At 39.9% G+C, this 286,591-nt stretch overlaps 4 protein-coding genes and 1 long non-coding RNA gene across 5 annotated transcripts in view; 2 read left to right on the top strand and 3 right to left on the bottom strand.

The window, feature by feature from the left end:
• FOXN3 (forkhead box N3) overlaps positions 1-7,462 on the bottom strand; it is a 213,632-nt gene extending 206,170 nt beyond the window's left edge. Inside the window, exon 1 of the mRNA XM_075753727.1 lies at positions 7,314-7,462. The gene's annotated coding sequence lies outside the window, so the exon portion shown is untranslated. The remainder of the gene's footprint in view (positions 1-7,313) is intronic.
• Positions 7,463-57,141: 49,679 nt separating this feature from the next.
• Positions 57,142-131,146, bottom strand: EFCAB11 (EF-hand calcium binding domain 11). The gene is made up of 6 exons (XM_075752992.1): positions 131,120-131,146; positions 127,065-127,091; positions 123,571-123,581; positions 121,510-121,605; positions 62,048-67,521; positions 57,142-60,896 (listed from the first exon to the last, which is right to left on the bottom strand). The coding sequence occupies exons 1-5, from the start codon at positions 131,144-131,146 to the stop codon at positions 67,419-67,421; spliced, it is 264 nt and encodes an 87-aa protein (XP_075609107.1). The 3' UTR covers positions 57,142-60,896; positions 62,048-67,418.
• Positions 81,757-88,293, bottom strand: LOC142601999 (uncharacterized). The gene is made up of 3 exons (XR_012835600.1): positions 88,206-88,293; positions 84,552-84,613; positions 81,757-81,904 (listed from the first exon to the last, which is right to left on the bottom strand). It is a non-coding gene; the product is annotated as an uncharacterized LOC142601999 (long non-coding RNA).
• A 1,459-nt stretch (positions 131,147-132,605) lies between the features above and the next one.
• On the top strand, positions 132,606-183,516 carry TDP1 (tyrosyl-DNA phosphodiesterase 1). The gene is made up of 16 exons (XM_075753720.1): positions 132,606-132,688; positions 133,474-134,012; positions 135,542-135,585; positions 136,241-136,296; positions 137,312-137,408; positions 139,571-139,605; positions 141,808-141,900; positions 143,540-143,710; positions 145,258-145,336; positions 147,062-147,247; positions 147,946-147,994; positions 151,083-151,149; positions 157,214-157,321; positions 158,799-158,901; positions 171,817-171,931; positions 183,043-183,516. Exons 2-16 carry the CDS (start codon positions 133,478-133,480, stop codon positions 183,114-183,116), a joined length of 1,812 nt encoding a protein of 603 aa, XP_075609835.1. The 5' UTR covers positions 132,606-132,688; positions 133,474-133,477; the 3' UTR covers positions 183,117-183,516.
• An 8,398-nt stretch (positions 183,517-191,914) lies between these two features.
• KCNK13 (potassium two pore domain channel subfamily K member 13) lies at positions 191,915-260,361 on the top strand. The gene is made up of 2 exons (XM_075753704.1): positions 191,915-192,389; positions 259,344-260,361. The coding sequence occupies exons 1-2, from the start codon at positions 192,053-192,055 to the stop codon at positions 260,234-260,236; spliced, it is 1,230 nt and encodes a 409-aa protein (XP_075609819.1). The 5' UTR covers positions 191,915-192,052; the 3' UTR covers positions 260,237-260,361.
• The last annotated feature ends 26,230 nt before the right edge of the window (positions 260,362-286,591 follow it).

Raw genomic sequence — 286,591 nt, 5'->3', positions numbered from 1 at the left:
TTCCAGTTTCCCCATCCTTCACATCTTCACTCTTCTTGTAATACCACTGGACAGACCATCAGCTGGTGTAAATCAGTGTAATTCCACTAACTCCAATGGCATTATACCAATTTACAAGAGATGAGTTTCTACCTTGGTGCCTCTAAAAGAAAATATATTCTATTTGACAAGTAAAAACCCTCAGCCAGGTCCCTCAACATCTCCTGTTTTTATTACCGTGAACTCTTGTCCTCTGGTCTCCCAACAGCTACGCTCTTTTCAATACACATAACCTCCCGAAATTCTTACCTGGCCCTTAGTTCTTTGCTGCTCACAACCCAGAAGTTTCCTTTCCACTCTCAAGCCTCCTCTACCTACCCACCGTCCACCCCTCAGCCATGCTTGGCTTCTCATGCCTTCTGAGTACACCTGGTGTACGGTGTGCTAACAGTATTTAATTAGCAGTAACAACTCATGCACTAACTCAGAGGTTTATTTTATGCTAAAAAAAAAAAAAAAGAAAGGAAAGTAGAGTCACCATGGAAGTTCAACACCCAATTTCAGATTAGGACACAATTAAAAAGCCCCTGTTTAACACAACGTGAGCACACTCCTGCAAACTTACGCACTTAATCCCCAAAATTACGTGGTGTTACCTGTTACTTGTGCCATCTCAATACCAAGCACTGTGCTGTCCCAGGGAAGGCACCTCAAAGTTTCATAACCACTTTAATACCAGTATAAATCTCTGGTTAAACCAAGCATGCCGTAGTGTAATATGATGCAAACGATAACACCACAATAGCACCCTGTGTCTTCATGCTCTCTAGACCACACCATTAAGTCTTGTAATGGCTGGAGGCTTGGTGCTTCCTGACTCCAACCTAACCATCCCTGATATCTTGGTATAAACGTTTCCATTTTGAAAAAAAAAAACAAAACAAACAAAAACTTGCATGTTTTGGTCAGATTACTATCTATTGGAAAAAGAGAAAAGCTCTTTCCAAGAGGCAGAACAGCACCTGCGTTTAGGGTTTTCCACACCTGGAGGGATGTGAGAGTATGGGGGCAAGATCAGGCCCTTAATGAGACTACTAAGGAGTTCACCATATGCACAATGCCAGAATGATAAAATGTTAATGAAGTGAAAGTATATTAGTGAATTATTAAAATTTCGCTCCTCTCTGCAAAGCACAGAGTGAGAAAAACTCAGTGAAGATAATGATAAAAATAGGATCAAAACATTTGGATCCCTTCTCCACCTCCAACAAAAAAGCTTTACAAAATCTGGTGTTAAAATTAACATATTAATTGGGTAGCTTCTACAAATGATCTACTGTAAAACCCAGATCAAAACAAGTTGGAGTTGGGGGTAAAATAAGATTTAATCCAGTTAAATATGGATGGGTCAGACCTTCAGTTTCCTCCCATCTCTAATAACCTCTCGTAACCCCTCTAATGCCTCTTCTCCGTTCCACAGTAAGCCCGGCCAGCAATTAAATTGTACACAAGAAGATCTTACTGAGGGGAGTAACCCCGAGCGCAGCTCTGCACGGATGGGTCGGGCTGGGGAGTTTGCATCTGCTTGCTGTGCCGGAAGCCAACTTTATCCAGGGAAAAAGCTGGCCTCTCTACAAAGCCCGAGAGAAAAAACAAAAAGCAGCTCTGTACCGGGGAGCCGCAGAGCTGCCAGGAGTTGGAGCGGGGAGCCTGGCGAGCCCGAGACAGGAGGCAGGGTCACAGGAGACGCGAGGCTGCTGCTCGGCTCAGCGGGGCAGGCACAGGTCTTGCAAAGAACTACGCCAAAAAGAGCAACGGCTTTGCTGTACAGTATTAAGAAGCAATTTCCAATCAAGCTGCCACTCTGTGAAACGCTTTGCAGAAGCTAGCTTGGATTGCCTTGTACGTAAAGCCCCGTCTGTTAGGAAGTCTGGTGTATTTTGCTTGCAAGAAAAATAAGTATGCCCGGACGTCGTGAGTGGGCTGTATGAGTAAATAGGTGGCAGGTAAGCGCTTTGCAATTAGGCTCCCACCAGGGAACCTCAGACAGCCTGAGCAAGCGGAGTTCACAGACAGGGTCCCACCACAACCTGGCACGTGGGAGGTGGGCAAAGGGAGAAGCCGGTGTGGGCCAGAACCATCCCGGTCCTTAAATAATACCTATTTACATTTGGTTTTAACCTATTTTCAGCAAAAGGTAAAAACATCCAGCACTGGAACTTTATTATATTGGCTAGCATTGATGTAAATTCCTGCTAATGTTGGAAAAAACTACAGTATCAAACAGACAGGCAGATCTTTCCATGCAGTGGCACCTACCAACCCTGACCACAGGTCACAGCCCTCCATCTGTCTGTCCTGCAGTCAGTGCTGACAGAGAAAGACCATCTTCAACCATCTCCAGCAAACAGACCCTTAGACTACAGACAGAGAAATAAAAGGAAAGAACGACAAACTATTGCCCAGCATAATAGGTAGATGTTTCACCTCCAGCAGATTTAGCCTGTCCAATTCCTGCAGACATTACGGAATAGATGAGTTTTAAGGGGAGTTTTGAAAGAGCGTAACGTGTTACTTCTGTTCCTCCCCAAGAGAGGTGGGGAAGAACTGACCGCCAGCAAGCAAGCGGCCACCAGCGCCTGGGCTAACACGAGGGTGGTCATACACGACTTGAACCACCTGGAAGTCATGTGTCCAGCCATGGCTAGTTGTAGCCACTCCCCAGAGCAGGGCTATCCCACCGCTTTGCACGCATCCCCGAGGGGGACAGCTGGGGCGCAGGGTGCCTCACTCCTTCGTGGGCTATGCAGGCAGCCAAGGTGCAAACCTTAGGCTAGACAGCCAGACCAAGCGTAAGTCCCAAGATTGGTAAAGGCCCCTAAAGTGTTACAGTGAAGTTAAGGAGGGTTTGAGTTGTCCTGATGCTTAGCAACTGAACTTCAGGCCCCTTAAATGGAGTAGGATTTCCAAAGCCTAGGAGAGTCACTTCCCAAAAACTGCCTTGCCTTCCACCGCTTCAAGCTGGTTTCCCAGAATCAGCTGATCGCTTCTGAAAAAAACAGTCATAATTTTTACATTTAAATGAAATGCTGTTTTGTTGGAGTCTTTTTTTTTTCCTCTCCATTATTCTTGTTACAGTTTTACTTTGGCTTGGCCATGAGAGCAGGTAACAAGCCAAATGTGGTCTCATTAGAAATATTTCAAAATTGTGGCCAAAGTTATGCTGCACTGTGTTATGTCTGAAGTCACAAACTAGCAAATTCCAGCATCAGCCAGGACAGTCCCATTCCAGCCCAGCTTGGGCTTCTGGACAGCCCTGGCAGCCTCTTCTGCCAGGAATGGCCCTTAACACCAAGACATGTCCTACGCCAAAAATCACTACTTGAAGCTGCTCAGCGTGCCAGGCAGCTTCTTACAAGTTTATGTAACTTTTCCACGTTTCCTCCTCAGAACCCTCTGTGAAAGTTCAACTCAATGCCATAAATACTCCGTTGTGAGCCAACATCTGAGAAATAATGTTTATTTCCCTGAACTTCCCTGCTTACTAAACACAACGACCTAAATCCAAGCCCTTGCCTTTGGTCTGGACCTTTGTCCAAAGCTGTGTCTAATCTTACAAGCCTCCAACCTGGCATTCCAGCCACGCCAGGCTGGACGGGGACCAGTAAACAACTGGCATTTTCTGGAACCACTGCTTATATTCTCACCCCCGACCCTACATCCCAAATACATACACATTGCATTGGCACATTAGCATGAGCACACTCAGGAAAGGCAGAGACATTTTCAAAGTTTTAATCCGTTAGCAATTGCTAATTAAGGGCCACTTAATTTGACTCCCAGCTCTGCTCCTAATTTGCCTTACAACTTTGGGCAGTCCATGTGAAATGCTACATTTCGGCTTCCTATGCTCAAATTGCTATGGATATTAAAAAATGAATTTCTGTAAAGTGATTTATGATCCATGATGAAAGGCAGTTCAGAAGTGTAAGGACTATTAGTAAAATAACTGGTGCATTTTTTGATCTTTCATTCTAAGGGGGGGGGGGAGGAACACCCCAACCCTGAGTATCCACATTGAATATTCAAATCATTAATGAGGCTCAAAAGGTATAAATCGCAAATTGCATCGTTTGGAAAACGTGGCCCAGAGAGGTTGGTAGGTGGATTTTTTTTTAATAACAGCAAAAAATGGCAGGACAACACAAACATTTAACTTCTTGGATTTCCCTTGGGAATGACTGACATCATAAAACTTTTACAAAATAAAACCATTAGAGATAAATAGAGCAGCACATACAGGAGGATGATGAAGGGTAAATCTAGAAACTACCGAATCCAGCTCATTTCCTTCACTGCGTAAAAACAAGTAACTGACACACTTCCTGCCGGCGAACCTTCCTGCAGATAAGGGTGCTCCCAACAACAGGAAATTCGCTTCTAGAAGCAAGCACACTTTCGCTACCAAGCCAAACTTTCTCCATTTGAATTCCACAGCAATTAAAAGCAGCATCTGGCTACTCGGACGTGAGCTGCATTAAGCACGCAACTGCCCGACTCCCTCAGCCTTGCCCCACCGGCCGCCGCCTGCCCGCTGACAGCAGAAGGGGGGTCCCAGCCCCTGCGCCCCGGTGCCGTCCCAGCCCCGCAGCCAACGGAGACTCCTGGAGCAGAAGCAGGCACTGGTCTCTCTGGCTTTACCATTCCTCTAGGCTGCTCTGCCCACAGCCAGATTTTAAAGCTGGGCCTTGGGTTTTTTTGGATGGCAAGATCCAAAGGTGTGGGTGGAGAGGGTACTGAGCACCTTTGCCTCAGCACCCAGCAGGATTTACCTCCTGATCCATAAGACCGGCTCACCCATCTCTGGTTTTCTTAGAAAATAATAATGCAAGAAGCAAAATATGCGAGCAAAAAGTCACAGAGGTCGAACTGGTCATTTAAGGTTTCAAAGTGATGATTTAGACAGTGGATGAAGCACTCAAGTGCTTTTTCTCAGCTTGGTCACTGTTGTTGCGGTTTAACCTGGCAGTCAGCTAAAACACCCACACAGCCAGTCGCTCACTCCACCCCCCAGTGGGATGGTGGGAAAGAATCAGAAAGAAAACAAAAAGTTAAAACTCATGGGTTGAGATAAAGACAGATTAATATGACAGAAAAGGATAACAATAATAGAATATACACAACAAGCGATGCCCAGCACAATTGCTCACCACCCGTAGACCACTGATGCCCAGCTAGTTCCTGAGCTGCAGTCTAAACCCCCGGCCAGCTTCCCCCAAGTATATACTAGGCATGATGTCCTGTGGTGTGGAATATCCCTTTGGCGAGTTGGGGTCAGCTGTCCTGTCCTGGCTGCGTCCCTGCCCAGCTTCTCATGTACCTTCTGCGGAAGGCATCCTCCTCGCTGGCGGGGCAGTATGAGAAGCTGAAAAGTCCTTGACTTAGTGTAAACATTGCCTAGCAACAACCAAAACATCAGTGTGTTATCACCATTATTTTCATCCTAAATCCAAAACACAGCACTATATCCACTACTAGGAAGAAAATTAACTCTATCCCAGCCGAAACTAGGACAACTGCAAAATGAAGATTAAAAGGAAGAAGCAAAATTAAATGTTTCAGAGAAAACGCGGTGAATACTCAAAGACATCTCTCTATGACAGACATCTGAAATCAACAGCTGCTGCCCAAGAAAATAAGCAAAAACATTAAAAGCTTTCTTGTGAGTTTGCTGTGAAATACTTCTCTCCTGCTCCAAAAGCAAAATAGCTCTCTCCTTTCACACACAATAAACTTCCAATAGTCCAGCAAAGTAAAACTTCAATTTACCACAATAATAGTCTGATTTTCTCATGCTGCATTCATCAGTAATGAAGTATGTTTTATTCTCGTATCTCTGCTTTTGTCCTCAAATAGCATGCTATAACCAAATGGTGATTTATTTTATTAAAAGCAATTGTACAGGGTTTCCCATAGTCATTTGCCTCCTTTTTTTTTTTTTTTTTTTGCAGGTGAGGCAGAGTTGTGAAATGGCCTCAATATTCAAGTCCAAATCATTACATTTCAATATAACTTTTTAACGAGGAGGAACAGCAGGAGATCTAATCAACCCCAGCTTTCTCTCCTAGATCCACAGACTCCTACTAAAAGAAACATGGCCTGGTCATTTGATTTTTATTTTTTTTTTAAAAAAAATCACCCCTTGCTATTTTTTTTTTTTTAAACCTCCCTGGTCCTTCTGCTTCGGGCCTTTCCTCCCCACACCAGCTGCCTCTCCCCAGCTGGGGCAGGATGCCCATCACAGGGAGGGCAGCCCGGTGGGCGCAGGGCAGGGGGGCTGCATCCCAAACTCCTCCTTGGGTGGAATGTGCGGGACAACGTCCAGAGAGGAAAGAGGGGACGCAGCGGTGCAGGGGTTTATTGTAAAATGACCTTGATTTGACAGGCACGTTCTCAGATTTCAACAGATGCTGTGGGAAAGGCAACAGCAGCCAAGGCGGTCTGCAAGCATTTCTGATGATATGCAGACTTTTTTTTTTTTTTTTTTTAAATAACTGGGGGGGGGGGCGGGGGGGTGTAGTCTTCTCAGTTTCCATGACAACAGTGTCTCCACTTGTCTGTTATTAGATACCATCCGCTTCCTGTGTCTAAATTTTTAAACCAATCAGAAAAGTGTTTATAGATTTTACAGCTCCTGGGACAGTCCCTCTCCTCCAAGAGAGCTACTTTAATGACACGTAACGCTTAGGCAGCCAGGGCTGCAAGGCCTTATATTTTCGGCTGCAAAGTGATCACAGTTTACGTTGTCTACCGGCTGATACGTGGGCTATGCCGGAGAAAACTGGGGGTTTGCTGCCCGATTTACCATGCCCGCAACAGACATCACCGCATTGGGTTTTTTAAAACCACACAAACTCATTTTCACTGTTGGCTCATTTTTGTTTCTGATTCATCCCGTGAAACAGCACGAGCCCTCCCTGCGTGAAAAACGATCGCCTAAGAGACGCTGTTATCCCACCGGAGTAACGGTCTGCTCTGACGTAAATGGCTCCACAGTAAAACATCGCCTGCTGCAATTAAAGTTTCAGAAAACTGGGTTGGAAGAGCAGTCGTACTGTAGCCGTGCAAACAGATTTACAGAGATACATCTCTGATGTTATAAATAATAACTGACCGCAGGGTAGTCAGCAGGTTCACGAGGAAATCCTCCTCCAGGGTGCAGGGACACGTGCATGTATTGTGAAGAAATTAATTCACGGTAAGTCCAGATAAGTTAAGAGTCAGCACTGAAGAACAGCAAGCAAAGGGGAACTGATGTGAAAACAGGAAAATACCTTTTCCTGGCGGCTCCGACAGAGCAGCCCTACCACAGGATGCCCTTCAGGCGCGCGTGCAGACAGACGGGGCCCGTGAAGTACCGAGCGGCTTCTTCCCGGGCACGGATCGAAAAGCCGCCGGCAGGCAGGAACAAAAGGGAGACGGCGGGCTCGCTGCCCGCCGCTGCCCCGCCAGCACCCGCCGGGCCCCGGCCGGGGCTGCAGCCGCCGCGTTCCCTCCCGCCCGGCCCGGCCCGCCGCGGCCACGTCCGGGCGCCCCCGCGGAGCCGGCGCCGTGGGGGCACAGCCCGCCCGGGATGCGGCCCCTGCTCGCCGCCGGGCGCCCTGCCCCGCTGCCCGCCGCCGGGCTGCCGCCTTCACGCCGCGCTCCGCGTCCCCAGCGCGGCGGGACTGCGCGCCCGGCGGGGCTCGGCGGCAGGACGGGGGCGGCCGGCGCGGGGCAGCCCCGACTAACTCCCCGCCGCGGCCCCCGGGGCGGCGCCGCTGCCAGCCCGCGGCGGCCAGCGGCCCCAAAAGTTTGGCCGGGGCGCCCTGCCCCGGGGAGGGACGGGGCGCGGGGGCGGCGGCTGCCGCGGGGGCTGCCCGGCACCCACCCACCCACCCGCGCACACGCTCCCAATGACACCGCGAAACGCCACCGCCGCGGCCGTTACCTCCTCGCCGCTGGCCCTCGGCTCCCGCCGCCGCCGCGGGGGTGGGTGCTCCCCGCGGCCGGCCCCGCTCCGCGCCCCGCGGCGGGAGGCAGCCGCAGCCCGCGCCGCCGCCTGCCGCCCCCCCCCCCCCCGCCCCCGGCGGCGGCGCCGCGCCCCGCCGGGCCCTAGCGCCGCCCGCCCGCCCCGCCCCGCCGGGCCGCCCCCCCGCGCTGGCGGCGGGTGCCCGGGCAAGGTCTCCCCGAAGGAAACTTCGGGAGCGGTGGGAGCGCGGGGGGAGGAAGCCGACCGGGAGCGGGCGGGGGGTGCTGCTCCCCGGGGGGTGTTTTCCTGCGGGTGCATGGGGACGCAGCTGCCCTGGGGCCGGGGGAAGGCGGCAGACGGCCGGTCGCACGCTTTCTTTTCCTTTCCCCGCAGGGTAAACCCCGGTCGGGCCCGCTGTCCCACAGGCGCGCCCGCCCTGCCCGGCCCTCCCGTCATCCCGCCAGGCAGGAGGGACACGACCCCCGGGTGAATGCCTGCGTGCCTTTGGCTGCCTTCCTTGGCCATCGCCTTGCAACTGCGAGCGACCTCCGTGTCACTGGAGCCGGACTAATACATGTTGAAAACTGAGACATGCAGAACTAAAACTGTTATTTTTGTTATCATCTTACCAGCCGGGAGCTCCAGCCGAGGCCTGGCACCTCGTTCTACTGTATTCTTTACAGCTGAAACCAGAGAAAGAAAACTCCCCCATGCCAGGAGAGCTTGCAGTACCAAGGGTGCACCCTGCCTCCTCCTCCTCACTCCTCCCCTTGCAACCCCCATCCCAACCTCCTCCTGCTGCCTCTCCTGCCTTGCTCCAGGGAAAGCAGGGGAGAGGGAGCTTTGGACTGAACTGGGACCCGTCTGGGAGGGCAAAGGCTGGCAGGGTCTCAGAGGGAGCTGGTGTCATCAGCGCTGCCACATGCCCGGGGAACTGTCAAGCCTGTAAAGGGCATTTAATTACTCATTGTAAATTTACATTTCTCCACCAACCATATATAAAGTGACAACTCGAGCTACGTGCGACGGCTGTAGTGATTATAGGCAAAGCCTAGCTTTATCCCTTTAGATTTATTTTGCCATAATGTGGGAATGACTGGTTCGGGATGGGATGAGATTTTTTCCCCAAAAAATGACTGGTTCGGGATGGGATGAGGTTTTTTCCATCCTTTCCGAGATACCGAGTGTGGACAGAGGGCAAAAAGAGAGCTGTGTCCTGCCAGCCCTTCTTCCTGCCTACCCAAACTCCGCTACTCCACTCTACAGGGCTCCCAACCCCAGACCCAACACGCTTTGATGTGGGAGTGACACAAAGAAACCCAGATTCTGCACCAGCATATTGCAACCTTCGGAGATCAACAATATACAAAAAGTAGCAACTCTGAATTTTTGATCATAAGATTTGGAAAAAAAAAAAACCCAAAAAGGAATGTTTTTCTGTATCTATACAGCTTTACTGGCAGAAGGGAATGGAAACATCATTCTTCTGCCCTTTTTTCTTGCTGTCTCAGGATGGATTTTGAAAAGCCAGCATAGGTTGAAGTAGCAGCTTGGTCCTTTCATTCGTAAAAATTGCTGGCACGAAACTTCTCCCTGTCCCCACCTTGGTCCTGGCTATATCCCTGGGCACTGCTCGTCTGTGCAGATGGCCATAACCTCCTGTTGATTCCCTGATGCTCACATCTTCAATGGATGGACAAGCTCAGTTTATTCCAAAGTGAATATAAAACCCTGGTGTTTCCTGAGCAAAGTTACAGTTTTCCTTTTATAGGTGGTTTTGGTGACATAGAGACAGGGGCATTCCCATCCCACAGGATTCCTGCGTAAGACACACAGGTCCCTCGTTCAGTTTGGTTGAAAGTTTTCTACTGACCGCTCTGCAATGTGCCTAAGACTGCGGCAGGAGAGATCAGCCCTGCTTGCTGAATGCCTTACGGTGCCCCTACAGCAAAGCACTGACAAAAAATCAGAAGGTGTGGAATAAACCCAACCCCTGGATCCTTTTCCAGGCTTGTTTCCTCATTCAGATGGGTAGCCGTTGGTGTGGCGGCCACTGGAGATGCTCTTGAAGTAGAAACACCTAATTTAATTTCAATGAAAACACTCCAAGAGTAGCTGAGCATTTGGGTTCAGCTTATCGATGTAGCTAGATCTGGAGACCTCAGGCACCATGTTAATAACAAGATATCTATTAATTTTTTTTATAATATAAATACCTGTTTGCAACATCACCACATAAGGAAAACCCATAGGTGCCAAAAGGAGTCTCCACAAAGGGCAAAATCCTGGCTGCATTGAAGGAATCCCCAAATCACATAATCATCGTAGACACTACGGGTGCCAATTACCCTTTGCGGGGCTACTCCACATCAACGTTGTAAAGAAGGCATTTTTCCCTGTGCTTCCCATTAACTCTAAGCCAGGTAATTTTCCTAATGAAATCAGTAGTGATGTTTCTTTGTCCTTTGATCAGGTCATCTGAATTACTCTGTGCCTGTGTCTATGCTAACCACAGCAGTTTTAAACCTCAGCCGAAGTTCCTGTAAAATTTAGCCATGAGTATGTGCATTTCCCTTCTTCTGTTGTTTGCTCCCAGTGATGTAAGCTTCATTAGTCTTTCATTTCTTCCTTCTTCCTCCCACTCATGTATTTGAGGCTTTCTTACATGCTTTGTAGCTCTACTTCCCACCTCTTCCTCATTTAGATCCTTCCTAAAGAAAGGAGCGTTTTAGAAGACCCACATTTGCAAGGGAAAAATATTAATAGTGGAAACTTTCTCAGAGATACATTTTTCCTACGTCTCCAAGTGCATCTTGTCTCTCTGGATCAATCTTAGCAATGTTAACTCTCCCATGTAGAAGGTTGCTTTGTTATCTGTATCTGCTGGGTGAAATAAATGGAGACGAAATTCTTACCTCTCTCCAAACAGGGGAGAATTTATGATTTATGCTGTAGAATGTTTTCCCATGTCCACGTTTTAGTCCATTTTGTCTAATTTTCCTTCAAGTTTTTTCATTTAGCCTTGTTTTCTTGGCAAGTCTGTAAATCCAGCTGGCAGCTCCTGGGTTATTTCTGGCCTCTTGGCCAGAGTTTTCAGCCCCCAGAGTAGCCCCAGGGCACAGGTGACTCTTCTCCTACCTCAAGAAAAAAGTCCCTGCCGCCTCCTCCCTGCTGCAGGCACAACGCGGTGCTTGCTCCAGGGACAGACAGATGAGAGGCTCTTTGCCACAGGGATCCATCCCTCTTGGGAACAGCTCCAGCCCCACGGGGGAGGCAGCTCAAAAGGAGCTTGTCTGCACCTACAGAGTAGCTGTAGGTCCTGCTATAAAACCCCTCGTGTCTCTTCAAGGACTTGCTGTAGCGCCGTGTGGTTATTTACCAAGGAGCAGAGTTAGGAGGTGTTGCAGGGGACGTGCACAGTGCTCCCGTGTGTGCCCTGCTCCACAGCTCTGGTGTGTTATGTTGTTACCCATTCTCTTTCTTCACTTCCGAAATTGTTTATGGAGACTGGGATGGCTGGGGAGCTCCCAGGTTAGGTATTGTGGTTAACGGGGGCCACGTGAAAACAAACATACCTGTGGTAGGAAACTGGTCACCATGCAACTGTTCACTTGTCATTTCCAAAAAGGCATTTTATAGCTGTGCTGTTTACCCTTCTTGTTTCTTGAACGTGTTTGGTTTCTTCGCTTGAACACAAAGATAAAAATGCCAGTGCTTTAAGCCAGACCATGTGTTTTCAAGGGCAGGAAGATACCAGTGACTTTTTTCCACTTAGTGATTTGCCATTTGTATCTGACAGTGCAAAGCCAGAAGGCAAATAAAAAAATATTCATCTTACTTTTCAGCTATACCTAATACACCTAGTGCCTCAGTTTTTTGCGTGCCTGACTTGAGCTCTACTTACGATTTTCACAGGAAGAATACTCACCTGTGCAGTTCCAGGTCAACTTACTAATGCCTCTCAGTTGCAGAGGGCATACGGCCCAGACCCTGCACCGAAACGCTCCTGTTTCCAGTGCTGTACACCCAGCCACTCCACCACATAAGGCTGAGCCCCAGACAAAGTAGTGAAATACAGGGGGATTACGGTAATGACATTCCCTCTTTCGTGCTTATGAATCAAGTCCCACTCGCATTCCCCACGGGCAGCCAGGCAGACCTTTTATGGTCACAGAGGGGTACTTAATTATGCACATATATGTGTTCTTGTACTTCTTTAATAACAGTGTAAGAGTCACTTGAGCAATAGATTTGATTTTATGAACCAAAAGGATAAAACTCAGGTTCTCTGGTGGACAATGAAACTGGATTTTTTCCACTCTTCCTTATTTTATTTTTGTTAATATCACCCTTCAACTTTGAATTATCCTGCAAGTATTAGGGCTCATTAACTTTGTTTCAGCTTGTACTTTGTGTTAATGGGATGGTTTTTTGTAACAAATATGAATCACTTGAATGCTAAGGCTTAAATGTTTAATAAAAGTCATTAGTAGGATTACGTGTGAGGACTTATAAGAAAGATGATGGTGTTGTTATGGTTACTGCTGTATCTCTGGCTGTCAGTGGTCTTTCTGACTTACCCTCTGCTTATGTCAGGCCTTGAGCTTTTACCTTTCCATGGATGGGATAATCTGATTCTCACACGCTTACAGCAAGCTCCAGCCTACCTACCCCATGCATTCTCCAAGCTCACACATGTATGTGAAAACAGAGACCTTCAGCCTTCCTGCGTGACCCAAACAACATTTTTAAAACAGACGAGCCATTTAACCATTTAAATAAAGCATGTTGGTTAAAAAATATTTCACATCCACTTTATCTTGTAGTCTTGCCAACATCTACTAAATTAAACATCTACAGATCTGAGCACTTTCGACCCCTTTTGGAGTCTTGCTCTCAAAACCCTCTGTTTAAATGATCCTCCGTAAATTCTCTGGGGTCTTTCATGTCTTGCTTTCCAGGCGCCCACATTCCTCCCAGGGAAATCTCTCCAACGAGCCTAGCAGGGGCCCAGCCAAAACATCACAGCAAAGGGCGCTTGCTTTGTTTCCCAAGTGTTTCCTCAAAAATGGATGCCTGGATCCATCTTCTCTCTCCTGGGTACACATCTTGACAATCCAGCTATTGAAGTAGCTCAATGTATGCACACAGTAAACATGTCAACACATCACATTCATAAATTATTACAGGCAATGCCAAATCTGCCACAAAGATTTTTCGACTTGATGCTGTAGAAGAGGATCTTCAGTGGCGGAAATGCCGAAAGACTGAAAGCAAAAAAATAAGAAGAAGGGTGTCTGTTCAACTCACGCAACTAGGATCCAAGTCAGCATACGTTTTATGGCCAGTGGAGAAAAGACTGATGACTATTCAGAGGCAGATTTTAGAATAACATAAAACTACCAGAAAACATTTATGAAGCTGTTCTGGTACTGCCAAACCCATCTGTCTGAGGGGATGGATCACTAGGAAGCATGACAGTCTGCGATGTTTTGTAAAACTAGTTTTCCTTTTCTTTTCAATTCTTTGCTCAATCATCCTGGAATTTACACAGTAGTTACAGGTGTTAATTTGGTTGCAACCATTAAGATTGAGTCAGTTTTTCTGGCTATTCTAGGTCTAGCCTGAGGCAAAGGGATGCTCACTGCCTCCTCATTCACATCAGCATCTGTTCCCCAGGCCTTTCCCCCCCTCTCCCTCCTTCTCTTACTTCTTCCCATCCTTCTCAGGCTGGCACCCTCCGCGCTGCCCTCCCGCCGTGCTCCCGAGCACAGGCAGATGCACTTTCCTGCATCTGACTTGGGGGGTTTAAGGATTTTGCTCCCTGGTGTAGCTCTGCCCCGCTCTGAAGTGACATCGCTGAGCCACCATCACACCCTGTGTGACAGCACCACAGTCCTCTCCAGCAAAAGGTAACCCAGCTTGGCCCAGACCGCTTTCTCAGGCCATTTGAGCAAATCTACTTTATGTAGCATAGAAATGGATTAAACATATAGAACATCGCAGTTCGCTGTGGCTCAGGAGCAGCCAGAAAATGCTGCGACGCTGCTCCAAGTGGCTTCTGCAGCTGCCCCGACAGATCTCCCGGAGCTCTTTGCCAGCTCAGTGACTCCAGCCACCCCGTCCCCAAATCCACCACAGAGGCTTTGGGCTGCCGCGATGCCTCAGACCTGGGTAGAGCGGCACATGCATAAAGTCAAAAGAGTGAAAATCAGACCATTAATCTCTTAATCTCCGTTACTTTGGGATTTGTCAAAACTCGGGACTGCACCTGACGTGACGGCTGTGTCTGGCAGCTTCCCGAGACTCGGCTTGGGTGAGCGATGGCAGCTGGAGCTCTCCTGCTGCCCAGAGCTGCAGAGGAGCAGCTTTGGGTCTGCTCTGGTGTTGTGCTGACTTGCTGCGCACCGCTGAAGCTACGCATTCATCCTGCAAGCCTGTGTTTTGAAATTCCCAAGTAACTTCATCTGCATTTTCCAGTTGTGTAGATCTGGCTCCTTCCAGCAATGTTTTTAGCAAGGCTCCTGACAGATTATACACTGGTCTTCACCGGAGCTCTCACCAATCAGACATTTTAATTACGGCAGATTTTTTTTCCAGCATCTTAGTTATTTCACTGGCTTTCAAGTTCTGAGATGAATGGCATCTGATTCTCTGGGTCTCTTTTTTCCCTCTGCTTCTGATACTGTCTTGTCTTTCATGTACATAAAGGGTAAATGAACAAGAGAGATATTTTTACTACCATCTTATTAGTCCAATATACCAGCTACACATTTGATACTTTGCAGGCATTTAAAAAAAAAAAACAACCTGATATCTGTATCAAAATGAAGGAAATGCAAGGAAGCAACGTGGTGGCAACAAACAATAAAATACAGCATAGGGCTTGCAGGTTCATTATTTTTGTATTCAAATTTGATTTAGTTTAAATCCTCTCTCTCATTGCCTGTAACGGCTTCCATCCCACTCACATCCCAGGGTCCGTGGGCTCCCTCACAGCCCCGCTATGTTGAAGACGGCTGTTGGGCTTTGATTCTTCACCTTGTTTTTCTCGAGAAGGAAACCTCACAGGTGTGTGCCCCGGTACCTGATACAAGCAGTAGGACTGGAGTGTTGTACGGCGAGAGCACAAGAGCTTTTTGGCTGTTCTGCCTTGACAGGGGTGGAGAAACCTGACGAGATTTCCTCATAATCTCCCTCTTTCTCACTTGCCAAAGTTTGTGCTCTGTTCTATTAATCTCACCTGGGCTGCTATTAGTAACATGGCTTTGCTGGATCACATTTAATTGTTCGTATATTTGGATTAATTTAACATGAACTTTACTGAGAGAGTCTTTCCTTCTGCAGGCTGAGAGCTTTCTGTTTCTAATAAGCACAACCACTGTATTATTCTACGGTCACCTCCTTGTCCCTGAGAAAACAAAACTTCCACATTTTATTGGGATAAATCAAAAACAGCGATCAAGTTATCTTGTAAACTAGCTTTATGTGCATCTCATTAAAAAACGTAAGTCATAATAATGCAGTTAATGAGAAAACAGAACTTTTTCTGCCAATTTTTTTTTCTTTTCTTGCTTAAATATTTATGCTGCAAGGGTAGCCCATCTGGTTTAGATTGTAGGATGGAAATCACAAGACCTACCCACCATCCCCTGATTTGTAATTCTGGAAAAGACTAGAAGTAGTTTGGCAACATAATATGTTCCCTTGCCTCCTGTAGAAATAAATCTCCAGCTTCGGAGTAGATTGAAGCAGACAGCGGGGTAATTTTGAGACAAAGATCCAAGCTACAAAATGGGCAGCCGAATCCAGATTCAGATTTCTAGTAAGTCAGTGGTTGGAGTTCACGTTGAGGTTCGGGCTTTTATAAATTAGGTAGGGATTACCTACGATCTACAATTCAAGCCCAAATTTGGACACCGCACCCCATGAAGTTCAGCGACACCTGGATGTGTGGGTCTGGTCTGAGTCTCCAGGCATTTCCCCCTAGAATCGAGGTGTTAATAATCTGGCTGCTTACATAGTCTGCTGAATACAATTGCAAATGAATGCTGTGTCTGCGGCTCTTGCAGAATTATGTTGCAGGGATTTGCATGGCGATGGTGTCAGTACCGTTAATGTACTACCTCTCAACATTCACACAATCAGAGAAGCATTATTGTCTCAATTTTACAGGTGAGGCATGAAGGCGCAAAAAGACCCAGTCACACATGGAGTCTTAATACATCTGGGAGTTGAGTCCTCAACAAGTGCTGCAACAACGGAGCCAGCTGTTCCCCAGCTGAATTTGCTGTGACATGCTGCTACAGATACCTGATACCTAAATAGCACTCTCCTTGCAGAGTTCCCAAAGCCTTTACGAAGGTGGCTGAATAGTCTTCTTCCCAATTTGCTGGTGGAAAATGGAAAACACAAGCAAATCCCTGTAAAGGGGTCTTACTGTGATGAATACTGGAGTCAAGAGAAGGACCAGACTTGTGAAATGCTTTGAGATAGCTGGGCGGGACATTTACCAAATTTTAAGGCATGATTAAATACAGTTGCTGTTTGTTCATAAACAAGATGCTGTGTCTAATCACAGTGGAAACTCAGAAATCCCTGTGTGCCCTTGTTCGGCCGGCAGCAGGATGGGTAGGACATGCCGGGATGACAAAGCGCTGGCCCGTTTCAGCCACTCTGGATATATCCAGCCACCTGGAACCAATAAGGACTTTGAAGCTATCATCTGGCTGATTTGTATAGGGTGTGGAGCAAGTTGTCACTTAGCCTCTTTCAGATAACTGATGTGGCCACTGGTTTTCATTACGAAGTGACCATCAAGGTAAAGAGAGATTTGTTGCTTTTGAGGCAATGAGGCAAGTGACGCATTCTTCACGTGCCAAAGCAGACATGTATAGTTCTTTCAGTAACACCTAGGTTTTTATGAAGGGACAGGACTGAAATGGAGCCAGAGATCTGAACTGCTGCCTACTTTAAGAAAGGGCATATCCAGAGGCAGGAGCATCGCAGCTTGGATCTTTCTCTACAGTGGGCCAGCATGGAACACGGGGGCCAGTTTTTCCTTTTTTCTTCCATTAATACGTATCTGGAATGATGCCACTGCGGCCACACAGCTCCTCCACGCTACAGAGATAGCTGTGTCCCTGTGCTGGGGCATGGAGCACAGCCTCGGCACGGGTGGGAAGGGACTGCGCGGTTGGTGGCAGAGAGCACAGGCTGGGGTGGCAGAGGGGTGGAAGCGTACTGACATCCTCCCCTCTGCGTCTGGGCCCAAACACTGGGAATAATAAAATTTGTCAATGTTTTCCCTCGCAGAGTTCAACTCTCAAGAGCAAGTGGGACCATTGTTTAGACTAAACAAGATGATAAAATATTTGAAATAACAGAGGAAAAGACATATGCTGGTGGAGATGGGAGGTCACAGCCTGTGGATTCCAGCCAGCAGGTGCTGGCATTTATTTACCCATGAAATCTTGGTTCTGTAACCTGTTCTGTCGCTATTGGAAAATGAGGTTATGAGCATCAGACTTGGGAGGCCTGAACTCTGCTGCAGAGTCTCTGAGACCTTGGGGTAGATGTTTGGCCTGGGACTGTTCCAGTCCCTCCCTATGAAATGGGGATAATGGTTCTTCCCCGCTCCACAGAGACACTGTGCAGATAAATATGTTAACAAGTGTGAAGTCCTCAGCTACCGAAGCGATGAAGGCCACTTAAGTGCAATAAATAGAGCAGAAGATACAGTGTTGTGTGAGGTTGCCAATTAGCCCATGTCGCTGCGGCGGTCAGCAAACACCTGCTGCTCACCAGCTCTGACTTACAGCGTGGGTTGTCACCGTCTTCAGTACCAGGATTATAACCTCAGGTCACCACAAACAGCTACCCTGGAACATCTGATGCCTGGCATCGGCCACCAAAAGCTTTTATCCCCAAGTCCCTCCTTCAGCCGTGCTAGGGTTTTGCAGGAGCAGGCATGGAGGTTGCAGGCGGCACCTTCCAACCTGCTGTACAATGGGGGCCCTTGCATGCCTGTTGAGAAATACCTGTGGAGCTAACTTCAGAGTTGTAATTTACAGTATCCATTCAGTATACCTGGTTTTATGGTAGTTGTGGGAACCGTAACTGGCAATTTCCTGACTTTGGTGCAGACAAAAATCTCTGCACAGTGTAACGTGGGAGTGGGGCAGGGCTGTGGAGTTGGTGCTAACGTCAGGCACAGTTGGGGGTTTGGTGTAAATCCAGGGGACTGTTGTGTGCCTGCTGAAGCTGGACTTGGACTTAGATGATCTCTCAATAAAGATGCACATGATATTTTGCCCAGCAAGCATGCTTTCCAGCCATGCAGTCCTTCACCACCTGGTGTTGCTTCCCCTCTTGCTTCTTCTGCAGGAGCACTGTGTCTCAGGGGCTTATCCTCACCAGGAGAATGGACTACAGCAAAATCTTTGCTCATGACTGTAACCAAAGATGGAATCAGTACCTCTGGGCAAAAACATCCAGCTATATTTTCCTGGAAATGTCTATTTCTGGAAAATGCAATGCATTGAATAACTGCAGCTCTGTTACCAAAACACAAGGGACTCAGCCTAAAGACCCTTCTGAAAAATGCCTGTTAGCTAGTGCAGGCTGGGTTGCTTCAGGTAAAAACCAGAAACACGGCAAAAATCTTATTCTTCAGAAAGATGTTTTCTGAGCCCCAGGGCTAGGTCATTTCTAGCAGGGGTAGTTCAGGAGCGTGCAGGCAGACAGTCTCAAGGAGAGCACCCTCGCTGCCCAGCTCTGGAGGCACTGCTTGTGTCATGGTGAGTAACAGCTCTTCACCACATGCGTACTGCTCTTCCCTTCCCTAACGAAGATGGGACATCACTGGGACAAATATTGCTCCTGCACTGAGTTATACACAGGTGCGAGGTATGCGCAATGCTGCTGAGGATTTAATTCACGTACTGTGAATTAAAATGTCTGAGCATCACTACGGATGTACTGGCATTGCACTTGCCAGAGGGAGAAATTGAACAAATTGCTCAAGAATGCGCAAAGATGGGAAAGAGCAAAAAGTTTGAGTCTCTGCACTTCTCACTGAACTTCCTCCTCTGAACAGTGTTACGGCTCCACAAACACGCCTCTTCAGGCCTCCCTGTCCAAGAAGTGTCCTCTGCGTGACTTGTTTCCATCAGAATTAGCTGTTTAAAATATTCGGATATGCCTCTCACCTTTTTTTCGCTTTTTCTGTGATCCTAGAAATACAGATAACATCCCTCTGCGGCCAGGCTTATCAGGCAGGAGTGCTTGGGTGAGCTGTGAAAAGCAGCACATTCCCTAGTTGTTAGAAAAATCTCCCAATGCTTGCATAGCATTGTTCTGAGGTGTGTAAAGACACAACGCGTATGTTATGGCTCATTACAGAAAATGCACCAGAAAGAGCAGTTACATACAGACACTGTATCTAAAGCCATTTACTGCGGGATTGTCAAGCAAAAATTAAGAAGGAGATTTACTCACCAAGGGCTTTGCTTTAAAAACAGGCTTGCTGACCTCAGTCTAAACAATTTGGGATCAAGGTCATACCTCACTGCTGGAGGGACCTCAGGCTCTTGCCCTAAAAGCGATTCACGGATTACAGAAAACCAACGCAGCAGAGAAAGCGACACGCTGATGTGACCTTCTCTGCCAGCTGTTTCAGCTGAGCCCATCGTCACCCAGCTTGTGGATCTGAGCTGGGTGTTTCAGGGCCCGTCCCCAGCTGAGCAGGTCGGTCCTTGCCCAAGGCTCTGCCAGAACTGCTCAGGCTTCGCCCGGGCTCAGGCTGCCAAAGCCATGCGGCACCAGCAGCAAAGGTGGCCCCGTTCACCTGGCTGCTGTGCCACGTCCCCAAGACTGGGCAGGGGGCAGTGGCACTGGGAAAAGACAGTGGCACAGGGAGAGGAGCAGGAAAACAGCTGGGACCTGGGACTGCTGTCAATCCCGTTTCCTCCCTGCTCCAAGTCCTGCCTGGGTAATGAAATGAAGAGGACACGGGGACATCAAAGAAATCTGAATGATGCCACCCGCCACCTCCCAGAGATACTAAAAGCAATCTGGAAGAAAAAGTATCTCCTGGGAGGTTAAATCAGCAAGCCATTACTAAAAAAGATAAAGGGAGACGACTTTTCTCAGGAAGCAGCAAGCATCGGGTCCTCAGAGGGATCAAGCAATCAAAAAGACTCTTTTGCCTTTGTTTCTTCAAGTCAGGAATGAACCAGATGCATATGAAATATTTAAAAAACCCCAAACCCTGGCATTACTTAGTATGCTAGGTTATTGCATGGCAAAAAAAAAGAGCATTGTAACCAATTATATGCTTTAACAAGAAATGAGGCTGTCTCTCCTCACCTCTTGTCTCCACAGAAGAGATTGGCATGCTCAGATCTGGGTTTATTCTCTCGATCGTACACTGGCATTTACTCTCACGGCTGCAGCAGTGCCTTTCATGGCTCCTCCTCCCTCTCTCCATCTGAAATTGAAACTCCTGGAAGCTGAAGGAAGATCCGTGTTGCAGCTACATGAAGATGTGGCTTTATTGCCTCAAACGGAAATTATAACAAAGATTAATTTATCCCTTCTTTGAAGAATCTTAAAATGATAAGTGGTAAATCTGGCCTTGTTTCTGCCCATACTTTGTCCTGAGAGTCTTCAAAATGTAGTTTGGAGGTCATCAGGCTTGATAACGTCCTCCCCAGAAACCACATTTCAGGGCCTTTTGCTCAGCCAGGGAGTCAAGGCCGGCTCCGTTTTCTCAGACCTGCTACACAAACGGGAGTGTTTCCCACCAAGGCTGTTCTGCCTTCCGCCCTGAAAGGATGGGGGATGTGGTAGGAGAAGCAAGGGGCTGCTGGAGTCAGGCCGGGAGCTTCACATACTGCAGATACACACACACACACATACACACACCCCCCCAAGAAGCAACAACCTTGAACCTTAAAATTTCAAACTTGAAGCTCCATACTTATAAAGCAAAATAAAATATTTTGAATTTCCAATACTGCCCGCTGTGATAACCACCTATATGAAAGTGCCTGTGGTATTTCTGGAATGCAGGATGGCTGCATATTTGCAAATCAATGGGTGAAAGGCTCTACATTTGTAATGATATGAGAGATTGCAGGAGCTGTGATGGAATCACTCTGACCAGTATCTGTTCTGTCACTCATCTGCTAGCAATAATAAATGATGGGTCTAATTCAACAACATTCGCATCTAGCTTTTATCTATATAAAAGTCTCAAAAAGTAATCTTCCATTGCCCTGCAATGAAACTGGCTATATTTTTTGATGAACTGCACTCTAAAAATGTGTCTGTACTTGTTATCACCATGCCTTGGTTATGAAAGCCTAATGCCAAAAAAATGAACTTGCTTACTACATTATCAGGACATGCTTGGGTTTTTTTCTGCTTTCACCATCTGCTTGCTTTCATATGCTTTCCATTACTGAGACAGTGTATTACGCTGCTAGCGGAATTAGGAGGAATAATTTAGCTCCCAAAACAAACATGATGATAGTAAATACAATGGGCAACATTCTGCTCTCTCTTCAGTCTGTGCTATCCACTGAAGTCTGTTCTGTGACACCTAACTGGGTCAAAATATTTTCTTAATAGTAAAGGTCCAGCTCCAATTGACTTCAGTGAGGAAATCTGGGTGTAGATGAAGGAGGAATGCGGTTCACATTATGCCTAACATCTCATTTAATGGAATAAGGGGTTTTCTTCACTGCCATGGTACACTACACTTTCGAGCTACTTACTGAAGTAGGCGCAATCTATTTACGGCTTTTCTAACACATACCATGCATGGAAATTGCAAGGAAAGGTCTCGCTAGGCTGGTGTGCCCGCTGGGTGAGAGCAGCCAGCAAGACAAGCTTCACGGAGCAGCAGCAAGGAAGAGCCCCTCTGAAAAGCCAGTTGTAAAGGGGTGGCCAAGGAGAGGCGGTGCTCTGCATGTGCACCGGTGGGAAGAGAGGCATCCCAGCACAGCGGTCACCAGCTATCGGGGGCTGCAGCTGCTTCACCCTCTTATGAAGAGGACCTGGACCCAAGGGGCTCTGCAGACTGGCATGCCTTGGGAACCCCTGGACAGATGGCTGTACTTGGGGGTGGCTTGTGAAGGAGGACAGTGGCTAGGCTGAAAGTTTGTTTGTGCTGTGTGAGCACAGAATTTTTGCACTGATCCAGTAAGGAGGTGGCTCTGTAGAGCAGCCTGAGGAGAGGGAGAGCCAGCCACACCTGGTAGTACATGAGAGACCAGGAGCAGAGAGGGCAGTTATACAGCAGTGTTGCCACACCGCTCCATGGTGAAGGCTAGGAAAGTGCCAGCTGCATTGTTTGGGGAGCACAACCCAGCCACAAAGGCGGCCCAGGCAGCAGGTGCAGGGGGTAGCAGCATCACCCACTCACACTCAGCCCACTTCAATGAGGAGTGCTGGCCTCTGCAGTTATACTTCCAGGGAGAAAAAAGCTGGTGCTAGTAAAGAGAGTTGTTGGGGCTACCACTCCATGAATGGGGTCATTACTCATACCATGAATTGCCGTGAGTGCTTTTGAGAGTGTAACCTCACAAACCAAAAGTTTTTCAGGGATTACAAACAAGAGTGCAGGTTTTGTATTAACAAAATATATATAAAAAAGAGAATACCTTTATATGCGATAGTATGAAAAATACAAGCATGCTAATGATCTGTAATGACTTGGCCATTCCTGTTTCTTACAGACAAAGAAAAATATGGTTCTGCTGTGTATTCTTCTCTCATTCTGCTGGGGAGTCATGCACTCAGCTTCCATGAATGCTCTTCAGCGTCAAGATGATTCTATACCCCTTAGTCTGAACCACTTCCACTAGTATCTCCACAAGGAGATGATTAGTCTGAATAAAAAGAAGGCAGCAAAGTGAAGAGGTTCACTCCGCTGCATGGGAAGAGCAATGCAGAAGGACTTGGAGGTAAAGCTGAACATCTTCTTTTTATTGCATAATTACAGAGAATAGAGAAGCACCACTTGTCACTGGTTTATGCACTCTCCCTTCTGCCACTTTTACTAAAGCTTGTTTTCAGGTTTCACCATAAAAGACAATGAATGGTACCAGGTTTATCTCTGAAATGAATTGAGCACATGGCTGCTGATTCTTTTCACCCATACAGCACCATTTTGAATGTTCTGAATTAAATCACTGCTTAACAAAATAAACCGTAGTATATAAACATTAATTAATATTCATAGTAAGTGATCTTCCTCCCAGATTTACTTCTGGTGAATAGATCTTGGCTCTAGTCCTTGAAAACCAGCACTGAAAGAGCAGAGCTGAAGCTGTTATAAATTATCATTTGCGATGGCAGTGTCACAGATGAGAAGTCTATCAATGGGAATCATCGTAAATCAGGAAGGAACTTACACAAAATGTGCTGCTGCAATAAACAACAGGCTTCCGCAACCAAAAAGCACATTTGACATCAAGTTCTTGATTCATTAAAACATTACTTTCTTCATGACACACAAGCTTCGCTTTCACAATATGGCCCTGCACTGTTTTGCATTAGGATGTTAGAAACATTACTTCCTTGAGCTGTTCGACTGGGTCTCCCCCCAGCTGGAGGAGCTGCAGGCAAATGGAACTTAAAAGGAAATTTAGGATATTGATATATTGCGTTATTGTTTTAGCAGGTTTACTTTGACTTCATAACACGAGGAAAACAATTTATCTGGAATATATACAGCTAATAGCTCTAGGAAACTTGGTTATCTAATGCAGCATCTAGCTTACTTGCAGAAACTAATGGATTCTTTTCTGACATGGTAAATCATAAGGATTGCATGAGCAGGTAGATCCAAAGATGAGAAACACTGTTGAGATCTACCTGGCAACAGACACCCATTGGAAATCAAATGACGTTTCCAACTGCCAACATGATATAAATCTTTTGTTATTGGGTTGCTTGGTTATGTTTACTTGCAAATGAATTTGATTATTAGAAAAAGGAAGATAATAACCAGGAAATATTTGAGCTCAGCAAGGTGTATATACTTCCCTGTTGACTTCAAAATATGTCTAAACACATACAAATCAAAACAAGTTAGTGGCATCGGTGCCTTCATTATTCAATCCACTTCATTTCGTCTTATGAACTGCAAATTAGTTCTTCACATATTTATCATGATTAGGTTACGTTTATGAGTGACTCATAATAGATGGATAGTGGAGTACACAATAAAGGATAAGGAAAAACCAAGGAGGCTGGTGTCTCTGGCATGCCTCAGGCAGGGATGATATGTGGTAAACCTGCTAAGAGCACTCCTTTCCTCCAGAGGGGCGGTGAACATTAGCATAGTATTTGTACAGCTCAGATATTCCCAATAAAGACCCTGAAATACCTGTTCCTCATACAAGGCAAACAGGTTTCTAAGGGAAGACTTTACTGCTTTTTTTTTTTTTTAACTGGAAACCAAGTTTTAAAAAGAGAAAAAAATGGTTAGCATTGTTATTTTTGTTGGCATCTCACAGTAAACTTCAGCGCAAGAAGAGAAAGAAAAGGTGTGACTGAAACTCTGCATGATTCAGCACACAGATGAAAGTATGTGCCTCTACTCCCTGTCAGCCTGAGGCAGAAGATAAAGTTAAGAAAAGTTAGAGAAAGGGCTACTTTGTCTTTACTAGTGCAGATTAAAGGACTCAAAAGGCCTAAGGAAAACGCTACCCTAAAAATTACTCCATTTGCTTGTGTTTTGCAAATCCTTGGAAGGTACATGCTGTTCAGGAAAGATGGAAATAGAGATTATGATGGCAGATTAACATTGTAGTGCCATGCTGCGGTAGTTTATAAAGGAAAGAGAAGGCAGCATGGATGGGAGGCAATCTGTTCAGGCTAAAATAAGTCTGAGGAAGGACAGTAAAGGCTGGTTCCACTGCATCTCTAATGGCCCCCAGGAACAGCATCAAGAAAGGTTATTGTTCTCCAGAATGCTCTCACAGAAATATCACGTCCCATGCCTTGACTGCAGAACAAACACTGCCAACAATATTACGGCGTAAGCACTTGTGGATCAGGAGACTCAGATTTCTTCATCAAAGAGCCACTGAATCAATATGCACAGCAGCAGTTAAGACCTGGTTTTGGTGAGCAGGGAATGCATCACGCAAGAGCTAATCATAGACAAGAATTTTGCAGTAAGCGGGCATGGGCTGGCTCAGTTAAAATTAAATCAAAGAATAAACAAAAATAGACCCGTTCCTATTTATTGAACTAACTACTAGGAAACAACTAGTGAAAATAAGTTGACCAAATAACACAAGGACTTCAATTTAGGAAGGGCCTGACATTTAGATCAAAGAAACCTTCAAGTAAGTTGGGGGAAAAAAAATCAACTTCTAGTGAAATGCTTCAGATCTAACAGGATGAATAATCACTTCAAAATGGCTGTTACTCATAGGGAGATCAGACATCCCCAGTTGCCAGAACCATCCTGAAATGTAGAGATTGTCCTATATATATCCTGCAAAAATCTCTGAGGCACTACTAAACTTTGGATTTTTCACGTGGCTCCCACTCCAGGCAGCGAGAACAACTCCATTCCCAACGCTACCATGCCTGAAAGATGCAGACAACTTCAGGCCCACACCAGGTCACACACCCCAACACAAGTGACATGCCTCTTGCCACAAGACCCCATGTCTCTTTTACTTAGTGATTAACTTTGTTTAATCAAAGCACTTGCAAGACATGGAAAAAGAGACAGATCAGCAATGAAAACTGACTTGGAGGTCAGAGTGTAGAAATACAGTAGAAACTGCTGAAAGTAAAGTATTGGAAAGGAAGTCAAAATAACAAATAGCTTCTCAACTATATAAATAAAAAAGGAGAACAAGGAAAAACAGAACTGCTCTGAAATGGGAACGATGTGAAGATTAAAGGTAATTCAAGTATAGTTCCAAATCTAAATGAGTACTTTACTTTGGTTTTCTGTAATTACAGCAATACTGAATTTAATGGGAGAAAGCCGGATGGACAATAGGAGCGAAGGTCCTTACCTGGAAGTGTAAGGTAGTGTGTTCAGGTGGCGAAGGAGGGAACGAGAGGAGGTGATGTCCCTCCCCAATTCCAAGCCATGCAGCACAGTAACCAGGACATCAAATGACAGCGTCAGGGGGCACCGGCTGCCTGGAGAACAGCACTGGTCACACCTATAGAAAGAAAATAAAAAGTAATCTGGACAATTACATGTCCTTTTGCCTGAGATCAGTTCTGTGCAATTTGTTAAGACAATTTTGGAATAAGAAAAAAGTTGAGGACATGAAAGTAAATGGGATGAAATGTAACCTGAGTTTACTGAATAATATATTCTTCTGGAGAAAGAAAAGAAAACATTTATAACTATCTGGACTTTGACAAAGCATTTGCAATAGTGTTATGTGGGAAATTACCATTTAAATCAGCATGTGCAATGCACAGCACAACCATGCAGCAGGCAGTGATCTGGCCAGTGCAACAGGACCACAGGCTTTACTGAAGGAAGGAGGACTCTGCTGAGAGAGGTTTCTGCACAGGGAAGGGCCAAAAATACTGCCCAGGGACTGCTCTTGTACAATAACTTCAGAGGCATTTACAAAAATGAAGTTATATTAATATAGAATATTTAAATATTATGTGTTTCTATTAATAAAATGTTCTGATATCATAAATTTAGGAAGTCTTGCCAGCACAGCAAAGGGTCGGAATATCACACAGAAAGACCTAGATGACTTTGAATAACAGAAATAGGCTGAATTTATCTGGAAAAGCAAAGGCTGGTAACAAAACTGTCATGGTAAGATGGAAAGCTGAAAATTAATTAAAGAAGATAAAATCACAGGGTACTCAGCTGCAGGGTGAGTACTTCTAAAAGATGATCATACGCACTCCTAGACTGTGGTAAATGAACTCAGAAATGTTATTTCTCATCCTCAGAGAAGCATCCATGCCATTGCAGCTGCCAAGGAGTGTCCCCTGTGGATCTCTGTACCGTTTGGGTAGCAGGTGACAGCCAAAGAGGAATTCAGACCCAAACAGTTAGGTAAGGACTTCTGCCAGGCCCAAAGGTCTGCCTGTCCTGCACGAGGAGTCTGGAGGAGCCGGGGCTGTTCTGCTCAGACATAGGCAAGGCTGGGAGGAATGAACACAGTAAGGAAGGGAAATATGAAGGAGTGAGAACTGGTTGTATTAAAGTAAATCAGTCGTGTGTGGGGCAATGCTGGAGGCAAAGCCATCCAGACTCAGTAGGGTGGTGGGACTGGCAGCAGGGAAAAGTTCTTCAGAGCTGGACTCACTGCCTCTAGTCTCACTGAGCCCGAACAGACCTCCCGCCCGAGAGGGCGGGTGCACAGGGCCATCGCAGGATAGCAGCCTCTCCAAGAGGGTGTCGGTGCAGATGCAGTGATGCTAGGAGGCAGCATGTGACACAGAGGTGGCAGTGCCAAGCCAGAGCTTGCAAGCCCCGCAGAGCCCAGGCTGGATTCCTGCAAGGAGACTGAAATGCCTCTGCACTGTGGACACTGGCCGAAATACCAACTTCCCTCTCGACCACCCCAGATAGTGAAGTTTGGCGTATTTATAATTTATTTTGCTTATTGTGCATACTTCCAGGTATACACTGTCCTGCAGCTTGAATAACATACTGGTAGCTGAACAAGGCACTTTTTGTTTCTGTTGACTTCGGGTTACATCCTCAGGTACTCCAAACCAGCAAACCTACATGAGCTTGCCCTGGCTAGAGATCTAGCCAAAAATATCTTGAGGAGGAGAGAAAATACATGAAAAACCCCACAGATATTAAGCAGGGCTTTGTGTTGTAGCTAGCACTGATGCCCTGAAGGCTCTGGTTCACTGGCTTGGGGAAGGAGGTAGCACTTGCCAAAGGAAATGCTTTTTGCAGTGTTAGCTTTCTTTATGGTGCTCCAAGGCTCAAATCCCCAAATTTTCACAACTGCCCCAAGAAATGGCTGCATGAGGCATAAGTGAGTCCCTCCAGTATTGCCAAGTGTACCTTAACACACAGGAGCTGAAGCCAGTTGTGCAGGTGAAACAATCCTGGCTTCTGTTTCTGTGCTACTTCAGCAGGACCTGGAATACACACATTTTAAGGAGAGTCTATAAATCTAGCTGTACACACATACACATGCATTCATTTAATTTCACTGTTACGAGTAGCTATATAAAACTACAAAAATGATTTGCCAGATTCCTACCCCCTTTTTAGCAAGGTTATAACAGCTGGTAGATGGATTTATATTTTGGACCTAATACAGTAATTAGAACTTTAATAGTGTATTATCCTTTCCCTCCTGATGGACCTGGCTAAGGGTATCACCCTAAAATTAACTGTATAGGTATACAGAGATGGATGCTTAACTTAATAGCCACATAATTTCTGATCTTTAAGAAAATCTCAGTGTAGAATGAATAGTGCAACTCTAATAAAGTGATTGTAAAATGTATTTTTTTTTTCCAAGGGCTGCAATTTATAAAGTTTTACCACCATATGCTTAACATGAGAAGCCCGGCAGTCAGGAGGAATCACACAGAGCAGCCTAGCTTGCAGGAAGAAGAGAGGGACGACTCTTTGCCTTGCCCCCCCTGGAGCAAGGTTTCCTCAGCAGCAGGGAGGGAAAAGCTGTGGCCCTAAGGAAGCCCCACGATGCGCCGTCCTGGGGCTGGATGGGATGATGAGGAGGCAGATCTCCTGGGCTAGGAAATGGTGAAACAACTTAGGAAGGTCTTAACTGATAACACAGAATTCTGTTACAGCTCTTTTCTTTAGTAACAGCTTTCATGGTTGCAAACCTACATTTTTGGCCCTTGTTTTACCTGTATATGATAAACATATGCCTTTCGTATCCAATTTTATCCAGGTACAAGACCAACAGCGACTGTGCTAGCAGCAATGATCCCCTCCTCACTGGGATGGATGAGAGGTGTGTTTGGCATGTATCAGGCTGCTCTCCATCTGGCAGCCTCTACAGAGTTAGAAGCTTCTGGGAGTCTGGAGGAACATCTCTTAAGTTGCAAGGTCCTGGCTTCAGGCTATCAACTATGTGGATATTTGTGACATATACATAAAGATTAATCTGACATGTGATTAGAAATGCCTGTGTGTGAAAGCACTGTAAGAAACAAGAGGGCAAGGTTTAAAAGAATATCCCATGTTGTTTACCAAGGATGCGACTGGCAGCAATCAAGCTATAAATGCAGAGGAGTGTGTTCCCATGAAGACCAGTTGGCTACTCGGCAATAAGGTTCCATCGGAGATGGCTCCCCAGCAGAAGTCTTGTGCTTTGGTAACAGCAAGATGGGAGCAAGGATATACCGCAACTCTTTGCCATCATCCTCCTTTTGCCTCAACAGGAAAGGGAATTATAACTTTAAAATGAGGAAACAAAGGGGAACAACCTTGTTTTGCATCCTTGGAGCAAGGACTGAGCAAGATTTGAGGCCAATATATTACACCATAGTAATTTCTCAACTGCTAGAGAGTATAAAAGGACTATGCAAAAGGGAGCTTGTCATTGCTAGGAAACAGGAAGCCAAGGACATGATGAGGGCTCAAGGGTCAACATGTCTTGTCCCTGCCTCCCTGGGCACAGATAGAAGAAAGCTCTTGAGCGACTGTGAACACATGTGTGTGTGTGCACACGCATACATGAGCAATCAGAGAATGAGTGTGAGGTACTGGAAATAGATTAGTTTACAATAGAAATCACTCTCCTTTTTCATAAGGTCTTACACTGAGTTTTGTTATGTTCACCTCCTGCAACACAATGACAAATATGGGGAGGAGTGTTTGTCAGCCTCTTTGGCAAGCACTGGGGAAGTGGAAGAAGTACCTGAAACTTGGAGGTCACTCCCCTCTTGTTAAGATCCCCTTTACTTTTTCCAAAGTCCCAAATTTTTTGTTCACCAAACACCACTTTGCTTTTCATGAAACACCATCCCCTATTTCTTACAGTGATGTTTATTTTCCTCTTTTTACATTTCCCTTGCCAAAATGTGCCTTTGTTTTCACTTGGAAATCAATATTGGTCAAATTGCAGTCACTCACTAGTGTAACACCCCTTGGTCAGGTTCAGAATATTGGTAACAAATGACATACTTCTGCATATTTGTGTCTCACTGCTCGGTTTGTTTTGTCTTTCTGCAAAAGAATATGTACTTGTATTTCACATTCAATTAGAATTACATTATTTTCTGAAGGAGCAAAAATTAAGATGCTAGAACATAATTTAGTCTCATACTGACTTGTATGCGACCTTTGGTCTTTCTGCTAAATATACCAAACTCCCTTTTTTCTACAGTTTATCATGACTCACCCATTACAATAAGTTTGCTTCACTTGGTGGAGTCTTGGTTAATTTTGTAATGGATTTTCAAGTACAGCTGTGATATCATCACTAGCGCTGCTGTGTTTTAGCAATCCTAAATTAGGAAGATACAACAGAAGAGATTTCTTAACAGAGGTAAGTGTCCTTTACTGCTACACTTGATATAATGAAAAAGGGAAGAACTGAAAATAGGATGGTAAATATATCATTGAAGTGTTTTCTGGACCACTGGGAAACGCTGTCCCTCCGTAACACCTGGGTCCGTGCCCATCCCAGGCCCCCAGTAAACACTGACACACCCAAAAGGCAGAGAGCTCTCACTGGGTAACCTTAAAAACATATGAGGTAATTCTGCTTGTTGGTTCAGCATTGGTGAGGTCAGATCTCCAGTATGTCCCAAAGAGGATCTGGAACTACTGGGACATACCAGATGGGAGGATCAAAAGAGATCATCTGTCTAGAAATCACAATCTGCAAGTACAGGCTGAATGAACCAGGGTTGTTTAAACTAAAGCAAATTCCAAACCAAGACACAACAGCATCCTTTAAGTACAACCAGGCTGTTGCACAGAGAAAGGGAAAAAAAAAGTAATTTCCATGCCCGTGATGGATTGGACAGGAAGTAATTGCGGAGAAGTAACAGACGAGAATGTAATTGCAACAGTGACAATTTGAGAGATTTAGGTTAGATATTAGGAAAACCATAAACAGGATAGAGATGCACTAGAAGAGATTCACTGAGGTGGCGGTGGAATCACCATTAAAGAAGGTCTTTAACAGGCTAAAGCAAACATCCTTCAGGGCATGTAGTCTGACTTTTAGTCAAGCAGAAAACTGATGCCTTGCAGCCACATCTAGCTCTGTTCCATAAGCCATGTCTATCACAGCAGTTTCCACGCAGGTCCCCACAATCCTAGTGCTCTGTCTCAGTCCTGGTAACCAGAGAAAACAGTTCTCCACAGGCAACTCACCCTCTAAAGGTGGGCAGCATGGGGTTTGTTGACTGACGGATGTAGCAACATAGATGTCAGAGCTCCTGGTAGGCTGTGCAGAGACCTGTGATGCCCAAGCATCAACCAGCTTATAGCAGCATGTATACTGTTACATGTGCCCTCCCTGAGCCATATATTTTATACCAATCACTGCACTCTAATTTATGGAAGTGGGGAGAACTACAAAACACAGCGAGTTCAAAGGGAGCGCTGCCATGAGCTTGAACAGCACAAGATGTCAAGGAAAGTGCAGTCTTTAGTATCCTGGGAGGCTCCTGAACATTATCTCACTTCAGCCATGCACAGATGGCCCTTATCTATGCTAAGGAGGAGCATGTTTTCTTTCTATCACAGCAGCAAGATGCTCCAAGGCTGTTGCTTCACCCCCGATATCATGGCTCTAGAAGCCGCAGCAAGAAAGACAGGACAGAGCTACAGTTTCTGTAGAGCTACCACAACACTGCTCAGTTTCTGTGTGTCTTTACTATGGATCTACTTCTGCGTTTCCCTGAGGTGTGAAAATGAAAGTTCAGGGCTGTAGCCTGGCTCCAGCAGTGTAAGAGCTGGCACTGGCTTGCTGGGATTTTGACCCTGCAACACCCCTGGGGGCTCTACATCCCAGTTCCCCAGGCTGCAGCTTGCAGCCTGCTGGATAAAAGGCATTAGCTGTGACTGGCTATATTATACTGTGACGGATAGAAGTAGCCCAGCTTAATTTTGAATTCCAGTTTCTACATCACTGTGAAGAGTCTCATTGAACTGCCACTTGCTGGAGAGTGCTTTTTAGTAAGAAGATCTTAATTTCTGCCCTGGCTGATGCCAGCAGTAGCCACAGCATGAGGCATGGTGACAACTGGGAAGTCCTTTGTTGGCCTGTGGCTTGTAACAATAAATATGTAACTCCCTCAGGCTTTGTGAGGATTAATTAGCTAATGATCATGAAGCTTTGAAGATAAAAACCACTCTAAGTGTTAAAGGATTGCTGTCCTGATGTGTCATCAGGATATCAAGGAGTTACTTCTTACACTGCAAGGCACGAGTTACTTCAGGTGGTCCTACACAGCAAGCTATTTTTTCCCCACTTGTGCTAAACTTAAAACTCGATTGGGGAATTATTTCAGTGAAAGATGCAAGAGTCTTCTTTGCATCCCAGGCTCCCCTCACACAGGCCATGCCCCCACTGCCCCAAGACGGGGTCATGAGCCGTGCTCCTGAAAGGTTTAAGCTTTCCAACATGTGTTGGGTTTGTGTGGCAAGGTTTTGGTAGCGGGTGGGGGCATGGGCTATAGGGGTGGCTCCTGTGAGGAGCTTCTAGAAGCTTCCACAGTGTCTGATAGAGCCAATGCCAGCCAGCCCCAAGATGGGCCCGCCCCTGGCCAAGGCCAAGCCAATCAGCGCCTCTGTGATAACATATTTAAGAAGGTGGGAAGTTTTTTTACATCCGGAGGGGGGAAGTGCGGAGATGTAACATCAAGGTCAGTGCAGGAGGAGGGAGGAGGAGGAGGCGCTCCAGACACCGGAGCAGAGATCCCCCTGCAGCCCGTGGTGAAGACCATGGTGAAGCAGGCTGTCCCCCTGCAGCCCATGGAGGACCGATGAGGGGGTGTAGAGATTCCACCTGCAGCCCGTGGAGGACCCTATGCTGGAGCAGGTGGAGGTACCCGAAGGAGGCTGTGGCCTGTGGGAAGCCTGGGCTGAAGCAAGTCCCTGGCCGGACCGGTAGACCCGTGAAGAGGGGAGCCCATGCCAGGGCAGGTTTTGGTGGCAGGACTTGTGACCCCGTGGGAGACCCACGCTGGAACAGTTTTCTCCTAAAGGTCTGCACCCCATGGAAGAGACCACGCCGGAGCAGTTCGGGAAGGACTGTAGCCCGTGGGAGAGACTCCATTTTTGAGCAGGGGAAGGATGAGAGGAGTTCTCCCCCCGAGGACAACGAAGCGGCAGAAACAACGTGCGCTGCACTGACCGCAACCCCCATCCCCCTCCCCCCATTCCCCCCCCCCCGCCACTGAGGGGGGGGAGGAGGTTGAAGCCAGGAGTGAAGTTGAGCCCGGGAAGGGGGAGGGGTGGGGGAGGTGTTTTAAGGCTTGATGTTACTTGTTTTTTTTTTTTGCTCTATTCTGTTTAGTAATAAATTAGATGAATCCCTTTTTCTAAGTTCAGTTTGTTTTGCTCGTGATGATAATTAGCTCTCCCTGTCCTTATCTCGACCCGAGCCTTTTGTTAACTTCTCCTCCCCATCATGCTGGGGAAGGAGTGAGTGAGTGGCCGCGTGGCGCTCAGCTGCTGGCTGGGCCTAAACCACGACAGTCCTTTTTGGCGCCCAACGTGGGGCTCGAGAAAATCAAGATAAGGATACTAATTGGAAGAGGTAGCGGGCAAAACATGAACTGAACATAGTTTGAGATTGAAATAGTGGTGAAGGGACGAGGGGTGGACTCTGTATTGGTGTTGTGATGGGGATATTTTCGCTTTGGTGTGGGAAAATTCTTTTTTTTTTTCCTTTATAGATGTGATTACTGTTTGTGAAGTTTTTGTGTTGAATGTATATTTTAATGATTCTTAAATATGTGATTCACAGAGGCGAGGGGCGGAATGTGTTGGGTTTGTGTGGCAAGGTTTTGGTAGCGGGTGGGGGCATGGGCTATAGGGGTGGCTCCTGTGAGGAGCTTCTAGAAGCTTCCACAGTGTCTGATAGAGCCAATGCCAGCCAGCCCCAAGATGGGCCCGCCCCTGGCCAAGGCCAAGCCAATCAGCGCCTCTGTGATAACATATTTAAGAAGGTGGGAAGTTTTTTTACATCCGGAGGGGGAAGTGCGGAGAAGTAACATCAAGGTCAGTGCAGGAGGAGGGAGGAGGAGGAGGCGCTCCAGACACCGGAGCAGAGATCCCCCTGCAGCCCGTGGTGAAGACCATGGTGAAGCAGGCTGTTCCCCTGCAGCCCATGGAGGACTGATGAGGGGGTGTAGAGATTCCACCTGCAGCCCGTGGAGGACCCCACGCTGGAGCAGGTGGAGGCACCCGAAGGAGGCTGTGGCCTGTGGGAAGCCCGGGCTGAAGCAAGTCCCTGGCCGGACCGGTAGACCCGTGAAGAGGGGAGCCCATGCCAGGGCAGGTTTTGGTGGCAGGACTTGTGACCCCGTGGGAGACCCACGCTGGAACAGTTTTCTCCTAAAGGTCTGCACCCCATGGAAGAGACCACGCCGGAGCAGTTCGGGAAGGACTGTAGCCCGTGGGAGAGACTCCATTTTTGAGCAGGGGAAGGATGAGAGGAGTCCTCCCCCCGAGGACAACGAAGCGGCAGAAACAACGTGCGCTGCACTGACCACAACCCCCATCCCCCTCCCCCCATTCCCCCCCCCCCGCCACTGAGGGGGGGGAGGAGGTTGAAGCCAGGAGTGAAGTTGAGCCCGGGAAGGGGGAGGGGTGGGGGAGGTGTTTTAAGGCTTGATGTTACTTGTTTTTTTTTTTTTGCTCTATTCTGTTTAGTAATAAATTAGATGAATCCCTTTTTCTAAGTTCAGTTTGTTTTGCTTGTGATGATAATTAGCTCTCCCTGTCCTTATCTCGACCCGAGCCTTTTGTTAACTTCTCCTCCCCATCATGCTGGGGAAGGAGTGAGTGAGTGGCCGCGTGGTGCTCAGCTGCCGGCTGGGCCTAAACCATGACACAACATACTTTACTACAGGAGCAATCACGCTGCTGGCGTGCCAAGAAGAGCAGATGCAGCACACCTAGCCCTGCCTTCCTCTTCCGCAGTGACAACATGCTGCATTGGTCCAAACGCACACCTCCATGGAGCAGCTTCTGGGGAATCAGGGTGCACCTGGAACACTTTTGAAGCTCAGTTTGTGGCTGACTGCTCAGTTCCAGCCATAAACAAACACACCCATAATTTACTTTCAGTTGTCCCTAGTATCTCTTCTCCAACAGTGATAGAAAACAAAAGAGACTGTCAGGTTTGGAAACCAATTCGCCTATATATACAAATTTTAAAGAGCAATAAGAATACCTATCTGTAGTACCCCTTTCTAGGGTGACCTACGATCACAAAGTGTTTGGAACATATAAGCTGCAGCTCAGACACTGGTGGTCCATCACACCAAGGCTGGACACATTTCACTGCTTCTGCTCCTGGCTCACCTCTGATCTGAAATCCTTCTCTTAAAAAGTAAATTAATCCTCAGTCAACCCTGGATGCTTATGGTTGGTTGTAACTCCAAAACAACCGTCAGCTCCAAAGTATATTAAAAACTGGAAACAACATTCAATGAAAGAAGAAAAAAAGAAAACTTTCCTAAGCTTTCTAAGAGAAGAAAGCCAATTCCTTGACTAGCAGCGCAGTTGAAGGCTTTCAAGTACTCCACTCAGTCTTAAGATTCAGGGGGCCAGATTTTACAAAGCTAAGCAGGATCTAGAGGCAGGCATCAGGTAGTATATTTGGTGATATCTTTTGGTACCCAATCTATAACAATGTCATTGTAAGTCAGAAAACTACAGTCCAACCTTGACATAAACACTTAAATCCCTTTAGTTTTCCTTGGTTACTCTGAACCAAAATTGATTATTAGATTTCAAAATGGCAGAAAATAAAACATATGGAACATTTTTTCTAAAATATCCTCTAGTCTAGTTGGATCGGCCAGTATTTTCTAAGGGATAAGCTGGTTTGTTAGGGTATAACAATCCTTCCAGTTGGACATGGTTGGAGAACCTTAGGAAAAGCGCTACAGCTCACATCCTCTGGAAGGAATTATGGGGCTTTGCAAAATTCAGGATAATTAATCCTTTCTCAACCTCCCTGTGTATAAGATTTAATATGTGACATAGGGAAATGCATTTCATCATTCAAATAAAAGTCCACAGATATTTAGGCAAAGATAGGAGATGATGTTATAAGTACTATAATTCACAAAATATTGTATAACTTGGACCTAAAACAAAGCCTGAAGTTCTAAAAGTTTCCTGGTTTGTGTCTACATCACCCCAAATCTGCTATTTTATGGAAAACAGAAGATGCTATTCTCAGCATACTGCATGTCCAAAGCCAGAAGTGGCAGCATCACCTCAAACAGCTGATGGAAAGAGCATTTCCTACACCACATGCATATACACATGCTGGAGGACTTCTAAGGCTTGTGAAGCACGATTGTTTAAGAATTAGATGAGGTTGCTTTATGATTTTTCAGCTGGTTTTCTTGCTTAGCCTAGAGAACAGGTATCTCTGGGTTTTTTTTAATGGGATCTCTTCAGAGCAGTTGCTGCATTTGGACTTCAGGCAAAAAATTCTCCAGTCTCCTCTGGAGAGAAGCCTAAGGCGTAAGCATAAGGTTTTGTAATTTTATCCAGATAAGTCTCTTGACCTTCTAGTTCTGGATAAACAAGCCATGCTGCACTGATACCAATTGAAAACTGGAGACTCCGGCATTTTTTATAAAACTTCCAAAAAATTAACCTTCCTGCTATTAATAATCAGCTATACAAACATCTTCATAACAAAAGGGAATAGCAGTAGCTACAGAAATGAGTTAGACAGATGACCACTCACTCTGGCTTATTGTTTATTTCACAAAGGGACTACCATGTGCTCTCTCAGCCAAAATGACCCAGATAAGGCAAATCTGCATTTTGTAACCATAACTGACTGAGACGCAAAGCTAGAAATCCCAGCAGGGCTTTTTCAGCCACAGCAGCATTCCTCTTGCTGTTTCTGTTTTTTATTCCTATGCCATTCGCATCTTTTCAGCTCCAAAATGTTCCCTATTTTTAGTACACAATTTGAATTAAAAATTGAACAAAATGGGAAATAGCAGACTGGAAAGCACTGTCCCAAAGCACTATATGTAACATGTGACACTATGTGTCTTAGCCCCGTTCTCTTTCCACCAAGTTGAATGCAAGTTTAACAGACCTTCCCTCCTCACTCCTGTACATGTCTGTTGTCCTTGTTTTGATTGGTGTATACTTGATTCCTTCTTTTGCTTTTATCTTCTCTTAGTTTCCTATTATATCCTTTCTTATAACACGCATGCTCTTGGGCTAATTCCTAATGTGCTTGCACCGATGAACTAAAATGCTGAGGAGCAGCTGGGCGTGGGAGAGGACTGGGAAGGACCGGAGAGGGACAATGACTTCATATAGATGAAAAATTTAAGTGGCATTAAAAAAAAAAAAGTAAATCTGAAGCATAAAGCTTTTACCCACCCAGAACTACTTAGAACTTAATAGAAAAAGTCCTTGTAAAAGGGCATGAGGATACAATTGCTGTCTGTTACTCTTATTTATAAAGCACAATTGTCTTGCCTGGGGATGCACAGGTGAAGACAAGGGGAAGAGTTTAAATGGTGGAAATGCAGAACAACTTCCTGGAAGAAGCAGTTACTCCATCAGTATAAATGCCTTCAAAATTGGGTCCCTATTCTAAGAGATTAATAGTATTACAATCTGCTCCAGAGACCTCTGAAATCAGCAGAGATCTTTCAGTCTATTTTATCTGGCTTTTGATTAGCCTCTTAGCATAGAGTAAAAACATGACAAGATACAATAGAGCTGAGAAACAAGGAATAGGGAAGGAAAGGTTTGCCAGAATATTACAGACAACCCTCATTAATTCAAGAGAATTACAATGTCAAGTCCCAAATAGCTGCAAAATGTTTGAACTAATATGCTCTTTCTAATCCATACTTTATTTTTAAAGTGGAATAATTATGCAAGTGTCACCTGAAAGATCTTCACTGCTTGAATTTGCTACATTAGCCTTAAAGTTACTGAGTTATTAGAATCCACGATTAACAAGGTTAATCTGCAAATAGCTCTGCCCAGAAACACTGCAAGTTACATCTCGCCTGACTATAAAAATAATCAAAGTTCAGACTCAGGTTCACTAGAGCACAGGGCCCAAGCCCATCACAGCCACATACCCTGGCAGCTGGTGCATACAGTATTTTGGCAGATTGGCTCCCATACCTCTCATCTCTGCATGCTGGGACCTTGGAACATGGCCTCTGACAAGCATCCTGTCCACTTTGGCCTTGCAGTACAGTGATGGTCCTTTCAATACAAGCGGGTACCCTGTTACACAGAGGCGCCCAACTGAGAGGTCAGCTGAGGGCAATTTTTCTGAATGAGGTTCAGAGTACAAGCTGTTCCTGTACATTGTGACTCTACTATTGCCCTAGACAGCACAGCTACCCTCAACTTGGCAAAACCCAGCATGGAGAGAAACATCCCATCACAACTGCAAAAGATGCATTTGAAAGTCTCGGACACACCATTCCACTCTGTTTGCAATTGCCAAACACATAGTGCTTTCACTTAACATGGCTTTGCAGACTGCACTAACAGCAGCATCCACGTATCAGTGCCCTGTTACAGTCTGCCCAGAGAATCCTAGTGCTAGGTATGTACCAAAAATGAGGTAAGATAAAATAAAAAAAAGAATACTGCTTTTCCCCAGTTCAAAGGGCCCAGGGAATATCCAGGCTACTTCACATAGTCTAATGCAATCAAGACATTGTGTGGCAATACCTTCCGGCCTCTTTGGTGCAAGCCAGCACCTCTTCTTGCTGCAGGTAGCATCATGAGCAGAACCAGAGTACCAGACTGCCTAACTTCTCACACCAGGTGTGCTCACAGTCATCTTAACCAGAGCTCAGCCCTGAGTGCCCTGCTGAAAAGACAGTATATCAGCAGGAACCCTTACACATTTAACACCTCACAAACAGGGCAGGTGTTTCTAGTTACCTCTGAAGGCACATTTGGAAGGTGTGGATGAGCTGAGTCAAGGCAGCTGGGTGCTGCTGGCACCTGTAGCACTCTTAGGGCTGGGACTTACGCACTGGCCAGCTTTTCCACACCAGCACAGGTTTAGCTGCTTGCAAACATACTGCAATGAACAACTGAACGTGCAGAAATGACAAATGCAAGTTGGCTGTGGGGAAAAGGCAGGCTCAACTCCAAGCTGATAAGAAAGTGTAAAGGTAGTCAAAGAGAGCGTTCATCTGCTTAGCCTTTTCAAGATGAAGCATTTGGTCCATAAATTCCTGCTGGGTTTGATAATAGCATGTGAAGATCTCTTTTACTGCAGTTAGCATGTGCATATCACTGCATGCACAAAGTGTACGGAATGACCTACTTTGCATGCTCAGTGGTTGTTTTCCAAACCTGAGAATCTTGGTCACATGAAAAAAGTCAAGTTGTAACAACCTGAGCAAGGTGTTTGGGCCATGTGCTGAGGCCATAGCCCCAGTCTGTCAAGCCCGCCACACGTGAACTTCCCCATGAACCCAGGGCTAGGCCCTTTACTTGAAGAAGTAGCATAGAAGAATATTGCACACAAATAACTCTTTTGACAAAGAAATTAAACTGCGATGAGATTTCAGTGAAGGAAAAGAGGATTAGAGGGTGTTCAAGGAGGGGAATAACCAGAGCTCCTCCCCTAGAGATGGGGGGGTTATTGCCAAGTTCCCTTAATGTAAGTGTCATTGCACAAAGAGCAGTAATGGTGTGAGAAGCTCACTACTATACAGAAGCTAAGCAAAAAAACTCTCTTTCCAAATATTGGCTTTTCAGTGCCAAGGCAGCCTCTACACTGTGGGCATGAGTACTTTGCAGTGAGCCCTGCCATCTGGTCCCTGGGTGACTGGGGTAGTTCTCCACAACCCGCTCTGCCCAGTTTTCTTTGCATGGAAAGACATATGTGAGAGAGGAGGAGGTGTTGGATCTGCAGCTGGTACCTGTGCACAGGGCTCACATGGTCCTCAGAGCAGACACAGCCACAGTTCAGCAGACCAGCCTTGGGAGTGCAGGTTACACAAGATGCTGGTGTCTTGACTTAGGCTATTTCTAGAGCTACGGAAACACCATAAAGAATTGAACAGAAGCAGTTTGATGCACGATGGCATAGACTGGTATTTGATATGCAAAACTTGATCTATATTCCTCAACAGACATGCTCCATGGTCACTCTAAAACTGGTCCTTATAAAATCATCTCTGTGTGAAGCACTTCAGAAACACTAGCACAGCATCCAGGGAGGGGAGGTGTTGCTGGGCCTATTTCACCAAGCAGCATGCGGAGGTATGCAAAGGTGAGTGATCCTGTCACGGTGGGGAGTTCAGGCTTATGTTTCTCTATACATAGTATGTTGGACCATATTGGAGCAGAAAAAAATCACCATCTGCTCAGGGAACTAAATAAATAAAGAATCTGCTTTACGGGTGATTAATGAAGAGACAGGAGAGTTTGCTTTAGCATCGCCCATTGAGGGCCAGTGCATAGGTACCACAAGGCAGGTCTCCACAGCTGTTTCAGTCTGTTCAGCCCTAAAAACATGGGCACAGCTTCACATGCTCAGCATCACTGCCCATCACTGTCAGGCTGTGCCTTGGGATGTCTCTTCCCCACGCCTTTCCCTACAGTGCACATCCACAAGTGGGATTAGAAAGAGGAGCGCATGACAAGCCTTCCTGGGGCAAGGAGAAGGACCTTTCCTGGGGTGCTGGGGTATTGGGGAGCTTTTGTGGGGCTCCCAGGCTATGCAGCATGTCCTCCAGCTCAGTTCCTACATGGTTTCCTCCAGCTTTGCTTCCCGTGCCCCCACAGAGCAGGGACCCATGGTACTGCTGGTCAAGGGATGAAATGTGCTCAATGCACCAAGTCTCAGCCTTGCCCCCAAGTCAAAGACAGGCATAAGAACATGGGAAAGCAAAAGCACAGGATGCTAGGGCCTTAATTAGTGATGCTCCCCCACGGCACCTTCTGGGGTGCTGTCTGAACTTTACTACTGAGCTTTCAAAGGTGTATAAGTACCAAATCTACTTCTGGGTATTAGGGTTAAACTGGTCCAGTCTGATTTTCATAAGTGGAAAGTATCTGGGACTCCCACTGCAACTCAACACATGGGACCACTATATATAAAAAGATAGATTCTGTGTTTCTGTGCTTTTCAAGATACTCACTCACTCTTCACCTTTTGTTTTATGCTTGAGACACCATTTGAATAATAAGAGTTGTTTCCCTATTCTTTAATGCACTTTGAATAGTCTTCTTTCCTGTTCTTGTAAAAGCAATGTTAGAGGGAGAAATCTGGCATACAATTGAGGTAAAAGATGTTTCACATAACCAGAGATCAACAGGCATGTTTTTAAGGGCTTTCTTTTTTAATTCTTTCAGTGGAATGTGTTTAAACACAAATAAGTATGTCCTGACAGTATTTTCTAATTGAACACAGAAATATTATTGTATTGAAACATCAAAGCCTAGAAGTAACATTGACAGGAAACAGATACAGACAAAAGTGTGATGTTACTAAATATAAAAATGTAAAAAGTAAACAAACTGGCTAAGTAAAAGGGAATTAAGACCTGATCTCAGTTTTCTAAGCTGCACTGTCACAAGAAAAAGAGAATAGAAGCTCTAAAACTTGTTGTCCAAGCCCATTATTTCTTATAGCACAGAAATGCAGAGAAGCCTCTATTTTAGAATTCATTAGGTTGAAATTCAGAACTCCAGCCCTCTGCTCCAGAGTATCAACCCATTTTTTTGTCTTATTTTAATACATACTCTTCAGTTTAGTGCCATTTTTTTTCATTGCATAAACTTTAAGGAATTGCATTTTTAATGATGTGCTTTATGCCAAAATGTTGGAGGGTTTTTTCAATGCAAAACCCACACTGTAGTACTGCTGAAGAATATACACCTGCACGAGCAGTGGCCACATGGCAGGAATGTGCACTCTCATTGTCTGATTGGGGCATGGTCAGAAATCACTCAGATGAGTTCATCATCCATATTCAGTTTAGCTACAGAATTATTGTTTGAGATCCTTTGGCCAAGAAATGTCAAGGCCTTCCTGACAATGTCAGAAAAATAACCAAGAGAAATAACGTAGCAGATGTAAGTAGTTTGCCTGCACCAAGGAAATATTCATCTGCATGTCTGCAGGTGAAATTACCCACATGGCTTTTCAGGAGGGTAGAGGGAATCACATCTATTCACTAGCTTGCAGTCAATTCAGAAATAAGAAGTATGCCTGCTGGGCTCTCCTAACGTACCTTAGCAGAGGTATAATAAATTGTTATGTGATCAGCCGTGGTTACTGACTGACCTGGAGCACAAGTGCCGGTGAGTTTTAAGGGAGCTGAGCTTGTATGTGCTGGAGGAACTTCTGAAATTCCCACCTATATTTTCTCAGTTGTGCCTAAATCTTGTAATTCGCCCCTGGAATTGAATCAAACCACGGAGAGCAATTTGGGCTCATTGTGGTAATGGAGAAATTGACGTTGCCTGAGGACAGCAAATGCTCCAACTGCCCAGAAATTTAGGCAGCATCTCTCACTTGCTGTGAGAAGCTGAAGTGTGGATTTTTCAGCTGTAGAGCTTGGAAAACTTTGAAGAGGCTTGAAAATTAGATTGATTGAGCATCATACACAAGACCATTATTCTTATACAACTCTTTCACTGTTCCCAATAAAAAGATTGTTGTAAGAGCAGAAATGTAAAGTGCTTTGACAAGAAAAAGCAACAGCAAGAAGTAGACATTGGCTGACTTCTGTAAACCTGAAAAGAATTAATCTTTTGAAAATAGGAGTCAGATTCTCAGCTGTGGGATAAAAAAGACTCAATTCCACTGTCTTCAACATAATCGTGCTGTCAGAGCCATCTACCACTGTGTCATAGTCACAAGACACTCTTGTACTATTATCATGGATTCCTCCTCTTTTGAGTAACGAGACTGCAGGGCTGGATATGGTGGGGAGAGAAGTACAAAACAGAGAGGAGGGAGAAAAAAAACCCTACAAGGAAAGAAAGAAATGCAGTGAAAGAGCCCAAGCAACTGCAGTGTTAGCCACTGTCTAGATGTGATTGCTTTGAGTACACAGGATTGTCATGAATTTTAGAGGAGCCACACTGCATACTGAAAGGTCTACCCTCAGACTAGCTTTCTCCAGGGCATCAGGAGTGGGAAGCCAGTCTTCCCAGAAACTCATCTAACACCCCAGTGTCAGAGTACACGGAAGGGAGCCAGATAAGGAGATGACAAGTTCTTAATCTAGTGGGGACCAGAGATTGCAAGGAGGAGAGACGTGGATGCAGCGTTGCTCATTTCCTGGGGACTAGTAGGGAAACCAGGCTCAGATCATATAACAAGTGGGATTTCACGAATGAATTAGAGGAAAAGAAAAAGCTTGGCCCAGTGGGGTTCAGGGACTGTCTGCAGAAGGGGCCAAAGCAGGGATGTAGCACCAGGAGGAAGGGCACCAAAGGGGCCCAGCTGGAGCCTGGCCCCAGCCTCTGCTCTGGGACCCCAGTGGGCTCGTGTGCCGGTTGGGACAGTGGCAGAGGGCACCAGGAGCAGCTGCAGCCACTGTGGTAGAGACCTCCTCTGTGCTCAGATGTCCCCTGCTCTGAACAGACTTTCTTCCCCCCATCCTTGCTGCCCTTCTCTTCAGCTGGTCCTCTCCCTGTCACCAGATGTCCATAGTCAAAGCCTCACCACAGTGCCCATGTTCCCCTCATCCCCCCTAATTCTACAGCAGCCCTGCCTTTCCCTTTGCTGCCCCTTCTCCCATGGCTTTTCCTTTCCAGCTGCCCTCACCTAACCAAATGTGTTAAGGGGAAGATGGTGGTGGGCTGGCAGCATCTGCAGTGCCTGGGGCACCCACATTAACCATGCCATGGGGCTGTCCTGACAGTTTTGACCACAGGCTTCTTAGGAGCAGGCACTATCATCAGCTGGAGCCCCAGGACATTAGCCTAACAACCAATGTTTTGTATGGAGGGCCAGCACCTGGAAGCTGTGGTGGGTGAAAGGGGGAAAGGATCTTTCACAGTTCAGTGTGTTGGAGGAGGAAGAGGAGACGGCAACCATGAGGCTTGCCACAAGCCTGAAATGGGCAGCAGAGAATTTGTTTGAGAGGGACTGCAATGTGCCTGTTGTTGTCAGCCCAAGAAAACCGGGGGAGCTGTGGTTCAGAGCAAACCAGTGCTCTCACTGGCTGCTGAGGACCCGATAGATGACCCGGTGTAGTTGCTTGCCCAAGGAGGACTGGGGACTGCAGCTTGTCAGCCATCTGTGCAGCAAGGCTCCAGCCAAAACAGCTCCCCGCAGGAACCTGCAGTGATGCTTGCTCTCATTTTGGCAGAGAAGGAGGGGGAGAAGAGGCAGGAGTGGTACAAAGCTCTGTCTTAAGGAGGATTATTAGTGTCAATGAATTTCTGTTTTCCTGTAAGAGCTGTGACTGATTGCACCAAACTCCTCTTGCAGACAAAATCTGAAGAGCTGAAGAGTACAATATAAAAAATGCATGTGTTATGCAGAGCCATACTTGTCTTATCGCTCTCCTACCTGCGGCACATCCTGTGTGCCACTGACTTCATTTAAGCTATATTAGATTGACGACTTATTTTAAAGAAACGCCCACTATCTAACTGAGAAGCAGCAATTCATATGGATACCTACACTCAGCATCAAATATTGAACCCCTCGTCTACAGAATTCAATGTCTGAGTAAAGACAAATTTGGATCTGAATAAAAGCCTCTTGCATATTTATCTGAGTCTAACAATTCTCCATGAAATATTAATGTTCCTGTCTAACTATCTACTTGCACATTAAAACTTCACACTAGTTTTCCTAACACATATGGCTGGACTTTAGGAGAAGCAACTTGTGAGAAGTTCTCAGTGCAGCACAGCATCAAGTGCCTGTGAGCATTTTTACTCCTTGTGTGTAATATCCTACACTTCTCCCAGCCTACGTATGGTTATTTACTTACTGTCTTCTCTTTGCCTTAAACATTTGAGACAAAATGAAGGTGAACAAAGGGGATAGGATGAAGGGAGCACCTCTGGCGCTCAGCTGTGAAATGCTGCATGTGCTAAGGGTTGTATTTTTGACAAGCCTTCAGATACAGGGGATTTCTCCCGGCACGTCCTCATGCTGTGAGGAGCATAGTCTGGCACTTCATTTCTCTCATCCAAGGAAACCTCCTGGCCACTTCAGTGGGAATTTGAGACTGCAGTGCCATAACCACATGGAGTTGCTTGTAGCCATATTTGCCACGTCTGAGTCAGACCCAGATGACGTAGTCAGAAGATCATTTTGAATTTGTAGATAATTTTAAAATGAAATTGCACTGAATGAAGCATTAGCTTCATCAAAAAGCCAAATTATGCTAGAGTTATCAAACATCACTCAGCTATGAACAAAACTCTGTTATTCCTTCTCTGTGCTTATTTGCTCTTTTCACGTCCTCTGCATTAATTTCCCTTGGGTTTCCTACCCCTAAGCACTGACTGATGACGAGAGTCTTGCATTTGGCCCCTGTTACACGATCCTCCAACTGCCTGGTGACAGCAGACATAATTAGCCTGAACAGGAGGGAACAGCAAAGGATAATCCTGCGAAATGACAGCTGCAAACATCCCATTTGATAGTCTTCAGTGTGTGCTAATGACTGTTTTCAACACATGCCAACAAAACACAGTGCAAACATGACTGCGGAGCGGGCATGCATGAGAGCTGAAGGAAGTAACGCAAAATCTTCTATCAAATGATAAATGGGCAAAGAATCATTATAGATAATTCCTTGCTGACATATATGAGCAGACAGATCTCGGTCCATTTCTGCCCTCAATTACATGGTGCAGTGACCAGGCAATTTAAGGGGGATGGCACCTATGTTAGTGATGGCACCCTGGATCCTCCATATATTATAATTATGTGAAGCAGGGCAAGTTTTCAAACATTTCTAAGCACAGCTTACACCTAGTTCTGTGAATGAAGCATATTAAGCATGCTCATATTTCTTTATTGTTCTAGTTTTATGTCTAATAATTATATCAAATAAAATCAATCTAATAATTATGCTATTATTGCTAATAAAGCAAATACAAAGCACTTAGCATTTTGTCACAGAAATGTACAATTTTTTTGAGTTTCATATTCCTTGGAGCATTTGCCTTAGTCTAGTGAATCATGTCTTTCATCTCCTCAGCCTTTCAGAGGATGTATCAGAATAGAAGAAGCTGTAACTTATCTTCAGTGTGAAACCATTGAAGTGACTTGGCTTCTTTGGAGATCAGTTTGTTCAGCTACTTGTTCTAGCCTTAAGACAGGGAACAGACTTCTGGAACTAAAAATGTTCTGCATCTTGGAATGCACTAATACATAGGTACTTAAAAATGTATGTCTTTATTGTCAGGTAGGACGATGTAAGTAACTGTTAAGTTAAAGTCTGTTGATAATGTTTTCTGCTTAGTATCACTAATAATATCAAACTAATTCTAAAAGTCAAAACTATGTGGAGGGGAAAGATGTGCTGGATTTAATGTGGACAACAAGCAAAGAACAAGTCAGACTATTTTGGGGGGCAGCTCAAGTCACAGGTCTTGCTATGTGATGAGGAAAAGGGAATTTGTTACTTGACATGACAATGCTTTTATGTTTGTTATGTATACTGACCTACAAGATCTACTGTGAGGCTTGCACAGTCTTTAAGTAGTAATTTCCTTGCTTTTAAGTCTTGTTTTGTGAATGCTGTGACAGATAATTATCTATAGTCATTTCACAAATGTGGCTTTTGTAAAGATGTCTATTTTCTCCATTTTCTGGTTCTTCAGATGTATTTTTCAGATTTAACTTTTCTGATAGATAGCTAGACAAAATAATAAAATAAATGGAGTCACCAAGGTCACCAGATAATTAAAAAAAGAACGAAGGTAGCTGTGGCTGGAACTGGATATTGATGTCCCATTGTAATTATACCTGGAAAGCATCAGAGAGCAAAAGAGCACTGTCTGCACAGAATAAGAGTTGTCAATACAGTCACAAAGGTGTGGGGCACAGCAGCTGCTGGGTAGCACACTGGGTGCCAGCAGCACCCCACCCAGGCTCTCCGCATTGCTCACGGACAGCATGGGCAGCAAGGACACACAGCACTGTGCAATGCTCTCAGCTCTGCTAGGGAGATGTGCTCCTCTTCTCACATAAAGGCAATTCCTTTTCCACTGTACTATTTCTCACCTTGAATACTGTGTGATTCAGTATCAAAAGCCTATCTATCTATTGGCATCTCTAAGGTACTTATCTCCATGGTGTGATACCTGGGCATTATACAAGGAGTGAAATAATTATAGCAAGACTGCCTTGGGCAGCTTGTAATGATGGCAATTATTTTCATTTATGCTGCTATTTCTATAGATAGTTTTGAAATAAACAATGTGTACTTGCTCAGCTTCCTATGAAAATGTTTGTTAGATTTTTTTCCATTTATCTGTTTTGCTTGAGTTTCTTCCTTTTTCTCCTCCTGCACCTGAATTTTCCTTCCTTCCTTCCTTCCTTCCTTCCTTCCTTCCTTCCTTCCTTCCTTCCTTCCTTCCTTCCTTCCTTCCTTCACATTGCCCCTAAAAGAGAACAAAAAAAGTCAGAACCTTTTAAAAGACTATTTCCAAAAGGTTTTCCAAAGAAATGATTGTATTGGCTAAAAGAATGTGAACTGCATCTGCTGTTGCTTAACTCACCGAGTCAACTTATCTATTTTAATTTGTAGCAAAGCATAGGACTGGATGAGGCTAAATAAATATATGAGGTCTTTTATTGTTTGAGCTTATATTGTCTAAGGCTTAGTTCCCTCAGCTAATAAACAGACCTGGTTTTACTATGTTACTATTTCTGATGACAAGGCCAAATAAGTACCCAAATACAATTGGGTGTATTTAAAACAATGATTGGAAGATAGACACGGTTATACTTAAACTCTGTTCTGAACCTGAGAAAACTATGAGTTTTCATCCTGAGACAAGTGAGACACAAGATGCTCTGTTTGAGGGCCACCACTCAGACTGGAGAATCAAACATAGTTATGCAAAAAGGACAATTCACTGAAATTATAGAAGTCAAATTAGAAAAAAACCTTAAATTATTTAAATTGTTTGCAATGAGTTCCTCTTTCCATGCAGCTTATTTCTAAAGAATATGAAGTGTCTTTCCTTCTATTTGTATACTTTTGATTGAACTTAACTGGAATCAGTTTGCCCCTTAAAATCAGGTATAGATCCATCTTTTTACCATATGATTTAATAATCCCCCAAAATTTGCTGGGGTTCTTAGAAGACCTTTATTAATCTTCAGCAGATAAATAAGTATCATGTAAATAACAGTTTACATTGTTATTTACAACCAGGTAACAACCAAAACTGCCGACCATCTTCCTTCTCCAAGAAAAAATAATATTCATCAGTGAGATCAATGGGTAAAAAGACGAAACTTGTAATTACCCTGAATCCAACAAAGCAAAAAAGGATTCTTAACAAATCATTGCACATCTTTGTACATGTTGGTAGAAAAGTTTGCTAGAGAGCCTCCTCAGCTTGCGGGCACCAGACAGAGTGCCCTGGGGGACATCAGGGGGCTGGCAGCAGGGACCAGACCCAGAGCTGTGGGGACCCTGGGGTCAGCAGGTTTCCCCAGGGAGCTGGGAGAGCTTCGTGGGCTTGCTCAGCCTAAAAAGCCACTGAAAATGATGGGATGAGAAAGCCAAGCTTGAGGAAAGGATGTACTCTGCAGGGAGACATTCACAGCAGGGAGGCTGGTTTCCAAAACTTGTGCTCCATTTTGGGCCAGAAAGCTGAGTTTATCTATTGAAAAAGGTTATCCTGGTTTAGTTTAATATTACAGCATATGGATAAGACAAAGCTCTAAGGACTTGGACAGTGCTGACGTCTTTTCACATGCTCACTTTGAAGAGAGGGAGTGATGTGCCTGGCACAGGGTTGCATTACGGGTAAGTGCTAGGTCCCAAAGTGCTGCTCTGCATGGAGAGCAGTAACTCTGGCTTGTGGTGGAGGAAGAACAGAAATGCAAAGCAGAGACAACTTGATAAAATTTACTTTTCTTATTTTTTTCTTTATCCTTCACATTGTTACATTCTTAATGCATGCAGCATTCAGAAACAATTCAATTTTTAAGAGGGAAATTTCAGATTCTCAGCCATATAAACTAAAGTCTTTGATGTATTACACAGCAAGCGTTATTCTTTTTGTAATCATGACAGATGGTAAAGGATTTCCAGGGATCCAGAGATCAGCTCAGTCTATCAAAATTCTGCCCTACGAATGAGATGATAATGCACCACATGCCACTTCCCAGAGCCCAACAGCTAAATATGCTTGTAGCTGGCAGCATCTTGGCAAATTCTGCTCAATGTCTTAAGCAAAAAGGGGGTAGAAGAAAGTGTCTGAATAGCAGGTGCCAAGCTCTGCTTTTGGAAATCCGGGGGCAGAGAGGAGAGCAGTCCATGGGCTTCCACCAGATCAGCAGTGCAGCAAACAAGAACAGTGTCACATCCCCCTCACTTCCATTCAGTTCCAGGGAGTATTCAAGCACTATCAAGGCAGTCAGACATCTATCTCCTTTACTAAGCACCTCACTTTAAGCAGCAAGATTTTCAAAATGTTGAGCAGCCACAGCTCCCACTGAGATCATTGAGGGTTGCAGCAACTTAGCATGTGTGAAAGATTGGGGGATTTTAATTTCCACATTTAAATATCAACTCTGGTGTCTAACTTCAGGTGTCCAACACAATGGGAGCCAAAGCAAATAAGCATGTCTGCCCTGGCTATTACTTTTTGGAAAGCTGAGCATATCAGAAAATAATCCTGGGAATGAAGACTTCTTTCAATAAAATTGTTTTTACATAAAGATTACTGGAACAAAGCAATATTTTTCTTTATTTAAGTATTTCTTAATGTATTTACTCATACAAAATACCAGTCATTTCTAATATAGGAACATGTGTGCAGAACAAATAATGGAGTGAACTGGAGTTTTCTCCAGCACGTCTTTTCATATCCTCACTTGTGCTTCTGATTAGGTCGGAAGCACAGTGCTGGGATGGAGTAATGAACATCTACCCAGTAATTTATGTGACAGGAAATTGAACAACCAGCTCCTTGGCCATTATTTCAATGAATTTCCCAAGCTGTACATGCATCAAACAGTAACAGAAAAACAAAAATTCTGTTAAGCAAGAGGTCATTTTTCTAGGTATCTCTACAGGCTTTATGGGAAAAACCCCTCAGAATTAACCTGTTGACAGAAAATCTGTAAGACCAAATGTTTACTCATTTGATAATGAATTACCATGGTGGCCTAAACTGTCTGAAAGCATTAATGATTTTAGATGCCCCATAATATGGGATCCTGAAACCTATAAAATTATATTGGTTTTGGAAAAAAGCCATACATTTGCTACCCAAACCTCAGACCTTTTACCAAATGTTTTAAATTTGAACTCCAAGCTGCTGGGCACCCAAAATAGCTCAGTATTTTTACCAAAGTGTTAGCTCTTAGACTTGGAAATGGAGGAGGGGGGTGTTCCCCATCAGGAACATTACTCTGACAAGTCCACAACCAGATGCTAAAGTACCATCTTCCAGATGTGCTACAAATATAGGACTTGATTTTACTTATCCAAAATTAATAACACTAAGAGTTTATAGAATTAGTTTTGAAAAACTGGAGAGAATTACTAACTTTGTGAACCTGCCAGCCATGAATTTACAATCCGATAAAATATATTTGAACAAGAAACACTCTGCGGTTCCTTAGTTACCAAAACTTCAGTGAAGTTTAATGCTTAGGTGTGTTTAAATTGTCTGAAATATACTACATCAAAACCTTCAGCAGCAGCAAAGAGCAAGGTGCCTGTGTCCATTGAGTAATACAAGTATAAAATTCAATTCTATTTTTTCACTTTGACTGCCAATTTTATGGCATTTCATTTAAGCCTGAATCTCCAAAGAATCAATTCAAATTAGCTTTATAATTTTCCCCAAAGAATCTGCTTTAAAATAAATTGAATTGGAACATAAGACTTAGTAAATGAGTATAAAATTCAAGTGAACTTCTCTGAAGGAAAACCTCTTTTAATCAGAAGACAAATAAAGCTCAGGTGCAATAATATATGACAGCTCTAAAAATAGTTTGTCCTTGGTGGTGGTTTAACATTGGACAAACCATACTTCGTGTAGTTGCAATGTTTAAGGGTTTCATGCCATGTTACTGGGAAAATGAGTTGTTAAATAAGATTGTGTTTTAAGGCAGACATAAGAATCCTTTTTTTTTTGGTCAAGAAATGTCATTTCATCAAATCTTAGTGATGATATGGCAGAAGACCAGTGCTTTTTGACTTGTTTTTGTACAGTTGTGGTTCAGAATGAAATTTATGCAGTTTTCCATCATTGACAGTGGCATTATTTGTTACAGCTTTAGATGTTTTCCAGTACAGGTGTTAAAGTTTATCCTCCCTAAGCAGCCGATAGCAAGTGAAGGGACTGCATACCTGTGACCAGGTACCTTGACCACTGGCAGTGGGCGCAGGCTCCCGAGGACAGAGCAAGGAGGTGGGACAGTTGCAGCAGTCATCTGCCAATTCGGCTCAGCCTTCTCCCTGAGGAGGAGGAGAGGAGCATGTCTGGCACTGGACTGGAAATGAAGGCACAAAAGCATAGCCAGCAGCCAGTGGAGTTGTAAGGCAAAAGCTGAGGATGCTTACCTAAGGTGATATTAACAGATTTTAACCGCTGACGAGGTGTTCAGCAGAGGAGTGAACCCCGATGTCAACAGCCCTTCTGAGTCCTATCCTCATCATTAATTTTCACTGTCTCCTTGGCAATTCATTTAGCTTTCCTTTACAGTTCTGAATAGAAAATACTGAGAAAGTGATAAGATTAATTATCATATCACATATGCGTAAAAATCACTTTGCATTCTACTTCTATGCAGCTACGTTCAAGGTGGAAAGCTGAAATTGAGATAATATTAATTCCAGCCACAGCTTCATGCTGACCTGGTGTCAGGCATCCCCAGTAATCTACCTAAAGAAGGACAGTCAGGAGATGGGGATGTTCTCCTGTGGACTCCTGTGGCTCTTGCCCCATTGTAATCTTCAGAAAATTCACTTGAAATCCAGCTGAGGGAGATGTCTCCTGTTGCCTCACCATGGCAGCAGAATTCCAGGTCTCAGTTTGCTCAGCGATAATCACAAGCATGTTAATAAAGTGTTCAAAGGAAAAAAAATCATGCCTTCACTTTGATGCCACACGTTTACAGAGGTACTGAGTAGTCACTCATGTTGTCACCTTCTTTTTTCTGTAAAAGCAAGTCAAATCAGCAAATCGGATTACCTCCAATTTATGTTTTTAAAAATGTGAGAAATAGATAAAATAAGCAATTGTTTGGCAAAGGCTGAGGCAGGTCTGTGGTCGAACCGAGCAGCTCCTGCCCATCATTCTGCCCTTCGAAGCTGCAGGGGCTGTGAGAAGAGTTGCCCTTCATGCCACCAACATACCAGCGATTTCAACATTTCCTACCACCATCCATTGCAAACTCGTTACGTATGGAAGATGCACCTACGTCCAACATGCTGCAGTCTTGGTGTTTTGGGAGGAGCTGATGAGGGAATGGCAGTATTACCTCAAGAGTCCTGAAAATGTGAAGAAGGGGACTTGACCTTTTCTGCCCCAGAGGAGGCCTGGCGTTGTTTTGGGTCACACAGCAGGACGGTGTGTCCGCTCAGCACTGCACATAGTGACCCGGTGCAGGAGACTGTCTGCATCCAGGAGGTGAACAAACCCTTGGTGAACAAACAAAAATACCCCAACAATTCGCAGAACTCAGCTTTGTGACAGGACAGACCTCCAATGTAGCTTTTCTACATTTCTTCTGAACTTCAAAGAAATCACCTCACAAGCTGTTGAGGCAGCATGGGCTGGTGGCTCCCTGTGGGCCATGCGAGGTCCCTGGGGCAGCAGGGCAGGGCCTGGCAGCCAGGGCCCAACCCCAGGAGCAGGGCAGGCTAGGGGGGCACCAGGGGCAGCCCCCGCCCCGGGCATCAGGCACCTCCCTGGGGACAAGGACAGGCCGAGGCCGAGCTGGGACATGGGCCCGCAGGTGAGCCCAATTTGGCAGGGCCCATGGCCGGGCAGGGCGGGGCTGTGAGGAGCTGGAGACCGGCCCTGCTGCAGTGTCGCTGGGGCAGGGGCTGACGGCCCTGGGGGCCTGACATGGGGTCTGGGCCGTGGGCAGGGTGGGGGAGCCCCGGGGTGGCTGGGAAGGGGCAGTCAGGCCCATCAGTGTCCTTAGGACCCTGACAGAAATTCTACTGTTCTTATGTTTTACCCTCTATGATACAGACAGATACAGTACTGAAGAGCAAAAGCCCCTCTGCTGTATCTGACAACCTTCATTAATATTATTTCTGGCTTCTGCTTGAAAAAAATATATTGCTAATATCCATTTGGGCAATGAGATGTCCAAGATGCCCAACAGAGAACAAACGACAGGAGTACAACACTCCATAGATACAGTCAGAGAAGTCTTCATTCAGGACACCTCATTATTCACTTAATTATTCATTTTGTTTATTTACAGTAGAGATATTACACATAATATGGTGTAAATCCCTAGCATCCTCAAACACCAGATGCTGGTTTTCTCTCCAGTCCCAAAAGGAAAAACCAAAGCATCACTGTGAGAATTAACAAAAAAGCCCAATTAAATTCCTTGCCAGAATGTTAATTTCCCAAAGATAAAAGCAGCAAATTAATAATAAGCTTCTAGTCACCTCCCTTATCACTTTTGCACACATTTGAAATGACAATAATCTGTGTTTAAAATGGACATCATCAGGTAGACAAGCAAATTTTAAAACTGATTAAAAAAACCCCAAATATATAATGCTTCGCCATTTTCTCATCTCAAATACAGGTCATAGGGAAGAACTGCTAAGGGCATTTCTCCACGGAATGACAAGTTATACACAAATGTTGGTATAAAGGCATGGGAGATGAGAAGTCTTCATGCAGAATACAGAGGACCACAGCAGGGGCTGGAAGGATCTCAGAGGTCATTCTTTCATCTCCTTGCCCCATGGCAGAATGGACTATACCTAAGCTTTTCTTGGCAGGTACATGTTCTTAGAGCCCCCCTGTTAATGGGCATTTGACAGCTGCTCCAGGCAATAGATCCTTGCCAGTCACTCCCTGATCATTAAAGAGTTTTTCCTGCTTTAAAGTAAATCTCACTTGCCACAGTTTAATCACATTACTTTTTGTACTATCAATGGACAGGAAGAAAAGGATTATTTTTTTTTTAATATATCTGCAAGTCTTTTGTGCATTTGAGTAATGTTACCATGTCCTCGCTCAGTTTTCCCTTCTTCCTGGGATTTTTCCCAATTGCTGTGACACCACCCGCTGTTTTGGGGGGGACAAGGGCAATGCCATACACACTCGTGTCAAAGGGAGTTTTGCCATCGACTGCAGCAGAAGCTGGCCTGAGCCCCAGCCACCTTTGAACCCTGCTCTTGCCTGCAATTTCCCCTGTGCCAGGGAAGCCCTAGCAGTATGTGATAAAATGAGCTGAAGGCTCATGCCACTCCATGCTCATAGTTAAAATTAATTTTTTCAAGCCCAACAGTGTCAGGTATCTTTCAACCATATTTTAATTCAATTCAGAAATATTATTATTAAATGCACATTTCTTAAAAGGTTTTGACAAGGCATTGCTCATTTTTTGTATCAGCGTCCTACAAAATCATAAAGCCTCACATTAAACACACTTCTGTTTCATGTGTGGGACCAAATCAGCACTTTTCATTATCAACGAGCAACACATCTTAAGTTGCAACCAGACGGCACTTGAGCAATTATGCACATATATTATCTGGCACAGGGAGGAGAAACATCAAACATAGCTTGCCAACCTACTGTTGCCCATGTGATTTTTATAATACCAGAGACTATATTTAGGTTTTCTGTTGATTGATTCAGGAAGGGGCATTAACAGGTTTTGCCAAACATGCAAAAAATGCAGTATTCACATAGCTGGAGATAAGTAATCGGTCAGAAAACAGTGGAGTAAGGACCTTATCTCAGCAGGAAGAAAGATTAACTATGATGTACCCTGTCTTAGAGGCAGAGACCCTTTTCGACATGTTTGGGGAGTACTTTGCCTACTGGGATCCTGTACAAGGACAGATGCTGCTGCAGTAGATATTCCTGAAATAGTGATCAAGAGTATTTAAAGGAAAGAAATTATTTTATACTGGATTACATGCAGTTTCCAGCATGGAGGCTTTACAAGTCATAAAAATACAAAGTGTAAGATAAACCTAGTCCTATATTTCAGGTAAGTGAATATCACATGTATTTTGTAATATACAGTAACATTCTAACTGTAGAGGTAGATTAACTGCTATGCTCTGAAAAGGGACAATAAAATGATATCATGGTGTTTATTGGACACCAATGATTTTTGAATCAAATATAAATTGTAAGTATAAAGATGCTTTGCATAGTTGCAAATCTTCCAACAAAACTTCCAACACAAGTTGACGTGTAACTAAATTACTGTTTTCATGCACTATCATCAGAATTCAAGATTCTGCCGACAAAATAAAATCTTCACTGATGCCTCTGTTTGCACCGATTATGGATGGGATATTGAAAAATGTCCTGGGGTATTTCTCTGTTGTGGAGCACAATACAGAGACAGCCACAGTTAGCAACAGATAAACGAGCTCAGATATTGAAAGCAGCTTAGCTTCAGTTGCTTTTCACTGACATAAATTAGCTCCTGCGCATCTTTATGTCCCAAGTCTAGCCCTAAGGTATTCAGTAATGTGTTGTACGGAACTTCAGTGAGGCAAGCCACCAATTTTCATATACGCTTTTGAAAATCCCACTTTTACCTTCACTGGTGCCTGTGCAGCCCTGCCAGTGCAGGATTTGCATTGGGTGAAATGGAATACAAATCAGCAGACACAATTAATATTGCTATTACAATCATGCCTATGGAATAAAAATATATCAAAAAAGTTTTATGTTAATGCAACTGCTTTTGTATGAAAAGCACACTTTCACTTGTTTGCATATTTCCCTCAGTACTTTAAGTGCATTTCTAGTGTAATTTTCCAAGGTATTCTCAATTCTGCTGAGATGCTCGGGTCAGCATGATGTGCCACTGACAGGCTTCGTCTAGTTTGTTTCTGGACTCTTTTCAGTTCTATTCTTCAAAACAGTGTCCTTACTAAGTCTCTATCAGCATTTCTGCTATACAATCAGCAGGACTGCTTAAAGACAGTAACACATTTAAACCTTCTCTTTGTATATAATGACTTTATCAACAGAAGTCTAAATTTTGTTTAAACTAGTGTAAACTAAATTCATGCTGTTGAAAAGTAAATAGAAAAGAAAGTAGAAAGGAATTTGAAGTCATTTATGTTAGAGTGTGAAGATTCAGACTACCTCTGGAAAACACTGAAATACAATCTGTTTAACATTTGTCTTGGCTTCAGATTCTCCTCTAGGAGAATTTTTAGGTAGACTTCCCAGGGATATATGCTCAAAGGGTCCTTGCATTAACTGAGATTTTATCTCCTGGAAATCTCCACTTTTTCATGTAATAACAGGATGTCATGTCCATAACCACTGCGTAACAGAAAGAGTGAAGAAAACCTCCAACATGAGAGATTGAAGATAGGTACTTCAATTATTGCCACTGACTTGGGAAGTATTTCCTGGAATCTGAGATACTCTGTACGAGCTCTCAGAGAAGCCCACAGCTTTAAACACATACAAAGTTACATAAAAATATGTATGCCTATGATCTTCATTTGTTCATTTTATATCATTTTAGGAATATAAATGGATGTTCAAATCAGTATAAACATTTACACTTATTCTAACATGCCTTCCAGTGTGAGAATGACATAAAAAGGCCTAAATATAAATCAGAATTGCAGATAATGCACGAGATGATAGATAAACCAATACACAGTCAATAAGAAATCATAGGGTGGTATTATACTTAGATCAATCAACACATTTTTAAACATCGGATCTTGTTGAATAAACTTGATATGATTTTCCTATGAAATTACAAGTCTAGCGTATCAATGTTGGTCTGATATGACAGTCTCTGTGAGGCATTTGACTCAGTACTAAAGAACATTTGGATTTTGAAATTACTGTATAAAAGCAATGCAGCATACACTAAAGGGATTCGAGTGTCCTAAAATACCCTCATTTATGAGGAATCTTTTCTAAATTATTTTCCAGAAGACTTGTTTTGTGATCTTTCATTCTTAATATGTTATTCTTTAATGATTGTGTTAGTTTTTAGATTAATGAAGACTTGCGAGTACTTAAGTGGACAGCTCATTTTTTACCACATTTAAACACTTGATGCAATACACAAACCACATTGGGCACATCTTTGCGAAATACAGGGATATGTCATCAAGAAAAAAATATTTTTTTTCTTATCAGCCCAAATAGATAGAGGTTTTGAAGTAAAATATAACTGAAGGATTTTCCACCTCTTCTGCGTGCAAGTCCATCTTCGGTTCTTTCCGTCTTTGATACCAATGTCCCTGTTAAGAGCTATAGCTTTTCTGAAAGCATGATAAAAGTAATTTTAAAAAAAAAGTAGGTGTAAGGGAGAGCAAAGCTGTCACTGAAGAATTTCCTCTGTTGTCAGAAGGCTGCAGAACACTATTAATTAGCAGTTAAATTCTAATATCTCATTTGTATGCTTCCTAGAAGAAAGAAGGATGCTGTAAAAGAACAGTGAATGACATATCTATATAAAAGATCATAAATATACTTTGAAAGCCTTTGACTGTTTACATTTTCTGATGACAGAGTCTAGGTTTTGTTTTTTCAATGATGATTGGAAGGATCCAGGCCATTTCAAGTTTAGCTTAGACTGTGTTTAGCAGTTCTTGTAAAAGCCTCAATAAGTCTTCAAGACTAACAGTGTGCCCTCCAAATTTCTTAATCCAGTGACTAAGGATGCTGGGGAAGTATGAAGGGACTGAACCACAGGTAGCATCCAGGCTTGTGTGCTCTTTCTAAATAGCGTTTCCCATGGGCACAGTTGGAGACAGGCAATTGAGCTAGATGGACCACGAACCTGACCCTATAGGGCATTTCTAAAGTTCTTATGATTTCAGTAGGACAAAGGTGCCTGAACTTCTTTATGTCCCTTGGCTGATGCTGTACACCATTTCTAAATTTTTTTGTTCCATACTATAGTTAGTTAGAAAACTGCCATAGAGAACAGCAAACTGCAATGATGAATCACCGCAATGGAGAACTGGTACAAATCAGAGAGCTACAAATATTTTCTTTATGATCCTACTGTTCTTTTTGCCATGGCCAGCTCTCAACTACAGATCCAATGTGATTTCTCACCCTTGACTTACAGTCCTCAGTTCTGTATGTCTAAGAATTGGTCTTTTCCTGATCTAAATTTTAATACTTCATACCAACTTGTAGACTGTGACAGTTTTCACAATTAAGAGCAAAATCTTATAATCATGGCAACGTTGTAAACATAGGTTCTGACCAGTCTTTGTCAAAGGCACCTTATCAGTATTAAACGATTTTTTAATAAATCTGGATGACTCACTTTTCTTAAGCTCCAGTAAAATTTAGGTGATTTGCTGTTTAGAAATCCGCAGCTGTTCTCATGGATCACTGTGAACAGAGAAAATCTCTCTACGAAGTAGTCTCTGTCTGATCATAATACACCCAGGTTGTGGCACTGCATAAAGATTTGAACGCTACTTGTCTAATAAGGCAGATGAAGCACGGGAAAGCATTCCAGAGGGTTCCCAGCAGATGCCGAGGAGGACTGCTCCACCATTCAAAGCAACACAGCTGGGTCAGCACAGCAGAGCACAGGGCCCAAACCTTCCTTCTGGGCAGCATTTTGTACGGTATTGCCCTGCAGAGTATAAATACATCAGTCGTCAAGTACCAGTCTGAGGATCTACCTCATGTTCTCAGCAAACTGTGGGAGTGAGGCTGTCTATTATACTTGTCTGATTTTTAAAATTCTTCTTTTTCCTGTTTATTCATATGAAGTGTCTAATTTTAAAAACCTAAAAATGCAGGCTGATTCCTGCAGGATTTTCAAAGCTATGTACACAGATAGTGCATGAACTGTTAGATTCCCATAGAAGCTAGCACTTAGCTGCCTCAACCATTTTGCAGATTACAAGAGCCATCTTCCTATGGCTTAAATATTGCAAATAATCTGACTTCTAATTTTTATTTCTTATTTATGATATATATGTATTTTTATTTAAAGTTATATAATGTATGAATGAAGATCATGGCAAAAATAAAGAGAAATCGAACTGCTTGCCAACATCATTTCTGAATTAACAGTGCATCTATTTCACTACTGAATCTTCAAATTATTATTATGAAAGCTATAGAACATAAAACGGGATACATTATTACACTGCTGTATAAAGCCACAGTTATTTCCACAACTTCAGTAGTGAGCGCAGTTATCATCATCTCAAAGACTGTAGTAGGACTGAAAAAAAATCACAGAGAAAGGAGCAGATGTGATTCAAGACAGAATCACTTCTATAGTATGGGACATAATATAAGGGAGTTGTAAACCTCTGGCTGCTGGACACACAGAGTGTGCTATGAAAGCATCACTCTTCTACGCCCCTACTGCTATATGGTTAATCATCACTACTGCCAACTCTCAGAGGCTGGACATGGGAAGAGGTGGATCTTAAGTCTTCCCTGTACAACAGGTACAATTTTCTGGCATTTAGCTTCAGTTTCAGGACTCTGCTTTTCATCTTCTATGTGGTGAAATTCTGTCTCTGTCCAGACAGGGCTTTTGAGCTCCATCATCTGCACTAATCTGCAACTGCCACTGTAGGTCTGACTTCAGGGCAGTATTAAAATCTCCAGTAAAATGTGTTCATTTCACAAAGCTAACTATGAAACAAACAAACAAACCAACCCCAAAACATTTAATTAAACATATTAATTCAGATCAAGAGCGTCTCAGAAAAAAGAAAGCTTAAAACACAATGCTAATATATTTGCTAGTTTATCAGGCATGACCTATCTTCCAAATGGGGACTTGGAAAATCTGGGATACTCAGGATCCTTCTTCAGGGCTGCTCTCTTTGGGCATAGCATATCAGTTCTGGAACAGAGCTTCCCTCATCCAAAATAATGCTGTCAGAAGTCAGAATTTCATGTAATTCATCTTCTGAGGCCTTTTGAGACAGTTAAATATGTCTGTGTGCTGCTTCCCCAACAGAGTGGGTAAGTAGAACTTCAAATGAGTTGTTATTTGTACTCTTTTATCACTAGAATTTCATATTACTAACTCTCAAGATTGCCCTTAGCCAGGAATAGGAATGCTAACAAATATATGACACTTACAATGTTTGACTATGACATGATTCCATAGCATCTGTTACATATCAATATGTCACTGAATATTTCACAATTATTTAACATCTATAACAGCTTTCTCCTCCAAGAAAGATTAAGTATTTCAAAGTTCTTTCCTTTCTAGCGTAAATGTTCTGCAGCTATAGGGTTTTCTCAGCAGACCTATCTCAGGTCTTTTAATGCAGCAGCTCATCCTAAGATGTACTATTGTAGGTGTCTTATTTTCATAGCTAGTTTGTAAGCCATCTTCATCTACATTCTTGTGTTGGGTTTGCATGGCAAGGTTTGGGTGGCGGGGGGCGGGGGGCTACAGGGGTGGCTTCTGTGAGAAGCTGCTAGAAGCTTCCCCTGTGTCTGACAGAGCCAATGCCAGCCGGCTCCAAGATGGACCCTCCGCTGGCCAAGGCCAAGCCAATCAGCGCCTCTGTGATTGATAACATATTTAAGAAGGGAAAAAAACAGTTAGGGAGAGAGCTTTTGCAGCCGGAGAGAGGAACGAGAAGATGTAAGAAACTCTGCAGACACCAAGGTCAGTGCAGAAGGAGGGGCAGGAGGTGCTCCAGGCACCAGAGCAGAGATCCCCCTGCAGCCCGTGGTGAAGACCATGGTGAAGCAGGCTGTCCCCCTGCAGCCCATGGAGGGAGGATGAGGGGGTGTAGAGATTCCACCTGCAGCCCGTGGAGGACCCCACGCCGGAGCAGGTGGAGACACCTGAAGGAGGCTGTGGCCCCCTGGGAAGCCCACGCTGGAGCAAGCTCCTGGCAGGACCTGTGGACCCATGGAGAGAGGAGCCCACGCCAGAGCAGGTTTGCTGGCAGCACTTGTGACCCCGTGGGGGACCCCACGCTGGAGCAGTTTGCTCCTGAAGGTCTGCACCCTGTGGGAGAGACCCACACTGGAGCAGTTCGTGAAGGACTGTAGCCCGTGGGAGAGACTCACGTTGGAGAAGTTCATGAAGGACTGTCTCCCGTGAGAGGGACACCATGCTGGAGCAGGGGAACAATGAGAGGAGTCCTCCCCCTGAGGATGAAGAAGCGGCAGAAACACCGCATGATGAACTGACCGTAACCCCCACTCCCCGTCCCCCTGTGCTGCTGAGGGGGGAGGAGGTTGAAGCCGGGAGTGAAGTTGAGCCCGGGAAGATGGGAGGGGTGGGGGGAGGTGTTTTAAGATTTGGTTTTATTTCTCATTCCTCTACTCTGTTTTGCTTAGTAATAGATTAGATGAATTCCCTCTCTAAGTTCAGTCTGTTTTGCTCATGACGATAATTAGTGAGTGATCTCTCCCTGTCCTTATCTCAACCCATAAGTTTTTCGTTGTACTTTTTCTCCCCTGTCTAGAGAAGGAGGGGAGTGATGGAGCGGCTCTGGTGGGCACCTGGCCCCCAGCCAGGGTCAACCCACCACAATTCTTTAACATTTTCTTGTATTTTGTAAAGTCAATGGTAAAAGAAACAAAATTTTCACCTTACATATTAAATTTATATAAATTAGAATGACTGTAACAGAAATATATATCTAAATGCAAACTTGACTGGAATACATATAGAAATACTCCTCCTTGGTATCAGTGAGAGATCTCATCTGCCTAAGGCTGAGATTTTCACCATAGTATAGGTATCAAAGCAATTTTAAGCACCAGACTCCGTGGCTAACTCTACATTAGCAAATACTTCAGTGCAAAAGCAGTTTAGTATTATGATGCCATTGCTGCTGAGTCACTAGATGAAATGTTCTCACCACACATTTTGTTCAAAGTTGTCTGAATAGAAGCTATGCAACAGAACTGTGGCTTTCTTGTCCACAGGATCCTTCACCCTAGGAAACTCCATGCCATCCTTTGGTCTGCCTCATGCAGCAGCATGTCACTGCCCTGTCTCCTTACGGTCTCAAATTGAAAAGCAGCTTTATTTCTGTTCCTGCTTATTTCTGGCTGATGCTGGTTGCCAAACTCTGCCCTGCTCTAAGTTTGATCAACATTTAAAGGTCCCATTCGAAGGGGCTAACAAAGGCCTGGAGCCATGGAAACAAATTCAAGAGGACACCGTGATGGCAGTGACACGGGCTTTTCTTTCAAATGAAAAACCAGACATGGAGAATGGGATGCCTTGCTGCTGTGACTCCAAGTCAGCTGAACTTGGAGAACTTCATGGTGGTGCACTTAGTCATCATTCAGACTCATGTTTCCATTAGGTATTGAAGCACATTTTGTGCATGCCCAGAGTGGTCTTGTAGTTTACTCTTCTCCAAAATTAATCTTGATTTGCACACATCATAGTGACTTAGCAAACTGAACCAATACACAGAAAGTGGAGCAAATCAGAACCACACTATGTTTTGAGCCAAAAAGTTAATGCATGTACAACCTCTGGGACCTTTTAAAATTCAGCACTAATTTTTTATTTCTTGCAAATAAGAGGCTCAGATATGGATCCTTAAATAACTATGATTAAAAACCCTACTTGTCATTTCTGTTTCTTACGGACAATGGTGCAATGTATTTTCTCAAATTGTTACTGGCAATCTCTATACAAACAGGTCTGACTCTTTTTTACATTTGGGCAGCCTTCCCAAAGAGCAGTGTTAAGGAATCAAAGCAGGGATGCAGATGTAATTCATCCTAATTTTAAGACTGAATTTCATTGCCGGAGATGTGTAAAGCCGATATGTTATAGTACATGAGAGTCATGCCAAAGCTTTTCTTTGAACTGTGACATTTTGTGTGTCAGCTAGTTACTGGGTTTGACTTGTCAGCCACCACCCACCCAGCTGATTAAAGACAGAAGAAACAGTAACACTGCCACAAACCCAATGTATTATCTTTACACTAAGTTTTATTTTGGGAACCTTATAGGGACATATTGCATATTCTGTGATGTACTGCGTATATTTATTGTTTGATTCGTCTGATTACTGAATAAATGGATTAAATACTCGTTATTTGATACACCAGGAAAAAAAATAAACAAAACATTTCAATGAGGAGAATCTTGACACAGGGCTTAATTGTCTGGATTCTTTTTCAGTCAAAGCTCTCCCAGATTTCAGTATACTACACTGTGCAGACTACCAGGAATGTCAGGTTACCCAAAGACCACAGTTTAACAGCTCCTCATTCAATCGATAAAGTATTAGAATCACAGAATAGTTTGGGTTGGAAGGGACCTCAAAGATCATCTAATTCCAACCCCCCTGCTACGGGCAGGGACACCCTCCACTAGACCACGTTGCCCAAAGCCCCATCCAACCTGGCCTTGAACACTTCCAGGGAGGGGACATCCACAGCTTCTCTGAGCAATTTGTCCAATCTAAATCTACTCTCTTTCAGTTTAAAAACATTGCCCCTTGTCCTGTCACTACAGACCTTGGTAAAAAGTCTAAATCATCCAAATCCTTTAAAAGGAAATTACAGATTACTAGATTTCAACATCTATAGTGAATTACAGAAGCCCCAGGGGAAGAAAACAAATATACTTTGATAGTATTTATGGTTATATAATCTATCTGTATCCTGTAAAATGGCAGCAATAAGCTACGTGTATAAAGGATCCATTTGCAAATAATTTAAACAGATGAGTCCTCACTTGAAAATTTGAGAAAAGTAAATATTCTTTTTATGAGTATTTTTTACAGGGAAATCCTGCTTGTTAAGTAACTGAGGTGTCAGAAAACAAAAGAAGTCTACATAGTAAGAAAGCAAATGTGCTCATAAACTTGAAAAGATAATATAACATTCTAGTAAGTAAATTCTGAAGATCCACCTCTGTGCTGTTCCATAGGGTACATGAATAATTAGTTAAAGAGCTATGGCTCTTTAGCTACTGCAACTCATTTTTTTCAGTGCTGGAGGTTCACCCATAATTCATTTCCCAGGGATGTGCCAAAAAGGGTAGCCATCAAACAAAAGAAAACTTATCTGGGCTCATGTCATTCGTATCATTGATGTCCTTACGCACATGGAAAAGTTGCAGATGAGAATGTGACCTGCTAATGAGTTTATAGTGCCATTTCATGTCAGTCTAGACTTGACATGAGTTGTCAGAGTTGCAGCTTGTAAGCTAAGGCTGATCACAGCTCTTAGCTCTACCGATCCTTTCATGTTGACCTTTCATGTTGAGGTGTTACATCAGCAATAGAAAACATACAGAAATGAAGAGCATGTGGCCTCTTTCATCCAATAGCTGGGTAGCTGTTGCTTTTATTGTTTCCCAAACCATTACTGAGAATAGGCCACCACCTAACCCACCTAATAAATGTCATTCCTAATTTTATCAATTTGTAGTGATGGCTGAAGTATTTCTACAGTTCGCTAGCCAAAACCCAGATAAGCACGAGCTAGTAACTAATTTCTATTCAACTATTCAGTAGGAAGAGTGTCATCAGGGCCTACTCAGTTCCACTCAGCTATGGTCATCTGCAGTTTCTTTCTGTCAGTCCCCACAGGAGGAAAAACAAGAACACTTATGATCCTTTAATACAGTTCTGTCCTTTTCTAAAAAAAATTCCAACATTGTAAAATAATTTCATTGGCCTCTTCTAAAGTTTATGTTCTCAGTAATTCACGTTCACAGCAACTTTTCAAGTCCTTAAGAAAATGAGGATTGAGAGCATATGGAAGTAAAGGAGATGATAGAGAGCACTTTCTTCTCTAGAGTTCCTTGCCAATGTACAAGACATACCTACTTCTTAAAATGAAAAGCATACAAAAACCTTTCTGTCTTATAATATTTAACAGAAGACTATATTTGTACAATATAGCACATGTATTGTCAGATATTTAGACAACAAACCACAGCTAGACTAGAAATATAAACAAGAGGCCATAGACTTTTTAACTGCTCCTTATGAACTAAATATAGATATTTTTAAAGTAAGTAAAATAATAAAAAATAATACTATAATAAAATAATACTGCATGAATTCAGTGTTTAGGAAGGATACAGGATCTGGGCACCGTAAAAACTGAAGTTTACTGACTAAAAAAATACAGTGTAATAATATCACAGCAAGCCATCATACATTTTGTCATGAATGTATCTAGACCTGTAGCAACTATCCCTGTGGGATAATAGTTCAATCTGCTGTATCTCAGAAGAGGCTGTGATGATATTGCTAATTAACATCCTCAGTGATGATTCTCTTATGAAAACATTCATCTATTGGGAAATGGCATTTCTAAGGCAAAACCTCCAATCTATTAGCACGTCTTGCCATCACCTTTCAAAGGTAACCAGTTCGCTCCCACTGATTAGCACATAAAGCATACTATTTGAGTTACAGCTCACTTAATCTAATGGATATCTGGTTCTTATACATAGAATCACATATATCTGCTGATATGTTCAGTGTTTCCAACTTCCTTCCATTATTTATACATTATCTGCCTTAGAATTAAAAAAAAAAAGAAAGATTTCACTTTGCCTATACCTAGTGAGATACATACATGTAAGGGGAATGGAAAACATAGACATCATTTTATACATACTTCACCTGTAAATGGTACTCTGGCATGCCTCACTAAAATTTGAAAGAAATTGGAGACACTCTTAAGAGTAGAATTGATACTTTCTTCTTCTTACTGATCATTATTATTTGCTATTTGTTAATTATTTACAGCAGTATTAAGTGCGTGCTACAGTCTGTAAGCTCACTTGAGGAGGGAATTGTTTCTGGGCAGTTTCAAAAGAAATCTCTAATCCAAGCAATTTAACAGCTGGCAGGTAAACAGAAATGAAGCAATAGAGTGGACCATATGATCAGAGACAGTGCCCGTAATGAAATCTCTATTATTGGTAACTATTAATATGAACACACAAAGGCAGTAGGAAGTGAGTGATCACAGATAAAATAAATTGAATAAGAAAGATTTATCTCACTACAGCACAGCTTGGATGGATATATATAAAGTTACAGCAGGCAAGAACATCTCCCGGTTACTGGGTAAGAGAGGGGAGAGAAGGGAAGATAGCTTTGTAGACAAAGACAGATTCTACCTTATGCTTCCTCTCAACTTCTGGGAAATTCTCTGATATTGCTGAAGTATATATATATACAAATTCTTCCCTAAAAGTCAGCTGAAGGTTTGAATACACAGAATTTTCAGCCTGTGACATTGAGGTCCATGATGTACATTTTAAAGATTTATTCGCATCTCCATTTAAAAAATTGTTTTTTTTTTAAAAAAAAGCTAAGTATTATGCTTACTTCCTTACATACACAGTTCTTGATAATTGTTCAGAATTAAATCACGTAGCTAATTAATCAATAAATGCTAAATTTAAAATAATGTGTAATATATATAAAAAGGAACAATATATGAAAGTGAAACAATAAAGGAAAGACAAATATACTAGTGATTTTAAAAAAACCAGGCATTATCTGCCATAAATTTAATCAGTTTCTATACATGTGAGATATTTTGGTCTGTCAACAAAGGGCTGTTGAAAAAATGAACAAATAAATTTCACAGTAACTGGAAATCAGAGTTGTTCCTTTTTCATCTAAGTCAAAAAGTAAAAAGTACAGAGTTACAGTTCCTAACTAGGGTGACTGGGAATCAATTGAGATTTCAAATATTTTAAGTATTCTACACACACATACACATGTAAATTAATACACCCAACTTGTCAACAGTAAAGCTTCAAAGGCTGTTCTTCAGAGCTACACTTACAGTCAAAGTTCTTAAAATGCTGGCTGAAACAAATGAAGTTTCATTGATTTTTAAATATCTTGAGATCTGAAGTTTTCACTTTGTCTTTTCACCAGAGAATATTCTTTAGGCAAAGTACAGTGGTGATATTTCATCTTGTCCGTACTTCATTGCAGATTCAAACTCTTTGAAGCTGATGTGGCCATCAGAATTCTGATTGACTTCTCTGTAAGAGAAAAGAGATTTGGTATATAAAACCCAAAAGACATTATGTAAAACAGACATTATACTTAGCTGTAAATATACAACGCCAATATTGTTTCTGAAGAGCTCAAGAGTCCTACCACTTGAATTTCATACAAAGAATTAATGAACTAAAAAATGCTTTTTGTGTAGTACATCTCATATGAGGATCTCAAAGCTTTTTAAAAAGAACAATTGTCATTGTGTATTCAACAGGAGATACAAGTTAATTACAAAATGACTTGTGCAAATTTAGCACTTTTAGCACAAATTTAGTTCTTATACCTCATCTCCAGTTTCCCAAATTCAATCACCTGTGGCAGAGAACCTCAAAGTTCCATAACACAACATGCAACCCAAGACCTCTAGGTCTTAAGATAATGCAAACTTACATTTAAAATTCCCCAAATTGCCTCGTGACCTTCCATATGATGCAAGCAGCTTATTTTGAAATACAGATTATGTTAACAGAAGACCTACTCCTTGTGGTTGTAAGAAAAAAAGCTAATTTGTATGTTAGTATATGCTAAAGTGGATATTCCAATAGTCAAAAAAAATCTCTGAAAACTAAAAGCTATTATTTCCATGATATAAGCTGACAGAAGATGTCAATTCAATTAACACCACTAACACACAGGGCTAAGTTTTATCAAATACACTTTGCAAAATTATTTGATGCAGTTATAAATTAGGCTGACAAAATAATATTCTGTAAAGTATTTGTCTTAGTTCTGCCTAACACAAAGATCGCTAGAATTACAGTGCTGCGAACTTTGCCATCACCATTAGTGTTCAATGGTAGTATTCCCACCATCTTGCAGCATACAAAATGGGATGCATCTTCTACATCAACAAAATTGAAAATTCCAAAATAATCCACGTTGTTTAGCACAGACACATTTTATTATCCTTTGAATGCCCTGGAAATTTCAAAGAGATTCTATACCCTGAAGAAGTAGTACAGTAATTCAGTTTTAAAGAAAGCCTTACACAAAGGGATAGGATGTCCTGTTTGACACTTATTCTAAACACACTCTTGAAAAAAGCCTAGTAAAGGTAAAAGAAAATAATTTATTTACAACAGCTTCAAATACAGAAATACACTTACAAAGGTTACAAAGACTGATAAAAGAAAACAGAAGACTGTTTACATCTAACTGTCCTTACCTCAGTTGCAAGCAGCTTCTCTAGATTATCCAGCTTTCAGGACATCAATGGCTATCAAAACATGGGACTAAAGAAGATTTCTTCTGTAAAAAATCCTACATCATAAGTTTATCTTCACAGAAGAGGGTCTCAGTTTGGAATATGTGCTTCCCCTTTCCCTGAATAAGTACTATTTAGCTTCCAATGTTATTATTCTCCCCTTCAACAAAAATTATTAATCTTCATCTTTTTCAAGGATCCCTCAGACTACCAACTTCCCACCTCTTTGGAACTTCTAACATCATTTGGTAAGATTCCTCTCATCTCTAGGCAATAAACAATCCGTACTAGTGCTTAACTTTGCTATCCATGAACTATTAACCTCTTCTGAAGTAGACTTGGTCAGACAAAGTTCAAGCCTCATGGTGCAATAATGAACCTCGCAGGGCCATAAACATATGAAATGACACCCTGTCATTATGGAAATATTTAAATGAAATTAATTCCTTCAGCTCATTGTTGGCTCTAGATTAAGACTAAAACATGATGATATTGTATTGCTTTTCAGTCAAGGACACGTTTGAGATGATGATCACCCCTAAACAAATCTTCAGGGACACCATGGTAGCTGGGGATGGACCAGTCAGTCAGTTTCTTGGTAAAAGGGATCCTTTCAAATACCACGTTATAATACAAAGAAATGCAAACTTATTCACCAGTGAAGGATGAATGCAGGTCATAATTACAAAATGGAGATGCTGTCCTGGAAAGCAGTGACTGAAAAGGACTGAGGAGTCATAGAAAGTAATCAAATGAAGATTATCTCCTACTGCAATGCTTTACATAAGAGGGTGAATATGATCCTTGAATGTATAAGCAGGATAATATCTAAAACAAATACAGGACTGTTTTTATTTCAGAATACAGTGTTAGGAAAACTATGAAGGAAATGCTGTCTCTACTTACTGGTGCCCACACTTCAAAAAGGATACTGAGGAACTTAAAAGAATTGAGAAAATAACTATCTGAGTTCTGGAAAACATGCATTATAACAAGACATTAAAATACTCTATTCAAAAAAAGATTGGAGAACTGATCCAATCAAATCAAGACCATCAGTATCTCTCTAGAGAAAATATTTTGGATAGTAAATATCTTTTTAAGCTTACAAGGACAGACATGATGACAGGCACAAGTTGAAGCCAAAGCTAGAAAAATTTATAACTTAAATAAGGTGGGGCTTTTTAAATGAGGCTGATGAGCTATTGAGGTAACTTACCCAGGGATATGAGAAATGATACTTCCTTGGTTTACCCTTCCTTGGTATAGTCTCTGTACATTCAGGGGTTTCCTAAACCACACATGTATGTCTGCATGTAATTATTTGTGATGTATATCTACTGCATGGATTTGTCTAACAGCTTTTTGAACCGATGTGAAGCCCATGGCTTGAACACCTGCTCTATGATTAAGTACCGCCTCATATTTGTTTTGAACCTGGAAGTCATTTGATAATCCTTGTAACTTAAGTACCCTTCTCAGTGACTATATGTATCAAAGGGTACATAAAAGGCATCTGTTTTTAAAGATCAACCATTGAAGTATTTTTTAACAAAAAGCTTATTTAATCACAGTAATTATTATTATTATAACCTGTGCTATTTGCAAGTAAATCATTCAAAGAAAATGTACAGATTTAAATACCTGAGAGAATGTTTAAAAATCAAATAGCAAAATCTATGTTTTTTATTATTATGATGTATTCTCAGAATTTAATTCTGGAAGATGACTCCATGAGTGTTTTGGAAGTTAGTGCTGATGATCTGGCTAAACTGAAGTTAATGGGAATTTTGCCATTAATTTTCAGGAGGCAAGGATTTCACTCAAAAGATCTGAGTTGCGGGCATAAATCACATCTTCAATGTTTATATTCATTACGTGTGCCTGTTTGGAAGCTGTTCTTGAAAAATGGACCTTGGCTTTACATGGTGTTTGTTCAACACCCTGAAAGCCACTAAATGACTCTTTGAATTAAGAATCACTTTCTGAACAACCTTTCCACAGAGACTAGCAAAATACATTGGGTGATAAATAAATGACAAATAAACTGGTATGTAGTTAGCTGTTGTAATCTGAAGAAACACTACATTTATTTAAATGTTATGGATTTTTGGTACCCTACCAAAAGTAATCTGAAAGCAAGAATGGCCTTGGAGTGTTAAATTTTGATTTTCATCTAGGTGAAGCAAATGATATATTCATCCTTGTGATTATGAAAATACTAAGTCACAGCATATTGATCTTTATTTCACAGGTCACTATTCATTTAACACTCTTAGTAAAATATATTTAGATATTTCAAGGTATGTAGTGCCTCGGGTAGATTGTCTGATCTTTCACTGAAAATTGAGTAATAATCAGCATCACAAGTTACTGACTGTGAGATATAAATTATTCTCTTATACAATTAGGTAATTGAAGACTCCCAAAATCACCTAAGTGTATTTTCATAGGAAACTGGATTAGATAAATGGTACTTTCCTTCTGATAGGAATATTTTAACCATAAATCTGAGTAAATGAATAACCTAAAAGACTAATGTTTAATATAAGTTGCCTCTTGAAGTTTCATGTTTATTAATTCACTGAAATGAGTACTTACCAGAAAAGTATCCACATGCAAATACAGCTTAGTATTTTATTTTATAAATAGCTGTATATATTAATCAGTCACTTAAGCTTTTTCCCAACTAACCCCACAACGATTTACATATGGTCAGATCTTGTAGTTCCTGAGATAAAAACACAAATACAGAATTTGGCCATAATATTTCTTCTTTTTGTATGGAAAGACATGCACATAAGCACTACCTCTTAAAGTAGGCACAGACTTTGAAATGTACTGTATCTATCTGATTTATACACAATTTTTTTCATTAATCCATCATATCTGTCCAAAACACGCAATAATATAGTTCAAAGATTTTAATTCTACCCTGTATTTCTCTAGATAATTCAGTATCTGTCCTAAGTGGTAAATGAGAGAATTAAGCAATCATTTCTATTACCTAAAAAAAGAATAGTGAATGCACTGCAGAGCCAGCAGAGACTGCCATTGAGTTGGCGTTCAGCTGGTTAGCTCAGGAGGACAAGCCCCAAAAGTCGAATAAGAGCCAGGATAAATTAAACTCTGCTCAGATCTCTGATGCCATGGCCATACATCAGATGTATGCAAGTGAAGAAGGTGGCTTAAAACTAGCTTAGATTTCTCCACTATGTAAACATCCTTAGAGATCATTAATTATATCGCTAAAGATGGATGGTCCTCACTTTGACTTTGAAAGAACTGAAGTTAACCCTCGGGAAGGAAGTTTTCATTTAATCTATTTTATGCAGGCAGAAGTTTTCATAGAGATCACTGAGGAGGAAACACCAGATATATCACATATAAATGAAATACAAAAACTTCAAGGTTCCTTCTCACAGCATTGTACATGAATGGGGGTTCACTTTGGTTACTGTTCGATCAAAAAAAAAAAAAAAAAGAAAGAGTATTTCTTTAAAAGTGATAGAAATGGTTACTTGACTTTCCAAATAATTTATTGTCTAACGTATGACTTTAAAACATTGATACATTTAAGTTTGGGTAAAACAGCATTAACAATTACCATAACTAAATATAAAAAGACTATTTTCTGTTTACAAATTGTCGGGGTTTTACCCCAGCTGGCAGCTGAGCACCACGCAGCCACTCGTTCACTCCCTCCCCATCGGGATGGGGGAGAGAATTGGAAAAGTTAAAGTGAGAAAACTCGTGGGTTGAGATAAAAACAGTTTAATAGGTAAAGCAAAAGCTGCGCGCACAAGCAAAGCAAAGCAATGAATTCATTCACCACTTCCCATGGGCAGGCAGGTGTTCAGCCATCTCCAGGACAGCAGGGCTCTGTCATGCGTAACGGTTACTTGGGAAGACAAATGCCATTGCTCCGAACGTCGCCGCCCCCCCCCTCTCTTCGCCCAAGCTCCTTATAAACTGAGCATGACGTCATATAGTATGGAATATCCCTTTGGTCAGTTTGGGTCACCTGTCCTGTCTGTGTCTCCTCCCAACTTCTTGTCCACCCCCAGCCATCCTGCTGGCAGGGCAGTGCAAGAAGCAGAAAAGGCCTTGGCCCCGTGCAAACACTGCTCAACAATAGGTCCATAGAACAAAAACATCTCTATATTATCAATGCTGTTTCCAGCACAAATCCAAAACGTATCCCCACACTAGCTACTATGAAGAAAATCAATCCTCTCAGCTGAAACCAGGACACAAATAAACATAAATTTAGAAGTTTGAGGAATTTTAAATGCTTATTTCCAAACACTTTTCATTTCCAGTTAACTGAGGTATTATGAGAAACAAGTTACAGAGGCCCCTACTTTCCATACACAGTTGCAATTTATCAAATGCTGACATGCAGAGGCATAATACATGGCCTTTTGTGCATTGCTATGTAACAACCATTTTTTCAGAGCACATGAAGATATAATGAGATATATCATATGCATAAGTAACTTATTTCTGTAATGGTCCATGAACTAGAGTGATTTTCTTAATTGTCCATACTTTTTTCTTCCACCCAGAAAGACTTAGCAATATTATATACTAGTCTTCCTGAATTAGAGCCAAAAGCATGCTAGGCACACAGGGCTGGGTTTTCAAATCACAATTTCTCTGCACTTTACATTTCCCTGGTTTTAGGACATACCAACAATAGGGTTTTTCCCTATTTATTGTAGCCACACAAATGAGATTAAGCATTCATACACATTTCTATCAGAAGTCTCCAAAATCTGTACATATCAAGTCCGTGCTATCTCATTATTTAGATGTATACTGGGAGTAAAGAGAAGTTGTGCATTTTCTTTAAATGATTTCAGAGGAGTGCTAAGGAGTGCAGTTTCCTGAATTACCATGCTAGATTGTACCTGAACTGCTTGTAAGTACTGCGGGCTATTCGTCAGTACTGCCTTGCAACTCTCACAATACATTTATTGTCTCATTAAATATTTTCTGCATTTCAAATGCTGGATCTTACTTAGACACCAGAGGCCGGCAGGATTGCTGGCTATTAATGATTTAGGCCGGGAGTTCTTTTTGCGAGTATTTCTGGGCATAGTTCTTTTATGCTTAAGTTCCCAGCACCATTCAGATCTAACAATGTCTGCCTTACCTTCACTCTTCTCACCTGGCTGTGACATTCCAAAGCCCATTTTCTATTAAAATAATTTTTGTCATTGTACTCTTCATGTAAATCTAATATGAATGTCACAGGGAGCTGGCCTACACAGGAAACCCATGTTGATTTCATAAGGAGAAGGCACCTAAGAACCCCACTGCCTTTTTCACTAATACCAAATGATGTTAAATTTTGATCTAACTTGTATTTTCAAGGAAACAGGAGTGCAGAAGAAATGCAACTTACCTTGTGATCCAGGGATCTTCCCTCACTGCCTCTCTACTATTTCTGTCGCTATCCTTCCTCTCCCTCAGTCAGAAAATCTGCACTCAATTTCCAAGGGAACCATCTTTCTCGTTAAAACATTATCATCCATTGTATGTGCCCCAGTGATAAAATTTTCCAGATGATGTTTGTCCACTGTATGCAAATGCTATTTCACCCTATTACTGACGTCCTTTTCTTCCACGTTCATTTGCTCCATAGAGCCACTTGTTACAATGTTCTCCCGACCTTCCTTGATGCACTTGAGCTTCAAAGCAATATAGGTAAATGATGCTTGGCTCTCATCCTGTTGGCCCTCGTTTTAACTTCTTCCTTATGACTTGAACAATGGCAAAAGATCTGTAGGGTAACATGTTACCTGACCGCCATGAGGCGGAGATGACTGCTTTACTGCTGTTTTCCTCAGATAAACTGTTAAGAACATGGGGCTCAGAATTTTCTTTTATGCCTTCACTATCTGACTGAAAACTTCAACCCTGACTTCTTTCTTTGGGAATTACAATACCAATATTAGTTTTAAAACCCTAAAAATAAGACAATTTTGGTCACGGTTTTGTAAATTACTATTGGCTCCAATAGGCAACTATCATAAGCTGGAAAAATAAGTCATATTAACTGGAAAAAGACTTTTCTTTTTTTTTCTCCTGTGTAAACTGTTTATGGAAACAGGAATGAAAAGAACAGAACATTTTCTTAGACTTTCCAAAGTACCAGCCTGTGAAACAAAGAGATTCATAAAAATATTCCAGAGAGTAAGCAGAAATATCATTTGAATATGCATTAAACTACACAACGACCATACAGACCTGTGGGTCTACAACAGCTGAAATCCTACATTTCACAGTTTGAATTGCTCTGAATAGGAAACTCACTACTTGACAATTATTCAGAAAAAAACTACCACCACCAAATAACCTGAAAACAATTGCTAGAAACTGCAGAAATTGATCAAATGTATATAATCTCAACAGTTACAAGAATAAAGTTTTCACATCCAGAGTTTAAAATTGATTATATCTTTTACATCCAATTTTTATTGCTATTACATTTATTCGATATTTTAAAATAAACCATCAGGGAATAATTTAAATCAGAGCCAAGACTTTCACTGCATTTAGAACCAAAGCTGTCATACTGATTGAGCAGTGGGAGTAAGAATTACACTTCATGCAAGGAGTCCCTGCTGAGGACAAAATGACCCACCAATTGAAGATTCAAGGATGACAGCTTCTTCAACAAGCTGCCTTCTCTTCTGATTAACCAGCTGGTTCTTTCTACTCATCCTGCTTGCTTCCTTGTTGATGGGATTCCTGCAGAGTTCCACAGCTGTTTTGTTACTAATGTGTGTATTAATTTCACTTCTTTAAAAACCTAAGTGTTGAGAAAAGCCATTCGGATCTTTAGTAAACACAGAAGAATTATGAAGATACCCCTGGTTTTGCTTCCTGAAACAGCACGTGCTATTGGAGTACTAGCAGTTAGAAGTTTCAGTTAGGTAGGAAAGCTGAAGGAAGCATTTAAATTCTCACAGAATTGTATTACTATTAACGTTGAAAAACCCTTCACTTTGCCTTCAATGCTGTTCAGGTTTTTTTTAAACTATTTTTAAAAGTAGAGAACAAATGAATTACTGAGAGGAGAACTGCACCAACAATGTACTACCTTCACTTGTTTCTTCTCTGGGATAAATACTGTCTTTTTTTTTCCTGACTGTGCTGCCTGACTGCTGCTCTCAATAACTGTAATATGCTTTCTTCTTCATGCCCAATTTTCAACCTGCAATATTACTTATCCATTGATGTCTGCTTTCTCTGATTTTCTTGTCTCTGAACAATGGAAATAGTGTTGGACACCCTAGTTCTGTCAAATTTTGTCCCTTCTTTCTTAACTGGTTCTGTTTCCTGAAGTCTTGGTTGATCCCACTGTGCTAGTAGTGGTAATTGGGTAGAGTAACTCATCAGTTTATTTCTCTGAATGCTGTGAGCAAACTACCTCCAGATCCTCTTCTCTCAATCACTTCTGCCTTCTTTTTCTGCTGAGCAGGAGAACTCCACAGAAGAACCTCTGAGCCTCTAACTCCTCTGAGTATGCTTCCTAGCTCATCTTGAATTTTTTGATATGCAACTGCCCGCTGTAGCTTGTCTTCTCATGTCTTATCACTCTCTTTGACTTAGGAAAAATAATTTGAATATAAATGACCCTTTCTTATGTCAATCTTTTTCACTGCTTTTTCTTGTTCTTAAGCTTCTGCCCCTTACAAAAGATCTACTGAAACCTACAGGGATTTCCAGGTTTTCTAAGTGAATTAAGAAACGTCTTGCAGAGCTCAGGAAAGAACTGCCATTTGGAATCACTACAAAATGTGTATGTTTCTGGTGGATTTGTTTAATGAGCAGTTGTAAGAACAACATCATTAATAAATATGTTCATCCCTGACTTGGGATTAGGTAGAATTTATAATATATGATATGTATTATAATAATATCTAATAATGTAATCATATATACTACATCATATAGAATATATGCTATAATAATAAGTAATATTTAATGTGTAATATAGACTATAATCTTTCTATAATGATACAAGGTTATATAATATTTTAGTTATAGATAATATATGCTTTATGGATGACTCAGAGAATGATGCAACAGCATGTAACATGGAAGGCATGGAAGTTAGATACAACAGTCCGAATTGTGCATTAAGCTTGCCTGTTCAAACAAAATCACTTTTTGCAGAGTCAAAACTAGAAGCCTAGGAAAAAGAAATGCAGATTATATCCCCAATGGGAGGTTTATAACAGAAAGACGATCATAAAGAGCTCTGGAATCTTAGTGGAAAAGCAATGCAGCATGAGCTTTTAAGGAGCAATCAAGAAGTAAAGAATGAACTCATTTTTAGTTACACAAAAAAGGGAGAAGTGTTATTTATGCTGCAGATGCAAAGCGACATGGGTAACACCTGTACTGGAATACTGCATTCAACCCTGTGTCTGTTTTTTGATAAGAATACTTAAAACATTAGATGATGCAGAAACCTAACCTGCCAAAAAATCATTTGGAAACAGAAATTGCCCAAAGGAATTCAGTTCCTCCGTTTCCATCAGATGCTGTTGACATGACCACAGTGTACCTCCATAGAGATGATACTTAATATCAAAGGGCTAGTGAACAAGAACCAGTGACAAAGGCTAAGAAGAGGCAAAATGAGAATAAAACAAAAATGTTTAGGAAAAAAAAGAGTTAAATTATACAGCCTGTAATGTACAAATTCAAGCTAGTATCTTTAAAATCACTATTCTTATGTCAAAAGTTCAGATAATCCTGCACCTTTTCCCACTTTATTAAGTGTAACCGCTTTAAAACCATCATCCTTGCTGAGGACTAGACACCTAAGTTTAGGGCTACTAATCCTCCCTTTAATTACTCGGTAAAAGCACTGAGGCTGACTCAAAGATTGACAATTGTCTCCATAGTAAAAACTCATCAGCTAGGAAAAAAGGGAATTTAAAAGTCAAGTTTTTAGACATATCTAGTCTATTTAATATTTTCATCCTTTTATCTCCTCTGAATAGATTTATTTGAAAACATGAAATATCTTACTTCATGGCTAACATATTTAACCACTTTTATCATTAATATTCATTTTCTGCTGTTGCCTAAAAGCCCCGATGAGGCTCAAGGTCTCTAACAAGGAACTATAAAATAAGGAAGACAAAGTCTGGAAAAAAATTAGCTTAAACCTAAAAAAGAAGACATCAAAACACTTAATCAAAGTAGATCAGTACTAGTCCATGCAAGTGCTGCCTAAATTGGAAGTTAGGTTAAAATTTCCTTAAATTCCAGGTGGCAAATGGTCACCCTGCTTTCCAGAGCTGCCGAATCTTTGAGATGGCTCATTAGACATCATGGTGCTTAGCCAAGGATTCTCTGTGTGACAACTGTTTACCCTTGCTCACCTAGGTTTGGTAGAAGCCGAGGAGAGCATGTACCCACCTAAAGCTCCAGGTTGAGCAGATGCTCATCTGCACTCTCTTGGTGTTCCTGGAGAGGTGCAAATAGTTAAACATCATCAAGCAACTAAACTCAATGCAACTAGATAGTATACAATTCTGCCTCCTCCATATCTTAACATTTTTTACTTTAACACTGAAAAGAACACTGAAAAACCTGCAGACTGTAGGAAAAAACACACACATGCATATAATTAATGATTTTTCTTATTATTTAAAGCTGCACTCTCAGATCTTGAAAGCTAGGTAGGATCTGATCTGAAAAGTTTCCAATAAAATGCATAAGAGTGTTCCAATACTCATTCCTCTAAGTCAGTCTTGAGACAATATTCTAGCATGGACAAAGTAGATACTCTGTGACATAGGATACTATCTTTCTAAAAAGATTAAAAGTTGAGTATTGAAGGTCATGGGCACAGGACTAGGCTGAGAGGTGGTGAGTTGAGCTCTCCCATTTGTCTAAAGCTGCAACCCTATGATGCAAACTTTGAAAGAACTGGCAAATGCCCTCCTAGATGAACACACAATTTTCTCACACTCTTAAATGTTTATCTTTCATGAACAGACTGCTTTTTTTCCCTCATGCTTTCAAATGCACATCTGTTCATCTGTGTGCAGCTGCCATGCTGCAGCAAAGTTCCTGCTTTGAGCTTCGTAAGTTAAGACCGCAACTTGACGTGGTGGTACTGTCAGCACACATCTGAATCCAATGTCACGTTCAAAAGATATTCCTGCTAAATCTTGATTTTTATGTTCTTGTTGCCTACACTTTCGACTGGATACTACCAATCACTTGCCATAATCTGAATTTATTGCAGAACATGGGATAGAAAGAGCATTATTGTCTCTGTCAGACAATCCACGCTATGAACACTAGTCATCCCTGCTCCTTTTTTTCAGCCTCTCTACAGCGTTTGACATAGCTAATGAACTATGAACTGTATGTAAAAGAGGCTGACTGCTTTGAAACAGTTTATTTCAAGAGAACCATAACCAGAGAGGAGCAGTAGAAAAATGTACCTCACAGTTTCATTTTTCTTAAACCTTATTTAAAATACAGACACAGAGACTGAAAGAACTGGAAGGGTGTCATGAACTCCAGTGCAAACACTATGTAAGCATTACAAAATTCCACCCTTTTATCGTCATTGTATTGAATACAGTAACACAATGTCACACAACTGCCTCAGTACTTGAGCTCATGGATAAAAAGCAGAATGTGGAAGCAGAAACTGAGAAAAAGAGAAGTTACAACTGGTGGCAGGAGAGAAACACTTTAAGGAGCTTGTGGCACAGTGAAGTACCAACTGGCTGATGTTACACAACCCCATTTGGGCAAGTCAGTCTATAATTTAGAACTGATCCTGGACTTCTCTCGGACAATAACTCTAAAACAGGTACAAGATTTCATCCCGTCTTTACTGTTGATGATTTGGCCTCTGTAATACATGCTTTTGTCACCTTTCAGCTGGACTACAGCAATGCAATATCCTGGGCATGAAGCCATTAGCCCTCAGGAAACTCAAAATAGTACAAAACACAGCAGCACATTTCCGCTGCAACCCTGGGTGCTGTAAGCACATCAAATCTGCTTTCATCTTCCACACCAGCTCCTGTAAAATACTCAGCCAAGTTTTATGTCTTTGTCATTCTTTAAGGTGTCCAATAGACTAGGAACAGAATACCTAAAGGATCAACTGAGAACCTGCAGCTCTGTCCTGTTAAGGACAAAACTTATTTTGTGCTGCAGATAGAGCTTTGACAGAGAATAGACTAAAGCAGTTGAACAAATGCTCGTAACATCTTGAGTACAAGATGTACTTTTTGGACCTTAATCTCAATAACCAGTCCTTTGTAATAATAACACAGCAGTTCGAAACAAATTCACAAAAATCTAACAATTTTTTGCTTGCTGTAATAGGAGACAATGAAGGAAAATGGAATCACGCTTAAGTGTTAAGTTGTTGTGGAAATGACTCAGCTACAAAGATGATAAAGTACATATAAATATCTGAGTAGAGGAGCATTCGCTGTTTCTTCAAGATGTTGTGGCATTGCATGTCTTACATGAACCAGGATAGTCCACGTCAGTGATGATTAATCTAACTGCTAAAAAAACCCCAAACACTGGAACAATGTGTTTTAGAAACCTTTAGGAAAAAAGCAAAATATTAAGAGGCAACATAAATATTTCCAAAACACTTAAAAAGTTTGAGGACCTAAGCGTAATATATTTTCAGTGAGACAGAATTGCAAATGCCTAACAGACCCAGAAAGTAATGTGTGTGTTAGATACTTTTAATAATTTCATTTAAATTTTATTAGACAGTAATATATTTAAGGTGACATAAACTGAATTTCTTATGCCACATCTCGCATGCAAGGATTAAATTTAAGAGAGGACTGAAAATCCAGGAACACTCTATTCAGCAAAGGACAAATAGAAATGAAATTTCTTCAGGGACACACTAATTGTAGGGTCTCTGTACAATTCATCAAAATAGATGCTGTATAATATTAACTAAAATATTGTTTTTATAAATCAAAACTGTTCTGTAATCAATTCACCTTAGGAATACTAACAATTATATAATCATCATGTAATAAAAGCTTTTGAAAACTGATGATTACTCAAGTGAAAGGTCCTGCCTCCCATTAAGGCTTCTCTGAGGCATCAAGTTCCCATTCTCTACACCTAATTCAGGTACAGAAATATTTCTTAATTGTATTTATTAGTATCAATGTAAATAAGAGAGTTTGAAATCTTACCTCTAGCATATCAGTTCCTATTAGACAGATTTATACGCTAAATGTCACTCAAGTCTTCAAGTAGGGGCATAGTTACAAGGAACCATAAATATATTAACATTAACGGAAAGAAATCCATCTGTCTTAAACACTGTGATACCAAAAAGGAGATCAAATAATTTCTATTTCAAATATATAATCACTTCAACTGAGCTATCCAGTACCATCTTGAAGTTGATTATAAGATGAAAGAAATGGGACAGCGATGATAATCATTTAATCCCTTAAGAACAGCTATTCTGAAGAGCTTTTCACTTTATGCTCGACAGTCTTCTAGTATGTTATGATCCAGCTGGAAAAGAAGTATAATGATGAGGAAAATTATGTTTCCAGTAACAGAGAATTTTCACAGTAACAGGAAGTCCTACAAAAGAAACAATACAGGAAAACTGACCACTTCAACAGATGGTGTCACAGATGAGAGCGTTGATGCAGTCTTTGACAGTGAGGAGTTCATACCATCAGATGTGGTGAGGATTTGCAACTTCAGAACTAATGTAGCAGAGATTAATACATATTTGCCAATCCTGGATGCTGAGGATATATGCACGTGGGACGGGATGGGATGAGAGACAGCATGGTTCTAACCATTCGAATTCCCAAACTGAAGGTGGAGACAAATGACACATGAATACCCAAGCAGCTTCCATGTGGACTGTGGGAAAAGGAAGCACAGTTGGTCACTCAAGATGGAGTTTCAAGTACCCCTTGAGGACATTTGACCAAGTACAACTTATCTGTCAACTTGCTGGAGTTCTTTGCTGCTAACAGACTGTGATGGACCCCAAGAGAAAGTCATGTCTGGAATGTCCCCAGGTCTGCGGGAACTGTTAGTGTCATTCCCATGGAGCATTATCACTGCTGTCCTTCAGGGTGAGCAGCAGAACACCGCTGCAAAATTAATTCACACAGAGGTTCCTTCCTGTGACGTATTTGAAAGAGCATGAAAATGACTGTATAACCCTCGTGTCAGGTAATTTTTGCCGAGAATGCTTTTACAGTTTCAATTTCAACTTTGAAATACTTTGGAGAAGCTTGTCTATTACTCTGAAATGTTTTAAAATGTTTTAACCAGATGCTCCTTAGTGGCTGAGTAAACACAGAACTAACATTGCGTTGCAATGTAAATCAAACTTTCATTCAGTCTAAAAGACTAGAAGAAGAAAACTAGTAAACATATCACTAAAGCAACCAGCACAGCAACATTTGATTAAATTTGATTTGTAAGATCTGATTTGCATACAGGTTACCAAATATTTATGACTAATTTTATTTCTTTTTATAATATTGTATGTGGTCTAGGGAGGACAGCATTCAACATGTGTTATCCTGTTCAAACCACAACACAATTTCCTTAAAGAACAAAATGAAACAAAACAAATGGAAAATAGGAACTAATATCAGTTATTGTGCTACATAAAGGGAACAGTATACGTCATAGAGCTCCGGTTCTTAAAATTGCCATGTGTTAACAGCAGCTGGAATGAGTACATACCTTTTGATTTAGTGAAGCACAGAGATACAGTTATAATAGATTACTATTAATACTTCATTTGGTAGACCTATCACACTGCATCTTCCATCTTCAGATCTATATAACTGATTTCTTAAACTATGTATGAAGTGTAACATTATTTTAAAGATTCAGCTTTTGAAGTCAACTTCAGATACACAACTTTTCCATAATATTTTATAGAAAAAGGAAGAATGTGACCATTTTGTTACATATGCTACTGGACAAAGTAAAATGTTAACACAACCCCTTTTTAAAACATTGGCATTCATATGAGATTTTGTAATTTGTATGTATTTGTCTGTTAATAAGAATGTTTTCTAAAACATTTCTACACTTAGTAAAAAATTAATATCTCTCGATTCATTTTATTTGCATCAGAAAGTCCCCTTTTGATCACCTATTGATAATAATTAACCATAACACACTTCTTGATCTTCCGTATACTTTAAGAAATATAGGCACTATGGTTTCTGTGACTAGCATTACATGAAAGATAAATCCCTCATGAGATAAGTAAGAATTACTGAAGCATGCAGTCAGCCTTATATCTTTGATTATTACATTCTGCCAACCTAAACAACTCTCTGTAACTACATACGGTAGGCCTTTTGTATTGTTTCCAACTTGATTCTTACATTACCATACATTTCTGCCACATTTCTCCTCAGAGGTGCCTTTATTCTAGTGATGGATTAATGAGTTTGCATATCTGATTGCAAAATATGAAGTGATGCAAAAATGCAAGTTTCTAAGAGTATTTGTATTCTACTCTGTAAATCGTAAATTTTCTTCCACTACCAATGGGCTAGATTATTTGTTTCAAGGCATAAATCTCAAGGAACATCAATTGGGAGGTAATACTAAATTCTGAAAATGGTATCAGGAATGTACACATTTCACTGATGCTATCTGCACTCTAGTAAGAGCTCGTCACATGATGGACACCTTAAAATAAATACTTTCATTCAAAGATATGATATTGTAGTGTTCTGTGTTCTCCCACATTTTTCCTATGCACTTTCATGTCAATTTGAGAACATAGCAAATAATTTTTTCTAGATATTAAGAGCAGGCTTAGGAAATTATTTTAGGAAACTATTTTAAAAACAAATGAACCTGAAAAAAGTGTTAGTTACAATGAATCTGAAATAACTTTTGTGCTTCATTTTTTCTATCTACTAAGTATTATTGGGGAAAAAAACATTGTATAAGAGGTAAAAATAGCATTAATTGTGTGTCAAACATTTTTCCCTTCGAGGTTTTCAGATATTTATGACTTCTGATTAATTCTTCTTATTTTTCTCCCTGTTCAGCAACTGGATTCACCATCTGTTTCAGTATAAAGCATCACATAAGGGTAGCATAGAGCTGGATAACATAAACTGCCTCAAAAGCTGCCTTGATAAAAACAGATGGAATCATACAAACACAATCTTTAAATGCGCAGTTGCTGAAGTTACACATTTTCTTTATAAAATGGAACTTTTAGTATTTATTTAAAGAAAGCCAGGCCAGCTATCTAGACTATTTCCATAAAAGATACGTTAATATATACTTTAAACATTGAACTACACTATCATTAAACCTGCACGCTTCATTAGGTGTGCTCCTATACAGCAGTATTGTATTCAACAAGAAGTAAAGATAGGCATCAAAGCATAAAAATACAAATACATGCTAAAAGCAGGTTTAAGAAGAAAACAGTAGACATAAATAAACCTCTTTTCAGATTTACAGAAATCATGAATTCAGAAGATATCCTAGTTATTTACTAAACTGACTAAATAAATATGTGTTATGGAATATTCTACACTGGCCAAACCATATTTTCATTAAACTGTCTTTATTTATGTTAAAAAAAAAAAAAAGACTTTATAGACCTACTAAAGAAGAATAACCTGGTTTATACCAATATCATATTAAAGTTATTTCAAGATGCACAATACCAGCACATCCTATGCCTCAGAAAGAGAAACAACATATTTATATTCAGTATTCTTAAAGGAAAAGAAGGCTATTTACCAGTCTATGGAGCTAGAGTATTCTGATTGCAAATCCCCGCTGCTGGGAACTGCACGCTTTCACTGTTGAAGGAAGAGGTCAGTGAACCAGGTGTATGCTACATCACGAATACAGTACTCTACACTGAGTTTCATTAAAAGCTATGCTGTCGTAGGGAACATCCACAGAGGAATTAATTTTAAAAAAAAAGCCCTAAAGAAGTGAGAAAATCAGAGTATTTACACTTAAATTCTTCCACCAACTGGTAAAATTCTTTTCTTTCAGGAATTGGTTCTATAGTTTCCTCTCTGCTGTTGAGATATGACTGTAATAGACAAGAAAGGTAGTGGGAAAGAGTAAAAATAACAAGGTGATGTTTTCAAAACAAGAATATAATTAGACTCAGAGGGCATAATTTTTCACTGGCACTTCACATTTTTTCAAAATTTATACATTCCTACAGCAATCTGTAGAAATCTACTTCACATTTTATGGATAAATGTTCTGGTACAACTGCACCCTCTAACACCATAAGAGGATTTAATGCAAAACCTAATCCATTTGTACAGCATCTGAAATGAACTAGCTTTCTCTTTAACATTTATGTTTTCACATTAGAAACAAGGAATATAAACACAAAATTTACCACACTATATCAAATAATTGGTTTTATCTTGTACCCAGCCTTTGAGAGTTATCAATAGGAGATACTTCAGGAAAAAAACCTACTGCTTGTTGATAGTCCTAAGTATTGAAACAGGCATTCACAGAGGAATGTTCTTCCTGGTGCTCATTGATACGTGGCTGCCTTATACTCTAAGTGTTCGTATTTTCTCACCTGACTAAAATCTACTTAATGTAACTTTCTGTATTTTTACTCCTCATAGGAGTAAAAGGATTAAGCCTTTTCTGAATGCTATTGAATACTAGGATTTATAGAACGTGATCTGTGTTCGTGCAAGCCTCATCATTGCATTTTTTTGACATGGTGTTTGTACTTTTATTCCAATAGAAGATAAGTACTAGTTTGGAGTTCCTTGTCTTTTTTACCATCCTCTTTTTTGTTTCTTTCAATCATGCATGTTCTTATTCATCTCTTATCCAAGCCAACTGATCCCAGTCTTTCCAATTTCTTCTCACATGCAAGTTTGCCCTTATCTATAATACTTTTGCCCATTTCTGGAATTTTTCCATTAAAAACAAAGCCCTTCTGAGTCAGGAGGTAGAATTTATGTGGTCTAACTTGTCATCAAAAAGTTCTGTCTAGTTGAAACTAGTTATCTTGGTTTCATCTAGCCACTGGAGGGAGAGGCACTTCCTGAGAGGAAGGCATCCCATCCTACCACAGGCATCTAAGACAGGTGGGATGAATAATCTCCTGTAAATAATCCTTAAAAGAAGAGGAGAGATGAGACTATCAGTTTCCACTGAATCACATGGAGCAACTGAAGGAAAAGAATAACAGCAGTTTACATCAGTATATTACAAATATTCCAATATTCTTTTTTTTCTTGTTCCTTTTACTTCCCAACACTATCCCCATATGTTTTTGATATTGCTGAATACAAGCAGAGATATTAATTGACATGGCTATGACAGTATGCAGGTCATTTCCTTGAGTAGTTGCTGAATTAATTTAGAACTGTGAATGCACATGACTATTGCAAACCATTCCTTTGGCTATATATAACCTTAATTCTTTAGGTAATGCTGTTCATCTCCTATTGGGCTACCAATTTACTTTGCATTGAAGGTGCCATTGGGTACCTTGATAAACTCTCATAGTCTCAACCAACATAAATAATCTGACATTCTTTATTAACCAATAACTTCATTACTCACCCCCTTTTAGTTAATAAATGTATTAAAAAAGTAGGATTTAATAAGATGCCATCCCACTATTCAAGACTCATGTTTGCAGTTTATTCTTTATTTTATGCATGTACTTTTCTGTTTTTCAGACATAGACATGGTCCTAATCCTGAAAGTGCCCAAAGCTCTGATCAGCAAGGAAGCTTGTATGGAAGAAAATGTAAAATGTCCACAGAGGATCTGTAGTGTCTGTGTGGAAATAAACATATTTTTTCCCACCCTAAACTCTCTTTCTGAAAGTCAGCGTGCTTTTTCTTCTACTTCCACACCTTCCAGAACTAGGTAAAAACCAACGTAAATTAAATACATAAAAGCAGTTAGGTACACTGGATCCTCTATACCCATAAGTCCCAAGGAAATTAATGAGATCTCATTATTTAGCAGTGTAGACTATGTAAAAAGATCATGTGAAAAAGAAGACAGCCAACCTTCAATGGTGAATGGTTTAGAAAATTTAGTAAAGCTTCTACCACATGATATTATTAAATTACATCTAAATATACTTATAATTATCTTTATTTATTAGAATTCAGTTTTCTCAATGACAAAAAAAATCTCTGTGATCAATGCAACTGTTTATTTTATGCTGAAATACTGCAAACAAACTGTCAACAGCTCTATAAACAAAACAGAAAAACAAATGAAAGCGGAGTAGTAAGTAATGTCTATTTCACTATTTAGATATAAATACTATATTCTTTCCCATGACGGCTTGTAGTTGCTTTGTAAATAAGCTACATTTCTTTTTCTCAAAGGAAATCATATACAATTGGAAAGGCACTGCATAAACAGTGGAATATGTCATTCCACTTAAAAAACGGATATATGAATTTAATAACCAATCATAGACAGAATCCTAGAGAAGAAATATGGCTGGCAGACAGATGGTCTAGTCCAGAACTGGAGGCTTGTGTTCAGTTACTGGTGCTTCTATTTGTTCCATGTGTGACACCAGCTAAGCCATTTCATCTACTCTCTGCTTCAACTTTCCTGTTTACAATACGGAGAGAATGCAACCCTTCACTCCCCCAAAACCCCTCATTACACACTTTAAAAATAGCTGTAAGATACTCAGATCCTAGTCTGAGGACATAAAAGTTCCTAAGAAATTTACTACATTCATCACTAAGGTAATTCATAGTTTTATTATGATATCCAACACAAGAAGATCTTTTTTTCTCCATTTTGTCCAACATATTAGACAAAAACACAGCTGCTTAGTAGTTTAACCATGAGCCAACTACAGTTAAGGGGTTGTTTTCCTCTTTTCATTCCTACCTGTGCTTCTTTTTCTCTGTTTTTATTCTTTTTTGCTGTTTTTTTTCATTTCAGCTCTTGAAAAAGAGTTGAAGTAAGGTATTTTGGTCCTGAAGACCAGAAGACTAGGTCAACTTTCTCTCTTCCGGTAAAAGCTTTAAAGCTTCTTCCTCTGTATTAAGGAAACTCAGATTTGTAGTTTATAACGGATTTAAGAGTTGAAAAGTCATTACTGGAATTTGGGAAGTGCTACCAATACTGTTAAAAGTCTTTAATATGAACACTAAAGCACCAAATTCAGCTAAGCATAACAGAAAACTTTATTGCTGCGTAGGAAACATCAAACTGCTGGTCTTAAACGCTTATCTGAGCACATGGATTGCTACAGCAAAGACTAACAGATTGGAATTGCAGTGAATATCTTCATTAGTTCATGAAAGCAAGCATCACTGTAGCACAGCCCACATGTCGTAAGACAGAATGCAATCTTCTATTTACTTGCATATGCACAAAAAAGATGTGTGGTTTTGCATATTTCTGGCTCACCCAGTAATTCTGTGGATTCTAAAAGGATATCAATTCCAGGCTGAAAGGTGACTTGGCAGCTTGAAGTAAAAGTTCCTCTAATCCACCCTTGAAGTGGAACAAATATTACTAAGTTACAGTACTTCTTCCTACTAATACTATTTGTGCACTCTTTTTCTTTTCAAAGGAGTTTTAGCCAGGTTTAGTCTCATCCCAGCAGATGAAGAACTGGAAGGCAGCACTATCCGTGACAAGTGTAAAGGAGATGTGGAGCTGGATGATGACTGCATGGAGCTGACATTGAAGATTGCTGTGTCTCAATAGTCTATATTAGCCTACTCTTAGCACGAGTGAAAGAAAAATTTCTGAATTCCATAGGCAAGTTATCTGTGAGCACAGAAGAAGCTGCTCATCATTATTTCCAATGACAAAAGGGAAGATATTTATAGAAGCAATTAGTGCAGCTTTCATGTATTCTGATTTTTTTCTTCATTGTTGATCAGTTGCTAAAAAGGTAGAAAATGTAAATATTGCATGGCCAGACTGCTCAATCCTCTTACTTTGGAAAGTAAGAGACATGTTATGAAGGGAATTTCACATTTCTGAATAAGAATAGTTCCCCATACGTTTCCGAATGAGTGGATAGCCCTTTAATTTGGAACTCCAACACCCAGTTTCTGTAAGACAAATAAGTTTTTAAGTTCAAAATATCAGTTATGATAAAATCAATGTAATGTTGTCACAACTGAGATGGTCCAAGAATTTAAAAATCTGTGGGAAGAGGTAATATCTTTCATTAGACAGATGGATAAATCAGGCAAGTTTTCAAGCATATGAGTTCTTCAAATCTTGTCTCTTTTAAATTAATTTATTGATTTATTTATTTAAAATAGAAACAATACATTAAATGCAATATTATAATTTAAATGTAAGTAAGATAAAGGGAGTTTTACCAAAACCAAGAATTTTTTAAAACAAAAACAGCACATGCTAGATTTTAGCACATTTGGGGGCCACCACTGAAAGTTCTTTTATGTATGGCATCTAAACAGCAAAGGTACAAAAAGCTCTTAGCTACAGTGAAAAACAATGAGAAGTAATAGTCTAAATGTTAAAAGATTGACTGTATCTGACTTATTCAACTCTTACTAGAGTTAGTGAAGATATTAATTCACAATTTCTATTAAGAAATTACATTTGAATTTTTATTTTGTCAATATCTGACAATAGTGGCAGGATCTGGGAAGGAAAAATGTTTGGTGACCATCATTCTTTGAAAGTAATTTTCTTCATTGCATCTGACCAGTTTTATCCATTTGCGCATAACATAGCACATTCAGTGTTTTAGAAATTACACTTTCAATCATCATCAGTCCAACAGAACAAAATATTGAAGTTAAGTGCTGAAAAGTGTATAGCTGTCTATGAATTCTGGTGGGTAATCATGCAAGACATTTGTAGTAAGTGGTATTTACCTTCCTTCCAACCAACCACTACTCTCTTATAGAGGAGAGTCGTGCTTTTAATTTGTAGCTCCTCACATTTTTACTATGCAAACCAATGAAGCAATAAATTTGTTTGTGATGAAGGAATATTTCTGCCTATTGAAATTTTAATGATAGAGGCATCACAATACAGATTTAACCTCATAACTACGAAAGAGAACAATAAAACCAAGTTCCCATGCACTCTAACATATCCACAAAGAAAATACAGTTCTGAAAGGTACAAAACTGCTAATCCTTACTATGACTTTACTGATCAGTAGATTCGTCACAGGTCATAAGTTCACCATATTTTCCAACAGATTATTCAATACTTCTATGCAGATAACATTGTTTTAATAATAATTTTTGTTTGTCTTTTTTAATATTAACTGCTTTAGAGAAAGAAAAATCTTTCTCATGTGCAAATGAGTCAGAAAGCAGATATGCAAACTAATAAAAAAAGAAATCACTTTAATGTGTCAACATAGTTTGAATCTATATGCTACCTGCTTCTCCTCTATTAACACAGAGGCATTTACAGCCTAATTCCCCTGTTATTATTCTTGAATTTTTTCCCTTATCTAAATTCATATTTTTAAATTCATATTCATCTTTTCAGCCTACCTTACCTTTCCTCCTATTGCTTAAATCTTCAATGCTATTCAAGAAAATATATTCCCCTTTATTACTCTCTTTCTTTCTTACCAGCTCCTTCCTAAGTTCCTAATAAAACATAAGAGTTGTATTCAGCAATAGTAGCACCTGTATGCACTTTTCCTTGTTACTCTAGTCGAAAACATATTAGAAAATGATGTCATTAAATTAGTAATGTGCTGGTTGGAAAATAATTATAGCTAAATGGTCTAAGTCAAATGATGAACATTTTGGACCTACAGCAAGAGTTTTCTTTATCACCGTCTTCAGAGGGGGATAAGAAATTGCCTAAGTTTGGATGGATTGATAAGAATACTATTCCAAGTAAAGTGCTATAGGAGCAATACAAACTGGATATTTCCATATGAGAAGATTTTGATGAAAGATATTTTTATAAGAATTTTAATACTGGGAAAATTAGCAGTTACTAATGCAATTCATAGCAATCATTAATACACACTGAAAGCTCACTACACAGTATTATATGTGAGGCTTGGCAAGAAATAGAGAGTAGTGCTATAATATTTCAGTGTAGGACACGTGCTACACCAGAACTGAGGGTCAGAACACTCACAGACAGGATTGTAAAGCAGATTAAAGAGAATCTGACAGCAGAACTGCAACTTGCAAACAGGAGGGATAAGGAATCATGTATTTAAAAGCTTCAGATAGGAAACTGAGGAGTTAAATCATCCAGCCTCTGTGCTTCCCTACCAAAGAAATTCTCTAAATTCTAACTGATTTGATATTGAACCTTTCAGCAAATGATTTGGTTTCTTTATTTGTCAGCTGTTGCCCTATCTGCTTACTGTTGTGGATAGGCCATTTAGAAGGTCCATACTAAACCAAATATCTCATTTTCATACAGTGAAAAATTTGAGAGAGAGAAAACAAAGTGATAAATATTAAACAATGAAATTCTTCACATACAAAATCAGACTGAAAAAGAAGGTCCAAAGATGGCTCTATTGTCTCTCAAAGTAGGATGCACTTCTGGAACATTTCCATTATTTCAATTACGAAGTATTTAAACAGATTTTCAAATGTGCATTTTAAGAGCATTATTTCATATAGGTACAGCAAAAACCTTTCCTTACGATATCAAAGTCTTATCTAGAGAAAGGAAAAAAGGACACTTTTTTCAAAATACAGAAACGTACAGTGTTTCAAATGATTCTCCATCTGACAACAGTGAAATTATTCTTTTACCTTGTGGTGGCTTAAAAAAATCTAAAATTCAACTGATTACAGACAGATGATTAATAGATTCATGGGATTAAAACCAAAATGGGTTGCTATAACCATCTAGTTTTCCTTAATGCATAATAGGCTCCAAAATTTCCAACAAATATTGCCTCTGATAAAGTAAATCATTCAGTTCAGCTTTACAGCTAGTCAGTTTAGGTTTTTACCTTAGATATAGATAAAACTGCTTTATTTTCAGCAACCTTTGAAGAAATAAGAGCTGCTTTCTATGGGATAGGTATCTATATTTTCATTAAATGTTTTAATGAGCTGATTTAGATAAATGGATAAAAGGCAACAGCTTTGATCATAAAATACTATTTTACTCTTGGAGACCACCTCCTTCACTATAACCTTGAATTATATAGCTATGGAATATCACTTTATAACATTTTATACTCTTAAGTTATAACAGTATCATTTTATACTGTTTATGTCTGAAATACTTCAACAACATCAAAATATTGCATGAAACAAAACATTTTAAAAACTGAATTTCAGTTTACTAGACTCATTCATTAGAAAGTTTTGTGACAAAGATAAAAGATTAGCTTAATTTACAAAAATCCACTCCTGGAACACGTACTGTGATGTGCAGCATTACCATTCTGTGGGAGAGCCTAAACGACATCTCTCATATCTCCTGGGATCTCAGTTGTACTAAGGTCTAATTTTTACCTCTCTGAAGAAATAAGAAGTCTGGTGCTCCCGTCCATGCACCTCAACTATATCACCTAAGAATGCTTTAATTTTTATGAATATGACGCCTGCTTAAGACAGTGGAAAAACCTCTGATTTTTACATGAGCCTGAACAAATCATAATACAGAGTTTATTATGTTGGTAAGGGACTTAAACATATACTGAATGCTTTCCACCACTCACAGACCTTGCTATTTGGACAAAAGCTAGTAGGAATCATCAGACCAGATTCTGGTTGCATACAAAACATTGCATATGAAATGAAATATCTGATTTGACAGGTCTCTTCATTAATCTTACATGCCTATAATCATGGAGGCAAAGTCTATGATGGAAAGATGGAAATTTTGTAATTGATTTCATTCAGCATGGAGTGATGCTGCTTGCATTATGTTTCTCATGGTAAATTGAAGTAAAAGTTAATTCTTTTGCCTGATGAACAAAGAAAATTGAATAAACCATAAATAGAAGAAAAAGTTTAAAGTTGTGAAAAACTGCATCACCAAGATTATCAAAGATTTGGCACAGTCCCAGATCATCCTAAGAATGGAACTAAATGTGTACAAAGCCAACACATACAAAGTAAACGATTCCTAGAATAGCAGAAACTCACTAATCAAAAGATTTGCATAATAATCATCCATCTGTATGAAGCACCATATGGCAAACAAGACTGTAATTTCACTAAATATGTTTTCTAGGAGAAACATGTTGCTTGCATTTTCAACTAAGTAAAAAAACCCAAAACCTAGTCATAAATGGCTGATACACCCAAGTGAGAGGAAACTTTTGATGTAAATATGAGGAAGGCATGAAAAGCAGCGTGCTGCAGTGATCACATATCTGAAAAATATATTTCATGTGTGTAACAGAATATGTAAAAAAAAAACAGTTCCAAGAAGAAGAAAAGCAGTGGGCTATTGGCAATGAATTATATGTTCACATCTTCATAAGATTTTTTTCACACAAATAATTTCAAGTTACTAACATATCAAAAACTGAATTCCAGCTTTGCTTTTAAGAGTTACATCAGTACAAATAAAATGAACACTTCAATATTATTTTCTTATACATATTTGAAATAACAGAAAAGATAATTAAGATTACACATGCAGGGATAATGTCTAGAACTCTTGCGTCTGTTTATGTAGATTCTGTGGAAACTAACATTGTCAGCTTCTGCAGGAACAGAATCAAATTGTAGCACATCTATATAAACCACATACCAGTCTATCTATATTAAGATAACTGTGCTTCACCAGAAACATGAGTTCACTGATTTTATAGCAAACAATTTTAGCAAAGCAATACCTTCAGTAAGGATTTTAGGAACATGAGGCAGCTTTTTAGGAAAAGCATTTAAATAAACTACCCTAGCTGTTAGGATATATAAGTCCATTGCTTGCCTTTTACAAATTCAGGGGCATAGAGAAATATCAAATCAAGGAAGCAATAGCTGAATTGGCCTGTTTTGTGGATATATTTTTATAAATGTGGTAAGTGTGTTGACAAGTCTCTTGCCTTGGAAGAGGAGGATAGACAAATCTATTTTTGTAGGCATATATTCGTAGCTCTTTGGAGCTAGGTACATCGTCAGAAGATCACTCAGTAAGAAGATACAGTAACAGGATTAATTTTCAAGGAAGAAAACTGTTAAAACTCAAGCAGTCTATAGGAGTAGGTAATAGAACAGGAAGGGAGTAGGTGGCAGTTATAACATTAGTCTAGTTCCCTACAAACTAGTGCCTCTGCCAAAAACCTACCACTTACAACAACTTCATTGGCAGTCTCAGCAAAGAAACTAGGGGCTGAAAGCTATGAAAACACAGCAATCAAGTGGTAAAATTGGCATGAAATGGAATTATTTCCTCACTGTTACAGTGGGCTCCTCCAGCCTAGGCTTGAAGCACAAGAAATGGGCAGTGTAGAACAGCACACAGTGGAACTGTACCTACAGTACATCATCCAGTTACATCAAACGTGATTTCATAATTTTAAACCCAATCTCTCTATATGTTCATGTAAGTATGGTGTCTCTGTATGTTTATGCAAAATCTTGAATATCTAAGATAAGGAGATGCCTTGGTTTAGATAATTTGAGATTATGGAATTATTTTTTAATATTTAATTTGATTACAAAGAAACAAGAGCTGTGAATTATTTTTACTTGATTTGTATGACACATTCCTACAATGGAATATTACTTGATTTAAACTATTATCCAGTAAACTTTTGCATATTACTAGTGTCTAAGGAAGATTATACTAGTAGTGTGGCTTTGAAACACTGACGTTCTTTTGATCTTTAATAACATTTTGTTTTTAATTTTCAAAACTGGAGCACAGATTTTTAAGTCATTATTGGGGCATGCAGCTTTCATACACGTTCTTCAGTTTTAACCATATAAAGATTTCACATGTAATGCTTCTGGGGAACCTTAACATTCACAGTATTTATTTTACAGGAAAAACCCCATACATTCAAGATATTAATGGCTTATGCAGACTACAGATTTCAGATATTAAACTTAAGAGCCTCAGTCATATCCAGCACATGTGAAAGAAACTGCTTCAGACTCCCTATCTTTCTTAGGCATCTTGCAGAACTGCTACAGCTGTTTATATATGTTTTTTTTTTAAAGAGAAAAGGTAGGTAAGACAGTTAGTATTGGCTGGTAATCATAAAAAAATACACATATAGGGCAGGTAGGGGCTTCTATTTAAAGAAAGTCTCTTTAATGATGGAGTCTTCCACACTTCTATACAGTTGCACATATCTATCATGTTCTTTTTAATGAGCTCTACGAAAAGGTCCCATTTTTGACCTCTGGAGCGCAAAGATCAAGTTATCACAGTTTTACTACTTGTTAAAAAACTCTGGAATCTATTCATATCATGGGCATTATATGACCAATTGTTTTAATGAAAATTCGGCAAATACTGAAGTATAAGTCAAAGTGATGTGTTGCCTACAGCCCCAGTGTCCATAATTGATTCATCTTTAAATAATTACCGTATCACCTATAACCCTGCCAAAGCATGTTTTAAGACTCAGGACTCCCTGGAGAGAACTGTGTTTTATTACTAATTGGTGTTGAGAAGAGAAGATGGAAGGAGAGAGAGGCTAGCTTTAACTCTACTACTTCTTCCATGTTAGCATAACAAGCAGGTAATTATTTCTTTCTATGCTGGTCTTCGGTGTTTCTATGTTAGTTTGGTGCGCACTTACATGTAACTGGGTAGCAGGACTAACTGCAGGCTAGTACCAGGTCTCCACTGACAAAACTGCAAACTTTGCCTAATTTTAGCAGCTACGGTGCAGCAATTTCAGTTTGCACTTTGCTTTCTGAGCAGCATTAATGAAGGTGAGGCACACACAGAACCTGAGGCAAAATATAAAAAACACGTAATTATTTCAGAAAGATGGCAGTAGCCATGCAGTAGGTCTGAATTTGTTTTCTTTTGCTGAAGTACATAGACCCATACACATTCAGGAATAGAACTATGATACCGAATTGCTTTACAATATTAGACAATGGAAGTTGAAACGGTTGGTAAAAGAGTTGCAACAGGAATGATTGGGGGGGGGGAAAAGACCTGTCCAAAGAAAGGAGAATGACTTTGGGATCACTATACATGCCTACACTCATAAACTCTGTGTTCGGTTTCTGTTTCACCTACAGATTTTGTATGTTACCTTCTGTACATTTCATTTCTGTGATTCAGTTTTTGATCTGTCAAATGAGAATTAAACGCCATATTTATTTCACTTCCCATTTCCCTCAGCTCTGGCATAATTCCATTTGAGAATATAACAATGTGAAGAGCCTGGATATATTGTCTGATAGTTCAGATTGCCTCTAAATGGTACCTGTAAAAAAGCACGGTTGTTACTGTAACTTACAAAGAAATCCTAATAGCACTTTGTAATGGTTTAGAAACCTCAGGTTTGAGCCAAACAAGAATACCAGATACTTCAGAAAATCACTAACCAAACAGTGTTATTAAAACTATAATTAAATTTCACTCCTTTTGTCCAAGCTAGATGAGATGTGAACTCTCAGTGGCAATTATGCCTCATTGTTGGTATGGGATCTTGAATTTAAAGCAGATGGTTGGTTTTGACACAGATCTAGAAATGATACATTCTGCATCTCACTGGACTGACTCACTAGCATCATTTACAGTGCTGCAGCTAGTAGAGGTCTTGTCTACATCGTCCTGTGAGCCTGCAACAATGGCCTTAGGAGTAGCCCGAAGACATTCTCCGAGAATGGTGAGCCATGCACACGGATGTGCTTAGTAGCTGGGTACATTATTACACATGCCTATACAGGCTGTCTGAGGGTTATCATACAGATTAATATGCTCATCCGGCTGATCACAACTTTTCCTAAAAGCAATACAAACAGAATCAGTTGTCTTCTGCTACTGTAACAGGCAATATGACTACTGGCTATTGAGATATTTTTTCATAGATTAATAAAATTTAAAGTTAAAAGGAATCATTAGCAAATCTAGTGTGACTTCTGGTACTGCAATGACTCAATTTTTTTGTTAATTGGCTGCATGGAGTCAAATAACTTCTATGTAGTTGAAGAACCAATATTTATTTTAAAATAACAAGTAGTTCGCTATTTCTCTTGATAATTTGTTTCAGTGGTCACTCTCTAACTGCCTTTTCACCATCGTTCTTTGCTATTTTGCCCATCTTAGTGTCATCGACGTATTCTACCAGCACTGACAAATCACAAAAATATTTAATAAAATGAAGCCTTGTATTAGTAACTGCAAAACCCAAAAGGAAACACCTTAATTCAATGATAATTTTCCAATGACTTTCTGAAATATATTCAGTCAGTTCTTGGTTCCTATAACACATGTATAATCATAGAATTATTTAGGTTGGAAAAGACCCTTAAGATCATTGAGTCCAACTGTTAACCTAGCACTGCCAAGTCCACCACTAACCCATGCCCCTAAGCGCCGCATCTGCACCGCTTTTAAACACCTCCAGGGATGGTGACTCAACCACTTCCCTGGGCAGCCTGTACCAGTACTTGACAACCCTTTCTTGATGAAGAAATTTTTCCTAATATCTAATCTAAACCTTCCCTGGCGCAACTTGAGGCCGTTTCCTCTTATCCTATTGCTTGTCATTTGGGAGAAGAGACTGACATCCACTTGGCTACAACCTCCTTTCAGGTAGTTGTAGAGAGTGATAATGCTGTCTTATAAATCAGAAAGTTGTGTAAATTACATTGTACAAAATCTACACAATCGTCTTTATCACCAAACCTGCTATTGCACAGAATGAAATCAAGCATTGTCCATCCAAATTCTGCCTTCCTGGGGCAGTAAGGGAAAACTAATAAAGAGTGTGTCACACCAATTCATTTTTACTGTCACATGGCACCCTACAAGGCACAGGGAACTCACATAGCTTAGGAAATCACTACTAACAAAAGTTCCTGAGCTTGTATGCATTTCACTATAATGTGCTTGTATGCACATTATAGTGAAAGCCACATTTAACTCTCCCTTAAAAGCAGTAATTCTTAGAGACATTGGAATAAAAGACTATTTGATATAAAATATTAAAAAATAGTAGATTCAAATACAACAGCATGACTTTAAACATAATAGTATTTTCATAAAGATAATTACAGTAGATCTAGTAACTCTATAGGACCTCATATAATTCTAAATTCTTTTTTAGTTACTTGTTTTATTAGGAATGAAAACTATCAGATCATTTTTCTATTATATTTATGGGATATTATTGAACACTATGCTTATAAGGACATTTTACCATTTCTACTGTACATTTGCAACTGCCAGCCTTCCACTTCTAAGCAATACAAGCACAACATAATTTTAGAAACTGGGAGAGGAAAATACTATGCTGGGTATATTTAAAAAAGCAAAACCCCTTTATTCCTTTCCAGAATCCATTCTATGTCTAGTGGAGGCAGAAAAATAGATACAGACTTTTTAATACTAATGGAAAAAGTGCTGTTATGAGAAGAGCAACAATGCTAAGCAAGAGAGTGATATAAACAGTGAAAAGACCAGAAATAGCACTGTAGCTACAAAGCATACCATTGATTTTGGGGTAACAAAGGAGATCAGTTAAAACTGGAAATAATTTATGGTTGTGAATGTCCTCTATATACATACATAGCACATGTACGTGGTAGAGTTATTTATAATAATGCTAATTAAGTTGAAATCACTCTCAGGGAGTAATATGAAGTTGGGATCCCATTCAAAACCCAACACTTCACTGGCTACTTTCCTACCCAACAGCAGGGGAATTGGTCATCACATGGGTCCAGGAATAATCGCAGGAGCAGATGCACACTCCTGAAGCATCACCGTTCTACTTATTCTGTCTTTGCTCATGACTTCTATTAGCTTCTACTATCACAAGATTGATTCACTCCCTCCAAGCAAAGCACATGGCTCTGTCTGCTTTAACAAACATATTTTTAAGGAATGTTTTCTTCTCAGGCTAGATCTTCTGTTTCTACAACAGGTAGCTTGTTACTTTAGGGAAGATTTTTACTAGGAAAAAAAAAAAAAAGATTACTAAGGAAGTAAAATGAAATAGGGTGTGAGGATTTGGAAAGTGCTTTAAGTATAAATTCTTCTTATCCACTCTACAGCATTAATATCTTACAGAATTTTTACATTAAACCTAATTCAAAGTGTTGGATATTTTAATATGTACCTGTGAAAATGGAGTATCGTGTATGTTTCTTAACTCCCAGTTCAGGAGTATTTGTTAACCCACTGATTCTTGTGCATATGCTGAAGTACCAGTATAGCCATTAAAGTCAATGGATCTTGGTCAGGTCTAAGTGCATCACTGATTTATCTATATAAAGGTCTAAAATTGGAATATATATTTGTAGAAGATTTAAAGAAATATTGAAGAGTCAAGATCAGAGGCCAAATCCAACCTAGATATTCACTACGCTAGAACAGTTTTCTGATTGCTGTTTTCTCCAGCCAGCAATGTGAGAGTGAGGTGACCAAGGTTTGATTCCTCAGCCCAAGCAACTAGATACCCATTTACAACTGCTGAATTCTAGCACAAATCCAGATAAAGATTGAATTTATACTCAAGACTGACAAAGGAAGGCTTGGCTTCCTGTCCTCAATAAAAGCTGCTACATCTGAAAACTTCTCCGGTTTTTCCAACTGCACCAACTGATCTATACAGAATATTACTTTACAGCCCTGCCTCATCTATGTCAGTGTCGTCATTTGTCCATTCTGTTACTACACCCATGGAAGCTGACAGCCAACTCTCAACTCAAAGACCTTTCATGGTCCTAAAATAATGTTCCTGCACAATGATTCATAAAATAGAAAATTATCTGCTTAATTGACAGTATAGTTACTTTATCTTTCTTTCAGCTACTAAGAGAGAAACTTTTTTTCAACAGGGAAAGTGTAACATTCTTGTACATTCCAAAAACTGTAAACAAGCAACCAAGAGAAAAAACAAACCAAACCAAGAGAAAAGATGTTTTTCATCTAAAGAAGACATGTAACAAATGACAGATACTTTAACATGTTTCATTCAGAGGAAACAGCATTAATAGAGACTCAACAACAAAAATTTGACATTTGTCTAATATGCCTTGAATATGCCTGCTACTCTTCCTTTTCTGGTCAGTTCTGATGAGATCACCACATTTTTCTTCTCTGAAATGGAAGAATGACACTATCTCTTATGCAAAGAGCTTTGCGATGTGCTGATGAGAAGTACTATTCACTAATTAGGTATTTATGAAATTTCCACAGTTCGTGCTCTCCAGAAGAACTATACTTTATTCTACCTTGTTTGATTAAAAAAATGCTTTATCTTCAGCCAATGTTCAAAAGCTTTCTGGCCAGTACAAGTTCAGGTATGACAAATATCACCTCACTTTCTATCCATGCTATTTTTGTTTATGCACATCTCTATCCTTTTTCTTTAATTTCAGTTTTGCTGCTGGTTTTCTCAAAAAACATCCCTTTTCAAAGTCTGGGGGAAATAGCACATGACAAAAGCAGCTTCACAGCCACCAAGTAAGAATTGGCAAAAGCAGGTTGAAAAAAGCTTCTAAACTTTAGAATTCTTTAGAATTATATAAAGGATCATTTTCAGAATGAAACAGGATTTTCAAACTGACAATATGCCTTCCTCTCTACCTCAGCTTCCTGTTTGTAACATGGTGGTTTTAAGAGTCAACTGTTTCCAAGAGATCTTGTGTGGTGGTCTTGAAACATGAGAATCAACTGAAGACCTGTTTAATTCAGGTTCTGTTCCCTTCCAATAGATATTCCTAAACCTTTCAGAGAAGGGTACTGGAATCTCTATTGTAGTAAACCATTAAATAGATTGTTCACAGGTAAATTTCCTTCCTAATTCAATCCATCTACAGCTGGTGACTGGCTGTAATGTAAGTCTCAATGTAATTTAATTAAAAACTCGATGTAACTGTCAATGTAACTGCAAATAACTAATGTAACTGCAAATATCCTTATTATTCATATAATTATCTCAGCTTCTTGAATATAGCTAAGCTTTAGACTTTGGGTTATATTTCATGGAATGCATTCTATTCTCTGGCCTGGGCCAAAACAAATACCAAAAAGTATATTCTTTCAGCAAAATGAAATTCTTTCATTCCTCTCTATTACTACCCTTTGCCTTACTAACCTCATCACATGAAAAATGGAATTATAATATCTTTCATCCATAATAGGAAGTGGTAGTATGTATCCTAATACTTATCTGCTTCCTAAACTAGAGTCCCCAACTTTGCAGTCTCCTCTCATGTGGAAGTCTAACCAGGTTTGCTCCTGTTTCCTTAGGTTGTTTTTAAGCTGGAGAACGCTAGTATTCAAAGGCAGAACATATCTTTCATTCACATATTTCTATACTTGTTCATAGTATTTTTCTATCCTGGTCTTATTGGATATTTTGGTGCTCTTTGAAATTAATTTCACATTTCCAGTGAAAATTCAACATTACCACTTAATTCTGAAACCAAATAATTATTCGTTCTAATTTGTATTAACTTTAGTGTTGAACACATCTCTTATCAATCATTGGGCAATTATCAATCATTCTTCCAAGCTTTACTGGGAGCCTCTGACTCCTCAAAACTTTCTCTGTCTATAACTAAGGTAAATAACATTATGTCATTTGTAAGTATTGCTATTTGATGGTTCATCTCATATATTGGACTTTAAAACCCTTAGGCATTTCCTTAAAAGTCTTTCGAAAATTAAAAATGGCCTAATTTTTCTTAGTCTTTTATTCTCATTCACCATTGTACAGAAATACATTTTAATTGATAGCTAACATCATTGAAGTTTCTCCAAAAGGTTCCTCTAAAAAGCTTTCAAAAATCTTCAAAAATCTTGGAAGCTTGACTTTAGTTAATATTTATGGAGTAGTTTGGAACTATAATCTTTCCTGAGAATAGACACAGCTGTTTTAATTCAATGTCACCACAGAATCATTAGGGTTGGAAGGGACGTCTTGAGATCATCTAGTCCAACCCCTTTGCCAGCTAGGTTGTCCAGGGTTGTCTCAAGTTGGTTCTTGAATGTCTCCACAGATGGAGACTCCACAAACTCTCTGGGCAACCTGCTCTAGCGTTTGACTATCCTTACAGTAAAAAAAAGTGTTTTTCTTGTCTTTCCACAACATTTAAATAGCATCTTCATTAAAAGCAAGTTGCACATTGAAAATAATTTTCTAATTTAAAAGAAAAAAACAAAACAATCACAAAATAACAAAAATGGAGATGCACAAGCTAAGATTAATCTCAGCATTGTCTTGGTACAGAATTCAACAATTTTTTGGATTGAAAGTATTTTGGAACCTACTGGATCTCTTTTTTCTGTTTTCTAATCATTCTCATCCAGTTATTCTACAAGCCGGAGCTGTCTCCTCTGGGAGACTTATTGTTGCTATGTTTGTATACAGAGTTCATTGTTTCAAGTGCTCTGCAAGTCAGATTAATTAAAGCATTCATTTTGTTTACTTCACTGCTGCTGAATCAAGGCAGGCCTACATCTTGTAAGAATATAAGTAGTTACACTTCTACTTTTAGAGCACATTCCACACAAAGTAGTTGATTTTGCTCATAGGGACCAATTATAAAATATGAAGGAAAATGACACTTATTCACTGATATTGCCCCTTTAAAAAGACCAGCAGAAACAGCAACAGAGGAAAGATACTTATTACTTATTTTTGGCTCATTGCAGAAGTTGATAATGATAAACATATTCATAATGTTTTTGTTAGAACACTGATACACAATGGAGAACTTCAGTAAGTTTTAAATGTTCATTTAAATCTGTTTCTTCTCTCTCTGCAAACTAGCTGTGAACCGTGACCAGAGACTCGCAAATCTTCTTCAGCTTGGTTTTCCATTCTTTAATCTTTCGCTTTCATGGCTTGAAAGAGGAACAATAGCTTTGCTGTTGCTGACCTGTTCCTGTTCCTGACAGGCTTAGGAATAGGTGTTCCATGTGCAAAGAGGTAGCAGCAATATTTGCAGGTATTTACGAACAGGATTGTGGGAACTGCCCTTAATCACAGAACTTGAATCACCAATGGCTATGTAAACAGTATCAAGACTGAGCAAGGAAAGCAAGCAATATTAGAACAGACAAAGGATTTTCTTTCAGTTTTAGGTAATGTTGTGTTCTGGATAACAGGAGTAATTTGGTTTTTTCATTGATGTTTTAGTGAGATTTCTTTTTAGATAGAGTACTTAAGGACCAGTGGTCAACTTAGTTTGGCATAGCATTACATAGTTTATCACTGATTTTAGTTAAAGCAGATTTCAATTTCAGTGTTGGTAACACAGTGCATTAAGTTATAGCTTATATAGTTTATTTTATATATAAAATAAAATAATAATATAACTGTTCTGCTTAAATAAACGCCATCTTCACATTTAAATTTGTGATATCCTAACAGTTCTAAGACTTTCTTGTACATTGGTACTCTGGAAAACTGTATATATGGCTGTTCACTGTGACCTAGCAAAGTGGAAGACAAACAATGAGGCAAAGGCAAACATTGGAGCAAAGAAACCACTGGAACAGCCACCAGAAGCTATCAAGTAAATAAATTCCATATGCAACCTGGGACTAAGCTTTTAAAGGCCCTAGTTAACAATGGGATCTTCTTGCAAATTCAGACCTGAATAGCCTCCTATTACATACCTTCAAAGATTAATATTAACCCTCCTATCCTTTGCCATCACAAAGAAGCTCCTACCACCTGGCTGTCTTGTTTGGGTTTTTTGGTTGGTTGTTTGTTTGGGGGTTTTTGGTTGTTTTGTTTTGTTTTTTAAAGAAGGTTACACTTTCAGGAACCACAGTCTATGACTCTGGAACTCTCAATACTTACTGGTGGTGCAGTACCAGAGGATATAGTAACATGAAAATGTCTTTACAGTTTAATTAATCACACCTGAATTAACATTGCAGTGTTTGAATGGTATGGATTAAATTAGGCACAAAACCATGCACTCAGCAATAGCACTGAGCAGATACTCATTAATTGAACAATTTCACTTGACGACTCTGAATGAAACAATGAAACAGGAATTCTTTCTTTAAAAAAGAAAAGAAAGCAATATGTAGTCATATAACTGAAGACTCTTATAAAATAAATAATCTCCAAGTGGCTCAAATAAAACCATACAGCAAATCCATCTCTGATTGCTTGATCCTGCAAATTTAATATTCTTTTAAAGCAAACTTGCAAACATAGTTTCTCCAGGTTTTTTAAAAAAATCAGGTACAGGTATAATAGTATTCATATAGCTTATGATTAGAGTTGGAATCTATCCCACAATCAACTGAGCTAAGAGAATATACATACATATGTGTGTATATATTTGTATATATTAACAACTTTTATCCTTGTATGTGGAATTGGAGCACTGTAATGATGTCACAAATTCCTGCTGAGTAGGGGAATAAAGAATCTCAGAGTCTTGGGATTCCAAATTATCCCATATTTTTGGGTGCAAATTTCCAAATATCTCCTGTAGAGTCCTTCCTACTAATTTTAGATTTCAGCCCCTCATTACAACATGGCTTTATTCAAGTCATCGTTCAAATTATTATAGCCATAACAAATATAAATATAGCAGACTAGAGCTTAACTTAGATTGATTTCTATTGTTAAGTAGCCTGTTTTTCAATAATTCTGACTGATTATGTACATTATAAGTTTCATATAACAACAGGCATACATTACAATAATATTTTGCAGTCCTCCATTATAGCATGATCACTGTACGAATAGTCAAACTTTGTAAAAGCATTTATGATTGTGATATTCATGTGATCAGTGTGGCTGGTGAGAAATGCCATTTTGCGATGAGGAAACAGAGGCACAAACAGTACAGCAATTTGCAGAAGAGTATGCAATAACCTTTGGCAGGTATATAACCCACAGATCCTCTCACTCCTCTTACAAGACAATCATTCTAAACACATTCATTGACCTGTATATGTTAGAGACCCTTAGTGCAACTTTCTAATTCAATGGTACAGAGAAAAAAAAAACCCTAATATTTGATAGAGTTTTATAAAAAATTCTTCATAAATTTCAAACCATATTTGAAGACAGTTAAGTGAAAAACTGTACTATAAGGAATTTTGTCTAAGCATTAGAAAATGAAGCTTTGAAAGCAACAACATGAACACACTCTTTCGAGAAGTGATTCAGTGGCAGAAGCTGGGGGCAAATTGGATTCTTGCTAAAAGATAACGATATTATTTCAAATGCTCATTTTCTAAGTAACTGAAATAATTAAAAATCTGTGTTAATTCTACATTGCAAAATAAACTTTTATTGTATTTTAATTTTATTATTTTGTGTATGTGTGTGTGTGGGGGGGTGTTCTTTATAGTTTTTCTTTATAGTCAATTCACATTTTTAAATTTATGTTTCCATAGGATAAGCTATATTATATTAAGGTATTATTACAAAGGAAGTTGCTGTTTATTTTTTTCTAGCTAATGTTACAGGGGAAAAAAATCAGTCTACAAAGAATAAAAAAAGTTTCAATATTTCTCTTAACATTCTTTAAATCTGTTTTTTCTCCATCTTTTCTTTTCTCCTCCTTTCTATATTCCTGGTTATTATACCATACCATGCCATGCACATGCCTCTTTCCTTTAATTACTTTTTGTACTTACTTGTTCATCCACACTTTTACTGCTTGTTGCTAAGCAACATGCATAACATTAGGACATACATTCATTTATCTTTGAACACATTCTACTTCCTATTTGTGTCATTCTTTTCCAATACTTTATCCCATTCAATGTTGCTGTGGATTTCCACATTTTTTTCACACCTTGTTCAGAGTAACTTGCCTAAAAATATCTATACATTTTAAAAAATAATTCCTTAAAAGCCAATATAGTTTTAATATTCAATGTTGATGTGCTTGTTTCATTTTTATCTCTATTCAATGAAAAAAAAAAGATGATACAGAAAATATTCTGTATGAAGAAATGTATCTGTTAACTTGGGCAGAGGTATGAAGTCAAGAATAAAAGAGAGAAAAAGGCTACTAAAAATGGACTCGTAGGAAGGGCAAAAGACTACATGAGTTAGCACCTAACTATGACCTTGTTTCATAAATATGGTGGGGTCTTGGAGGTAGAGAAAAGTGTAAATTTGGTGTAGTTAAGACACAGGAGCAAATGTAGGACTTCAAACGCAGAACGTCTTGGACAAACCAATTATTTCAGCAATTAGGAAATGGAAGGCTTTGGTCCTGTATGTTTCTTGAAAGCTACACAGAATAGCAAAGAGGTTAACTTCAGTAAGCTTTTTCTGAAAGATTTTTAAGACTTACTTAGACATCTACTTTTAAGGGTTCATATTAACGTTAAAAATTGAAAAAGCTTGGTTATAAATTATTATAGAATATGAAAGAAATTCAACCACCTGCCATCCTTCAGCCTTCCTTAACTCTATTCACTTTTGTTCTACACTCTTTCAGAGTCATGGAATCTTTTAATAAATTCTCTTCAAACAGCCAAACAGGGTTATGGCAGGGTAGAAAGGGGTTAATAATGTCCTAAGGAATTAGCCTTGCCAAATAACAGATGCTGTCAGCATCAATCCAATTTTCTCTCTTAGAAAAAAAAAATTACTTAGAAGAGCAGAAACAAGATGTTTAATGAGTAGAGAAATAATGAATCTAGCCTTCTATAGATTTGCTTAATCTACCTACCACAATAACCTGATTCCTCAGTGACTTCTCACTTTACAATACTTCCAATTCTCTTCATGCTTCTCACCCTTTTCCTTTCCCTTGTTTGGCTGAGTAAGAGGCAGTATATGCCACAACTGACTGAAGCTTTATGTATGTTTGAAAACTACATATATGTAAGAAATGAGTAAATATAGGCTTAACAGATAACCTCTTTCTATTCCTCAGAATGAACAAATAACATGTTTTCTGCCTCAGCTGGAAAACAACACATACTGCTAAAATTTTAAGTTCTAGGAACTTAGGGTTCCTAGATTTCTATTAGTCTCCAGTTTGGTTGTTATTGGTCAACGTATTAAAATTAATTAAGGCAGGATAGACAGAAAGTGTGAATGCGTAAGACTTACTTGCCTAGAAAGCCAGAATGGTATATGATGAAATAAAAAAATAGAGGTAGTATTGATCAAAAGTCACCATATAGAATAAAAAGTCAAGGTATCTCCCTGCTCCAGAGTAGGCAGCATGTTGTAATTCACTTCAGCTACCCGTTCGTAAGTCTTCTACATGTCAACACATACGTGATCCCTTCAAAAGGCCTCTAACTTTGCACTGAACTACACAATAAAGACTGACCTCTTAAATCAAAACTATATTCAAGCACTCCGTGAAAGTTTGCCAAATGGCACCATCAGCAAGCAATGCACGAATTGTGTGTTTCCTAAATGGCAGTTACATGATATATGAGTCTTGAATCACTCTTCTGACATAAGGGAGAAAACTTTATTCTTTGGTATGGAACTTTATCTTCATCTAGTTTTCCAATTTACTCCAAAAAACTTGTTCCTTTTTTATACATGTCTTCACAGGACTTAGAAACATTAAAAACTGTGAGGAGGAAGGGAGAAGAAATCAACAGTTCCATCAATATAACAATTTCTCCTAAGATTTTCTTTAATACAAGAAATCATTCATACACAAGTATGATTTAGTCCATGTCCATGTTCTACTGATTGCTCTCCTTTCCCCAAAATTTCAATGACTCTATAGTGTCACAAAGTTTAAATAGACCATTCTACCTTCCCCATCTTAAATGTTAGGCCTCTGGCATCTACTAAAAAAGCACAGATGTAAGCGAGTTTTTTTACTTATTTCTCTGCAATCTGTTTAAATAGAAATCTTTTTGTTCATACTATTTTTCATTGTTTCACTTTGGCTTTTGCCAGCTTCTTTCTTCTGCTGTATTTGAGGATGACATCTCAAACGAAAATAAACGTATGCTTTTCTTCATTGTTATTCCCTGCAAAGCAGACCCTGCATATTCTGGCCAACAAACTCTTCCTAGACCATCAGGAACCATTGGCAGCACCAGCCTCAGCAAACAAGCCAACCAGATCAGAGATCCCATATCTCTCTGGTCACCAAAGGTAAATCACAGTTGTTCCTGGTTGTGGCTCTACCATGCTGGATTTTCCTGAATTTCCAGAAGGTTAAACCAATTTAACCTGAATAACCCTAAAGACTATCAAGAATGCTTCATGATTCCCCATTAAAGCTGCAGTAGTGGATAATAGTTCCTTTAACATCTAAAAGGCCTCCTACTATCAAGACACAAGACTATGAAAGAGTTCACATGAGACTAGGAGGCTGTATATGGTATCTTACTACATTGCAAGGTCATGCAGATTTTAAAATGGAATAACATTATATGCACTAAATAAGCAGCGAATGTATATATGTGCCTCTGTAGGCTTCATTATACATTCAGTTCAGTGAGATAACATCATTTCAATTCACACCAGTGAAAAAATCCTAATCATGTTTCACAAACAGATGAAAACCTTTTTATACATTTTTATGGGATTGTCACTAGATTTTTTGACATTATTAATTGAGCTCTGGACTTAAATTAGCATTTGTTGCTACCAAAAACTATATTAACTGAAGAACAGAAAGACATTATCTCCAACTTCTGTGTAGGTACTTAGGTTTTCCACCCCTAAAGTGAAAGTAAAAACAATATAAAAGACAAAAATGTCCAAACTATTACAAGCCATTACAATGGAGAACAGTTAACATGTAAGAACAGTATTTTCCAAACCCATTAAATTCTAACTACTGACACTGCTCAGGGGAAATCAATGATCTCTGAACACCAACAATATTAGTCACTTGACTTCAGAAGCTATAGTCGCTAAAATTCATATCCTTCTGAGTTATATTTAGGCATATATGTGAGGTATGACCATTGTTTACTTTCTTCTAAATGAAGGACATGAGCAAATGCAAAAGGAAATTCACTGCCAGAAGGGGCCAACTATGAAAAGCTTTCAGTCCCAAACAGTCAGGATATAGAAAGTATGAAAAAAGAGGAATGATTCCGTAAAACAGAATGGCTGTGCTATACACGTGTATGAAAATAAGCATAACACACATTTACTAAAATCAAAAATAACAACGCAGAGGTGAGGGCCAGAGAGCAAATTAGTTAATTACAGTCTTGTTAATTAAATGCATCAGTGACTCCTTACTGACCTTTTTTACTAGATGACTCCAGACAAGACTCCATTCGAAGTGTTTATGAAGCACAGTTTGTCAGCATGAAAAAGTTAGGCTGAGGAATTTATTAACCCACCAACATAAGAAGCCAGGAGGAAAAGAATAAACAGTTGATCTAATTCTTTCAAATAAAACTTCACATGCCCTTTAATATTACACTAAAATGTTTAAATTTTTTTCAGAATTATTATTTTTCACTATAGAATTAATATAAGGAAAAATGTGTTAGGTCCTTAAATTGGAATAACACTCATGCCCAAGAAGTCTAGTTACAGTATATTTATGCATAAGAAGACAATACCACTATGTATTTATATTCACTAACTTAGGTAAAGAATTAACATTGCACTTGGCATTGTACACTATATTAATGTTACTCACAGGAGAAGAACCTAGCAGATAAACCCCAATAGAAGGAAGAGAATTTGCTGCCAAGTTTGCAATTTAGATGTGTAAGACAAAACAGCTTAGTACTTATTAGATAAAGCAAGAGACACTGTCAGTTACAGTAGATAAGATGAATCAAAACTATCTGTCCAGAAAACAAAGGTTGTTCATTTGCTCGCTTCCTAAAATTAGATTCCAAAAGAGATTAACAGCATTAGAAGTTTATAATCAAGGAACAAAGACACACACATAAAACACAGTAGACAGGCTGACTAGGAATATGCTAAAAAACCAAAAATAAATCCTTAATACAAGATAGTTATAAAAGGATCATTATTTTTGCTTTGCTGAATGTATTTCCCAGTTAAACTACAGAGATCATTGATCAATTTCTCAACAGAAAAACTGCATTCTAAGTATGGAATCCGGCTTACTTTCAGCAAAGACTCATAACTAGCTTGCAGAATAACATTTCAAATCATGAAGGACTTAAATCATTTCTTTACCTCTTTCTGCAGGCTATTTGGCAATATGGAGTGATGGGTTACCTTGATAGGTAACCAGTTTGTTAAAATCCCAGTTTGTTTCCCTATGCTTTTTTGAGTGTAAGATATATGACCTCTGCAGGTGTCTGAGCAAGCCCAGGAATGTACTCTACTGCTTGCAAAGTGAACACATATTCTGATGCCTTCTACTTACATCATTCTGACAAAAAGCCTTCAATAGGCAGTCAATCAAGTAATTGACTGAAACATCATAACCCAGCAAAACTTTGGTTTTGTTGAAATGGGTTTGCAGTTCCCAAAACAATTCTTTCATAAATCCTATAAGATTCAAACATTTAATCAAACTCTATAAAGGAAGCACTTTAACTGGTATTAGACTCCACAGTGGATAAAGACCACAACCCTATCTAGCTAGGAAGTCTTGGTGAATTCTAGATTGTTAGCAGAAATTTGGAATCAGGGAAGGAAAAGAGGAGGGGAATCTCTGCTTCTGAGGTAACCAACAGTCTGGACATCAGTAATGTCCTTTAAAGCTCCGAAGCCTATCAGTACTTGATTATTAACTTGGAAGAAAACATCTTGAAAGAGATGAGAAACAACCATGCTCCAAATGGTTGAATGGATTTCTCAGACATTTAGTTAAACACATGTAAGGATTGGGAGTAGATTGAATACACCTATGATATTCACACAGTATATACATGGCATTTCCCATATCAAGACAGAAAGATTATGTCATGCCAAGTAGTCCTAACAGAGGACATAGAGCATTGGTGATACATCAGATTTTGACAAAAGGCTCTTCTGCTCATTTGTCTTAATATATGTCTGGATCCAAATATAAATAATAATGAGAAGAGGTCACACCATGTTACTCAGATGCCATGTCACATGATGACAAAATTGGAAACTTAAACCTTCAACAGCCTTGGCTACGCCATGAAAACAAATAAATAAAAAGAATTGATTTAGACGAGTCTATGTTCAATGCAGAGAATGCAAGTACAGCTGTTGTACAATTCTTGGATGCAGAACCTGGACAGACACAGTTCCTGGTTGAAATAGAACTATGGGATTCATATGGGAAACTAATAGTTTGAATTATTGAAAAGTTTCTAAAAAGTATGACATGATTCCAAGGAAATAGAATGTTGTTATACAGAAATATAGGAATTACAACAGCATATCTGACAAATAAACAGTTTCCTCCCCCATTACCCGCCTATCACAGTTGTCATCATCAGATGTTCCAAATAAAGAATAATTATGGAGCACTTTACTCACTAACAAGTTTTTTTTTTCCTATTCCTAGTTAATAACCAACATAGACAAAGAGAAAAATAGGAAAAAAAATAGCTGTGAATTAATAGGGATGGGGTGGGATGGGATGAAAGAATTAGAAATGATAGGACTTTAAGAGTCTAGAAACCAAAGACCAATGGGGTGAGAAACTGCCATGAAAGATCTTTTTTGCCAAGGAAAAGAGAATTTAGTGTGAACCAGTTACCTTTCCTACAACTGCTACAGTACACAAACACAGAGTGTAGAAATCTGAAGCCACAATTTCTGGTCACGTCTGAGAGAAGGAAGTCTAGAGTGGGGCAATTAAGGCCTTTTCACAGAAAGCTCTTTTCAAACAAAATAATAACACAAGAGGGTATGTTTCTCCAGAATATGTGGCAGGTAAGTACTGCAAGCGCTCAAGGATGATATTAACAAAGGATCCTAAATGGCCAGCATTTTATTTGGAATATCTAAAAATTGTTCACAATGACAGGAAATGGAATCCTCTTGACTCCACTGAATCAATGGCTTGAATAGAGCTTTCTCTGTACGAACGCCCTGGGAATTACACTGAAGTTCTGTGTGAAAGCCATTTGTAAGGGAAAAAGCAAGGAAAAGCATACAGACCACAAATCCACATAAAGAGTTCATTAAAAGACCTTCTAATGAAGTTAAAATCTGTTGATTCAAATTACCAACAATTCAGCACTTTGAAATTTTATCCAGAGCACATCAGTGAAGCACTGTCAATCACTCTTTTAGCTATGTTGTTCCATCACCAAATAGTCACAGCAGACAATCTTTGTTGGGAAACCCCCCACCACCACCATTTATTGCTATCTTTTTGGCATAGGACATGTCTTACCTAACATAGCCTCAGGCCTGATGTGGATTACTGACCCACATAATGATAGTAATTCAACTCTATCTAAAGCAGAAGAATCTTTAGCTTTGCACACTGACTTTGTTTTTACCATTCCAGTTTGTTTTCTGTGACAGGTGCATTTGTTTCTGAGTCTTAAGATCATTTTCCAAAAACATTAAGTCAGTTCCATATCTCTAACTGTCATTTATGCCACAGGTCGTAAAGTCGTGGAGGTGGTGTATTCTCAAAATGTCCTCAGCACCCACAGAAACATAGCTCATTTCTCTAAAATGAAGAGCAGAACTCAAGTTCAGGAATCTACTGCCTCTCATATGTATTACTATTTACTCAGTGGTAACTCACACAAGATCTTTGGGAAAGAAATGGTATTTTGCTAAGTATTTGTATATTGCCTAGTGCAATGTGTGACCCTAGTCCTTAGTTAAGTCTCCCAAGTGCTACTGAATATCCTGTGACTTCTGAGGTTCTTGTGCTGTAACATAAACTGTAGAAGCATAGAATCATACAAAACTCTGGGTTGGAAGGGACTTTTGGAGATCACCCGGTTATGTTGAAAGCAGGGCCTTAGATTAGGTTACCCAGGACCCCGTCAAGCTGAGCATTGAATATTTCCAGGGAGATTCCACCACTTAGAGAAGTAAGGTAGGGTAACCTATTCCAATGTTAATTCTCCTCAACAATGAAGATATTTTTTCCATATTCAGACAGAATTTCCCCCAACAGAATTTGTACATTGCTGTGCTGTGCTCGGGCCTTTTTTATGATCATGAAGACTCTTCTGTAGTGTCATTGATGTACCAAAACACAAGATGCAGCACATGCTTGAGGGTATATGTAATCTTATTTTTTCTAGGATTCCATGATTAAAAGGGAATCTTCTCTTGTCATCAGACTTATTTTAAGAGAATTTTCACAATGTACAGAAGATTTGGAGGAAAAATTCAGTGGATACATTCTAAAAAATCAGAAATCATCTTAGATTATTAAATCTTTCAGGATTTATGGCATTATGCTTTTCAAAAGTTCTGAGGGAAATATTACAAGAAAAGAATACAATAGTTATAAATCATATTAAACAAATCATTCCGTAAATAGTTGAGCTAACAATGCCTGATTTTCTGTAGATTTGCATCTTATGCTTGACTGACTTTAGAGCTTATGATGAAATCTTTGTCTGAAGCTTTTCCACACTTGGGCCTTTATATGGTCTTGCTTCCATGTAGACTCTGTGATACCAATCAAGATTCATTATCTCACATAACAGCCCTTTCCTCTGTTGGGGGCACTTACAGCATCTCTCTTTTTTGTTCACCTACTTTTAGGAAATTTGCAAAAATCCAATTATTTATTTGATCTCAGGTCTTTGTGATATTTTGCTGAAACCAGTCTGTAAGTTCCAAAGGCATCAGTGAGAGGACATTCATTATCCTAAAAGCCTTATAAAAAGTCAGTTAAAAAACCCACAGAAATTCTTATAAAGCTGAAACACGAACATTTTTATAAATTTTGTCCAACTGAGGAATATTGGGATTGTTAAGAGCACGTACATCATTTAAATGCTATTAATAATATTTTATCTTTAATTTTAAAAAAATAGTAAAAATTAAGTAAAGGGACACTGTGCAGCTATGTCATAAACAGTACATGCTACCAATTAACTTGAGAGCATTTAATGCACCATTAGCAAGTTTGCTGATGATACCAAACTGTGCTGTTGACTCTCTTGAGGGACAGGAGGCCTTGCAGAAGGATCTAGATAGATCGGACCATTTGGCTATGATTAACGGGATGAAATTTAACAAGTTGAAATGCTGAATTCTGCACCTAGGACAGAGTAACGCCAGGCACAAGTATAAATTGGGAGAGGAGTGGCTTGAGAGCAGCCCTGCAGAAAGGCATCTGGGGGTGCTGGTCGACTGCAGCCCTAATATGAGCCAGCAGTGTGCCCTGGCAACCAAGAGAGCAAACTGCATCCTGGGGGGCATCAAACACAGCATAGCCAGCTGGTCAAAAGAGGTGATTGTCCCGCTGTACTCAGTGTTGGTGTGGCCTCACCTTGAATACTGCGTACAGTTCTGGGCCCCACAATTTAAGAAGGATGTGAAGGTCCTTGAGTGCATCCAGAGGAGGGCAACAAAGCTGGTGAAAGGGTAGGAAGGAATGTCCTGTCAGGAGCAGGTGAGGACTTTGGGCTTGTCTAGCTTGGAGAAAAGGAGGCTGAGAGGTGACCTCATCGCTCTTTACAGTTTCCTGAGGCAGGGGAAGTAGAGAGGGAGGTGCTGAGCTATTCTCTCCAGTATCCGGTGATAGGACATGTGGCAATGGTTCAAAGCTGCACCAGGGGAGGTTTAGGCTGGTCATTAGGAAGCACTTCTTTACCGAGAGGGTAGTCAAACCCTGGAACAGGCTTCCTACACAGGTGGTTGATGCCCCAAGCCTGTCAGTGTTTCAGAGGCATTTGGACAATGCCCTTCACAACATGCTTTGACTTTTGGTCAGCCCTGAATTGGTCAGGCAGTTGGACTAGATGATCATTGCAGGTCTCTTACAACTGAAATAGTCTATTCTATTCTATTCTGTTCATTAAAGTTAAAAAAAAAAAATCCAAACATATCTGGTTTTCAGTCTATCAGCATACATCACTGATTACACTTCAAATAAAAGATGCAGTTTATTTTGCAAAAAATCTTTTATTCTTAACACTGGAGAAAAATCTACTCTTAATAAAAAGTATGCTCTGAAAGAGCTTAAGAAACATTTTCCCCTTCAGGGTAGAGGTTCAGCTTTGGATGAAAATGAACAAGAATTGTTGTCATCTAATGGCTGTTTAGTAGTTTATTTGAAATGAGTTTGGTGGGGTCAGTCTTTTTCCCAGTTTCTCTCATCCAATGCAATTAAAAAATAATCAGCATCTGTGTAGGTAGTCCCTGTAAAGAGATCACCAAACTGAATAAATACAAGCTACTGCTAAAATGATTCACATTTGAGGCATGTTGGCAGGTGAGGAAAAAAAAGAGATCTGCACTGCTATTATCCCAGATGTTATTCATAATAAAAAAAAAAAGTCTGATGTTGTGAATTTGATCTATTTTATAGCTGCCACATTCTAATATTTTTAATTATGTGTCACAGTTTTATCCCATCTGAAAGAAACCACCTTTAAAAGAAAGCCCCGAGGATATGACCAGCTAAGCATTTGTTGTGGCATTCACATATTTTAATAAGTTGTATTACCATGGATGTGTTATGGTAACTGACCATGTGTATATCCCTGCTCCATGGCAATGCAATATAAAATGGAATGGTTTGTGTTAAAACAACTTTGCACTTTGAGGATCAATGAAAGATAGCCAGTGTGAACAGCAGGAGTGATAACTAAGAGGCATGAACCAGTGACTTATTTAAATTTGCTAACATAATTGCAAATACTTGTTTGGACATATCCTCAAAAATAGAAAAGGCAAAATTTTTTAATTTAAATACAAACTTTATTTAAATTACTTTAAAAAATATTTTAAGATTTATTTCATATAGTATTTTTTTCCCAAATCAGAAAAAAGTATGTTGAACTATTTAGAAGGAATGAGCATGTAAATATGTGGCATATTGTATAAGACTCATATGCTAGGTTTTGCTCTCAAACCTGCAAAAATTCATATGTGCGCTTATGTCAATTGTTTTAGCAGTCCCTCTCTCTTCAGATAAAGTGATATACAAAAAAGTTCAAAATTTTAAATGAATTTTCTGTAGAATTGGGAAAACAGACAGACCCAGCTTGGAGAAGACTCCAGGGACACCTTTTTTGCAGCATTGCAATATATAAAGGGGGCTTATAAGAAAGATGGAGAGGGAGTTTTCACCAAAGCCTGCAGTGACAGGATAGGGACAATAATTTTAAAATGAAAGAGAGTAGATTTAGATTGGCTATATGGAAGAAATTCTTTACTGTGAGGGTGGTGAGGCACTGGAACAGGTTGCCCAGAGAAGCTGTGGATGCCCCCTCCCTGGAAGTGTTCAAGGCCAGGTTGGATGGGACTTTGGGCAACCTGGTCTAGTGGAAGGTGTCCCTGCCCACGGCAGGGGCATTGGACTACACGATCTATAAAGGTCCCTTCCAACCCAAAACATTTTATGATTCTATGACATTATGCTCAGCAACAAAAGCTTGGGGAAAGGACAAGGAAGGAGGGGATGCTTGTGATTATGGTGTTTATCCTCCCAAATAACCATTAGCCATGCTGCTTTCCAGGAAGCGGCTAAACACCTACCTGCCGATGAGAAGTAATGAATGAAGTCCATATTCTGCTTTGCTTCACTCATTAAAGTGTCCTTATCTCAACCCATGAGTTTTCTTGCTCTTGCCCTTCTGACTCTCTCCCCCATCCCACTGTGGGGCAGTTAGTGAGTGATTGGGTGGGTGCTTAATTGCTGTCCAGGATCAACCCACCAGAAGCAGCAAAGTATGTTGTTAAGCAATTGGTAACAGATTTATAGATAGGAAAAACAAACCAAACCTCATTATTAATATTACCCAAAAGATACATCTTTCTTTAGGTGTTAACTCAGGATTCTCTCAAAATGTTTTCAACCATACATGTTTTCTCAGGAAGTATCACACCACTTTGGCAGAACCTGGTACACATACAGCCTTTTGTACTGGTTCCCTGTGTAATGAATCATGAAATAGGTACTGCCTTGAAAAAGAACTTGTGTTAGGGTACAGCTTCTCAAGACAAAAATTATTCAGTTTGACTCTTGTCCCCCTGAATATCTTTAGTACATTTTTAGATTAATTATGAGGATGTCCTTTTTTTCCCAATTCCTCTCATTTCTCATCTCACAAGGGTGAAATAGAGTGGGTATTTTAAGACAGCTGTTGGATTTTTGTCCACCTCACAAATGCCAGCTAAGGACAGGTAGGAGAATCTGTTGGATTATTTTTACTTTCTGTCTTCCTGGAGTGAGATATTGGTTACAGAAAAACAGTCTTAACTCCAGTCCCTGATAGGAGACAGTAAATAAATAAAGACACTGAGCCAGGTCCTTTACACTTTGATGTTCAGTCTCGTTTACTATCTTCTTTTACCAGTTTTAGGGTGATGGTGTATTATTTGTGGGCATGGGACAAGCTTTTAACCCATGGTTTGAAAAAAAAGTACGTACGCTGATATGCATGGGTAGACAAAAAATGGATCTTTTCTATTAGAGATGGTTCTCAAGAGAAAAGGAAAAAGACTTGTATAGGTGATGAAGTGTGATAATATGAAAGGCTGCAAGACAGTTGCTTAAGAAACAAGAACAACAAAGGAATAAACTACTGCGGGCATCACTAGAGCTAGAATGACATTGTACTGTGTACTATGTTTCCATGGCAACTAGCCATAGGAAGATGAATGTCTCATATTCACTGTGCTCTGCAGTACATGTCTATAAATCAAACTTGCATAAAAGAGTATAAGATTTCTTCCATGGGGTGGCTCTGAAAACCAGGTTATTTTCTCATTACTAGATAATTACATGAAAGAAATACGAGACAATTAGGTCATTTTTCGTATGGAAAGTACCAATACATACAAAAGTACTAATATACCTCTAGTGTGTGATCCTATCAATCTAAAGGCACAGCAGCATAAAATGCAGATCATGAATGCCTTCTTTTCTTCCTTAAGATCCGATTTATGCTTGCTAGCTTTAAAAACTATGAGACTTTTCTGTCCACTTTTGGTTTGTAAGACATTTTTCATCATTTGTAAGTTCACTCACATTCACATGTGATTGGTTTTCAGCTTACTTCCGTTACTATTTCCATTATGATGGTCTAAGGATTTAGCATACAAATAACCTATTTTTTCGATAACAAATGGCACAGCTAAGACAAATATTTTCTCAGCAGCAGTAATTAATAATATTGTATAATTTGAATATGACATTCACAACAAAAAAGGAAAACAGTACTCGAAATATTTTTTTAAGAATTTGAATCCCACTTTAAAAGACAACATGTTCACTTACAGCCAGCCATTTATCACAAATTATTATTGCAAAGGACTTGTCACATTCCGTATCTATGTAGCTACATGCAGAACAGCAGCATTATTATAAATAAATTCTTGTATGTGCTACCCATTAAAGAGACCCCCATCATGAAAGAACATATCATCACACCATTTACCTTAGCAGGTACTTCTGCAACTCCTGTGTCAAGAACATTGAGTTCTTATGGTAGAATGGCATTTTAATGAGGTGCACACCAGGTGCATGATAAGCACTTGAGCATTTTGTTCAATATAACTGCAATATTAGGTCAGAAACGGTAATGTTACACTAATGTTCAGACAAGATTATGGTCAGTTAACACAATCAAATATAAACTGAAAATTCAAACTGAAATTTGCAAACTTTAGCAACAGCTAAATGCAGTATATTACTGACATTTTTAAGAAAATAATCCCTCAGGAGAAAGAATGTCTACATTAAATATTATTTTATCAGTATGAGATGAAAATACATTTATGTTTGGTCCTATTCCCATGGAATTAAGGAAAAAAAAACCCCACAAACAAAACCCAACAAACCACCCACTTACTATACTTAGAAATACTGCTGAATGAGGTGTCTTTTTTCTTTCATGAAATAGGCCATTTAACACCACCTCATCCTGAAGCTCTACTACTGTCCTGGTTTCGGCTGGGATAGACTTAATATTCTTCCTAGCAGCTGGTACAGTGCTGTGTTTTGGATTTAGGATGAGAATAATGGTGATAACACTGATATTTTTAGTCGTTGCCAAGCAGTCAAGGACTTCTCAGCTTCTCATACTGGCCAACGAGAAGGCAGGGGTGCCCAAGGAGCTGGGAGGGGACACGGCCAGGACAGCTGACCCCAGCTGGTCAAAGGGATATTCCATACCATATGATGTCACGTTTGTATATAAGTGGGGGAGTTGGACAGGAGGCAGTCCAGCTCAGGAACTAGCTGAGCATCAGCTCCAGGGGGTGAGCAACTGTGCTGTGTATCACTTGTTTTGTATATTCTTTTATCATTATTACTATTATCATCATTGGCCTTTTCTGTCCTGTTAAACTGTCTTTATCTCAACCCATGAGTTTCTCACTTTTTTTCTTCCCTTTTTGATTCTCTCCCCCATCCTACTGTGGAGGGAGTGACAGAACAGCTGTGTTGCCAGCTGGGGTTAAAGTTGTCATGGGGTTAAACCATGACAACTACCAATTCACATTAATTCACTACATCTTTACACTTTTATATAAGAATAAACAATGTTAAAGTAAATCAAGGATATTAACTATATGTTTTATAGCCCCGTGTTCCAGTAAACACAGTACAGCCATTGCTAGTGACAGGCCACAAACTCTGTACTGAGTTTGCAAGGACTGAGGCTTGTCAGACTTTGTCTGAATTTGCTTGACCCACCTGGAGCTTTTACTTGCTTTATCTGTAACAGCAGTTCTTTTAAGGACCAGGTGGTTATGCCTAGCTTGTTCTTCTTATCTTTATACAGTATAAATATAGCTTTATATTGACAGTAGTAACAAGAATTTCTTCTATGTAAAATGAAATATTTATGAGTTTAAGATAATGATGTAGAGAAATACAGATGTGGCACGATAGCAGAGGCCTTCAGATGTAAAGACACAGCACATAGAATAGATGAGGACAGGCATGGGATGTTAAGATACAGGCCACAGGCTAACACTAGAGGACCGTGAATACAAACTCCAATGGTCAGTTAAAGAAATGTAGACACAGGAGCTGGACAAAAGTGGTTTTATGAATGACAAAGAGAGCAATGAACAAATATCTAAAATATGTAATATGTGCTATATATAGTAAATATGGATGCAAAGTGGGCTTGCAGATCAATGAAGAAAGAGGAAGGTGTAAACCGTGTTGGAAAACATGCAAAAATGACCCAAAGTGGATGCTAGAGTAAGAGAGAAGAAAACATTGCTATGAGTATCACACTCCTCATGGTGAAAAAGTCAAGATAATGGCAATTCACCTTACTATGCCTGCCTTGAACCTGTCAACCTCAGGACCATGAGAGACAGTGGAAGACAGAATAACAACAAAAAAGCGATAGCTGTTAAGAGGCGTATAACATATTTAACTGCATGGAGACTTTTTGTAGCATAGTATTTGTGGTTTGGGGGTTTTTTTTGGGGGTGAGGGGGTGGTAATTATGAAGTCTGTACTAGTAATAATTCTTTGACTAGACTGCTAAGATTTCCATATAGTAACAATAAATTCTGGCTTTATGTATCAGATGTGTCTCCTTCGTAGCCATAACAAGATTTTGATCATAACAGCTGTACAGGTAGGTTAGAAAAATAACCCATTATCCTTTAGCTTCTTACTATATTAAACATTTTAAGACTATTTTAATATGAATAAAACATATAAATGACAAACACAACTGTTCCATTTTCAAGCCTCAAGTTTGTTAAAATCAATTCAACAGGTATGGATGCCTCAATATGAGTATTTTGCATACCTACAAATCAAGTCTACTTGATCTGAAAGCTAAATTACTTCAGTGGGCTCCTTCATTCTTAATGCAAATCACACTCTACACTTTGATTTTGTTATTGTATGCCAGTGGATTGAAAGACGTGGTTTGTACCAGGACTCCAGACAACTGCAAAAAAAACCAAGCAAAAATCCAACCCCACCTTTTAAAGATGGTGCTATCTGATTCCACGTGTTCACAAGTGAAGGACTTCTCACAATGACTGAGTTACTTCCAAACAAATCATTCATGTCACAAAAAGAAAGTTTTACACTTTGCAACGCAATGTTTTCCAAAACATTTTTAAAATAATGTTTACTGGCAACTGCAGATGTAAGAGCAATTTTTTATGATCTGCAAATTACTCTCAAAATTTTAGCCTTTCACTTCTGAGCCAATCTCACCTTGCAAGAAATTTCACCACTACTGCCTCACAATATGCACTACAGTTTAACTGAATTTTTCAAGAGACAGCTCTTGAATGCAGATTTCCCGATTACAGGAGGAAAATGTAAAAGTAAATAATTTTTGACTTCTTAAGAAACAGTACAGGCAACAAATTACTTTCTGTATCTGGTAATATTTATTATTTTAATTCTAGTTATTATTATAATTATTTCTATTTTTACAGTTTTTATGAGTTATTATATTATTTACATATATTATTTATATTTATAATGTTTATTATAAAAGGCACTGAAACAGTAATGTGCTGAAGCATATATCTTCAGTTGCATGATAGAATCTAATCATTTCAATTAACTGAAATATATACAACAAAAAGCCTGCTATCCAGGAATAAGGATCACTTTGTTAATCTTAGCTGAAGGCTTCAACTATGATTCTTTCAGATAACTTAGGAGAAGCAGAACTCAAGGCTTTCTTGAAGTCTTCAAAAGTCAAAAATCGTCTATCTTTTAAACTGAGATTAGACATGAGAAAAATAATATCATTTGTTGGGATTTTTTAACTATTTAATACAATTCTGTTTGTATGTGAGCTACTCAATTCACATTTCTGAAATGATTATACACTCTTTAAGTTACTGTATTCACAAAATATTTTAGGATGGCTACATTATATAGCCAAACAGCCTAAGAAAGATTTTATACTGACAATTCCTTTTTGCCACTGTGAACCCTGTTCAAAAGTACTGTGCCCACATCATCTACAACTCTCTTATTTAAGTTTTAATGTTAAAACTAAACATTTTGAAATGAAAATTTCAGATTTGTAAAACTTTGAAAATATAGGCTAAAATATGCAAAATTACATTTCAAATCTATAATTTTCATTGACATCTTAGTTACTCTGAGTATTGTGTTTCAAAAATTTTCATTCATAAAAAATTTCTTCTTCAGTTTAATCCTTCTGTAGAGTCAAGATCTTGAATACATTATATCAGAGTAATATCAACTGATCAGTCACTTCAGTTATGAATTGACTTCCAGATCCAACTGGAAAATGAAGGATCTCAAACAGGGCTATTGCAGAATGTGTGCAGCAGATAGCAAGACAAACAAAAGTACAGTGCTTGAAACAGTTAAATCCATTGAAGTAACTCACTAAAAGTAACACTTCAAAAGCTAGTTTTAATTCATGGCAAAAAGCTGAGTGGATGCTTATCTGATCATCCCAACATCTGATCTGCCATATGTTTCACTTTCCCTCTTTTCAAGGACCACAATCCTATCTCAGGTCAGGGGGAAAAAAAAAAAGCAAAGGATCATCTACATGTCCATCAGCTCAGAGGCTCCTGATGAAGTTTTCCTTTTTTCAGTTTGGTGATAGGAGATCCTCTGCTGTCTAGCAGGAATGAAAAAGAATCACCATGGCTACTTCCCAACAAGAACAAGAAAAAAATCCTTGTTGCTTTGGTTTCCCTTCCTTGGTCTATCATGAGAAGTAAAAACAGATCTACAGCCATCACCAGGGACAGAAATCCATAAAATATGTGGCATAAATGAGTCGAGATACATGTGTATGAGTAACAGAGAAATAATGAGAGGTAGTAACAGCAAGTAGGTAGGGTGGATGGCTAGGCATTTAACAGCTGGAGGAGCTCAGAGGACGACAGACAACTCAGAGCCACCATGTAGAACGCCGCATCATTTATAGTAATATCATCATGATCTTTGTTACTCTGGTACTGTTTCACTTGACTTTGCAGCATCCAGGACATCTCATCTTAAATTCTTTTTATTTCCTTCAGGTATTTTGCTTAATTGTTTTAGAATTAAATTAATACTGCAAATATTTAGGAGAAAAAATTTACCTTGCATATAAAAAGTTATAAATATTTACCTTGATTCATTACTGTATAACTGTGCAGCCTTCTTTGCATGAGATTTAAAAAGTTTTCAAATAATAGACCTTGAAAAATGTAAAATATAAATAAATCTCCCTGCAAAAAATGACAGGTTTCTTTCTTCCTTAATATGTATGACTGTGGTCTAAAAAATATGAATAATTTTAATTATATAAACATAAAAATAAACCTGAAATTATAGTCCTCAAAGTTAGATCATGATCATGTAAACATTTCAATATAGTTTAAATTTTCTCACATATTTTCTATACTTGAGTATAATGCTTCTGTTCACTTCCACTTTTTTCTTCTTGTTACCTGCCATCTCATCTCATCTTCGTTGCACTGAAGAGAAACATGGACTTTTCTAAGGCAATAGCACTTGCATGCCATGGATAAAGATCCATGCTGCATAAACAATCCATCTGGCATCATACCCAGCAGTGAGAGAACTCTGAAATAATCTATAACCTCAGATATATATTCCTACGAAATTCATGATAAAATTGAATGTACAACTGGATTGGTTATTCCTCCTGTATACTATATGAAAGTCTTTTCTTGTGCATTTACCTTTACCTTGTAATGAACTGAAAATGAAAGAAATTGAAATGCAAACCTGGTTTGTAAGTACTTAATTGACCATTTCTTCTGATATCAAAGTAAAACATAAACATTAAGAAACAAACATCTGCCCCTCAAAACTTCAGGCCTCTCCATGAAACATGCAAAAATCTTGATATAAAAATTCTGCAGATACATATTTTTTGGTTAAAAAGCCCCACTTCAGCTCAACATTTAAACACAGACAAATATTCCTTTCTCATAACTTTCTAATATATGCTTCATGCTCATTTTAAACAATTTAATTTTCTTTAGAAAGCAACATGTCTGTATCCTCCAGGAATTTTTCTTTATGAAATAACATAACAAAAGCTGTGCATTTCTCTTTCTTTTGATTCATTCATATCCTATTCTTTCTGCAGCAGTTCAAAAGCACAACTCCTTCAGCTCCACCTGCTGTCTCAATTCAAATCTTAAACTCCAAGCTTACGGATTTCCGGTGTTTCTTTCCTTATTTCTTGAAAAATCATATATTAAGAACTGTTACAGTCTCAGTTTCCAGGATTACAAAGACTTGCTGCTTTCAACTGCTAGGTTCTGTACATGCACAATTTCTTTAATAACAGAGGTTGCCTAAACATACTGAACTTGCCTGCGTGAACAGCTTTCCATTCAATTGGATAACTATGGAAGTGAAACCATAAAAAGCAATATAAGCTTTCCATCCATTTATTTCTTCTCTTTCAGTGTAACATATGAGCCCAGAAAATTATAGTATACAATTTTCCTTTTATAGAATGACTCCTATAATAGAGTGCCACCTATTCATTGATCTTGGGAGTTGGCAATTTATGTGTACTAGAACAGGCTGTAAAGCTATCTCAACACACAAAAAGGTCATCTTAAAAAAATATTCAAGCCAATTAGGTATTAACGAATCCATAATCTTTCTTTATATATTAGTTCACTATTTTTGGTTCAAGCATTCATATGTGGTTGTTCTCTTGAAAAAAAAAAAATCTGAGTAAAATCTTTATTCTCTATTTAGAAGTGAGATTAAAGATTCATCAGTAAGGGTGTGGTTTAATGAACGTGGGTTTTGGCATCAATGCTAGAATAAACAGAACCAGCCTCTGCAATGCCCTTCAAACGTATTGATACAAATACCTGTGGGGCCACGTGGTGAAAGGGATGAGGGAACTTACTGAGAAAAGCAACCACATTTTTTCGTCACTTCATCTTTTTATATGAATCATTTCTCCAATAAGACTTGCCAAATGACGTCACAAACAGATGTATGGGCATAACTGATAAGGTCAAGGACAAGAAAAAAACAAGCAGAACTATATAAACAGGAGGGTTGTTAGAGAAAGAGATGTAGTCTAAGACTCCAGTATTTGCTCAAGTAAACAGTGGAACAGTATCAAAAAACCTGATAGAACCTTACCAACTTGAACACTGAAAGGTTACGAAATACTTTCCTCTATCACTAATCTATATAATGTTCCTATTAAGAAATGCCACTTGGAGAAGCAAGAATAACTTCAAGCTAAATGTAACATACAAGCACTAAAAATATTACAAAACTAAATGAAATCATAAGAACCTGTTAATAGTCATGGTCAGCTCATTTATAGAATGAGCTGGCCATGGACTCTAAGATCATCGAGTCCAACTGTTAACCTGCACTGCCAAGTCCACCACTAAACCATGTCCCTAAGCACCACATGTTGTCGCGTGAAAGGGTACAAGTCTGATATGTGGCTGAGGGAGGCCCTCCCGTTGAGTCACAAGGTTCAGAAAGGACCCCCTTGCTTTCTAAACTCCTTCTCAGAGAGGAGCCTAGGTGCGACTAGGTCCAGTCTTAGTCCCAGACTTGGTCAACGGTTTATGTCTAAAGGGTTATGTGTGTAGCCACTTATCAGAGTCAACGTTTGCCTGTCAGAGCCCCACCAAGGACTTTCACTGAAACAGTTTCGCAAAGTTGAAAAGAAAAAATTGGTAATTTATTGAAGCGACAGATATAAAAGTTCGGAATTGCCATTGATAAATGCACTAACTGCAACAATTTTGAGCTCAAGTTAATAGTTCAGCGCTTTTGTTAATGATAGTTTTCCCGGGGTAACATCCGACATAATCGGAGGCGCAAGTCTTACCAAAGAGGCGTCCCTGCTTGGGGAGGAGAGAGGTCCAGGCCTGTTGACCCGTCCAGATAGTTGGAGTTCTCATCCTCAGAAAAGAGGATTCTAAATGCCAGATTTATACTTTTGGCGAGGTGGGACTAAGTCAGGTATTGTGTGTTGATTGGCCCTTCACAAGGCTTGTTGTGCAGTTGATCGGGGCTGGGGGGGGGGGGGAAGTGGCAGAGAACAAAGGCATTCAGTACAGAGGAGCGGTGGTCTGTTTAGTTTTACCAAAGTAACGTCAAGCTGTGAAGGCTCCCCCTCACCCCAGGCGTCACTTAGTTGATTAAGGAGCAGACCCGTCAGGCACTGCATCTTGTTAAGATGAACAAATTGCTCATCTCCTGCCCCTGTTCAGGTCCGGTGCTTATCAGTGCAAGATAAGCAAGTTGCTCAATCCCTGCTCTCGCCCAAGCTGGACTCCCCCAGGGCCCCTTCTGCTGGGTCATAATGGCCCTGTATTCGGCACCAACAAGCCTCGATAAGTCCGGCATCCCACACAAGTACACGTCTTTTAAATACCTCCAGGGATGGTGACTGCACCACTTTCCTGGGCAGCCTGTTCCAATGCCTGACAACCCTTTCTTGGTGAAGAAATTTTTCCTAATATCCAATCTAAATCTCCCCTGGCGCAACTTGAGGCCATTTCCTCTCATCCTATCGCTTGTCACCTAGGAGAAGAGACTGACATCCACTTGGCTACAACCTCCTTTCAGGTAGTTGTAGAAAGCGATAAGGTCTCCCCTCAGCCTCCTTTTCTCCAGGCTAAACAATCCCAGTTCCCTCTGCCACTCTTCATAAGACTTGTGCTCTAGACCCTTCACCAGCTTCGTTGCCCTTCTTTGGACACACTCCAGCACCTCAATGTCTTTCTTGTAGTGACGGACCCAAAACTGAACACAGTACTCGAGCTGCGGTCTCACCAGTGCCAAATACAGGGGGACGATCACTTCCCCAGTCCTGCTGGCCATACTATTTCTGATACAAGCCAGGATGCTACCAGTCATCTTGGCCACCTGGGCACACTGCTGGCTCATATTTAGCCAGCTGTCAACCCATACTCCCAGGTCTTTTTCTGCTGGGCAGCTTTCCAGCCACTCTTCCCCAAGCCTGAAGCATTGCATGGGGTTGTTGTGACCCAAGTGCAGGACCCAGCACTGAGCCTTGGTGAATCTCATACAGTTGCATACATTATCATTAATCTACATCAGATTCTTCAAAACTCTTGAAAGTCTAAGCTTCAGATTTTTTAAATTTAGGAATGAAAAAGGAGTAGAAATCATGGAAAGATAGGTGTTTGCATATCACTGAATTTCATGGTCTCACAGAAGACATTACTGAATCCACCTTCACCTGGAACACAAAAGATATGCCACAGTGGTTTTCTACAGAAGTGAAAAATCTGAACTCCTGTTTGATTTCCCTTTTATATCAATAGTATGTGATTTCACTAAGTACTGATCTCATAATAATACATAATACATAACAGTATCATCTATGGCATTTAAGTAGGAAAATATTTTATTCTAATTAAAATAAAACTACTTCTTTTTAATCCAGTAAACTAAGTATATATGTAGTCCTAATAGAATCTTACTCAATACCCAAATCTTAAACTAAGTATGCTTAAGCAAACATGCTTAACTTTATACAGATTGGAGTTCAACCACACACAAAGGAACTGTAATATTCAAATTAACTTTTGGAGCATCAGCCCCCAAATTTGTTATTTCCTTTAAACAATGAAAGAACTTTCTGTTTCAATATTCAGATTGGAGACCAACTATTTCTGGAAACCTCCACAATTCATTTGGTAAATCTGCCTAAAATAAAAACTTTAATAAAAAGGTATAGAATTAAAAAAATGAGAAGGAAGTGGAAAAAAAAAATTTTGCATCATCCAGCTTCTACAAGTATCCTGAAACCAATCCACTATTGTCTCATTTTATATACTATGTAACTCCTTTACTGTCTTTCAATAGGATGTTACCTCACAATTTTATCTGATAGGAACACAGGAATGATACTTAGCATTTAACCAAGATTCACTAATACTCACTAATATTAGTGTGTTACCAAGATTCATTAATAGTACAAAAGCAAAAAGCTAAACAACATTACGAAAACAAAAAAATTACTTTTCAGAACTGAATGAGGAGGCAACCAAGAGATCACTGCAAGAGATCTTTAAACAATGTAAGGAACAGAAAAGGAGTGTATATCCAAGAAAGCACAAAGGTCCACTTTGGGCTATATTTCTATTGCTTTTTAGCATGACTGACTGCTTGTGAGTCCAGACTCTCGCATCTACATTATTACAATACAAGACTGCACATAGTTGCAGCACTGAGAAAACTCACATGGGAGGAGATGACATGTTAGCAGCTTCCAGTGCAACCTAAACATACCCCGTTCTGGAGAAGAGACAAGCCAAACATGCCGTGACCAGTTAACCTAAGACTATATATTCCATTTGGCCTGCAACACTTTTCACATAGACTTTGTCATGAATACAAATAGACTGGGGAGCTCTTTTCAGAAAGCTTTGATAAGAGGTGCCAGAAGAGCAGTTGGAAGTCGTAAGGAGCCCTGAGCTCAGACTGCCTTTCTGTACTCTGGAAGTCAGGGTGCCCTGCTGCTGGCATCTTGTTCAGCAGCGGATGCCAACCTACGCCGTATCCTGATGCAAAGGTACGGAGTTTGGTCAGGGAAAACACTGGACATTTTTTGGGGCCTCCTAGGCACAGTGTAGGGAACGGTTTTAGTTAGATTTCAATGTCACAGTACCGGGAATGAAACTTCAGCTGGGGAAACAACATATTTTCACGACTACTATTGCTGCAATACCCTTTTCATTTGAAACACTTAACACTTGAATGTGCAGTTAACTAGCTGAATGGTTGTTGAAATATGAGAGCATTTTAGATCAGTTCAAACAATTTTGAGGAAAAGAGGATCACTGAACCAGACTTTCAGAGAAAAAAAGTATGTTTCACAAACATGATTCCCACAATGCTGCTAGTTCCCAGGAATGATGATTTTTATATGCTAAAAATAGATCAAATATACATACTGTACCAGTCCAACAAACAGGTTAATCTCTTTCTATTTTCATGTTTTCCTAGCTACTTGTCTCAGATGGCTTAATTTTAAATAGTAGTAAGTTCAGAATCTCTATAAATAACCACACAAAAATAATATTTTATAAAAAATAATATAGAATTGCTAGAACAAATTATTTTGTAAAAGCAAGTGGAGTAGGAATGCGATTCAAATTCTTAGGTCCCACCTTCTCCAGTAAAGAGTTCGTTAATGACATCTAGTGGGTAAAGTTAGTATTACTATTAATTTATAGAATAAATGAAAACATGACCAAAAAAGAGATGCAGCAACAATTTAGCAAAAATGCAGTTGCTTGATTGCAGTTGATGATGCTAAATAATTGCCATTTCTACTGAAAAATTTATGTTAGTATATAGCATAGTTGAGGAAACAGTTTCACCTTAAGAAGTACTGTGTGGACACCATTCCCTACTTCTGGGAAATATTCTTGAAAGTACTCTCCTTGCCAGGGCTGTTCCTAGTGACTTCTGAAGAAATACAAGGACTGTTACTATAGTCTCTGATTTTCATCATTTTGAAAACAAAGTAAAATGCACAATAACATGCTCAAGAACTGGATCATAACAATCAACTTATAGGATTATAACTTCTGTGTTTGGTTCCCAGCTGGTGCACAGAGAAAGCTGTGTTTTTCGGAACTAGATTAAAAACTACCAAAATGTTGAAAGGAACACTTAAAAGGTCTAACTATCAGCAAAAGCAAAAGGTGTGGCTGTGCTAGAAATCCTAGTTAAGGCATGTTAGCAAAAGCCACAAAGAAAAGTATCTGTCTACCCAGGGAGCTTTAGTACTTCACAATGAGCAGTCCTTGGGTAAAGAGCAACAGTTGCTGGAATTGGGCCCACTTAAGGAGCTAGCAAAACCACTAGACAACAGAATCACCCCTGGAACAAACATTTTTAATTCATTTTTGTGCAGCTGCACAGACAAAATGGTCTACAGCCAGGTGGTCGTGGCGCTGCCTAGAGATACAGCAGGTGTGACTTGGCAACATTTCAGGAGGAAATAACTAAACCTGCAGCTTCTTTCTTCCCCGGAGTCCTCCACTTTTATGCTCTTTCCAAGAAGGAGCCATCAGTGACTTACGCATAGAACCTGCTCTTGTTTGAATGCCTTAAGCATGTTTTGAGTACTCCTACTGGAAGAAACATTCAGAGAATTTAACAGAACAGCTAATTTTTACATGAAAGTAAAAATAGACAGGAGAAGATAGATAAGGGGAAGCTGAGCATTTTCAGATTCATAATTCAGCGGTTAAGATTCTAGAATTCTAAATTATTTTTAGATCTGGCCCTAGCTCATTGAGAAAATGTTTACTCACAGCTGAAATGTATCAGAGATGACTACTTTCACAGTTTAATAAAACATTCCTGTGTTTTTTACTTTAAATTATCATAGACAAAATTTTGTTTATGACCTTGTTAAGACCATTTTCCTAAAATACATATTTAAGAAAAAAACCCAAAGTTTAGTCACAAGTGGTCCTTAGGGAAAAGATTGCTTAAACTGGAGAAGATAGATGAATCATAATTTCTATGCCAAATATACTTTACAGTATATTGGTCAAGCTTGTATTGGCATGCCATGAGAAAGAAAAACTCACAGACACACATATATTTATTTTTAAATCCTGCATGTGTATTCTTCTTTTGAGATCACTTGCAGTACTAGCATAGAAACATAACTTCCAGAACTAGATTAAGCCATACAATTTATCCTGCATCTTCCTGTGAGTACACCACCCATTATTTCTCTCAACAAACCATTCTTTCGTTAAGATTTTTGTACAGTTATAGATTTATATTAGAGCAGTCAAGAGTAAACATGCCCAATTGTTACGTGAAACCAAAAATAGCCGTATTTTTGAGAATACACATTTATTATTAAGATATGTGGTGGTTTCACATCTACTGAAAACACTGAGTAAAGAAATGAAGTGTACCACTAATACAACCAAATAATTGATCAATAACAAGCTCGGTAAGTCACTTATTTCATACATCTTGTACACATATGAAATACAATTTTGCTCATCACAGTCTGCAGCAGGAAAGGTAAGGATTTGATTATTTTGTTTTGAAATAAATATTCCCAGATAAGAAAATTACTTTAAAAATCTGTAGGTATTTCTGCTTACCAAAACTACAGCAATCCACTCCACTCCACTGACTGGTGCAGACCCATCAGCACATAGAGTTCTCAATAGTGGGACATCTATATAAGCTGGATCTTCAGAACATAAATGAAAAAATACATGCCTTTGAGGGTTTATAACCAAACAACATCAATACAGTAACTTTAAATTCCTCTCTGCCTAAATAGCCTAAATAGCATCACATGCTTCAAAAAACTACAGAAAGTGATTTACATTAAAAACAATAAACCCATCCTAACATTGTTTACTTTGAATAACTGTTATGGGAAGAATAAAATAGGCACTTGCTAAATAAACTATGCTATTTTTAAAAAAACTACTGAAGATTAGTCAGATCTGTCAGAACTCTGTTAATCTACTCTGTTACAGTAGCTGAAAATGGACTGAGTACATTTAATTTTAAATTTTTGTTAAATTAAGATAAAGTTTTCCTACTTCTACATTTTATGTGCTTATTATGAAAAGGCTTTTTGCATATTGGAATATATGGTACAGACTTCTAGAAACAAAATTATGTTAAATTTGTTTCTGCAAGTTCTTGATTTTTTTCTTGAAAAATACCAGACATCTTTAATTCTCACTTAAGTCACTATATAGACAGAAATTATGAGAAACTAGAATGCAAGCACAGTCAGAAACCATCAAATTTTCTAAAGTACTTTAGAAAACAAATACTGTTTCCATAGTCTATATTTAGACATGAGATTATGCACGTAACATACAAAACCATGCTACTTTCCTAAGAGCTTTTCCCACACAAGACCTTCAGCAAGGGTTGATAATAAAACATTTAATCTCATAGTACTGGCTAGTATATCTACACACTGTTTCAGGAAGAAGCATTACATCCAGCTCCAGAGAAAAGTACTAATAAAATTACACAAACAAGTTGAAATTTCATTAATGTTTTTTAGGAGTAGGATGCCAATTTTATTGCATGCTAATGTAAAACACATTATTTGTTAACTGCAGTCACAAGCTCATAATATATTAATGAGAACCAAATGTTAAGACAGTTCATTCTGGTAGCTAGAGCAAGCTTTGATGTAGTCCATGCTCTTACTGTGATTAATTTTACACCTGTTTTCCTCCCACTCCCTTCTTGAAGTTGTCACGCAGTTATCTCATTAGCAGGGCACTTCAGACACAGTAATTAACACCGAGCTGAATGAACGATTATGCAAATACTGCACCTGCCCTAAACTAGTAATAAGGTCAAATAAAAACTTATTAGATTAATTCAGGTCACTAAGACGTGACAGCTTTGCCAGTTTAGCAGCTTTGAGAGCTATACCAGAGCTGCTTCAGGGCCTCTCGACGGGACGGGCCCGTGGCCCCTCAGGCTTCCCACGCGCACGGCTGCAGACGGGGAAGCTCCCTTCAGGCCGCGGCGGCTGTGCCTCAGGCCGCGGCGGCTGCCCCCCACGCCACAGGGCCCCACGGCCGCGCAGCCCGCCCATAGCTGCGGCGCGCAGGTTGCTAGGCAGCGCACGGCCTGCCACCGCCAACTCCCGTGGGGCAAGCGCGGCGCTGGCGTCGATTGGCTAAAATCAGACGCGCGCCATTGGCTCGGAAGGAGGGGAGGGGCGGGGCTGTGCTGGGGGAAGGCGGGACTTGGTCTTTTTCTTCATCGCAGGCTTCGGGCGCGCTGGCCAGGTGGTACGGCCTAGAGGTGAGTCGCCGTCCTCCGGGAGCGGGAAGGGGTGGGCTCGTGAGGTCCCGGTACGGGCAGCGGTGGCCGCCCGGCTGCGGGGCGGTAGCGCCTACTGGGGCCCTTGGCGCCGTGGCTCGCGCCCCCTCAGCCAGCGGCGGCTGCGGGGGTGCTGGCGGCTGCCGCGCGCTGCCGCTGGCCCCGCCCCTCCGCGGCGCCTCCCGCGGCCGCAGGCTCCGCTCCCCTCGCGGGGCGGCGTCCGAGCCGGCGGGAACAGCGGTCCCGCCCGCACGGCCCGCGGCGGTGGAGGCGGCGGCGGTGGCGCCCAGGCTTCCTGCCCTCCTCCGCGCGGGGGAGAGGCGCCGGGAGCGGCGGAGGGAGGATGTGGTCCCGCAGAGGCAGCCGGAAAGAGCGGCCCTGGCTCGGCTCCGTGCTCCTGGGTCCGCTCAGCAGAGCGCGCTAGGGTCGGTATGAGAAATATCTGTGTGATGCAAGTTGCTCGTTTGACTTCTGAACTGCTTTCCTGTACGTGTCCCTAGCCTAGCCCGTTTTCCGTGTGCAGATTTCCGCATTAGCTGCTTCTCACTTGATGGTTGCTCCTATTGCACGTGGTTCTTTGTTTCCTGGGCACAGAAACGAACAAGCCTTGTGTGCTGTGAAATTTTCCCGAGTCAGAACTTGTGTGGAGGTTCTGTCAAATACAAAAAGATCCCTAGTAATAAACAAATAGAAACTGGGATGGAAAACTGACTTGAGCATAGCGAAAATACACAATTTTTTTGTATGTTGTGCTTTGTAATCCCTAGGAACATGCTCCAGGAAGGTGCACATGGAAAATGGACAGTATCTAGCAGTGATGAAAGTACTGAGGAAAATTCTGATAGTGAAAAACCATCTACATCTTCACTATTGAATGCTACACGTGGCAGAACAAGTGGGCCACAGTATCCATGCTCTGAAGCTAGGAAAGCTGCTCACAAGAGAAAAGCTTCTCCCCTGAAGCTCAGTGATAAAAAGTCTACAGAAATACCTCCAGCAGAAAAACAGAGACCTAGCCAAGAAGGTTTAGGCTGGTGTCTTTCTAGTAGTGATGAAGAGCCTGAAGATCAGGAAAAGCAAGCCCACAAAGAAACGCTGAAAGAAGAAAAGCATGATGCACCCAAAGAACATCCTCTGAATCTTTGCAAAGATGATGAACTCTCAGAGAATCAGGATGATGATGAAACACCCAGTGAAGCCCAAGATACCTGGGAGTTGTTGAATGGAGGAAACCCTTTCAGGTTTTTTCTCACTAAAGTCAGAGGAATTGAGCAGAGCTATAATTCTGGCGCCCTGCACATAAAAGGTGAACAAGTGACTTCCATAGAAGTGGGCTTTTAGAACACTTGTCTGCAATAGAATGCTTGGGTTTAGTTTGTTGGGTATTTTTAAATGTATATGATTCCTTGATGTAGCTTAGGCTTCATATTCTAAAAGTGCAAGTTGTAGAAATTGGTTCTATTACCTTTGTGTTTTTCTTTTAGAAGTATAGTGTATGAAGCATTAATTTACTGATCCTGATTCTGTTGTAACTTCTGAGTTATGCTGCACAAATTTAACTCACAGAAAGCAGCAATAAGCAGCACCATATGGTTTGCCTTGGTTAAGCAAATGTTAATCTGGGGAAACCCACTTGCCTTTGTGGCTTTTTAAAGGGATACTTTTCTTGGGTGCCTAACCATGCTCCCTGAGTAGCTGTTAGCGCTTGTCTTCATGCTGCTGAGTGATTTGTACCTATTAATTCACTATTACTTGATGCGGTACTAGGTAGTACTTCTGAAGCTCTGTGGCTGGGATTCAGGGGCCCATTTCAGTTCAGTTAGAAGTGAGCGTAAGTCAAGATGATGTGAAGTCTTTGGTGTACAATACTGATGCTTCAGGAATGCTGCGTAGTTGTAGTTTGACATCGGGGAGACAGCTCTGTGCAACTGTAAACATCCCCTCATTCAGAAATGAAATCTCATACATCACAAGACAGAATCAGAAACAAGTATTAGTAGATTTATGCACAGCAATACAGTAAAATGAGGTAGTTCTTTGAAGGAGAACAAATGACTGAAGACCTATACAATTAGGTTATAACATTTCTTCAACCTCACGTGCTCCTTATGAGCATTGATTATTGGTGACAGCCTGGTGTCCAATTCCTCAATTGCTTTACTGCTGTATGTCTTTATCTGCTTTGTGAATTTGTTGTGGCTTTTGGCCTGTCTTCTCAGGAGTAGTTGTCCTGCTAGGTGATTAACTGAGCTGGCGGAGGGTCTGAGGTTTTTTTGTTTAACCTGCAAAACCAGATTTCCCTACAGATAGGGCATGAAATATTTTGTCTGTCCTGGAAGATATTTGTAGGATACACTTTCAAGTTGCTGCTGTGCTTCAGTTATTAGAAGTTATAAATCCTCAGTTGGATTAGTTTTCTGAGTTACCATGAATGAACTAAGGGTACCTGTGTCCTACAGTCAGTCTGCAAGATAAGTCTTTAAGCATTAACTATCCCTTATTGCTTCTACTCTGCCACAGTTCTTCAAGCCCTGTCTATGGGGGAGAGAGTAGTTTGTCCCTTTCTCCATATGATCTTGGTCTTTTTGCTAATGAGCTTTTAAAATTGGTTTCCTGCTTTGAGCTGATTAATGCTTTTTATAAACACAAGACCTTAAGGGTTTCACAGGGGAATCAGTGACTTGAATATTCAAAACAGTGAACTTAATTGTGAATGTCTTAGTTACACCAAGTCTATGAACAATCTGGCACTTGTAGTAGTTATCAAATTGTTCAAGATGTGAAGTGTTTATATGAACCTTTTTTTACCCAATTGTGCTTTAATGTTTTTAATAGATATTTTGTCTCCTCTTTTTGGGACTCTCATATCTTCTGCCCAGGTGAGTTTCCTGTTTGCCAGATTGATGTCACTTGCTTATTTCATTTTATTAACCTTAAACTTGATAATCCATGCTTGTATCATATAGCTGATTTTAGCAGGGAACTCTGTTAAAATACAGAGGGAATTCTAAATTGTTGTACAGTTGAAAACATTTATTGAAATACAAAAATTGTCCTATGTTCTGCTTAGAATTCAGGCAGTTATAAGGCTGTTTTCTCTCTCCTGGTTTTGGGGAACGTGCAACTGAAAAATGCAATTTATGTGCATGTCAATGTTTTTTTTGAAAGAAAAAAGCCTTGCAATCTAGGAATGATATTTTCGTTATTGCATAGAAGCTTTTGCTATCATTCATGGTATAAGCACATGACAGAGATGGTTCTTGAACCACAGTTTTTATATTATGTGTGTGATTCTTTTTTTCTGCACATTAAATTTTATAAACACTAGTACGTGCTTTTGAATAACTTAAATCCATTCTTGAATTAAAAGACATGAAGGAAAGCAAATTCAAATACACCTGTTTTAAAACCACGCTCTGTGTGATGTAAGAGGTATTGAGTGATGACTTTATGTAGCAAGCTTTTTGTAGTTCATTGTTCTGACAAACTCCTTTTTCTTTTTAATGAGTCTGTTTTCTTTTTCCTATGTACAAGTTTAACTACTGTATAGATGTGGGATGGCTTGTAAGACAGTATCCACAGGAATTCAGGTATGTTTATTTTATGAAGATGAAATGATAGTTTCCAAATCATTGTGTTCATGCAAGTTGTCGTTATAACTGAATGATAAACACTTGTTTGCAGTTTGAAGTTATTGTTACCAATGGTGTATGTGTAGACTCCTGTTTTTCTTTGTATGGTTATTCCAGTTGTAGTTCTCTATTGATGTCTTTTTGCTCTTTTCAAGACTGTCAAATGGTCAGAGTTCAGTATGTCTGGTTTCTGATTTTTATTAATAAACACTTGGGAGGTCCCATTGTGGGCCATGATGACAATGCAGTAGATGACCTATAAAGATGGAGCAAGCAGCTTTTTGCCATACAATTTTACAGACCCAAGAGCAAAGAGAAAATGTAGGAAGGGCACAAGAAAACTGTGAAAATGATCAGGATGATACGTCTTGGATATGATATGGTTGGAGTTGCTGGATATTTTCATGAAAGCAGTTCTTATGTTTGCTTGAAATTCAGTTCTGATAATTGCAACCTACTGCAGATGAAGTGAGTGTATGACATACGGTTTTCTATCTCTCTTTTTGTTACGTTTTACTGGAAATGCAGTAGAATAGAAGATAAGGAAGTAAACATGAAACTACTGCCAGAGTAGACCTAGCCCTCTCCTTTTCCCTCATTCTTCCTATCTTCTCCGTGATAAATTGTCTTAGATCCACATTGTGTATGTCAGTACTTTTGAGAGCTTTTTATTTGTTTCCAGCTGTACAGACAAGAGTCCTTACAAGATCGTGTATTACTGATTTCTATTTTGCTGTCTGATTTTACTCCATGCTTCCTATTTCCTTTTTCTTTTAATTGAAGTTTTCTAGTGTCTTTCTATTAGAGGTTTTATTGTACTTACTGTTTTTTTCAGTTAGTTAATAAGGCATATAGATTTTAATGCTATCTGCCTGTTGGATTTAGGGGCCAGAAGTCATACCTACATGAAGGAGTGGTTTAGACTGATTACTAATTCACTTGATGTTTTAATAGTAATCTCCTTTTATTTAAGGAAGAAGCCATTGTTGATAGTTCATGGTGAAAAGAGAGAATCCAAAGCTGAACTGCTTGCACAGGCACGCCCTTATGAGAACATTAGCTTTTGTCAGGTAATTAACATTTGGATCATCCTTTAGTTGAAATAAAGCCATCTGTTGCGCTCAAAAAATTTTATGGGCAAAGAGACACACACCTTATATAGGAGGTCAAGAATTTATTGTTATACTTTAAGGAATATACTTACCAGGACCATAGGAACATGGTAACTACGTTCCTGGCCTTCTGTGATTGTGGTACTGTCACCCACAAAAGGTTTGCACAGAATGGCTGCCCACGAAAATGTCATGGGGCTCACAGAAGAGCTACACACCTTCTCTGCTAACATGTTGCACTCAAATTCTTGTAATGGTTGAAAAGCACTTTTTGTGTAAAGTGCAGAACTCAATCCTAGTATCACTGTAATCTTAAGTCTCATCAAAGAATTATTATTTGTCCAAATATGTTTTACACAAGAAAATGCTGTTATGACTATTCTCTGTTAAAATTGTTATGAGCACGCTTCCTGGCACATGCTATTTTCTCTCATGTTATACTCACACTTTTGGTGGCCCTAAGTCATAAAGTTATTGGCTTCAGCCTGGGGGAGGGATGTGGTTATGGCAACTTGCCAGTGTTTCAGAATTTTGCTGGGTAGAGTATGTTATTGATCGTGGGGATATGTTACCCTTTGTTAGAAGGAGGAGGATTTTGGAATTTTCTTCCTTCTCAGGCAGTCTCGGAACCCTGATCTTCCTAGAGATTGCTGTATTGATGATAAATATAGTGAGTTCTTAAAGCCAGGATTTCAGGGCTGCTGTGTACTATGCTATCAGGTGTTTGCACCAAGTTGTGAAGTAGCAACAATTTCACATTAATATTTCAAGTATGCTAACAATAAATTCATATTTTTGCAGATGTTTCCTTTTCACAGGCAACAAGAATTTGAATGTAATATTCCCATATGATAAACTTGTCAGTGTAGTAACTAGCAGGGGAAAATGGAATTTGATTTTCCTATTTGGGTATACACTTCAGATTCTTCTGGTAGTCTGTATGCATGCCATTATTTTAGTACCCCAAAATGAAATGTAAATATTTTATTTTTCTCCTCCACACCTATATTAACTAGGCACAATGTTGGAGCCATCACTGGCTTAACATCTATAAGTCATGTTTCAGTCTCTCCCTAGAAATTGTTTTGTAAATACTCTTTAATAAGAGCAGAGCACTGATAAAAAAGCATTTCTGTCTGGCTTTTGGCCTTTTCTTTGCAATATTAGCCATTAAGCTGCTTGTAACAGTCATTATACACTTCAGAATCACAGAATGGTTGAGGTTGGAAGGGACCTCTGAAGGCCATGTCGTCCAACTCCCCTGTTCAAGCAGGATCACTTAGAGCTGGTTGGTTGGCACAATGTCCAGATAAGTTTTGAATATCTACAAGGATGGAGATTCCATAACTATTTGGGTCAACCCATGCCAGTGCTCAGTAACCCTCAAGTAAAAAAGTGTTTCCTGATGTTGAGAGGGAACATTCTGTGTTTCAGTTTGTGCCCATTGGCTCTGGTCCTGTCACTCGGCACCGCTGAAAAGAGCCTGGCTTCCTTGCCTTTGCACCCTCCCTTCAGGTATTTGTAAACAGTGATCAGATCCCCTCTGAGCCTCCTCTTCTCCAGGCTGAATAGTCCCAGCTGTCAGCCCTTCCTCACAGGAGAGATGCTCCAGTCCCTTAATCATCTTAGTGGCTGTTCATTGGACTCTTTCCAGTATGTCTGTATCTGTCCTATATGGGGGAGCCCAGAAATGGACCCAGTGCTGCAGGTGTGGCCTCACCGGTGCTGACTGGAGAAGGATCACCTCCCTCAACCTGCTGGCACCACTTCTCCTAATGCAGCCCAGGACACTTAGTCATCTTTGCAAGGGCACATTGCTGGCTCCTGTTCAACTTTGTGTCCAGTAGGACCCTCAGGTCTTTTTCTGCAAGGCTGACTGGTAAGAGACCAGAAATACTGCTGGAGCAGTTCCAGCAAAGAGTTGCATTGCCATTTAAAGTCTAAATTCTAGAAATTATTAGATTTAAAGGTGTTGAGGGGAAAAATCATGTATTTTGTGATCTGACCACTAGAGAGCGGTGAAATGAAACAAAATGAAGAAGCACCTCTCCTCCTTGAACATTTTTGCATGTAGGAATGCACAATAGGAATTTTTAATGATCAACTTTTTAATTTTATAGGCTAAACTGGATATTGCATTTGGAACTCACCATACGTAAGTAACAGCTGTGAAGCAGAAAGCTCCACTTCTAAAGATGACCACAGACTTGGTTCATGCAGTTACCATAACTGGACTAGTAACTAGTGTCTAATATCTTAAAGTATTTATGGGATGGAAAGACAGATTACTACTGTTTGTGAAAACATAATTCTGAAGGCCTAATATATATTAATGAAATTTAAAAGTAGTATCTTTCATGTTCTATAAATATTTGTTACATTTATCTGCCAGTTATTTTAAAGCCATAAAAGTGGGTTTCAGAGAAATTGTGTAGTCCTGAAGAAAAAGTTCCTTAATGATTTTGTATTTATAGATGATAGGATTGTTCTAGTTTAAGGAAACAAGTCATCTATTAGGTAGATAGGAGATGTGCAAGTGAGACAGTTGAAGTTAGTGAACTGCAAGTCCTGGCTTAATACCAAAACTGTAATGCAGACTTGATCAGTCATTGGCAGGTCAGAGACAGCGCTACTTTACTGCTCAGTTTTTGCAGTTAACATGGATGATCTGAAAATAATTACTGAGTTTTTGGATCTTTTCAAAGAAAAAACTTTAATTTGATTTTGTAGAAGTGTCTCAAAGTAATTTTGTAGGTTGCAAGCTACAGATAAGAACAGATTTAATCTTATGTCTCTTACTAAAGATCTTTGGTTTCAGGGCACTGCAGTATTTTTTTAATCAATTCTTTCATATAAGTCATTTTATAAAACATGACATTATGTTAAAACCTTGGTCTGAAATGCTCACTTAAGTTCCATCTGTGTTTCTGGTAGCAAGCATACTGATCTCCTCATTGCCTGTTTGGAGAAGAATATGCAAATAAAGGAAAGAAACCAGCATTTTAAGAAAGAGTCTTGCTTCTCTCTCAGGTTTAGTGAGGGACATAGAAGGAATTGAAGTTGGTTTTCAAATTGGTAATTTTAAAGCTATAGCTTATTTTCACTTAAGCAGTTTAAGCAGCAGCTGTCATTCTCTGTATGCTCAACTTTAATTTTTTTTTTCCTTCCACTACACTTTGGGATAAATAAAGTGATAGTGATGTTAAATACTACGGTTCTTTAACCCTGTATTTGAAAGGGTTGTTCTGGGTAGTGTATATCTGAATGCATGTTCCACTGCAGATGGAATGCAAGTGGGTAGCAGACCAATAAACTGGATCTTGGTGGGTAATGAAACAAAATTGTTTCAAGAGAAACTTAACAGATTTCACCCCATCAAATACAAAGATTTAAATTCACATCCTTGCTGTTGTATGATATAAAACTTAAATTACATGTTAGTTACATTTTGCTGTTAAATGCTTTTTTTTCCTGTCAGCTGAATTTGTGCTTAGATCAAGCCATGACACAGATGTGGGGAACAATTTTGTAGTTAGTCTTATATATTGTGTAAACTATAGGTGTAACTATGTTAGTTTGCTGAACTATGACATTAAAAGCAGAAATTACTGAATAAATCATTGTTTAAACTTGAGCCTGATATGATTTGTGTAGCATTATCTTGCCATGGGACAGCAATGAAAATAAGTGTGGTTTTTCTTACAGCCTTCATTCTTGAGCATTGGTGTCTATGGAAACCATCTCATCCTTCAGGGCCACATTGATATGCTGTCTTTACACATCTACTGAAAACTTGCATATGAAAATTTGAGCACTTATGTCTCAAAAAATACAGACATTTATTTTGAACTCAGTTACTAGTTTTAAAACTTCTTTGTCCTGGTAGACAAATAGCTTTTTTTTTTTTGCTATCCCAATGGCTAGTTACCTACATACCTTTTTTATTTTAAAAGTTGTCAGTTTGAGAAAATAACTAGGTTTTAATAAATTCAGCTATAAGCAAAGGCTTTTTAGTGTTCCTTAATGTTTTTTTTTAAACTATCTGCAAAGGAATAAATTTCTGAAGAACATGGCAAATATAGAGAGTATTCTGCAAGTATTCATTTTTGCTTTGGGAAATCAGTTGCATGAGATGTTAAGATGTATTTTGGAATATATCATATGCTGCTGCTGACAAAATAGATGGGGATAATCTAATGACTGCCATGTGAGTTTGGCACGTGCATGGATTGAAGTCAAAGTGTTTGCACTATGCAGAGCAAATCTTTGGAGCACTTGGGGCACTTTAATAAATTGTTAATTTATCTCCTACTCTCAGTGTACTTGAAACAGACAAAGTGTTATAATCTTTTTAAAGGAAAATGATGATATTGTTATATGAAGAAGGTCTTCGAGTTGTGATACATACATCCAATCTTATTGCTGAAGATTGGCACCAAAAAACTCAGGGGTAAGCAACAATCTCTAGCAGGTATATGTTTACTTTAATATTTTCCATAGATATCTGCTACTGCTGGAGACAGGATAATAGGTCAGATGATCCAGTGCTACAAGTCTTACATGCCTACGATAGCTCTATCCTAGGGGGGGTGGGCGGCAAAAGATCAAACCTGGAATGGTGGTAGCTGTCTGTGAACTCTACTTGCTTTCTACTGTAAACAAAATTATGTCCTGAGCTGGCTGTAACCTTAAACTCAGCCTGACTGAGATGCTATGCTGTCTCTTTATAAAAAACTACCTAGCTATAAAGCGCTCTTTATACAGATCTGAAGCAGCTATTTAAAAATTATCGTATCTGCAAGAATAATGTGAATGTGCACATGTTCTGTTTCTGCTGTGACTGTGTCTAGAACGTAACCTGGTAAATGCTGGGCACCATTGGTTCCCTAATATCGTAGATAACCCAGTATCCACCTAGTATCCTTTTCTTGGAAGGAATTTTCTTCCTGGGTTTTTTGGTAGAAGTTTTTAAACTTAACAGCCAGCTTGGGACATAGGTTTGTTTAGAGCACAAAAAATAGGGCTAAGTGATGTGTTAGTATAAGGCCCCTCAACCTCTTGTTTTCTTGGCCATTTTAATGGGAGCATTTTTTAGTTATACTCTGACTTACTGTGGAGATCTGAGATTTCTTCATCAAGTCAGGGTATAAGATTTCTTCATCAAACTAATTGAAAATGGCTTTTCAGAAGTTACTGTCACCTTGACATCCATTTTGCTGCCATTAAATATGGCAAGGTTTTGAAGCTTTTCACTTGTCTGAGACAAGCTCTTGTAAGGGTTTTTGAGTGGCAAAAATACAGCCACTGATTTTTTTGCCTTTAAATCTTTTACTTAAGGATGGCTGTAGTATCTTTTGACAGTTAGCTTTTCAGAAAGCCAAGAATGCATGAAAATATCTATTTGGGATGCTTAACAAGTTGCCCTACTTGTCAAACGTGAAAATTTTTTTTTTAGCTTTTGCACACTGCAGTAATATGCAGTGTCACCAATATGACGGTCCGCTGGCTTCTCTATTTTATAGGCTTCAAAATTACAAAGGATAGTATCAACACATTGTAAAGTTGATAATGCAGAACCTTTGGTTTCTATGGCTACAATAATGTGTCACTGGAGAGAAATGCTGGATGTCTTCCCTGCATAGTGCCCACCATATTTTATTGTGATGTAAGCTCTGGAAAGGCAAATTAACATTATAGGCTACTCTTCAAACTATGTAGAACTTTCAGATGCCCTAATTGGTGTTTTTCTATATCATTACACAAACCAGTAGCTTAGCAGGATGCATTGCAGTGTTCTAGTCATACAGAAAATCTTGACGAAAGGACTACTGGTTAAGTCTGAGCCTGGCCTGTTTAACAGTGCTGAAAGCTGTAAACATATGCATGGATAAATATAATTGTATTAGTTTTATGGTATTGAGTATAAGACTTGACAGTTCTGTAATTTTAAAGGAAGGGCAAGTCACTTTATAGTTAGTGTCACAATAAATCTGTCTAGTATTCGTTTAGGACCTTCAGATGTGCTGTAATTGCTCACTAAAACCATGTGTTAATGTTTGGTGTCCTTGTTTTTGTGGCTTTGTTTTTAGAATATGGCTAAGCCCTTTATATCCAAGGCTACCTCAGGGAACAACTGGTTCTGCTGGTGAATCTGAAACTAATTTTAAATCTGACCTAATAAGTTACTTGATGGCTTACAATTCTCCTACACTCAAGGAATGGATAGATCTGATTCAAGAACATGATTTATCAGAGACAAGGTATATGTTATCTTGTGTCTATAGTAACTTGCATGCTTTTTACCAAAAAAATAAACATTTCTCTCAGGATCTATTAGGCTGTGGCTTTGTTTTGTGAGTTTACCTTGTTTCAGACTTAATTGTTCAAACATGAGTGTAACTTTAGGCAATTTTTTAAACCTTTATTATGCAGTTTATGTTGAATTGACCAACTTCCAGTTTTAAAAAATTTTAAAAGTTTTAAAAACTTCCAGGTTTTAAAAATTTTAAGTGAAAAAGGTGCATCAGCAGTAACTTGATGGAAGGTAGCTGTAAGTAATAGGAACTCAGAGTTTCATTTAAGTCAGTCTGGCTTAAATATTTGCTCCAATAAAATTACCAGTGGAAAAAGCTGAGTTATTTGGCTTCTTATGTAAGGGGGATCATAAAATCCCCATTACAATAACCTTTGCTTTATATTAAGAATAGGCTTCTGTACTTTTAAGGCAAAGTTCAATCTGTATACATATGTATAAAATTTTGCCTGTTGCAGGCATGGATCGTGTGTGCTATGTTAAGCAATAATATACTTTGTCTTGAAACAGTCTTCTCTAGTATCACTTTGCAGATGCTACTTAAAATAATTCAGGATGTTTAATTCTAACAGATGAATCCTGCATTTTCTATGGTATTTACTTCAGAAAGCGTGAATCTCATTGGCTACTTAATAGCAGTTTAATAAGCTGGCAGAAGTTTCTTGAAAAGAAAAGCTGAAAAAGGTCATAAACTGTGGTGGAAATAGAGACTGAAGCCTTGTCTAGTTTAATGTATAAAATAAAAATGTGCTTTTTTCCCTCTACATGGAGTCTTACAAGATTGGAGGAGGAAAAACAGTATGTACCTTATAGTCAGGTTGGCTGAGCCCTAGCTGATGTAAGTTTATGCGTGGGTTAGGGAAGAGTCAGTTCTTAGTATAAGGATCAATTCCTTGCCATATAAAATATGTAGGAGATGTTCATTCATGGATAAAGCTAGGTATGAGATGCAGTAAGGAACAGCTTCTTAAACCGTCTGCTTGTTGTGACTCTGGGCTGGCCTCTTCTCTGTTTTCAGGGCAAAGTCAAACAGGTTACTAAAGCATTATTAGGAAGACAGTTGAAAAAGCTGTATGTCTGAGCTATTAGGTGCCCAAATGAAATCTCGTACCTGAATCTGCTGATTTGGATGTAGCAACAGATTGGCTTTACTCGAAATTACATGTACAATTCTGTGCAGAACAAGAGCTATTTGCATGTATTGCTAACATCATCCATCTTCTGCATTCTTGTACACAGAAATATATACCGTTCGTGTCTAGGCTATGGAACAGCCTAGCGTTGCATGACAGCCATATAGGATGCTAATAATAAATTATACAGCTGAAAATCCACTTTTCTTTATATTGTAAGTCTTAAGTGTGAAAGATTAAATATTTCTGGTTGCGCTTCTATGTGCAGCCTTGCTGATAGGTTTTACTTAAGTACCTTAATACTTTCCAAACCATCACACTCCAGTACTGCAAATAACTTGGTGTTATTTTCTTCCTGTAGAGTGTATCTGCTTGGTTCTACCCCTGGACGGTATCAAGGTAGTGATAAAGAAAAGTGGGGTCATCTTAGGCTCAGAAAGGTACTAAAACTGTAGTCTTTTTTATTAATATCCTCTTAACTGTAAATATAACTTTGGAGAGTATTCTTTTAGTTCCTTTCAAATTTTCCAGCTATGATTAGCAATTGTTTAATACTTTGTTACAGTTTAACTTAGCAATAACATAAGCTTGCAACTTATGACAGTGTAGACTTTACACACAATATTCCTGGCTCTTATTACCATGGTCAGCTTGTGGTCTGAATTGTCATGTTCTTACAGATATCTGAGGAGTCGCCATCACTCAAATGACTTCCTGTCTGCTGTTGATGTTTCTAACAAGTGTGACACTATCCAAATCCAGTCTTCTGTGACTGGGAACCAAATATAGCCTTTTTCAAAGGTACTCACTGAGGAAATAAGTGTTGATACAGACTTGCCTGCACAGAGAGAACAGGCCTATCTTATTTAGTTAAACTGTAATAGCCTCTAACATTTCTTTTTCCGTAATGATCTGAATTTGCACATAGTTGATGTCATCGATTCAGTCAGGTTTGTAGTTTTGTTCTACTACATTTAAGATCTTTATTTTTTTTAATTATTTTTTTAACCAACTGAATAATAAGCAGTGTGGATTTTTTTTACATACACCCCCCCCCACACACACACATATTATTTACCCTTCTCCATTATTTAGATAAGCCATAATGGTAAATTGTGATACAAGACTGCATATCTTGAGTCCTCTTCTTTTTCAGTATTTATTAAGAATCTGATAAAATATTTCATGTCATCTGTTAAATGCTTCTCATAATTTTCAACCTGCATCTCCTGCTGAAAAAGCATTATTTCAAATTCCATCGTGAATTTTTCTTGGAATTCTAATGCTGTCTGTGGCAAACTTCAGTGACATACAAAATGTCTATTTATCACCTTTCTTTTCAGCACAAGGTTACTCTTTTAGACCTCCATTTGCTCGTAAAGAGCTTGCCCCTTCTGATGTATGTTGTCTGCATGGTTTTTTTGCCTAGTGAGACACTGAATGAAAACAAAATAAAACAGAAAAAGCCTGTAAAGGATAAAGATGGTCTCGTGGCAAATGCTCATGTGATTAAAAAGATGTAAGTTTTTTAGTGACAGTGCAGATAGACCTGGTGACACTACATTGATGACTGAAGACATTTAGTTATGTGCCCTCTCTAGAGAGGGGGAAAAGGTAGCCACTACGTACAATGTAATATGTGCCTATATCCATCTGTTTTTAATGTGACTTTAAATTCCATTCACAGCTAAAGAACTCCTCTAAAAGGATTATTTCCATTTTCTCTTCAATTGTTCTTTTTTTCCCCTCTTATTCCGGGCTTCTATTGTAGCTGGGGCTTTAGGATATGTGAGGAATTTTATGGCCAACAACCACCAAATATAAAAAGATTTAGTTGTTTAATTTATTGTGACTTCTGAAGCTGTTTCATGATTTTAGGAAGAGCTGCTAGCATTCTTTTTAACCATTATTTAATGGTTGGCTTCAGTGCTTTTGGATAAAACTTGTGATGTTTGATCTTCTCTTGAATGAACAGTGGGTTTGTGTTTTGGAGAGCCCGATGGCTTTTTGTTACTGCAAAGTTAAATAGGTAGTGTGAACATTAATCTCTTTTGTTGTCAGAAGTGAATTATAGAGAATTTGTTATATCAGATGTGATATCAAACCCCTAATTAAGGTTTTCTTTGCCTGTTGAAGTTTAACAATGTTTTAATTTCCCTCACTAGCTTTTGAAAGAACATGCTTCGTCAATACCAGCACAGGAATCCTGGCCTGTTGTTGGACAGTTCTCAAGCATTGGTTCAATGGGAGCTGATGGGTCCAAATGGCTGTGCTCAGAGTTCCAGGAGAGCCTGGTGGCTGCAGGCAGCAGTATCAAAAATCTCCTTAAAAGTGATGTTCCAATTCATTTGGTATGTCTTTTAGATGCTAGTGATCTTTTATTTAACACTTACTCATTTGTTGTTTAAATCTTAGTTATTGGTTTGCTTTTAACTTTTGGAAGACATTAATGTAGTTTTCATCCTGAAATCATAAGGATGCCACTTTAGTGATACTTACTTGTGTATGGTATACTATAAAAATGTACTATAATTTCCATCTGCTTGACACTGGAGTATATATAATCAAAATTATATTCTCATTCTATAGCTTGCCTTCCATTGAGTTTTGTAGATGCCGCTGGTTTTGCTACTGAGATGTAACTGAATGCTGATTGATTAATACCTAAAATTATTTTCTAACCTGGATGTTTTGGTCAGTTTATTAGCACAATTAAGGGGAAGAGCAGAAACAAGTTTGTGGCATGAGATTGTTAAATCAAGGATGAAAAGTTGTCAAACTATGCCCTTACTGTGTGCTGATTGCCCCTGCAGAGTCGTTTATGAGATAAGAGTCTAAAATCTCATCAAATAATGTTAAGAGCTTACTTTGACCACTGTGGAAGTGGTTGAAGCAGGTTTAAGTCTTGCTACCTAATTTTGGTAAGCTCTGCAAGAGGTAAAAACATCTTTGTTACTGGCACATGACTAGTTTTATGCTGACAGCTTGTGTATTTAGAGCCACGTTATTAAAGTTACCTTTTTCTTTCCCCTCCCCCTGCTCCATGCAGGTTTATCCTACTGTGAACAATGTGAGGCAAAGTCTAGAAGGCTATCCCGGTAAGCAGATGAACCCAGATTTATTAGCTTTTTGTGGTCATAATGTCCTGCAAAATCACTTCAGTGGTTGATGTTGAATGAACCTGAAGCTGTCATCTTGCTGAGAACTTGGTAGAATAGGTGGCAGTAGAATCCTTTAATTACTGTTACTGGAGTTTTGACTCCAGCTCTTGTAATTGAATAGAAAAAGCTTTGTGGGGATTTGTATATAACGTTTAAGTCTGTATAGCCACATTTATATGTCACTATATAGGAAGAAACAGCTCTTGGCCGTTGTTCTAACTCCAGTCATACTTTCATTTTGGCAGAAAATGCAGATTTGGGTGTGCTAGGTTCTCCTTGTGCTTTCTTTCAAGTGTCATACTGCACATCAGATACAATGGAGAATAAGATGTTTCACTACTTATTAATCAATTTTTAATACCGCAATATGCGGTTGTGTTCTGTTCAGCTGTGTTTGTGTTCATGCAGTCAGAATATTTGTATAGAAAGCATAGTCCCAGCCAACCTGAAAGAGGAAGAGGTACTGTGGTATTCTGATGCAGTGAAGCTTCTGTTTTGCAAAAGCAAGTACTTATGTGAGTTACACCCATGCATGCTAAAGGAGCTGGCTTATAATGCAAGGCTGCTGTTAGCCTTTGAAAGGTCAAGGCAGTTGCAAGGGGTTCATGAGAACTGTGAGAACGGAATTCTTTCTTGTCTTCAGGAAGGGTAAAAAGGAGGATCTCGGGAACTATAGGCCTGTTATCCCTGGGAAGGTGATGGAACAAAGAATCTTGGAAACCATTTCCAAACATATGATGGACAAGAAGGTGATTGGGAGTAGTCAGCGTGGACTTATAAAGGAGAAATTACGCTTAATTAACCTGATGGCCTATGACTAGATGACTGGCTTGATGAATGAGAGCAGTGCACTGGATGTTGTTTATCTTAACTTTAATAAGGCTTTTGACACTGTCTCCTAAAACATCATTACAGATAGCCTGATGAAGTACAGGCTGGATGACTAGACAGTGAGGCAGATTGGAAACCAGCGCAACTGCCAGACCTCAATGGTTGTGATCCAATGGCACAAAGGCCAGCTGGAGGTTAGCCGCCAGTGGTGGTGTGTGCCAAGCATTGATACTGGGGCCATGCATTTAATACCTTCATTAATGACCTGGATGGTGGGGCAGAGTACACCCTCGGTGAGTCTGCAAATGATACAAACTCAGGGGACATGGTTGATGTATCAGATTATTGTGCTGCCATTCAGAAGGACTGCGCAGGTTGGAGAAATGGGCTGACAGGAACCTTATGCAGCTCAATAGAGGGCAATGCAAAATACTGTGCTGGGGCAAGAATAACCCCAGGCATGGGGGGCTGACCTGGGAAAAGCAGCTTTGCACAAAAAGACCTGGGACTGCTGGTGGTCACTAAGTTGAAGATGAGCCAGCAAGGTACCCTTATGGCAAGAAGGCCAGCAGCATCCTGGGCTGCATTAGGAAGCACGTTGCTAGCAGGCTGAGAGAGGTGACCTGTCTTCTCTATTTAGCACTGGTGAGACCACACCTGGAGTGCTGTGTCCAGTTGTTGGCTTCCTAGTAGAAGACAGATGTGGACATACTGAACCAATTCCAGCAAAAGGCCACAAAGACGATTAAGGGATTGCAGCATCTGTCATACAAGGAGAGGCCGAGAGAGATGGATAATTTTTTGACCTGGAGAAGAGAACTTTCCTGGGAGGTATCATCAATGTGTATAAATACCTGATAGGAAGATGCAAAGTAGGGGCAGATTCTTCACATGATGACCACTGAAAGAACAAGAGGCAATGGACTTAAATTGAGATACAGCAGATGCCCAGTGTGCCCTTACAGCAAAAACATTTTTGGATGTTTAAGTGGAACAGGTTGCTCAGAAGTTGTAGAGTCTCCATTCTTGGGGATACTCAAAACCTGACAGGACACTGTACTGAGCAACGGGCTCTGTTCGACCCTGCTTTGAGCAGGGAGTTATTCTAGATGATCTCCAGAGGGTGCTTCCAACTTGAATGATTCGGTGATTCTTTGGCATTGATGAATCCATAAACGTTTTCCTGTTCTAAGCCAGATACCTATGCTCTTATGTATTACGGAGTAGCTCTTGAGCTCTTCTAACAGTTGGTGGAATTTGAACACAGGGCTAGCAGTAATGCTTTCAGCTCTCTTTCCTCTGAATAGAGCAGTGTTTGTACACATGTAGAAACTGCAGCTAGTGAGTTTTATAGGTATCTACTGTTCCAACAAGTTAGTCTTTTGAAATACATCTGGTTGTCTACAGCATTTGTTAGCAAAGTTAGTACTCTTGAAAGTCAGAAATACAATCTGTGCAATGACTTCTTACTGTTCTTTCTTTCTTATTGTGAAATAACTTGGTGAATTACATAACTCTTTATTTGTGCAAATGAACGGCTCCATGGACTCCTGCAGTTAGTGCATCCCTGAGAGTAGTAAAGCTTTTGTAACAGGTCCTTATGGTCTCTTCTAGGACAGGTTGAATGCAGTAGGTTTTGCATCATGTTTTTAATTCACAACACTAATATAACTCAGTATGCCATGGCTGATTCTTCTTTGTTAAATTCATTTCAAGAAATCACAACATGCATTAGCCAAAGACCAAATCAATACAAATACAATTTCATCAGAGAAGTTCTTGCTCTTTAAAATAATGTTGTTCCGTGGTTTGGGTTTTTTTTGCTGAAAGTTGGTTCGTTTATTCCCTCTAACTTGTATGGGTAGTGATTCTAATGTGTTGTTGATATCAAGTGGTATCATAACTAAAAATTACCCATAAACATCTATTTTCTAAGAGGACTTAATTCTATAGCCTGTATACTGTTTCTCTTTTTCCTAGTCTAAATCTGCTGTGTAGTGTTTAGGAACTTGCTAAATTATAAGAATGAAAAAAAATTCCACACCTATATACCATTTTATACTACTGGAGCATTTCACCATTTTCTGAAAAGAAGGCATGAGGATAGTACAGATAGCCTGTTCCCCAAGATGCTTGCTGCTTTTAGAATGTCTTTCAGAAAATAAATGTACATGTTCTATTTTTTTTCCTTAAGCTGGTGGCTCACTTCCGTACAGTATACAGACAGCACAGAAACAGCTGTGGTTGCATTCCTATTTTCAGTAAGTAGAACTCAATTCTTTGGGTGTGGTTTTTTCCTTAGATTGTATGTTTAAACTTAAAATGCTGTAATGTTTGAGTGTTAAAAGCAAATTAATGGGAAGTGGTGAGAAGCATGATATCCTTAAGCTCCTTAAAATAAAAGCCTTTAGTTACTTATCTGCTGGTCTTATCTCTAAAACATAGTCAAAATGTGCTATTCACCTGTAAAAATTATATGGGATACTGTTGCTAATGAAGGACAGTACAAGATTTTGGATTCTGTAAACTTCTATTTAAGCTTTCCTTCTCTGAACTGGAATAATGTTACTCCTCTTTTTTCCATGTGTGGTTTTTTGTTTTGGTTTTTTGTTGTTGTTGTTGTTGTTTTTGGGGGTTTTTTTACAGTTGTACTTCACTTTCCCACTTGTACCTTGGTATTAACAGGATTTCAACTGAGCCACAACATGGTTAGGAAGGCTTTTTTGTTTGTTGGTTTGAGTGCAACACTATTGCTGCAAAAATTCTGAGTCCCTTATGGTAATACCATCTTTTGTTAGAGGTGCCTGACATTTTCCATTAAGAACTTCTATTGTCACGTGCTACTAATATTGCCAGATTCTAACAGTCTAACACGTTCCATGCCAGATGTCTCCCTCAGGCTGAATCTTTAAAAATTTAAGTGTGTTTTGAGAACAATGGGAAAAGTTGTTTTGTACAGATAAAAAAAAAATAAATCTGGTAACCTCTTACAAGACCACAGCTCCCCATTCCTTTCACCAGAAACTCTTAACTCTTCCAGGTGGAAGTTGCGCTGGTAAGATACTTTACAAGCTCTTACTTAAATATGGGTAAAGTTGTGTATGTATTCAAAGGGCTAAAAAAAACCAATTGCTGGTTGCAGAGAGCATCCTCCATTCTGGAGTGAACATGATTGCTGCTGTGAGCCTTGCTGGTCAATGTCCAAGCAATGGAACTGGAACAGAAAGCACATGTGGCTTTTTCTCTTCTGCCTTTGAAGTGTGCCCTCTGAGCACATTCAGCAAAGGAAGAAAGCTACAAACACCTTCAAGATTGTTCAGTCGTGCTTCAAAAAGTGAGATCATAAAACTGGGGTGTTTGTGCAGCCTTAATTCAGTTTCTGTAAGCAAATACCTCATGAGAATCTTACTGGAAGAAAAATGTAACCTTTGATAATGACTGTTCACTGTTTTATTCCTGCTTAATGAGAAAACACCCATATACCTGTCTCCTTCGACATATTAAGATCCTGCTCTGGCACCAAAAGAGCTGTTTTAAATTCATCTGTTGAATTGTTTGCAGATGACAAGTGGCCCTGCATAATTGCTCTGTAGGGACTGCCCAGATGCAGATTCTTACCCTGTAGTGATGCTAGCCCTTGAGGATAACCTGCATGTAAGCTGTTATCATAGAGAACATGACATACAGTAGCTTCTTATCTGTGGTAACCTGAGAGACACAGAAAGTGGTAGGTTCTGTTTCAGTAGAGTTAAATATAAGATGAGCTATTTTAAAGGTGTCCTGGTTCTGGCTAGGACAGAGTTAATTTTCACAAGGAGCCAGGGCAGGTGAGCCAAGCTGGCCAGGGGCTATTGCATACCATGTGATGTCATGCTCACCATAAAAGGGGGCTAGTCAGGGAGAGGCAGGTTTGGTGTGACTCCGGGACAGGCTGAGTGTCAGGTTGGATTGGTAAATTGCTTTCTGTTGTCAGCCTTTGTGAGTATTCTGTTATCAGTACTGTTGCTGTTGTTCCCCTCTCCCTTGCGTCCCAGTGAACCGTCCTCACCCCATGCCAGGAGGCTTTGCCTTTGTCTTTCCCATTCTCCTCCCCATCCCACTGGGGAGGGGTGAGTGGTGAGCCAGTGGTACGAAGTGCTCAGCTGCCGGCTGGGGCTAAATCATGTCAAAAGGCTTGCCATAATGCAAAGCTTTGGGCAGTAGAAGGATTAAAGGAATTTCTCTTTACCTCACTGGAAAATAATACAAAACCAGCAGGAAGCTAGGGATCCTACCAGAGTTGAAAGAAGAGAAATACTTTATACTTACATAAAGGAGAAGGAATAGCTCCTTTTTACAAGTAGGGAGAGATTAATGGAGTTGGAAAATGGTGTCCTGTAGTCTCACCCAAAGAGGTAGAACCTCTGTCCCAGGCATACAATCTTTATAATGTCTGTAGGCTGCTTTTCTGTCTCTTCTGCCAGTTGACTGTATTTAACTGACCTTTAATGCACTTCTGAATTGTAATTTCTCAGAAAAAATAAGATGATTTCACTTTTCTGATCATAGCAAATGATTACTAGACTGCTCTTTTACATTAGATACTGTGTAAATGATGCAGTTTGCTCAGTTTTCTCTCCGGTAAGGTTGTGTTTTCCTTTCAGTATAACTCATTGATTAGGAGAGATTTGCAATGCTTAATGACTTCTGTTAATTGCTGCTTTTGAAACAGTTGATCAGCATTAACAGTACATTAAGCATTAAAGTACAATGTCTTTTAATTTATTGACTTTTAATACCATATGCTTTATGTTTATGCAGTTACCTTGTCAAATTTTTATTTTCAAAGAATGGAAGAAATTGGTTTGACGAGAGCTTCTTTGACTTGCTGTTGACAAGTCCATAATCATAGTTGCATTAGAGCTTTGTGTTCTTTAGGCCTGTAAAGTTTTGAAGAATAATCATTTTTCTTCAAAGAACTACAGTGTTGTTCCCCTAACATCATAGAAGGTGAGAGAGATGGAGCGTTTACACAGAGGACTTATGTTCTCTTATGGTTGAGACAAATGGTGTGAGTTGTTCTAACTATACTCAAGCCTTGTTGCCATATCTTGAGATGGAAAGCCTATTCACTATTTGAAGAACAGCTACATTATGAAAGAGGTGGTGGTGGTGTAGAAAATGAGTTATTCCTGGCTCTGCTTATGGGTTGAGTGTGTCTGCACAGATTAATTTTTAGGATGTTAGGATTATCTGGCTTCCCTGTCTCAGTAGCTCCACTTGTAGCTTCTTGTGTCAGCTCCTTTACCTCATTTGTGCCAGAAATATCAGACACTGGTGGCAGTTGATTCTTGCTCTATGTCTTCCAGCTAAATGCACTGTGATTGCAGTGTAGACTCCTTTTCAAACATTCAAAAATTCATTGTAGAGTAAAACAAATATTTATCAAACATGTAAAAAAAACCCCACCCCATACTTCTGAAATTTTGCAAGTGGTTAAATACATATAAGAGCAACAACAGGTAAGTATTCGCATTTGTAGTGCAGTGCAAGTGAGTGCAAAGTATTTTCTATATTGCAAAAGATACCTTATTCATGGTAGAGAACATTTTTTTCCTCCTCCTTTCAAAAAAAAAAAAAAAACAAACCGAAATTATGTGAAACTCAAAAATAGCTATTGGAAAATTTGAGAGGTAGAAGGGGGCAAAAGCTGTTGTGTTTTAAGAACTGGAAAGTAGATTACCTCTTTAATTCAGCGCATATAATCATCACATTAGAGGCTGTATAATTAAAAAGAAAATGAAAAGCTGCTGACTGAAATGCCGCAAAAGACTAGAAGGGAAGAAGTAGCAGCAAGTTACTGGTAAGAATGTTAGCTTTAGTGATCTAAAGTCAGAGTTAAGCTGTACTAGTGATAAGGAGTTCTAGTCCTAGGAGTGTAAAAGAGTAAAAAACCTAGCAAAAAGGCTTTCATGTTTTACTGTTCCAATTCTGGTAATACCTACTCACATTACTCCTTCTCCTCACCCCACACTTGAGCTTTTAGTTTACATGGTACCATGACCTCTAACTGTCAAAAAAATAATTACTTCAAGCTGTGGTTTTGCTCCATAAAATTTCTTAGAGCTAGTTTCATTTAATTTACCGTATTTATCTCTGAGACTGTATATGCCTGAAGTGTACTGCAACATGAGATCAGTCCTATGTACATCCTCTGCCAGCTGCATTCTGATGAAGAGTTTACAGCTTAAAATGTGTTAAGCCAATTTGACTAGAAATAGCCTGAAATAGTTATACTGACATATGCTCTCATCCTTGCAAAGTAACTGCACTTGTATTTTACTTAAGGCTCTTTGGTTTGCCTTTTTTTTTTCCTAAAAATATGCCAGGAAAGTTCCATGGTGAAGTTGAAATTTAGCAGTATTAAGAATAGATTAAATGAGATTGTACCCATCTGAAACCCCTTCCAGTTCTTTAGGTTTATTCCATTATGCTGTCTGGAGATAATCTAACTTTTAGGCTGGAGGGAAAACATTTCTTAAATACTTTGCTAATAATGCTTTTACTAAAAGCATCTGAGTGTTTCAATGACATAATTACTAAAAAAAAACCCCAACAAACTGATTGAAGAACATAATCAGTTTCTCCTTTTTGTCCTTACATATTTGTGCTGTCTTATTAAAGAAAATATGGCCAAAGTGTATGCTCCCCTTTCTGATTTTAACTTTCTGGAATACCAGTTTCAATCACTTGTAATTGAAACTTACTGCAATTAGATTACTGTAGAATTTAAACGGAAGAGAATTGGTAGTACTTTTGCTAAAACACAGTACTTAAATGTATTTGTCAAAGATGATAAGGAAGCAAAAAGGAGTAGACTGAGATAGTATCTCAAAATTATAGCAGTTAATAGTGGGGGGAAAAGTTTGTCCTCAAGTAAGGCAATGAGATAGATCTAAAGCAAATCTATGTTCAGTTCCCAGTTCTGCTATTTTTCTTGGTTTTCATTTCTACAAAGTTACTGGAGTTACCTAATTATTTTTGTGTCTTAAACTTAAAGATAATGTTTGCCTAAACATTAGTTAGTTGTGAGGTAAAAGCTATTAACAAGAATTGTTGAGTTATGGTACAGCATAGCCTTATAATCCATATGTATATAAAGTGTGGAGTTCTGTAGAGGAACACAAGTTTTAGCTGTTTCCATAATGTATATATCTTAGTCTGTTCTTCAAAACAGACTTCAGTGTGGCTTGCATCAAAATACAAAGATGTCTTGTTTGTTCCAAACATGCATACAGTGTTTCAGCTCTTGCCCTTTATGAATACAGGACCAATTCTCAGCAACAGTTTTCTTTCCTTCATCAGAGGATAGGGTTAATTAGGTCTTGACCTCTGAGCTGCAATGCCTCTTGACTTAACTCATGTGAAAGTTAGTCCTGAAAGTCAACTTCAGTAATTCATTCCAGCCCTTCCACTTCAATCTTCTTAGGCTTTTAAATTAAAACAGCTCACTTGAGAGGTTTTTTGCAGCTGATTGATTCTTTCTGATGTGCCTTTTAGAAGAGAGTGCTAAATTAGGGGATCAAGATTGTGACAACCAAAGCCAGAGCCTGTTACATTCCAAACTGAGGAAAGAAAAGTCTCTGGGTGGAGGAAGGTGTATTTGGAAGCTGCTGCCTTGATTTTGAGTGAGGACTAACAGCTGTGAGTGGAAAGGGCTTCTAAATCCCATCATTACATGCCTTCAGTTATGTATATTTACTGCTTGCTTACAGTTTAGTTCTGTAACATTGATGCTGAATTACCCCAGCAATGGCTTGTTGTTTTAAACTAGTTTATATATATATACACATAGATATGACCTCTACTCTCTTAAGCCCTCAAATTTCTCAATGGCTTAGGGGCACAGAAAAGGGAAGAGGAATGGTGATGTCAACAGTCTGTCAGCTGCTCTCTGCCTCTACTTTGTGCATAACAAATTGTAATAAGCTTGGGGAATTTTGTGAGGTTTAATTTGGTGCCAAGTTCCTTTGCTTAAACGCATAACCATTGATAGTCTTCAAAGAAGAAGTATTGGCTAGAAGTTTGAACTCAAGTTTCTTGAGTGCTAGCCGCAGTGGAGGAGTGGGAAAACTTATTAGGAGAGTCTGATACACTGAGGAGAATATTGGATTTCAGGATTAAAAATTCAGTTATTTTCAGCCTTTCTGTAAAGGGGGGGAAAAAAGTATTACGTGTGACAAATATAGGGTAGTGTTACTGAAAACATGGCACTGTAGCTTGGTGAGTATGTTTTAAACCTCAAAATAAAACTGAATATGAACAGAATTCCTCTTGTTTTTCTAGCAAATGGTCAGCAGAAATCTCGGGTCGAAGTCATGCTATACCTCACATTAAGACATACATCAGACCCTCTCCTGACTTCCGGAAGATTGCATGGTTCTTAGTTACAAGGTAAACAACTACCCATATGTTTCTCACTTAAAAAAAAGTCATATATAAAGTTCTTGTCAACTGCAGGCCCAGGTGAATCATTGCCATAATCTTCATAATACTATAAGTAGTGAATTTTTGCCATATTTAATATTTCTTCATTGCATTGCCCCTTTTGGGGCTGCAAATTGAAATGATTATGTCAGGAACTGTTGGCAATCACACCAAAGTCTTTTCTGAGCTGTAACTGCCAGTTTTGGGGTTCAACATCAGTTGAAGTGGTAAGTATTCTTAAACCTTGGGTTGACTTTTAATACATGCTGTATGTGAATGTGCTGGTTTGTGCAAAATAAATATGGGTTAAGCCTCAGTGTATTGTTGCGCTGCCTTATTGTTATAAAACATGTAGATACGTAATATTTGGAATCTGACCTTTTGTCAGATTAAGTTGTTCAGCAGTCTAGCTTGAAGTCTAGCTTTCTATTTCTGTTGTTTTGCTTTTTTAAAGAAGTCAAAAGAGGGAACAAGAAATTTCTTGACAAGGAGGGAGGATGTCTTATTGTGAATAAAAAATACAGATATGTTTCACTTTTGCCAAAACTGATTTTTTTGTGCAACCCTATATATTATAGATCATGATCTCTGTATTCTTATTCTTAAATACTCAGTTACTTTAGTCTTTTTTTCTCTTTATATTGTGGCTTTTTAAACTTCATCATTCATTGATACTGTTGCCTGTAATGGTAGTAGTGATTAAGGTGCTTTTTAAAGGATTTAAGACATTCAAATGTGATGCTGAGTCAACCTAATACAGAAATTCATGGTTGCTTTTATTTTTTTCTCATGTTTCTTCTATTCCACCATTTGCTACTATCAAAAAGCATCCAGTATGTTGTATTTTGCTGTAGAAATAGGTTTTCACAACAGAATTGCATTTATTTTTTGACTCTCAACTTGATCTACTTCATAGCAGATACTGATGAAGGATCAACTACCACATGGTGAGGAACAGCACATAAAACCAAAAAAGACCTCTTCGATAAATACTTGTTTTCATAAACATATTGAAGAACAAAATACCAGGAGCAAAAGATACTGTTTAACAATTGCAAAAATGCTCTGTACTAAATGTATTACAGTGTAACATGTAGTAATTGAGCTAGCCTTTAATCTTCCTAAGTCATCAAATTGAAGCTGTTTACAAATACCAAGTTCCTTTCTGAAATGTACAGACAAGATTCAAAAGGTTGAATCTCTTGTAGATCTGTATGGCACAAGTAGGCTTGTATAATTATCCACATGTATTGTATGAACACCCTTCCATATATTGTCTCTGCTATTCCCACTGTGCTGTAAAAATAGCAATAAGGAATAACACCCAAATCACTCCTTATGAAAAGAGTTCTCCTGCTGGAAGTGCATTGCTACAGCTGTGGTACTTAAGCAACTTCTGCTGTGAAGATTATGCCTCACTGAAATGCTTTATTTCTTTTGGCAGTGCCAATCTATCTAAAGCAGCTTGGGGAGCTCTGGAGAAAAATGGTACCCAACTGATGATCCGTTCTTACGAACTTGGAGTCCTTTTCTTGCCTTCAGCATTTGTAAGTTCATGGTTCAAGTACAAATCCTGGCATATACTGAGAAACTGCGAGGATTGACGAATACAAGTGTGACTGAATAATCTACTTACTAGGTTCTATGTGTCCAGATTAGAAAGCTAATAGCAAGTGGAGTTTAGACAAGGTATTCTTTAAAATAGAAACAGTCTGCTTTCCTACACAGCAAGTATGGATTTGGTATTGATGTGACTTTTGTTGTGTTACTGAAAGGCAGTAATGTTTTAAAATTGTAATCTACTAAATGTGGCTGGAAAGGATGATCAGATCTCTTTTCTGTTTTTCTTTTGTGCTTCTTAAAACTAGACTGTGAGTGCATGATCACACTGAAGTGATGCATATGGGTTGTAACTTGAAAAACAATTCCTAATGTGCTGATTGCTGTTCTTGCTCTTTCCCTGAAGTGCATTTGCAAAGCCATGTGACTGTCTTCTCAAACTTTCTGCTTTGAGAAAAGTTCTCAAATGCATCTTCTAAAATCTCTGATAGAAATATAAGAATATATTCATGAAAGCCTCTTTAAAAGCTGAAGGATTATATCTTCCAAACCTATGTAACAGCAGTCTCAGTATGTAGAAGACAAGTTTGACTCAGAATAACTATTATTCTAGTGTGTGGAGCAGAGGATTGGGAGACATGAAATGTTGGGGGTTTTTTTGGTAAAAGGTCCATCTAGTTTGTAGTCTAGTCTTAATGCAGTTGTAGCAGATGCCACAGGGCGTTAGCACAATAAACAGTATGTATGTGATATCTCTGTAGTATATGTTCCCTATGATTGATTTTAAAGGTTTTCCAGGATGAAAATTGTATCCAGACCATGATACACATAAGCCACAACTCAGCTTATTCTCAACACATCAAGTACCTTATTGAACAACTCTTGCTGTTTTTAGCCCCCTGCAGAATCCTGTGGTAGCGAGTTCTGTGACTTAATTGTGCGTTGTATTTAAGAAAAAAGCTTCCCTTTTTTTAGATTGCTTTTTGTCTTATTTAGATCTACTGCCTGATGCTGGGGAGATGTGTCTTGTTCCTGTTGTTGATTTTTCCTTTTCTGGTGAACCTATTAGTACCAAAATGTTATCAACAGCAGTTAGTCTATGATCAGAAACCATTCAAACTCCTCCTCCATGTGTGAAATTTCTTCTTTTCCAGAGAAGAAATGGCAAGTTTCTCTGAAAAAGCGTTTGTATGCTAAAAATCCTTAAAAATATTTTTCTGATGAAGAATGTCTTTCCTAGACAATGTTGACAGATGTTCACATAATGTTGCATCGCTCCTGTTGATTAGTGATGTACTCCCAAATGAATATTTACTAATATTATGACATTATAAAAATGCTTACCTACCATAACTGTATAATTGCAGTCTCCAAAGATTGTAATATTAAGATTGATGGTTCCTGGCTGTAGCTAAAACTGTTAGCTCACTTGACATTTATTAAGAGGTTTACATAGTAGTGTGGTCTCTGATATTGTGAACTGTAGAGGCAATCTCAAACATCATTCTTAAGCATGGTTTATGTGGAAGAAAACATGTTGATTTGAGACTGAAGCAAGAAAAATGCTATGACTTCCTATAGTAGAAACCATGGGTTTTGATATCACTGTACTCTAAAAAAAAAAAAAAACCAAACAACCACCAAAAAACCCCTAAAACATCACTTGTGTAAACAACTATTAATAACAGAATAATGAAGTGTTGGGCAAAAAAAGAAAGTGTAAAAAGATGTGACTTTTGACAGCAGCTGACCTCAAGGGATAAAATAATGTTCTAAGAATTTGGCTACTGTTATCTGCAAATGCTGCAGAGAATTTGTGTACTTAGTGGATGAAGTTTTTTGTATGAGCGTGACTAATCACCAGATTGTGCAGTCATTTTACATAATTTGAATATTCCTGTTCTGACTCTGTCTTTCCCTTGCACTGCTAGTTTTGGAAAACATACTTCAAATGAAATCAGGAATAATTGGAATTTTTACCAAGAGTGGCCATACCTGTTTCAGATCTGAGCAATCTGCAAAATTTTCAGTGGAACAGGAAAAAAAAACAACCACAAAACCAAAAAAACCCCCCACCCTCCCCCTCAAAAAAAAATCCCCCCCAAAACCTCTGTGAGAACATTTGGTTTGCATTCCATCATGAATCTTGTGTTCTACGCAGGATTTTTTGCATGTGAAGCAGGGGAGGGGGGATCACCAGAACACTTCTCAGAGGGCCAAAACTTATGTTAAAAGATTGTGAATTTTCTCCCCTGTGCCTAGAATTGCAAGTTTTAATGGCTTTGAATCTCATTCTTGTGAGTTTTTCTGTAACTAACTCAGTTTCCTTCTAAAATCAGACTTCATTTTGATGAACAGAATTATTTGTTCTGCATTTATCAGCAATATAGAAGATTCTGAAGCATTTGAACCTTAGAAAATTTCAGCAATCTGAAGTTAAAACTTTACCTTCTTTGTGAGCTAGTTAGACCTTTCTGCTATTCATGACTTTTTTCATATTTCTGGGTGTTTATTTAGACCAAATTATTAATGTTTTTGTTTCTACTTGCAGTCCAGTCCTAGTATTTGGAATAAAATCCTCTTAGCCACTTAAGAGATTGAGAATTATTAAAAATTGAAGTGTATTTTTATTGTTGTGTTGCATCAAAATGGCTTAGACATTTAAATTCCAGTTAAGTTTACTGATGATAAAAAACCCATTGGATACTTATCAAGCATCTGCTCCAGCCTCTAGCAGAAGCCTGCAAGCGTGTTTACACAAGAAAACTTAGAGGTAGATTCTGCTATAAATACAATGTGAGTACTCTACTACTAATGACAACTGTAAAGAACAGTTTTGATAATTACTTTTGGGTAAACAGTTCCTAATGAAGCTCAAGCCTTGTGGTCATCAGAGAGGCAAAAAAGATACTGATTTGGTCTGGTCTCATGAGAGGAAAGGTTTCACTGAAACACTACAAAACATTAACCTCTTCTTTCCCCTCTTTGCCAAACTTCTGTTTAGGGACTAGAGGGTTCTGCTTGGTGTGTGTGGGAGCTACATTGCTTTGAATCTTAAAGGCTTTTCAGCAATTTCTGCTGCATTCTGCATTCACAGGCACACTCTAAATTTGTGTATGAAATGAACCCAGAGAACACTTGTTTAAGTATGTGAGTCCTTGAGTTCTGGCATTCTGTTTTTTCCTTTTGATCGGCCTTTTGGAAAAGGCAGTCAGAGTATTCCTACTCCAATCCCTGCTATGTTCAGGAAAACATCGAATTCACTTATTGCTATATAGCTCTGTTATTTTGACACTAGTTGAAGCAGCAAGTAGTGTTGAAACTCTTCAGTGCAGAAGAGTTATTGCTGAAAATTTGACCGTTAAGTAAAGAGATGAAAAATGTTTGGGTTTAAAGTTTGTAGTAGCAAAAAGGAGAGAGAATATTTCCTACCCTGGGAGCAAGAACTATAATCTTGTGTAGTATGCCTGCAAGGTAATATCAGATTAATTAGAGAAGTGGGATTTGTCAGCTGTGAATTCACTCCACTGTTTCCTACTATCTTGATTGTTGTGACTGTCCCCTAGAAAAAGATTTTGGGCTTTAAGACTTGTAATAGTGTTATTGTGCTGTCTTATCTAACAGCTGTTTAACTGTCAACCTTACAGCACTAACAAAGTTTTAGTTTTCATCTTGGGAGTTTCCATCTTCTATCTCAAAAAATTGTCATGAAAAATACAGTTTCTGTGCTGCTTTGATTTCTTTTTAAAGGTGAAAATAAACACAGTCTATATTTAATATAGTAAGTGCCAAATGCAAAAGGTAGGGGCCAGTATTTTCAAAACTGAACTTTCAGTTGTACCTGTAACATAGAAGTGTAAGTAAACTGCATTGGGGGAGTGGGGTGTGGAGTGGGGTTGTTTAGGAACCTAATGGGTTTTCAAAGTGCAGAAACATAACCTATTGGGAGGATGAGTCACTGCCAACAAGTGAATAAGTACTGCTGAAGACAAATTTAACTGTAGGCATCAAGGATTTGAATGGCTGATGTTTTCTATTGCAGTGTAAATTTATCCTTATGATGCACACATAATGCAATCTTATATCTGAGAACCAAAAATAGCTTAATGCACACAAGATGTTTCTTGAGAATTGCCAGTTGATGGTTATAGCAGTAGAGTTTAGTACAAATTAGCAAAACCACCCGAGAACTGGAGCTAATACAGAGCCATAGTAAATATCATGTTATGATTACTGTGCTAGCAGTGTCCACATTAGTTTAAGGCTTCCTCAGGCATATCTGTACAAGCTGCTGTCATTTATAGGACATGCCTGTCATTAAATGCATTTCTAACTTTTAGTAGACACCAATGCTTTTTGCAGAGTTTTTCCTTTATGCAGCTGTAGGAGTCAGCATCTCAAGATGATGATTCCAGGTATCTTTAAATGAGGTTTAATTTAGCATCCATAACTTGAGATAGCTTGCTCTAAGGCTGTTTTTCAGTCTAATGATACTCTGCAGTAGATTTTCTACTGATAGGATCTGACCCTTGGATCTCAATCTGTCAAAAATCATTCATTTCAAAGGTGTCATTAACCTTTAGAGATGAGAATTTTGTCTATTGGGCCATTCTTTGTCATCAGAGTCTATGAAAATTTTGTAACTATATTCAGTAGAAAAGGAGCCTTCCGCAGGAATTGTAGTTGCTTATTAAATTAATCTAGTTTCTATACACACAGCAGATCAAACCAGCAAAAGCTGTTCACACAAACCTGACCAAGATCTTGGTCTCACTGAGTAGTTGCAGGACAAGATCAGATTTGCAGAAAGGATGCCTACAATCCTGGCATCATGGCAGTCATTTTTGTTTGATGTTGAAGGTCTCTCTCAAACCTGCAACTGCCGCAGGCTTAGGCCCTCAGCCTAGGAAGAATAATATATAGTGAAGCTTTGCTGCAACTCAGGATCATGTTCTGGTGACAAGTAGGTTGCTGTGTACTTGTCTGATTCAGGAAATTGGTCTATTAAAGAATTAACCACCTGATAAGCCTACCTTAATCTCAAACATGTCAAAGCAATAGATTAGCTTAACATGCGGAACTGCATCATCAGTTGGCCCTATCATGAGTGTAGGCTGTCCACGGCTGGTTTTACTCCCTTAGTTGTACTGGCACTGGTGCTGACTGGATGCCTTGCGCTTTAAACCAGCTCAGACTGGCCAAAGCCAAATGGCACAAATTTTCAAAGTGTTGTTCCATGAATGGGCTCGACATGATCAGATGCATGCTAATGCAAGGAAGAAGTAAGAAGGGCAAGTTCAAGGAGGCAGAGAGCCGGGAGGTGAGTGTAGGATCACACTGAGATAACCTTCTCTTGGCCTGCTTTTGAGAACCACAGCCTATGGGGAAGGCTGATCAGTGAACTTTTGGATGAAAATAGATGTAAATGGCTAGGACCTGCCTTATGAAAATGTATTGTGCACTATAAATGGTAGAGCCAAACCCCCAGATCTTTCCTTTTTTTGTCACACTGGTTACTCTAGAAGTCACTGTTGGGGTAGTAGAAGGTTTTACTTTCTCATGTCAAAGGCACATCTCAAAACTCAGTGGCCAAAAGCAGATACTTAAGGAAAAGTATAATGAGCAGGCATGTATGTAGTAGTTAATCCCTGAAGATTTCTTGACTTAGCAGCTATAGCCTCTTCTGTGTACATCTCTTGTCTTCTCTTAAATACCTGTAAGCTTCTAGTGTTCACAACCTGCTCTGGCTGAGTTCCACAACTTAATGTCTCATGAAGCACAGTGTTCTGAAAATTAGTTTAATTTGGTGGTTGTCCCATCTTGCACTGAAAGATGCAATAACCATGTGATCCCTATTCACCTTTTCCATACCAGTCTTTCTATAGGCCTTTATCTGTTTCTAGGCTAAAGAGTCCTTAGCCTGCTCAGTTGCTCCTAGGGTGGAGATGCTTTGATCATTCTTGCTGCTTTTCTCTGGTTTTTTTCCTTCTGTATCATTTGTGTTGAGAGGGTAGTGAGTAGAGGGACGAAGGTGCACATGAGATGCAGGTATAAATCTGGAGAAACAAATTCAGATCTGAATATGTGATGACGATTTTCTCAAGCTTCTCCTTACTGAGTCAGTCTGGCCTGCTGTAGTTTCTGCACAGCGATATGTAATAGTTTAGCCTCTGTTTTGCATCAAGTGAATGAGAAAGTTGTTCATTCAGAGTTGTCAGAAGTGTGTAGCCATGAGAAATAGAATTCTAATATATCACACTTCACGATAAAGTTTTGTTTGATTTTTGTTGAGTAGCATAATTAAAATTTGTGCAATATGAAGAAGCTTTGTGTAAGTACAATGCTTTGTTTACTGCCCTCACAACTCTTATTTGTCTTATGTAAATTATAAAAGCATGCAAATATGTGCCTCTATACAGGTGGCTGTACTCAAATATACCAGTGTGCATGAGATAGAAGTTTGTGTTTGAGTTTCAAACTTCTCAGAACACAACTTAATTGAAGCTTATCTAAAACTTGCAAGAATGTAACACTTAATACATATTTTGGAAGAAAATACTTAGTTCTTTTCCTTCTAATTTCCTAAATGTTGATACTTAATTGTGAAGACTGCCAACCAGGAAAAAACAAGTCACCTGTCAGCAGTCCCATGATACAGTGCATATGGGAGCAAAGCGGGGAGAAGGACTGCAGCTGTTTTTCCTTTTTTCACTGGGAAGTGCCTGCAGAGACACCCAATGATAACAAGTGGTCAGACACACAAATACTAATGCTTGTCTTATGTATGTGCAGTCATCTGATATGTGGGTTGCTGTGCTTAGTTTGTGAATTTATCTTATGTGTATGCCCTGTAGTTAACTCTGCATATAAAGTGCTTCTTTAATAACTTAGGTTGTCAAGACTTGTTGGTTCATTGTGATTTTAACATGGCAGAGTAGTCTTAGGTGAAGATAATGGAGAACTGGGAATAGACAACATTTTTAGAAACTGAATTTTTCAAAGTTTGTTTGCAATTAGAAATATACAGAATACAAACTAAATTAAGCACTTTGAAACAAAACCGAGCATTCCTAGTCTTTGAGAGACTCAGTATACTGTAGCTATTGGAATGCCAATTTAATACCGCCAATTTCTCATGGTTCTGTTTCTTCAGGTTACTTCATGCAGCTTGATCAAAGTTAATGGTACTTACTCTGGTAGAAGTTAAGGCTTGGATAGCACACACAATATTCCTAATCTTAAAAACTCCACTAGCTCTGCGGTTTGTGCCTTCTATTTTCTGCTGAATACAAATTTGGAAGTGGATCGTTCCTCACTTGCCATCTGTTGACTGCCAGTTTTTGTCTGGTTCTTAGAATGTTTCCAGAACTTATACTCTGAGGTTGGGTCTTGGCCTGGTGTGCTAATGCAGACTCTCAGAAATATGTTCAATGGTTGTTCTCAACATAGCAGCAGCTGTCATCATTTACAGTTTTAGTGTTTAGGGAAAAATCAGCTGATTCTGACATTAGATCACAAGCTGCTCTTGGTTAAAAAATAATGTTTATAAAAATGGTGGTGTCCTGTGTTTGAACTGCATTTCCCTTTCTATCTCCATTTCTATTTCTCACCTCCCACTTCTTCACTCTCACTTGTGTTCAGCTTGCTCTTTCAGCTGCTGGGGATTCCTTTGCAGAGGCTGAAATAAATCACATCTTTAACATGTAAAACATGTTGAGAGATCCCCATCACCTAACAGTATGGAGTTCTGGAAAGCATGTTGCAGTAACTATTTTATTTGAAAAAATTCTGAAAGTGTCTAATGGAAAGCTTTTTAAATAAATAATTGCTCCTTACAGCTTCTGTGTCTGATAAGGTTGTAAGATAAACTGAACTTGACCTGTACAATGGTATAAAAGTTGGTGGAATACTTAAATCTTCTAAAAGGTCTGCTGAAGAATATGGTACTAGCCAGTCAGTTTTTGGAAATACAAAACTCAGAGGAATGTAGTAGTTGCTATTAAACTGAGAACTACCCATTATTGCGTACCTAGTGCTATCAGATGCTACAATTATATCTAGATAATCAGTCACAGACAACTAACAATAGTGTTTCAGATTCTGAAATGCTTTATTTGATGGTGAATACTCACTGGTAATGAGGAAAAAAACTCTTTTATAGTTGCCTGTGGAGATAGGCATATGAGCTGAATCTGGACTAGAAAGTAGCCAGCCAGTATGTGCGTGTGTGATCATCAGAACTGCACTGCTTAAATTTTTGCTGAGGTGAAACAACTGAACCAGGCACCTTCAGTCATAGCTCAACTTAGGTCAGAACCAAAATAAAGTGAGTTAAGCTCTTCAACTGAAACTAGAGTTAACAGTCAAAGTTGTCTATCCTGTATGAAATAGAGTGGGAGTAAGGAAGTAAATACAATGTGGATAAACCAAGATTTTATATGTGGACTCTAGGATGTTAAACCTTGCTTTTAGTGTTTACAGAACTGCTATGTTTTCAAACTTCAGTGATAATAAAGACACCGAGACACATTTTCCAAGCTGAGGAACTTTGGGTTTAGATACCTGACTTTGTCACTGTGGCTTCTTTACAGCAAATGTTCTGATACAGATGAGTAAAGCTCTGTTTTGAATAAATGCACCCTAATGTTGAGGAAGGATTTAATTGTGTATTCTCCTGGCCAGACGTGTATGATCACTGTAAAGTTTGTGTGCATCTTTAATTCTTGACTGCAAAAACTAGTGAGTTTTTAAATAGTTTTGTTGAAGAGCAGGCTTTTTTGTTTACTGGCATGGGAAAGGATACACCCATAATCATCTAGGAGAATAATGAGCTCTCTCCTGTAGGAGTTTCTTCAGTAGTATCAAAATACTGTAGTGATATCAGTGTTAATTCCAACTCAAGTAGGGATAGCAATTCTTACCTCTATCTTGTGTGATGTTTTTTTGTATAGTCTATAATCTGCCCTGTGTTGGGGGCAAAAAAGGCTGGAAAGAATTTTAAAAGTTGTCCCTACTTCCTTTTCCCATTCTTCCTCCCAGCGCCTACTTTTACAATGTATGATGCTAAGGCATTAACAGACCCCACAACAGCATCTAAAGTTTCATAAATACAAAAAAAATGTCCCAAGAAATGTATCTTTTAACATTTCAAAATCTATTGCTGTGAGCAGCTGTCAAAGAACAAAATATAGCTGCAGAGGGAAAAATGCTGAAAGAGTAGAACATGGCTGAGGAAAATTTACAAGGCAGGCAGAATTTTTTTTAGGCAAGATCCTGCTGGTTTGTTTTTTGGAAACAGCAATGAGAGCTGTCAACATCCAGGAAATGCTCAAAACAGACCAAATGTGTGACTTATTTCAATTTCTGTGTGATCTTCTGTGTGAAGATAGACACATGAGAGTTATTTTTAAAAGCATGTGAATCTCCTCAGAGAGCCTTATTAAAGAATGTATTCTATAACCTAGACTCTTACTCCAAGATGTTTTGAGGAAAACTAAATATCTTTTCTTAGATTAACATTTCCTGAGTGGAAGATCCCTACAGGTTAAATTCTGACAGACAAATAAAACAATTTTGGGATCAACTTGGTGCAGTCCTGCAGGCTTGGAGGACAGCATCAGAGAAGAAATAAGACTTAGAAGAAAGGAAAATATAACTGGTGACTACTGAGAAAGGAAAAGGAAAGCAAAGGTGTAGAACAAGAGAAGGAATCAAAATGCCTGAAAAGAAACACACCAAAGTAATAACAGGGCACAGAGTAGAAGAAATGAAGCAGGAACAAAAACATTACTGGGTTGAAAAAAAAGCTAACAGGAAAGAAAATGAGATTTTAAAATGTCCTGGAAGTGGTGCTTTTTTCTTTCATATTGTGTGAAAAGCACCTACTGCTGTGAACTTCCGAGTGGAATACATGTGGTATAGTTCTTGATACATGCATAGTAATCTCAATTTAATTCAAGTATGCAGAGGCCCAAGTAGGTGTTGTTCCTACACTATGTGCTTTGATAGCAGTGGTTATACAAATTTCAAACATGGGTGGTGCCAGGCAACAGCTGTGTAACTCTGGTGGTTTTGATCAGGTATTGTATGAAGTTCATTGTAGAATAAGAACCAGCTCATGATACAGCAGAGAAGCCTTCTCTGCCATTTAACATTTCTCTCATAGCTGCATGTAGAAGATGAGAAATGCTCATAGGAGCTCAGGGCAATCAAACTTCATACAAGCCATTTTAGTTTGCAATTAAAATGTCACCTTATGAGTAGTATCTAAGACTGCATACCACCTAGACCCTTGCTACTGCAAGTTGTGAAAAAAGCTCTTACCACCACCACCACTTACACCGTTCCTGTTCTTTGTAAGCTATTGCATCACGGGTGTATTTCATGTTCTTTCCACTACAGACATAAGTATGGTTATTTGCATTTCTATATGAAATTTCTATCAATCCCTAAGTGATTCAAGTTCACCGGAAGTAAAGCTGTACAACTTGATTGTTGCATTTATTCTAATAAATTCTGAATTTTGTATTTTTCTATTCCGTTTCAAACCCCTAGATATTTATGAACTTTCAGAAATAATCTCTCTTTGTATTGGTCTGTTTTAAACAAACTGCTTATTACTTAAAGGCTAAGCCCTATAAAATGCTGTAGCCTGGTTTCAATGAAGTTTTACCAAAATTCCACTGACTTTAATGGTACAAGAAGGGGAAGTTTAAAATGGATTTTCATTCACACAGTCCTTTAGCATGGATCATGTTTGTTTGCTTCACCTGTTCTTTCATTTTAAAGTCAGTGGCTTTTACTTAGTCCTTGAAATACCACACAGGGTTTCTTACATCATAACTAATAGTTTCCTGTTTCTCTGGGTGGTGAGACAAAAGGAGTGTCTATATTCTGAAGGAGTTTCTTGAACTGATTGGCTAGAACTGCTGTAGTACAGCTTGACTTTCTCTTTGGCCTCTCTCCCTTTTCTCTGTTAGTATGCTTCCTGAATATTAAAGAAAAAGGTGCAAGGCTGCTTTGTATGGTCATATGAATGTTGCTTCCTTCAACTTCATCAAATGTTAGCATTGTAAAACTTCAGTAAAGAACTTAAGTATTGTATATAGGTGGGACTATCAATTCAGCTAGCATGTTTAGATAAAATGGGATTGTTTAGTGGTAATTAAATGTGTTTGTATAGTCACAAAACAGTAATCCAGTAAAACCTGGACTGATGGATTCTACACCTTGGATAGAGTGTGAGTTAATGTTTGGGCATGACCCAGCAATGTGCACTTGCAGCCCAGAAAGCCAACTGTATCCTGGGCTGCATCAAAAGAAGTGTGACCAGCAGGTCGAGGGAGGTGATTCTCCACCTCTACTCTGCTCTGGTGAGACCCCACCTGGGGTACTGCGTCCGGCTCTGGGGTCTCAACATAAGAGAGTCCAGAGGAGGGCCATGAAGCTGATCAGAGGGCTGGAGCACCTCTCCTGTGAGGAAAGGCTGGGAGAGTTGGGGTTGTTCAGCCTGGAGAAGAGAAGGCTCTGGGAAGACCTTACTGGGGCCTTTCAATACTTAAAGGAGGTTTAGACTTTTTAGTAGGGCCTGTAGCAACAGGACAAGGGGTAATGGTTTTAAACCAAAAGAGGGTAAGTTCAGACTAGATACAAGGAATAAATTTCTTTATGGGGTGGGTGGTGAGACACTGGTACAGGTTGCCTAGAGAAGTGGTAGATGGCCTGTCCCTGAAAGCATTCAAGGTCAGGTTGGACAGGGCTCTGAGCAACCTGGTCTAGTTGAAGATGTCCCTGCTCGTTGCAGGGGGGTTGGGCTAGATGACCTTTAAAGATCCATTCAAACCAAAACTATTCTATGATTTTAAAAAGAAAAATACAGTTGTTCAGTAATGTATTAGAAATAAATAATAAAAGCTTGATAGCTTTAAAACTTCTAGTCTATTCTAATCAAATTGTACTTGATTGACAATAGGCTATTGGAAATCTCAGTATGAGAGATTTGCTTTTGTATAACTCATTACAATTGATGAATGAGATCCAATTTCTCTGGAGAAGTGGCTAAGCAATATCATCTGCCAAAGTAACTTGAATCGCTTTAAATCTATCTGCCCTTGTATTGTATTGCATTATAGCTTTTTTTCTTGCAGTCCTTAACCTTGTTTGAAATCCACTGTCATTCTAATATGAGTGTAGTCTTTGAAACTTTTATGCAAGCAGTTTCGAATCTTCATTAAATTTTTTTAGCATACATAGATGCTGTTACCCAAGATATCTGAAAAGCATAGGTTTGAGGACTTATTTCTGTATCACAAGTTGAATTTTAATTCAGTTTGTGAAACACACTGAACATCTAACCAATATGGTCATGATGAAACTAAACAGCAGAGAAACTTTTTAAAGCTTTTCCCTTTAGTTAAATATTAAACACTAAAGGTGTTAATATTTTTTTAATAATTAAAATTTTATTTCAATGTCTGTACACTTTTATGCAAAAGAAGCAATATCTTGCTGAATTAAGATATGCTGCCCATATGGTACTAGTAAAGACCTTTGGCAATTTGGGTAGAATTGCTCATGCAAGCAAGGCCACAAGCGCGTTTACCTAGTGAATGTGGAAATACATTGGTATACATGTAAGAGACTGAGAAGGTAGAGTATATCCGATGTGGACCTACCTGCAGGGCCAAGCCAACGAGTGTAAAACCAAGAGAAGAGCCTGAAATAGTAATAATAAGAGAAGCTGAGTTCTTAAGACAGGAAGGCGCTTTAGGAAGTATCTAATCTCAGTAATGGAGGCAAAACATTTTGTTTATTAAAATAATTTATTGAGAAAAATCTGTTGTGGAATAGGTTTGTCGTTTTCCCAAAATTAATTTGCTCTGTATGTTTCCCTTCCTTCATAGGGATTGGACAAAGGTTACTTTCGTGTGAGAGGGAAAACGCTTTCAGAAAGTAATGATTCAGCAACGTATTTTCCTGTACCTTATGACCTGCCACCAGAACAGTATGGAAGCAAAGGTAAGGCGTGACTTGAGAAGAAAAGTAGGTGTATTCTATAGGGAGCAAACTAATTTGAGTAACTGAGTCATTTGAACACTGCTATGCTCTAAAGCTTTATTTTAACATTTTTGTGGCATGACTGCATTTGAGACTATATCAGTCCCACATTCTGCTTGTGACTTCGAAGAAAGTAACTATAGTATTTTAGTTCTAATTTTTCTTTATTGTTTGTTTAAGTTTTGGATCAACAACTTAAACATTATTTTTTCATTCCTCTTCTGGGATTCTTGCATGCATTAAAAAACCAGATACTCTTTATGGAATCAAAATGTTTTTCTGTAGAACTAATGGGGGAAAGGGTGTTAAAAGAGGAATGTTTGGAAGAGACCAGATGTGAGGAAGAAACTAATCCTCTGAAAGCAGAGTATGAAAGAAATACCATAGACCAAATGTGAAAAATTGCTACAAATCAGAAGAAAGAAAAGCTGCTTTTGGTCCATGCTGTACTTCATAGTTTCAGATTTCATTTTCCTGAAGGTCTGTGTTGAAATCCTCCTTGGAGGGGCAGAGGGGATATATTTCATAACACTTGACGAGATTTACAAAATCTCAACCTCCTCATCTTCTGAGACTATCTCTAGAACGTGCAAAGCAGGAAAGTGATAAGTAAGTGCTGCTATGGGGTGATGATGGCTCAAAAACCTAAAAATACATTGGGATAATGGTGTGCAACCTGAGATATTTGGGAAGAGTACATTTTTTATGTTTTTGTTCTTAAAACTAATGCAAAAAGATTGTAACTAACTTCTTTTTTTTTTTTTTTGAGAAGCCATGATCTGAAAAAGACATCATCTATAGCAGAGCTCGAAATGATAAGACAGTAAGAAAGAGTTCAGGAAAGGTAGTGTTTATAGCAACTAAAATCTTTCTGTAGGTTTTTGAACAAACAAATGATGTAGGAAGATAGAATGTTTAAAAGCTAAGAAGTAAATGGACTTAGAGAGTCTTATATAGTAAATAAACGTAAAGACACATCATTTCAGAGTGACTGAAGTACCCCAGCAGGATCAGAGCCTGCAAATGTGATGCTTCCTGTAGTTGAAGTAAGAATGAGGCAGCATCCTCTTGATCAGGCAGCCTGTAGTAAACACCAGCCATGAGGTTTCCTTTGTTGGCTTGACTTCTGAGTTTTTCACCCATAAGCTCTCAACCTGTTTATCACTGTTTTTCAAACACAGCTCTGTGCAGTCAATCCTTTTTTTGGGTTTTTTTTTACATAAAGGACAACCCTCCCCTGCCTTTCTTCCTTGCCTGTCCCTTCTGAACAGTTTATAGCCATTGATTGCAGTGCTCCAGTTGTATGATTCATCCCACCAAGTTTGTGATATCGATTAGATCACAGCTTTCTAGCTGCTTCCAACTTGCGTTTGTTACCCATGCTGTGTGCATTGGTACAGAGGCACTTCAGCTGGGCTGTTCACTGCATCACCTTTTTAGAGGAACAAGCCCTAATTCCTTTGCTGCATTTCACAGGTGTTTCCCTCTTGGTTCCTAATGCATCAGCAGCCCTTGGCACTTCTGTGTTGCTCAAAACTGTCCCCTTCTGCCACTGAGACTAGATTAAAGTCTTACTTACAAGTCTGGCCAGCTTGTTAGCAAAGAGGCTCTTACCCCACTTGGTCAGTTGAATCCCATCAACTCCCAGCAAACCTGGCTTCTCACAGGTAGATCCATGATCTCAGAAGCCAGAACCTTGAGCAGGGCACCAGCTACACAGCCAGGCACTCATCTGTTCAATATGATGCATGTTACTTTTGTAACTTGCAAAAATTGTCTGCTTTAAGAGCTTACTATTTACCTGAAAGAATTTTTAAATGGTATGTCATTTCTTCCAGGAAAAAATACTGGCTCAATGTAGAAATAATACAATCTATTATACTGTTTTATTTAGTATAAAACACACTGTCCATTTAAGTACTGTTAATGTTGGTTTGGGGAGAGGTGGCAGGGTTTGTGCCTGAGTTACTAGCTAACAAAAGGTGAAGACTACTTTACATGCTATCATTATTATTGACCTGGCTTTTAACTCTTCTTAAGAATGTAAGTGGTCAGATACCAGCTGATGTTCCAGCAAGTGCTGTGAACATCTACAATTGTGGATGAATTATCATGTACAGCCAGTTTTAACTGTTGTGCTCTGGGATATATATGCACTGTCTGCTTGGTAATCAATGCTCTGACTGATGTTTTTTGGAAGGTTTTTCTGAAAGGTCATACTTAAATTTTTGGAAATTTTAAAACAAAGATTAAAAATTAGAATCCATGCATATTTTCAAGTGTGTTACATATACTATCTTTCTTGTAAAAAATGTAGTTGGATAATTAATATTGTTCTTGTTTTAATTCCTGCATTTAACCTACTGTGTCAGTGACTTTTATGCGTATTCCAACTAAATGTAAAGATTTTTTCCAAATAACATTTTTTTACTTTTTGTATAGAAGGCTTTTTTCTGTAGAGAACCCATTTGTAGTTCAGCTTTTGGGTCTCAGCTTTCTCCCATGAAATGAACAGATGTCAGAATTCAAGTTGTCTAGGCTTTGGCAATGGAAGCTCAGTCAGCTGCCTGTGCCTTTTCACATTTCTTTCCTGAATATTCTATTTCAGTTCCTCAGCCTCCTGGTGGAAAACATGTTTAAAGAATTCCCATGTTATGGGGTGGGCTCATAAAATAATCTGTCCTTAACAATACAGTTACCAACTCCCAAAGTCTTTGGAGAGTGATATAAATAGATTTGTTTTAATAAAGTCTTGAGAAGCAGAAATGCAAGTAATTATCATTTCCTAAAGAAACCATATTGACTGATCCCTATAATTGAAGGAGAAAAGGCTCCCGGGCATTTTCCATGAACTCAGATTCTCTAATCATGGGAAAACAAAAGTATACATCACTGTCATCTAATCAGAAAAATCCTATCAGCAGCAGGAGGGAGGAGAAACAGGCAGAACAGTTAACAAATAGTCAGGAGCAGGGCCATACATTTGCCATGTAAAGTTCTAAGTAGAAGATAGGTACACCAAAATACCCGTACGTGTGCAAATTCAAATCTTGGATCAGACATAATGTTACAGAATTATATTATTATATAATGTAACAGAGTGAAAGAAAAGTGGTTCCTTAGTTTGTGGAAATAATTTAATTGCAGAGATTCTTTGTCATTCAGTCATAATGGTTTTCTGTCATATTAATTAGTGTTCATCAGATGGGACTGGACTTCCAGTGTGAAGAATGTTTCAGTGAAATAAATGCATCTTGAATCTTGAAAAGCAATAAAATACATCCCAGGACATACAATCATAAAATCAGCAATAAATTATGTAAATAATCTGTCTGGTTTCAGCTATAATAATTCATGAGGTTGATCCACAATCTTTTAAAGTCCATTAAATTCAATAATAATGAAATAATTTGGTCCCTGTCCTACTTTTCCCTCACCCCATATAACACAGTGGGAAAAGAATTCAGAAGACGTGTCCAACTTTGCCTGGTTTGCCTCATTAGTCAGTGGGTTTCATTCTAAAACTCAAATTTAGGCAAAGCAGAAAAATAGAAGCTCCTGGAGAAACAACCATGAAGATTTTCTTCCTCCTCTTCTTGTTCCAAAGATTTCTAAAGAGTATAAATTGAGATAATTGTGAGACAGATAACTTCTTGGGTTTGCACTGTTTTTCTGAGAGGTGGATTATCCTTCAGTGAAATGTAATCATAGGCTAAGCTTTAGATCACTGAAGGATGTATTGATGCACTTTAAGATGTCACTGGTAGGGTAATTGTGTGATATATCACCTCTGTGACATATAACATATTCAAAATTTTCCCCTTGCTTTCATTTAGTTTTTACTTGTATGTCAAACTTGCACAGAGCTACATTTTACAATACATGGGCAACCAGAGTCCTTTGATCTGAAGGGAACATAGAATAAAATTTAACTGGGTCTCAAACCAGAGTTGGTAGCAGCACACTTGCTTCCGGTTGAGGTGAGAAGTTTGAAAGATTTCATCTGTGAGAAATTGTCAGAAATATTTTCATGTCAAGTAGCTCATTTTAACTACACAGGATGATTAAAAAAAACCCCAAACCCCAAAAAACCTCAAAACAAACAAAAAACCAACCTGCACCATCATGCTTGAAAAATACTATTTTTGGACCTGAAAATTGTCAGAAAGTAATGATTATATGATTAAATAGCCCAATGAATCAGTGAATCAATGGTTTCCATGTATTGTAAACCACGTTGTTGTGTTACAGTAAGCTTCAGGAGTTTGGGCTACTTCATCTGCTTTTTTTCCTAGTGAGTTGCACTTAACTTTCTAGGTACATTTAAGTGTGATTAGATTTCTGCTTAATTGGCTTTGTTTTCTGCCCTTTTAGGGAGACTGTAGCAGATGAAACATTTCTGAAACATTTCTCTGCATTATTATTCTGCCACATTTCAGGTTTATTAATCTCATGCACTTGTTACAGAACTCTTTTACAGTGCTACTGAAAAGGGGTGAGCTAAAAATACATTTGTGAGCAGTTCTTTGAATTGTGACTGGGTTACAAGGCAGGAATTTTTATAAGCTTTTTCTGAGCTCTTAGTTCAAAATGGTCTGGAACTGCTTACACCCTCTGGAAGAAAAACCTACAAAGTAGGGGGGTAAGTGATTTCTGATAAGTTATTTCTCATGCAATTTTCTCTTCAGTGTATGTATTTAAATCGCTGTTCAGTTGACTAATAGTGTATGAAAAAATGTATGTATATACAAGAAAATAAGACAGGTTCCAGCTCAGATCAGATTAATCTAAAGTTGGAGTGAAACTACATATTATTCTGTATATATGTCAATTATATGAATTACATTAGTCTTTGGTTATTTTGCTCTCTGTTGAGGATTTATTTCCTGAACCATTCTAACAAATTGTAAAACTGTATTACAATGTATTTCATTATTTTCCAGTGGGAAAATCTATTTTACCCTTTGTAACTGGGCGCTAAAGCTGTCAAATCTCATGCTATGAGAGGCTGGAAGAATGGTGGGCAAATGAGATGGACATTTGCTTTAACGCAAGTTGAAGCATTGTGGAGAAATGAACAGTCCACTTAACAATTCATTAGTTCTCTAGCTGAAGTTTGCAACCTCTGACAGCTGTGATTCCATTTTCTTAAGGATGCACAAAAGGATCTGTCTCACAGGAACAGCTCTCTTCCCTCGTGAAGGGCACAGCTCGCTGTTCAATATTCCATTGCCATGCTTACATGGAAGAGCAAATTGACCTTTTCCTTGTAACTTCAGATACTCAGTGCTTGGTATTTTGTCCATTTTTCAATGAGTGGGAACTGGGAGTACGGTGAAATAACATTTGGTGAATATTTGTAGTGATTTCAGGAAACCAGTAACACTCCATGTTGTTTATTACACATAAACTGCTGTTGTGTTGAATAAAACCAAGAAAAACTTCATGGCATATTTGCCTTCAAGTCTGGTAGGTTTAGGTATTTGTGTTTATCCTATTATTTAGAGTGGGGATAATTTTCATTTATCCTGCCTTGTGCTGGTGACAGAGTGCCTAAAAGAAGAGATCAGTATTTTGTCCAGCTAATGTAGAGGAATCCTTTATTACTCTGAGCTCCCTTACAAGGGACCTGCTGGTGGCCTCCCAGAGTCCAAGTGTAACATTTGGGTACACAGCAAAACCTGTTTTTCTTCAAGCTTTTTATAATAATTGTGAAGAAATTAACACTTTGTATGAGAGGAAATTTGAGTTAGTCACCATTTAGTTTGACCACTTCTATGTATTGTTTTGATAGAGACTTGAAGACCAGAAGGGCCCACTACATTGTCTGATTTCCCACGTGTTACTAGCCAATTTCTTTGAACTCAAAGCTCGTGTTTGGCTAAGAGGGATCTTCCAAAATACACTTCAGATCATTAGTTGAGAGCATCATTGTGAGATGGCAAATTCACCAGATGGTCAATGTTTTGCTTCAATAGTTGGTCAACCCAAGAAGTTAAAAAAGCACTTTGGTGCTTTTTTATCTTCTTTTTTATCTTTTTCAGGATAGATGTATGATGCCCAGTCCAGTTGTTGAACTAATGTGATTTGATCCATCTTGTGCAGAGTGCAAGATCTGTAGTTGAAGTTTGAGGAAATGTAACAGTATGTCATCCTAACAGATCAGAGTTACAGTTGCATAGAGAACTTTTACTTGGGCATTTTTCCTTTAGACTGTTTCCTCCCAGCTGCTTTAAATTACCAACACAAACTAGTTTTATTATGCATAATATACATAGTTTACATCTTTGTCTTGCTGCAGGGAACAAAATGCACTTTTTACATCTGGTAGTTTTAAAATAAAGATTAAGATCATTCCTACTGTGAAGGGACAAAGGACCTCATTAATTTTTAGCAGATAACATTTGTTGTGTGCAACATGTATGTTATTAATTCTTTGCAAATTGCTGGTTTGGGTGATTGCAGGTTTTTGCCTCCAACAGTCAGCTGAACAGCAGAAGGCCTTTTGTGGGCAGCAGATACGTCTTCAGGGCAAAACATTTAAAGAATTAAAAAAAAAAAAATCATCTGGTAGCTGATAGTACTCCTTAATATCTTGACAGATAAACTATATAGATACAACAATCTCCTGAACTCTTCTGTTACTAGCAACAGATTCAGGCTGTTGTGACAAAAAAGGCTATGACAGAGCTGAATGTATTGATGATACTAAGATAAAAGAACCCTGTAGACCAGGAATATAGTTTGAGAGTTTCTTGGAAGGAAAACAGAAAATGATGCAGTCTAGTGTTTGGGAAACATGCATAGAACACCCAATCTTACTTAGCAAGATATCTTTATAAATAAAATTTCTTTTTTGCCTTTGATAATACTCAGATTTTTATTTCCCTCTAGAAGCTTTCAGATGACTACTGCTATTTCGTTGCATAAAATTATCTTCTCATTGAGCTCCATTGTCACATCTCAGTTGCAATATTGCTGTTACCTCTCTTGCCAATACAAGTTGGCCTGATCCTCTCATAAAAGCCCAGCATTTCATTTAGAGTGCTTGAGGACTGATTCCCCTATCGCTTTTGGTTCACCCTATTGAGAAGTTTCTTACAACAGACTTACATTACAAAAAGGGATACATCTCTTTGTACCTCTTGCCTGGGAGGAGGTACAAGCTGCTTGTGCTAGTGAAGGAATATCACTTAATTTGTGACTTAGGTATTGCACAGCTTACTGACTGAGGAAGTAATCTGTATGGGAGGAACTTGGAACTTTAATACATAATTTTTTTTAGAACAACTTGGGAAAGGCCTCAGAAAAGTGCTAGGGACTTTTTTTTTTTTTTTGCTCTTATCACATCAACACATTGAGAAACCAAGCAAATCCTACTTTGAAACTGCAGTATTGGGTTTTGTTTATTTTTTCTTTTTCTACAAGGAGTGGTCATAGTCCTGGCCTTCAGGAATTACTACCTTGTTTGTGAATAATATTATAGATACCACATCTATACCCCATCTGCCTTTCTGCTTTCTTGACAGTTTTCGGCTATGATTTTTTTGTATTGAGAGGATCAAGATGAGTTCCTTTTTAAATGCCATGCTCATCTAAAGGGAGGGGAGAAAAGACACAGAAATATAGTCTGCACCTTCTGCAAATGCTGAAGGGGAGAATTTTCCAGTCTTGTGCAGCAGGGAGTAAGTCTGCTGTGTTAGAAGGTATATGTAGAATGACTCGAAGAACTTTGTATATGTGAGCACTTAGTACTTCAAAGCTACATTTTTCATTTGGAAGACTTGTGAAATACTGTGAAAGATGATGTAAGAATCCAGTCTCTGCATTTAGAAATCAACAAGGAATAGCTGTGATCCAGATTTCCACTCACAGTGCAAATGATACTTGTATTTGAAACTGTAGGAAGAGGATCACAAAGATGCTTTAATTGTATTTTATACTTTACTATTCAATTGCATGTTCCTGTAATTCACTGACTTTTCTGGTTTTGGCTGTACATACCATACTGCCATCTGTCATACTTACAAGAACATGAAGTTTTAAGATGGCTTGCTGGCATATTTTTGACCTACATAATATACTGCATTTGTAAATTACTATTGTTAAAATTTGCAAAACAACCTTGTACTATTGTCAGCTCATGATTTCATGTTCTGAAACATGGTCTCAAAATGTGGGGGATTCTTTGAGTGATTAATCAGGTGTACTTGAAAAAAAATTGTCTTGTTCTCCAGGGCGCCTCTATTTTTAACTGAAATGCAATAGTCTAGTCAGTTGTGAGAGAATCTTCAAAAGTCTGCCATAGTGCCTTGAGATTTCAGATAATCTTAAAGTAGCAGTGAGGTAGCAATGGCCCTGTTCATTTTACTGTGTGCTAACTCTTGTGCTAGGGTTCTGCTGCTCGTGAGGCAAGGAGGAAGCAGCAGTACTGGGTCACTAGATAACACTAATTCCAATAAGGTGCAGTTAAGACAAAATTAGGGTGTCAGAAATTAAGAACAAGACTTGAAAGGTGTGGAAGGTAGGTAGGTATGTTGAGCACACTTTAAAAATATATATATGGTGGGGCTATAAACAGGGAACACTTAACCTCTTCTTTCCCCCAGAAGATCAAAGAATTTAACTTTCCAAAGTTTGACAATCATTTTAACGTGCAACACTAAGTAGCTACTGTCATACAGTATTTGTACACAGTTGCAGTCTTTCTCTTGCTGCTATAGCTCCTGTTAAAAGTGACAAATAATTTTAAATTGGATCTGACATTTTAAAAATAAGTGAATTATAATTTAATTCAGCAATAGTTTTACACATGGCTTATTAAACTAGTATCAGGTGATTTATAAAACCAACAGCATCCCATTAATAAAACAAAGTTCCAAGTACGTTAATAGCTACCTTAAGAAAATTTTATTAAGACAGCCACAATAAAAAAGAATTACATTAGGTATTGAAGCTTCAGAGTGCTTTAAGGAGTGAATAAAGTTAATTTCTGTACATCTAAGTCTTCCTCTGCCTGTATGGTTTGCTGAATTAAACAGAGTAACTGCAGATGGTAGCGAAGATGGATAGGTCCAACCTGCATAAGGTACTCCAAGGGACAGATTCAAGTGCTTGAGTGGGACTGGATTTATTCTGATGTCATAGATAGAGGTCAGTGATCAATTTTGAATGTATGCTTGAAATCCTCAACACTTTTTTCAACATTTGCTTTATTCTGTACCCATTGTTCTAACTATTAATGTTTACTATGTGGTAAGGTATTCACCTAAAATACAAAAGGCACAAATTTCTCTCAGGCGGGAGACTGATAGAAGTAGCTTAGGGAAATAATGGTGCTACCTTTTTCTTTTTTTTAATTTTAAAAGGAGATGACTCAAAGTCTATATATCCTGCAGCTGACCCAGTAACCTAGAGACATTTTTTTTGGCAGTGCACTGTGAGTTAAGTGCTATAGTTTCTTCCAGCTTCTGATGCCTTTTTGGGGGTTTTTTTGTGCTTGAAAATCACCTATCCAACGTAACTGAAAGCTAACCAACAACTTCTTCCACCTAGAAGCTATATCATGATTTTAAATCAGGGGAAGACATGGATGTTTGCTTTTATTGTCCTCTTATAATAACATTATAACAGCACAGGCTGTTCTTTCTCTGGTGATCACATTCCTGTGACTTGTAACATCTCTATCAGTCTTCATAAACTCTAAACATAAAGGCTTTTTTCCGAGACAGATTCAATTTTGTTGTAATTTAAAGCATTTTCCTATTACACTCTTACTACTGTAAACAGACGCTTTTGTAAAACATTTGCATAGCTGGGATATGTTTCACTGCAACATATGGAACTACAGTACTAGAATTAAACATACTCTAGCAGCAAGCAATAATGAGTACTTGGTAGGAATGGCCTCCCTGCTCCATGTTTAATTGTCACAGTGTCCTGTTGTGTAATTTATACATCCCTTCATTACTGCCTTGGTCACTTTCTTACTCCTCCTTTTGCTACAGTAATTCTCACTTCATATATTGTGTGAGCTGGCATTGGATCCTGTAAACTTAAAATTGGGCAGTAGTAATCATAATCAATAGCTAGCTTAAAATTTCAATTGACAAGTATGTAGGAAATCTTTAGCAAGTATGCATGGTATATCATGTAGGTGAACAACTTGGTTTCGATAAATGAACTACTCCCATCATCCTCAGTACAATTCAGTTTAATTTATGCATTGCACAGATTAATGTCACTGTCTTCCTTCAGGGCTCATTTTGTAGATAGAGAAAAGAAGCAGGCTAGATTTATATAAACATCTTATTTGAGAAAAATCACTGAAAGGGTTGAAGTTTTCTCTGTATTTCAGTAGGAGTAGCCTGAGAGAAGTAGAATAGTAGATGGCTTCATAGACTAGCTGCTTTTCTGCAATGTGTATGTGGTAGGAGGAAGAGCCTAGAGCAGGTTGCAGAGCAAGCAGTTGGCTCCTGCTGCGTTGCCTTCTCTCCTTCCCAAGAGTGGGAATAGCTTCTGTGTTCTGAAAAGTGGAGGGAGGGAACTGTCTGCTGCAAACCTGTTGCTCATCTAAAGATGTAATGTTTGAAGAAGTGAGATAGGAATGTGAACATTTCAGAGTTCAGGCAGCATCAGGTACTGAATTCTTACTGTCTGCATGACAAATACTAGCATGTTACAGCACTTATTTATAATGCCATTGGGTTAAGAGATACGCCGCACAAAACTTGCTGCCTGTGGGCCAAACCAAATTTGGCTGCGTTACTGTTTTGTATACTGTCTGAAATACAATTCTTTTACAGCTGGTTGGGAGTATGCTGAGTTATGATAATTATATTTAAAATAATATTTGGGGGGGAAAGCAAAGCCTTTTGAAAACTCTAAATCTTACTGTTTTAAAAAACAGCTGAATAAAAATTTCCAGTAAACTGAAATTGCAGGTGGGGTTGTGTGAAAATCGGTGGGAATGTTGACCTTCCTCTTTCTTCAAAGAGAAGAGAGGAAGAAGATCAAAATTTTACATTTAATAACTGAATTTGTCATGAGCATGTTTTTCTTTTGGTTTACAGATCAACCGTGGATTTGGAATATTCCTTACACTGATGCCCCTGATACACATGGAAATATGTGGGTTCCATCATGAATGTTTCCAGTATTCTGTGACACTGAGCCTGCCATGCTACTTGCAAGACTGTTTATTTCTTGGTTTTAAGCTACAATGTCTGCTATAATGGCTAATTGGTAGTGGAAAGAAACATTAAAACGCTGATAATCGGGAGATTCTTAGAGAATCTATAACCATAGTATTATAAATGAGCCTGGATTTTTAAATACCTTTTTATATACTTTTTCCTTACTGTGGTTCCTAATATGCTTTTCAAGATTAAAACAAGTGTAGACTGTTCTCAGAGATTCTCTCTGCGTTTTTAGCTGTAATGAATTTAATATTTACTGTTCTGCAAGACTGTCACTTGGCCCCAGTAGCTGGAATAAAAGTTATTGTATGTAAAATTTAAATAAAAATAAAGTCAATCTTGTTTATATATCCTTTGTTCTATCTTCTAAGTGTGTACATTCCACATTGGATTGAAACTTTACTTCACAATTATCACTTCTAATGCAAGCTCTAATATTTGTGTCTTTGGCTTCTTGCAGTATCTGGCTTCTTGTCAGTCATTTCATAATCTTTCCTCCCCCTTGCAGACACTCAAGTACTGTCCAAAACACAAAATTGAAGTGGATGGGTTTGGGTGCTGAAGAGTGGCCTTACATAGTGCTGTGGGATGTATGAACAACTGGTCCTGCAGCCTGGAAATCTCGTAGTGTAGTGTGGTACTTCATTCAGAATTCCCTCTGGATCCCAAATAATCTGACTGCGTAGTTGTTCCAGTGCCACCTCATTCATTTTGTAGTGTCATTCCCCAAGATGGTTTGGGAGTACACTGGGAATGCACTACTTCTTAGTGTTTATCTCATGTCCATCCCTGTTTCATTCAAAAATTACCATAGAAAGGTGTGTGTTTAGGAAATTGTATGGAATCTGCCTAGCAAGGAGTTTTCTTTCGTTTTCCTACACTGTCACAGAACAATCCATGGAGAAACACTACGATTTACTGCTGCTTTTCCATCTTCCATATCCTTTCCCTGTTGTTCTACCCCCTCTAGTTACATTCAGGTTCTCTGGTGCAGTTATGGTCTTTCAAATCAAAAAGGTTATGGCTTTGAGTTATTGTTGGGGAAATTATTGAACAGTCCCTTATTCAAAGGGTAAATGGAGCTAGATAGTGCAGTAGTGTTGCCTATCACATAGAGGGATTTTACATTCACTCTTCACAGCAAATACCAGGAACTTCGATATTTAGGTTGCTCATTTCTTAGCTCGTGTTGTCAATTTAGAGGCCCAATAATCATTATTGTTGCTTTATCTCGTTTTGAGAACTTTGCAAATAATGTGAGTTGAATACAGGTCAGAGTGCTGCCAGGATGTCCATGGAACATAGAAGATTGCTTTTTGTTTTCCACCTTCCCTTGATTCTGTATTTCAAATCTTTATGCTCGTTGTGGTTTAGCCCCAGCTGGCAGCTCAGCATGATGCAGCTGGTTCCCCTGGTGGCATGGGGAGGAGAAATGGAAGAAAAAGGTAAAACTTCTGGGTTGGGATAAGGACCGTTGACTGGGACAGCAAAGGGAGAGGAAAATTACAGCTATACTTAGAATATCCAAAGTGGGTGATACACAGTGTGATTTGCTCACCACCCCAAAACCTGATGCCTAGCCTGTCCCTGAGCAGCGACCCCTCCTCCCTGGCCAGCCCCCCCTTATATACTGAGCATGACAGCATGGTATGGAATATCCCTTTGGCCAGTTTGGGTCAGCTGTTCTGGCTGTGTCCCCTCCCAGCTTCATGTGAAAATTAACTCTATCTCAGCCAAAACCCAGGACAATGCTACATGCAGAAACTGATTCTGTCCCTGATGAGCCTGAAAAGACAGGGATCAGGGAAGGTAACACGAAAATGGAGTGGTGCACTCTAAAAACTGAGATGATAACTTCATAGCCATTGTTATACATCCTTTTTAACAGAGTATTATCATTTTAATTATTTTCATTCTGTGAGAATCAGAGAAGTTCTAGGTAGGAAGATGTCTTTGTATGAGGAAAGCTCTAAGAGTTCTAGAAGGCTGGCTAACAATTAATGGCTATTTATCCTTAATTTGTGAAGAATGTGATTTATTAATGTTACATATATGAGTATTTCTATTTTTGTCATAGAGTGGTTTGACCAGCTCTGAGGCATTTCTGGTTAAATTCCAGCTGGAATTTTTCAGTTTCCAGGAACTTAGCATGATTCAACTTCAGCTCTCCAGGGCTGAGATTAATGCAGTGTCAGAAGATCCTTCCAAAGTCCATCGGTGGGAACAAATAAACCAAGCAATCAGTTCTGCTAGGAAAACTCAGGAAATCTTTCCAACACAGAGCTGTGACCCAAAGCAACTTGGACTGTGGTATGAGCCTGGAAATGGGGCAGCGCTGGGTGGCAGAGGTGGGGAGAGGGTGAAGGCTGGGTGTTTGGTTTGCTGGACCCTATGTGCTGTGAGGTTCAAATAAAGGTTGAGTTTGGGTGAAACAGGTATGCATGTAGTTCTGCTTTAACTGTTTAAACAGTGCTTTTCCAAAATGGCAAGAAACTGTCCAAAGATAAGTAAAACTCCAGGATGGCAACAGTCTTTTTCAGTCAGTCCTATGCGACCCAAACACAGCTTGGCTTCATGACATATTGGAGCTGGACGGAAGGCTCTTCACAAAACCTTTGGCCAGAAAATGCTGTTAAATAACAATTTTCTACGCCTGCAGCCTCTCAGGTGCCAGGACAGACTTAAGAACACTTCTTAACTGTCAGAATAAAATTCAAAAATTTTTCTTCTGCAGAATATTTTGAAATTCCATTTTCCATACCACCTTAATCCTTTTTTGTTTCATGTCAGGGCCTTAACATTTGGAAAGTGAAACTATGAATAAAGAGGAGAAAACAGACAAATTAGTCCATCCTACAGCAGAATGTCTGACATACGTAACTGGATTTGACTCTGGGATCTTTGGTTAAAGTGATATTCAGGTCTGACCTGTGTGTTTCTCCTTTATTTTTAAAATGTAGTTCAAATTTAAAAACAAAAAAAAAAAAGGAAAAAGGCAATAGCATTGTCTGTGGAGGTAATTGTTACTCAGCGCAACATATTTTACTCAATAAATTGCTGATTAACTTCTCTGGCTACTGCTGAGAATTAATCTTTTCTGGTGCCCCTTTAAAATTAAGTGCTTCCCATTATAACAACAGTGTAAGAATTTATTGTTACTGCATATCAATACATGCTGGTGCAAATAATGTGCCTACATTTCTGCAGTGCAGAGTTGTAAGGAAGGAAGTAGTGCATTTTTCTGTATCTAAATGGCCAGAACAGTTTGATCAAGCCCTGGCCAATTTTAATGGCTAATGGAATCAGTTATGTTTTGTAAAAGCTCGGCTGACTCCTAACCCCCAGCTGTAGAAGGTCCCGTACTGGTGTTACAAACCATCCATCAGAGAGGTCACAGCATGGAAGGGAAGCAAACCGCAGAGCTGCCATACACTCGACAGAAGGAGAGATCAAGGTGGATGACTGAAAATTTGGTTTCACAATGGCACTTCAATATTGGACTTCATTGCTGTAGCCATTAGCATAATGGGATTTACTCCCTCAGTTTACTCCCTCCTGGGACAAGGAAGAAAACTTAGTGGTTGCTTGTGATTCTGAAAAGGTTAAATCTTCTGTCAAGGGCAGTGTAACATTGTGCAGCCTCTTACTGGAGTCTAATTCTGGTTTGTTCAAGGCTGTGATACAGTGATCTATGTAGAGTCCTTTCACTGCACTCAAGATTAAATCCAGCACCACAGAAGGTAAAAAGGTGTAAAAGGTACCAGGTGTTTTGTTCCATGTTAGGTGTGCAAACATGCAACGATATTATAGTTGTCTCATTTGGTGACTTTCCTAAATGCATCGATGTGCTTTTTTCAGGAATTAGTGATACCTTAATTCCTTGTACTTTCTGCTGTTAAAGCTTTCTATGGTTTTGATATTCCAGCCTGTCTTCCAGTAAACAAATGCAAACAAAGTAACTGCACACAAAATTCCAGGTAAATCAAAATTAATAAATAAGCATCAATACCAAGAACTAAATATTGAGATCAGTAATGTAATATATAGATACCCACTGTGACACACTCTGTCTACCCAATGTGTGTATTTGAAAAAGCTAGAATGGAGATGTAATGTTCTTTATAATGCTGGATGCTACCTAATTCTATCGATATTTCTATTGCCATCAATAAAGTTGCTGACATTTTACAGCCATGGAATTAATCCCTGTGACCCAGGATGTCAGGACGTTAGCTGAGCACTGATAGTAGTCACACCATTCCCTCTGTCTTATCTCTGAGTTCCTTTTAATCTGAGCAACTGCAGTTGGCATCCCGAGAGGCAAAAGAAAGAAAGAGCAAAAAGTACAGTAGGGTGAGAGGAGCTGTGTAAGTTCAGAGAAATAAGTTCCTATGTTTATCTGCAGTCTTTTTATATCCTTGGCTTTGTTTCTTTTTGTAATATACTAGCTTTTCTGCTTCTCCGTTTATCAAAGTTTTATCTCTACTCAAACTAATTCCCAGTTACTGCTTTCCAAATGTTGCTGCAGTGCTTTCAAGGTATTGCAACCCTGTTGTTTAATCAGAGTAAAAATTTCATCCTTTAGTTGAAAGTATTTACCATTGCTTAGAATGGAGGAATGCAAGAGTGCTTCTGGATTCTTTTACTAACTCCTGTTCTGACTCCGTTCTGACTTTACACAAGTTGATTTGTGTCTCTCGTTTTCTCCCTTAACATGCAAATCACTACCGTACACAGTTCTAGTCCCAGTGTAGATAAGCATTAACAAACAAAAAGTTTTGCTCTGAATTGTGGTGGTTTGTTACACAGTTTGGAAAACTAAGCCATCAACCCAACTGTTTTTCTTACCTGTTGAAATACTGGAAGTTAACCAGCAGGCAAATGGAAAGTGGTTTCCAGAAGTGGAAGCTGTTCTTGAGGATGGCTCTTGAGGAGTCCCTTGTAGGGACTTTTAAGCCCAGTCTATCTCTGCCTCCCTTTCCCAACTGTGAAATTTAATTTCCAAACATGTTCAAATAAAAATATCCCTATAGGGTATTCTCTAAGTATAAATGAAATATTGTCTTCCCCAAGAGGACTGGACTATGATGATCTTTATCAGCCACACTTTAGTAACTGATGTGAAAGAGATGGAAAAAGTTTTCACATTTCTCATTTCTGAAAATCTCTTTTATACAGCCAGGTTCAGTCATCTTTACTGCTAAGCAGCTTCTCCTTTGTGAGGGATGAGTACACTAAATAAAAGTAAGAACCGACATTCCTTACTTCTCATTCAGTAGGACTCCCCCAGAGGTGCAATCTCTTGGAAACTCTTAGCAAAGCAACAGGGATGTTGAAAAGTTTAGCCTACTCTACATGCCCCAAGTGTCACATGTTCATAAAGTTTTCAGATTTTTTTCCAAATTTGTTTGTTAATATCAAGGGGTTTAAGTTCCAGAAGTTTTGTTCAGTATTAAAGGTAATAGAAGGCTGGTTTCTTTGCTCTTCTAGCAAGATGTTTCATTATGTATAAAATTTGCTTGGAGTAAATTACAGCTCTCCCATAGCTTCTCCAAAGTTAATCAGGGTGTTTTAGTTAAGTGTGCCAGCTTATCACTTCCAAAGGAGATGTTTAATTAAAAACTACTGACACTATCAATGAAAGAGAGTAACTAAATCTCTGCATGAGTCTTCCAAGTAATTTGCTGATGTGTTAATAATAGGTCTCTTCTGGCTGGACATCTGGTGGTAATCATTACTAGGGTACTCAGTGACTGGAGCTTGCTTAATTACAGGGTTATCATTTAACATTATCAACAGAACTAGTAAATACATTGATTTTGTTCTACTATTTACAATTGTGCTAAGCCTCACCACCACCAATCTTTTTGTCACTAAATACACACATTGACAGGAAGGACCTGCGTGCTTGTGGTGCTGAGGTGTAGGGCAAACGTAGCAGGTCCCCCGATAATGATGCCACAAGTGGCTGTACTGAGGTCAACGGCAATGCATTCAGTGCTCGGGTTCACAAGATGTTAGCTTTCATTTGGGGTTAATTTAAATCTCAGCAACATGTTTAACCATTTTTTTAACCTGAAATTAAAAGATAACTTTTTTCCTTACGCCATTGCATTTCTTTATTCAACCTTGCTTAAATGCTCTGAATAGGCGACTGCATCATTACACTGTTCGTGCTCTCCACACACTCAATTTTTTCCAGCTATCTACCTAAAAGCAATGGGAATAGTGACCTTTTTACAAGAAAGTATTCTTTAGAATAAGTACATTAATTAAAACAGGAGAAGTAAAGGAAGAAAAGGAGCTTAAAACAATAAAATGTGCCACACCTGTGATATTTTTCAGCCATCTTCTCATTTTCTACTTCAAGATTCCAGTCAATATCAACTCACACTTGCTCTATCCCTTAATAAGGAGCATGTCCTTAAAAAGCCACTTTCTCAAGAGATTAAATCACTGCACGTCCTTTATAGTGTTTCAGTTTGGTGAAGATCAGATTTGACAAATTAAGGGAACTTGCAATTTTTGATGCCCAGTGACAGCAGTATACTTCGTTGTTTTTCAAAACCGTGCCAGAAGTTCTTAGATGCATTAATGTAATGCTCCCTCTATGCCCCAGACGAACACAAAAATAACCACTCCTCATTAAAAAAAAAATACGTAAATAATAGGAGGAACTCCATATCCTTGAATAATTTTCCTTGGATAATTCTTTGGATAATATGATTGTTCTTCACGTTCCTTTGGGCAATCACATTGACGTCATGGTTGCAAGCAGTTAAAGGCTCCTGTTCCTGCTGTGCTAACCCAAGCCACCCAAGAACACTTTCGATGGACGGAGACTTCAGTGCATGGCGAGGGTGCTCCGGCAGTTCAGCAGCCTCTGCTGGCTGCATTGATTGAGATCCATCTTCCTTCTGGCTGGCAAAAACTGGCAAAGCAGGGAAATACAGGGTTGGGTTTTTTCCCCTCTAATAGGAACTATCAATAATTTTAAAAATATACCAACATTTTTTACGGAAGCATGCAGTTACCTTTAGCACTGGGCACAGAGTTTAGTTAGTTTGACTGACATCTCATATTCCTTTTTTTTTTTGGCTGTTTAACGTCTTCCAGCATTGCTGCTAATTTTAATTGCCATATGTCAGTCTATGCTGAAAAGTAATGAAGAGGGAAAAAAATCCTGCAACACGATGTGTCACGTATGCATAACAACAAATAGGTAAAACAAAGAGGAAGCGTGAGTCCCGTTCATCCTTAGCTGTTGGTTTACTGTGCAAGGTGGGAAAAGGACTTGGCTTCTCTCGGTGCCTGCTGCCCAAGCAGGTTCATTCCCACGCACATGGCGATCCTCCCTCCAATGCCGGCACAGAACTGCCCACAGTGACCCCAGGGCTCAGACCAACATCCAAATACACCTCAGGCTGTGAGACCGTGGCTCTTACACTGAGTGTACAATTATCCGCCATTAAAGGAGATTTCTAGTTACTGAGACCTTGGTGTTCATTCCCATTGCATTTTAACTGCAACATAATTAATAGAAAATGGGAAAAAGTAGATGTTGTAGTAACACCTCATTAACCTGCTTTTAAGATAAAATATATGTAGATTGTCTTTCACTGGAATGAAAGAGTCTTTATATACTAATATGTTTTACAGACCTGAATTCTAGACCCCAATTATCTTAAAGTAGAATTCAGCACTGTAGTAATTGCTAGATATTGCTGAGTTGAGCTTTTTCTTTTTATAGAAACAATGATTTTTCCAGAAGGTTTGGATCGAGAGCTCTTTGGCCCTGAAAATAACGCATTTTTAAACAACACTGCAGTTGGAGAGCTGCCTCTGTCTTCCACACAAAATTGCCCTTCGACTGCCCAGCCTTGGAGGACGGAGATGTAAGAACTTGTCGAGAAGGGAATCAGTAACCAGACCTGTAGAGAAAGAGGTGCCCTCTTTTGGCAAAAGGGAGTAATTTTTCTTGCTTTGATAGCAGGGGCATATCATCAAGTGTAGATTTTTACTCCTGGTCTCTGCAGGAGGCCCCGTTACCCTCACAGCGCTCCTCAGCCCCACGGCCCGGGGCTGGGCAAAGGACGGGGCGGACGGCAGCCCTCAGCGGGCGGGAAGGCCGCGAGCGCTGCGGGGGGACCCCCGCCCCTCTGAGGGGTGGAGGCCGCGGGGCAGCCGCCCTCTGGCAGCCCGCGCTGCCAGGTGCCGGCCCGCCTCCCGCTGCCCTGCCCAGAGCACCGGGGAGACCCTCGGGGCGGCGGTCGCGCCTCTGCTGAGGGGAGCTTCCCTCAGGGGCCCGGCCCGGGGCTCCCCGGTGGTCATGGCGCGGGCGGCCCGGGGTCAGGGCCAGCCGCCCCCCGCGGCCCAGGGCGGAGGTACACCGCGGCAGCGGGGGAGGGCGGTGGACCGAGCTGCCGCCGGTCCCGCCTCACACACACACACACACACACACGCGCGCGCCAGGCAGGAGGCGCCTGGCGGTGCCTGTCCTTGCGCCCCGCTCCGACGTGCTTGGGGCGGGGGATGGAAGGGGATATGAAACTGGTGGAGACGGGAGCCTGGCGCGGGGCGCGGCGAGGCTGAGGGGCTCTGCGGGACGGGACGGGCGGTTCCCTCGCCCGCAGGATGCGCCGCAGCCCGAAGCCTGTTCGCCGCGGGGCCATGCCCGGCGCGGCGGGACAGCGCCCTGCCCCCGGGACGGAGGTGCCAGCCGGCTCCCGGGAGCGCCGCTCACCGCCGCCAGGCTCCGCGGCACCCTGAGCTCTGCGGCCGCGGCCCCGCGCACGCCTGGCGGAACGCGCCGTGATGCCTGGCGGCGGCGGGAGGGCCCCGACGTAGCGTGGCGGCGCGGCAGCCCGGTCCCGCGGGGCGGAGGATGGCGTGTCGCGGCGGCTGCTGCTCCAGCGCGGGTCGCCTGAACGCGGACAACGCGCGGTTCCTCCTGCTGGCGGTGCTGATCGTGCTGTACATGCTGTGCGGCGCCGCCGTCTTCTCGGCCATCGAGCTGCCCACGGAGCGGGAGGCCAAGGAGCGCTGGGAGGAGCGGCTGGAGAACTTCACCCGGCGCCACAACCTCAGCCGCGCCGAGCTCCGGCACTTCCTCCGGGAGTACGAGGAGGCCAGCGTGGCCGGCATCCGCGTCGATGACATCCGGCCCCGATGGGATTTCACCGGCGCTTTCTACTTCGTGGGCACCGTCGTTTCCACTATCGGTGAGCGGCGGGACCCGCCGGCGGCCGCGGAGGGACGGGCGGGGGCCGGGGCGGCGGGGCGAGGGCTGCCGGGGATGCGCAGCCCCTTATCTCCTCCCCAGCTCCCGGGGCGCGGTGCCTTACAGCGGGCTTCGTGTGCCGGTGCTGGGGCCGGTCCTTTCTCCTCGCTGCTAGTTTCCCCCCCCCCTTTCTCCTGGCAAAAAGGCACTGCCGCGGGAAGCACCGCACTTGCGGAAAGCGCTCTGCTATTACGCGCCCCAGGTGGGTTGGGAAGCCCGAGGGCCGGCAGCCCGGCTGGCTGCTCGGGGCGGGCAGGGCAGCGGCTCCCAGACTTGTCCGCGGGAGTTTCGCTTCCCTGCGCGGAGAGGCTTGGCCTCGGCACGCGGTGGCAGACTTGGCGTGAGAACAGTCGCACCCAAAGCCGAAAGCTTGAAACAAAAGCTGTATGTCTTTAAATTCTGGGAAATCTTGCTATAGCAAGTCTTAGGTCTGGAGGTAGGTGGCTTCGCAGGCTGCAAGCTCAGACGGGACCTTTCTGAGGATCTGGTCTGGTCTTAACACGAACCATAAAATAGATTTTGTAGTGTCCGGCTGCAAAGTGCAGTACTTGGAAAGGCTGGATTTCAAACCACTCGGCTTTTTTGCTCTTCTGGCTCTGCGGCACTATCAACAAGTTGGTGGGCACCACTTATTTCTTTTGTGAATAAACGCAAGTTTATTCAGATTGAAGGAGCCTTCGGGGGAAGGTGATGATACTGAATAGAAATTCCAGGGGGGCTGACAGGAGTACAATAAAATGAAAAGGGACAGCACCAGGAACTGGCACAAGCACCCCGGGGAGCCCCTGGATGTCAACAGAAAGGCTTCGTTCAGGCGGCTGCGGACAGCTGAAAAGCCCCGGAGAAATGGAGCTTGCTGTAGTTAAGTACAGGCAATCTCGTGTGCATCTACCACTGTGACAAATGGGGTCACTAAATCTTAGTAATGGTATCTCCGATTCTCATCAGTCTCCCTCCACGTGTGAAATGCACACTGAGGAATGATTGTTTAATTACGAATAGCAATTCTTCAGGAAATCGCCATTAACACTTGCTCCCTGAACAGGAGTTTTGAGATGCCTTGCTTTATGTGGGATGTGTGAGAGTTTGTGCTGTCCTGCAGTTCAGAGAATACCTGAGGCTTTCCAACCCTTCTGCTCAACCTCCCCCTAACACTGAGTTTCTTAGGTCTGAAATGAATTTTGTTGTGAAAGATGTCATCGGGCTGGTTTTATATTTCCTCAGGGCATCAAGGTTTGGGTGTTTTGTGTCCTTAGACAGACCCAGGACTATGCTATTACCTACAAGACTGGTAATTTAAAGTAACTTATAACATTGTTAAGCCCATTTTTGCAAGCCGCTATAGTTCATTTGCCATTGTAACATCTCCTTTTAGGTGTGTTTCTTGTGTGATCAAAATACAGTGTTGATCCTAACCTTTGCTAACTAACAGCCATAAAATTGTAGGAAAGAGAGCTGGGACCAGATCTCCAAAGTCTACCTGATCCACCTCTGTTCCTAGAGGAGGTCAATTCTATGCAGCTTTTTTTCTTTTTTTTTTTTTTTTTCTGGTAGACTTTTGTCCAAGCTGCCATTTGAAACCTGCAATGTTGGAGATCCCACAACTTCCACAAGGAATCCAGCCTTGTGCATTTTTATCCTCACTGGATTTTGGCAATTTACATTCTGTCCCTTCTTTTGACCTGGCATAGCTCTTTCTCAGTCTTATCAATGGTGTCACTTTCTCAGTGTGTTTTATCAATGGCATCACTCTTAATCTTCTCAGTAGCAGTGCCGCTTTGTGAGACTGATTGTGTGCTCCAGCTCTTTATCTTAGCTGCAGGCTGGGCTCTCCGGATGTTCACAAGACTGTTGTGCTTTGGCCAGATCCCCTCAGCTGTAACATGCAAGGAGGACTCTCCTGCAGACTCTGCAACCACACGTTTGTTTTTATCAACCATATTGGGGTCCTAACAACAGATTTTGTTTTACACAAATCAATATTTTTGCTCTCTTCTCAGCCCTTTCCAAATGGTCTGCATATTCTTTCATGCCCCAGTACAGTGTCCCAAAATTAATGTATTACTCCAGCTGTGACCTTCCTAGTTCTGAGGAAAGTGGAAGGATTATTTCATGTGTTTTTCAATCTATACTTCTGGTGACTATGTACATTTCTACAAGTAAAAAAATTCAGTGCCTTCAGTTAAAAGCACTTTTTCAGGAAGAGGTGCTTTTATGGCATATTCCTAATATCAGCTAACTTTCTACACTCGTTACTATGTACTGGTATAGAAGCTTTTGATTTAGCAGGTAAGTTGTTGTAGAAACAGTCCTCTTTTATTTCTTTTGTAAACTTTATATTATTCTTTTTTCTCTTTTGCACAGTGGAAAATTATTTTGCTACTCCACCAGAGTAAATTTATTTCTTCTGCAGTAAATAAGGCAAATCTAACCTTACCTGTAGCATCAACTGCTTCCTGTACTTTAACTGGAAAGAAATACCATCATACACTTTTGGCTTTCAGAGGAAAGAAGAGAGTTTTGCAATATCTAAGGGAATAATACTGTCTTTTAAATTCAGATTCATATAAAATATTTATCACATAGATATCGGAGCATGCGACCAGTGCATCGATTCAAGAGGTCAAAACTAAATATAACCAGCCTATTTTCATTTGTCAAGAAAATACAAAGCTAAACAGAGCTGATCTAATAAAAAATAAACAATTTGTCTTTTCTCAGTTTAGTAATTTAGTTCCATAGAAGGGTTTATTCCTATGTGTCTTTTGCTTAGTGGAATCCAGCACTAAGGATACCTACGTGGTAAATGGAAAACATAGAAATGTAAGAAAGTAATCACTAATACCTGCCCAACTGGGTGGCTACCTGGACTAGCCAGGAGGTGATCCCAGGGAAGAAGATGGGGTCGAAGCCTCTCCATCCCGTGAAGGCGGGTGCCTAACTCTGAGCCGCAGGGAGGAGCTCGCATGTGTGCAGTGGGCTCCTCCATAAGCCCACTTCAGTTTCTGATCAGCCCTTTGTCACATAATGTAGTGTCCCTTTTGCCTAGAAATCGGGTGGTAGTAGTACTGTCTCAGGATGTGAGAGATCAAAGCAACTTCTTTCTCAGCAAGGACTTGAAGCAGCATCCCTGTGTCTCAGCAGAGTACCCTGACCACCAGTCCGGCGAATAGTTTTAAGTCAGGACTCTCACTGTTTTCCATTGAAACTCTTCCACTTTGCATAGACTAATAAAATATTCTGCAGACCAGAAACTAAACCAAGATCTAAGTCCCAATTTGCGCTTCAGTGAACGTTTATGCCGTTTATACAGAGGGGTACAGCGTTTGGTAGACTCCAGGTGCTCAGCAGCATTAAACTGTAAGGTTGTGACCATCAGCAGGCATCCTTAGATATCAGGACCTCTGTGGTACCTTGGGACAGTAGTGCCTCCAAGAGGTAGGGAGCTGCTGCCCAGGTGGTTGAACATCTACACATTGGGTCACTGCTTATCTTTCATGGCAGACACCTGGGCACCCTCAATTCCACTGGAAATAGGTGGACACCACTACCCTTGAGCAATGTAGAGGGTTAGCACACTTGGATATTTGCAGCATCTAGAGCCTCCTCTGCTCTTTGAAACCATTGGATAAAAACAATTATTGACTTCAGTTGCATCAAATGAAGAATTTATCAGTACAGCAAGACACCTTTATCTCAGGTACAGCTATTTTTCTTTGAGTAACTTAACAAAATTGAAAGGACTTTGTTTTCTTTATCTTTTTTTTTTTTAAAAAATACTTATGCCCACCCCAGCCTATATAATGACCTTGATTAAAAGCTGTTTATTTTAACTGTAAATGGAATAAAATGTATCTTGTCATAAAGGCATAGCCTAAAGGAAGCAACTCCTCAAACTGACGTATGATATGGCTACCCTTTTCACAGGCTGGTGGAGGTTGGAGGGGATGTCTGGAGGTCATCTAGTCTGACCTCCGTGCTCCAAGCAGGGTCAGTTACAGCTGGCTGCTGAGGACCGCGTCCTGTTGGGGTTTGGATATCTCCATGGGTGGAGACTCCGTAAGCATTCAAGGCAACCCGTGCCACTGTTTGACTGCCCTCACAGTAAGAAGAGGGTTTTTTTCTGCTGTTCAAATGGAATTTCCTGTATTTAAATTTGTGCCTGTTGCCTCTTGTCTTTTCTGTGTGAACTGTTTATAAGCAGTGAGGCAAAAGAGGAAATGATATAATCTTCACAAAATTAGGTACATTTTCTGGAGAAATTGTCAAAATTTGCATCCTTCCTCTCTGCAAGAAGCTGCAGCATGTTGGGCTGGAGGTGTAAAATCTTGGTGCAAGGTGAGAAAAGAGATTTGCCCACCGATGCACTACCTGAGGCCCAAGAGGTAAAATTTCTTGGAGCGAAGGGTGAGATTTTTACAGTAGAGGGTGAGGAGCAACCACACAGCGTATTGTACAGAAGAGGTAGGAGACACAGCATCTTTAAGCAGCCTAGAGAGGGTTGCTGGTGGGAGCATCATTTACTAATGGGGAAATCTGCACAGGGTGAGACAGCCACACTGTCCATGTTACACCAGTCTGACATGGAGTGAAGGAGGGAGTGCTGATCAACATCAGAGAAAGTGCTGGTTTCCTCATTTTCACCTGTGTAAATGCAATACCTGTTACTGAGTGGAGTTACAGCTGTGCAAACAAAAAGTGTGTGTTTGTGATAATGCCCATCAAACCACCGAGATCATTAAAACCAGAGAACTGGGCTACTGCTTGTAGCCTTCAGATCACCCAGTCTTTACCACATGTAGAGTGAACAAAGGGTGGCAATTGCACTGAATGCTCCATCTGGGGCCAAGGGCCAAGCTTGCTCCTGGTGTCACAGACACCAAAGGATGTGCCATTATTTAACCATACCATGCCTGAACTGTTTGAACTTGTACAGCACAAGCTGTGTTGTTCTCCTAGCTAACATTTTTCTTCTTTGAAGATTGTTTATGCTGCCAGTAGCCCTAGTAATTCAAAATGACCTGCTTTAGCCACTGAGCTATGACTAGGACTCCGTAATCCCAGGTGGGACAATGAGATAAGCTCACAGGACCTAGCATTTTCTTTTTCATAGAGTCATTCTGTTTCTGGATTTTTCTAATCATAGATTCTGGTCTTTTCTTTCCTCTGGGTGAGCCGACACTTCAAGGAAGTTTTGCATATGTGGCAAGTGTGTCCTACCAAGTAGAGGAAAGTAATGCAAGTCAGTGCTTTTAGTTATGTTCCTAGCTGTGCCCCTCATTCATTAATAAAGTGTAAGTGTCATCTCTCTGCTTCACATTATTCAGCCCAACAGTGGGAATGAAACTATTCTTTGACTCAGAGAGGCTAAGCTCATTTTTATGACCATAAAGTGTATTGTCGTTCTTGTCCCTCAATGTCAGTCGCCTAATCGTGAACTTCAGAAGACACCGTCAGACCCTGAATTCTGTCCCGAATGCAACCCCCTATACATTTTCTTTTAAAGAGATCCCTCTTCTCCTTAAAAACAGTGGCATGCAGCTGTTGAAAGAAGCACAGTGATTAAAGTTCTGCCACAAGAAGAGGAGTTTGGGTTTTGGTTCCCTGCTTTGACCACAGCTCTCACATTCTGGCTATTCTTGATGAAGACTACATTTAGTGGAGGGCAACGTGTACATAATTGTCAGTTTTATGGATCCTTTACTGATTCCAAGATGCTCTTCACCAAGGCTGCTCTCAGTGATGGAGACATTCCTATGAAGAACATCTTGTTCGGTATGGGGGCTGTTTCAGATACCCTTCTGAGGTGCCTACTTTCTCCCTGGTATGATGTACAAAACCAGAGCATGCAAGGAGCAGATCACATTCCTGAAGACAGCAAGCCTGAGTCCCTTCCTGGATATGAAGTACTTTTTTGTCATCTTGACATACTCATCAACAGAAATGCCAAGATTGCACCAGATTGTTCAGATTCTCTTTCAGATGATAAACAATTAGAAATAAACATTTAGTTCCAGCAAGCTCTGTTGAAGGTAACGTATTGATGGTTTCCCTGTTTTCTTCTGTTGTAGAGTGACCAGCAGGATAGGAATACCTCAAATATCAATGCGGGTCATGACTGCTTGAGTTAGTGTGACACCTATTCTCTCCTTCCCTTTGAATGTACCTCATCCTGCAGTCCCTGCCTTGACAAGCATATTCCACTTGTACCTTGAAAAGTTGGATGACAGGTTACTGAATATTGTGTCTGCTGTCCTTTCCCTTTTGGCATACTTTTACAATGATAATTAGTTTCCATGATGACAAAATATTCAAAGATCTCTTAGTTTCAGTGCAGAAAACTAGGAATACTGATGAGCAGAAATAGTATACAAGAAACGGCTTCATAAAAATGTCATTGCAGAATTAATGTATCAACAACTGTATGGTGATAATTTAAAAGTGAAAAGTGCATCTGGTTAAGTAACATTGAGCAAGGAGAAAATTTAGAAGGGAACATTTTGCTTTGAAATATTTCACAGATATACAAGAAACAAAATGGAAAACCAAATTGTAACACTGATTGCTTTGGAGGCTGTTTTTTCAGAAGGTTTTGAAACAATCCTGCTGGCCTTCATTGTGTAAATAGAACAGAACAGGTTTGTTTTGGTTTTTTTTCCCAATGTAGCATTTGCATTAAGAGGACTGCAAAGAAGATTTTTAAAGATAAAAAATATCTCGCTCAATAGATGTCTTAAAAGTGGAGCTACAAAAGAAAGAGGAAGAAGAAGCTTGCCCCATGGCAACAAGAGGAAACATATAGTAGCCAGAAAGGATAAAATTAGAAGCAGCAAACCAGGAGGTTTATTTGACATGCAAGGAGCTGGCAGAGCGGGGGAAAAAAGAAGGGAAGAACGTTTCCTCTCTGATTTTGATACTTCGAGAAGAAAGCTTTGTCTATTGTATATAAAAAAGTTTTCCATTAATTATAGGTCATCTTTAAAAATGCAGCCTAAAAGACACGTGTTCTGAGAGTGAAGATGGGACTGATTCCCGTCCTTTGGGCTTGGGAGGGTGCTTCAGGGAAGGCATCTCTAGAGCTAAAGGCTCTTCACTTTACATTCCTATCCTTCATCTCTTTCTCTCCCCCCACCTCCTGTTCTGTGTTAGCCAGTAAGGAGTGCTGTAGGGAAGTTGCACGTTAACTGAGACCATTTACTTGCTTTACAGGGACTACCCAGTAGTTGTCAACTCAACTCTTAACTGCTACCAACCAAGGACAGCATCTGTTAACAAAACTAGAACATTACCCACCTTTGAAAGACTTAGATGCTCAAGTGAACGGTTTGCTATAACTTTTACCAAAAGCTTTCCGTAAGATACGACAGATCTGTATAAAGCAAAGATGTAGGAAAAAATGTGAAAAGGAGAATGGCAATTACAATGACAGGATGGCCACCAGTCTCTGCTATATGCAGGACAAAACAGAAATCTTCAAACAAAGCAAACTATGTAATAGAAAGGAAGTATGGAATTAAATCAACCTGGAAATCCTTTTACAGGCAAGAAAGGTACAGGAGTGATAGCCTAGCATGTTGAAACAAGGTTTAAACAAGGTTAAACCACATGGCTGTAACCCGCAAGGTTAGGAGAAAGGCCAGGTCAGTTCTCCTGTGTAAATTTTATTACTTCTGTTAGTGCCAGAGTCTTCAAGTGATAGTCAAGTCATCTATTTTTACAGAAGATATCTAAAATAGGTCAGATTAATTATACGTCCTAATGTGTCTGTTCCTCTTCGCTGACTGGAAAAAAACAGCTGAGGTGCCAAGCGCAAAGGTAGATATTTATGCTATAGGTGTTGAAATCTAGGTGAAATAAATCCCACTGCAGCAATCTGAAGATGGGCACCCAGGCAGTAGCACACCACTGTTGGCAACACTGACTATAACTTCTCTGCCACACGTTCTCACTCTCTTGAACGAGATCAGTAAGTAGTTAAAAGCACTCTGAAGTCTGTAGAGGAAATAATTTTATCTGTTAAACCCTCTCAGGAAGATTGGGATTAGGTTTTTTCCAAGGAGCTGGCAAGATTCTCCAGGGCATGACTTGATTATAATAGGGGATTTATCTATTTGCAGGTGTATGTGCTGGGAGATGAGCACAAGTTGCCTAGCAAGTTTTTGAAACATATAAACAACTTAAGAGGAAACCTTTCTGGATTTGACTGTAGCCTAGTTTCAATGGAAGTGTAGAAGGCAACTCCTGTGACTGCAGAGTGGCAGAGTTCATTATTCTTTAGAAGAGAAGGAGGAAGAACAGAAAAGCAGGGGATTTCAAGAGCAAAACTTTTAATAAACTCAGAGATCTGCAGTGTAAAATCTCAGAGGAACCAACACTAAAGAAAAAATGAGTTAAGGCAGGCTAGCAGTTTCTCGGACAAAAGATAGGAATGATGCTGGCTCAAGTGATCCAAATGTAGAAGGAGGACAGGAACTGTCATAAAAGACAAACGTCTAAATTTTTAGGTAGTTATTGATTTCAGTCACAAGAAGGAAGCATACAGAAAATGGATAGAAAATGAGATCAGTGAAGACAAATAAAAGGAATAATATGGAAATACAGGGACAGAATAAAAAGTCCAGTCTCTCAACACATAATGCTGTTAGCAAGGTGTATCAAGGGTGATGTGAACTCATTCATCAACCCAATACTGCTGAGGAAGACTAAGAAAAATATTGGTCTGCTGTATAGAAGAGAGGAAGAGTTCTCAGCAAATGATTCCAAGAAGGGTGAAATGTTGAATGCCTTTTTTTGCATCAGTCTCCTGAAAAGGTCAACTCTGAACTGATGTGTGGTACAATTAATCCTTGTGATAAAGGGGAAAGAATGGGTTAGAATCCCTAAATCTGTTAGATCTTTTCAAATCATTTAAGCCAACTCAACTGCACTCTAAAATATTCAAAGAAATGACTAAAGCAATAAGGAGCCCTTGGGCAACACATGGATGGCGCTGAAATTCCAGGCAACTTATAATGACAATCATTTTGCCAGTCCTTAAAAAAGGGATGATGACAGGAAGGAATTAACAAAGAAAATGATAGCCCAAACAACTTAACCCTAATTCACTGAAAATTACTTGAATGGGTAATCAGATCAACTATTTGTAAACATCAAAATGGAAAAAAAGGAGTCAAGTAATGATCAGCATGAAATTACCAAAAGTAGATCTTGTCAAATTTATTCTATTTTGTTGTATGGCAAGGTAACTAGCCATGTGGATAAGAAATAAGCAACTGATAACAGATATCTTGACTTCAGCATTACTTGTGACATTGCCTCACATTTGATAAAGCAACCTGAGGAAACGTGGTTGTGATGAATTAGCAATGGAACCAGCTGAAAATTGTACTCATTGACTAGTTTTCACTGGATCACTGTCAGAATAGAAGGATGTCTCAAATGGGGTTCTGCAGGCGCCTGCCACCTGTCTCTGGTCCAGAACTGTTGCTATGCCTTTGTAAAAAAAATTTTTTTTAAATCGCATTTAAATGTATGGGGAAGATTGCAGCATAATATTTCAACTATATGTTGTACTGGAAAGCATTGTCTGGAATACAGTTTTCAGATTTGGGCTGTTTCTAGAAACAGGGTCTAGAAGGAAATGATCTGTATCTTCCATCATTGGACAGTGGATGGATGAGATGACCTTTTTGCCTCTGCCAGAGCTCTTTTCCTCAGGTTCTATGATAGCATGTATTCATTACCCCTCTTACCCTCAAAAAAAAAAAAAAAAAAAAAAAAAAGCAAGGTATTCAGCACACTGCATATAGGATCTTGGTTTTTGGCAATTTTTCACTTGTATTTTTAGAATGCAGATAAAAAGAATTTTGTGACAAATTTACATGGAACTTCATAGATTTATTTTTTTAAAACCTTCAGGAAATCAAAGCAACATTTTATTATTAGGATGAAGCAGGCTTTGACATGTGCAATTATGTTGCCCTGCTTAGTATACATCTCAAATAAACTTTAAAACAGCCTAAAATAGAACTGATCGTGCACAGAGCAGCACTTAATTAAAGCAGTGAAATCAGATATAACAATATCTTTACTGCTGCTGGAATGAAAAAAAAAAAAAAAGGATGGAAAAATATTAATCAAAACCACAGCTAAAAATAAACTGATCTTTACTTTGAAGAATCTGGTCCTGTAAGGAGCTAAGTACTTTGGTGGAAGTGTCTAGTTTGGCCACTGTAATTAATTGTACCTCCTTCTGCTAATGTTATACTACTACTATGACTTGGAGACCAAGAGCAGGAGGAGAGTACTGTTACCCATACTCAACAGGTGAAGACTTGAGGCAATGAAATTCCATTTAAACTAAGCAGTGGCTACCCTCCACTGCTCCCTTCATCTCTCACTTGTTCAAGAAAGAGACCTTGCAATATAAACTTTTTCTCACTTTTGGGCTCTACATTTGCATTGTTTTCCTGCAGAAACCAGGGGATGGGGGGAAACAGAGGGAGGAAGGGTGGCTGAGCAAGCCCAGACCTTGCCTTCATGTAGGGTTGGACATGGCTGAGGCCACTGTTGTGGGATCCCACCTTTCAGACACAGATAAAAAGTCTCAAAATCTGAAATTGTTGGAAGGCCTAAGTGATTTGGATAGCCAAATCCTATATTCAGGAGTGACTTAACACAACTGAACTTTCAAAAGTCCATATAATCCCAAGCCAAGGCATTTTTTGCAATAAACGCTGCTGAAAATGGAACATAGTCATTCAGGTAACATGGAGCAGGGACTTTATAGGAGGTCTGTGTGTCCAAAGGAAATGGTGTGAGTTTGCTAGATGAACATTGGAAGGAACATTGCAAGCCGCACTGGACCATCCAGCATCCTTCCCCAAGCTATTGACACTGCATCCCTTTGAGAAAGGTGAGTAGATGAGGAACGGCTGCTTTTGCAGCTCCCTGACGAAGACCAAGCGTAGAAATATGAGGCCAAGGAAAGCTCTGGTAGATGTTGGCTTTCTCCAGATGGGCCAACTGGCGAATGGGTCCATTCTCTAGACAGGCCACTCTCCAGTCCACTCACCTTGTGAAAAGATCTTCTCCCTGCTATAATTCTACTACTTGTAGAAGGTAGCCTCATACTTACTTCTAAGGCGTCCATGATTTTCCAAGCCAGAAGTTTCCTGAAGAGCATGCTGCAGGCTGAGCTGGAGATTAATTCTACATATTGGAGCACACAGTAAATGAGGGTTTTCTGACTGGAGAGGTGACACATGCAGTACTAAGTTTTCCTATTTCCTGGAGAGAAAATTACCTTTTTTAATTGAAAGTAAAAGCCTGCTTTTACTCAGAGCTAAGAGCATTAGACATGCCATGAAGTGGGATTAGTTGGATGGAGGAAAGAAAAACACTAATTTAAACAAATTACTTGCTGACTATGGGAGCAGTCTTAATTTGTCCAGTGCATGAATGCTAGGAGTAAAGAGGGTCTAAGTATACCACATAGTGAAATTGTTCAAAAAAATAAGAAGGAGACTATATTGACTTAAGTAAGTGATTAAAAACTAGTCAGTTCAAATAATTTTTTATATTCTAGTTGTTAGTAATATAAAATAATCATTTTAACTTCGATTAGCCCACTTATATACAAAGAATATGAAAGTTGTGCTAATTAAATCGTAAATGCTGGAAGGGTTGCAAACTTAAATCCCAATATTAGCTGACTGTCTTATCTGAATTTTAGAATAGTTTAGTCAAGATATAAAATACTGAAAATAAGGGCTTTGATTACTGTTTATGTTTACTCATATGGATAGTACTGTTTATTCAGTGAAATTATTTCAGCTGTTAAAGTGAAGCATTTGTGCAGATGATTGGTGCACCAACAGTTAACATATTAAAGTTTTTTCAGTGCAGTAAAAAATACTTCAAAACAGAATTGTTTTAATACTAAAAATGAAAAAGGTTATCAATGGTATTATTTGAAATATTATTATATAATTTAAATTGCCAGGAAAAATATATAGGACTATAAGGTTGGGATTTGTATAGCATTCGTGTAGCTTAAGTGTTCCATTGATTTCACACTGCCATCTGTGAAGGAAGAATATAGCTTGTGGAAGTGTTTCAGTCTTCTTGACTTGTGAAGATTCAATATATTAGAAGGTGCTGCCAATTGAAAATATAGCCCAGGCTTCTTGCAACCTCATATATTAAGTTTGAGGTGGTTTTGTTCTAACAGTAAGAATGTTAATAAGACCCTAAATGTGATGCTATTCACACAGAAGAAATTATGAGGGTTTTCAGTGTGACACGTTTTAATAGAAAACAGTTCTGCTGAAAATCTGATAGTCTTCAGTTATTACAAAACTAAAGTAGAAAGTATTTATTGCTTCAGTGTAAAACTGTAACTTTATAAAAAAGCAAAACAAGTAGCAAAACATTGAATTTAAATGTATTAAAGATGCAGACTAAAACCAGTTTTCTATTTTAAGCATGTATTTGCATCCATTTTGTACTTTTCTGCAACACTCTCTTGCAGTAATTAGTCAGAACTTCACAGCAACAGCTGTCCAGCCTTCTTGCTAAAATAGACTGTTCCTTATGTACATCTGTACTCGTGATTCTCTTATTCATGCCAGCAGTGTATGTGGAGCCTGTGCAGGCAGCTGAGCTTTGCTGATTCTGTCTGGGAGAGGACAATACTTACCAAACAGGCATGATACTGAATTCTGTGTTCTTAAGCACCCACATAAACTTACTTATATAGTCAAGCTCAGAAATCTAAAGCTAGTTAGAGCAAAACCGGCATGTTCCACGAATTGCTTTGAAAATAAGGAAATGTTATAGTTCAGTTAGAAGCAGAAACTGATTTTTTTTTCTGATGTAATTTCTACAAAAATTTAAATGGGATAGTGCTGTTTGGGTAGAAGCTTCTCTTTAAATCCAACTTTTCCTTTAAATGCAACTTTTCCTTCATCTTCCAGATTAATTCCTTTATTTTATTCCTTCCTTTTGCGTTCTCCCTACATCACATCTCTTTTCCATCCCCTGTATGCTGTGCAGTGGCACTGTGGTGCTGTTTGTTGTAAAAAAAATTATATTTTGTAATAGCCAGTTTCTCTCTTTTTCTAAGTAGGAGTTAATTTTGTTATACAGGCTGCCCTTCTTCCTTTCATCTTTTATGTATAATGCTTTAAACAAGAATTTTCATCTGCCCAAAGAACTAGAGTCTGCATTGTCCATCTGAGGCTGTAATATTCCTGGTTCATAGAGTAGGCAGGTGCAAGCCTGGTCTGCAGCTCAATGAGAAGGTTCTTAAGACTGTCCTGCATGCTCCAGGGAGCAGTACTGGCCATTCCTTCCTCTGAAGTTCTACTTCACCACAAATTCAAACATCCTTGTGCTGAAGGAGACGCTGTCTTCCAGATGAGCTGTAAACCAAAACCCCCTATCATTAGAACTGTCCTAGCACCCTCTGTAAGTGTAAGACTTTAGCCTTGCCCATATTTTAATTTGGATGCTCCTGGTTCAGGTACATAAAAGGAATTCTCCCCACATTTGCAGCTGGACACTGTATTCCGGCTGTTCTCTGATACCTCATGGGGGTTTGTTTGCTATTACATTACAGCCTTGTTTCATGGCAGGACTGCTGTAGGTCAGTGCCGGTGACAAGACACCCCTAGTTTATCTTAAAAAAATCATTTTGGAAGGAAATATGTTTCAGAAGTTATTAATATTGAAGTATTGCAAAGAAATAAAACATCTACTCTTGAGTGCCCTCATTTACTCTTGAGAGCCATTAGTGACAATTTCAAGGTTCCCCACATTTCTTCCTTCCAATTTCTTTGTCTGGAATCCAAAAGAGCGGAGGATTAGGAGGTAGCACGTAACAAGCTTGTCATAACTAGATACTAAATATTTTATAATTTATGCAGCCAAAGCTGGGTTACTGCTTTGCAAATTGTCCTTTTATAAAGAGAACTGCTCCTGTTTGTTAGCGATGTTTTTTCTCTGTCACTCCCCCAGAAAGAATTATCTCCTGCTTGAAGAGCTGATTCAGGATGGTACTGGAAAAAGAAATTAACTCGATGAGGTTTTATTGCAGAAGCTTTGGAACTGTTTTCCTGATATGTTTAAAGTTAAGCATGTAAATAATAAGGTGGGTGAGTTTGCAATCAGTTTAAAAGCCATCTTTTGCAGTATATACAGTTGTAAAGTGTTTGGCTACTCAAGTCAAGGACAAAATACTGTTTTTTGAAATAACATTTTAGTCTACAAGTCTATGTCACATCTGGGAGAGGCTGTTGCACAGAAGGGCAGATAATTTTAAGATTAATTTTTTTATCTTACCAACATTCAAGGGGCTAAATTAAATGTTATGTACAACCTGCCTGCAGAGCCTTCTCACCCTAAAGAAAACATTGGCATGACACAAAATACATACAGAACAGATCTGCTTTGTTTACTAGGTGACTTTACAGTCATGTTTCAGAGGAGACTTGCACTTTAAAAATAAAATTTTGCTCCCATTTAATAAAAAACATCAAATATAATCCATTAGTACTAGTTTATATATTTGCTCTTCCTAAAGTTCTTTTCCATTACTTCCGAGGCTCATTAACTTAAATAGCCCATCAGAGAAGAAGATTTAAATCCTGCTTTTAATCTTCTGTCCATGCTGAAAGGCAGAGCCGCAGTCAGCTGGGTATCACCACTCTTTTTAAAGCAGGTGCCTGGGCAGCGAGCAGGCAGAAATGAGGAGAAGGTGGCCAGTAGAAGAGATCATGGCAGCGGCAGAGGAAAAGGACCTCCCCGTCAAGGGCCAGTGGGCAGGCAAGTGCTGAGGATGAGGATCACAGGCTTGGAGTCACCTGCCGAGCTTCAGCAGCAGCACAGATACTCACTACCCCTTGCTCAAACTGAAGTGATCCAGCTGGCTTTTAGTGCCACTGAATATTATCCAGGCTAAATGCCTTTTCCCCTTATTCGCAGATGTTCCAGATGTTTTGAAGACATAGGTCTAAAGAACATGTTGAATATAGACACTTGCCTTTCAACACTGAAGCTATGCTCCAAAAGCTCTTGGCTTGCATGTTCCTGGACTGCTTGCTTTAATGAGTCCTAGGATGGATTTCGTCCCTTACACGACAATTACGGCATCACGCAGGTGCTTGTTCCTCCAATATTTCATTTCTTCATTAAGGACCTGGAGCTTGAGGCTTTGTTGGTAACTGGCATATCTGTAGTTCCTGAGGAGGAAAAACCTTTAATGTAATGAAAGGATCCATTCATTAATGGTGTCTGTCCATTTATATTACACAGGGAATGCCTGTTTTTCTTCTTACTACTTCAGTGGGAAACATTCTAATCACTTAGAGCATTTGTAGAAAATACAGTCATTTGGAGTGGTTACAGTTGGTGTTTTCTTTTACCTGTGGCAGGGGCTTAAAATTTGTGTAACTCATCCTAATCAATAGCACAGAAGTTAAAACTTCAAACTTCATCCTTATGTATGGATAGGGATTCCTGTGACTGTTGTAAGAATTTCCTGAACAAGGAACTACCGTGAACCAGGAATCTAATTAAAGCAAAAACAACCTGTCTGTATACATCACTTCCCTCTGTCTCAGCTTCAGCCTGACAGTCCTGCTTAGAACCTTCTCCTGTGCTGTCCCAGCATGCTGGGAACCTTCCTAAGGATTTAACAAATTATGCAGATTTCTTCACAGTCCTTGCTGCGGAGGTTTAGATCACACTGCTAGTGCCACTGACAAGGACCTACCTTGATGGCAGAAAATTCACCTGCAGGATAAGGAGTCACCTGGCTCCCAGACAGTCAGGCTGGTGTTTAAGAAGTCACCGAAGTTGAGTGAGGAAAGGGCAGAACAAGTGTGTTAACTGTCACTGGTTCTGTATACTTGTGGGGCATCCTTTCTCGGAGTGCTCTGTGCAATCCTAGCTGGAATTCAAAACTGCTCAGATTCGATGGGGTCCCAGGGATGATCCTGCTGACACACACATGCACACATGTACGCACAGTTGCTCAGGAGAAAATTTCCTTGCAGTAGAGCAATCTACTAGGAGTGTAACTCTGTCCATATTAGGGTGAATCAAGTGCTGGCTAGAGTAAATGACTTAAAATAGTGTTTCTTCATCTACGGTTTCTTTTTCTTAGAGCAATGCATTATATCAGCAGCACTTTCAATTGCAAGCAGATTGTTTTTTCCCTGACAGAACATGTTGCACAAGAAGGAAGTAATAGGGAGTGGCCCAAATATAGCATGAAAATGAGCAGCTCAGAAGCATACAAAAATATCACCTCAGTTTCTGATGTGTTTATTTGCTGCTAGAGCTGTGAGATACAACAGTCTCATACCTAGAATTGCCTCCCTGGCAGATTAAAGGGGGAGCTTTGGCAAGTGTTTGCAATCTTGACAAAATCATGTCAACTCCTGACATAATGAGTAATTTTAAAAAAAAAAGGCGTGAAGCACATTGAAATATTAGTTTCAGACATCTTGGGGTTGACAGAGAATCAGCACCTGATCAGCATAGAAGAAAATCAAAGCAAGTCATATGGGTGAGAAGAAGCGGTGCTCTGACTTTGTAAGCACTTCCCAGCACATGCTCCCAGCGCAGGCCAGTGGTCCGCGGTACAGCCGCTTGCAGTCAGGAGGCTGCGGCATCAGAAGCCAGCTTGTGCCTCGCTGTGATAGTAGAAAGGTGAAGTGACTAAGCTGTATGTTAAAATAGCTGTGGAGGAAAGGAATAAATGTAAAGGGCTATGAATTTACAGGAAAACAGTAAGTATCCACAGCAGGGGAGACTTGTCTGATTGGGCTGAAACATGAAAATCATGTAATTTATTTCCCTTTCATCTTAAATAGCATCTTGATTGAAAATGCAGTCCCCTTTTCTCTCTCTGTGTTACTTTGTCTGTTATCCTATCTATTAACTGGAGCTGTGCCCAAATTATATAACTGGAATAACTGAACTCTCGTGCCTTGATTGATGCCTGTGATTTGTGAGAAGGAAGATGCTCTCAGCAAAGCAGTATGTAGAAGCGTTTATCTAATACTGGCTGCTGTAAGAGTCTCCTGTAACCAGGAATGCGGGATCTGCCTTACTGGCCCACAGTATCCAGCCCACCATAGAATCACAGAATGGGTTGGGTTGGAAGGGACCTTAAAGATCATCTAGTTCCAGCCCCCCTGCCATGGGCAGGGACACCCTCCACTAGACCACGTTGCCCAAAGCCCCATCCAACCTGGCCTTGAACACTTCCGGGGAGGGGGCATCCACAGCTTCTCTGGGCATCCTCTTCCAGTGCCTCACCATTCCCTCCCTGCTGGGGGATTATGCCTTTTGTAGCTGAGGAAGGGTTTGTTTTCAGCAAAAATATTTTCTTCCTCATTCTTCCGTTCTGTTCTGCAAGTCTTAGTTTCCTTAGGACCTGGCCCTGTATTCTGCTGTAATGCCAAAATCACAGAGTGCAGCTAACTAGCCACGAAGAGGTGGATATTAAGGGGTAAATGTCCTCCTGACTCCAGCTGAATTTCAGCTTCTGACCAGGAATAATGAAAATCCAAACATTCGGTCATCATTTTAAATACCCTTTAATGGTAAATTAGGCTGCAGAGTATGTGCAACTTCATTTCTGAAGCGCTACTGCATAATTCACAATTACAGATCAAGTTATAGAATGAAAATGTGTTTCTTAGCACAACTGTTTACAAAACAGACACTCAAAAGGAGCTAGCTAGTAATTGGTAATTGGCCCACTACACCCTTGAACTCCGGAATTGTCCCAGGACACAGCGTTAGTGCTCAATTAGAGTGCTAGAGGACAACATGCAACACCAGCGTGTTCAAAGGAGTTAGGGGAAGCAGGTGACCTGGTGGAGCTAGTTCAGGCTCAAGATACCATTTGCACGGAGACTCCAAAAGTTTCTACAGATCATATACAAAAAGTTGTCTGCAAGAATATTTTTTTCTCAATTTTCCAAGCAACATGGAGCAGCCAGATATGTAATATCAGGAATTCTGCAGGCTGCCAAGTGCACCAAGGGCTCCACTTGCTGAATCTGAAAAGGAGAGAGGTTTCGGGAAAGTTTCTGGCATTGGGACAGTTGGAGACCTTTTCCTGGAATAAGGATAGTTTCTCCCCACGCTGAAGGGAGCCCGAGGAGCGCTGTGCATCCAAGAGCCACCAGCACAGCTGGGCTGTTGTGAACCTCTGGCTCTGCGGCTGGTTCCTTCGGGGTTACGAGTTACTTGTCACCGGACCCACAGAGCGGGGCTGTCTGACAGCCACACCAAGGAAACTGGGGCTCTTTAGCAGACCACTAAGGAAGATGGCTTCTCAATTGTCAGAATCCTGTTTCTGTTTTGGGAAAAATATGTCAAAACCAAAATGTTTCTGTGAACTGCTTGGGTTTGATGCTTTGTTATTTCCCTATGAAAAAATGTTTTGTTAGAAAATTCCTAGTTAATTCCACTACGCAGCAACAATTAGAATCTCAGTAATTTTCCTTCTTTGTTCCCTTACTGTTTTTCATATTTTAAAAGATATTCTATTTTTAGAATTAGAAGTGAATCAAGCATCTGGCAACACGGGCTTTTCTTCACGTCAAGTAATTATGGGACTTGGTAAGAAGTCAGTTTGTTCTGCCCAGTGAAGTTCATCTACGGTGGCCAACAGAATTTTACTTGAATCCAGAGAAAACAAACAAACTTTTTTGTTCCATAGAGGATGTCAGAAACCTCTGCCTTAACCACAGAGCCAAATTCAAATTCTCCTTGGCAAAAACCCCGACAGTGCTGATGGACATGAATATAAGAAAGTGAAGTGGGCTTTCCCCTTCAGTTCTGAGGCTTGTGCTCTGGCAGGGCTCTGACTCAGAGAACAGGTAACTCAAATCAGTAATAAAACATGGATTTAGCCCTGGAGAGAGATGTGTAGCTCCTTTTCATGGCTTTAATGAGGCTTTGTCCATAGCAAAACAACAGAATTCTAATGCATTTTAAGTTTTCTGTAGACTTCGCTTGGAAGAAGCATCCTGAGAGATGACTTACACAGCCATTTCAGCTCTTCATATTTAGTTGCTGCTTAATTAAAATGTTAAAATGGAATAACTTTACTGATTAATGTTCCCAGCAGCCGTAAAACAGAAAGGCAGAAAATGTTAAGGTTACAACGTTGTGTTACCATGCCAGAATGGAAAGTTAAGTGGATATGACAAACTTTAACACTATGCTTTGTGTTAGATGTAAATATAATTGGTTTTCATTACTTCATTAATTAGGAGGTGATCAAAGACCTATAGATAGAGAAAAGCAAAAGCCTTAATTACATCAAATACAACTTCTAAGTACTTAGAATAACACCCATTTCAAAAGAATGAGCAAAGACTTTTGAACCGCATGACTACGGATTTTCTAGCAACGTACTGTCTTTAGCACTTGCCCTTTCAGAGGACATCCAAAGAAGTAAATCTATGCACGTTCCCACAAAACTAAGCAATGTGAAAGAAAAAGATACTCAGCAGAGTAGATGCATAATTAAACACTGCACAATTAGTGCTGTAAGATGGGTCAGACCCTGAAATACCATGAACTGCTTAGGTTTTGTTATCTAAAATCATTAATTCAGTTTTGGTCAAATAGAAGCAATAGCAGTAGGGGATTTAATTTCAGAAATTTATTTCTAAAATGGAGAACGTAGTGTTTACAACTAGTCCATTCAGAGAAGTATATCCCTCTCAGAGCCTCTCTGGGTCTTGTTTTTTGTTTCAGCACTCAGTAAAGCTGTGGGGTCTGACGACAGCAGGAGTCCAACAGACACTGCTATGAATGGTTTCATTCAGATGCTTTCTCCACTTTATATAAAATCACTTTCAACAACCACAGACTTTGTACCTGATCTTTCTTTTCTTTGCTTCCTTATTTCCTTATTGTCTACTTGTTCATTCGTTCCTGACCATTACCTTGTCCCTGTTGCCAACACAGGTGTGACTGAGGCTTTCAGGCTGCATGGGACTGGATCTTTTCTGAAGAGTGCTCTTCTAGGACAGAGCTCTGGAGAAGCCCCCGGGGATCTTTACCTGAGCCAGCTGTCTGCTGTGATAAGCTAAGGGGCTGACGGGAGCGGTTTTTCCAGGAGCAGGTTCCTCTGAAGAATCTCATTTTCCTAGGGTAGGGATGAAAGATGACCCCTTAACAGCATTCAGAAGTGGTGACAGTGTCAGGACTTTGCTATACTGTACTGTACTATATAAGTAGAGGTGGCGCAGTCATCATCTTCCCTGGCAGCTCTGTGTCCATGCTCCATTTCTCCTCCTGTTATAGTTGGCATTGTGGCCCAGGTTCCCTAAGAAGGGACAGAAAAGGCTCTGTCCCAGCCTTATGTTCAAGTTGGTGGTTTAGATACTGCTCTGGGGAATGAGACCAATGCTTGAAACCTCCCTGTGGCCAAGTAGGACTTTGAGTTGAAGCTTCTGACTTCCCAGATGATTGGTTGCGTCAGTCATTGCCCGCTATATGCACATTAGGCACCACCACTAGTGATTTTGAACAGAATTCATAATTGCCAGTGCCTAGGAAAGTCAACAAATCTAAGTCAAGAGATGCAAAGAGAGTTTAGACATCTCTTTGCATGACTCCTGGAATGCAAGGTTTGGATAGTCAGGCTGAGTTGCTGTAGAGTATTCGTGGCAACTCATATTTAGGTGGTTTGGGTACTTTGTGGAGGAACAATGAGGCTCTAGGAATTTTGTAAGTCAGGTATCTGCAAAGGGGAGAGAGTCTGAATAGCACTCTTGAATTTCTGTATTGAAAATGTGCCTAAAATAGATGGTGCTGTGGACTGTCTGAATTACAATCCAGATTTATGCAGATGCTTAATCTTACACATCCTCAGTAATCATCCAGAAGTAACAGAACTGCTTACTTATTCTGGGCAAGCAATACATTTAAGCATGTCTCTGCAGAAGTAAGTTTTGAATTTTCCTTCTGCAGTTACACATAAAACATATAACTAATTTAGTTGAAATGTCTTTTTTGCATTTTTTTCTCCATTTATTTCTTCACAGGACAGTGAAGTATAGCTAGTTTTCTTCATACTGGCATTTCTTACAGCAAGGTAAAACAGAAGAGCAAGTGAAGTCTTCTGTAAAACCACAGACAATCTCAGGAGGACAAAAAGGTAGCTATTTTTTAGATCGACTAGATGTCAAGTTTTTAGTATCCATTTTACATTTTACATTTTCTTTTTAAAGTGTTATGACAAAAATATGTAGGCTTGAAGCTCTGATGTGTGAAGTGAAAGAATAAACCCAGTACATGCTGGTGAATAAATCCTCCTGCTGTTGATCTGAGGCCTGCAGAATCTGCCAAAACTTCTCAGAGCAGCACCATGGGAACCTCTGGAAACACCGAAGGGTTCAGTGATTACTGTCAAAACATGCACAAATCAGCAATAAAAACCAACAACCCTGCAGTATTTGAGAGATGATGATCTCCTTTGAACCTTTCTGGCTTGTAATTGATACCAGTTTAGTTTCACTAAATTGAGAGTGTTTTGTTGGAAAAACAATCGTTGTCCCCTTTGACATAACATAACAGTTATGGCAATAACAGTTTCATGGTCATTAGTCAACCTGCATGCATGAAGTACGAAGCCTAAACCACGTGGCATTCTGCCCTTAAATCGCAAGGTCTCGGCACAAGACGCCGTGTTGCGAAGGACTGCCTGGCCGTGCCGCCAGGAGCCTGGCAGCCGGGGCCATCATGCCTACAAACTGCGCTAATCTGCAAGTGCAGGGCTGTGACAGTAACTTAGGCTGGGGTAGGAATGACTTTTTTTCAGTGCTTCAGTACTTAGAAACGAAGATTTCTAATCTTACAGAATGCTTCCTTGCAGACATTACAGAGAAGGGCTGCCCGGGCTATTGGGACACCTCTTTGTGAATGTGTATTTGACACACGCCATGCCACAGAAGACCTGGATTCATTTACACACCTACACACAAACAAGTGAAGTAAAAAATAGAAAAGAACCAAACCCATAAAATTTTCCTCAAATTCATCAGTGCTTTAGATGGGACTTTCCTGTTTTCAGAAAGCATGATTTCATGTAGAAACCACGTATATCATTTAGCTGACTTCTGTGTTTGGTAGGCAATTGAAATGCAGGAGTAATACTCCTGCACACCAAAATGTGTGTAGCTGATCAAAGTCATAGGGACACCAGTGAGGACTGTGAAGCCACGTAGAGGAACTGAGTTTTGGAGGGATGGTTTTGGAGATGGTTCTAGCTGTACCTGGTAATAACCAGGAAACAAAGCTGAGGTTATAACTTAGGTTTCAACTGAACTGTGAGTGTGTAACATCCCACCTGGCCTAGATGTTTGTGAGGATGTACTGAAACTTAATTAAGATTGTATCAATTCCGTCTGATTTTTTTAATTTGAATTTTTTACTTGAACACAGTATCCTTTAATTTGTTCCTTTTATTCCCTCAGCCAACCCACTCTGCAGTAACCGTTAAGTGTCTTCTGATCCCCTCAATTCCACAAAAGTCAGCACATGCTCTGCCTTATCAAGAACTACATTGCTAAATGTTGGGCAATGTGTATATGCTGATCACTGTCAAACAAATTGTACAGACTTTTTTCCAGACTGCTTTTGTTTACAATAACATTAATTAGCGTGTCTCTCTGTTACCCAAACTCTTGTCAGAAAATCTGGAGGATCCTAATTATCTTGCAGACTTCTAGCCCTGTTTCAGATTTGACAGAAACTGATCAACAGCTCCAAAAATTACTCAGGCAGAACATGACTGACAGATAATCAGAGAGATGGGCAGGTGGGCACAAGCTCCATTTTATTGCAGAGCCCAACTAAAACTATATATATGCTTATTTTTTTCAGTTGCTATCACTACTGGACTTTCCTCTGCCAGGCTTTTCTTTAGATTTCTGAAAGCTTTGAGCTTCACATCTTACCTGTGAGTGTAATTGCTTTGTTGTTAGTTCCTGGCTAGGCATTTACCTGTTTTATGTGTACATTCATAGGTTCAACAGAGGTATAGAGGGCTGCTTATAGCAGAATTAGGCAGGGAACCCACAAGTTCTAGGATCTTTACAAAGTAACATAATCTTTGCCTAAAAATGGGTTTGCTTTGTAAATAATCTCTAAATAAACTAGAATGTAAAGGATGAGCAGGAAGGATTTAGACTGTGGATGATCACACACCCCCTGGTGAGCAACTTCTGAGCAGGAAATGAGAAGTAAGACAAAACTAAAATCTTTTATGAAAATGAGGAAGACAAAACTTTCCTTTCATCTTTCAGACGCTATCATCTGGTGTCCTTATTGTTACCTCCACCATTTTTTCCACAGAAAAAAATCCATTTCTTCTCATTGCTAAGGGACAATGAAAAAACTTGTTGGGTAAAAATGGACCAGCTATTTTTTTTCCCCCCATAAAATCCAGTGAATCATCTTTGACTCTTACACATTGTTCACGATCACATTTAATGAAGATCAAGAGCATGATGGATCTTCCTCAGCAGCTGTAAGAAAAGAGTTACTGGAGAAAGCAGCCTTTGAGTCAGTTGAGGAAAATTCTGTGGGGGAGATTTTCACTCTTCCATCTCCCAATAGAATCCTGGGGCTCATAAATTATCAGAGCTCTCAGTACCCAGTAGGGAAAATCCAGGACAAATAATCAGCCTTGAAATGTGAAGAATGGAAACCATTCACTGATTCACCCAGGTATTTATAACTTTAAAAATATGGAACCATCATTGAGAACCATATAGTGCCAGCTAGAAAGAACAGTATTGCAGGCATAGACAAGAAAGCCTGCTGTCCTGATGATGTTTGTTAGTTGCTAGGAAAATATCACTGCTAATGCAGTCCTGTACCCATGGCAATACGAGTTTATGAAGCCGAGTTTGCAGCTCTCAGGTTCTTCTGGTTTCCATACTGAAATGCAAATCATCCTGAGACTTCTGTCCTCACTTCAGGAGCCATATAGCAATGAAATTAGTAGCTCTACCATAAGGAAAAACGTGGTGATTGCACATTTTACAATGCTAATGTTCTTGCTTAGCACACTGGGATATGAAACTTGCTGTTAATGGTGATTTTAGTTCCTCGCTGATAGAGGCAGTGCCGCTGATTGTTGCTGGGAATTGAATGTGCTTTGAGCCACAGGTCTGTTGTCTTAGATTAGAGCCTGATGATCTTAGTCCAGAAAGTCCTGAATTTGGGAACTCAGCAACGCTTTTATTTTTTGGTAGTCAATTCATAATAGGGAAGAAAGAAAGGAAAAGGAAATGATACCACAGTTTCTCACCTTCACAAGTTTGGTTTACCTATTTTTTCTTTATTCCAAACTCTGTATTACTGGATACATTCCTTGAGAAGTGGTGCTTTGTTCTTCAAAATGAATGTGTGATCTGGACAGAAAGAAATGTCCTTAAGGAGTGGCTAATTTCATGTTTTCATGATGATGTACCCAGTTGTGTTAGTTGAAGAGATTTGTATTTAATCTTGGAACATCATAAGATTGGCTCAGTGCTTTGGAATGGAAAATGTGCCAAAAAATCAGCAATCTACGCTTGCCAGGTAGTGCTCAAAGGTATGACTTGACTGAGATCCTTACAATACTGCAAACAGTGTCATCTTGTAAAGGTGCCTCCCTTGACAAGGTGTTTTACGTAGAAAATTAGAATAAAATTGTCCTTTTGGATTACATGGCCTTGGTTATCTCAGTGCAAGAGACTAGACCCTGAAATTAGTTTTCACACTTTGATGGATGTGGCAGCCAAGGCATTGCTGTCAATTTGTTACAGATGGTCTTGAACATTAAAATCAAAGTGGGCCGTGCTATGATCAGATACGTCGGAGTTCCCGTTTAATATGAAGTCAGGGATGATTTGCAAGGTACTGAAAGTTAGTGTTTAGTCAGCCCTGAGGTGATGTTTTCCTGCAGATCTTTCTGTCTTTTCCGAATTTGATCTTGTACTATGGTGATATTCGGGGCTTCCCCTCCTCGGAGTGAAAGGGATTCGTGCCTCGGCAGATGGGAAGATGGGAATATGATTAGGACTGCAGGACTTCCCCACGCTTTTTAAATGCTGTGGGTTCTTTACATCCCACCTCCACAGCAACCATGCATGAAGAAAAGAAACACTGGCTTAATGTCTCAGCATGAGGAGAAGCATTTGTTGCCTTTTGGCCTTACATAAGCACTGCTCATCTTTCCTTGCAGGAATAATGCAAAATAGAAACAGAAATAGAGGCAGACTGACTTCAGTGGAAAAATATCTTCTTTGCCTAAAGATTTCTTTGCAAAGAACCGAGGCCTGTGTGTACCTGCGTCACACAGGGCAGTTGTGCTGGTGCCACTCAAACCCAAGATTTTCTGATACCTTTTTCTTCCTATATGTCAGCTGAACAGCACAGTTAAATCCTCAAGAGAAACTTGTGCTCACTGTCACAGATACCACACTACACCGCACTTTGCATCGCTGCCTCGTTTAAAGCTTGCCAGATTATGCCCTCGTTAATAAGAGTACATGTATTTGGTGTTATTTCAATAGGAAGCTGTTGTTAACTGTATTGCATAAAAAGGAGAGCCTGTCATATGGTTCCAGTTCAGAAATTGCTGCCTTTGCTACTATATAATGTCAGTTGGCCATACCATCGAGATCTTGCATGCTGCGCTATACAATCTGTCCCTACCTGTGTGAGCAGGAAAAGGAAAGAAAATTGAGTTTGTTCCATGCAATAATATCATTGAAAAGAAAATGGCTAAGTTTAGCTCATATTTTGTGGGTTGACATGCAGCTAAATAAATCTGAGTTTATTAGCAAAACAATACTTCAATTACAAATCATGGCAGAGCCAAAATATTCAGTAATTATATCCTGTTAATACCACCAAACCAAAATTTTCAATGCAAAATTTTACTAGCATGGGATCCCAAAGGGTTAAATAAACTAAGTACAAAGTCCACTGTCAGTGGGAGGCAAAGATGAGTATGCAAAAGAAGATGCCATGGAAATTTAAGCCAAGATAACAGGATGTTTTGCTAGAAGTGAAAAACAGGAACCATTGCCAGATAATTATTTATTTTTGCCCCGTATCTCTCCTAAAAATGAAAACAGTAGTTATCTTTACGGTCTTGATCTGGCCCGCCATCACCACAGTACTGCAGTGGCTGGCTGTACTGGGGGAATTGTGTTAGAGGAGACAGGACGGCGGTGGCTGAACTGCACACCGGGCAGCGATTGCCGCTCGCCCGTCCAGGTCCAGCTCCGCACGGGGGGCAAGACCTGAGCACACCCAGGACCTTACTCCAAACAGTCAGAGATTGTCAGAGAATATATCTTACAAATCAGCTGAGTACAGAATGCAAATTAAAAGAAAAAATGCTTACGTGCTTTTAAGGTATGATACATGTGTATATATATTGTAAGATATACATAAAATATGTATACATACATAGGTATATATGGTGTTTATGAAGTCTATATGAGGGTGAACACATTCGTATTATACACACATTCCTCATGTTGTTTTGCAACGTGCATAAATGCTGCTGATTTGTGCCTCTAAGTCTACTCAATAGGAATAATGATCTGCTGGTGTTCTCTTTCCCTGCTTCCCTAAGAAGCTCTCTGTCCAAAATGAAATCATTTGTAATATTCTGCCAGGGTAAAAAGCAATCAGGAGAAAAATGCTCGCCCTCATGAGGTTTGTCACACATCGTCCCATGCAGTGATGAAGCATTTTGCTTCAGAGTATACCCTTAAATGAGAGGTGAGCAAACAAAATGGAGCGTTTGGAGGTTTAGATCTTACCAATATTTATTACCTCCTATGACAGCTTTGCTGCTTGCTTTGTATGAAATAACCACTCATTCACTTGGAACCCAAAGACAATATAGAAAGACAATAAAAGAGCGTGAAGTTATCCACTGAAAACAAGCAAGTAGCATTTTAGAAGAAGATCAGGCAACTACAGGAAGAATATCTTGCGATTGCTTTCCTGGAAGAGGAAGGATGGAGTTTGACTTAACAAATTGGCAGGGAACAGCTGGGCATAGTTTACGAAAGAAATCAGTAGCTAGTTAAGAGACATACAATAAGCAGGTTAGGAAAATACACAGTGGGAGTTATAAAGAAAGAAAATACCGAAATATTAGTAACAGCTTCAAAGATAGATTTGGAGTGGACCAGTGACGGCTGTAGTGACAGACCGACAGACAGACAGGCAGCTGGAGAGTTACTGCTGCCTGGGCACTGAAATGCAGCAAGGAGTCACGGATCAGATGGTGACTTCACTAAAAAGGAAGATATCGGAAACAATTATGCAATATCTTGACAAGTTAAGCTGTGACAAATACAAGTAGACTTCAATGGACTGACGTCTATTTATGAAAATAAAATTTTCTTGATGATAGTTTTATAAAATAAATCATTAAGGACCTAGTTCAGGAGATGTTATATATTATGCTATGCCATGCTATGCTATACTATATAGTCTTTCATAGTGTATAACCTGTATATAAGACTGTATACTCTTATATATTTGATAATTTGCCAGCTATGGATTATTTAATTAAAAAAAAAATTTTTATTGTCCTTTTGGAATAAAAATAAACAAATGAAGTAAAAGCACATTTTCCAATTAACAACCAAAATATATAAAAAATGAGCTATTTAAATAAAAATCCCCAAAGTTTCAGCAACTTTTTTCAATTGAAAAGGTATCCGGAATGAATTGGAGCATGTTTATTGATTCAAATGGCTTGGTTACAGCTATTGAAAAGTTACAGCTGTTTATTAGTGGTATTAGATTATTTTTGGAGGAAGATGTTCCATTGAAATAATTAGAAAACATCCTTTTAAAAAACAAGTTTCTTCTACAGAAAAAAAAATTCTGGATTTTTTTTTAATGACCAATGAGTCTCAGGTAGGAAGAAGAAAGAACAGGCCTGAGAATCAGGTGAGGTGGGCATGCGAGGTGACAATTCATCGAGTTAACCTTTTTTTACAGGGGGGGTTGTTTGCTTTCTGTGAATAATTGTATTTTGCTTCTCTGAACTTTTTTTTTTCCCTTTGGAAGTTCCTGCCTGGTCACACTTTAGTATTTTAAATTTTAAATAATCCCAATTTTAGACCATTTAAAGAAAAAAACAGGTTTACAGAGGTATATTGCCAGTTCCTAGTCCACTGTAATTATGAAGCCTGAAGTTTGGTTCACTGCATCTACAGGGACTACAGTTACAGCCAGGATCTTTCCTCTGTGAACTGGATATTTTCTTTCTTCCTTTCTTTTTATAATATGGAATACAGAACAGCGGAAATACATTTCAGGCTAAATATATATAAATATATATGCTGATATACTGCCAATAAATGGAAAAGAAAGAAAATTATTTTCTTTCCTATAAAATGAGAAAACTGGTTGCAAAACTCCCTTCAGACAGAAGTCATCACTGTGAGCGTGTGCACGTGGATCGGGTGGTGCTCCTAAGGCAGGCCAGTCTGGTCCCAGTGCGGTATTTTTGCTGGAAGTCTTTCTATGAAGAAGGAGAGAATTAACTTATTGAATGCACAGCTGATGGTGGGAGGGGTGCAAGCCTTTCGAAAGGCAGGATGACAACTCAAACTGGGGGAAAGATCTGCAAGAATGGGATGAAATCTAATACACGGGAATGCCAGATCCTGCGCTGGAGAATGACCAGGTATGCAAGTAGAAGCCGGACAACAGGTTGGATAGAAATTCTTCAATAACAACACCTGGGCACTATAGAGGATCACGAACTGAACATGAGGAAGTATCTTGCTGGGGAAAAAAAAGGTCTCCCTCTGTGGTGTATAAGCAAGAATATCACTTGTAAGGCGTGCAAAGCAACCACTGCCATCTGTTCGGACCCTGTTTGCAGTTAAGGGAGTACTCCTCGAGAAAGAAGTGGAACTAAGTTGGAGACAGTCCAGAGGAGATGACTGAGAATGATCAGAGCCTTAAAACTTCATCTGTTAGCAAAATCTGAACATTTAAGATTGTGCTGAAGAAAGAAGGAGAAAGGAAAATGGAATAAGAGTCTTATGAGAAGGAACCTGCAAAGGCAAAGGGAGCAGTCTGCTCCCTGTCTGGTGAGCAGGGCGAGACGTGCTTGGGGGACTGATGAAGATTCAGACTAGATGTGAGCAGAAATGTATTTCGATGCCTTTTGGATCTTACTAAGCCATTAGACAACCTTACTTAGCCTTGCTCTAGGTGGACTAATAGAGGAGATGACCTTTTGGGTCCTTCCAGTCCTATTTTCTCTTCTTCAGTGGGTCTATGATTGTGCTTGTGTCTCAAAGCATTGGAATTTATATAGCCCTTACATTTTTACCAACGTTTTCATAAGAGAATATTTTTTTCAGTAAAAATATAATTCTTGGATTCTTGCTAACCTCATGTTATCATAAAGCAGTCCTCCAGCTGTGTTACCAGTGTGAGTGTTATTTATTTTAATGATATTGTTCTGTGATATATCATTGCTATTATTGCTGATTAGGTTTATATTTAAATTGCAGTAGTGTATAGTGTTCTCATACCCACTTCTGGGTTGCTTTGTGCAAGTGCGTGGTGAAGTGCAACCCCCATCTCCGGTGATTTATATAATGTGAAAATATTTTCCCTTCTTCATCAGTATTTGTATTTAAACAAAACCCCTCTTGTTCTTGGGTTAGAAAACATAAGCAAGAATGCTTCACTTTCTTTACACCGTTAAGTATTTTTTTTATTTTTGTCATAGTTTATCTTCCATTCATAGTTAACAATCGGCGTTTCCAATGTCTCTTCATTCAGCAGTTTTCCCGTGCTTCTCGTCATCATTATTGTTATTACCCTGAATCCTCGTTCTCCTACACTGAGAGAAGCCCACAGCTGACGACAATAACTGCGATGAGATCACACCAGTGATGTGGACTAGGGCTTTGCAGTGCTGCACACTCTGACCTCCCTCAACTCCAGCAATTTACATAAGTGCTGAACTTTAATTATATATATATAGTACCTTAGCCTGTACCCTATTTTAGATGAACCTTATCTCCTGTTCTTTGTGTTCTAGCATTTGTTAGCTATTTCGATTATTACTCGGCTGTACATCTTTTCAATGATAAAATAGTTTGGTGTGGCAAATCAGCATCATCTCTTTTAATTGTGGAAGGCTGTCTCCTCTCTCGCCGTTCCTTCCAGAGGCATGCATTTGACTAGTTTAGACAGGTTCATATTAGACTAGTTTAGTTCATTAACCATTCTTTTCTTATTTTACTTTATGTTTGTTCTTCCATATATATTTTCCTTTTTTTCTCCACAGTCTGATGATGTTTTCTTTGGGGGGATTCTTTACTGAACTACTCCCTTGGCAAAATTCAAGGCCCAGTTGTGGTCTCCATGGCCGAGGGTGAAATAAGGAGGACAGCCAGTACATGCACGCTGTTTCAGACAGGATCAGATCCATATGCCGTGTTGGAGCTGTCATGAAAGCCTCAGAGCTGCGACCAGCGTACAAAGACGTGGGCTGGCGATGTTTATCCACAAGGGAAAAGCCAGAGGTGGATGTAGAAGTGATTCGTATATGAAAAGGGATTCAAGTATCCCTGGGACTGCTTGTTCTTACAGAATTGGGAGGATAACAGCACGAGGACTTACAGCGCTGCAAAATCCTGCCTTAAATAACAGGAATGCTTTCACACTTGCCATAGTAACAGCAAAATTGCTAGGGGTAAAATTAACTTAGCCTCTGTATACTTTGTATTATTGCCATTTTAGCACTTGGGATGCCTTTTAACTTTGCCCGTGGCCAGGATATATAATGAAAACAGAAAGGCTACAGTCTATTAAAGTAGCCCTTGATGGTGGTTGTAGCACATACATGTGAATGGTGGTTTAAAATCGATGCTTGGAAATAAAGTTTTAATTCAGAGCCTATCAATCATCTTCATCAGAGAAAAAATGAAAAAATGCCATTTAATGTAAAACACAGGCCACCCGGAGGGATAAATTTACTGCTAACTGTGCATTTTATCACTGAGGCTGTGTTTGGATTTCGGAGAGTCCCCACAAGCTTGAACAGGGACCCACACGCAGACTTTCCTCCTGAGTGCTTGTTAGAGCTGCCCTGAGTTAACTCTGCTAATAGATCATTGTTCAGAACATGAACATCAGTGGAAATTGAGTTTTAGAGCAGATGACGGTATTAGGCTGCAGACAGCATGACTTTCCTAATAAATACATTCATGTGATTGTTGTAGGTATGAATATATCACACATCTCAGTGATTTTGAAGGAACTGTGAGGAATCTAAGTGACTTTTACAGACTTTTTAAAATAAACTCTGCCTTGTCTAAGAAAGTATTCCAGCATGTATTTTCTTTTAAAAACAACCGAACAGGTCCCTTTCTGAGTCATGAACACTAAAAGCAGTAATGGCGTGTCCTCATGATAAATGTTTTAGTGGCAAGGAAAATACAATTGTTTTTTGCAAGCCAGGTTATGTGTTTCCATTGTACTTCTAGAAACCAGAAAACTCAGTTAGTGCTTACTCAATTCATTGAGTTTTGTGGAGGCAACAAGGAAGTAGAGGAAAGATGTCCTTCTCCTTGCTCTATTTTCAGCAATTTTTTTACAAAATAAAGGGAGTCTAGGGGAGAGCCGCACACGTTTCCAGCAGGTTGAGGTGTGGATAGATGAGAGAGGATTAAAAAAGGCAAATAATAATCACATGGTAAGAGGCAGTTCAGTAACAGCCTGTAAATATTTGATAGTACAAGATAAACTGGTGACAATCTATAAATATTTGAAAATGCAAACATATAGGAGGCGTGGATTTACTTAGCATGAAAAAGAGCATGATTAATAGTAATGGGCTACAATTAAGCAAGAAAAAGTTTAATATCAGAAAAAAGTTGGAAATTTTATTAACCATTAGCTGTCAGATTGTGGTTTTGAATCAGCAGTGGTCTAGAGGATGCTTGCTGTTAAGTGTTCTAAGTTTGATCTGTTAAGTTGTGTTCAAGGCAATTAAAAGTCTTGTGAACCTCTTACTATTTCCTTCCAAGTTCGCAGTTGTGCCAGGCTGGGCATGGGGATGGGCCATGACTGCAAATGCTGAGGGGACTGACGTACTCGGTCACAAGTAGAAGAGGCACCTATGAAACATCTCTTCTAGTAAGATGTGGTTCTTGCACAGGAAAAGATTTTCGAATGTGTTACGAGTCAATGAGGAATATTTTATTAGAAGTTATGCAGTTCCTACTACATGATTTAGCCAATTTAATAACTTCAGTGGGTTAGAAGTCATGATTTAATAAGGATCCCACTTTAAATTCTGGAAGACCTTGTAACGTTATTTTAATGGAAAAGCTATGCCCAGCAAGTAGTAAATCTTTTCAGATTATTTCTATGTAACATCAAACTAATGTAGCTGAAATATTATGTAGCTTATTATTCAACTAGCCTATTAAAATGATTTGGGGGTTTTGATGTTTTTCCACCCCAATTTTTGTCATCCCTATCAGATAATATTTTGTTTGATAGATACTGAGTCATTTGTGCAAAGCTTTACATCTGTTGTTTACAGCACATTTATATGTCACTGAATTTGCTATCTTGGTGTCTGACTCATCATTGTGTTTCCCCAGTGTAAACAGATTTTTTTGTAATGGAGTTACAAAGGCGTAAGAAAGGAGAAACTTAGCACTAGACCAAACTCTTTGGATAGTGTAAAATTTTCCTATGTGACTATCTGTGCATTGCTAATGAGAATATACACAAACAGAGACAATTTTGCAGTGGTTTTTTTAATAAGCTGTGTAAATAGTTAAGCTTTGGGGTCTAAACTGCTTTCTGACATAGACAGGAGGAAACTTTCCGTGACCCGTTTGTCTCATAGTCAGTCCCTTCTCTTTCTGAAGACTAGTTATCCCGTTATTTTCAGAGGTGTGATACGCTGTGTTGGGCACGCAGACACCATAATGCTGTATCTGTATTCCCTGGGTGAACACGTAAGAGTGGTGAAGCAAATGCAATTTTAAAAACATGCTCTCACCTTTATTTAATGCCATTTACCTTTTCCAGCTCGTGACGCAGTGCAGGGCTCCCGTGCTAAGCATAGTGCCTCGTCCTGTGTAACAGCCAGAATATTTGAACATCACCACCTGGGTCTCCTTTAAAACCGCAGATGTAATTAGGTGATGCTAACATGGGGAACGGCACACAGGGGTGAGGGCAACCACTGAAACTGGCCTCCAAACCGAGACAGGTAGAGCTGTGCTGCAGGGTTAACGTGCTGCCTTGCAGGGAGGCTGGAAATGCGGGAATACCTCAGTGTATTGACCAGAAAGATGTGAGGTCGTTGCTGCTCGCCGCCTCTTGCAGTTCATCCTTTCTGCCGCAGCAGCGGTGTACCGATGCTTCGGCAGTGGAAGCGTACATGGAGTCAAACCCAGAATGACTTGCCCATGGGAAGTCAGTTAGGGGTCAGCCATGAGATGCTTTATGCCACTGTGAGTAATCTGTTAGATGAGTTGTATGAGTTGCGGGGTCTTTTTCTCGCGTTTAGTGCTTTGATGTTTTCCTGATAAGCATTCATTTGATACTCATGGGAGAGCTGCTTAGTCAAAGAATTAGTGCTCTAAATTGTTTAAAGAAACGGGAGTCCAAAATTTTTAGCACCTATTTGAGGTTTCGCCGCTAAGCGATAGACAGGCTTTGCCTCTCCTGTGCCTCGGTTTAAACATCTGCCAAATTAGGCAAAAATCCTTGATTCTCTAATACAACTGCAGTGAGATTCAGTTTAACCACATACATAATGGAATGTAATATTTGAGTTTATGGGTTATGAAAAGTACAAATAAATACCAGTGTTAAAGCCTTGTTAATCACCATTTTCATTAGCTTCTTCAGCTTTCAAGGTGATGCTTTGCCATCGATTTCAGCCAATCCGAGATTTTATTCCACATGCAGGGGGGTTTGTATATTTAACCCAATGGAACACTTCCTTTAGCTTACCCCATACAGGTTTACACTTACAGAGAAACATTTTGTAAATTCTGTGCCTATTGCCTCACCTGGATTGAGAGTAAGTAGTGTCGGGGCACTGATAGTAATTTGTTATGACAGACTCTCTTCAATATCCTGCTTCATTGCTTGGGTTTTTTCACTTTATTTTTTTTAATAGGACACCTGAGAGATATTAGTAAACTCTTCTCCAGGTTTCTGTCCTTTGGTCAAGTCTATGCTTTGTTTTTCTTGCTTCAAACTACATACAAAGAATAGGGAGAAAAGATAAAGTTTTAGGAAAGAGTCATGGGAATAGTAGAGTATCACGAGACTTGTTTTCTAAGGAAGGTCTTGAGTTCGTTCTAATTTATGAAAAAGGGGGTGGTGGTGATGCTTTTGTGACTGCGTGAGGAACAGAAAAATGATTTTAGAGTTAGCCAATCTAGCAGATTGGTTTGTATGGTTTGGCCAGCTCAGGCTTTCAATGTTTCGTTTTAGCTATTGGGGTTAAGGCAGAATTTGTCCATCAGTATTTACAGTTAGGCATTCTTTCATTCAGAATTTATTGATTTCTTTGCCTGCTGAAGATTTCATGACCTTCCCATGTCAAAAAGAATTGCCAGCAAGAATATTGATATAACCGAAAGTAAACAATTATGTATTATTTTTCTTAATCTAAATAATTCTATTGCTTTAAACATAATCTTCTATCTTACATAATATGTTTCTTTTCAGACATGCAAAGTTTTTCTTTTTTTTATTTGCCATGGTTTCTGAACTTCATGTGATATGTGGGGGAAAAAAAGTGACTCCTCCCATATTTCTCTGCATTCTGGTCATTGAAATATATGAGAAGATGCTCTGTGGAAGCTATTTGTCTCCAGGGACAGTCTAAATCATAGAAAGAAAGTTAATTTAATGTTTTCTTCTAGCCTTTAATTACCATTCCATATGCTGATGAACACATTATTGTGGCAGGCATGGTGCTTATTTAATGGAAATATTTTTAAATCATCATTTTTCTGTAGTGTTTGCAGCCAAAATATTCTGGCATTGTATATTGCTGCCTGAGAATCTGCCCAGATGTAAAAGCAGAACTTATACCTGTTTTCATTAACTGCAAAATCACTCAAAACCCTTAAGAAGGGCCACAGATGGCAATTACTGAAATGCTTTGTGGTTGTTGTTTTTCTCACTTTTAGTAGTCTATGACTGCGTTATTAACATCGAAGAAGAAAAAGAAATACTTGACTTTTGAGTTAGTTTTGATTTGAATTGTAGGCACAAAATTTATCTCTGGGAGAACCAATCATGATTTTATCAGGATCAACTTAAGCCATTAACACCACCACCACAAAAAAGCACAGGGCATCAGATTTCTGTATCACTGAAAGAAAATTTCAGACCGATCTGTTGTAACTCAAAGTGCGCTAAAAAATCATCAGTGGGATTTAATGGCCATCCATCCGTTTATTCATCTGTCTTTCAAAGATGTACCCATGCACTTCAATTTGTCATGGCTTCAAGCCAGTAATTTCCCACCATAGGATAAAGTAAGCAAGTAGGATAAACTAAGCAAGTTTTTGAAAGCAGTCACAATACTTTCAGTCATTGACCTTTTGGTGAGAAACTCAAGGGGAAGTCTCTGCGTTTGAGACTCAGCCTCAGTGCACACATTGCACACTCACTTCTTATCTGCATGTGCCATCAGCAACTGTTTTTCTTTTCAAAAGAGTTGAAGTTCCTGTTTCCTGTCACCACTTCACTTTTTTTCAAGGCATAAGCCCCACGCCACCTGTGCACGTTTCACTGCAAGGCTCTAATTTCTATCTGTCAAGCTAAAAGGAAGCATCTTTTCATAGCAGTTCAATATTGCTTATTGATATTCAGTGGGATACATCCTGGAAGGCAGGAAAAAACTTTGTCAGAAAAAGAGAAGTTTTAGGGTGTGGGAATAAGACTCAAAAGTGTCCATCGCCCATGGAGATATGCTTAACTTTCCCTGAAGAGCAAATATGGCAGTTTCCTGCACCTTGTTACTTTAAATTGGCAAGATACAGCTTGCATTAATGGAATTGTTCATTCATTCTACAGTGGCAAATGTTAGAAACTGCTTCTTAATTATTGGTGTCAACAACTGCATCTTATCCCGCGTGCTGAAACACAGTGCTTCATCTGTGGCTGCGCACGTGCTGTACGTCTGCTTTGAAGTGAAGTCTTGTCCTCTTCTGTAGTTCCTATGTAAAGTTATAATTCTCTCTTGCAATGTTCCAGTTAGTTTACGTGCATGTAAATAGCAAGGAAGAGAAGCTTGATATCTTAAGAAAGTGCAATTGTTCATTTCTAGCAGACTATGCCTGTATCAAATGTGAGAAGAGAAAAAACAGGGGCAGGAAAGCTGGGTGTTGTCTTTGGGTAGAATCACACCTAATTAGCAGATGTCTAAGGTTTTTTCATAACGTGCTAGCAGACTTCTTACTGTACCTGTTTAATGATGCTAGAAAATAAGTGGAGACCTGAAGATGTGACAGTTCCCGATACAATTTAGTTCAATTTATTAAAGTTGAGCTTGGATAAAATCATCCTTCATTGCAAAAAATGGCAATGAAATATAAACTGGCAATGACTATTTCACTATGACTTCTTCGTAAAGCTTGCTTCTATCCTTTGGGAAATAGAAGACTAAAATAAATGATATGAAATTAAAAAGCTGCTTGCAAATTTCAGGATAAGTTCTTGTATATCTTCGCAATTGATTTCTTGCCTTAGAAACAAATATAACATGTGAAACTTAGAGCTGTGCATGAATAATGTTTGGCTGAATGAGAACCCAGGAGACTTTAGTCTCATTTGGGTTTGTGTTAAAAAGTGAGTAATTTGCTGTATTTGAAAAAAAAAAGGTTGATTTAGCCGAACCACCTTCATATAGAACAGAGGCGGATGGAGTCTAATCTGGACAAGTGTGTCCCGAAGGAGCCTGGCTGTGTAACAACGTCCTGGTTCAGCCCCCTCCTCCTCAGCTGCTGGACCCCCGTCAGCAAAGCGCCTCAGGAAAAGTAAACAGGCAAACAATGTAGTACTTCATCTTGGATCTGGGAAGGGAAAGGCAACAGCAACAGGATGGAATATCAAATTAAGAAAAATCAATGACTTGATTGTCTAGGTGGCCTTTGAGATGGAAACAGCAGTATTGCGCTCCTGGCTCCCCTGCGCCAGTGTCCGAGGGTGAGGGCAGGGCAGCCGGGGAGGGCAAACGGGAGGATGCAGAGGAAAAACAGTTCTGTCCTGGGTTTCCAGCAGTAGCATTGACATACCTGATGTCTTGCTTTCACAGTGCTTTCTGGTTCGGTGCTATACAGTCATGGGAAGGTTACTGAGGCATGGTGGCATGCATGGAGTTGTCCATCTTAGACTCCTAAATGCAACTGCAAAGCAACTGGAGATGAAAGTCAGCTTTTAAACTCAGGTGCATACTAGCTGTTTCTGCTGCCTTTTGTGTTAATGGAAAGAACTAACATTTTTCTTCAATGGAGGGTTGCACAGAAGGTTACCTGCTCTTTTCCTGGACAGCTAAACTGCTCAGATTAAACTGGCTTGTGTAAGTGCCTGTCAGACACTCTGCAAGTGCCTTAAGAGAAACTAAACATGAATTTCCCTGATGGTTCCAAATTAAAAAAAAAAAAAAAAAGTAATTGTGCCCAGCTAGATGTGAGGAAGGTATTGATCACGATGGACAACTCTCCCTCTGCAGATGTCCACTCCTCATCTTTAATGAGAGGAGGGGAGACAGCAGAGGCCGGTGCGGAGCTGACTGCTTTGCTGAGTCTCTGCACCATTCCATCTGCTCCCTGTCCTCAGAGGAACAGGCACCTCCGTGCCCTCATTTTAGGAAGCATGAAAACTCACATCTGCTGCCAGGAGTTGTAACTTTGAGCCCATTGGTGTATTGACCGTGATTTTTTGCAATTGCTGCCAGACTGCTTGAGTTGCTGTTATATCAGCATTTATACCCACTTTGAGAGCTGTTCCTGCTGGGCTGTTGTTTCTACTTCATCCCCCTGGCTTTCTCTGCCTACGTTCTCCTATATACAGTTGCCCATAGCAACGCCCATTCGAAAAGGCCCCGAGTGCTATCTCCCTGGTCCTCTGGAGAGGAGCTCTGCCAGTGCCAGCAGCAGCACTGGAAGAGCTCGGCTCTCGCAGCCTCCCCTGGTGAGCAGGGACTGAAGGAAACATACCTTCAGAAAACAACAGTTTCTAGGAATGAGAGGACAGCGTATCCAAAACCAAAAGCTTTTGATGACTCATTCACTAGGAGCTGATCTGGTGGAACCACCGCATCCCCAACGCTGTGCATCGTCCTTGAGAGGCAGTGCTGCTCCCCGTAGCCCCAAATCCCTTCCACATCTGCCACCCAGCACCACCTCCTCTCTCCCACCTACCTGCTTCTTGTGGGGCTCTGCAATTAGCTGGATCAAGGAACTCATCTGGTTAAAAATACTCTGACGAAAGGGTTATTTTTAACCTGTCCTCTTGATCAATGTTTGGCACAGACAATGGCACTGGCACGATAAAAAAGCCAACGTCAGGGTTAAGTGGGCATGAGCTGCTTCTGCTGCCATTGCCAGTGAGATAAATACTTGTCAAATTTCAGTGTAAATTGAGAAAGCTACTTTTTTTTTTTTTTTTTTTTTTTTGTGAGTATAACTGGCAATTCCTGCATTTACACATTTACACTGGTGATGCTGATCTAACTAGGGCAGCCGGGCTCAGACAGAACTCGGTAGGTGGGACCCCCCTGCCCTGCAGTCCCGCACTCAAATTTACCATCACCTGAAAGTATAAAGGATTTGGTAGAAGATGCCCAGTGCTGATACAGATCCAGTAACTGTCAAGTCTGTGTTCCTGGAGATCCAAGTCCCAGTCTTTTTTAACCTTAATGTTGGGATGTTTGGATTCAGATCTAAGCTCTCTACACCAGGTCATTTGAGCTCACACTCAAGCTCCTTCTGCATCATCTTTCTTTCCTGCTTCCCCAACATACGCCACCACCTGCCAGTTATGTGTAACCATGGATCTGTAGCTTTTATCCCATCAGATTACGCAAATTCCATTTACTTAAGTAGCAAAACTGCAACAGCATTTAGCAAGGCTGATGCAGTGAGGTGTCTGAGAAAGAGCTGCTGAAGTTGCTATGTTGTAACTCAAAACTGGGCATTGAAGCTTCAGGATCCTCAAGCCTGTGTCTCACCAATGCTAATAATGCTTTCATTTTCTTGTTTGGGGTGCATTACACTGAATTTCTCTGCATAGGTAGTCATTTCCTGAAGGAGCTTATTATTTCTGGTCTCACAGCTATGGCTGTTCTCATGTCCAAATACAAATTAGAAAAGAAGTGTATGATGTGGCAAACCTCTAATAAACACAGTGAAATAGAAGTATATTACACCTTTTCAAACTGAATTTCTATTTGTTATGTAAAGCATGTGTTTTAGAGACACTTGGAAAATACATAGTAGGTGTGTAAATGCTGGAGGAGAAGCTTATGGAAACAGTAGTGGGAACCTAGATTTTCCTTAGCCACTGCAGTGGGTAGAAAAGCTGAAATACTCACAGATACCTTCCTACTCAAAGCAGTCAGCCAATACTTTAAGTTTTTAAATTAGTTCAGCCTGCAAAATTGTTTGTATGCCTGATCCAGCTCTCAGGGGATCAGTGCAGGCAGCGCTGTATGCTTTGCCTCACTCCAAAGACAGCATTGCTGCAGCAAAGGGTTGTGTAAAATAGGGAATTCAGAAGCTTTTACATGATGTACTGGCATTTTACAAGCCAAAGCAGTAAAGGATGTTTCATTTTAAAGACATCTATACTCCACCAGTTGGTATCGCTACAGTGTGGAAGACCTGATCCTTGAGCAGGCTGCTTCAGCATGTGCCTGCTTGTACCGCACTGGAATAAATCTGTCATTTCCCCACACCTGCTCACATCATTAAGTTATGCTTATGCTGAATGAGTGCCCTCACACTGCCGAGTTTAAAAACAGTCACTTCAACCTATTTAAAATAGAATTAATTAGAGGATGCTCTCAATTTACTAATCTGAGTAGAAAAAGTAAAACAATATTTATTTGTAATAGAAGAAACATAATTGCACAGTATCCTTAAAAGCATGAACTCAGATTTTTATAATTTGCTTTTTATTGGGATATATAAAAGGCGACAGTGTTTTGTGGGGGTTTTTTAATCTGCATTTTTTGTGTACCAAAGTAAAAGAATACCATAGGCATTGACGCTTTCAATAAACCTGCAGTGAGCAAAGTCCCTGAAAAACGCAGTTACCGTCCCTCACGCTGGACGGGCTGCAAGGCAAATGGTATCTTTGCCTGAATCATCAGACTTCTCCTCAGACTCACTTGTTCCAAAGTAAAAATAGCAAAGCCTTTAACTGAAATTGTGAATGTTCTGTGGAAAGACAAGAATGCAAGAACTGCACATCCTCTTCCTCACAAGCTCCAAGGTCTCAGTTGTGGCGAGAGACGTAGGAGGTCATCTACATAGCATTGTATGTTTTCATAATTGAGTTGTGAACAACAATTGAAGTGCATATAGTCATGATTATTTTGTGTTGAGGGGAAATGTGTACCTTAATAATTTATGGAGACACTAGAGTGATTTGCAATTCAAACTATGTATTTTTAGCCATAGAATCTTGTACTCAAATTTAAATTGACAAGTAGTAAAGTAATCCTGATTTGCTAATATCCCTTAATAATTTCATGAAAACAGATTAGTTCTCACATCCAAATTTGTTGGGAGGAATTACCCAAAATTTAATCACGTGCGTGATGTCAGTCAGCCCAGGCTCCCTCACCTCAGTGTTGTTTTTCATTGTGTCAGTAAGTATAGCGTGTTTGATCTATATGAAATGCTGGAAGCTGATTAATTAGATGTTTCTAAGATGTTTTCATAGTATTTTCTAAGATACATGCTTTATTAAGTAATCAACCAAGTTAAAAAGGATTTTCCAGCTTGAATTAATATTTTTGCTAAGGAGCGCAATAGATGACATCTAACCCAAAACTAAAAGAGAAGGTAGGAGGAGGATGTAAGGAGCCTTCCTACCAAATTTTCAGCAGAGTGGGAGTAACATGCACACCCTGACTGGGCAAGCAGGAAAGCAAAGCTCTTCTAAAAACATGAGAAATGCCCAACAAGGCCAGACCAGTGCTCCCTTTAGTCCAGTGTTGTGTTCCACCGGGAGGTTCCAGCAGGATGTGATGCCATTTGGGGGTGTGAGCCCGGTCAGAGCCACAGGTCCTTGTACTCTCTCAGCATCCACAGTCGTTGGATATGGATGTTAGAAGGTATGTTCTGACCCATTGCAATTCCTTTCTGCTCGTGGACCCTTTGTCTCTCAATTTGTCCAATTCTTTTTTGAGTTTGCTCATACTGTCTGCCTCTGTGGTCTTCTTTGGAGGCAAATTCTAGACATTCAAAACCCCTTGAGTATAAAAGAACTTTAAGTTTTAAAGCAGTTTCTTACTTGTTTCACTGAATGATGTGCTAGTTCCGGTATTTCAGAATCTGGTCAATACCATTCCCCAATTCAGCTTTTCTACTGCGTGGATTTTGCAACCCTTAATCATATCCACCCTCAGCATGTTCTTCTCTATATAGAGAACTTCTCATATAAAAGCTATTTTATTCTCTTAATCACTTGAGTCATCCTTCTTTGGACCTTTTTTAACTCCAGTATCTCTTTCCTGACATGTAGAGACCAGAACTGAATGCAGTTCAAGATGTCTACAGCAAGAGTCTTACATAGCAGCCAAATGATGCCCTTGTTTCTATTTTCAGTGCCTTTTTTCCAGCTTTTTTGTTTTGTTTTAAGTGCAGCTGCACATTGAGCCAATAATTTCAGAGAACTGTCAATGGTGACTCAAAGATCTTCCTCCCATGGTGAATTGAGTTCAGCAATGTATAGACATGGTTTAGGTTATTTTTCCCTTGCTGTTTCCCTACTTCTTTTCTACATTGACGTTCATCTGCTGCCTATCTGGAAACTCACTCTGTTCTATGAAATCCTTCATTGCTATCAGTGGCATTTAATTATCCAAACAAGCTTAGTGTCATCCACAACGCTGGGGATCTCACAGTGTGCTCTCTCTCCCAGCCATTGATGAAGATGCTAAATAAAACTGGTCTCAGTACCGATTCCTGGGGAATCGGCACATTCAGAAGATCTCCTGTCTATATCAACATACAGAATCTCTCTTCTTTTTGCTGACAGTGACATAATGATGAAAAATAAAGAACTACACCAGCTTCACTTTGAAGGTTCAGATGGGCTCACTGATACCCAGTAAAGAAGGAATACAGGAAGAAAAGAAAGTTTGGATGTGAAGTAACTCTTAGAACAGAATGTTTATGAGGCTGCATCCATAGTTCTGATACCTAAAGTGAAACTCTGAGTTACAGTCTGAACAGAGATATTTTCAAGTAGATGTTTGATGCTATTTTTATTTTATATATATTTTTATATCTTTGTCTTTTTCTCTTTAAAACCATTCTGGTTGTTCCTTTGCAGGACTTAGCATCACACATTGTTTCTTCCCTGAGAAAGAAAGGGACTATTTTCTGCCTTTAGACATCAACTACCCAGAAGTAGTTGGTTATTGAAGTCAAATTCTTTGTTTTATTCTGTTTCTTTATTTACTCCAGAGAGGAGGTTCGTATGTGTCAGCCCTAAGCTGAGTTGCTACATATTGAGACAGACAATTTTATACAACTGCAAACTTATCTTTGAACTTACTTATCTTGCTTTACACAGAGGCCTCAAATCATCATTGGATGTCATGTAGGTTTTTCATTCATTCATTTCACAGAATCAACTGTCAGGTTTCAAGAAGCCGAATGATCTTGGGCAAGGTTGTACAAACCTAGGGAAGGACAAGAGTAGCGCACAAGATCAGTATATACGGTTCTCGATCTACACTACTCCTTTGCTTTCCATAGTTTGTCTCTGCGATATGATATCTGCTCTCATCACAAAAATTAATGGCAAAACTTCACTTCCTGAGATGTGAGTAGCAATTTCCAGGAATTTCACATCCATAGCAGCAGGCAAAACCCCAATTTCTAGACAAGATAAAATGCTGTCAAAAGTAACCATTCTATTTTTAGCATTTATGCTTCTATCTGCTAAGATATTTTTATTATAAATAGGTAGCTCCCAATGAATCCCAGGGCTGCGGGTCAAATTTTACCTCACACTTATTGCTGCAAACCCAATATAATTCCATGTATCTTAATAGATTTACGTCTCGTTTGTAGAATATAATCTGTATCAAGGCCAAAATCTGATTGTCCAGTGACTTTTTCTGATACGTCATCATGTACAAAGGGTACAGAAATCTGGCTAAAACTACTGTGTAATTACTGCTTCGTCAACTGGATTTCCCTGCCTACTGGAAATAAAAGTAATGAGCAATTAAATTCAAGCATTTAACGTGAATTTAAGAAACATATTTTCAGCCTTAACTGATTAGATCCATTTTGATTAACTCCCTCTGACTTTTATCCTACTGAAATGGAAGGGTGTTTATTGCAAGGATGTGAAGGAGATGGCAAGGACAATTTAGGTGGAAGTGGTTCAGTAAGAAAGGGGTTGCAAATGTGAAAGGAACCACTAATAATTCAGAATTCTCCCTGGTGTTCAGATTAACACAGCAAATATTTGCTAATGCCAAAACTTCTTGCTGAATAGAAAGATTTAACTAGCTGCTTCTCTTGCTTACTGCCAATAAATTTTTGGGGAAGGGTTTGCACATGCATATAGTTGTATCGACCCATGCTCTGTCTTCCTATTTAATTCATTTATCTTTCCCATGACATTGACATTTCTATTAAATTAAATCTGGGAAGCATGTACCCATCACATTATGTTCTTTATCTAGACTATAAGAACTCTTTGGGTGTGAGACCTTACACGCAGTGATAAGAAACGAGGTAGGAATGCCAAGTGCGTTGTTGTGTCTTTATACAGTCTTTTAGGTAGGAATAAAGATTAGGTCTGGTTTACAAGAGATGAGGAAATGCATTTTTGTAAGTTGTGGTAAAAAACATAAACATTTTGCAGTTGGCAAACTTTCCCTTCCTTGTGTGGTCACTTGGAAGAGAAGGTAGCAATGGGCTGCTCAGGCTGGGGCTGTACTCAAAAGCAGCAGTTTTCAAACAGAAGGACAAATTATCCTCCCCAGGAGCTGGAATGTAGATGGCTACAAAGCAGCTTCTAAAACCAATTCATCACTTTAGCTCTATCGATCAGTGATGGTGACCCAGACAGCAAGGGGAAAGACCACTCTTGGTCTGAACTCTCAGTGAAGAAATGTTTCGGTGAATCCATTTAATGGTTTGAGACAAGGAACAAATTTGCACAAGCAAGATAACAAACAGCAAAAGGGGCTAAAAGTGCAAGGCAGCGTGCAGCCAGGAGAGCAATTGATCAACTACATGAAAAGCAGAAGCTGTGATTTATTGTTGTTTCTTCTCTTCACTCTCAATAGCTGGGTGATGACTTTAAGGCCTTTCAGAAACTACACACTGGCAGTCCTGCAGAAGTCAATATATTCACCCTCCATCACTGGTCATGCCTGACAGGGGCATTTAAAAGGACACTCAAGAGTATGAAATAATAAATTATATTAAAATCATATCAAACATCATATTACCATAGTTTGGAAGGGAGTTGCTTTTATCAAACAGCTGTAAAACACTATATATTATGACCTTATTAAATAATTTTTGTTTGTAGTATTTAATATTTTTATAATCTATGTCACCAATATGTCTTCACTAGTTGACAACATTTCAGCTCCAGATACATTTATACAGAAAGCATTTTTAAAGATAATATATCATTCCTCAGATGAGTGGGAAGTTTGAAGTAGTGAATATTGGTTTTTTTCAAGCAGCCAAAAAGCACTTACTAAAACAGTAGGCAGATAACAACTCTGTTTCCAAGCCAGGAGGCTTCCACTGTAACCACCACCACAAACACACTTAAAAGAAAGAGTTGCTGAAGAACCCAAGTTCTTCAAAGACTTTTAAGAAGATGACGCATATACCAAAAATTGTAAACAGAGAGGGGACATTTTTAGTAACTTGTGAAGCAATTTAAAGCTTTTGCTTCATCAATCTCAGAAACAAAATGAAGCTTAATATCGAGGATGTGGAAGCATTTTGTGATCCACAGCAGCATTTGCTAAGAAGCATTTTGCTGGGGTTTGAAGATTTTTAACACAAAATTTGTCAAATGCCTTTCACATATGTACTGACATTTCCCTGTAAATTTTCTGAGAGCATGGAAAGGGGCCGTGAGGACAATTTGCCCTATCTGTAGTTCATTTTCAAAGGCAGATCATTTGAGGCTTCTTCCTACAATCAAAGGCATCTTTGAAAGGGTTTTGAACAAATGTTTACTGCTGAACTGTTCATCATGAATGGTATCTGAAGATGGAGACCTGAATATAGGTATAATGATTATGAAACAGTTCTTGTTTCTGACTGAAGAATTACTTAGCCCCCCAAAAAGACAGGGATTAAAATGTTCCAGCTGAGAAGAAAAAGCCATTTAAAAGTGCTTCTTAATTAATTACTTTGTATGACCCAACAGTTGTGGGTAAGCCTTTCAACTCTGCATTATTATATATATGAAAGAAAACTCAGAGATCGTAAGGTTAGATTTCAATCCTGTGATGCTTCTTATACAGTGGATTTTAGCTAATAGTTTACTATTATCCATTGATTTTATTCATTGAGATTATCTGATGTCTCCAGTCGAAATGAATACAGATTTAAACTGGTTGATTATGTAACAACCACTTATAGAGGATTTTTTTAATATCCTACTTCATTGCCTCCCCATCTAAAGAATATATAATAAATGCATTATCAGACTGCATGCAAACTCTTATGGCAAACTGCATTGCATCTGTAAATAAATGTGACCCTGACATGATCATCATTCAGAAAAGAGCAGAACGGACACATCTCCATTTGCTTTAGCAAAGTTGCTGCAGTGCACTAGCATTTTAAAACCCAAAGACTCAGATCCTAGAAATGGAGACCTATTGCAAAGTAGAAGCTGGGCACATCCTCCACCCATGCTGCCTGGAACCAGTGTGTTTGGTGGGAATATTCAATGCCTCCTTTCAACGTTATAGCTCTTTCTGAGAGTGGCAACCGTGTAAAAAACCAGCATCGCCAAAATAGCCGAGAATTTAGTGCATCGCTTTGCCCAATCATGACCAACATGAAGGATCTGGGCTGAGAGGATGCTGACACCCTGGGTTTTCTGAATTCTTTAAGCTGTCTTACCTGCCATTAAGGAAAGTCTAAGAGGATGCCTAGGCAAAAGAGGGAACTTCTTGGGTAAAAGAAATACCTTTAGCACCTGTGTGGTTTTGCCTTGTGACTCTAAAGAGTGTGCCAGTTCTAAACTGGTTGTGCTCCAGTTTGTTGTCTGGCAGACCAGCATCAAGTACAAGTAGGTCATTTCCCTCCTAACATTACCGAGGCTGATCAGGAATCCTGTTTGACATTTTTATTCCTGGGAATTGCATAAATTATATGGTTTTAAACAGTATATTGCCATTCCTTTTCTGAATTTTTCTGTTGCCTCTACTGCTCATGCAAAGACTGAAGCTTAACTTCAGCATCAGTACTTCACCTAACAATTTTCTGTTGGTTTATTTTATAAATATATCTGGTGACACAAAAGATCAGAAGTGGACAATAGGAAACAGGATTTAAGAAATAAGTAAAACTCATGGTCAGAGTGAAAAAATACAGTTTCTGAGTTACCTGAGGAACAACCAGGTCTTTTTCAAGACAAGTTTACTAAATGACATGGAAGTGGAAACTAATATGACTTTCAATAAGCTCATCTGCTCAGTTAGCAAAGATCTAACCAAACATGGTAAACTACAGGCTACACCCACACCAGGATTTGGGGAGGTGAAGGTATTGCTAGCCCTTCCTCACTGATAAATACTGCATGGGTTATACAGTAATGACATGCACATGTTCAAGCAGCTGGACCTGCTGCCAGCAATAGAATTCTTGAGGTAGTTCTCTAAGCTAGGTGCCAGGTTGTTTGAAAGTTGTGTCTTCAGTAGAAAGTCTGCTAAAACATCTTCAGCTTTAAACATTGTCCTGTCAGTTGTGAGGCTTGTAAGTGGATGTTGAAAAGATCCTGATACTCAAAACCACAATATGAGGTGAAAAGATACAAGGAAGAGAACATGAATCAGCTATAACATGTATATGAAACGGCTGCCATTGCTAGCCAGTGGTTATCTGAATGTATTCAGATCTTCTGTCTGATGACACCTTACCATCGCTGTTACATGTGTGATTAACAGATCTTACACCAAAGAAAATTTCTTTGAAGTGGCAAGGTGTCTTAATGTCCTTGGACTCATCTGTCAACGCACATTCACAGAGATGGATGGGGTCTAGTTTGCTGTTCACTCATGTCGTGGTTTAGGCCCAGCCAGCAGCTGAGCACCACACAGCCGCTCACTCACTCCTTCCCCAGCATGATGGGGAGGAGAAGTTAACAAAAGGCTCAGGTCGAGATAAGGACAAGGAAGCTAATTATCATCACGAGCAAAACAACCAACTTAGAAAAAGGGATTAATCTAATTTATTACTAAAAAGAATAGAGCAATGAAAAAAAAACCAATATCAAGCCTTAAAACACCTCCCCCCACCCCTCCCCGGGCTCAACTTCACTCCCGGCTTCAACCTTCTCCCCCCCTCAGCGGCGGGGGGGAGGGGAATGGGGGAGGGGGATGGGGGTTGCGGTCAGTGCAGCGCACGTTGTTTCTGCCGCTTCGTTGTCCTCGGGGGGAGGACTCCTCTCATCGTTCCCCTGCTCCAAAATGGAGTTTCGCCCACGGGCTACAGTCCTTCCCGAACTGCTCCGGCGTGGTCTCTTCCATGGGGTGCAGACCTTTAGGAGAAAACTGTTCCAGCATGGGTCTCCCACTGGGTCACAAGTCCTGCCACCAAAACCTGCCCTGGCGTGGGCTCCCCTCTCCACGGGTCTACCGGTCCGGCCAGGGACTTGCTTCAGCCCGGGCTTCCCACAGGCCACAGCCTCCTTCGGGTGCCTCCACCTGCTCCAGCGTGGGGTCCTCCACGGGCTGCAGGTGGAATCTCTACACCCCCTCATCCTTCCTCTATGGGCTGCAGGGGGACAGCCTGCTTCACCATGGTCTTCACCACGGGCTGCAGGGAGATCTCTGCTCCGGTGTCTGGAGCGCCGCCTCCTCCTCCCCCCTCTTCCTGCGCTGACCTTAATGTTACATCTCCGCACTTCCCCCTCCAACTGTAAAAAAAACTTCCCCCCTTCTTAAATATGTTATCACAGAGGCGCTGATTGGCTTGGCCTTGGCCAGGGGCGGGCCCATCTTGGGGCTGGCTGGCATTGGCTCTGTCAGACACTGTGGAAGCTTCTAGAAGCTCCTCACAGGAGCCACCCCTGTAGCCCGTGCCCCCACCCACTACCAAAACCTTGCCACCCAAACCCAACACAACTCATCAGGACATCTTCCTTCCTCTTTCCCTGGACTGTATATACTGTTCCAGAATAGTCATTAAATGTTCAAGTAAAAATGGATTTTATGTTGTATTTTGCACTGGATACTGAAAACATCTCTTACTCATGGATAGCACTGGATACCTTTTTTTTTACCTCAACCAGAAGTATTTATCATTTGAATATACATAAAGCTTGTTATTCCAGTGCTTCAGTTAAAAAGGACTTTTAGTGGTGCATTTTGTAAAAGCTGAATCATAAAGCCATAAACATGTCAAGATTATGTAAAAACATGTTTTAGCAAGCACAGACATGCATCTGGTAGAGAACGACATTATCATGTTTCTAAGTAAACCATTGGTCTTGGGACTGCAAGACGGCTGGTGGCTGGCTTTAGTTTTTCTTAGTTTTGCTTTAGCCACTTCTAAGAAAACATTGATTGTACCAATTTTAAAGCCAAATTTTATTCAAAGTCAAACTTTAAAATCACATCTTTAAAATACATAAAACCAAATTGTATACTGAGCAAAAAATATGTTAGCCAATTTTAACTTTCTAGGAGGCCAGAGAGGAAGGGACAGTGGTGGGTTTTGGTCAAATGCAGTGTGTCTGATACAGATTTTCAGATGTCCCCAGAGATCCTGGAAGGCAGCACCACTCAGCAGGCAGCAAGTATGGCATCACTAGGTTAGCCATAGTCTTCATTAAGTATCAGCACCCTGGGAGCTCCAATAGCCTCGATGAAACTGAGTGCATTGAAATAATTACTAACCAGTTTTTGGCCTACAGCTCCCTTTTGTTATTTCACAAAATATTTTTGTAATGGACCAGCTAATTTGGTCGTTCAGCATTTTATTGTTAGTACATATTCAAATTATACTATACTCCTAACAACAGCCTAGTGCATTTTGGGGTTTTTTTTCCTTATTTTGCACTTGTGGGAGTTTGCCAGTTATGGTCTGCCTATTTCTACTGAAACAGGGTTAATTTTTCTACATCATTCTGCATCATATGTGTTGAGAATTTTTTGAAAACACAACATAAAAGCTTAATCTTTTCCCATTCATTTAAAACTGTCCTTTGAGAATGTCACTTATTTCTCTACCTGTCAAGAAAGTTGCTGTGACTTTGAAACCATTAATTTCTTCAGCTCCTGGCTGGGTGAAAAAAAAAAGGGGAAAAAAAATATATTTTTTTATGTGGTTCACAAGCGTTGTTTTCAGAAGAAAACGAGCCTCTAATAGAAGTCTGGTAAACTCCCTCTCTTCACCTACTTCACTGACAGACTTTTTTATTTTAAAAGAGATTCCTTTGTGACACAGGCTTTTGCACCTATTTTTCAGCATGTGCATTATATGCTGTATCAAAGCACTATTTCCTTTTCATGTATGGCAAACTGGTTTGGACATGGCTTCCTGGAAGCCATTATAGAGAGACAAAAGACTGCACAGAGTCCTTTTAGTGCAGAAAGGACTTGATAAATGGCCTCAAAACTTCCAGATTTATTTTCGCACAGCTAGCCACCACACTGATCACTGACGGTGAAATCCTATTATTTAATTATGTGCTGCTTTTCCAAGGTAAAACCTGCTGTTCAGCTGGGGAGTAAGTACTGCGAATGATTTAAACCTGTTACCAGTACAGGTGACATCTTCAAAACTTCTAGAAACAGCCAGGACTTTACTTTGTCGTTTTTTCAAGGGTTTTAAAATGAACCAAGTATATTGTATTTGGAGTTATTCATGCATTTCTTCTTCCCCTGGCAGAATACATTATGAACTAACTAGATGATACTTCGGTTCCTGGGATCAACATACGTAGTAAAAGCTTTCTCAGCTTCACCATTTTCATAAGCAGAATGTGAAAAATAATTTTCATTAAACATAGTTATTTAACTGATCAGCCTTAACAGTATCAAGTAAACCACGACACAATTGTGAGAAAGGTATTTACAAAGGAGGGTGTTGTACGCAAGCTGCCAACACCTGAACCTCTCTGCTTCCAGGCTTAACAGCCTCCAAGAGACTGGGAAAAACTATCTTCCAAAATAATCTGAAATCTCTAGGATTATTCTTGTGATAAGTGTCTCTCGGTGTTTTTTAAAATGTCTTTCCTTCATTTAACACCAATGTTTTAAATGATGGGCCTTTCTTGAGTGACCGTTTCGTAGCGCAAAGGGCAGGACGTAGCCCTAGGTTAGATCTTTCAGGCTTTACGAAATTGGGTTCCTGTGTTGCACTCCAAAGCCCATGTCATCTCTTTAAAGTTCAGCCACGCATTTCCCCCCCAAAGTTTTAACTCTTCTATTTTTCAGCCTTATGATTTCAGCTCAGTGATTGTCATCCCTTCAAGTTATCGCTCAGAGAAGAGCTCACTTCTGGAGGCTCACAAATACTGAGCTCCGGCAGGAATCTCCTTCGCTGGGCCAGGTCACCGCAGATGCCTGTGGGCAGAGGGGAGAGCCCCTCTGAAATGGTTTACATTTCCAACAGCAGCGCAGTGTTTGCTCACCAAAAAAAGCTGTTCATGCAGTTAACAAATGTGCAGAGAGAAACCTCGTAAAGCAGAGAGAAAGCAAAGAGTTTCTGTGGGCCTCTCAAAGGCTACTGTTGGGCATTTAACCTTTAATCAAAAGGGTTTCAGAAACAGTTTCACAATTTTACCCCTGAAACGATTCACTTCAGTTTTATCTTTGCATATATATGAACGTCCCTGTTTCCAGACATCATCATTAAAGTATGATTTTATTCCCACAAATCTATACATATCTGATGGGAAAGCCTGGCATCCCTTTTATCCTCTAGATGAATTCCCATCCAACTGGACACCTGCTGTGCACAGGAGACCCTGCTCTGAGCAGGGAGGCTGGACCGGCCAGTGTCCAGAGGCCCCTTCCAACCTCAGCCATCCTCTGGTTTTGGGGTGTCCTTGGTACATCATTTGTCCATGTATATCAGAAAACACCCAGCTTTGTAGCTTTTGACCACTCTAACATCTTGTTATAATCTCATTCAATTTTACTCTTCTCTGCATGCCTGTCTTGTTTAATTGTTTGCATGGGTAAGGCCGCTGATGCTGAGATTTTGAGGATGCCTGATGGAGGATTGGTCATCATCCAGAAAGGTAAGAAGAGAGACAGTCCTTTCAGCAGGTGGTGTGTTGTGGGGTTTTTTAACATTTGCAATGGCACAATACTTTGACAGCAAGCCAAAGTTGCTACGGAGGGTTTGGAGTAGTGCAGTGTGAACCTCCCTGTCCTATTTTACATACAGGTCCTTTTTGACCTGTATGTTTGGACCTGTAAAATCATGAGTAGGCTGGGTCACTGAACTTAGGCTTGTCTTACAGACATATGCCACTAGATCTGTCACTAAAAGAGCCTCTCTGGCTTCACAGGAAGGGACACCTGCATTGCATTTAGGACATCCACGAGCCAGGGACTTGGCATGTCCTTGCCTTTTGAGAAAGAGCCACACATTTTGAAAACAACACTATAAACCTTGTCATTGTGCAGATAGAAGCCAGCACACTGTTTCGGCAATGACTTACTTTTTTCGCCAAGCCAAAATTCACTGTGCTGTCTATTGCTATGACATTTCTTTGATTTTTTTTTTTCCTTCTCTGTGGTGTCCTAAGTTTTTCTTGACATTTTTGCGCCTGGCGGCAATAACGCTTCTTTTGTAGGTGATGTATTCTTTGGAGTAGCCTGATGTTATTCAGGTTGAGCAGCCTGATCTAGTGAAAGATGTCCCTGCCCATGGCAGGGGCATTGAACGAGATGATCTTTAAAGGTCCCTTCCAACCCAAACCATTCTGTGACTCTATGATTACTTCACGAACTCAGGTTTTATTCCCAAGTGTCCATCTATCAGCTCCCCCCAGCATAAGTTTTTGCTTTCAAAATGTCAAAAAGGGTGAGAAATAGCCTTTGCCCCCTTTATAACTCCTAGCTTTTGAGACACAGATTAATGGATAAGAAATTCAAAGTTGATAAAACAGATGTTCAAGTTCATCATCATATGCTTATTGCAAGTGCTCACAGAATTATCAGTTCTCTGTCACCAGTTCTCCAGTGATAAATATTCACTGAAATCTCTGATACTGTTTGTTGTCAACATTGTGTACCAGTTTTTGAAGTTTTAATCACAATATTAATATCTGCTTATGCTTTTATACAGAAGATTTCAAAAACCTTACTACATACCATACCAACAGCCTTTTCTATATGCTGTGAGCTCCTGGTCCTTACTTTACATTTGCAGTCCCTGCAGCACCAGCTTGGGAACTGTGAATTTTTTGTCTTTATTCTTAGCTTTTTGGGGCTGTCAGTCTCCAAGGAACTAAAGCAGTGTTTGTGCTGTCTTTTATGCTGTGCTCCTTTGATCTGTCCTTCAGTTTGATGTATCCAAGCATCAGGGTAACCTAATTTTCTGGGTAAGGTTTTTTTGTTCCTTGGAGGTAGCAATGCTGAGGCCCTTGGCACATGGTGGTTCTGGTAGCGATGGCTACCAACCTTCCTCTCTGCCATCAAGATAAGGCTTGAAATTGTCTAGGAAAATGTAAGCACACACAAATACACATGCACGTATACTATTTCTTCATGTTGCTAAAAATTAGTTTTCCTTATCTCTCTCCAGCTTCCTTCCAGCCTGTAATGCTGGAGGGTTTTTTTCTTTTCTTTACTTTTTTGAGCTTAACACTCACAGCCAAGGTCTTTCTGCTTTAGTGGCACAACAAGTGACACTGTTGCATAAAATTGCTCTGATTGTATATGTGTATTTAAAGCCAGGGAAAAGCTTTAATTTTACAAAATCCCCTTCACTAAAATGCACTAAGGCTGGTGTTACCAAGAGGGTACAAACAGACACCACGTTTTCTCACTTGTTTTTTTTTTTTTTCCATTGGGGGAAACAAAAAAAACCTGCCTTACTTCCCATAGTTTTACCCCTAAATGAGAGGAAACACTAAAGCTTTATTCCAGAGGAAGCTGTATATGCCAAGAATAAAATTCACAACAAGCAAATTTAAACTAACCTTTGAAAACTCTTAAAATACAGGCAGATTTGTACTATTTAAAAGGAAAATCTTAGTGTAGATGAACCTATAGCTTAATTAGTTCCTATTCCTTAATAGCTGAAATTACTAGGTTTACACAGATTGACTGATTGAAAACAAACCCTTGAAACAGTGTTAATTACATTCACAATTCAGATAAAGTATTATCCTGCTAAGATGAATTATAGCTTCAAGTTACTGCTTATTGGTAGTAAGGTAGACTATTAAACAGAAAAAAAAAATTATGTACATGTATATGTATTCATCATATATATACATACTTATCTGACACAGATAGAATTATATGTATTTTTTCAGTTTGGCATATATATGAATCCATTCATGTTCTCTCAAGTTCCTTCCACTCTAGGGAACTGAGACAAAGAAATATTTTTTAATCCCTGTTTCAGTCACACTTCCAGATCTTTAGGTTCAATTTTGATTCTTCAACACATCACAGACACTTTGAATGTTTTCTGAACATACTCTTCTGGGATCAGTAAGAGGCGGCCAATATTTTAAAGCATTTTTTCCTATAAATATGTCTTTACAGGGACATTTTTTGGTGCTAAATGTTAACCAAACATACATCACAAATCAGACCATTACTAGGTTTCTCAATGACCTTAAATCCAAAAGCATATGCCTTTGGCTTTCAAATTGAAAACATTTCTCTTGCGATTAAAATTTTGATTTATTTTTATTGTGTTTTTTAATAGGAATGGAACTGGCAACGATGCTATTTTTTACTGTATTATATAAACTGCCTCCTCAGCCATGGCAAGTTTTAACTACGGAAAGGATGAGTTCTTTCTACCATATTTCCTTATTGTTCCTTCGATAAATTTGTGTGTAGCTTGGAGTGTAGGCTAATGCAGCCATTATTATTTTAAGGAAACCCAGTCAGTGTAAAGTAACCTGATGTCGCACTGCAGGGGGTGGTGGGGAATGTCCTAACACTTTGCTGTAGTTTGAACTTGAGTGACCCCTATTTTCCACAGTTTTGCCAATCTGCAAGGCAGTCCCTGTCCCAGGGAGAGGACTGCTGTGATGCCTTGGGTTAGTGGCAGGCTCGGATGAGTCCCCTCGTTTTGGTGCAGTCAGGGTGGACAAACAAACACACCCCCTCATGGCACAGGCTGGGGATCCCTCCAGCACATAGCAATCTAATGATTTTTGATTTATTTATTTTGAACAATAGAAACACTACTACTTTAGCATCCTTCTTTTATCGAGACATCAAATAGAACTTTATATTTTTTTATTGTAAAATGTAGGGCTTTCATTTCTCCAAAACGAAATAGCAGAAAGCTGGTTCCCTGCAGGCTCGGAGAGCGGCTTGGGGGCCGCAGCCTCTGCCAGAGGTCTGAGAGGGGGGAACAGGAGCCCTGACACCTTCACTGGCTGAATTGTAGTTGATGCTACTTGTCTGTTGTGCTCTAAGCCACCTTACACAGAACTACCATTCGTCACTGTTACGGTACCCACACCAAGCGCTAATCTGCTAAGCACTCTTGAGCACGCAAGGTTTCAGGTCATCCTGGGGCTGCGTGGGGGCTCTGAGCCCCCCCAAAGCTGGGCTTGGTGTCATCATCAGGGCCAGTCTTTTCTATGGAGGTTGGGGGGGGGAGCTGGCACCTGCAGCGCATTTGCAAATGGCTGCGGGGACTGAACCCCTCCTGCCTTCCCAGGGGCTGGGAAGTGGTGCTATAGGTGTAACCGAGCACTGGCTCTTGCAGCCCCAGCAAAGTTACGGGCATTATTCTGCCTTTTAGAGCCTGCCAAACTACTGATGGCTGGCTTTGGGGGGTGCTCAGGCCAGACCAGATGCAGTGGTGCACCCAGGTATAGGGCTCAAGTACCTTTGGATACGATATATTAAAATTAATATGTAATTAAATATTAAATACAGATGTGTTAATAAAATTTAGGTTATTTAGTTAAAGATAAATGTTTCTGTGATTTAAGAACAAATAAAAACTATACAAACTTTAAATGACTGTTCAACAAGTCACAAAAAAGTTTGAAAATAATAATAAGGTGTTTTCACAACTGATCCCTGTTCTATCCCTAGAGTAACACAAAAGGTGTACAGACTTACAAATCTATCTAGGGATGATGGAAAGGCACTGAGCATAGCACCTCAGGCTTCAAAAACTACATAAAAATTAGAAAGGGAAACCAGAAGGTAAATGTAAAATATTTATACATTGAATTTATGATAGCACAGGAGCTGTAAGAAGGCTGTGTACCTTTCTTAAACAAGACCTCGAATGAACCTTAAATAAAATATAACCTTAATTATATAAAGCAGAATGGCAGGGTTCCCATAAATTATGTTATACAAAAAAATTCCAATAATGAAAATTACAGAGACTCTGTCTCCCAAAAAGTTACATATTATTTAAGGGCTGTGCAGACTTTATAACATGTATCAACAGACCCATAAAGATGTTGTTTATTAAAATTGAATTTTTATTATATTTTTCATCCGATGTCCCTTTAACATTTTTTTATTTAAGCCTTTTAGATTTCTTGACATTGGGAGTTTTTCTTAAGCTAGGTTTCTGTTCAAGGCAGAACATGTGGTTTTTCTACTTGAAACGAGAGAAGAAGGGCAGTAACAGGCATCCAGCTCCCCAGACTGGTTTTAACAGTGACTCCCTGTGAGCTGAACTTTGCTGCGTTAAATACAGACATTGCCTCACATAAATGAGCACAAAACCAGCTTTTCTTATGCTGTCCAAAACCGAATCAGTGAAAGCCCCAAGATTTTGCTATTTCTACCCTCAAAGTCCCATCCACACACTCATCATGACACTTGCCTACGTCTGGGTTACAAGATTAGGTTCTGAGAAGGCTTTTCTCAGAGTCAAAGGAATGTTACACACAATTTCTCACACAAGTCTTTTATATCCCTAGAGTGGTGCAGACCGAGCACGGGACTCGTGCAGTCCTCACAACAGCATTTCCCTCCTGTCCTTCAGCCTCAGTGAAACAGTGGCGAGAGTGCTGTCTGCCAGGTGTGAGAACTCTCCAAACAAGTTACGGGAAAAAAACCCTCAATATATATGAGAAGGTGTAGACTGTACTCGGGTATCTATATTTATGGTTTCATCAAAACATCTTATATCCTTAGTTTCAACATCAATATTGCCCTTTAGGAATGGATTTAACTCTGCTAGGAGCTCTGCAGAAGGTTACATCTCTCAGCCTGAGCACGACATTGCGTGCGCAGAGCGGCGCAGAAGGAAGCAGCAGTGACGGCACTCAAGGCAGGGTCCCAGGTCACCAAGCAGCCGGTCACTCAGTGTAGCGGTATATCTGCAGATATGACTCAGCTTTAATAGCCCTGGAGACATTTCCAGCTTTTACAACTCCCGCGAGTGCTCGGGATGCCCGGGCGGGAGGCACAGAGCCTGCTTGGGCAGGCAGATTTGTAAACAGAAGAGCATACAGCACAAAGGAGCGCTGTTAAAGCCATACATCCCCTGCCTTCCTGGGCAGGCTGAGCCCTGCTCTTCCATGTAGCCATCTGCAGGAGAAAATAGCATTGCCAATGAAATAAATGCAACCACGCACCAGGCTGTTCTCCGATAAAATATTATTTTGTCAAATAATTGTTGCAGTAAAGAGTTTCAGGACGCAGCTAGTTCATTCTCCCCTTGTAGTCAGAGAGATGGTCAAGATGTTGCAATGAATGGATCGGGCAGCGCGTATGACTGTAAGTATGTCTCACCAGAGAGCCACAGAGATGCTGAGCTTCCACTGGTGGGAAACCACAGAGAGGAGTGTGTGTGTGTGATTTTCTGCATACACTTAGCAAAATGAACCACACTAGACATTTTTTTTCATATCAGAAATTGGACCCAAGTCCAAGTTTACAGGTGTGGGGTAGCCGTGACAGTGCCGTGGCTGCTTCCGTGGACGTCTCCTCTCACCCAGTGAAAGTCGTCACAGAAACCTGTCTTTTTCTTCTCTTCCTGGGAGGACTTAATGTCCCCGTTCCTTTCCAGAATAGGACTCTGTTACAAGCTTGCTATGCCCTGTGCCATAAGGGGAGGGATGTGACATGATTTGACACTGCTTTAGCTCTTCTTAGAAGAGTTCCTATGGGTGACAATTACTCCATCAGAACCAGAGGTTTCCTAGGACTGCTTACCGTGCTTCGACAGCACCAGAATAGGCTATCTTGGCAGAAGTGAATTTTACCAAATTATTAGTGTCTGCACACTGTAGGAACAGTACACAGTACAGGACATTTTCTCAGGCTTCTCTTTGAAGTACAGCTTCTCTTAGAGTCGTTTCTTCGGCGTGTCTCTTAGAAGCACAAAATGTCCTTACCTAGAGAGCTCGGTGCAGAATGTGTCTGAGGGAAGGAGGGTCAGCATCTTTGCAGCTATCTAAGACTTTTTATATTACTCTTTCCTAATTACTGTTTTCTTTACGATCTTTTCACTGCAGTTGAAAGTCTTGGTCCTATTTAGCTTGGTTCACACCTGTCACAATCCTCAATAATTTTCCAGTGACTGTTCCACTGGTGAAATTCATGTTTTCCCCAGTGAGTTGTGACCAAAGTAGAGCTGATGGAGAAAAACAAGGAAAAGAGTTAACTAAATAAATAGAAAATGCATTAGGAATACAGCCGCAACATCACAGATGAAGAGCTCTGGTGATTGGTTAAACTGGAAAGCTGTTTCGTGATGATATTTATATTTCTAGCATCACAATGATTATTGTTGCTATAGTGTTACCCCTTCTTTCTACCCACTTCCTCTTTCTGGGAAAGGCAGGAGCAGTGAACTGCACACATTCGAAAAGGAAATGAAACCTCTCAGAAAACAGAGATATTTTGTAGAGCTACAGAAAGACATAATCTGATGATCCAAAATTAACTGTAAAATATCTACGTCTGTCCCAGTCTTCCTGCACACACATTATATTCAGTGCTTCAGGCTTCGTTCATGAGGGATTAGGGTTGATGAAGTTTCTCACTCTCTTCCACGGTGTCAAGAGTACCAGGAAATGAAAACCTAAGGTTTAATTAATGTAACCTGTGAATGTCAGGACATCCAGAATTAAAACACAGCCAAACCGTGTATCAGCACGCAGAGAGAGATGAGTGTGGGTAATGATGCAGGAGAAACGCTTACAGCAATCGGTAGCGCTGGAGTAGTTTACAACGGAAAAGATGAAATGACCTAATACTGGCGTGGAGTAGGGAGCCGGATTCCCTGAGGGTGTGTGTCGTGTGCGTGACGTGCCAGGACGTGGGTGGCACGAGTCCCTGGGGCTGTGCCCCCTCGGTTGTGTCTGGGGAATGGGATGTGATGGGGCTGGGAGACCCAGGCAGAGCGAGAACGGCTGGGTGCGACGGCTGCACAGCCTCGTCCCTCGACCCTGCACAGCTTTTGGAGGCTGGTGCTTGTTTCAATTCAGCTTTTCTAGATTTTCAGAGGCTGATAAATCAAGGTATTGAGGAAAGAAAATAGAGAAACTAGATTCTTTCGTAAAGTTGATTAATTATAGAAAGTTGATGCCTGTTTCCTCTTGTTATATTTCAATATGTTACTGTTAGATTGAGATCAAGATTTGCTTAATATTAGTCAATATTTACCTTCTGTTGGAGGATTCCGCTTTAGGATAACTTCTTGTTGGACCTCAGTCCTTCTTATCAAACTGACTACTGATAAGAATTGCAGCTGCTTGCTTTTCTTTGGTTATACCCACTATTTGCTTCAGGAAATCATGAAGCATAGTTCTATTATACTATCAATGTGTTTACACCTTTTAATTGTTCTTTTGTATCCATAACCTATATCTTCTTGGATTATGCATACAATATATCCTGAATACACAGGTGGATTTAAGAGCACTTTGCAGTAACAATCTTCATGATAGAAGTTTTGCTGCCCAGACAAAATCTGCAAAATTGTTTTGCGCAGGAGGTGTGCCGTGCTTTAGAAAACTTTTACTGACTCTACTTGGAGTTTAAATTCCTTCCAGCTTCTGAAAATGTAGCTCTGCTACAGAGAAATTCATAATTAGTATGAATATTCAGCAAACAAATCTGAATTATTGCTTAAGCAATATGTGAAAAAACCCAAACCAAAATAGTTGAAGGAAAATGGAAGTTACAAGGAATGTAGTTGCTCAGTTCAGCTGAATATTAGGACATATAATACCAGTTTATAGTAGTCAGTGGATTATGGGACACTGGCAAATCAGTATCATACTGATTTCAGAATAGAAATCTGAAATTTTTACCAAGAAGGCTTTCTTCATTGCTAGGCTGGTAAAGTTAGGATTTGCAATGCATATCTATCAATGGTGATAATATAGTGCTGTATCTGCAGATACACCTAACAAATCCATTGAAACACTTTTCAGTATCTTAAAAACATTCCATTTTCCCAACTCAAAATGATCTGATTCCCACTTGATTAACTATAATCTTGACTTCTGCTTGAAATAACTCATTTTCAAGAAATGTCACCCAACTTGTAAAATAAAGTTCACTAAATTTCATCAGCATTCTCTCATATCATAAAAAAAAAAATCACTAGCTTTTTTTTCTGTAGTTGGTTCCTGTTTTTATTTCTTCATCACAAGAAGCAATCTTGTATTTTCAAATAATCTCCAGGTGTCAGCCACTGCTTTTATTTCCTCTTTTATATGATTTCATAATTTCATTCTGTATTTGCTTCCCATTCTGCCAGTTTAATTTCTTGCTCTTTCACTGTTACACTGTATGGGTCAGACTGCTGCTCTAATTTCTTGCTAAGTCATTTCCCTTCTATATATTTGGCTGTCGGTTTCTCCTCTATTTCTCGTATTTGAGTAATCTCTTTCAAACTGCCAGGACCGGAGTTTTTCATGTAGGACTTACTTACAAAAGAACTCAAATATGAAACTACTGCTCAACTAAGTGTGGTTTATAGCCTAAAATCAGGTTTGGTGCAAGGAGAAGAAAAGATAGCAAATGTAACAACAATTTGTGGAAAAGTCTGCAAAGATGTTCCTGAAAACCATAGGCCAGTAAGTCTGTCTTCCATAGAGGCACATTAGGAAAGTGTAAACAAGAATATAATTAGTCGGGACGTTCAAAAAGGTGACGCAACTTTTGCAGAGGGAAGTTACATCTCACAAAAATTACAGTGTAACTGGACTTTCAAAAAGCTTTTTCACAAATGTCTTCATCAAGGCCTCTAAAGAAATGAAACTCTAATGGGATGAAAAGTGGAGTCCCATCATTGATAAATAACTGTTTAAAAAGCATAGAAGAAAAGTCTAGGTATCAATATTCAATTTTCAAAACGGAAGCAGGTTAACAATGGAGCTTCTGAGGCTCCTTGCTGACACCTCCACATTTCAACAGTCATAAACAGTGTAAGAAAACTGATAAATAAATGGATAACATTTCCTTAGGATGGAGAAGTATTCAGGATAGTCAACTATAAACCTGACTGAAATGAACTATAGAAGAATCTTGTATTACTGAATAACTAAGTAAAAAAAAAAAAAAAAAATTCAGTGGTGACAAATCCAATGTAATGCCATGGGAAAAGACAGATGTAATTACAGCCAGACGTTGAAGAGCGCCAAGACAGCTATCACTTGCTGAGCTAGGGAGCTAAGACCTGCTGTGGATAGGTTGCTGAAAATCTCAGTTCAGTGGTCAACAGCAATTAAAAAGACAAACAGGAATTCCCGTGAAAAAGAGAGAAAAGCTCAGCACATCAGTATGCCCTGCATAAATTCAAAGTACTTTTCCATTGCAAATACTGTATATAGCTCTGGTCCTGTCTTTATCTTTGAAAGACTGTATTAAAATAGAAAAGAAACAAGAAAGGCAACAGGGCTGGTTAGAAGTATGTCTTAGCAGACTGAAAACTAGACACTAAATGTTATAGACCTGCTCAGTCTGGGGAAGAAATGAGAAGGAAGGAAATAATAGAAGTCTATAAAATCAGAAGGGGGAAGGTGAAGGGAGAATGTGCGTGGAGAATGATGATTGCTACAGCTAACTGCAAAAAGGGAGAAGCCTGAAATGAGTTGTCAGGCAGCAGGTTAGACAAAGACTTCTTTTCCACAAAGCATCATTACATTGTGGAACTGGCTGCCTCAAGTTTAATGGAGACCAACAGTATAAATAATTTGAAAAGATTGATGATCTAATTGATAAATGTGATGTCCTCAAAGCCTCTGAACTGCTGATTTCTGTGAGCTGGGAGGACATCCCAGGGAAAGATCACTCTGTTCATACTTTCTTCCCTATTCACACTTTCTTCTATCCTTTCACTGGCAAAGACGGCAGGCTGACCAGGCTCACCCAGGATGCTGATCCTGTGTCCTTGCAGCTGGGTCCTGCTCACCCGAAGTCTCTAATCCCAGGGCAGCTGACACCCCTCAGCTGGCACGTAGAACATAGATGACCACCTCCTGCAGCAGGTGGAGCGCAAAAATATGGCAGTTGCTTCTAAATCCATCATTTTTGCAGTAAGAAAAGTCAAGCAACTAGGAAGGCTTAGTTACACAACTGTAGTATGTATTTGGATGGCTGATTTGACAATGAAAATACCAAGAGCTACATTTTCTGCTAAACATGACTTGCGGCTATGAAAGATATGTAGGTCCAGTTTGTGAATAAGCCTGATCTTAGAATTACAGTGGAGAAATACTTAAATGTGACACTCAGCTGTCTCAAGAAGACAGCAAAAATGAACTGGCAAGTCCATACGCACAGTCTTTCTCTAGCAACTGCAGGAATCATTGAAGTTACAAGGATTTTGCCTTTGCTTAACATTTTAAGGGACTGGAACTGAAACGTGTAAGGCCGTACTCTCTGTTACGAAGAGAGGACAGTTCAGGGGTGATTCTGCCTGTACTGCTCACAGGCATAGAAATGGGGGCTGCTGGCCCAGTTCTGGGGTACCCCAACAGGAAACAGGGGAAGTGTGATTTTCCTGGGACGGTGCAGGGACTGGAGAAAGACACCAGGCAGAGCAATAGGTGAACTACCATTCTGCCAAGACTTCAAACTGACATATTTCCGCTACAAAATTAAATAATTTTGATTAAAAATCAAGCATGTCAATGGTAATTCAGATACCCTGTGACCTGTTCCTCTCTGGTTCAGTTTGTCTGGTAGGCAGCATCTCCCGTAGCGTGTCAGAGAAAGCCTCAGCTGCTATGCAGAGACCTGACAGGCATGTTTTCACATTATATTTTTACAAAAAATATTAAATGCTGCAATATTTCAGTTTTGAAATGCTGTAGTGGCAGCCCAGACTCCATTCTCCTTTTCTGTAATGGAAGGAAGAAAAGGCATTTTACAAGCAAAGTAGGGAATCCACTTTTTTTTAGTCCCTTGCCCTGTAGAGTACCTGAAGCAGAAGACAGGAGATAAATACTGCTTTTGCTAGCGTCTCATCAATCTTCTGGAAAATAGATGGTGAGGCACAAATACTGTCTCTGGGTGGGGGAGCATAGGTGCACTTTGCAGCTACCAGGTTTGGGCACATGTCCCAGGTTCATGTGGAGATGTCACCTGGCTCTGCACCAGCCTTGGCTGACGTCTCTCCACGCAGAAGAGCCACCCCAAGCCCTGACCAGGCGCAGGACGCAGAGGGGATCTATGGAGATACTTGCCCCCAGGACAGACATTGCTGTGCTAAGCATTGTCTTGGCTTTCAGAGAGAAGAGCTCACGGCTCCTCTGATGCCTAAGTAATGTGTATGAACCCAGCACGCAGACAAAAGGCTGATTTTGGTGTCTTTAGGTTAGAGGGCAGAGTTTTGGTGTGAGAGCTTTCACTGACCCCATGAAGGAATTGGCTTGTCCATAGATCCTCTGTGTTTGCACAGCACAAGGTCCTCAGTAATTTTACTAAAACAAGAGCAAATCCTATTGCTGTATCTTTTTGTCAATGAAAGAGCCACATTTTTCCTTACACAAATTTGGGGGGGGGAAAGAGGCAGATCCCACCAAGGATAACAGTTTACTTCTGGCTAGTGTTTGCAGGGCTGTTGTATGGAAAGGGTTTTTGAAAGAATTCATTTTTTAGTAGAGATTAACAAGGAGTGCATTTTTAGTTTGATGGTCAGCAGGAAAACCTAGGAAATAAACTTAACCTGAAGTTGTATTGGAACAGATTTTTTTTTTAGGTCTTTCAGAAGGATAAATTATAGTGATTTTTTTCATAGGTTTGATTTGGTCATTAGTGAAATATTGTGTTCCATTTATGATTATGAAGCTTTTAAAAATCTTCAAAGATTTTTCAAAGTATTTTTTTCCATTCTGTTTACTTCCAACTGATTTTTTTTAACCAAAAGGTGATTGATACTTTGAAATGAAAAGTTTTATCACAAAAATGCCAAAAGAGAACATTTAGTTTCATTTCAACTGTTTCAGCCTTTTACAGTTTTGCCCTCCTGCATTTGTTGGCTGAAACAGTTCACCAAATTGGCTTGGGCTTAGGAATATTTCAAACATTATATTTCAATATTTCAAATATTTCAAGAGTCCATTTGGTGAAAAATATACTTACTGTCAAACAAGTCCTAGTCCATAATACAGCATCCCAAATTAATCCCAAGTGTAATACTGTGATCGTCAAAGTTAACTAAGCATAGTGTGGCCCAATAAATGGAAATATAAGGAATTTCAGGAACTGAACTTATTTCTGGCACTAAAAGCTTATAGCTAATTTTTGACAAATGATCTTTGAAAAAATATATCTGTTAAATTAATATCTTTACACTGCTTTCAGGCTTTCCATTTTAGTGCTTCTTTGGAAATGTTTGTATTGATTGCTACGTATTGAGATTTGTAAATAGAAAAATGAAGAGAAAAAAAAATATTACATTTTCTCCAGGAGGTAAAAAGAGTGGCCCTGCTGAAGAGGAGGAGCTGACAAAGGGCAGATCACACCTCAGAGACTCACTGCCTCTCTGGATCAATGTTCTGCACCTTTTGGTATTTATAGTTGACCGTGCATTTCCCATCGTGCCTGCTCGCGTGCCTTTGTAAAGCCTTTGCTAGTGGGTTTTTACCCATGCAGGTCTGAGCTCAGAGACAAAACCCAGCTGACTACACAGGCGAGCCTGCGGAGCTCGGGCACTGGCTGTGGTGCCAGCAGCATGATCCCAAGAGGGGCCGGTGGGAAGCAGCCCAGAGGCGTGATGCCACGCTGGAGGCGTGAGCCTGAACTACATTTCTTTTCCCAGGGCATTTGCTTTATTCTGTGAGAGATGCATGCTGCTCCCCACTGCCTGTGCCAGAGCTCCCCACTTTTCTGCCTCTGCCCAGCCTGCAGCCGCTTCTTTTCTTCAAAGAGCAGGGTGGGCCAGGGATGCAGCAGCCCCCACCTCCCTTCCTGCCGGCTGCTTTGGGCAGATCCCACCGCTTGCAGAGAGGTTCCCCTCGTCCATCAGTCTTTACGTGTCTCTCCACAGGGTGGAGGTCATGACTTGCAGATAAGCCAGACTGCACAGAAAATAAGCATCAAAACTAGGATTGTAGGGGGATCTGGTCATGGAGCCAAAGGGGAAGATAGGAAGCGAGTGGAAATAGTTGCGTGTCAAGGGGAACGACGGCAAAAAGTTCTTGTCATGAAGAACGTTTTGCCTATGTTATTTGTCTCATTACGCTGATCCCCACGGCACAGAGCTGCAGTCCAGCTCTTCCTAGCGCAGAAATTTGATGAGGAGGCTTGAGCCTCCTGTAGGTCCTCTGGACGCTGCGGTTTGGCTGTGGATGCAGGTGAAGACAGCGACCCTCGAGAGCCCACGGTTGGGGCTGTCGTTCGGAACAGCCCCTGCTCAGCCAGGAGGGAGTCCCACTGCAGGGGTGAAGGGGAGGGCTGTGGCTTAACCGTGTGAGGCAGGAGCAGCATTGGAGACAAATCCCATGCTGGTAGCAGGTTTCCAGCGAAGGGATGATGAGTGCAGCAGTTCAGCGCTGCTGGAAACATGGTCTCTTCACACTGCAGTTGTCTGTCTTCCAAGCACAAACGTTTCACACCGAATATGATTTCCTTTATTTCCCAGAGCCTAATGTCTTTATTAGGATTAATTAGCATCCCACAATTACAAAGAGAGGGAAACAAATAAGAGCACCTCTTGTCCAACATGATTTTTCTGTCGTCTCAGCAAGATTGTTTTGGCTTAATTAATCAACTATGTAATCCCTTATTAATCCTAATAAACCAGTAGCAATGTTATTTATCATGGATAGTACTCCAGTTTGCTCAATGATGTTCTGGACATGCTTTTTATTCTTTAGAAATATCTTATTAAAGCAAGATTGTCTTATCAATAGTTTTAAACAAAACAAGGAAGGGGGGAATTAGAAGGAAGACTGAAGCACTTCTGGCCTGAGAAATCCCACGACGCGGAATGAGACCAGAGCAGACTTTCATTAAGACTCACATACAGATTTGAGCTGTGGAGTGGGACACAGAGAAATAGGAAAACTTCAGCAATGCTGATTTAAGCGAGGGCTAATAGTGGGCAACCGACACCAGGGTGAGATGCAGGGCTGCTCTAATGTGCTCTGCCTGCTGGGGACCCCCCTGAGGGACTGCTGCCCCATCAGGGGCTGCCTCTTCCAGTCTGCGGAGCCCGGCCAGGCTGCAGTGGATGCTCGGTGCTGGCTGCTGTGCCATCTGTGCTTACAGCAGGAACTAAGTAAGGCTCAAAAAGATTTCACCTTGGGTTACAAACATCTGCTGGGGCTGGACCCCTGCAAGGTAAGAGCCACCCCTGGATCAGACCCATGGCGCAGAACAGCGTAAGAGAGAAGGAAGGGGGTGTGATGATTCTGAAGCCTGGAAGTGATCCAAGGCACAAAGCGGGAGGGAAGAAGCCTAGCAACCGGACCAAACTTCAGACCTTTCCTAAACTCACTCTTCTTTCCAGTGTGTTTTCTTCTGCTTGTTGTTTCATTCTGATTCTGGAGGAAATGCTGGCATGAGTTTCCTTCGCCTTACTGCTGTGACATGGTCAAGCACAAGTGGGTAACCGTTGGGGAGAATGCCCTTGTTTTTTTCCAGAGCCGAGCTGTACCACAGGGATTTGCTGCCAGTTCTTCTGTCTTGCATGTGACAAAACTCCTGACATGATAACTACAGGTTTATTTTTTTCAACTGTTCTGTTTTGTCTTCCAGGGTTTGGCATGACCACTCCAGCCACCGTTGGAGGTAAAATTTTTCTGATATTTTATGGCCTTATAGGATGTGCAGGGACCATTTTGTTCTTTAACCTGTTCCTGGAGCGCTTGATCACTGTCATAGCCTACGTCATGAAGTCTTGCCATGAAAGACAGCTGAGGAGGAAAGGGGTCCTCCCTCAGAATGGCCGGAGGGGCTCGGGGACCTCTGAGGTGGACAGCCTGGCGGGCTGGAAGCCCTCCGTGTACTATGTCATGCTGATTTTATGTGTAGCATCACTCATTATTTCCTGCTGTGCCTCTGCAATGTACACACCAATTGAAGGGTGGAGTTACTTTGACTCGCTTTACTTCTGCTTCGTGGCCTTCAGTACCATCGGTTTTGGTGATCTGGTCAGTAGCCAGAACATCAAATATGAGAGCCAAGGCCTTTACCGCTTTGGCAATTTTGTCTTCATACTCATGGGGGTGTGCTGCATCTATTCCTTATTTAACGTGATCTCTATTGTCATCAAACAATCCATAAACTGGATATTAAAGAAACTGGACTGCAGGTGCTGCCACAGATGCCAAAGAAAATTATTTCGTTCACGGAGGAACGTTGTAATGCCAGGAAATGTGCGCAGCCGGAGGAACATCTCCATCGAGACTGATGTTGTCAATGAGAGCGACACAGACGGGCGCCGGCTGTCAGGCGAGATGATCTCCATGAAAGACTTCCTGGCCTCCAATAAAGTCTCACTGGCCATCATGCAGAAACAGCTGTCGGAAACTGCTAATGGCTATCCGAGGCAAATGAGCTGTAATTCAAAGCAAAATGGATTCTCTGGTGGGGTTGGAGCCCTAGCAATTATGAATAACAGACTGGCAGAGACAAGTGTGGATAGGTAAAATAATAACAGTAATAACAGTGAAATAGTGTGAACCATTTCAACAAGTTTAGAAACAACGTGAAACAAGTGGAAATAGCTAGGGTGGGATGGATGTCAACGGCATACCTCCTGTTGGAAGACTTCTGACACTTTTTTGGGGCTGTCATTTAATGTCTTTGCTTTTTGAATTGCACCCGTCTCAGCCTTCCTTCTTCCCCTTCCTTCTGTTCCTCAAACAGATCACTGCAGGAGAAATTTAATTTAGCCTTCAGATCAGTTTTCCATGCCCTGTTTTCCTCCATTTATGTGAAATACAGATTTCAGGATAAGAAGTCTGTGGTATGGGAAGAAACCAAGTGTGTGTACTGAACACATTCTTAATTCAAAGATTGTTCTGAGCTTTCTGTCTTACTCTTGTTATACCTGTTTTCTGAAAGTAGCTTATCCGAGACCAAAAAAGGAATCAGCCTTTCTCTGTGATACTGCAGATCTAATTTAGTGGAATAAAAACCCCAAACTATTTTCTTTTATATATCACTTCTTAAAATGTATTGCTATTGTGAAACAGCCAAGCTTGAAAAGCCAACTTCTGCTGCCATTAATATTTGTGCAAATCTGAAGTAATTCTATGAAAGTTGGTAGGACTACTCTGGAGCTATTGTGATGTGAATGAGAAGAGAATTTGGCCTTTAGAATTTAATTTAGTCTTCCCTTTAAAAGGATACTGTCAAAAGTGATAGAATAAAAATTTATCCTACTTTAGTTTTCTTCTCTCCATTTGCAAAACACGTGATTTTTTTTTCTAGGCTACTTTTTCTTTTAGAATTGAATCACCGTGGCTTTCTGTTTCAAAAATATCAAATCAAATTGAAAATTGCCATGCTGACAAGTTGAATGAATGATTCCACAATAACAATCAGAGACTTTTCCAAATTTCTATTCATATTTTGCTCAATTGTGACTGATGCAATTGAGCATCAGCATTATGTAATGCAACTAGTAACTGAGTTTACCCAACAGGCTTTAGTATGCAATTAGATTGCCATGCCAACATTCAGAGTATTATTATAAGCGACTGTGATCACAAAATCACTTTGGCAATGTCCTTTTTACCTTTCATGTAATTCTGTCATTCTTCACCTGTTTTCCTGGCTTTTAGTGATGATAATGACAGGGTCTTGATTAGGGAAATAGAAAATGTTTAACTCCTCATTCTTCTCAATGAAATGCTCTGAGTGTTCATTATGACTAGAAAGGAGACTTCAATGAGAAGAATAATAACAGAAGAATATGAAAACAGGAAATAAGGTGAGCTTTAATGACAGTGAAATCATGCTTTGTATTAGGTAACTGGAGAAATAAGGGATTAAATTAACATAGTCTAGCATGAATTTAAGGAAGACTGGGCTGAATTCCTGATTTTCCTTTAACCATGCAATGCATTAAAGCTGAGCAGTATATGAGAGTGTAAATAAGCAGAATTGGTCACCAAGGACCTGATCCAATTCCCCCTGAAGAGAACAGTACATGCATCAGGATTCAATGTTTCCTCACAGCTAGAAAACCTTGCAGAATACTACAATTTTAGGGAATTTAACACACCAGTATGCAATTCTTAATTTCTCTTATTTGGAACGATGCAGATATAGCCTCTTCACTTCAGTTTGTGTTAGGAATTAATATCATGTTCCTTTTCTTCATTCTGGCCAAAAGTTGTTTTATTTAGGTTGCTAATACTGTAGGATAACATTTTAATACTCGTTTTAAGCAATATTTGAATTTGAAAACAAAAACATACCTCTTGGAATCCTTTCATATAATAAAGCAAACCCAGATATTAGATTAATCAACAGTACTTAACTAGTGAAAAGTATTGCAAGCTCTTTTTGACATATTACAGCTAAAATGCCCTGATTAAAAGTCAAATCCTGCTGTCCTTAGTTACAAGGAGAGCTTCAAGCTGAAGGCTTTAGTCCGAATTCTGATATGAGCTCAGCTGTGCAGCAGTGGAATATCCTCAATGATATCTCTTCGTGTTTGCATCCATGTAAATTCCAAATCAGGTCCCAAACCCTAACTTTGGTGAGAAAAGCAGTCTGACTTGCTTCTTGGGGGGGGTTATGTGTTAGCAAAAATCACCACTGAATTATTTTTAGATACTATTAGAGTACCCAAGATACATTACATTGTTACACTTTTTTTTTTTTTCTCCCAAGACATTCTTTGTCTCAACCTCACTGAATAAAAATACTTGGATATAAAAAGAGAAAAGTACTGCTCTGAAGCCTTCTTTCCAAATTCATTCAGCAATGCCTCTGTTCACTGCCTCTAACCCCAAGATCTCAGAAGTGTTCCTCATGCTGCCAACCAGCAGAAATAGTTTAGGACTTGACTTGTTGCTTAAGCAGGGCTCTCATTCTGGGCAGAACAGCCACAGTCTTGAAAACTGCAGCTTACTTTTCCATTTCTGACAGTAACTCTTAGTTGCAAATGTCAGATTTTTCTGAACACTGGACACTGGAGGAGTTACTCAACACTACTCCCTTTTCCAGATGATTGAGGCAATGCACATTATCATCTTAGACAAATAACCAAAACATGAAAGTTTCTTTCATTCATTTATTATATAGTTCTGTGTCATCATTAATGAAGGATCTGCCTTCCATGTAGGATTTTTACTCAAATTCTTCCATATCTAATTAGCTTTCAAAATTTGGTTCTGGAAGTCTAAACACAGGGCAATATTCATAGCGAATTGGTGAGAAAGCAAATCGAAGGAGAGAAAAATATATATACACACTGATGGAAACCAATAAAACACTACAATCTGTATAGTCAATTCCACGGAGACTAGCTTTTAGAATATGGCACATCCCAGTAGCAGATCATTAAGATGGTCTTCAGGTGGTTTCAACTGCTCCCAAGACATGAGACAGTTATGTTGCTCCTTTCCATTCGCTGTGATACCAAGCCTCAGTTACCCATCACCACAGAGGAATCGTTATCAGCTATTTTCAATAAATCTGAAAACATCTATGGTTATGAAAGCAAGGGACTAATATGTAGTCTTGATCAAACAGATTGGGCAAGGCTGTATGAGGTCTTTCGTGTACGCTAGATCTGCCTTCATTGATCAGTTCTGACCTTCTACTCTCTCAAGCACTGGCTCCCTCATGACCCAAGCCTGCCAGTTGCAAGGCTCCCTGCAGTGGTTTTGTGTCCATGTTGATTTCATGTTCACTCACGATAAAGAGGGAATAAGTGCATTAATTTTGTCTAATCATCTCTGTTCAGATGAGAATTGCCCTTTCAGAGATGAAGGATCAGTGCATTCTGTGACTGTGTTGTCTTGGATCATGATGTCATCCTGTCCCAAAAAGACCTCTGACTTTGTCATTGAGTTCCCCCTCTAGAAGTCACGCTGAACATTGAATAAGGTAGCTTTACCTAGAAGACCAGTAGAATTCTTGGAGAATATTTGGGGATAAATAAGAAGACTTTTAAGATCGGAAAGGGAAATTTCTGACTCCAGTCCAATGATACTACTTTGGTTGTTTTTTCTAAAGGCATTGGACAGAGAAATTGCAAAAATCTCAGTTCATAATATAGTATCCGGTTATTAAAGTCATAACACATGTGGAAATATAAACATACACATGCCAAAAAAAGCAGAATTTAGCATAGGAGTGAAAAATAAGATACAATAACAATACAAACAACATCGCATTTCTTGCATTACTTTTTAAAGTAGTCATGAGGAATTAAAGGAAATAGTGTCAGATAGCCAGGGATCTATTTTCAAAGCTGTGTAATCTAAATTTTAATGCCGTATTGCTTAGCACTAAAATCTCAGTCAACAAGACAGAAACTTGCTTTCAAAAGTACTGAGTTTCCCTATTGCCTGTTAAGAATTTACATGATGGCTAATGAGATACGGGTGTGGGGTTTTTAATGCAAAAATGTTTTGGGGAAAACCTTGGATGTACTGAGGTTCTGAATCTGCACTCAACTAAAATCTGGGGTAAACTGCAAGTTGCAGCCTGGCAGCCTGAAAGCGAAAGTCCTTAATGGACTAATTTCCTGGAAGTTGAGCTTATAGTTACGCCACCCCTTAATAATATCATTATTGTGCAATATAATTATTGCACATTAAAAGGAAATATTTAGTGCTAACCAAAATGCAATCAAGTAAAGGTAGCTCTTAGGGAGTTTTTGGCCAGCCTTAGGTTTTGTAAAATTTGTGTCAGATGCTTTGTTGGGTATGTAGGTGTCAAAGGAGTTACATTAGCTTATTTCCATGCAGGACATGGTCCTCTGTTTGCAAGGACATGAATAGGCTTTTCAAAGGCATCTAATCCCTGCTGAAAGTCAATTCACCTCCCACCGTACACTGACTTTCAGTAGAAGTCAGGTACCTAATTCCCTTAGGCAGTTTCAAAATCCCAGCCATGTTTTAGGTTTTGAATCTAAGCTGACCTGACAGTGTCCCTGAAAAGTTCAAACACTTGCAGCAAGGTTTCAGTGCTGCAGCACAGTAATAGCTGAATTCATTTATTTAAAAGCCTTTTATAATGAAAGCTTTGCGTCAACCAAATAGCACAAGCAATGTTTACAGTTTGTTTGATTTAATCGTGGCCTCTGCCAGTTTTAATTATATTTGACACATTTGTAAATTGAATAACGAAGAGAAGGTTGGACTGGGCATGAAAAACAAACCAGCTCCATTTCTCAGACTGAATTAATCAAGAGAAAGAGGTCAAGTTGGGGAAAGAGCTTTCTGATTAACATTATATTTGAATAAAGTTCCTCTGGAGGTGGAGGGTATTAAGTTGTTTGGATGACTCCTTTCCAACAGCTGTGGAAGAGGAGCTGTTTGCTATGACCTGCCAAGGTCCCCGCTCTGGGAACAGCAGCTCAGTGAGCCTTAGCTGAGAGAAGGGTCAGCATTTCAATCAACACAGTTTGCATCGCCTGTTGTTTTGAGTTAGGTTACTAACATTTGGCTAATACTGTAATTCCTTGGACTCCTCAAGAAGCCAAAAAGTTCTTCCGTACAATTTCATGAACAAGTTGTAGAGAATCACCAAGTGCTGTCTTTCCCCTGTGCTGAAAATACTGCCAAATATACCAGTACGATTATTTGAGAACTTTGGCAGTAGTGTTTTGTTTAATTGAGGAAATAAGAATACAATCCCTTCCCTCTTCCCTATTTTCCAAACATCTCTTGTCAACAATGCCAGTACAATACTCTCTGCTTACTGCTTAAAAGATCACATTTCACTAGGAAAATTAAAGCCATTGCTCATCTAAGTGGACCAGCACAGTCCTATTCTTTATCAGATTCAAATGAAAAATGGTGTGAACACAAAGAATGATGCTTCAGGCCCAAGTAGTGAGGAGCTTTTTGATATGGCCCATGTTTATAGAGCTGCTTCACATCAAACCAGAGAAAAACCCCATCACTGCAGACTTTTAAAAGCATTACTAAATGTAAGAACAACCTTGTGGAATAGATATACTAATTTATATTTTTTTTCTCTACAGTTTCACTCTAATATTTGCCTACAGTTTTCATGATTTGCAATAACAAAAGAATATAATTTTCAAAGATTTTGAGAGACATACTAGTGGCATTTGTTTAAAATGAAATATCCTTTTCCTCAGGCTGCCTAGCTTTTTATAAAGGGAAGTTTTGATTAAAATTAGAATTAATGGGCTGTCTTTCCAAGCAAGTGTGCCAGTTTCTGGATTCCAAATGGATTTCCTACTAGGTGTCCATGGAGAAGCTCCCAGAGAGAGGTAAGACGGCTTAGTTTTCAAACTTTATCTTTTGAAAAGTCCTTCAAAGCTATTGCCCGTTTCAAACCGATAGAACACTGTCAGTGTTTTCTGCTTGTGGTCTTATCCACACTTAACCTTGCTTTTTAATACCTTTAGAAGAAAAAGATGCACATGAAGAAAAATGAAAGTAACCTTACATAACCTTTACATGTACTGCTTGGAGCTGCTAAAATCCTCCTCTTTTTGCTAACTTGAAGTTTGCATCAGAGTTTAATTTCTCCAGCTCACCGAAGAGGTTTGGTCTTATTAGTGAATAGTCACAGTTCAAATCAAAGAACTCTAAAGTTGTATTTGTTCATGTTTTCTAAATGCTGGAAATGAGCCGATGGTCTGATAGTGGGTGTGCTAAGTCTGTGAGAGTTAAAAAGGCTGGAATCACCATTGCAATGGTCAGGGAGACACTCTGTGACCCGTAGAGCCCATATTGCTGGCTCTTAACCTCTGGATGTTATGTTGTCTGTGTCTAGTGTACAGGGTCAGAAGTAAACAGAGAGAATGCTGTCCAGAAATTCACAGAATAATTTAATCTGGAAGAGGCCTCAGGGTGCCATCTAGACTCCTAACCCTTTTCCAAAGCAGGTCCAGCTAGTTCCTGCCCATCTCAGTGCATGTACCTGTAATTTGCTGGGTGATGCTGCTTCTGTGTGTAGCACTCTGTTCACAATGTGCTGAAAGTGCCCTTCTCATGAAATATTGACCACCACCCCATACCAAGAGGAAGTCACAACCTTTCCTCTGCAGCTATTGCATTTGGGCAAATACTTAGCTCCAAGTTAAACACATTTCTTTGTAAATAGCATCTAGGCAGCTGCTTTTCTCAGCCTAATACGTAGCAGATGGGTATTTTGATCCCTAGGTATCATTATTGTTGGCGGTCTTATTAGAGATGGCAAGGACTGAAAAGGTCAGTCAGTCTGTCAGCCCTAGGCTCCTAGGCAGGGGTATTACCCCTTTGGCAAGCAACCCATGACATCTTGGCTTGGCTCTGCACATTGGATTTGGCTATGTTCTTGGCTCAGGGACTTATTCTGCTCCACTGAAATCAATGGAGACTTTGCTACTGAGCTCTTTATCTGTCATTTTTCACAAGAATTAATTTCGCTTTACAAAATAATCCAAAGAAATGTTGAGTAGCCTTTTGCTTTGCTTTTACCACCAGCTGTGCAAATGCTAGTTCTGCTTATGCAGTACCATGTTCTGCACCAGCTTATTACCCAGGGACCATTATTTGGTTTACAAAATAACAATCTACTTATAAGGAAGACTTATTTAAAATTGAAAGTATCCAGTTATTATCTCTAAGAATTTTTTGGTAGTCACTCATTTCCTCAGCTGGAAAACTGACAAATATCACATTTTCCCTGAAACTTCCTGCAGTTCTGCAAGGGCGGGTTTTGCTCTGTGCTGACTGCCTGTGTTAGCATGTTCTTTCCCTCAACTTTCTTCCTTCTGTCCATACCTACAAGATCCTCTTCCCTCCTTTTTTTCTTTCCATTCATCAGTTCAGTCTCAGTTCATCAAATCCTTCTCCTAGCCAAATATACCATGGGGTTTGTATCTGTTGAATATTGCACTTGAAAGTGGACTCACTGTCAAAAAAGGATTCTTGAAAAACAAGCACCCCTTTATTCAGTATGGATTCAAAGCCATTCCTCATCCATTAAATGTAGTGATAAAAATGTGGTTTTATTATTTTTCATTCCTACTTCCACTGAGAGTAGGAAGACAATTTTTAGGAAGCTGGAATTAAAGTATCACATACAGGTACTTGGATGGAGAGCAGCAGAAGTGTCTTTGACTCCTTGGCGGCTGGAAGGGATATTCTGCCTCTTTTTGTACCTCCAATTGGCCTGCAACTTGCATGGACACATACATTCTCCTTGTATGTCTTCAGTAAAGGCTGATGAATTGAGTCAGCTTCATGGTATCAATATTTGTTGCTTTTGGCTTACTATATTTTCAATAAATGACTGGGTCTGCATTGCTCTGTGAGCACAATCAGTAACACTCCAGACTTCCCCATGTATTAGGGAAACAATAGTCTTGACTTCCATTTTCTTCCTTTGATAAGGATTGATCTTCATGGCTGCTATAAAACACAACCATGGCATGAGATTTTTCTCTCATCAGCTTCTCGGCCATGATTTCACTGGCATTTGAGTAGAATTTCTCCCACCAGTACCAGAGGCAATAATAATATGTTCTCAAAGCATTATTCCCTGATGCCTCATGGAAACAAAGCTCATGGGATCAGACTGTACATATGTGTCTGTGTGCCCGTGCTCTGTTTTAAACATCAGCCAATTTCAAACAAAATTGCCAAAGGGGAAGAGGTCTCACACAGAATCGACTCCTTACACCTTTTGATAAATGTAGGCACCCCACCTGAGAAAAAGTCTGAGAGGCAGGCTTGCAGCCTGTTAAATACCAGAAAAGCCACACAAAGCAGGGCAGGAGGAAAAATAAGGCAGGCATAAAGAGAGAATGATGTTCCATATGTCCTATTGGCCAAGGTGTCAAACACCTCCCCAGATTTGCAGCACAGATCCAAAGGGAAAACAGCTTCATGTGGACCAGTGAAGACAGACTTATGCTTTTATCTGATAATGTATCTAGATTTTAGTAAAAGTAGTTGTCTTTGAGAAATTGTTTCATAGCAGTAGTAAGATTTTCTGACCTTTCTACAAATTCCTGAGATGTCAAGTCCTGTAAAGCATCAAAAAGAGTGTTGCGATATTTTAACATCACTAAAAAAAAAAAAAAATCCCTTTAATCTGCCAGGATTTTAACTTTTTTATTATAGCTCAATCAGCTTCTTTGCTAGCTGCCCTGAGCTCTGTTACCTTCTTTGGATGCCCAAATCTTAAAGGACCTGTAGTTAAACAACCAAAACTACAGAAGTGTGTCACCATATTTGCAAAGATTTGGTCCTTGTTTGACACCATGCAATAGGTCTGTGCAATAGCAGGTATTAGAATCCTCAGACCACAGTCTATGACGAGCTTGGTCATGCTCTTAATGAATTTCCAGTGTTAGAGATTCCACAGTTGTCCCAGGCAACCTACAGCACAGCATCATTAATTCTACTTTTAAACATTTTCCCAAATGCCTAATTTCACTCTCCCTTGCTACAGCTGAGACACATTGTTTGCATTCTAGCCCTGCTGAATACTGAGAACAGAATATTCCCTTCCTTTTCCAAAGGAAGGTATTTTTTACAATATCTCCTCTCTGTCTTCGCTACCCCAGACTAGAAATCTCCCCTTCCATATCTGATGTTTTCTGTAGTTGCTCTATTGTGCCCTAGACTGTCTGGTTGATCTACTTTTTTTTTTTAAGTGCTCAAATACTGTGTTCAATTTTGAGTCCATCACTACAAGAAAGACATTGAGGTGCTGGAGCATGTCCAGAGAAGGGCAACAAAACTAGTGAAGGGTCTAGAGCACAAGTCTTATGAGGAGCAGCTGAGGGAACTGGGGTTGTTTAGCCTGGAGAAAAGGAGGCTGAGGGGAGACCTTATTGCTCTCTACAACTACCTGAAAGGAGGTTGTAGCCAGGTGGTTGTTGGTTTCTTCTCCTGAGTAACAAGTGATAGGATGAGAGGAAATGACCTCAAGTTGTGGCAGGGGAGGTTTAGATTGGATAATAGGAAAAATTTCTTCACCAAGAAAGGGTTGTCAAGCACTGAAACAGGCTGCCCGGGGAAGTGGCTGAGTCACCATCCCTGGAGGTATTTAAAAGAATTGTAGATGTGGCACGTGTGGGACGTGGTTTAATGGTGGACTTGGCAGTATTAGGTTAACCATTGGACTCAATCTTAAAGGTCTTCTCCAACTTAAACAATTCTATGATTTTATACATCATCCTTTTCATTTAGGTTCTAGTCTGATGTTCGCTATTTTAAAACACTGTTGATTCATGTTCAGTTTGTCACATGCTATTAATGCCCAATTCTTTTTTGCAAAACTGTTACCTAAACTGTGGTACCACCAGTCTATACAGGTGATTATACCTATGTACCATTTTACATGCATTGTTGTTGAATTGCTTCTGTTTTTCAGATCCCTTGCCCGTATCCATTTTGGTTTGAATCCTAGTCCTTCAGTATCTTTGCCACCCCTGACTACCTGGGATCATCTTCAGACTTAAAAATTGCGTTCTCTATTCCATCATCCAAGTTATTAATAAAATTTTGACCCATGGCAAGTCTTGTAGAACTCAGTAGGTACCTTCTTCCGGTCTGAAACTAAACTATCACTTTGTACGTACTGTTGTCTGAACACAGTTTCCCAATGAATTTTGCACTCATCTTGTGTTAGTTTCGTCAAGTCTAATGGACAGTAAGGTGCAATTGCAGTATTTTTATTCCAGGTTGTGAGATTTGAGCCAGAAAAGGTTTGGCTTTCAGATCCCAGTGAGTTTGCGCAACTGATTAATAGGGTAAAAAAGTAGTTAAAATTTAAAATCAAACAAAAGGAAATTTGATATACGAAGCCTCCAACACAAAACTCCACTCTGTCCTTTTACAGTTACATCTTATAAAATAATTGTGTTCCAAGAGCTACAGAAGTAGATGAAACTATTTGAAAGATTACCTGGAAGAATTCAATCTGAAAAATACAAAAGTACTTTGGCAATACATGGTATGATTTGGGTTGGGTTTTTTCTCCACACCATGTATTTCTGTTCTACTGATTAAAACCAGTTTTAAAAAGTCAAACATCAGCATGGAATATTTTTCTATAAATATTAGTTCAATTTTAATTTAAGTTTGTACATCATATAATATTTTAGGTGAGATTATGCTAGACATATTTAACCTGATTTGCTAGAAGTACTGAAACACAGAACAACTTTTTTTTGGTGTGTGACGAAAAGGTTTTTCAAGAATGATTTTCCCTTGATGCATCAGGCTGTTGATTATCTTTTTGAAACATTGATCTCTGTGAGGACAGCAGGAATAGAGCCGTGTGACCATCAGATCGTAGAAACTTCCTTGCTTCAATCCCCAAACAAACCTCATGGATTTGTAATGAGTATGCTGAATGTGAGCAAGTTTACTATTTATTTGTCTAAGGCATTTTGGCTCCTGGTCCACTATCAAATACTTACCTAACAGAAAAAAAACCCAAACAAACCCAAACCCAAAAAACCCATGCACAATGTACTTTGCCTTCCCATCAGTTACCCATCATAGGTAAATATTCCTTGCAGGGAAGCTGGCTTTAAGGCTTCCTGGAGGGAAATTGTGCTGCTCCCTCTCATAACCCTGGAGAGTTACACATTAAATACACAAAATCCACTTTGTAGGAAGTAGGTCAATACAGTGAAGCCATCACTCTCTTGATTTTGATAAACTTTGAATGGGCTCATGAGAGGAGCTGTATCATGAAGGTTTGGTAACAGCAATAACTGCAATAAGCAGTTTCCAGCTCAGAACAGCACAGACCTAAATGGGGTCTCTGGAAGCAAATATAAGTTAATAATAATAGCAAACAACAGAGACAACGTAGAATAGGGCCACAGAGAGGAAAGTGATGAAAACTCACTAAACTACTCCTCATCTTACTGCCATTAGGAACTGACACTGGATGTTGATGAGGACTAGAGACTTTTAAAAGGGAAGCACCGGTCTCCTTTCAGATGCATGGTAAAGTGGGAAATTTTTAGGGCTGCTTTTTCAAGAAGTTGCCCCTGAGTGTGTAAGCAAAAGAGCCCGCTGCATGCAGCATCCTGGTGATCCTATTGCCACGGTGAGCTGCAGCTGGGGAATACGTGATAATCAAAGCATGTTTATGTTACTATTACAGGAATGGAGTATTCTTCCAAAGGGAAGAGAAGGACTTAAGTATCTTAAACAGACCCAAATACTCCCAAATAATAAAATTTCCAAAATGAAAAGATGACTTAGATGACTGAGCCTCAAATTAGGGTTATTTTCTGTCATGTTGCTTAGGCCACTTTAAAACAGCAGCTATGTTTCCAACAGCAGCCTGCTTTGACGGTCCCCTTAAACCACAGCTCCACAGAAAGCGGGAGAGGTGGTCGTGTCACCCCAAATGCCTTTTTTGACATGAACATGGCCACCACACACTTCCTGCTCTGCACACTGAGCTGGGGCTCCTCCGCACCTGGAGGCTTCGAAGGCACGCACAGCCCCATCCCACAAGGATTGCTGTGTTTGCAGTAGCAAAGCATTTCCCCGCTTTTGTGGTTTGTCTTCATGGTTATCCAACTCCGATTTTCCCAGGGAGCAGGCTGGCCAGCCAGGCAGCCACATGTGCTGGGGGCCTCCCAGGCACTGCGTCCGAGGGCGCCCACCCGCAGCCCCGTGCTCAGGCACCGTGGCAGCAGAAAAGGCTGTACCTTGGGCTGTCTGCCCGGCCTCCAATGGAGGTTTTGGGGGCCAGTGAGCAGTTTGGGTGCTCAGTCCCCCTGCGTGTTCCTGGGGCAGATGCTCACAGGGATGGGCAGTTTTGGGAAAGGTTTAAGATTAAATTGTAAGATTCTGCTCAGATGTTCCTTTACTTAAAAAGCCTCTCTACTAACACAGCTAGCAAAAATCACCACAAGCAAGTTTTCCTGTGAGCAGCGGAACTAACAATGCCTGTTTGCATACATATGTCTGATGTCCCCTATACTTGTTCCCTGTTGTAATATCCACATATTCCCTGTACAACCAGCAGAGCAATCCAGCCTCTTTCTTTCTATTCCCAATGACACCCTAGTCCAATATCCCTATTGGATATCCAATATTCACAGTCTCAGCTCCTTCCCGCAGCCATAGCAAGCCCACTATGATATCCTCATTATTTTCCACATTTTTAATACCCCTGTCTCCTGCTTTGCTCCCTGCCCCCTGGCCAGTGCATCCTAAGCTGACAGTGGCTGGTAAGGCTGCTAACAAGCCGGGTAACAGCTTGCCCTGCCCTTGCCTCAGGCACAGTTCTCTCCTAGGCGCTTATCTTCACAAAATTTGTAGAAATTTAATATCTTTCATATTTCTACCCCTGCATCAAATGTGGTTGAAAATAACTGAGAGGTTCAAATGCTTTCAAAGAGTCCAAACGGTTGTGTTGCCAGCTCATTACCAACAAAATGGGTGAGCAGGAGGCTGTAACCGTGTCACACCTCTAATACTAAACAGATATTGTGATGAAAGGATAGGATTCTGCATCTGACCCAGTCCAGCTGCCAGCACAAATATTCTAATAACTAATAAGAATTAGAGTATTCCAGGAAAGAATATCAGAATATTTCAGGATCAGAGGGAAACCTGAACAAAGAATAATATTTCACATTCACAGAGCTAGAGATAACTCCGAGGCCCTCCAGAAACACTGTGTTATTAGCAGATGTAATACCATAAACCACTTGAGTATATTCTGTTTTAAAGGGAAAGCATTAAACTGCATGAGATGGATTCTGAATGATATTTATAGAGGCAAGTAAAAAAGCTGTTGCCTGTATCTCCAAAGGCAGCTGAATGATGACATCTGCTCAAGGTGCAAAGCAAGTGAAAAGGAAGTAGCATGCTAAACTGTATTAAGAAGATGTGTTATTGTGCTATATAGATAAGATACATGTCCTCATCCTGGTTATTATTGTAATAGCTTGACAAAAAGATGATTACAAAAGTAAAAAAATAAAGCCCAAGGAAAGCAATGAAAAATACTCACATCAGAGGTCCCTATATGCTTACTTCCAAGGCACGCACATAGGAAAACAAAATGTCAGGACTATTTGAAGATCTGAGTCATGAAATAAGTGTGAGTCTTGCTTATACTGTGACTGGAAAGAAGAGGAAAAACAATGGGCATGACTGAGAAAAGCCAGTCTTTCAGCACAAGCTCTGCCAGGTGCTCTGCAGGGCAGCTATTCCCTCCTATGCAACAGGAGCAAGGCTCACATGTCTCGCTCGAGTCCCAGGGTGCCAGCAGAATGACCACTTGCAGAATAAAAGGAACAGAACAGATAAATATTGGGGCCCATTTGATTATTGAAAGCATTAAAAAGGATTGAATTGGAATAAAATGGAAAAAAAGGGGGGGGTCAAATAAAAGGGAAAAAAGTGTACTTTTAAGATTGTGCTTAAAGCAGAATAGTAATAATGTAAAAATACAGTAGAATTTAAAAAATCAATGTCTACATAAATAATAATTGTGCTACCTGATATAAAATAATGCTTCTGAATCGCCATTCCTCCAGGCAGATAATGTCAAGAAAAAATTGCCCTCTCCTCCAAAACATAGCTTTTTATAAAAAGTACATGTGGAGGTTTTCTCTTTAGCAGTTAACATTAAGGACTTGTAACCAGAACAATAAGCCCCTACAGTTCTCCTAAACACTGTTTCCCATATTGCTAAACTGCAATGAGATATGAGCAAGGCAAATTTACTTCAGAAATGTATCTGTCCTAAAAGCAATATAGATCCCGTAACAGAATATTTATTGAAAAAGCAAAATGTATGTTTATATACTGCAAGCATATCATACATTTAAAGATTTTCTTCTCTGCAGACAAATGCTCAGGAAAGCAACGGGTTTGCTACAAACAGATGCAAACTACCAAGTTCCCTGGCAGCTTTGGTAAATGCTGTGAAACGTTTAAGGGCGAAGCGGTTACACAAACAGATTTTTCAGGTGGGGGTAAACTGACAAATTTACACCAAAGAAGGATTTGGCCTTTGGCACTGTGGAGCCTAAATATCAAGCCAGTTCTTTCCTATTAAAATCATATACTGCTCTCTCCAAAACCTTCTGGAGTGCCCACAATTCTGATTCTTGCAGCAATTAGATATTAGAATAACAGTAGGGGTACAGTGTAGAAGTACATTTATGTCAAAAGACCTGTAAGGAAATGAATGCCAGTGTGGCTAATATATGTAGCTGTATGAATCTTTTAGATTGCATTTTAAGTGTTGTATTCCATCATCATATTCTACCTTAACAGCTATTTGCTTTTTGCAGAGGTTGGGAATTGGTACATAAGCTTAGCACCAGGTATTAGGCTAATGTCAGTGAAGATAAGCAACTGTGATAATACATCATTCGAAACTCACATTTTATGAGATTCAAGTATTTCAAAGTGATTTCCCCACTATTTCTTGAATTAGCTATTCATATGATGACACTTTCTCATTGAGAGATATTCAGTTATCGACCAGCTATTAGAAAGATTGGTGCAGCATGCTGAAAGCAATAAGGAAGTATGAAATTTGATCATATAAAAGCACTATTGTCACCGAGTTTGGCTCCCGCAATCAAGAAGCTATGACAGTGTTAATAGCATGCAATCCATTTATTTTCATGCCCAGAAATGGTTTGTAAGTTATTTACAAACTGAGATACTGATATTTTTCTATTCAATAAAAGATAGCAATGTTATCATATGTGCATGGATTAATTTTTTTCAGGTAACACTGACCAAAATGTCTTCTTTCTTAATACTACAAACCAGCAGACATTAGGAAACATGTTGGGTTTTTTCCAAACACCATTTCAGAGTGTGTCTAAGGGCAGGATGAGCAGCACTGCTACAAGACACAGAAACTTACGGCTGGTGGTTTGGGGTGAAGTTGAAATTTGGCACTTTGCAACACAAAAGAGAAGTGTTTGCACAGGTCAAAGGCTGCTGTACAAGCAGGGGTTACAAGCCTTTCAAGCAAGAGGGCTTTTTGTTGCTCCTGCCCTATGACAGGGATGCAGCCTGGCCCCCATAGCTGCTGCCAATGCAGGGGGCTGCTCTCAGCCACACACACAGGCCCCGTTCTCCCCCCTCACAGCTGCCAGGCATTTCAGGGAGGCACTAGGTGATCCCCCGATGCTCAAGATGAAAGCCAGCAGTGAGCTGGTCCCTCCAGGAAGCTGTGTTTCTTGGCCTGTGCCTGCAGAGCCACACTCAGTAGAGATGGCTGGGGAGAAAACCAAGCTGGTGAGGTACCTTGACAGACCCCTGCCCGAGAGCGGCCGAGGGTGGGGTGGGTCTGGGTGACACCCTGCTGAGGGGAACCAGGGTTGCATACAGCCCTGGGATGGCCAGGCAGGGCCGCAAGGCTGGGGCAGGGCTGTGGGGAGCTGGAGACAGGCCCTGCTGCAGCATCAGGGACAGGGGCTGACGACTCCGCGGGGCTGACATGGGGTCCTGGCCGTGAACAGGGTGAGGGAGGCCAGTCAGGGTCAGTGAGGCCCTCAGTGCCCTGACTCACGTGGGGTTTGCGCTGGTGAGGGCGAGAGCTCCAGCTCAGACAGCCGGGGCTGCCCCTAGGCATGGGTCATTCAGCTGGCGGAGCTGAGAAACAGCCATTTTAGGCAGGAGCTTCTCAAGGGGAGGCAACAGCATGAGCAGGTTGGTGGTTTTCTTCAGCTCAATTTCAGTTCCCCAGAGAAGTCCCACCAGTGATGCCCCCAGATACCACCAGCCATTTGCCTGGTATGACGTGGCAGGACATGGCTGCTCCCTCATGGCGCTGAGAGCCCCCGCCATGTCTTGTGACAGGACAGACAGACAGTGCTCACTACCGAAATGAGAACCTGTCAATTAAATGCTCTCTAATTTAATTTGACTGTCACGAACTCGGGCCATTTTGTGTGAGAGTGTCTCTAACCCTGTCTATTAGTATGTTAGCACAGCTTGTCAAAACGCTCTCATGGTCTCAGCAAACAACTAAATGAGACAGTTGTCCCTTCTAATGTGATGCATCAAATCCATGCATACAGTTCCCATGCATGCTGTTTGCCAAAAAGCAGATGTTTCTGTTCATTGAAACTCACTCACTATAATTAAGACAATTTTTATGTCTTCAGTTCTATTTTTTTCAGAATCCATTCTTGTGGCTGAGTTTGTGCTCCTGAGAAATACAGTATCAGTGGTAATTGAGGAGAGAACTCAGTTCCCACATGAGAAGTAAATGATTATGTTGTTCTCAGAGCATAACCTGGGGTTTGCTTTTTACAGATTCCTGAAGGCCTCTCCTCCTGCTTTGCTCGGTATAACAAATACTGCAGGAAAATGCATTGGCTTTGTGTAAGTAGAGGACAAATACTCAGATTGAAATCCCTGTTGGAAACAAATGATCAGACTATTTTTGTTCTTCTAAAGAGCAGACTCCTATATCCCAGCTTAGTGTCTCAGTCATGGGGTCATGAACTGCTTTCTGTGGGTTATCTCTGTCTTAGAAAAATGTTACTGCAGGCCTCAAAAGTTCTCCAATTAGTAAGTGACAAAAACATTCAAATTCTTTCAAAGGAGAATTAGTGAAACTGGTGGGGGAAAGGTCTGTTAAGGGTGCTTCCAGGTACTTATTTATCTGAAAACTAATTTCTGTGATCATTGTTGAGGCTGAGTCTACATGGTGGGACAAAAGCTCTTCCACAGTTCAGGTTGCCCTTTCCTCCAAACCAGGCTTTGCTGGAGGCTTGTTGGAGAGTAGCTCAGATCACCCTCTTCACTTGTGCCACCATTTCCTTTTGAAGGAAACCTGGAGGTAAGTGCAAGTCTCAAGCCCAGTCTCTGGATGTGCCACTGATGCATGGCCAGGGAAAGCTGGGGGACCAGGGCTGCAGCATAGGTCATGGAAGAGCTCAGTACTGTAGCCTCTGCTCAGCACGTTTCACACCTTCAATTTCTTTATTTTCTTAGAAAACACATACAAAGGAAAGGCAATAACTAATGTCACAGTGGAGACATTACCCCACTGCTTTGGGGTTTTTTTGACCAAGGGACGATTTGTTCTAAGGCATAAAATTCTGTGTGATCTATTTTAGTGAATAGCTGGGGTGGTGAAGGACTCTGATGTGCTAGCTGGGGAAAAAAAAAAAAAAAAAAAAAGCACCATTTTCATCTTGACTGTAGCACACTGTCTATGGCGTGATGGACTGATGATGGACCAGGCCTGATAAGTACTTACCAAGCTGAGACAGGACAAATACATGTAAATGTTGGTGTGAATCTGCTTGTTCTTTATTCATTCTCAGTACCTTTGAACTTAATATTATTTTCATTTCTTCTCCCTGTTCCTCATTTCCAGTGCAATCAATACCAACCAACAAGTACTCTGTTAGGAATGTGTTATGCTTTACATTGAGCAGCAGGCTTGTTTGATGTTAATAGCTTTGAGTACATGATGCTAGCTTGTCATTCCCTCATATTACCCTTCCTTCATATCAATGCCAACTAGAGGAGCTTCTGGGAAGCTACAGGTATTGAAGATTCATGCTCTGGCCCTTTACCGGTTTTGGTGTAATGTTCAAATCTCAAGTTTAGGATCCTGCCTTCCAGACACTGAATCTTCATTAAGTCCAGTGAACTTTAGAGAAGGAATTGAAAGCCTGTCCAAAAAATTAGATCTTCAGACAAGGCCAGTGCACCAGCATGATAATGGGAGATAATAGAAGAGGCTATGCAACAGTTTTTGTACTCCTGGCTTTCGTACTTTTGGCTTCCTTTAGTAAGTAACATCAGTTGCTGGGGTGGGGTTTTTTTGGTCTTTGAGTTCTAAGAATTTCAGTCTTCAGATGAAATAACCACAAGTTCTGCCATTTTTTTCCAATTAAAAGTGTTACTTCTGACATGTATTGGGTGACTGGTTTCTCTTAGTGCTTGTTACTATAGTCCTAATGAAGTAGTGAGGCAGATTTTGGATGGGGGTTTTTTTTCAGTTTGTGTGTTTTCTACTTTGGTAGAAAAGGTATGAAAGCTTTGTTCATACTCTAAGGGGTAGCCAAGTAGATTAAATTAACTTTTGTCAATGCATTTGTTTTTACCAATACTGAGAGCAGCTGAGGGAAGAATTGTCCTTCATGTCAAGTCTCATGGACCTTCCTGCTAAATTTATCCTCTTTTTTTACTTTCAAGACTCCCACAACTTACTGATTACTTCCTGTTACTTCCTGATTGACTCAGAGGTTTTCATAGCATGCTAGTGCCACTGTTGTAATTTAAAACCACTTGTTGCTGATGAAAATAAATGTCAATGGTCTCATTTACCTCTCTTGACCATTATTTTTGATCTAAATGTCAGAAGCTGTGCTCAGAGGAAGTCTACATATGCAGATTGATAGAAATCTGTGGACACTCATGGAAATTTGCTACTTAATACGCTGGCAGTTTTCTCTGCATTTATGGCACTCCCTCTTCCCCCTGCATATAGCAGACGTAGCACCCTTATGAATTAATTATCTGATATACAGGAGTAGAATGAGTTTCCGTATCTTCCTGTACTGCAGTCTTCTGCTTCTAAATTAAAATGTTTGATTGAAAAGGAGATGATTGGAGGTTCCATTTCCCCCTGATTGTTACACTAGGCTTCTTGTAGCCTGTTTAAATGGAATTTGTGATGGGGCAGATGAGCTCAAAAAGAACAAGGAAATATTTTTCTCCTTTCCATTATTCACAGAAAATACAGAATACTTCATTCGTCTCCTCCAGGAACAGCTACAGCAAAAAAAATTATTGAGTCATGTGATTTTACCTTACGTCTTTTGCCTTAGACAAAAGTTTAGTGTTTTTCTTTGGCATTGCCAGTTTTACGGATGACAATGCCTATGCAGTTTTGGAGCGCACATCTTTGCAAGTCTATAAGTGCACAGGTCAAAACCATGGTTATTTTTTCTTGCCCTCCAAGAGGAAGTAACTGTAAAAGTCACAACACTGAGGAGATCTGGAGTATGTTCAGATACGAAGTTGCAGGCATGGCTGCAGTAGGGAAAACAGCAGAGTGAAGATCTGGCAATCAGGGTTTTAACTGTGAGTCAAGAACCAGAGCACAAAGTGCCTAGGGATTCTTTTCATGCAATTGCCATATGTACAGGCAATCTGCTAATATGTTTAAGGGTTGTGTTGTCATTGCCGTTGTTGTCCAGATAGCTAATTTGAAAACTAGCAGTGGATTTATTTGCACATGCTACTGTCATACCTAGAGTAAAAACATCAACTTGTTCCTAGGTGTTAAAGTTGCTTGAATTTATGCAAGTGGATTTTCTAAGATTCCTGCAGAAAAGAATCCAGTTTAGCTTATTCGAATTAACTCCTCCAAGACTTCTGCTTTATTTTGCAAATGTTTCCCTTATCTATGTGCTTTTCCCGGGATGGTAGCCAAATGTTAAGAGAATTATAATACTGAATAGATTAAGCGGCAGCACTATGTAAGGCAATGAGTTTTTTCATGTTGTATCTGTAGCAGTCTAGAAAATGAGGCTGAACTGAAATCCCCAGTATAAGCTCATAGCCCAGATTCTAGGAGGAATGATTGAGACACATCCCAGAGACATATTCAGCAAAACTTCCTTTGAAAACTGCGTGATTTATGTCTTGCATGTATGTGTGTGCCTTATATTAGCTCTAAACAAATCTTAATAAGTTCACCTTGCATAATCCTTTTTCATGAGTTCATTGTTTTTACTGCTGTGTAGCTCTCCTCCCAACTTTCAGAATTGTTTGCCTCTTGATGACTTGGCAGCAGACAAGTTTTATGGTAAAAAATACTTAAAATTACTTGCTCTGCCATTTCATGTCCTGGAGAAAGAAGTAACAGAAGCATCTGTAGTAGGAAAAGGGATGACAATTTCATTTAACTGTAAGTCTTTTAAGAAACTCCTGTCTACCTAGCACTTTGTGGTTATCACCATGCAGCATGTCATGGTCATGTGAAATTTCTCAGTGACAGTGCCCAAAAATCTGATCGTCCTACTTCAAAAGGACTTACCTTTTGTTCAAGCAATAGCAGTTAACTTTGCTCCAGCTTTAGCAATATAGCACAAAGTTGAGCAATTCCATTTGCAGCAAAAATGTAAGAGCAAGCCAAACACACTTTCCAATATTAAAAGAATACCTGTATCTGGCCATTAAGTATATAATCAGACACTTATTGTACTGGCACAATTATCCCCAAAGCAGCACTACTTTAAACACGTTTTGTTAAGATAACTTTGATCTATAATAGCTCTAATATTCTGAGTATATGTCACAAAGCTGCAAGGTAATTTGTAGATATTCTTCTTCTTGACAAGTTGGTTTAGACACCTTACTAGCACTTGCTTTAATAAAGCACCACAGTGCGGGTGGTTCCCTGGTGTATTTAAGACATTTCTCTTATGTTGTCACCAGCAATTGTCATAGAATCATAGAATTATCTTGATTAATCTCTTCTGAGAACATTGGCTTCCAGTCCACTTTACCGCACTCTTCTCAGGGAGTAGAATTAAATTTAACCATGTGCAGTAATGGGTTACATCCATACTTGGATAAAGTGTATTAAGTGTTTTGCATTTACATCATAGTTATTGCTGTTTCTCTGGAGGGGCCTGTGCTCGTATTTGGTAAGGAATCATTCAAGCCAACAAACTGATCCATCTGAGAGAAATTAGATCAAACTCCAGTTCTAGCAAACATACTGAACATGGACTATGGGTAGGGACGCTAGACAAGGTTCTGGGTGTTGGGTTGTGGAGAGGGAAGAGGAAAATCCTTCTACGACATTAAAAGTAAAGGTCATGTCTGCAAGGATCAGAACTCAAAACAGCCAAGTGGCTCTGTGCTAATCATTAAGCTAGTGCACATGTTGTGGTAAAGACAGGGACTGGTTAAACATCCTTAGGCCTTGCCAGGCCATCTGTTCTTAATGTGAAACAAGTGAAATTCAAAACTGTATTTATTAATGAAGCGTTTTGAAGCCAATGAGCTATAGAAATTATTTTTTTTCCCCAGCAGCCTGGACTGTCTTTGCTTGTCAAAGTAAGACCTTGCAATTTCTGTTCACCAAGTATAGCAGCCACATCTCTTCCTGACAAGACTCAGAAATCTCATCAATCTGAAGTGGCTTAACTGAATATTTTCTTGGCAAAAATTATCTAAGTCTAGTGAAAAAGACACAATCGTACTTTGAGGCTTCAGAGAGCAGCTTGGCTCTGACAATTACAAAATGGGGCCCACAAGGGGAAGGAGGTAATTCCATCTCTTGCTAAATCACTCGTTTGTGTTCTCTGCTCCTGAGATAAACAATTCATAAGGAAACTGTTGCTTCACTCTTCCTCTTGGTTATGGATGTCCCATTTACCAACTGGACTCTTCAAACATGCATTCATATAGAGGCAGCTGAAGCATGGTGGTGTGTGCTACACTGCCTGTGGTTAACACAGGCTACTTGGAACTGCGAGTTTGAAAATCTGTTTTACTGAACAGCAATATTTCTTCTCTGATGTCACTTGCAGATACTTCTTTCTGCTAACTGTGGTGAAACAGTAGCAACTGTCTGCTTCAGTTCCATTTTGTTCAAATGGATAGATGTGCCATCTCCTTCTCTCCTTCAAGTGCCTTACACTTGTGCCAACATTTCATAATGGATGTGGAAGCACTTCTGCAACATTTGGGCTTAGTGAGACATTTTTGAGCTAGGGATTATGCAGAACTAAACAAACCTTCCCTGGCCTTGCCAACTACAGACTAGATCTGCAACAGCCCTTTAGTCCAGCTCTGTTCTCACCATGTAACTTCCAATCCATTCCCTATCCTTCCTTGTATGGATTAGGAAGTCACCATGCTAGAATTAAATGTCATGTTCCTAGCTGTAAGGTGTATTACACTGCCCTCATATGCAGCCTTCAGCCCCACCAGCTTCATTGCCCATTTGTGCACTTCTGCAGCCGTGTTTGTGCTCTCCCTGCACAGCTCCATCTGGGTGGGAATGAACTTCCTGAACCTGCCTCTGCTCACAGCCAACCCTTGGTGATCTATTGCTTGGTACTTCACTTTTTTCCTTACTTATCTTCTCAGGTAATGGGAGTTTAACAGAACAGTACATTGACAAGAAAAAACCCACATTTTAAATGTCTCAGTCATAAAATTCAGATGTTCGTCAAATGGTCACAACTGAGCAATAAAAAACCCTCTCTTTTATTGCTAGCCTTGATAGTGATCTTATAGCTCCTATGGTTGCAGTGTATGCTCAGATTGCAAGAGATCTATCTTCAAGTTGCACCTATACCTGAGTGTTCAAGCTGGTTTCTTCCTTCTCCCAAGGAGTATCTTGCTGACAATCCAGTTTTCATATATAAACATTTATTTCCACATGAACAGGGTCTGAAAACCTGGTATTTTACCTGCTAGGTTACCTAAGAGGTCAAGTTATTGCATTGTGACTGTTTAAATATTCTATGCAAATATTAATATGTAATTCAGCTACAATAAAAGAGAGGGAGAAAGACCTGCCCTAGAGTACCCTGTCATCTGGTAATTAGATTACGTTCCAACAGATGGGATATCTCAGGCCTCTGATTCTTCAGAACCGTTACATCTTTCTGAATTGTTCCTCAGCTAGATATTGAAAAGTGAAAAAAGCTGATTTATATTAGCTGATTTATATTTTGTCTGTGCTTTGCTTTTCATTCACTGCTGGACATGATGGGATCATGCTTAAAGGACTGCAGTTCACTGATTCTGAGGTCTGCCACCAATTCTGTCATTTCAGTCACTGTAGTGACCCCCTTCCCCCTCAGTCCAGTGATTTTGAATAACAATTTCAATACAAACATTGTGGCATACCCCAGATGCAAGAGTTAATATCAAAGTTTTCTGGCAGGCTTGTGCAAGTTAGTGCTGGTGCCTGTCATAGCTTTGCTTCTGTTGTGACTCAATTAAGCTGTATAAAGACATCCTGGGCATGATGATCCCATCCAACTCCAACATACGTGTGTCTGGCTCCAAAATCTGTTGTCAGGTCAGTCTCTCTTTTAAAATAATGCCTTTCAGAATCAGTATTTTAAAGAATGTCAAGACTTGCATAGAGAAAATGTTATCACAATGTAATAATTTTCTTTTATTTTGCTGTACCTAAATTCAAAATTCCAATGCCTTTAAGGGTGGAAATACTTTGGATTTGGTAGTAATTTTCTTTTTTTCCCCTGAAGTGCAGTTGAACTATTTCTATTTGAAATGTAATGCATTTGAAGTTAAGAGGTAGTAGGGAGCATCCTGAGCAATAAACTTCAAAACCATAAATGCTCCAACTCCTTGTCTCATTCCACACACTCATCCCCTGAAAAAAATCCCAGAATAAACAACTAGGACTTTCATTTATCTTTATGGGGAGAGAAGAATATAATACTGGATCAGATGAATGGCATATTCAGATCTGTGTCTGGCAGCAACCAGTGCAAGATGACTTAGAAAAGACTGCCTGAATTCTATGAACGGATAACTATGAAATAATCTGCTTAACTGGAAAATTTCTCTTTAATGTCTTTCACTTAGAATGTAGCTTATGTCCAGGAACAGTATAGTTTATATTGCTTAGAAAATTGTCATGTCTAATATTGAATGGTCCTGTTCAGATGGATGTTACTGTCTTACTTTGTTCTGTGTAAAAGAAATCATGCATTGGAGTTTCATGGGTTGAGTGTAACATTTTAAACATCTACACAAAATGCATAAGAGAAAAGCAGTGCAGAATAAGGCCAGTGCTACTAAAACTGGGATGTTTCTGTGGAAAAGGTTCCTGATCAAAACTCTCCAAGACCTTAAGCACTGAACCATCTCCACCATCTTCACTATCATCATACGATACTTTAGCTGGCCCAGAAAAGTCTCTCTGATTTCCCTCTTTACCTATCCTTCCAAATTTACAGGGAAAACATATTTCTTTTCTAATAAATTATTTTCTATTACACCCATGTAAACACCTGTATCCCTTTAAGCTACATGCTTTGCAAAGTTGGTGGAAAAATACTCATTTTTCTTCTAAGGCAAGATGACATAGGGTACTACTTCAATAAGATGATAACAGCAGTAGTAAAAACAACAAAGATATTTCATTGTCTTCTGATAAAGCATCCTTCATATTAAAAACTACCCACATTTTATGAACTCAGACTAAATTCTTAATCATTTCATTTCAAGGTGTCTATACTGTGGATTTTAGTTATTGCTTTCCGATTTCTCATAGTATAATAGATGCACATCCTTCATCCAAAAGCCAGTTTTATTGCTTTGAAACAGTCATTTCTGCATGTTCCCATTCTGCCCCAGCTCACCTCACTTAGAGGTGCTAGCAGGCCTAAAATTAATAGTATGGTGGGCACGAAACCATTGGATTCCAGTGTAAGGGAAGCAGCAATATATTGATTTATGTAATCTTACAAATGGCTAGAGAAAGCTGGAACTTGATTTTGATGTTTATAAACTTCCCTCTGGTCTGATTTCTTGGTGACAGTTGCCACCACAGCATTTGAGAGGGGAAAGAACCATCCTCCTCTATGGCTGTGAACATGGCCTTTATCACACTGATGAGCTGCCCAGGGTCACATGCAATCTGAGGCTATTGGGACTTGAACCTGCAAAATTTTCAGCTTAAAATTTGTTCTTTGTATTACAAAGCTGTATGGCAAAGCCATACATTGAATAGCAGTAGGACATTGCTCCACACACAGGGAAAGGGTGCGGGTGGCCCTTTCAGAGGGATGTGAAGTATCTATTGCTCCTGGAGGAACCCGTATGTAACCTGCTACAGAACAAAAGCCAAGGTCTTTTTGTCCTCCCCCATGTTATCCTGGAGTAGTAAAAAACCCCAAAAGGTAGCTTCTGAGCATTGTCAAGAAGTACAGAAATGTGTACACACATACACACTGTATGGGTAATTTAGGGACTGAAAGGCTGACACTAGTATGAGACGCTCCAAGGCCACACAAAATTGCTTTGGAACTTGTGTCTGGCACACTCACAATGTTGATGTGCTCCAGTGAGTCTGCCATCGGTACTTGGTTTCAAGAAAGTTTTCTCAGCTTTGGCTCTTGTTCTAAAAAGTTCTTGTTAAAAATACTTGTAGTTCAATACTGCATTACTTGTTCTGTGCTATAAAGTCTCCTTATATTACTGCTCTAACTACACACACAATTCCAAGTTTTGCTCATGGGTAATGAAATTGGCAGATGACTAATGTTAAGTCAAAGAAGGAGAATTTAACCTCATGTGACAGTCCCTGGGAAAGACATACTATCATATATTTCCCCTGAGCCCCAGCAACTATGTAGTCAGTGCTTACCATTTCAGCTTTCCAGTTTGAACATGTGGGAAGGGGGAGTTTTTGGCAGTTGTTCATTAAAATTGAATCCCATGTTTGCAGTATGTCATAGTTTACTGTAGGCAAAATGATGAGTGAGAAGTGTTAATGAGCATCATTAGTGTTACAGGCTATTACTCTGGACTTCAACTCCTTATTTTTACATCAGGGGTTCCCAAACTGATTTTGCTATGTACCATCACAAACTCTGTGGTGTAGGACAAGCTATGTTACCACTGCGAAGTCTTCTGCAGACTATGAATGTTACATGTACAGTTTCTTGTGCAGTATAAACTTGGCACTGCAAAACGTACTAGGATACTGTTAGATAATCTTATCTAATTTAAAGATATTTGGCTAGGTTCCAAACCCCTAAGTTTAAGGAGTTTAGTTACATAAAATATTAGCTATGTTTTTGAAGCTGGATAGAAGAAAATTAGGTTGAAAAAATATTCCATTTAATCAGTAAACTGCTGTGAGGC

This window comes from Balearica regulorum, chromosome 5 (genome assembly GCF_011004875.1).
Source record: "Balearica regulorum gibbericeps isolate bBalReg1 chromosome 5, bBalReg1.pri, whole genome shotgun sequence".
NCBI classification, from domain to species: Eukaryota; Metazoa; Chordata; class Aves; order Gruiformes; family Gruidae; genus Balearica; species Balearica regulorum.
This window is presented reverse-complemented; position numbering and strand designations above follow the sequence as displayed.

Bases quoted from the DNA above. Each gene is read 5' to 3' on its own strand.
- EFCAB11 (XM_075752992.1), bottom strand. From the start codon at position 131,146: ATGTTGTTTGGTTATAAACCCTCAAAG. The intron at 127,092-131,119 runs GCATGTATTTTT...TTTGTGTTCCAG, and splicing joins TTGGTTATAAACCCTCAAAG to GTGAAGGTGGATTCAGTAAT. The intron at 67,522-121,509 runs CAGCTAAGATTA...TCTTTTCTCTTA, and splicing joins AGAATCATAGTTGAAGCCTT to CAGAGAAGTCAATCAGAATT.
- KCNK13 (XM_075753704.1), top strand. From the start codon at position 192,053: ATGGCGTGTCGCGGCGGCTGCTGCTCCAGCGCGGGTCGCCTGAACGCG. The intron at 192,390-259,343 runs GTGAGCGGCGGG...TTTGTCTTCCAG, and splicing joins CACCGTCGTTTCCACTATCG to GGTTTGGCATGACCACTCCA.
- TDP1 (XM_075753720.1), top strand. From the start codon at position 133,478: ATGCTCCAGGAAGGTGCACATGGAAAATGGACAGTATCTAGCAGTGAT. The intron at 135,586-136,240 runs GTGAGTTTCCTG...CCTATGTACAAG, and splicing joins CTCTCATATCTTCTGCCCAG to TTTAACTACTGTATAGATGT. The intron at 147,248-147,945 runs GTATGTCTTTTA...TGCTCCATGCAG, and splicing joins GTGATGTTCCAATTCATTTG to GTTTATCCTACTGTGAACAA.